This window comes from Sebastes fasciatus, chromosome 10 (genome assembly GCF_043250625.1).
Source record: "Sebastes fasciatus isolate fSebFas1 chromosome 10, fSebFas1.pri, whole genome shotgun sequence".
Lineage (NCBI taxonomy): Eukaryota > Metazoa > Chordata > Actinopteri > Perciformes > Sebastidae > Sebastes > Sebastes fasciatus.
Window position 1 is genome coordinate 18,573,936 of NC_133804.1, and position 247,877 is coordinate 18,821,812.

At 40.4% G+C, this 247,877-nt stretch overlaps 1 protein-coding gene across 3 annotated transcripts; it reads left to right on the plus strand.

The window, feature by feature from the left end:
• The first annotated feature begins 62,160 nt into the window (after nt 1-62,160).
• On the plus strand, nt 62,161-202,505 carry pcdh11 (protocadherin 11). Of its 3 annotated transcripts, XM_074648709.1 has the most exons (7): nt 62,161-62,944; nt 68,625-69,205; nt 76,444-78,951; nt 121,636-121,695; nt 145,402-145,437; nt 151,518-151,716; nt 202,045-202,505. In XM_074648709.1, exons 2-7 carry the CDS (start codon nt 68,666-68,668, stop codon nt 202,503-202,505), a joined length of 3,804 nt encoding a protein of 1,267 aa, XP_074504810.1. In that variant the 5' UTR covers nt 62,161-62,944; nt 68,625-68,665. The 3 variants fall into 3 exon arrangements, with proteins under 3 accessions (XP_074504810.1, XP_074504811.1, XP_074504812.1); XM_074648710.1 differs by lacking the exon at nt 121,636-121,695; XM_074648711.1 differs by lacking the exons at nt 121,636-121,695; nt 145,402-145,437; nt 151,518-151,716; nt 202,045-202,505 and adding an exon at nt 83,354-85,885 and having other exon boundaries at nt 62,163-62,944.
• Nucleotides 202,506-247,877: the final 45,372 nt, after the last annotated feature.

The window sequence follows — 247,877 nt, forward strand, 5'->3', positions numbered from 1 at the left end:
TAGGCGTGCTGCCAGCACAAACTCATGAGGGTGTTGTGTCGCTAACAAACAAGCCCCACACAGCTCCATTCTTTGCCTCCTACAATTTAAAACACAAGATGGGAGAGTGTGCCAATGACAGAGCAGGGAGTGATGCCAGACACTGCACAATGTGGGGGGAAGTGCTAATGATCAACAGTCCCTCCTAAAACACGCAGCTGGAGCGGGAAGAGATGAGGGAATTGTAAAAGGAAAAAAAAACCTGTCTGGTTGTAATTTATGAATTTATTAACTTTTAATTGTGTAAATGCTGTCTATTTGTAGTATCTATCCATCTATCTGTCTTCCTTCCTTCCGTCACAGAGTAAGCCCACTCTCCTTCTGCATGTGTGGTGTGTGTGTATCTTTAAAGAACAGGCATTAAGAGAATGGTGACATACGTATTCAATATTTTACATTTTCAGTTGCGTTCTTCTTTTAATTCTTAATTAAAGCTGTGGCAAGCATTGGGAACAAAATGTGTTATGACATGTCAGCATGTTGTAATTCTAGAGAGAAACTAGACTTCTGCACCTCCTCATGGCTCTGTTTTCAGGCTTTAGAAAATCTAGCCCGTGACGGGAGACTTTGGCCAATCACAGGTCATTTCAGAAGGAGAGCGTTCCTATTGGCTGTTCTGGAAATACAGATGCACGTGCGCGTCCCTCCTTTTCAACGGCGGAATATCCTGCAGAAAAAGTTGCTATTCCAGCATTGACTGCCTATACTACAACCCAAAAAAGGAAAAAAAGGAAGACAGACTTCTTAAAAAGCCAGTCTGACAATATCGACAAAGCATTTCAGAGATGGAGAGAAAATGTTGCTAATAGTTTAGCCTTCTGTGTGAGCTCACTGCTGCTGTGCATCCGTGACGGCTACAGTTACCAAAAGGCTAAACTATTAGCAACATTTTCTCTCCATCTCTGAAACGCTTTTCTCTCTTGATATTGCAGCTCTCAATAGCCTCAACTCAAAGTATGTCATCTCGAAGGGGTTTACTGGCACACAAGTTTGCAAAGAAAACAGGACAGTAATTCTCGTAGAATTGCTGCTATATGACGGCAACGGGATCACAATGACGGATGATCGGGATGATGTTTGAAATGAATGACTAGTACTTTCACAGGTTACTGTATGACACCTCTTCCCAACTGGACGCGATGCAAACAAGTAGGGCTGTCCCGAATACCATTTTTTTGGGGCTTCGATGCTTCGGTGTGTCTGTCTCCATCTCCCCTCGTTTCAGTACCTTGGACATCGCCGCCTCCGCACTACTGTACACACATACACACACCTCTACACACAACAGACAGCGATATCTGTCTGAGAATAACTAATAATCATTAATGTTGAATATGGAAATGATTGCTTATTTCAACAGGCTAATATACTTTATTATTACATACTTATACTGTATATAAAAAAGCAAAACAAATAATTTGAAGCATTCGAATACTGAATTGGTGGTTGATTACCATGGCAATGGTCAACGCTTCGAAGCTTCAAAGCTTCAAAGCATTTGGGTCACCCCTACAAACGAGCGAACATCAGATAACTAACCTCCGTGTGTCAGCGAATAGCCTAAACAACGTGTCGCTTGTTTAAAAAAAACATGGCTCTATTTTTGCAAAGTTACGCGTACCTGCTCCACCTCCATCCCAACACAGACAGCATCTAAAAGTTAATCAATATCACAGCATATATAATCGTAAGCCTATATAAAATATCTCATTGTACAAAACACAAAAATGAATCAATCTAGCTGAGAAAATGATTAAAACTGAAGAAAAACAACAGCAAATCACATCCCCTTTTTGGGCTGCGACATCACTCGTTGTACATCTGGACGATTTGTTGCGCTCCCTCCACCAGAGTTTGCTTGCTCGCTGTATGTTAGGAAGAGATGTGAAGCGGTGCATATGCCTATGCTCATCTGGTGGACGGGGTTTCAGGACAGAAAGGGGAGAGAGGAGAACTGCAGGCAGAAAACTGCCTACCCTGGGGTCCCATTTGAATCACAATATGCTAAAAGGTTATTATGGAATTTTTGCCCAATAATGCCAAAAATAAACTGCCTCCCGCAGCTTTAACTACATTTCAATCAGATCCCATAAACATAGCATTATCTTGTGTGTTGTGAATCAAATTCCAATCCACGAATTAGAAATTGACATTTGGCACCAGCCCTGACTCCTGATCTTAATTGACCCCAGCCTCGCCACATATCACTTGTGTTTAGTCGTCTCTCTCTCGTCTGGAGCAACCTGCTATTTGAAGCAATTATCCTGGAGGACAAAATTGTTTTTCAATACAAAAACAAAGTGAATTGCCATTGTTATGAACGAGGCACAATTTTCCAAAACATTTGATGCATAAACACAAAGTCCGTGCGTAGTCTTGGGCCACTGCCGCATTCAGATATATGCACGCTGTACAAGCACCATTCACACGCTCTTCTGTCTGGATTTCTAGGAAATTACTATCGTGCCTTGAACTGAGCTGTTGTTATTGAGATGAAGTTAATTAGAAACAAGTCTTCTGTAAACAATTTTTCACGGTAACTATGTTGTACAGGGGACAGCCTTCAGAGTAGAAGGGCTCCAAGTATACTTAATCTCTCCGGAGAAGATGTCTGTCACACTACTATCGTAATACAAATTATTATGGAGTCCTCAGCTTCACGCCAGCAGACCAATAATGTGTCTGGTGAATTTATTACCTTGATAAAGTTCTTGAGTTATAACATTTATCAGTAAAGATCTGTATGGCATCTTGGTAAATCAATTCTGCGTCATTAAAAGTCACTCTGCTTGTTACCGCGTGAGATGCCTCCTAATATTGCATTTTAAAAGTCAATTACACAATCAATAAGGAGAAAATGTTTCAAGCAGGATATTAAGAGAGATAAGATGCCGCACTGTCAATATTATTAATAGGAATGCTGTGAATAATATAGCTGTGTCCCCATGGATACATTGTTGAATTCACTGAGATACTCGTCTCCAGAAGGCCAAACAAGTGGACAAACAAGGATTCTGTGGCCAGATGCACAAACCACCTGAAGTTAAGATTTTCCTTTAGGTTAAGGTTTCCTTAAAATAAAATTGGTTGCACAAAACACCCTTAAGTCTTCTCTTTAAGGTTTCCTTAAAATTAGTTACAGTAAATAGTTGAACAAAGGCCATGGCAACCAAAGTAAGGAAAAACCTTAAGGTACCTCTGACTTTATCTTAACTGCAACACAGTAGAGTTTATGGCGATATATGAAGAATATGAATTCATCCCGAGAAGAGTGTTCCGGAAGAACCCAATGGATACACTTAACAAAGACAGAAATATATTTTACACTATAGATTTGACCGCCAGTCAATTCATGATTAGTCTGACCGGTCTTTTCTTGTCAGTCCCATCAAAACAATCCAATCCAATCTAAATGTATTTATAAAGCACATTTAAAAACAACAAAAATTGACCAAGGTGCTGTACAATTATACATAAAAACAACACAATAAAACACTAAGACCAACTTAAAACCAACAGGACATCAAAATAATAAAAGAATTAAGACCAATAGGAAAGGAAAAAAAGGATTAAAATAGTCAACTCTCATGCCGAGCCAAAAGCCAAGGAATAAAAGTGCGTTTTGAGGTTTGATTTAAAAACAGGCAGTGGAGGCAGAGTGTTCCAGAGCTTTGGAGCTGCAACTGCAAAGGCTCGGTCACCTCTAAGCTTCAACCTAGACCTAGAGACATTCAGAAGCAACTGGTGAGTTGATCTGAGGGTCCTCGATAAAAGATGTGGTTTTAAAAGATCAGAGAGAGGTCGGAGCTTGCCCATTTAATGATTTATATGTCAATAAACGCACAGGGAGCCAGTGAAGTGAAGCCAGAATCGGGGTGACGTGCTCATGTTTACGTGTACCAGTTAAAAGACGAGCTGCCGCGTTCTGGACGAGCTGCAGGCGAGACAAAGAGGCTTGGCTAACACCAACGTAAAGTGAATTACAATAGTCAAGACGTGTGGTGATAAAAGCATGCATAACCTTTTTAAAATCATTGAACGATAAAAAGGACTTAACCCTGCATAAAAGCCGTAGTTGGAAAAAACTTGATTTCACAACTGCGTTTATTTGCAAAAAAACGAGATGCGGATGAGATAGTGGCTTTAATAATACTTCTTTAATGTTGCCGTCTAAGTGTGCGAGTGCAAGCCAACACACATTCTCCATGAAAACCGCAGAGTTTTACCGCTGTAATATCAATCTATCATTGCAGTAAAAAACCTTTTCCTTAACTAAGGAAACATTTTAAGGGATTCTCTGCCACACCCTTAAATAAGTCCTTCAGCTAAAGAAAAATTACACCTCAAGAGTCATACCTAAGGAGAAAACTTAAAGTGTTTTACCCAGCTCTGGGCGCTGACACACTGTGTGGCGGCTCTGCATTTGCCATGATTATAGCTGAGGTTCACATAACTGCTGAAGTCAGGCTTCTTCCTGAGCATCAAGTTTAATTAGTAGGATGGACTGGGGGGTGAGGAAAAGAACTTGTGTTTAAGACTAAGAGTGTGATAGTGACACGCTCCTTGATCCCTGGCCTCGGTCATCACCTGAGGGAGTCTCTTTCTAAGACACAGGAGGTGAGAGTGTCTAATGATTGCCCCCAGGAGAGGATCACAGTGGCCTGCCTGCAGGACCGGACATCTTGTTAAAGCTCAGTGGCTCACGGTGAAAATGAGCAGTCCCCCACCCTTGAGTGGGAATTTCAGGGATAGGACCCTGGCTATCTAACAAGCCAATCACAAAAGCTAATTAGGACCTGGGTGATACAGAGATTCAAGGGATTGGGGAAGTGAATCTAGCCTTGGCCGGCCCTGGTCTATAACCTGGAGGGGAATTTCTGTGTTTGTCTGCAGGAGTACAAACTCCGGCTCTGGATCAATCTCACCAGTGGACCAAATCAGATTTCCCTTGGTCCAGTGTGCATGGACTGAATGCAACATTACTTTACTTAACTTGGTGTTTTGACAACTTTCAGAGGCATGTCAACAGGATCTGCTCCGTGCGTTGACTTGGGTTCTCTTACCGATTTTTTTTTTTCATTTTTTTTCTAAAAGCACTGCTGAAGAAAGTAAAGTACCTGATTTGATCATACAGAGTCATCGTTATGTATCATGTTTATCTATTATTCAGTTTTGTATTCCCCAGGCAAATAAGTCCACTCTGTGTAATTGTGTGCAGTTATACATTATTTGATTTGACACGTATCACCTCTATAGAAGATTGTCCTGAGGGTAGTAACCTCACCAGTAACTTTTCTGCGAAAGTTTAACCGCCATTTGTGACATCTTCATGGGGATCTTTTCACCTTGGATGTGTTTTTCAAGCTACAACAGTGGGCACACTGGAAGAAGAGTTACTGTAAGGACACACAGATGCAGTGTGTTGGTGGGTAGAAGAATTTAGTTTAAAAGTTTGAGAAACAGAGAGAGAGAGAGAGAGAGAGAGCTAGAGTGCACAGAGCAAGCCAGAAAGCAAAAGTAGATATTATTTATACAATTACTGTGCTTACTCAATTATAAATAAAAGTTTTTTGCAGACAGATTTAATTTTGCATTGTCTGGAGTCACACTAAGGTGTCACCGTTACTGTTTCAACAAAACTTGATCCAGACGTAGTGATGCATTCAGAAACGGCGGGAAATTAAGCTTTTCACTGCAGGGTGGTGTTGAGACCAGATGTAAATGTATTCTGAATACACATCTGGAACAATACAGAAACCTGCCCTGTCTTAAAATGAGCATTCACCGTCTGGTCAGTGTTTCCCAGATATGCAAGCAGCAGCGGCACTGCAAAGATATGACCGCCGCTGCAGACTTTTACCAGAGAGGAGAGAGCTCCGTCTCATCTCTATAGAAATTAATGTTATATTATTTTGCACTAAGGACTTTTCATATCCAGGTCAATTTACACACCTGTGAGTAAAGCATTATACACAAGAAACTTTGCGCTGCTTACCTGATAATGTCAGAACAAGGATTTTATCTACAAGCAGCGGGTAGATGTCAACAATAAAGCAAGTAATGCTGATCACAGATTCAGTATCGTTGTTTCACTGAAGGGAAAACAATCCAGCAACTTCACCTAAGCGTAGCACAGTAATGTTACAGACAGCAAACTAGGGCTATTAGTCAATATTCAAAGCTTTGAGTTGGCTCAACATGTAGCGTGCGCTGGACCAATAAAACAGCACATTTCACCTCTCACACACTGTTTTTTCCAACAAAATGTGTCATGAGGAGTCCACGAGTGCTGTTTTTACGCCTCGTGTGGACGATGCACACACACCCCTGTGCTCTCAGTATCGTGCGAGTATAGACGTACCTTTAAGTACAAAGATAGTATGTATTTCAAATGATCCACATGCACCGATTGTTTTCTTCTAAGACGTTCAAAAACTGTCAATCTCTAAGATAATTTTGACAGATTCCCTCAGAGATATTAACGCTACATATTATTTGGATCCCTTACAGAAACAATATAAATGTAAGTTATTTTATTATTAAAAAAGTCATCACATTTAAGTATATTAACACCTTTTGATAATACAACAGTGTGGTGATGCAAGTTAATTTATTATGTTGAATAAAAGTGTATTTTCCTAAATCTTGACACACCTCATATGTAGGCAAAACAGACATTTCGCTGCTGATTACTGTGCACAAATGTACTGTAGCTATAGAAACCTCATGGAAGGGCGCTCTTTGGGAGTGCACAAAAAAGATTGTACAAAAACAAAAATCCAGATCCACTGTAAAATATTCCATGACTAATGATGTGAGGCTGAATATTTTTGTGAAAAGCAGATGAAAAGTCAATAATGTTTTGCTTGAGTACTAATTTCAGATGTTTATACTGCACAAGACATGACGCAGGGTCAATGTGGCACCCTCGACCCCTCTGTATGATCTATAATCAAACCGCACAGGGGTTAAGAGCATGCTTGGTTCTCTTTCAAAGCTTTTTAAATAATAATCATTTCGAGGGAAGTGAGGCCAGCTGGTCTGACATCATTAAAAAGCTTAGGGGAGCAGCTTTTTGGTGCTGGTATTACTAAAGCCTGGTTATGTTAAAGACTCAAGGACAAGACAAATAGTAAGTGGTCAAAACTGCTCAGCAGAAGACTTAAAGGGTGAGTTCACCCAAATTATGCAAACACACATATACAACTTTCCCTCTATGTATCTCTGCTATTCTTGTTTTATTTGGCCAGATGTTAAGATATTAACTATTTAGTACTGCACATAAAAGTTGTCATGGCCACAGCTGTTCTATCCTCTCTTATAATCTCTGCCCTCACTCTTCTCTTCATGCTGTTTCCCATTTTCCTATTTGTGTTTTTTTTTTCCTCTCCTGTCCAACTGGGACTCTCTGGCTGTATTTCGAAACTGCATCCTATACTAGTTGTACGTAACTGATTTGGACAAAATGTATCATGTAGTATGCAGTGTGAGATCAAAAGCAAAATCTACAGTATGCACAAAAATACCCAGATGTCATACTGATTCGGAAGAAATCTCCAGCATGCATCAGACCAGTCTACCTCGCCTAACGGGGTCTGTGAGCATGACTGCCCGGCTGGCGATTTAGCGACTCCGGCAGGCGCTAGGTAGCTCTCACGGAGCTTCTAAAGTCCGAAAATGTTCGATTCGCCATCTAATATTGTAAAAACTGTGAATCTGATATGGCCGGAATCTTTTATCACGATATAGGTCTTTTCACATCTCGATAACAATGTGTAACACAATATAGCACGTTTTCTAGTAAGTCAATAAATAGTCTATATGAAATAACCACATGGTAAAACCCATTTGTGTGTACTTCTGTGAATTAAATACCTGACAAATGAAAAGTACAAAGTATTTTCAAAACTTGAGTTTAAAAAGAAAATAAGTTTGAAGTGAAATTATAGAGAAAAGACAAATATAGGCCTATCCTATATCGCGATATAGATAAAATACAATAGACATTTTTTAATATTGTTTTGTTGGTATATTTTGTCATATTGCCCAGCCCTGGTGCTTGCTAGCTCACCGTCACAGCTTAACATTCAAAATCTACACAGTTGATTTCTCGCCTCAAATTTTCGGAAGTGAATCTAGTGATGAAAGAGCTACGAAAAATGAAAAATAAACGTGCTTTTCACTGTTTTTGTAACCATAGCCTGTAGCTGTCCAGCACTTTGCATTGTGGGATACAGTAGGCGAGGTAGACTGGTCCGATGCATACTGATGATTCTTTCCGAATCAGTATGACATCCGGGTCTTTTTGGCATACTGTGCATTTTGCTTTTGTTCGCATACTACATGCTGCATTTTGGCCAAATCAGTACGTACTACTAGTATAGAATGCAGTTTTGAATACAACCTTTGTGTTCTTCACACCTGTTGCCCATTCTTATCAGTGTTGATCTGCTGCCTGCCTTCACAGCTGCTCCTAATCTCCAATTAGTGTATGTGTGAGTAGAGGCAGTTTTAGTGTTGTTTGTCAGATTGCCTGCGAGCACGGTGTTTTAGTGTTCAAGCTATTTCTGTTTTCCTGAAGCCTGCCAGTTACTGGCTTCCTGGTTCTAATAACCTGTAGCTGCGGTCCCACCTTCCTGCTAATTCTCTGAGATGTTCCCTCCGTGCTCGCTGTTGACTGTGAACGCAGACATCGACCATGTTAATTGCCTTTAAACAAATCTTCTGCGTCAGTACGGCCACTTAGGTGCACTCACCTGTTGCTTGCTTCATGGACTGTTAGAAAAACGGCAACAAATTATCACAGTGAGGTAACACGGAGCGCGATGGCACAGTAACAGTGGTAGAAAGCGGGAAAAGAACAAAACAGCATGCTAAGTGTATTACAGACAAGGCTTAGTCAAAGCCACAGGTGAACACCATCATTTTTATTCATTTTTTTATGAAAAATACTGGCTTTTGCCAACTTAATTCTTCAAAGTCTGTTGTGGCTTTCCAAGAGACACTTAAAGCAGGTGCTGGCAAGTGATGAATGACAACCAACTCAGGGGAAAAGGGCTAAACTAACTACTTTAACTAGCTACTATCGTTGCTTCCTTGTTAAATAATGTAGTTTTAGGTGTAGCATACATACACGTATGCTATTTGAAAGTACAGTATGTGATTGACCTATTTTTACAGCCTGGGCCTTACCACCGTAAATGTGCCTATTTGGCGATTCTTTGTTTTTAAACCAATAAAAAGGAGAGCCAGAGAATGTGAACAACGTGATTCCTAAGTTGTACGTTAAACAAGTCGGGACTAAAGGATGAGGAAACACCACAAATCTCCGCTCCCATATTAAAACTCACCATCCAACAGAATACGAGGTCTGCCACCGACTCCATACACATCCATAGGGCAGCCAGACCGAAACTCCTATCACGTTGAGCAATCGACCCTCAATCATCGGGGCTTTTGCAAAGGCAATGAAATGTAAACGTGACCGTCAACAGTGGCGAGACTGTACGAGGATAGTTATTACCAGTTGATTGATCTGACTTATTCATCTCAGCATGCCCTCGTGTGTGTAGCACTCACTGCCTATACACATTGTGGCCACTTGTGGGTACGGGTGTCACGATTTCGATTCAAAGTCGGAAATCGATTGAAATTAGCTACTTGCGTGCGTCAGAGAAAATACAGCAGCCATCTCAAGAAATGAAACAGCCGTCTCAGTCATGGTTTGAACTATAAACCAGCACAAAAATCCAGATTACCAACATAAGCCACCATGTTCTGAACACACACATTACATTACAAACACTGACAAAAGTAACATTTGCATTTTGGGAGTAGGCAGGCATGATGGGAAATGTGGGCCATCCCTGTTGCTACGATACTCAGGGCACTTCCTGCATGCCTGTGGTATTTTACACTGCACGAATTAGCCTAGTGGCTAGCAGACTTTAGTTAGTTACTTTTCCTTATTCATCATAGCTTTTCTACAGCTCACAGACTGTGTCCAAAGCTCCGTCTCTTCGCCCAGGAGGGAGGGAGGAGAGAGGGGGAAATAGGAGAGAAACAAGCGTGACAGTAAATGACAGCAAACCATATTTCTGTAGAGTACAGCACACTGCAGAAGGATTTATGTTTTGTTTTTGGAATGATTATGTACTGAGGTAGGTCACACAGATACTGCTATTGAAAAGATGCAGTTTTTTTTATATTGTAGACTAATTTTTGAAACACTTTCTAAATAAAAAGAGTTCAGTTCTCTTTTTAAAGAAGAAAACAATAATTTGAAAGTGTAAATGACAGTTAGGGCATAAAACCAATGATGATGTTGTTGATCTTTACAAATCAAGACTCCATAGTCCGACAATGGCGTGTTTAAATACAAAATGAAATCATGGATTTAGAGAATCGTGACACCTCTACTTATGGATGTTGCAACATATGGGTCCACAGATATTTATATCTATGTGCATCTCTCTCTTCAGCTTGAACAATAATAATTTGTACATCATTGTTTTTCTTAAAACAATATCGTCAGTAGGGGACTTTAAATACATACATGTACATACTATATATATATATATATATATATATATATATATATACATATATACATATATATACATATATATGTATATATATATATATATATACATATATATATGTATATATATATATACCACCATCATTGTAGAGATTGCATACATTCTTAGCATATATATATCTACTGTATATAGAACTCACTACTGTCCAAAAACGTGTCAGACTGCACTGAAGCATTCCTTAGCCCTTGTTGCTATTTATGTATTTTTGTTGAAGTATGCTGTCTCAAATGCTCGGTCCTTAAAAATAAAATTCTGCATGGGTCGTCTGGGAGAGGGAAGTGTGTGAAGTGGTGCTGTCAGAAGCACCTTACAGGGACAATTTGCCACAGACTCACAGCAGAAATAACTGAAGAAATTAACAATAACACAGAACAACAAAACCCACCCGGGCTTGCTTTGTTTGAAAATCAAACAACACAACTCCACTTAACAGCAGGACTTTGGATTCTGCTCAGTGGAAGTCTTGTGATAATTTAGTTAAACTTTAGACATAACCAAAAAACTATGTTGTGGCTCTGGATTGGTACATATGTTATCTATCAGACTGGTCATTCTCTGTTATGGATGGAGATGCCTCCTTGGTTCATGCTCTTTTGAGCACGGTGCACCAGGATAAAGGAGAAAAAGGAGAGAAAAATACTAGTGACAGCGCACCAGCAGCCGAACATGAGACAACATACACAAAGCCAATAAAAGGGTTTAAAAAGTAGAGAGGCACTTACTTTATTTGTAGAGAAGTCCATGCGCCTATTCCCCCTGGACAAAGACGTGAGTAACTTTGTTGTAAAAGTACTCTTTGTTAGTCCTCCTTGTCAGGTGTTTTAAATCTGTCCTTTTCCATGGAAATGTGAGCCAAGGATGAAATCCTCTTCTACCAGAAAGAGTTTATTTTAACCCAAACCAGGATATTTTCCTCAACCTAACCGAGTAGGTTTGTTGCCTAAAACCTGAGGGGATATCTTGCAGAAAGCCCTCAAGGAGATCTTCTCCAGTGTGCTAATGTTAGCTGAGGTGACATTGAGTTAAATTATGATGCCTTCAAGGTCTGCTTAGTAAAAATGACCATTGAGTGAAGGTAAACGTTATCATGATGTGTTCATGCAATCATGTGAATTTTATATTTTGGCGAGAATCTTGAAACAATACAATTTACAGGAATATAAAAATAGATATTAGAGAGGGACTTATGACCTTTGTAACTTCCTAAAAGCTCTGAGCAGCTTATAATGCATAATTAAAACTACTAATGCCAAGAATTGGTATTTTTTAATCAAAGCAAGTATTTAGATAAAATTACAATCATGTATTTCCTAATAACTTGAATTGTGTGTATTTATGCAAATGTACCACTATAGATGACAATAACAAGGTAAAAGCATAATTTAGATTGTTTTACTGTTTACACTGACTTTGAGACAGTTGAAATAATGTTTTGGGACGTTGTTGAAAAAAGTTATTCTGGAGTCTTGAAACCCAGAATGTAATTGACACTTAAATGCAGTAAATGGGTTTAGTTTTGGCAGATACTATTATTGAATGCAATTTAAGCATATTTTAGGAACAAGTGGCAAAAGGATTTACAACACTATTCTGACTATAACTGGAGTATGTGTAATCATAAAACAGTTTTTGCTTTTTTTATCTTATTTATTTATCCTTTATTTAACCAGAAAGGTCCAATTTAGATACACTATGTCTTCTGCCAGGGAGTTCTGGTCAAGATGGGCCGCAAGTGAGAAGTTTCATATACGACTACAAACAGGGACAGATAACATTACGATTAAAAACATATCGAAACACAACAAAAGACATAAAATAAAATAAATACTGGAACTTAAAAGCAACAACATTGTTCTGTAAAAACATATTTTTAAATATTTTTTAAGTATGTCAAGAGAGGGTCAATATTTCAAGTTAAGTATGCCTTGCAGCTCGTTCCAAGCTTGCGGGGCATGAAACAGCTCTGTTAGGGTGATTGGGACCAAGAGGAGAATTTTCTGATCTAGTGTTATAACTACTGGAGAAATATGTCAGTAAACTGGATATGTACTGCAGTAATTTACCCATAAAAGTTTTTTGCAATACAAATTAACATATGGGGTTTTCTCCGCAAACACAGTGAAGTCCATTGAACCATTTCATATAAGTTACAATGATGTGTACGGGAACTTGCACCAGTTACAATGTGCAAGGCACCATGATAGACTATATCCATTTTATTTATTTTTTCAAAAGAGATGAAGATACATGCATATAATAATAATAATTAAATAAAACCAACATTTCTTTTTAGCTTTGGTGAGGCACTTTCCACTCTGCCTACCCTGACTGCACATCACTGCATGCAATAGTATGTTAAACCCTGGTACCATTGATGTATCAGAAATAATTACCCATCCTGGTCCCAGCACTAGCGGTGTTAACAATCTCTCATCTAGTCTGGGTGCCTGAACTAATAACGTTAAAAACGAGGCCTCTAACCCAGGTGTTATTTTTGACTCAGAGTTGTCTTTTGATGCTCAGGTCAAGTCGTGCACATCCCACTTGGTTAAGCTGAGACGTGTTAATGAACATGAGGTCATTCTTTTCATCTGCAGATCTAGAAAAGGTCATTTTATCTCCTCCAGATTTGACTACTGCAATGTAATTTATTCTTTGTTGTACACGAGGATCATGCAAATTCCCCTTTAAACGTCTTCTTAAAACTCACTTATATCTATATCTATACATCTATATTTCTTAACCGCTGGTACTTATTTTATCTGGTTATATATGACGTGTTTTGGATTGTATTTACTTTTATTATTATTATAACCAGTATTTGATTTTATACATTCTTTCAGCCTTCCTATTCTTACTCATTCCTCATTCTGAACAGAACAGAGAAAGAGTTGGTTATGCTCCCATTAATATATATCATTGCAATATATTGTGTTTGCATCTCGTCGTCTCGTGCTGAACCTGTTTAGGGACGGTTCCACATGTTTATGTTTGGAATTCCTGAAAGTGAGGAGCATTTTCATGAAGGGATTAGAGGTAATTGAGTCATCTGGTTGTAATTTATTCCCTGGGTTTAAGTTAAGACTGGGGTATGATTTGAATTTTTGGAATCAGTCGAGCCAACAAGTACGATGAGCTTGGAGCCCTTCCTGTTGATGCCACACCACATTACCCCCACTCTGACGGTGGATTATCCCAAACTTTGTTGTGGGCCATGAAAGCAACTCAATCTTGTTATCGCTTATGCACTAACATCTACTTAACAAAAGACTCCCCAAAGCCTTTGCCATGGTTCGATCTTAATAGACTTAGCAGCATTAGACTGAGAACAGCCACAAAAGGAAGATCACTCTTCCCGCCCCCACAATTAATAAGAGATTTGGGGCATGCCACAAATCTACTGTATGTTTAGAACACGCGAGGCATGCTGAGTGTGTCTGCTTTATTGAACAGAGGAACTTCACACCGAAGTAATGTTGACGTGTCTCTCCTTAAAGAGATGTCACTATATTCTGATTTTAATAATTTGAACACTGGCTTAATAATCACCTTCTTCATAAAGTATTTCTGATTTTTTGTCTAAACCAACATGACATGATCATGATGAACACTAACAAACAAATTATTTGTTGGTCAGTGCTTTTTCATCACCAGGAATATTGGATTGTATGGACATACAAGTTGGCATTTCAACCAACAACACTGCCGCGAAAGAGGAATAAAATCATCTCAAACTTGAATGTTGAGGATTAATACTTTGAATTTCAGCATGCAAGCAATGTATTAACACCCACACATTAGTTTGTCTCATCTTGTTTAATGTGACTGACAAAATAGATCATAATGTGTGGATCAATCTCTGTGTTAAGTGAAGAGGCTGGTATGGAGTCTGGAGGCGATGACATGGAAGCAGGCATCTTTCTAACATAATTTGTACCCCCACACAATTTTACATTTAGCTGTAAGGACATGCCCCTTGCCTTTGTAAATAACAATCTTACCACTGAAAGTAAGCAGAGCATGCTGTGTGCAGTTTACTTTAATCACACTGTTTGTCCATTCCTTACAGTTTTGCCAACACCAACAAATTAAACAAATTGATTGAAGCAGAATATTTTGTTTGATAAAAACCTGTTGTGAATTGTGAAAAATGACTACATCTATATTTTTTTATTGCGACTTTATGGACTTTACAGCCCTCTGGAGTTACTGGAAATGTTTGCATCACACAACATGTTGGTTTTGAATTCAAATTTCAAAGTTATGAATGAATCTTCGAAGCTTCCAACTATTAAGTACAGCCCTAGAATTGTCTTATACAGATGAGTTTCGTTCTCTGTTTACTGAATAGGAAGACACTCTTTTTTACTATTTGTTGCTGTCCATTGATGGAGGGTGCTGAATCCGGAGGCTGCATTTCGCACAGGCTTGTAGCCAAGCACTGCTGGAGAGGTGGTGCATAATGAGACTTCAGTCTCAAAAGTAGCCTACATCTACACTCGCACATACAGAGAGAAAAAAAAAATGTAGGGGGAAGCCTCTAAGTGTGCGACGGAGGATTTCACGTTTTCTTTAGCATGAATAAAAACATAAATTGATGCATAAAAATTCACCAGAATGCAGGAAATTCAGTGTTTCACGCTCATAATTTCCATTGTTAACCCACCATTGTAAGCCCATCTTACTATCTGAATAATGTGCCCTTTAAATAACAGGGAAATACCACGGCATTGACTTTAGTCCAGGTTTTTGTTGGTCAATGGTGCAATCGCTTTCTGCTGCCTTAAGATAGTTATGGGTCTGACCACAGCTCATTTTAGGACATGAGCTGTTGGTGCAAGTACATTTGCTACATGGATGCTGTGTGTGAATATAACAACTGCGTCAGTCTGAAACTAGCAATGACAGTTGTGCTGTGCTGTGAGATAGGACCTAAAGTCTTAATTCAGCCATAGATAAAACTAACATCATAAGGTTGTAGAAACATCAGCAACAAGCTCAAGTGACCTACACATGAATTAGCCTGTAAATGTCATTTAAAAAAAAGTAGTGCCTCTATTTTCTTAGTAAGTAATAACAATGATTCCAAGCAGCAGTTTTTGACTTCAATTGAAGTGGACCTGATTAATCATTCATGACTCAAAATTCAATGTTTTATGTATTTTAAACTGAAAACAGAGTGAATGAAGTCTTCCACAATGGTCTGTAAGGACAATAGTATTTGTGCCCATGTATCATGTAATGAATAATATACTGTAGGTCCTATATAGAGAATCATACGTTGTCTTCTTTCCCTCTTAGTTTTGTCAGAAGTGTTCTCAGATAATCACAGAAAGATCTTTTGAATTGTGCAAGCTAACTGTAGGCAATTAATACCCAACTGAAATAGTGATTTTGTAAGTTTTGCTTTGCTTTTTCAGCAAATAAATCACAGCATTCAGGAGTCCCGCAGGTTCCAGCGGTAGAGGATTTTAATGATTACCACCCTGTTTGTGCACACCCATTTAGAGGAAAGTAACAGCCCCTTATTTGAAAATTCATTTAAAGGTCATCAATGGGATGTTTTTCCTTGACATGTTTCAGAGGTGCACCTGTTTTGTCAAGCGCACAATTAACTAGGGGAAGGCATCAAAAGGACGGCGTCAGCCCTTATTTCACTGCTATAGAAGGTCTGTCATTTTAGTGCACCGTCCGGGAGAATTAAGGCTTCTTTGACAGCTTTCAAGTAGCTGTAGCCCCCTCTGTCTCTCCATTTGATCAATACAAATTCACAGGTGCTGCTCTTTATAATTTAAGCCAGCATTACAACAGAGGAAAACATGAAAGGGTAAGAACTCTTCACATTTAATCAAAAATAATTTTGATCACATATACTGAACAAAAACACTCAGTTGGAGTGTCACGCGGCATAAAACGGAGAACAGTTTATTTCAACATGATTTCTTTTACATAAATGTTCGTTCAATTAGGAGAGACAAGTGTATGAAGTAAAGATAATTATTTATTATAGCAGATGATATGTGATGATAAAGTCTTGACAGAAAGTCTTTGGCAAAAAGAGAAAGCGGCGAGACGATAGGCTAACAATGTAGGTGTCACCGTGCTATTGGATAGATGTGACTAGCTGATGAAAACAGCTGATATCACCATTTACAGACCCAAACAATGACAACAACATGACATTATGAAGTGAGTATGCATGAGAGAAGTGAATGGCAGGATGCATGAGAAATAAACTGCAGGCCTAAGCATGCAAAAGAGTTCCTGACTGAACTCTCGCTGAGGTTATACTGGGACTAGGGCGGCACATTAGTTTTGGTTAGCCTTTTGCAAATAATAATAACAGTAATACATTTTATTTATAGAGCGCTTTTCATAGTAATCAAAGACACTTTAATATAACACGGCAGAGAGACTACATGGATGATTTAGGGCTTAAAGCTGCAGTGGGTAGAAATGGAGCAAATATGATTAAAAAAAGTTATTTTTATAAAACGGTCTATATATCCTGACAGTAGTGCATGAGACAGGTAATCTGAAAATAATGATGTGTCTTCCAGTGCTCCTTATGGCATCTGCAAGATTTCACAGACCGGAGGAAAACAACCAATCAGAGCCGAGATGGAGCCTTGCCGTCTCAGAGCAGCTGTCAATCACTCGCGAACTCTGATCAAACGGTCAAACTAGGCAGCGCTGATCAAATATGAAACAATATTCTGTTACTGTAATGTCTATTTCTCACCTCAAATGTTTTCAAAAACATCTTGTAGTGTGGAGTTTAGCTGTAAAATGAGAAAGTTTGTGACCCGGCAGCCATGTTGAGATCAGTTGAGGAAATACCAAGAACCGCCCACCAGCCGGAGCAAACTTTCTAATTTTACAGCTAAACAGTACACGACAAGATGTTTCTGAAAACATTTTACGCGAAAAATAGACATTACAGTAACAGAATATTGATTCATATTTGATCAGCACTGCCTAGTTTGACCGTTTGATCGGAGTTCGCGATTGATTGACAGCTGCCTCTGTTGAATGAACAGCCAATAGGAACGCTCTCTCTCTGAAATGACCTGTGATTGGCCAAAGTCTCCCGTCACGAGCTAGATTTTTTAAAAGCCTGAAAACAGAGCCATGAGGAGGTGCAGAAGTCAAGTTATCTCTCAGAACACTTAAATTACAATATACTGAAAGATTATTATGGATTTTTTTGTCAAATGATGAAAAAAAAATTCTGCCTACTGCAGGTTTAAATAAAGCTCTTCTGTTTTTTCAAAAGCAACATTTTTATGTACAGAAATAGTTTTATTATTATACATTGTGTAAACAAAACATTAAATTGTGCTGCAGTTTATATTGTTTAAATAGTATGTGTGCGTATGTGTGCATGTGTGGACACTGTACTCTGCTAAAGTAGCCCGAGTGGAGATGAATTGACACATTAGTGCCGGGGCTCTTTAACGATTTGTCAAAGGAAATTAGAGCGACTGCTCTTTATGACGGTGCTGCATAGGAAAGTAACTGGGGGAGAATAATTCAGTCTCAATTCATTTTAAGCTGAAGGCAGGTCAGGGTTGAATTGCACCATTTGGCTTTCGAAACTAATGTCCATGCATATCTTGATTGCCTGAACAAAAGCGCAGGGTGGCCTTTATGGGTCCTGGAGGACGGGTGCGGGGAGGGCTTAGCCTGTAATGCTCATTGCTGGAGATGATCACTGACAGCTATAACCTTAAGGCACTATTACCACCAGCAGCAACCATCATTTGCTTATTACATTCAACAATGTAGTCTAATGGGTTTGCCGTCGTAGCTGTGCTACAGTATGCTGTCTTACCGGGGTAGGCAATTGCTGACATCTTTGCTTCCCCATACTGGATATTAAGTGATTTAATGATATCAAAGGCATTTAAATAAAAGCTGAATCATAAATGAAGTTCCATATTATGAAAATAACATACTAATGGAGCTCTCAACAGCTGCTGGTAGCCTGGTAAAACTGTGCTCAGCTTGTGTGTCTACATAAAAGCTAACTGACTGCAAGCTGTAAAGCTTCTTGTGGAGACCTGTGGGTTTTACAGTATATGTTGTTGGGATGAAACAATCTTAAATGTTGTTGCATAATGTTTGACTAAACAATTACCTGGCAGAATCACAAATAGAACTGACATCACAGTAAAGATAAAGCAACGGGATTCTCAAGTATTTTAAAAGCAATCTGGGTTCTCGTTCTTTCTGCTTCGACACATTTTATGTGGAAGATGAGCCAATGCACCCAATGCAGTCCACGATTAGAGTTCACCCTTCACATGGTACAGAACGGGGAGATATTGACTGCTTCCACTTCAGTGGAGTTAGTCGAGATTGACACATAATGAAAGCGCAGCGGGGGAGGGAAAGCTAGGAGAAAAGAGTACATGCTTTCTGTGGGCTTTCAAACATCTGATTTCTTTACCATTTAGTGCGGTTTTAAAAACTGTCCACCCTCATTGTAACTAGGATAGAGCCCTCAGGCTCTATAAGCCAGCTCACTGACTCCTGTAGCAGCACACTAATACGTGCATGTACTTGTTTGACCCACTAATGCACAGATACTGCTTGTATAAATAGCCATTTTATCCCCAAACCAGTATCCACAGAATCACATTTCATCTAAAGGGACACGCAAGGTAACGTCAAACAAGAACCACCACATCTTACTACGTCTAAAACGGGACAAGGTGCAGTTGGGACTACATCTTTGATAGAACGAGAAAAATACAGACTGTATCAAGTGCTCACTAGGGTACTGGGTACACCACACCCAGAGGAACCACAGAAATACTAATGGTGCCTTCAAATGGGATCGTGTTTACCGTGTTCAAGAGAACAGTCCACATGAACGCCCCACTCTTGTGGTATTCACAAATTTGTAAGTGGAAAGTTTCTGAAAGCTCAGAGTTCACGAGTTGTGACGTGTTTGTTGATGTTGTCAGATATGGCATATTGAAGTAAAATTTTTTTTAAATGTTGATATTCCCAGCAGCCTCATCTTTTTCCTCGGTCATTATGCCTTTGCGTTTACTGCATTATATTACCCACTTGCTAGCTTTCTAATTGTTAGCCTCTGTGGCTGCTAGACGCCAACAGTAACGTTAATTTTGCCTCGCGGCGTTGTTCTTGCGACTTAACCACTTGAATGCCAAGCATATTGTGTACATGACTTCCCATGTCGTAACCACCAGCTCATGAGTTCTATTTGCAGCATAACATCTTGGAGTGGTACATTCTAAAGATGTCCAGCAGAGGCCATCAATTATGTTGACTATAGAGCGCACCAGGGATGACTCATTTTTGTAGGCCAACCAGGAAGTTAGCATCGCCTTGGTTCCCTCGACAAAAAGCCAATGGTATATTTCCATTGGGTTTTGATTATTGCAGAATATAAGCTCTGTGGAAAACACACATTTCTGATACTTAACATGTTTTGTTCAGCAAGATAGTCTTCACAAATGAACACCACTTTTAGGGGGGTAAAGGCGGACGAGCCGGCGTAATGACATTTAGTAGTCTCATAAAGCCACCACCTTTTTTAAGAAACACAAAAGCTTCAAAATTCTCTAGTGGGATATTTACTCACATATTTTATATCATAGAACAAAGCGTTACAATTTCTTAAGCTTGTGTTAACCTTATTTCAGGCATCTAACTAAAAACGCATTAAAAAAAACCCATTGACTTCCAGATGAAGGACCACATTTCCAGGTTTTAGGACTTATTCCTGTAGCACTCTTTAAAGTCAACATTGTCTCTTTAAAACACACAATCTCTCCTCTTGCAGCGGACTAAGCAGGTTCAGCTGACCACACATGCTATAAGAAATGAGCGAATCTTCTGCTCAGCGGAAGGCATTACCTGCATCACCTGCAAGCAGTGCTGACATAGATACATTGAGCAGGGTCATGTTGCTGCTGCCAAGAGCTGTGAGGAAGTCGAATTTATTCAGATATTTTATCATCTCTTCTCCACTACGGGGGAAGCAGAACACCTACTACCTGACCAGCTAGCTGTACTAGGGTCAGCACACACCTCCACGTCTTCATCCGCATAATCGAAAACAAACTGGAAGTTTCTGATTTCCTTGCCAGACTATTGAAGTCACAAGGCTGCAAGGTCTCCTACCAGACTTACTTGACCAACTGCCAAAACTTGCCGATGAAAGGAGCATGAAACACCAAACACTTCCGAAGTCTGTCAGAAGTCACATACACTTGGAAACACAGGGCCAAGTTTGGTGCAGAGATCAGTGTGCCGGCATGGCTTCTGCTGTTGCGGCGATATTAACTGGGAAGTCTTTTTGCATGGACAGTAGGGGGGGGGGGACTCTCTGAAATCTTCAATGGGTACAAGAGAGGAAGGGGTGCCTTGCTGCCCACTTCAAGGTCATCATCTTCTGGACAAACAGCTGGATGTTAGCAGTGAGAACGGCTTGCGGAGAGGCAGGGAACTCTGTGTCATCATCGTTATGCCATAAGATCTTCAGCCTCAAATATCTTTGCACTGCTGCGGCTGATGAATTTACAGAAACACCCTGCAGTCCGGACAGACAGGCTCTACAGGCAGCCCGGTGGAGGGTGAAGCCTTTTTTTGAAATAGAGCTGCAATATCCGTCTCAGTGATTGAAACTATGTGGGCTCAGTGATAATTATATCAGAATCAAGGTAAACTTTATTGGGCTCTAATATGTATGAGAGAAAATTGTCATAATTTACTGGAATTCTGTAATCACTAAGTGAATAAAATGTTGTGAATCAATATAATTAACTAAACACGGGATTAGAGGCATATCCGTTGCCTCTCAGCAGCTCTCAACATGGCGACAGCAAGCCGATCATGGATATATAAAGAGAACTGGTTACAGCGTTGGAGGGGGGCTCCCGTTCATTCCTATGAAAGTTGCTCAGTATTGCATAAAGCCAAAATGACTTGACTTCCAAGTGGTAAAGTACTCGGATCTACCAGCAAACTCCCGCATCCATTGGGCCCATAGAGCAGGTGCAATAGCGTTTCCTTTAATTCTACCTCCCAGCCCTCGGTCCAGCCTCGGTCTGGGGCTCATTCACATGAACAGAGGAAGGAAAATAACTCTGGATTCAGCTATTAGTGCATTTTACAACTTTTAGGACCTAATGATTAATATTAAGGCTATTCAAGTGTTCATACTGGGAAGTTGATTTACCTCAACAACAAAAAATGATCCGCTGAGTTACAGACGTCTCTTTCCCAATGTAAGTCTATGGGAAAAAGTATTTTTGGGGCCTATGGCATCACGTGATGGACACGAAAGTTGTAGTACCACCGTTTGGCCACTATGAAAATTAGCGTCAGAGTCCTGCGCTCTACCTGGGGGCGCGGTGCCGGCAGCTCGTAGCTAATGGTGCTAACGGTGCTGACAGCGCTAACAGTGTTAAACCCAGGGGGAACCGTTGGTGGGTGCTACACTTCCATGATGACGCAGTCGGTTGGGGCGGCGTTATCAGCTGTAACCGCTATATGAGAGCAGTGTAGAGCGGTGGCCGTGAGCTTGCCAGTGGGATATCCTTACATGCACGGACATGCATGCATGCTTTTAGTGCATGTGTGCTTTTACTGCATATTTGTGCAGTAAAAGCACGCGGGGCCGGCCCGGCGATGTCAACAAAGCGCAAAGAAGGTCAGATTACAACACACATAAAGGGAGAGTGACTTATGTAGACATTACTCCTCCATATCTTTACATTGAAAATAGTTGTTTGCTGCTATATTGATGCTCTGGATGCTGAATATAACACCTTTAAATCCTCAATATAAACTTATAATGGATTGAATAGAAGTCTTAAAACAACTACACCTCGTGTTTCATTAATGTTTTATCACTCTATCAGGAAACTGACCTGCTGTCTCAAATTACTGCAGATGATACAGTCTGAGGTGTAATTAAAAAACAATTAGGAAAATGTGGCGGGCCAAGAGCACCTTCACCTCCCCTCAGCTAAACGAGGTCATTAAGCATTCTGGATACGACTTTTAGGCAATAACCAGGTGTGTGTAGGCAGAAACCATCAAAGGCCTACAAAGAGAGTCGTGAACGTTCAAAACAGTTGATGGAAGCATATTTGCAGCGATAAAATGTGCTCTTTTTAACTTATGAAGATGTGTTTAATTTGAATGCACTTGGTTTGATAAGAGCCGAGCCAGTGCAATTAAAAAAACTATTTTTTTTCTTTTTTTGTTTTGGGACAAATATTGGTATTGTTCATTGCAGAATGTGTCTGTCAGCATTTGTACTGACTGAAAATTTAGATTTCAATGTGTGCTGGCTAATGTTAAAATAAATACCTCTAGCAATCTGGATTCTGTTGAACAATTCTTGTAAGCCGCAGCTAGTCACGAGAGACCCTAGTTTGGAGATATATGAGCTCTCGATCAGTCATGTTCTATGCAAAAATGCAAAACATTTAATGATTCTTAACAATGTGAGGATTTGCTGCTCTTCTCTGTATTATATAATTCAAATATCTTTTGGATTGGGACTTTTATCAGACAAAACAAGACATTTGAAGACATCACCTTGGTATCTGGGAAACTGCAATATGTAATTCATCATTGTTTTCTGGCGTTTCATAGACCAAACCACTAATCAATAAATGTAAAATATAATCTGAAAATTAGTAGATAATAAAAATAAGCGTTAGTTGCAACCCTATTTTGGTTGGGTACCTCAGTAATGATTTGTAACTTCCAGTTAAATTGCAACTGTCATATCTACCTTGTAAGCTTCACCCATAACTCATCAACAACACTAATTGTTAAAACTAATTTATAAATTGGAGGATTTTTCCTGACACAAGCCATGATGGCAGCCAGTGCATAGCAAGTGATTCGTGTTGTAAACACTGGAGGATATCAAATACAGCTTTTTCAGAAAGGAAAGCACGACTGCTTACCAGGATGCCTTAATCTGTCGGCCAAGATGTGGAGATAGCTTTTTTTTATATTTTTATAAACAATATGCTAGATCAGACTAGATGAAGAAAACATTCACCTGCAAAAATAGTTTTTTTTAATGCTTAGATATGCGGTGGGTGTTTTTTAGGTAAATTAAAACCTTTTGAGAGCATCTGCCTTGCCAGCTAATTTTTGTTGTAACTTGTTAAAGATAGTGAGGAGCCCTCCACGTGTTCCCAGCACACAGTGCAGACTCTGCCTTAAAGGCATTTCAATTTGTATTTCGGTGTGCATAAAATTATAACACAAGGGAAGAGGCAAAAAGTAACTGCAAGTTCCTCCGAGTGTAGAAACATCTGCACATGCACATGATTTATGTTTAGAAGTTGTACAAGACACTTATAAGGCAGAAGAGGAGGCAGAAGCACGTTGTTAGAGGATTCTGTTTACTCATGTTTCTATCACTGTTTTTATTTATGTATTGGTTTTTATTTTTCTCTCATACTTTTCTTTTCAAATGCACATCAGTTAAAGGTTGTTGTTTCAGCACATGTTTACCCTTTGAAGGCCATATACCTCAGGTTTTGGTTATTAAACAAAATGCTGTTTTACCGTTACAACAGATTATTTCTGTTAAGTGATTCACACAAATCAGTAATTCAAGGGGTGCAAATTAAGCAATTTCAAGATACATATTATCACCTACGCACAAATTATCAAAAAGTTTACCACTGATACCTGCCAGGCTCAGCATTTTAATATAATATGCTTCTTTTTATAACTCCAGACAATGAAAAGCAGCTAAAAATATAAAGGCACATTCATATTACTAGTCAATCTCATGCATTGCTCGAGGGCATTTTTAAGAAATCTTTGGAGACTTTCTGTTGAAACCAGCTTCCTTATTGCCCTCCTTGTTTAATTTCTCAACCTACGGAAATGAAGAGAAAAGGTTTTTATTACTCCTCTTTTGTCTGTTCTTTTTTGTCGCTGTCTTCATACCCTCCAGCTTCGGTAAGGTCCATAATTTCACTGTTGTATCACGCAGCCTTCTCTATTTACTGGCAGTTCTTTTAAATTAAAAGTCACAATCTGGCTGTCAAGCAATTGTTTCTGCCTTGTGGCAATAAAGTCATCAACTATTTTAAGTGAAGATGCACCCTCTTCCCCCGTCGGTCCTCTGTGCGATTAAATGGCAATTGTCTGCCAATATCACTTTGCATTAATTAGATTGTAGTCTGAATTTGGTGGAACACAACATATATCCTCACACGTACCCGGGCACAAATTGGCTTCTGTGTTTGTGTCCGCTGTGCTCAGCACACTTCCTGCACTTTCCGGAGCAGTTTTTCAATGTCACACTACTGCCTACTGGCTTTCTGTAATGTTATACTGCACTGTCTTGTTTGACTTCGGGTTGGCTTACAGATCACAACTTTTGTCAGTGATGTGTTCATGCCCTTTAAGCCCCTATCCATCCACGCAGTGTGACCTGCAGCATACTGACATGACAGTGACATGGCTGGTGTTTCACAGCAGGGGAACAGGCCCACAGGGAAGTCGTAATATCACTCCACTTTTAAAGTTAAACTTATTCTGGTGCTAATAAACATGGCTTAAATGTTTCCTGCTCTTACAATAGTTCACTCTTTTGTATAGTGCATTTTGGGAACTCTATGGAGTATAGAATAATACAGTAATTATTATATTGCAGTCGAACCATTACATTTGTAAAAACGTTCATACTATGCAACACATTCTCATACAACAGTTTGTATGATATCTATCAAAAGTTATTCCTCGTTTGCTCCTTTTTCGTGCGTTTTCCTACGAATGTCCAGCAACATGTGATGCACGTGTCAATTTATGCTTGTTGCATGCACATAGTCTTTTCAAAATAAACCTCAATCTTCACAGGCAAAGTCTTTGTTAGGTTTAGGCAACAAAACTACTTAGTAAGGTTTAGGAAAAGAACAACTTGATTAGGTTTAGGCAACAAAACTACTTGGATAGGTTTAGGCAACAAAACTACTTAGTTAGGAAAAGATTGTGTTTTGGGTAAAAAATAACTCCAGAAGTGTTGCAGCTTAAGTAGGGAAGTTATGTTACAAAAACTAGTTAGTTAGGTTTAAGAAAAGATCGCGATTCTGATTAACATAACTCCAGAAGTGACGTAACTTATGTAAGGAAATTACGTTGCAAAAACTACTTAGTTAGGTTTAAGAAAAGATCATGTTTCTGATTAAAATAACTCCAGAAGTGACGTAACTCAATGAACTTAATGGAAGTGACAACGTTTACTTCTGGTTTCACACGGGGTACAAACAGCGGTCTCCTGGGCGAAAGTCTGATGTTTTTGGACCCACCCTTCCACCCCGACCTTGTCTCTATGCAGCGTTTGTTGCTCTTTATACTTCCTGATTCACGAATTTCTGAACTACATATGAATTGATTTTATAACATGTACACAAATTACAGTACATTACTTTTTATAAGTATAGCTACAAACGGTGTATGAAAACAGCCTGAATACGTACATATATTTGACAATGCTACTGGAACACATAAGCTCATGTAGCATATTTTGCAATAACTGCAAGCATAAACTTTGACATGATCTAATTGGTCCACATATTAAACCATCGCTCCTGATAGTGTAAATAATTTGAACGATACTTCAAGAGATGATTACATAATCGTATCAGCTGCTGTTGGTGTTGCTGGTGCTCACAAAATGTTACCAGTTGCCATCGTGTCAAGTTTGGCTGTATGCTGGAAGGTGATATAACAATACAACCGCTTGATCAAACAGCATACTGCTCTGAATTACATAACTTCACAAGTCTTCAAAAAATTCTTTACTAGTTTGATGCATGATCTCAGGCAGTGGAAATCGGGACGAGCGAAACACTACACTTGTTACCACGGAAACCGTGCAAACAGAGGAGCGCCGAGGAAGTGAGTGGGAACAAGCAAAAGTCTTTTATTCTATCTCATCTTGCTTTTCATAGGGAACCTATAGCAATGAATATGGCTGCACGCATACAAGAAGACACTATAAGCTGCTGCGTCTCAAGGTTACAGAGTGTTTGTCTGATGCCAAGGCTTTTCTGCAGCGTTGGTGAGATATGTCAACCATGTGGGATAGACAGTTCCAGGCCTAACAATACAACAAGTTGTATTTATTAAGTCTTGAGATCCACAGAAGTATTACAAGAAGACACAAGCACTTATGTCATGTTCTGCAGCCCAGTATAGTCCCAAAGAAACACATTGTTTTATTACCAAACAGAGAGAAACCAATGTATTTTTTATTGTTTAATTGCCATTCAAAAGAAATAAATGCTCTAAAAATGAAATAGGCGCACCTTTTGTGACTTTAAAAGCATTACCCTGCCATTGAGTATCTCTGTATCAGAGGCAATATTTTGCTGTGTGTGCTTTTAATTCCCTCCAAATGTACCACGGACTTACCATATTAATGTACAAATTAGGTTATCCTTCTTTCAAGGTCTCCAGCCTTAAATTAATATGACATTTTTGGCAAGGGAACCGGAATGGCTTTTAAAAGAATTTAATAAAAAGCATCACTGATGAAATTAGCTAATGCCCATTGACATTTTATCCTGAGCATTATAAGAATAACTGGATCCAGTGATCATATTTCCCATGGTTTCTGATGCTGCCGTCTGATAGATTTCAATTTAATTTGAAAGTGAAAAGTTAGTCTTAAGGTCAGGTGTGGCACCGAGGTTTATTCTGAGGCGAGCGATAATGCAAAAAGAAAAAGAAAGGGATTATTTGTTTTCTCTGGCAGCATTAATCTCTCACTAGCTTTGTTTTTCTTTACAGCAAAGCATTTAGCGTTGTGATTGTCCGACTCAGACTGTAAATACAAGGTTTCACAAGAGAATCTGTCTGATATGATACAATGCATTGTGATCTCCAATAAACATGTACCGTGTTCACTGCTCACAGCAAACAGCAATTATGAACACAGGGTCCGCGCCATCAGTCGCAACTGAATACGGGTTTTAATCTTACATTCTCTACTCACTAGATAAAAAAAAATAGTACAAACCATTTTGCTTGTTTCATATCACATGTCAGCTATAATGATGGAGGCCCACACAGAAGATTCCAGCAGACAAGAAGCAGTAACCGTATGTCTCGGTAAACCCACGAGAGCAGCAGCCTGTGAAACAAAGCAGCTTTCACTTTTATGTCCTCTCTTTCTCTCTGTGGTTGTTGGTAAAGTTGTGAGTAAATTTGCCATTAAAATGGCAGCAAGAACAATACGTTTTTGCGCTTCTCAATCCATTTGAAGAATTCTCACTGGCGTATAATGGCAGGCTTTTTATATGCAATGCCGTTGCTCAAGGATGGATGAAAGTATTGCGTTTTTACAACATTATTTATTTATTTCCTTTAAAAGTCTATTTTTCTCGCGTTATTTATACATAAAAAAAACCTTGATGTATTCCACAGCTTGTTTACTCTTCAAAGACACTATTGTTTTATTGTGATTAAACCGGATAAGGTCACAATGATGACAGCGTTGAAAGTGATACATTTAAAGATGCCTGCCCACTTTATGGATGATATTTGATGAAATAGCATCCGTGGCCTTTAATGATGCCCCTTTGATGTCAGTGTCACTTTAATGTTTGTTTTAGATCTTTTTCGAGCCAAACTTTTTCTTGACAAATGACACATTGTCTCAATATAATCCTACTTTACAAAATTTTATTTTTTGCCTCACTATTAGTCATATACAGACAATGTTAAAAAAGTAACAGTTACTTTGTCGTTTCAAACACAGAGAGGAGAATCACATTTTTTCTTTCTTGTAATAGGAGACCTTATTAAAGCCCACTTCAGCTGTATGGTTAGCTGACTTTGAGCCATCGTATCAAAGATTTTGACAACTCCCTTCTAAACCTGATTCTACAGTCACTGCCTCACTGAGAGTCCAATTAGAAAGAAGAAAAGAATCCTAGTCGGAAACATGAAATATTGAAGAAGAATAACACATGTCCAGCTCTTAGAAATAGTTTGGTTGTTAATTTTTTTCCAAACAGATGCCAGGAATTGGTATCTTCGCTGCGAACTCCAGGGGCCTCATGTATAAACGGTGTGTACGTACTAAAATGTTGCGTACGCTGTGTTTCACGCTCACGCCGGGATGTATAAAAATCAACGTGACGTGAGAATGTGCGGGCCGTCTTCCAAACTCTGTCATCTGGCAGTGTCAAACTACAAAGTCCTGAAACTCCCTAAATGTGTAAAAATATTTTTTCCACTCAACTTACTGAGCTTTATTTATGATGTGGGATCAAAAAAAACAACCCACATATTTCTTAACTAGTTTGCGCATAAAGTTTAACATCAGAGAGGCACAACAAAAACACATTTAAACTAATTTCCCAGAGATGGCACGACTTAACCACCGTGCCAAAAACAAAATCGCGTGCTGCACAATGTGGCAAACCACCGTGGTGAGCCTGTGTCCCCTGGAGCTACAGATGGATGAACCGGACCCTGGCACACCTAACAATGAGCCAAATGCAGCAGCTATATGGCGCCGTTTGGATGAGATACACAGAATGTAAAGCAACGAGGTGAGTTGAGACAAACATTTTTTTTTAACACGTCTTTTAATATATGACTTATCCCACCATCATTCATTCTTTTTAATTCGTTGCATATATATATATATTATCCTTCATTGTATTGACAATCTCTCTGTGACTCCAGCACAGCGTATAGTATATTTGAGGACGCGGCCAGACCGGCGCCTCTCAGCAGTCAAGGCACGGGGCGCAGCTGATCGTGCGCCTTCGGAAGCCTTCGGGAACCTTCGGGAGCGCACGGTCAGCTGCTGTGGAGACGTTGCGTTTGTTACTGATTCCTGATGAAAGACCATCAAATAAAATATGTTTTCTAGCTTCCACCTCAGTAACAAACACTTCAATTTCACACTCTGTGAAATTCTTCTTTTTTGTTCCTTTTCCAGCGTGATTTGCCGTTGTTATTTGGACAATAAGTGACAGCATGGCGCGTGTTTATAGTCATTTGCATAGTTATTAATGGGAGGAGACAAGGCGGACCAAGTGGCACGTGCAGCTGCGCTCAATTTCACGTCAAGTGGGATGTATAAAGGAAAGGTGCGCAGGAACAGGCGTACGCATGGTTTTATACATGTGAAAATTTCTGTGCGTACGTACTTTTCCAATTTTGTGAGTACGCCATCTTCCAGTGTGAAAGCTGCGCAGTCTTTTATACATGAGGCCCCAGGATGTTTGTGGCTATTAAAGAGCAGTTGTGCCGTGTAGCAGTGGCATTCAATGTGGCAATAGATGAAGATGAGTGGAAAAGTGGTAGTTGGTCTGAAACACAAAATGCTAAGTGCAGTTAAAATATGTCTGAAAGGAGAAAAAAAAAAAGAGTCAGCTGCCAGTCTGGCCGTGAACTGAGGCAGGGACGTTTGAGTGCCTTGGTTTTATTGACTTGTATTTGGCTTCATTATTAATGACAAATATGCAAATATTAAATTAACATTGAATCTTTTTGGCCAGTATTCCTGGCATAGCATTTCTAGTTTACCAGCTCTTGACATGTGAGCCAAAAAAAGTTAATTTTGGATGCTGTAGCTTGGCAAGTTCATCCAATGCCATTATCGCTGACCTCAGCCATCTCTTAGTATTCTTAAGTGCTGGTTTTTAGATCTCTTAGATGCAGATTAATTGTGTAGCTGAAGTGCATTGACTATTTCTTAGTTTGTTCGCCTGTTTTTCTTATTTACTACTAACAAGCCAAGTATACCTTGCGATCATTTTCCAGATATAGTGATGACTAAAAGGGAAGACAACAGATATCACCATTATCGTGAGGAAAGTCCAATTCAAAGGTTGCCTTGTGTTGGCCACAGGTTTTGACTATCCTACACTCTTTAGTATATCTCTGATGAAGTACATGAAAAAGTAAACTGAAAGCAAACTCTCTTATTTCAAGTTTAAAAGAAGCACTAATAGCACACTTGAACAAACCTCTTCTTTGTAAGGGTAATAACCTGAACTTCCTGTGCTAGTCCATTTTCTTGAAACAGTCAATTCACATGTGTGTGTTTTTCCATTTTAATGTAGGGGATGGTTTGCAACTTCCTCACAGGGTGGCACACCAACAATATGGAAAAGGGCTAAACTTCCTCGGTTCAGACCACAGCTTTGCTACTCACTGCGCTTTCTTGGTTTCTTCCCATTCAGCTCAGGTGCACTCCCACTTGTCCTTACGTGTCAGCCGATGTATAAATCCTGTGATGGACTGGCAACCTGTTCAGTGTATGTCAGGGATGTGTCCTTACCTTCTGCCCTGTGCATGCTTGGAGCCTAACTCAACCCCCTCACCTGCCAGACCTTGAATAAGAATAAGCCTGTGAAGGAAATGAAGGAACGTATGCAGCTTAGAGGTGTGTTTCAGTGCTTAAATTAACAGAAGTGTAAAGTGTGACGTTACCCACTGCCACTTACAGTATGCTAGAATTCACACTTTGTTTATTTTCTCTTTCCTTCTCCTCCATCAGGTTATTGTTGGACACTATCCAATTGGCCTTCTCTTCCAAGTGCTTGTAGAAAAAAGAAAATGCCACATTCAACGTACAAAATAGCAACTATAATGATACCCTTTAAAAATGAAATGCCCACGCATACATTTATAAATAAGTTTAAAGTTCTTGTTTCACTGTTGCGAGAAGAAAAGCTGCCATCACAGCTTGCTTCTCAGCCCTTATAGTGACACAAATCAGCAATAAATAGATTACCCTCCAGTAACACTTGAGCTCTGTCTGGCTCTCTCTGTAGTATAAGACAACACATAATTAACACCAGACACAGAAACCAAGGCACCCTCATAGCTGTTATAATTGCTCATGTGAGCACATGCACACCCAGCCAGATAATGTGTCACCGGGGCAGAAATAAGTGTTGAAGTGGATCGAGGTTCACAGCCAGGTAAGGGGACGCATTTCTAATTATGATGACCCAAAGAAAAGCGGTCACACAAACACCGTGACAGTCACTTAAAGTCAAGTGAAGCACCTATAGAGACAATTTGTCCAAATGTAATTATTTTTCAGAAGAACGGGAGGTAAAATACCACCATGTGAGTCTCAAGGAGGAGGGCTTGGTGGATTAATATCTGTACAATATATTTAGTTTTAGGTATGACTGACAGACTAATGGTTTTCAGAGTGAGACTAATACATATAAATGAAAGAAACGTAAAAAAAAACTGTGGCGATATCTCCACCTAAATTAAATGCACTTCAGATGCTCTGATTAAAAATGGATAATCCCCAAACTTTGGTTTGATAATCCAATTAAAACCACTTGCTCAGGGGTAATTGGCTCTTTGTTAAACATTAAGCATGGATTTACAGTACATGTTTCAGTGCACTTTCACTTGAGCAATTTTCTAAAACAGCTCTTGATACTGAAGATGAAGTGAAAAAAGCTAAATAATCAACTTCTTTGTCCGCAAATCAGCAAATTACAGAGAAAACTGTGAAACGAATAAATGAAGTTGATTGAAAATGTGAACTTTGTACAACTAGTCTATATCATTAAGGGTCTATACATTTACAAGAGTAAAAAAAAATGTTTAGTGAGGACAAGATAAGTCCAGACACACTTTAAAAGCACTTTTGAATTGCTTGTCTATGATATGCGAATATTTATGACTACTGGTCTTTTATCAAATCTGGGAAGAAACTAATGAATGTAATGTGATGAAGTACCTGGTTTGTAGTTGTGAAACAGTTGTGCAATAGAGTATTATTGTACCCATACTGTAGTGTCTGAACTGGTTTGCAGATGTATTGTTGGGCTTATGTCCACTAATAGAGAAAGAAAAGTAGCCTGTGCCACATTAAGTAGGACGCCAGCAAAGACGTGACAGGCCTCAGGAACATTTTTGGAATCTCTTTTTGTTGTATATGCAGGTCAGTTTCTACTTTTTATTTATTGTGTGTTTGTGGGGTTTGTCTGTATTCTTTTTTTAGGCATTTCAACTCCTTTGCAAAATGCAGAAGGCAGGAAAACTGTAACCAGACGTTGTATAGAGTCCTCAGCATCACAGAATTTGAGGTCATCTTTCATTGCGCTCATCTTGCCCTGGTTTCTAACGGAAGCAGATGCCTTCAGAACATGCAGCGGGATACCAGGTGTGAAGGTAGTGGTACATTCCAGAACATAAATTAGAAAAAAAAAAAATCAAAAAAAAAAAAAAGAAAAAACAAGAAAAAGGCCTCTGGGCAAATGTCTGTTTTACACAGTCTGAGCCTCTGGGCCGCTGCTGGCAAGATACTCGACAAATGACAGCATTTGGTTGGTTATTTCGAGGCTTCGAGGCCATTTGCCTTCATGTGACAGGTTATGTATCCTTCTCCACATTCTCTGGCTATAAGCTTCTTTTTTCTTTTTTTTTTACCACAATCACCAGGGGATTAAATGGCAGTCTGGCAGATCTGTTTTGCAGTTTGTTCTTTTGGATGCATTTGATTTGTTGTCAGTTTTTTTCTGCTGTCTTCAGGTCAGGTACAGTCAGCGGGAAACCTCCGGGTCTGAAAAGTGAAGCCAATGCAGAAGTGCCTTAAAATTTGCATTCATTCTAATCGCCAGCAGGGGGCGACTCCTCTGGTTGCAAAAATAAGTCTAATTGTATAGAAGTCTATGAAAAAATTACCCTATTCTCACTTGATTTATTACCTCAGTAAACATTGTAAACATGAGTGTATGGTCTCAATCGCTAGTTTCAAGTCTTCTTCAATACAGCATGATCATTTCAAATTATGGTCCAATTTAAAGTCAAATAGACCATAAAGCAGGGTATGCTTTAGGGCGTGGCTATCTTGTGATTAGTAGATCGCTACCATGATGTTGTTCGGTCTGGGAGTTGTCCGTGTTTTTGTCTTACAACTTTAACCCTTTCACAGTGTTTTCAGTTCATGTTAGTTAATTGTAACATTTTGGTCGCCTAAAAATCTCTTATTCTGTGTCTGGTTGCAAAAAACAAGATGGCAACGGACAAAATGCCAAACTTGAGGCTTCAAAACCATAGGCCATAAGTGACTATGTCCACTTCTTATATACAGTCTATGGATTTTAAACAAAAATATTCTTGAGGTTAAACTGTGGCTTTTTTAAAAAAAAAATTGATATCAGCATGGTCTAACTGCAATATGTCTTAGTATAATGCAACTAGGGCAGGCTATGGGCAATCTTGTAAGAAAAGTAAACTCAAGCTGCAGTCATTTAGAATGAAATACTGCCTTAAAGATGTGGTCAATAACAGCAGTTGCACAGGGATAAATCTTGTGATTGACAGGTTGCTACCACGGTGTTAGGGAGTTGTCCGTGTTTTCATCTTACAACTTAAACCCTTTCACAGTGTCTTTTCAGTTCATGAAAGTTAATTATAACATTTCGGTCGCCCAAAAAATGTCTCATTCAGCGTTCGGTTGTACTTAACTCCACCCTCTCATGTCACTTCTGGTTGCAAAAACCAAGATGGCAACAGCCAAAATGCTGAACTCAAGTCTTCAAAATGGGAGCCCACAAACGGTGATAGGTCCATTTCTTATACACAGTCAAAGTACATAGTACAGTTCATAGTCTGTAATACGTCCACCTGCAAAGAAGACATTTCTGTGCCAATCAAAAGAAGCGACAAAGACTCAAACCTCCCATCTGGTAAAAGTCTATAATTGAGAATTAAGATTCTGGCACACTACTTTTGACAAATCCACCCCCTTGAGGAGCTATTTTTAATCACCAATCGAACAAAGACTGGAGCAGATGCCTGTATAAGACCATCAGATAAAAACATCAAATCGCACATTTCAATCAATTCTTCAAACAAAAATCAAGTACAACATTCAGATACACATATGGTGGCCACGAAGAAGCACAGAAGACGCATCAGGCTGCATGCACAAACAGACAAACACTTGAAGACTCCATAGAAAGCCAATAAATGGGACACTGTAGGCAGCAACAGTGACCATCCACAAGAAAAAAAAAATTGAATCAGCGAGGCATTGTTCCTCAGAGAAACTCTTTCTGCTCCCGTGCTTCTGTCTTTCTGGGGACAAACATTAGGTTTTATGACCTGGCAAAGGTTCTGCAAATACCTCCCTTCCAGTGACTCACTTACACCCATGCTGTCTGCAATAAACAGGATAAACAACATCCTGCAGCATGGTAGTATTTGCAACAGCATAGTACACGCTTCGTGGTAATTGGCTGTAATCATAAAAAGTATGTACATCTACAATGATTTAGCACTCCGGCCTGTTTTCTAGCTTGTGTGAACAGATTGCTAGAAGATTCTACTAAACAAATATATGTGAAGCTTTTTTAATTTTTAAAAATAGATGCTGTTTTCTTTGGAAACTTCATATGCTAATCCTTAACTTTTATTAACAGCATAATCTGAAACATTTCTAAAAGTGACAAATTTAATCCTGTTTCAATTGTATATATACACATGTGACGGAACTGAATCATCAGTAGCAGCGAAACGCTTCATGAGTGGCAGCAGAGCTCATTCATTTCTACACTATTGTAGCTGCATATAGCCGGCTGTAGCTGGACGGAGAATTACCTATCGGCAGCCAGCTGCTACTCAGCGTCTGACACTGTGCTCCAGTCTGATGCCGCCCTCTCTATTTTGCCACGCTCTTGAGATTTCCATCCTCCTACATGTATATTATATTCATAAAGCTGAGACACATGCATCAGCGCTCCAGACTGGCTTCGGCACATCTGTATGTAAACCAGCAGGGAAGGGCTCGGATGTGCAGATCAGCCAGACGCACTGTAGCCACTGTCACAGCTGTAGGCTGAGTCCCTCGGGGTGCGCTCCGCCAGCCACCCTGTAAAAAAGTGCCAGAGCACATCTGGGTCCCAGCAGGTGCTCTGCAGTCCCATGATAGATTGTCCTTTGCTGCTAAACCTTTGGACTGGTGTCCTTGTGCATCACTATGGAGCTTTACATTCAGTTTGGAACACACCTTCAAGCATCGGGATAAGGGCCAATAACAATTGTCATGGGATTATTAAAGGACAAAAATAGTGATGATGATGATGGAGATGTGATTCGGTTGACAGGCTCTGTCACTAGAATGCCTGAAGGCCAAATATCAGTCTTGTAACAAGTGCGTTTTATCACAATGTTGTTTTTTTTTGGTCTTTTTTCTTTCAATTAAATAATCAAATGTGGCATGCTGTCCTCTGCCATCCATCTATGTAAATTATAATACTGTTGTGTCAGGAGTTTTCGGCCTTTAAGGACAAACTGTAAACATTGTTTACATTTTTATTGAAGTGCGCAAAGGACAAAACAAGGATAGCCAAATGTCATCTCGTCTCATCGTTATTCCGTGCTGCCATGTGCCAATATCATCCGAGATAAGCAAGTGCAGAGTAATTGCAAAGATAACTTTCATTTAAGCGAGCGCTAATACTTGTCTGTGCTTCTTAATTGTATATGTGCTCTGCGGAATGTCGCCGACCTTCGCATCCCCTATTGTTTATCAGTGCGACCATCGAAATGATATTTGACAGTATCTGTGAGGAACAGTGATACATGATTGATTCAGGAGTCACGGCGTCTAATTGCTTTCTATAAATATAAGAAAACAAGAGAAAAAGTGTGGTTCAGGTGCAAGACGTGCTGCGTGACAACTTATAATTCATTACAGCAAATTTGTTTGTTGCTTCCTGTCAATCACACCCTGAAAACTTAACACTGTGAGTGTTTTTATCAGTATTTTCCTAAAATAGTTGCTATTACTTTTTTCAAAACAGCACCTAACTGTAAGAAGGCCTATTGTGCTGTTTAAGAATATATAAAATCCAAAACATAAATGAATCAAATGGCACACAATTTTACAAAATCGCAATCATCAAACTGAACCCATTATGAAAATAACTAATGTGCAGCCAGAGCCACCAGCTTGCTGCATTTTATGTGATACATAAAGTATTTATTTAGGGGAAAACAAATAGTTTGAACAACTTTGCTGCTGCCCGAGACAGACATTCCCCTTAAGCCATCCGGTCGAGGCAGATGGCGGCCCACCCAGAGCCGGGTTCTGCCCAAGGTTTTACCCATTTGAAGGTTTTTTTTTTTTGCCATTGTCGCATAACAATGCATGCTCATGGGGATCTCTTGTTGGGTCTCTAAATTATAGAGCACAGTCTAGACCTGCTTTATATGACAAGCATCTTGAGATAACTTTTGTTATGATTTGATGCAGTATAAAAATAAATCGAATTGAATTGAAATTAGAAATTGAAATTGGGGACAAGTCCTGAATCCCCTCATCAGTTCATGTGTTGTCTTTGTCATCAAATTCATATTTTTATACAAGACCTCGGTTGGCATTGGGGAATTCTCAACAAAGAATCCAGAGTCCAAAATCAAAGAAAAGCTACACACAAACAAAAAGATATGGCAAACAAAACATTAGGAGAAGATGCATTTCTCGCAGATGTGCGTTCAATCAGGAGAGAGAAAACAAGTAAACAACAATGCAGATGTTTGAGTTTAATAATTCAAACGTCTTAGGCACCAGCGCCATTGTTGAAATCATGCAAAGATCCTCCCCATGGGGAGATGTGGCTTTGGGCTTGACACTGATGGCAGTGGGGCAAAGCAGCATTTACTGCAATGACACTAAAGAGACTGAACAGGTAACTAAGGTAGTTTAAATATTCTTCTGTTACAATGATCGCTGGTCGCCAGAAGAGGGTGTGAACTCATGCTTGGGAGTTCATTGGATAATAACTTAAAGTTGTAAAAAGATAATCAGAATAAGATTTGTGATTTTGCCTGAAATGCTTTGCTAAACGCTTTATAATGCTATGGAAGCAGCTGCAAAAATGACATATCTCTTGGAATACAGGTCCAGATCCCTCATAGTTATCCCAACACCATTAATTCAGAGAGAAATTCATATCATGTCCAAAACAGAGAACCAAGTACAGTTTGGGTCCTATTATATCATATAAAACATGGACTGTAGATAAAGATGAACGACATGACAGCTCGCCAAAACATCTAGATCGCCCCCTGGTGGCTGCAATATAGGTCATAAAGCCCGCCCCCTCCATGTTAGTGGATGGGTCATGGGCCAAACTAAAAAGTCATAGTACACGTCAAATACATTTCTTTTTTTTATCATTTTAGGTAGTTCTTGTCACGCCGATATATGCTCAAGTGTTAATTTTCCTGTTCTGATAAGTTTGGTTTTAATTCGTTATTTGATGCTATAAAAAAGGGGTTAGACGTCATGATTGACAGCTGCTATGAGTGAAGTAGTCGCGGAGTTGAAGGCTCAGGAAATGTACGAGAGAGGAGATGTAACTTTAACTTTCCATAACCGTCACAAGTCTTTGTAATAGAACATCTGTCAATTTGATCATAAATGTAGTCATAGAGCTAATATGTTTGTGTTGTTCTAGACGAACAGCTTCCATGGTGCTAACGTAGCAGCTAGGTGGCTCACGCTTGGCTCGTGATTGGCTCGGGCAGGTGTGTGGGCGGGGCCTTGATACCGTGGCTCTCAAGATGACTTGGCTTGATTTGGCTTCACTTTTGTACAGTGGGAGGAAGTGGAGATGTGTCGTCCATCTATATATACAGTCTATGGTGTAGACTATAGTTGTGAAAAAAACTACAATACACAGTGGTGCTATTTGAATAGAAAAAAAATTAAGAGGTTCTTTGAAGGTAAAAAAAAAAAAAGTCTCCCATCAAAAATTATTTTTCCAAATTTTGATATCTGCACATTTCAAATGACATGTTTATCTAAAAAGCATCAAACTCTGGCTTGTGTTCTAATACAATTTTTTTCCATCTTTCCATGGGACATGCATGTATATGCCTTTTAGAGTTAACATCACAGGTTTACACAAGTGGGTCAGTTACAGGCTCGGCCGTCCCACTTTGAGGCAGAACAAGGTGTTGTGAAAAACTATTTTACATTGAGAGCAGACCCAGGTTTGAAAATAGCTAAGTGGATTTTGATTTGAGCTGCGCTCTTCCACCTCCAGGTCTGAGAAAAACACAGTGTATGTTTGCGCATCTGAATCCTCTCCCCTTCAACTTGTCTGGGCTTTGATTTCTTGACATATTCCCTTGCCGCTTTTTTGCTTCAGTGCTCTGTGCACTGTGTTGTCTCCCATCTTCTTGTATCCGTCTCCTATCTCATCCCACATGTGCTTCCAGGCAATGCAAGGCTCACAGCCTGCTTTCCATAAAGATAACATTGCAGAGTTAAACAGATGGGGTATAAATGTTCTCTCAGTGATAAGTATTGGCTTAGATACACCAAGAGATAGAAAAAAAGATTATTCATAGTATCTTGAATTTTCAACAAAAAAATGTGAAATCTTGAGTACAGTTGGCTGTTTGAACATGAGCACAATGCATGTAAGACATGTTTCATGTGAGTATTTTCATCATGAAAGCAAGCCTACATTCCTAATGGGGCAACACTCTCACAGTCTCTCTGAAATGTTGTTTGCGTCATCTCTTCTAAAGCTAATAGCCACAACTACATGGCTTTCATCTGTAACTTTTACTGTGCATCTGTGGAGTTGCACATCTGATTACATAGTATAATGCCTTGAAGTCAATGCTATGTATTTATATCACACAAAATACTGAGGTAAAGAATACATCTGACGAAAGGAGGATAAGAAAAAACATGCAAAATTGTGTGTTAGCCTAATAGAATTTCTGTCACTTCCAAGTTTTAAGATTCTAAAACACCTTGTTAGTATGCAGGCTATTCTCATAAACCCTTCATAGCTATGTGTACGAAAACGTAATGCACTGTAATTTGTACATTAGTTTGTATGTAATCCACATAATCGTGAACCAGGAAGTATAAAGAGCAACAAACGCAGTATAGGGAGGAGGTCCGGGTGGATGGGTGGGTTAAAAAGTACCGGCTTTTGGCCCAGGAGATCACTTCGTACCTCGTGTGAAACCAGATTCAACGTTGATTTATTTGTCACGTAACTTCCGTACTTAAGTTACTCCACTTCTGGAGTTAGTTTAACCCAAACAATGATCTTTTCCTAAACCTAACGAAGTAGTTTTTGTCATGTAACGTCAGTACCTAAGTTACGTCACTTCCGGAGTTACGTGTTGCTGGACCTTCGTAGGAAAATTCATGAAAAATGAGGCATAACTTTTCGTAAGAAATCAAACTATCTTGTTGTATGAGGATACTTTGTAGTCTGACACTGGATTTTGCATTGCACAAGGAGATGGGATATATTTTAAATTCATGTAAAAATACGTTTTTCTAATATCAAAATGTTCAGATCTATAAATCTCAGCTAATACAGGCCATTTATTAAATATATATACAGTATGTACAGTGTGACCCAACTGTCCTTTTCCTAAATCCCTGCTGCGGTGGCATTTTTATTCCACCCTGGTCGTTGCAACTTAATTCTAAGTGTTACTGAACTCCCTGTCAAACATTGTGTGTTGATAAATCTCCTAGTTATACTTAAATCAATATGGGGGCAAGGTGGTGGGTGAAAAACCTTTATAATCCTTGCCCTCAGCAATCCTTCGCACGCAGGCCAATTTCAGTCTGGTTTTATCATTTGAACCTGACAGTTTGCAGTATGTTGAGTGGACCCGATCCATACTGTTTGATACCACTCTTGGCCCACACCCATAAAGTATTCCAATCAAAGTTGCTGTTGGAATGTGATTTTAGTGTCAGAGGAAAACCTCGCTTGTTTATGCACTTGTAAGATTTCCACATAGAATATCAATGTGGGAGGCAATTGAGCAAGTACTAATCAATTCCTAGCAACATGAAAAATGTTACAGTAGTCTCCTTAACGACAGGAAATATGATTACGTTCTTAATGTTATCATTTAATTACTTAGAAGACATGAAACATCGACACTAAAATGAGAATTATCTGTAAAATGATCTATCCTTGATTAAGGGACATACAAGAATAACCACTAGATTCTTTTTTATAATCATATATCCTATGTGACTTTACTTTAAGTGTAGCAATTTAGCTAAATTACAGCTTTGAGCCTTCATTTATAGTTTCCCAATCAGTGTACTCTTCATTAACGGGAGAGTGTAGAGCATTTTCGGGATCTATTAGCAGAAATATAATACAATATTCATAACTATGTTTTCATTAGTGTATAATTACCTGAAACTATGAATTGTTGTGTTTTCGTTAGTTTAGAATGAGCCCTTAATATCTACATTGGGAGCGGGTCCTCTTCACGGAGTCCACCATGTTGCACCAACACATTCTCATTCCCAACTTGTCAAATATGTCAATATGGTCAGTTGGACTTGGACTCTCACATTATTAATACTACATCACTTGCTCCGACCATCGAATAACGCACTGGGTGGGTTTAAATTGGAGTTAGCTGAAAGCCCGGTTCGTCACATACTGTTGCTAAAGGTAGCCTCCATGTGTCGGTTTCCGATGCCGAGGGGCGCTTGCCAAATGGCGGTATTTGACGAGCTGGGAGTGAGAACGGGTTGGTTGCACCGCCATGTTTCTACAATGACCTCTGAGCGAGGCGAACGGCGTTACCATCGTCTTGCACTCGGCGGCTCACGTTCCCGCAGTCTTGAAAAGGAAGGAGTGAGCAGAGGGGTACTCAGTTAGTTGCAATCTGCAAAAACACCACTAGATGCTGCCAAATCCTACACACCGTACCTGAAAGTGCCACAACGCAATGCCTCATCAGTTTTTGTCACAATTCTATCAATAATGTCTGAGAAAGTCACACATACTCTTGATATCTAGCTACACATTGTCTAGGCATGTATATGGATGCTATATTTTAAAACCCAAGATCATTTACTGATACTTTGGTTATTGGTCCTGATATTTTCACCCAAAATCAATCCCTTGTAACATGTCCATTGTTCATAATTCAAAAAATGATATGACATTTGTGGGTTCTGGAGGATCCAACTAAACAAAATGTCAAATGCAGCCACAGACAGTAAATCAGCAAAAACATATTAAAAGTCTTGTGAGGAGAATTTTAAACAATAGAATAGTTCACAGTTCACTAGCAGTTGTCAAAGTTACCGGTTAAAGAAATGTTTCCACTGCAAAAAGACATAAAAGTGGGGTAAGACTGATGGCAGAATAACAAGGATGTCTCTCAGTTTGATATTTGAAAGACTAAAATGGGTCTTTGAATTATATATTTCATGGGACACAGCAGGTGGATCTGCATCAAATGAAAAGCTGCAGTGGCTGAGCAGAGAGAAAAATGTCAAAATGAAGAAGTTTTTCACATTAAATGAACTGACTTAGGGTCGGCAAGCCAAGTATATAATGGTGAGTTCTATAAATTGTCTGCAGGACAACCTCTGATTTAACTTCAGTGCTCCTTCTTTCAGACACTTTGTTAACATGAGAGGGTAAAAGAAAGCTGCTAAGTTCCTCGGAGCAACGTTTACCGCATTTTTCTCCAACCACACATCACATCAAATGACAAACAAGACAACGCTATCTCGCCAGATGTCAAAATGAGACGATCGCTTCTGTCTCATGTAGATTATTTGCAATTTGGGCGAGGCAGGTTTGCATGTCTTCAAGGTGCTACTTTGAACATCACTGGGACATCTTGTTAGCATTCCTCCAATCGAGGCCTATCTCACAAGTTGCGGGAGACAGAAACAATCTTGAAAAGCTCCTCCCAGGCCGGCGAGGAGCAGCATCAAATGAGTGAAGGATCAGCACACCAACAGTTAGAGGGAAGCCTCAGGGACATGTATAAAATTGGATCTGCCATTTTCTGAAAAATGCGCTGTTGATTTGATACTTTTCGAGTCCAGGTTTTGTTCCTGAGGATGTCCATAATAGTTGATGAAGATAAATTACAGGTGCTTCCCTCTAAAGGAAAAGAAAGGGAAGGAGAGGAAGAGAAAACAGATCTCAGGGGAGGCGGCTCTCATCTTCTTATACATTCAGAGAAGACTGTCCATATACTGTACACAGAGCAGTAATGAATAGATCAGAAGAAAGGCTTATCAAATGGTAATGCTAGACATTTAAAATCTTCATAGATTATTTGGGTGTCCCAGGACAGATTGGTTGATGTCTGTGAACTTGCGTCAGTCTTTCCTAAAGCTAGAAATCAGAGGCAGAAGAAGGTGTGATGTCACCGGGGTGTAAAATTGGGTGCTGCTGATTTGTAGGCGCTGACTGCGAGAAGACACAGTTTGATGAAATTAGAATTCTAGCTCTGTGAAAGCACAATGTGATTCTCGTTTGAGTATGAATATATTATGTCAGCATGCCATTCAAAATTAGCTTTTGACTTAAACCTTGCAATAGGTGGAATGTTTTTGGCATCATTTGGCAAAAATTCCATAATTACTTTTCAGCATATTTTAATTCAAGTGTTCTGAGAGAAAACTAGACTTCTGCACCTCCTCATGGCTCTGTTTTCAGGCTTTAAAAAATCTAGCCTGGTGGGCAGTGCTTGGTATTTCCTCAACTGATCTCAACATGCAACTTTTCTCATTTTACAGCTAAACAGTACACTACAAGATGTTCCTGAAAACATTTTATGATTTATGATTGACAGCTGCTCAGAGACGGCAGGTCGGCTCTGATTGGTTGTTTTCCTCCAGTCTGTGAAATCTTGCAGATGCCATTAGGAGCACCGGAGGACACGGGAGGAAACAGAGGCACATGATTTATTTCAGATTATCTGTCTCATGCACTACTGTCAGGATATAGTGACCGTTTTCTAGAATAACCTTTTTAAATCACATTTGCTCTATTTCTACCCACTGCAGCTTTAACTGTCCAAGGGCAAAAGAATAACATGCAGGTTGGAAATTTCAAAAAAATATGTGTGACGTTCTCTTTTTGAAAACCATGACCATAAAATTAGCTGTCGTGTACAATTGAAAAGCACCACGCTTCCTTTAAACAAGCCCAGTCCAAGCCAACGGGGGTTAAATTAAAGAGAGATGATGCCCTTATGATACTTTAAGCTAAGACTTCTTCAGAACAATATGTGTATGCCCATGCGAGCTGACAGATAAATCCGTATTTGTCTGCTTGTGCGTGTCTGTGCCTTGTATAATTTTTCAGTGAGAGCCTGTGTTGTGCTGTAGTGGTGGCTGACAGCCTTATTGGCATTTTCTACGGTGATTTCTGTGAGCTTACTCTATTAGAATCACAGAGGGCTTCCATCGAGTCCGCAGCAGTCTGCATGCAAAACAAGTGTCCCTGGAGCCTCTGTTTACCAACCAAGTCGGATTTGCTGCTCTCATACGCAGCCAGGCTAAAGCTCAGCTACCCAGCAACCCCCTCCAGTGTCCCTCTCTCTGCCCTCGCCACACACACACACACACACTCTCAGCCCCATCCGCTGGTCCTCGAGGCTTTCATTTTGTCGCTCATCCTTAGTTTACTTTTCGCCAGAATCTGTTCAAAACTTTCCAGACTGCAGGCTTTTTATGTAAATCTTGTGGCACAAAAAACAGAAGCCATGGTTACAAGCCAAAATCTGCATCCATAAAAAAAAAGAGACACTTCAAAGAGAATTGTTTTAGTCTCCAAATAACAAAATTGAAGAGGGATTGGATTGTTGCTTTGACAAAGTAGAGGGAGGGACTTCAAGAGCTTGTTAATAAAAATTGAATACAAGCCATTTTGCCTGAATAAAAATGTCTTCAGTCTGCCTCAGAAACAGAATAAAACTGTTTAAGTTATTTTTTCATTTATTCACTTGTTTGAAGAGTTTGAGCGTGAGGCGAGTTTTGTCATGTGTTTTTTATACTATTCTTTATTTTTTTGTCTTTGGCGCTCTGATATTCCCAAACACAATCTTTCTCAGTGGGTGAGTGTGAAATAAATTGTTGTCTCTAAGAATTGCTTCTTGATGATACAGAAAAACAATCCAAAGACAAGACAACAGGGGAATGTACACAGCTCTTCAGGGAAGAAACTTCTCACAGTTGATAAAGTTATTCAATGGCGCTGTACTTCTGCTGGTATGAAGATGTCACACGTTACTTTTGCTTTCACAAACACACTGTATGTGCGTGAAAAGAACGGATGTTAATTTTTGAAAATGTTTTAAAGGGGTATGACAGCATTTTATTATCGATTCCCATAAGGTTGGGGAACAATGGGTCAAGCTCCAAAGACACTGGGTGTTAAATTTCCCATAGTGCACCTGGGCAGTGTATTTCATTAGACCATAGACTGTATTTAAGAAAGTGGATGTAGTGAGTTCACCCATTGGTTTGTGGACCGCCGTTTTGAAGCCTCGAGTTCGGCGTTTTGGCTGCTGCCATCTCGTTTTTTTGCAACCGGAAGTGACACAAGAGGATGGAGCTAAGTACAAATGAAAGCTGAATAAAGTATTTTTAGGCAATCAAAAAGGTTATAATTAACTTTCATGAGCTGAAAACACACTGTGAAAGTTGTAAGACGAAAACACGGACAACTCCCAGACCGGACAACTTCGTGGTAGCAACCTGTCAATCACAAGGTAGCCCCGCCCTAAAGCTTACCCTGCTTTATGGTCTAATTGACTCTAAAGGGGACCATAATTTACTAAATGAACATCATGTTGTATTGAAGAAGACTTGAAACTAGCAATTGAGACCATAAACTCATGTTTACAATGTTTACTGAGGTAAAAAGTTAAGTGAGAAGAAGGGTCATCTTCTCATAGACTTCTATCCAATCCGTCTTCTTTTTGCAACCAGAAGAGTCAAGATCAAGAGATGCAAGTCTAAGGCACTTCAGCATTGGCTTCACTCTTCAGAACAGGAGGTTGCCCACTGGTCAAGTTCCAAAGACCAGCCAATTAGACTGTTGTCAGGCTATTAGACAAGCGTTATCAGTCACTATAAGCCCCATAGATGTGGGTCAATAGGGGCCTACTACACTCACTGGTAGGTTTTATCATCTATTGACATGCTAGATCACTGAAAGAAGGTATAAAAGAACACGACAGTGACCTCTAGCGACTGTAGTAATTATGACAGGAGCAGAAGCTGTCAGGCGCTGTAGTATAGACAGTGTGATACTCCATAAGGGGCAGAGGTCGGGGATGAATGATGGGACAGAGGATTTTCACCCAGGAGCCCAGGGTTTGCATCTTGTGTGAATCCAACAATGTGTTGTCTTTGTGTTCAAAGTTATTTTTACCCAAAACACAATTTTTTTCCCTAAACTTAACTGTTTTCTTTTTGCCTAAACCTAAAGAAGTTGTAATTTTGTTGCCTTAACCTAAAAAAGCTGTAGTTTTGTTACCTAAACACATTGTAGTTTTGTTGTCAAAACCTAAAGAAGTCTTATGTTTATGTTCAAAGTGTGACCTTTCATTCAGTTTTACAACATGTTAGAACGTGTTGCTTTTAAGTTTCACTTTCACTTTAACAATGTAGTAGTAGGCCCCTAATGTTCCACATCTATGGTGCTTATAGTGACTTATAATGCGTATTTAATGACCTGATAACAGTTGGATCGGATGCAGCAACACTGGGTCTTCAATTTCCCATAGTGCACCTGGATAGTGTTTTTCATTAGACACCCCTGATCTGATCAGATCTCATCATCATGAAAAGCTCCAAAGTCATTATATTGTTTTCACAGTCTGACTAGTGAACTTCATGTGTAAAAATATGACATTCCCCTTTAAATGGGAGACAAACATACTGTGATTATAAAAAAACAACATCATGGCACAAATTAATTCTACACTTCACAGTAAGCTTAATTTATCACTACTTTTTGGCAGCCAATATTTTGCATTTCAGTCTGGAGCACAAACTTGGCTGTGTGTTTACACGCCGTGGCCGCTCTATTTGCCCTCATTATAAAGGTGTGACCTGCCAACACATGAAAACAATAAAAAGTAAACAGCAACAGTCAATAAGCAACGGGGATGGCAGGGTACCAAACATGAAAACAGGACAAAGCTGATATCATCATTTTCATTATTCTTATTTTTTTCGCTATTTCTTGGCAAGAAGATTAATGTGAATTTACACAGAGCTGTTGTCTTGACATTCATGGATTGGCAGACTGCCATAAACCTGGCATAATGCTGTCATTCTTCTGATCAAAAATGAGCTCGGAGATAGTCATGTGATGCTACGTTAACTAGTTGGCACGCAGTGCTCGTATGACACTGTCAAGAAGAAATTACTTCCTGTCTTTACAGTAAACATCTGCTTGATCGTTTCTCCGTGCACCTTCAAAGCTGTTTCTCTTTCAGCTTTTGTCTGTCACCGAAACGGAGCTGAGTCACCGACTGTCACTTCCAGCTGCAGTCTGTAGGCTCTCCAGACATGAAATCAATACTCTACATTTTCCCTCTGATGGACACATACAGGGGACAGACAGATTCCCCTCGCCAAGACTGCACTTGATTGAGCCCCACTTAGATTGCTAATGTGACTGATGGACTGACACAGACAGCTCTACAGGAAGTTACTGTGTGATCTATTGTGACAATCTCTCGCTGACAGCAAGGAAGTGTATTCCAATGAGTGTGTACTGTTGTCTCCAACTGTTAAATGCTCTTTGCTTTTATGCTTCCTGTAACTTCCTTTTTCAAAAGGTCCCCATCATGACACGACAGATGATTTGGTTGGAAATCTGAAGACACATCCAACGCTCTATTTGTAGCTTTTACCATTGCTTTTGTTTAATAGGCTGTAACATTAAAACAAAAGACTTGAAAGACAAAATGCTCTAACAAGGGCACGTTTTGAGCTTTGTCTAATTGATAATGAGGCCAACAATGAAATAGTTGCACACAACAGCATAAAACAATAAAGGTATTCATCTCAAGTGAAGAATATGAATTGCAGAGTAAAATCCATTGTTTGAGGCATTCATTAACTACAGCATCTGGTAGTGTGGTGTGAGGCCGCGATGTCTTTAAGTTGCTCGCAGACAACGCTGGCATGCAAACACATTCAAATGTTTTCGAAAATGATGAATTTTGCAATTAGCTGTGGGTTTTATACATGTATTATTCAGGGAATTGTGGTTTTTTTTGCAATAAATGTAATACTTCTTACACATATGTATTAACCAAAAACAAAGGAAGAAAGCATTGTGTGATGTGTTCTATTCTTTGTGCATTTCCATACAGCAACAGCTAATAGATGAGAGGTTTCTGTACAACAATATGTGTGAGTAAAAACACAGTCTAAGAAATTACGTTTGAGTTCTAACAGTATTGGCCCGGTCGCACTAAATGGCGTATGAATGACACAATTATCGTAAGTTCAATAAGAACGCCGTTCTTGCTTTTGGCGTGCTATTTGTACGCCATGTAGTCTGTACTGACTGCAATGTAAACACATCTGCGTAAACATGCTACGCTCACAGCTAGGGATGTTGAATAAAAAGTGAGAAAGACCGCTTATGGTGGGAGGGGAGGTGGATGGGTCCAACAAACACAGGACACGGTGTTTGTGTCCCAAAGTGTTGTTGAGTTATTCTGAAGTTACATTACTAGCGTGTTCTTTAGTGACGTTTGTGACGTGTTTTCCATACTTGTGTTACGTTGTTTCCATATGTATTTTACTTACTTACTTATTTCAAGCCTAACCATGGCATTTTTCTGAAACCTAAGTGAGTGGTTTTGTTAAAGATTTTTTATATTATCTGTTAGTGTAAAAGAAGTCCACATAATATTATAGAATTATAATAATATGGTTCAGGCTTTGTGTTTGAAATCCATCATTCCTTTGAGCTGCTTGCATTCTATAGTTTGGTACACGCTGGTGCTGACCTCAGCGAAATATATACATTATTTTTTTTTATAGCATACAGAGATCACCCTTTCAGTCGGCTCTCAGATTTTAATTACAATGCATACCATTAATTCCTATGAAGTAAAGCAACACAGATGGCAGCAGTGTCCCTGAAGCGGGTTGCGGTCTACCGCAGCAACAATCTGCAAACGCCGTTGGTGTGGACACATTTTATTCATTTGGTCATCAATGTCCTGGCAATGGCATCCAGTCGGCTGCCCTCCCTCCATTCTGCTACCATTCCTCTCCCACTTCTCTTCTGTCAATCCCCTGCTATTAGACCATGTCACACTAATGTGGGTAGTTTTGAAAACATATCTTTTTTTTTTCAATGTTTTGGCCTTGGCTCTGCACTAAGTTGGCATCATACAACGGCGATTCGATCCAAGGTCCCAACACTCAGGAATAACCATTTGCCTTGGTTAGCAGGCAGCATCTTACAACCCAACCCATTAAGTTATTATTTAATCACAGCTACAAAAGAAAGATATGTCAAGGAAAACACATCTATTTGACATAGCAGATATTTGACATATCCAAGATGTTTTTTCTCATATTTTTGCTTATCACAATGCAGGTTCTGTGAAACACACTAAAGGGAAATAATAACAGGAAATGCCAGAATGGAGAAAAACACTGCAAGGACAAACAGAGAACTCAGCCATGTTCTGTCTTTGTCATCTATCCGGCTCGACGGCCTTGACCACTCTCCTCTGTGGGCGCTATGTACTGAAATGTGTGAGCGCTAATTTGGCTAATCAAGTTATATTCTTTTCTTGCACTCTGAGCCAATGGGCATTCTCTCAGATTTAGCACCTGAAATAGCAACACCACCTTCAGATGACTTACATTACAAGGAGGACCTCGTCTCACCCTTACGCTATATTTGAAGCTGCCCTTCCTGTCCAGGTATCATACTGGCAGGTGATCCTCATCTGGCCTGCAACATCTGCCTGAGAGCTCAGCTGCTGCTGCTGCTGGTGTCCAAGACCATCAGGGTTGTTTGGATCCTGAGTCTCTTATGTTACTTTTGGATCCAAGTGGGGTGATGAAAATTGCAGAGGCATGTTGACACTTTAAGACTCCATTGTCCCTGCCAACAACTCCAGCTCTCACAAGAGAAAGAATATGTTGGTAAAGGAGGAAGGGTGGCCTTCTTTCCTCCACCACTCTGGTAGAATATGTTTTGCTTTTGCAGCTGGGAGCCAACAGGTCCTTCTATTACTGTATCCTGTAGCTTTCTATTGCCGTTTTGCACCCCTGCTGGGCAGCAATGAGCATTTAGTCTGGTCAGATCTGCTCCTCTCCCCCGCTCTGTGCAACCATCAGTCGTTGCCGGAGCAGGTGAACCCAGCCATTTTGTTGGAACCCTCGTCTTCTGACAAATCTCCCCAGCCAAGGCAGAGTGTTCATGCACAGACACTGTGAAACAAACATGCTTTTATTCTTCCCAGGAGAATCTCCGGACTGCAGAGCGACACCCCACTGGCTGTTTCACAATGGGAGGCTACTTGGTTCCGGAGCGTTTTTTCTTTTCTTTTTTTTTTTTTTGCAGTACAGACATGTCTACCCATTTGCAGCCATCAGTAATCAGAACATAATTTGACATAGAAAATGTGTGCATCCCACGCTGTAACAGGCTTCAACTTTGTTTGGTAACTTTTTTTCTGTTTTTTTTCTTATTCTTGGAAAGTTTCCCTTTCAGTACTAGTGGTGAGTACCTTCATTGTTCACGCTGTTAAATCCGATTTGGGCCCCTTCTTGCTTCTCTTTACTTAGCCAGAATGTGTTTTGTCGGCCAAGTTTTTCAACTGCTTACTAATCTTTTATTTGCTGGTAAACTCATGTTTTTTGCAACCTTCCTCTCCTTTCATCTTGAATAGCAACTTTTGTGTAACAGCTTTCCCTCACATGACGTCATGTCATAGAGATTGCAGGAAAAAAATCGGACTGGCTGTCCTGCTGATGATATGCACACGGCTCTACTGGCATGTCTACAGTTCCTCAGTTCTGGCACAATAGGAAATATGCCACGTCTAGGTGAACCACCCTGGGCAAGAGACTTGAAAGACTGGGAAATTTGGGTTTTTCCCTTTTATTTTTGTTGACAGTCTGGAACTCCTTTCCAAGCTAGCCTCTTTCCCATGAGCCTTTGCTTCACAATTTTTCTCATACAAGTTTTAGGTTTTTTGGAAAGGTTTTCTATCAATATTCTAAGCTGAATGGGTATCTACTGTATTGGCTAATACAATTTGAACACCTTGTTATTGCCTCCACATGAGGATTTAACAGTGCACCTGTGATGAATACTTAGTTGGTTGTGCAGTGTGGAGGTGGCTGACCTGATGTTGTTTTCCTTGTCAATTTATCTTCCTCGGTCAGTGTTTGTGCGGTAAAGGGGTTTCCACATCTGTTTATCTATCAGACATCCTCTGAACTGATTGGTACATATCAATATATAGGAATAGGTCTATAGGTTTCTCCCCAGGCTGAGCCTGTTACTGAGCAAAAGCTCTGTGAATTAAAATGAAGGTTACCCATTGTGACCTGGTCCAGGACAAGCCCCCAGGAAGTGCGCCAGACTTTGAAGCAAATTTTTCATAGTGGCCAAACGGTGGAATTACAACTTCCGTGTCCGTTATGTGATGTCATTTGGCTTAAATAAAGACTTTTTCCCATAGACTTACATTGGGAACGGGACGTCTGTAATTTTTTTGGAGGTGAATCAACTTCCGAGCACGAACACTTGAATAGCCCTTATTTAAATCATTAGGTCCTAAAAGTTGTAAGATGCACTAATAGCTGAATCCAGAGTTATTTTCCTTCCTTCGTTCATGTGAATGAGCCCAAGACCGAGGGTTGGAGCGAGGGCTAGGAGGCGGGGTTAAAGGAAACGCCACTGTGCCTGCTCTATGGGCCCAATGGATGCGAAAGATTGCCGCAAGATCTGGGTAATTTTATATTCGGAAGTCAAGCTTTATTTGCTTCATGTGCCACTAAGCAACTTTTCATAGGAATGAACTGGGCCCCACCTCCGACGCTGTCCAATTCTCTATATACTGTAAATCTAGGAGCACATTGACCAGACATATATATGTAGTATCTAATGTCACAAGAGAGGACCAGGCATATTTTGAAGTCCATGCAAGTTTAAGTGTGGTCTCAGCAATGTGTAACAGTTGTCACACGTCTATCTACTCAACCATACTCCTTACAGTATGGCGGTAAAGCACCACTTCCTTGTTTGCCAACTGCATGTAATATAAAGGAGAAACAACATATTTTGTTTGCGTCGTTGTGGCCACTCAGTGTGGACAGGGTTAGTGGAAAACATTTTAATGTGTGAACAGTGTCTATCCAGTGTCTATCCACATTAGTGTGGACATCACCGGTTAGTGACTCACTTATGTCATTCCCTGAGGAAAAAGATTATTTCCACACATATAGTTTTACTTTACATTTCACCTTGAACTGTTTATTTACCAAGGTGAGCGTAGAAATGTGTTTAACTCTATGAGTAAATTTAATGTTGTCTTTTATGAGATTTTACACGAACATTTAATGGACAATTAGCACCATTTTACAATCTCCTTTCCTGTTAAACACAGATACACTACATCAAATTGCAAGCACTGAAGCCACATTTGCTCCAGTCATTACACCCCACCTTGAATTTAAAATTCACTGGGCACATTTTAGCTGCTCCTCTTCTGCACCCAAGTGGTTTTAACAATTTGATTGTTGCAAGTGAAACAATAAAAAAAAGTGTCAGCTAATGTGAACTATATAGGTAAAATGACACCCATCCTTCCCACCCAAAGAAATGTTGAAAAGTTGGTTTGACTGATGATTAAACACACTCTCTGTCAGGCTACACTTCTTCAAACCTGCTTTGCTGTCACTTAGCCTTTCTGCTCCACTGTGCTCTGTATCTCGTCTATGTGAGCTGTCTCAGACATAGCAGGGTGATTCTTCCATTGAGATAACACCACCTTAACTGTACTTAGCAATAATTTAACACCCTTGCGTGACAGTGGTAATGGGAGCAGAAACCATTGTATCACCATGGGGGCCATTATCAACTGCGCTTTGCATCAGTAACATTTACACATTAGATTAAATAGGCCTCTACAAACATACACAGTATCACTCATGCAGACCTTCAGATTTCTCAAGGAAACATCTTGTGGAGTTGAAGAGCTAGCTAGAGGAATAGCTGAAGTGGTCTCAAACCATAGAGAAAAAAATCGATATTGTTACTATGTGTGAATTACTGCACAATTATCAAATCCAAGCATTTAATAGGCTATAAGAAGCAGGAATGGTGAAAAACATGCATACAATTTGTATAGCAAGCTACTCTGCAGCTATGGAAACATGCACAAATATGGTCCTACAGTATAGTTAAATTGTCATGGATGACTCCGTATGTTTTTGAACACTCATTGTGGCACTATATTTACTTTTTCAGTGTTGGCGTCGTGTATTCAAAGTTACTGTTTGCCCAGATATTCTTCAGAAGCTGTTAGACTCTGACGAGAATCCTCTCGCTGCCTCAGTGTGGGATATTCATGGACAGAATATCAAAGTACAGCTGAGGTCTGGAGAGTCTGTATCTTGGTAATGTTTGAATCAATATGTCTGCTTTTTGCAGACGATGCCGCCTTTCTGACTTCACTGGAATTTGGACCGATGCAATGAGAGTGAGTGGAAGTACGACAGATGGGCAAAATTATGTGGACCCACAAGAACATTTTTGTAAATGTCAGAACACTATATCCATACAGTATGTCATTGTTGAACAACTCTTTTCAAAACTATAGGCATTGATATGCTGCTACAGTACAACCGCCACTGTTCTGGGAGCACCACCCAGCTGCAGGTGGTTGCTTCCATTAAGCTACTAGAGCGTTGGCACTGATGTTGGGCAAACTGGCTAGCAGTTGTGTTCCAGTTCATCTCAAAGGTGTGCCCCCAATGAGAATGTGACATGTGTACAGCCAAGGGCGTAGGTTTCGTTTCAACATTTGGGGTAGACACATATTATGCCTTGGGATGGGGGTTTACCCACAGGAAATTTTGAGCATCAAACACTTAATTTCCTGAATTCTGGTGATGTTTTTATTCACCAATTTCTGCCTTTCTGCATCAAGTCATGGTGGAAATATCTTAGGCTCAATGAATCCACAAGAGTCTCAGCTTTCCAGTCATACTTGATTCATGCAATTCCAAAACTGTTTAGAGACCCCAGTATGCAGAAATATTCAAATACACCATTTTTAAAATAGGAGAAAATAACACATTATACTGCATACAAAAAAAAACACGTTTTTTGCCCCAAACTGCATGGGATTATCATAAAGTGTGTAAAGGGGAGACTCATGGGTACCCATTGAATCCATTTTCATTGCATATCTTGAGGTCAGAGGTCAAGGGACCCCTTGCCAACATTTAGCCCATGGAGCGTTATTTCTCTACTAGCATGACATGGTTGGTACCAATGGATTCCTTAGGTTTTCTAGTTTCATATGATAACATCAGAGGGTTTGATTTTTTAGGGTGCTGAGATGAAATTTAGGCCTGCTTGAGCACCCCTAAAAAAAGTCTCAAATCGCCGCTGCTGTAGGGTTTAGATCAGGACTCTGAGCAGACCAATCAAGCCCTCACTGGACCTCACTTTGTGCACTGGGGCACTGTTGTGTTGTTGTTGGACACTAAATCATTCAAAAGTACCTCAGTCAAAAGTATGCATATACTGTATGGACAGGCACCTCAATAGGGGAAAATGTGGCTTTTCCTCCAACATCTGAGTGGACATGCACTGTCCTCACTCAAGATAGACCAAGGACATGCTAGAGGGACAATATCTGCCAGCAAAGTTTAGGAAACTGTTTAAATTCCTGCTTGCTGTGTTGCCATTGTTACCCTGCCAGAGACCACAAAACAGATGCATAAATAGATGAATAGATGGATAAATGTATAGATGAGCTGATTGATAAGTTCAGTAGTTGGACGTTGATTGATACTGGTTATGCTTTATGCTTGTCTGGTGTTCCTAAAGCACTTATCTAAAAGATTTTCTCTCTGTGGCGCTGGCTGAGGCAGCCATGACAGATGAGAAAATCTGTTCTCTGTCAAGTGAGGGTATAATTTGTGCACTGCAAAGAGTTAGCCATAAACTACAATGCCACCTAATCTGTGGCTCACGGTAGTTTAACATAAAACCATTGCGGTAAAAGGTTATTTTTCTCCAACTATAACAGCTTTCGAGCTTTATAGCATATTAAAGTTGTCCGTTTTTTTTTTCTCTCCACATAATACAGTCTGCTTCCTTTCTCAAGCCTCAAGCAAAGGAGCATGAAGTCTCAAGAGTGCGAAAGAGATGTCTGCACACATTGTCTTTGCAGTGCCATGTCTTTGGCGAAGGGGCATCCACAGTTTACAAGGCTTGCCTTCAATTTTACTCATCAAACAATGGGTGTGTACACAGCCCATTCAAGGCAGGGAAAACGCAACACAACGTGACATGAACATCAAGCATTCGGCCATCTGGGGAGGAAGAGTGCCAAATAATGACTCCTTAGTGATTATGGAAGCGCTATTCTTTTTCTCTCCTGTCACAGCCCAAAAAATACTTAATGAAAGAGAAATATGTGTGAGTATTGATCTCAACCATGTGTTTCTGTGACATTGGTCCGATACACCTTTCCTGTGTGAAAAGAAAGAAAAGAAAAGTGACGTGAAATTTCTCACATTGAGGCAAAAAAAAAAAAAAAACCTGCCAAAGGACCTTGATTGATTTCAAACCCCTCCTCCCACCCTTGACTCACTTCCGTGAAATTTATTTTCCACTTGCTTTTGTTGCCACCAGGGCCGGTTCCTGACCTCACAAAGGCTCGTCATTAAGATCGAGATCTTCAGCACATAAAATTTTATTTGAAATCAATTCAGTGACCTTCACCATGCAAAGGCAAACGCATTGTCAAACCCATCCCGATTTGAGGCGCTGTGTTAAACAAGTGTTGCATATCTTGATTAATAAGTCCTCTGTGAGCGATACTGAGGAAGTTAAACCTTCATCATGTTTCGGTTTTTAAGGACATGTACTAACCTTTGTAAAAGACAATTTTGATCAAATTAGGTAGTATTTGCAAGTTATTTTTAAACGTTTTTCCTAACTATTGTGCGTATGAACGAACGCACATGAATACAGGGTGGGACTTTATTCAGCTGAATGTACAGGATACAGCCAAGAAAGCCATTCTCGTCTGACAGTGTTGCCCCAGGCTCCGTTTCACAGCAGACAGATGGAAGGAAACATCACCACAGCGTGTACAATCGCCTTCATCAAACAACACACAAAGGCGGTTTTAACAGTTACTTCTTGAGAAAAAGAGAAAGCTCTCCAAGAAAAGCAGAATTATGATTTAGCTAGGCATCCATCTTAAAAAGGAAACACTGTCAAGTTGATATCCGTTGATGTTCCGCGTGTATTTCGGAGCATTTGTAATGTTTGTGTTTATTTTGAGCAGAAAGTGACAGATAAAAGTGAGCAGGTGAAACATTTGTTCTTCTTTTGCTCTACAAATTGATCTTGCGCCGTGCAACTACTGGAAGCGGATGTGTGATGTGCTTGAAACAGAACAGCAATACTACTGTTTCATTACTAATTTACATATGTTGTCATTAACTGGCACTTTTGCTTTATCATACAAAGATCACATTTATTTTGCACTATTTATAACACAACATGGAACACGTTTTAGCACACAGACCCTATTATGTCAGTGTTGTTCTTATTGTAAAAAAGTAATTTTTAAACTTTTTCTTTTCAGCCAAATCCTGTCATTGCATTTAAGCCTAAAATAAGTTTTAAGGCTATTCTTACAAACAAAACAGGTATTTTCTGATAATAGCACCTTTACTTCAAAGCAATTAGCAGTCTAGCACCTGTCAAGGACAAATATTACATGACAAAAGCACCCAGAAATCAACCAAGTCTGTACAATGGTTGTATATGCAATTAGTAGTTTTAAGACGTGAACACACATTTGAATCAGCTCTCGTGTAACAATAACCTGTACTTCACGCACACACACATTAATTTGCCAGTGGAACATTAGGTGAGGACATGTCAACTGACAATAATGGTGGTTCACAGCGCTGGCTGTAGCCTAATTGGTGTGTTGCAAAAATTACACGTCAGTCAATGTAAGACCGTTCATTAGCCTCAAGAGTTCTGTGCCTGGTGATGAATTCGGCCTCGTCCTGCTTTAGCCGTGCTTCAACTTCATCTGACAGGATATTATTGACAGTGGTCTTTTCAGCAAAAGAATTTCATGTCGACTTGAGGCTGATTGAGACCAGGAGATGTTTAATGTTTCATACAAATAAAATAGCGCTCAAGGCATCTAACACTAAAACCGCCAAAGGGTTAAGTTTACCTGCGGCTGTTTTTCGATTGTATGTAACTTGTTCCAATAAAATATTCCCCCAGTCTGTGACTTTTTCTAAAAGTGCGTCATGTAGCACCCCCTGTGGTTATAAATTGAAAGATAGTTAAAAACAGATGTTTAAAAAAATGGCCATTTATACCTATAAGCGCCAGCGGGTATAATTTACCCCCATTGAGAATGTAATCATTGCACTATTCGTTTTGTATGTTTAGATAAATGCTCTTTGTTGCTATGGCAACGCCTTTTGTCTACTACTGTGCGTAATAGTGCTGCTTCAAAAGTCATAGTCAACCTTCACTGTGGACAAGAGAAAGAGATTTGTGAATGTACATCAGGCATCAGACTTATTCAATGCGTTGAGTGAAGGAGAGTGTGATGGTGGGAGCTTTCAGGACTGAGTGATGTGTCCTGGGCTGACTGTGGCTATAAAGCGACAACAACTTTAGCATTTTGTTGTACAACTCTACGTTGTAGAATGATAAATAAATGAACCTTGAAAATCAATGCATTCTAATAGCCCTAATTACCTGTTGGCAGTTTTAGGTATACAGCTACCCCGGGCGGTTCTAGTGTTAAAGATTATGTGCAGTCTTTGGTAATAATATGCTGGTACAAAAAGTCAAGGCCGCGTGGGGGAAAGCAAACTGAAGATCACATAGACTTCGATTCAATTTGACATATGTTTGGATTATAATTTTAACAAGTTTGTATGCATTCGTCTCTTGTTATATAAACGATTGTTTTATACACATGTCTAATGATTATTTTGACTGAACCTAAGCAGCTTAATAAATTAAGGTTAATCACCGTCATGTCCCTTCAGTCTTTTCCTGATGCTGGTCTGGTCTATAGCTTGGAGCCATAAAGCCCCTCAATTATATTTTTATTAGGACACGGCAGGGGATTTATTGTTGGTGCAACCAACTACACAGCAACTCTTCGGCATATCATTATTACTATTACCGGTTTGTTTAAAGTAGAAGTTTGGAGACATGTTTCAAATTCTTCTCTTTACGCTTTTACCATCTATCAGGGACACATGATTGTTTTCCACCAAAATGGGGCGTGGTCCAGTGTTGCCAGATACCAATATGAGAGAGAGATGCGGCCACTTGATGACTTCATATATACTGTATGTATATGAATATATTTTTGATTGCAACCCAAACATTTTTTTTGCATTGCATTGCATTTTTGCATCCATTTTTTTAATTTTAACTTTACATTTTTTTGTTAGAAACTTAAAGAATTTGAACATTTAATCCGATTTTTGTATTTCAGCAGACCGGCATGATGTGCTTGTACATATCACACTTACAAAAACGGAAAACTGCCTTCGAATCATCCCCCACTTGAGGGTGAATTCAATCTTTAAGTCCACTCTCTTTTTCCCAGTCTTTGTTGTACTTTTTGCCATATTTTGCCCACTTAATACCGGGCATTATTAGCTAAACTTCTTCAACCCCGCGAAGATTTGTCGACAACAACAATGACAACACTCATGATTGGCGGGATCTGGGTTGTGTACGGATCCTGCGACACGACAAACTAGATCAGTATAGAGGAGAGAGACCGGCGCTCAAATAAGCAACTACACTTTAGAAACAATCCCACAAAAATACAACCCGCAACTACCAATATTTGTAAGCGACTCTTCAGGAAAACATGCCCAAAGTCACTTACAATAAGCCAACTTGACAACTCTGGCGTGGTCATGCCAGCCTACTCTGGATGACGTATTGCCGGTCTGATGTATACCCTTCTCTTACAACATGTTCTCATCCCGACTCGTCCTATGAAAGCCTTGTGTTTGTTGTTAGGATGTGATTTGCAGTTGAGGACTCCTTTTGCAAAGTATACATAAATACAAAGAAGACACAAAGTATACAGTAAATAAAGAAGTTTTTAAATATTTTTTTTCATATTTCAAATAATTGATACTAAAAGCAAAAGTGTGACCCTGTGATGCCTCTGGATTCATCTCTCGGTTTTTAGCTATTTTGTCTAAGACATGACGGACTGTAATTGTCTTGGCTGAATGCTTTTTCTTCTTCACTATCTACTGCTCTGGTCATGCATGCTGCATATTCATACTGTATGGAAAAGATCAAATATTATTTCATTCAGGGTATCTTTTTTTTTGGCCTGTCTTGGGTTTCTACACCGTTTCTCTGAAATTCTACCTCTGTTGCCAATAAGACAAAAGCAAATATTGAACTGTCCTCGCTCTGTACACTCCATCTTTCTCAAATCTTTTCCTTTCTCCAGAGATCCTTGAGAAAGTGGGAGAGGAAGAAACAGGCAGGAAGGAATGAGACAATAGAGATAGTTTTCAACTCATTGTTGTAAATCTCAGAGGTTCTTGAAAGTTGCCATGGATACAAACCCAGTTTGTATGGAGACAAAACCATAATTTGTCAGGATGTCTCCAACTCTTCAAAATGTTGTATTTGCTGTATTTCTACTAAATATTCTTTGGAAAATGTTTGCACTGGTCTTTTTTCTTAAAGTTCTTTTTACATTTTTACTGCTAGAAAGACAACATTAACAATTTAGGCTCAAAAGAGAGAAAAAGAAAACATGCTCCGATGAGCAAAGACGACAGCGCAGCAGCTATTTCACCGTGGTCTCTTTGGACAACTTATGCTGTTCAAGCTGAAAGGATAATACAAAACCACAGAATGGCATTGAATCGAGTGTGGTAGGCAAAGAATCTATCCTTTCTCAAAACCTCTGTACGTTAATACACGGCGACCTTGCAATTTAGCTTCCTTCACCCAGCCCCGTGCCCAGCTGTGCCTGACTGATAAGGTATATTAGTGAGTGTGCTCTTTCTTCCAATTATTTCTCTTACATGTGTGCATGACAAGTCATAGATTCAGTGGGAGGCTAAACAGCAAGCACGAGAGAAGGCAATGTTGAGTGTATGGGTGACCAAATCTGCGAGGGCTGGAGACTAGGGACATTTAGAAACCAGACGTGAGGTAAACAGAATCAGGGACAGAGAGACAGGAAATTCCACTAATTTTATTTTAGAGGAGTTTCCCCTTTAAAATCATCAAGTTGTGTATTTTAGACTCACTGGATGAAACAGGGGAACATGTCAGAACAGAGGAATGTGCTTCTTCCTCCACTCCTAGTTATAGAAGCACTGATTGAGCTCATCTGTGCCTAGTTGTCTCTAATCAGAACAGGTGAGTTCATCAGGATGATGGCCGACATGAAACAGTTTCTAACATTGATAAAAAGGTTTATTTGATCACATCTTTAAAAAAAAGAAAGAAAAGCAAGCTTTGCCTTAGCAGGGCGCTGTTTTGATTTTTACATTGTAGAAAACAGTTTTTGTAATTGACTGTATGGACAGAGACACAGCCAATGGTTTTTATTAATGTCTTAAGTTAGCATTTCACATTAAAAGGTCTTATTGAAAACACAGAGCTTTTAGAAAGGTGCCGATTGAAAGAATGGCTTTTCTTCAGAAATAATATCATGATTCTGAATTGTAAAAATGTTGGCGGGTCCAAAGTTAATATTTTGTTTATCTCTGTGGAAGATATCTGATGTCCGGTTCCTATCCCTGGAAGGGTAAAAAAGATAATAGTACGTTCGCTGATTTTAATATAGCAAGCTGGGGGAAAATGTGACGTTGGTACTGTTCACTGAAACAAAAATCAGTGGGAAAAATCAGTGAGTGGACCTTTAAGCTAATCTCCTGCTTTGGTTAAGCTGCTGCAACATTATAACTAAGAATGTCTTGCCATGAATAATCAATCAAGGGTAAAACAGTAATCTCCACTAGTGTCAGACAGGTTTTACACAGACATACAGTAAATAGCAGTCCACTGATACATCCTATAGGATTTGGCACAGTGCATGTAATATTTTTTTCTCTCCCAATTTATTAGAAAATGCCAAAAGTTTCCTCTGAAAGTTATTTTTGAAAACATCAAAATATGCATCATGCATGAGGAATTGTGTGCTTTCTGACAGATAATACTGCTTTCTGGCTGTTGGATTCCTTAAAGAAGTCTGTAGAGACTAACAGTTAAATTAAGAAAACACATATAGTTTGTATGCTGTGTTTTCTCACTGGAAAAATAAAGATGCAATTTCCCAGCGGTCGCCTTTCGAGTAAAATATTATTTGGCCTAAACAAAAACAATCATCTGGCCCTATACCCCAGCCCCCTTGTCTTCAGGGGTGAGTGTTGTGACATGAAATAATGAGGGACATGGTGAACAGGTGACGAAGGCTGTTTATGAAACCTTGCCAGGGGCGAAACTTGTTAAAATGCAAAGTTACAGCCATTTGTTGTATGAGGTGATGGCAAAGGGACAAGGGTAATCAGCTGGAACATGTCGGCGGTGATGTCTTGACCTTTGTGCGACCATAACCCTTTATGACCCCCCCATAAAAGCATCTGTTAGAACCTACTTAAGGGTATTTGGGGACGGTTCAATTTGCCGCAGCAGGAAAAAGTGACAGCTTGATGGTTTGTGATCAGGGATTTTTGAGCCGATCGATACGCCGCATTGATGCCATGTTGTGCCTTTCGGCTGCGAGCAGACTTGTTGATGTTTCACCTCGATGGCTTTTATGGGTCCAAATTACACGCTTCTGTTAAACAACGTTTAGCACTTTACCTGAATATCTGATTCATACTCGAGTATCATTTTAATGAGGCATTTTGGGTTGTCAATTTGTATACAATGACATTTCCCTCAATTTTCCAGGAAATCCCCTTGTTGCCGTTTCTTGCAAGTGTTCATTTAGCTGAACGGTGATAGGATGATGCACCGCAGGAATTATGTGACACCGAAACTATGGAAACTGTGAACAAACCCATTATCGGGGCTAATTTCTCTTCTCATCTCCGATAAGAGCTCTGCCACGGCCTGTTGACACTCTCGGGAATGTCTGAAAAGAATTTCAACCTCATCGTTATTCAGAGGTTGCCGATGATACAGTATAAGACCTAATTGGAAATGAAAAAGCAAGAAACAAAAAGCTCGGTATATAAAAGTGAACAGTGCCCCCCTCTTGCTTTCTGGAGCACTAGTGGCTACTGCAAACAGCAGAGAGGCGTCTGTGTGTCCATCCACCTACATCTCAGTGCAAAGCATCTCTCCAACGCAGTGCGGCTTTAAGAGGACCAGGAGCTCTTAAATCTGCTGCTGGCTCCTCCTTCCTCCATGATGTCAGTCGGAGGGAGAGCGAGAGAGAGGGAGAGAGGTGGGCAGCATTGAAGGAACTGAGTTCATACAATACTACTGAGACATCTACAGCTTAGCAGACAGATACGGTGAACCGCCTATCCATCCCGGCTCCTGTAAGTGATGCTGCACTGAGGCACACTTTGATCCAACTCCATTGGGGGGCGATGCGCTCTCTTCTTCTGCATCCCTCCTTTCAACAAGAGTGTTTTTTGGGGGAGCGCGCACAAATCTCGAATCAGTTCCAAAAAACAAGTGGTTATAAAATAAATTAGGTTTAAGCTTCTTTTTTTTTCTCCATCCTTTTTTTGCGCTCCTGGATTGAAGTTTTACGCGCGAGGTCAAGACGCCTTTAACGTGCAAGTTAGGTGCCAGGTACAAAAAGTAGGAATTTTCAAGGCTATATTTAGGCTATAGGGATATACAAAGTTAATGTAGAACAAGCTTGGATCAATGCGTATCTCCTGGCCGTGGGATTTTGCGAAAGAGGAATTACAGCGTCCTTTTCCAATCAAAGTTGATATCGCTTGTGCATGGTTTCTTTTTTCTCCTGCCTGCACATGAGGACCACAGTTTTTCCTTTAGCGCATGGATAAGTTTTTGTAGTGGATAACAATTTTTTTTCTACTTGCATCCTGATGAGGATCCTTCCCCCCCACCACACACACACTTCAGTTTAATTCATGGCACTTCTTCTTCTTATTTTTTGTAAATCAGTGATGTCTCCACGCGACGGTACTCACGGTTGATTCTTCATCCTATTCGAGCAGGAAAAAAAAGGTAAGCTTTTTGCTCCTCATCATCGTGACTTAAAATGCTGAGATAAAAAAAAATGTGTTTTTTACTTAGAGCATTTGTATATGCAACATGACTGGTCTGTATCCTGAGCGCATTTCGGAGAGACGCTGGAGAGCCTACAATTGATGTTGGTCTGTATAAAATCAAATTGACGTCTCAATACCGGCGAGGAGCTGCGTAATATTTACAATCACTGAGAGCAACACAAATTTACTGGTAGTCTACGGGCACATGGATAAATCAGTGTTGTTGCGATATAGTGGGTCATTTTGGATGCTCCGTGTTTTTTTTTTTCCTAGAGCGGCTCCAAAAAAAGATATATAGCGTGCGTAATCCGCGCACCTGATGTAAATAGAAAATGATCCGGTGCGTTTTAGTGGAGAATCTAAGAAGCCGAGTTGTCGCATTATATGAATGTGTTGCAGGTTTGGTCACGACTTCGGGCGTTATTTTTGCTCAACACTGATCGCTAGACTAGACAGGCCCTATATACTTTCCAGGAGCATCCGACTGCGTGGACTTGTCAGTGCGGGTTCTTCAGCAGCTTGAGCTCGGTGCGCGCGGTGCGGTGCGGTGCGTGGGTTGCGCGGCAGCAGCAGCAGCAGCCGCGCACTCTCCTCCTCCTGGTCCTCCTGGTCAAGCAGTTCAGCTGTCACAGACCAGAACCTCAGGGGAGTTCACTCAACCTGTTCCTGCTCACACTCCAGGAACAAAAATATATAAATATATTAATTTATACTAGTTCAAATGGTTAAGATGTAAATCCCCCATTGGTCTCAGAATGAACCGCCACAGTTGGTTTGTTTGACTTCCTATAACATGTTCCACCTGCTTCAGTATGCTATAGATTATTATTATTATTGGGCCTGGTTTTATAAAGGGTCCCACAAGGCCCTACTTGAACTCGATATAGGCTATTTGCTGGAGAATTAAATCAAATGGTAATGTGAACCATCCTAAGGTGAGGCAGGCAGCATATGTTGGCTGTATAGGCTGAGGCATTTCTATTAAAAGAAAGAGTGGAAGCATGGGCTATAAGTATTTGTTTGATTCGAAAATCACAATCTGCTCATGCACATCAGCATTTCAAATTCACCAGCAATTGATCAGAGTGTGCAATATCCTCATATACTGTACATGTTACAACCATATCTCCAATTATTTTGCATATACCTCAACTGAATATTGAGTGCAGAGTGGTGAGTTTGGGGGGTCATCAACTGTGTTAGGTGTCCTAAAGAGTTCATAACTATAACTTGTAGTCTCACAGATGCTTTTCCAGGTGTCAAAGATATTGTTTTTTGCTTTTAGTTTTCATTTTAGAGTGTACGTTTTACATTCAAGCTCCTTTTATATAAAATCACTGTCACTCAAGAGTTTGTGCTCCATTAAAGGCCACCTCTAGTTAGATCTTCTCCTGAATAGCTTTCTGATAACACGCAGCCTAGTAGTTGAATTGTCCTTTTCACTTCCAATAAAGGATAATATATTGAATGTGACTACCCACGTTGAATTTGCCTATTTCAGAATTCATGATGGTGTCTACAGCACAGATTTCACCTGAAATATGGGCATATATATGTGAAAATGTTATGTAAAAAAATAGGTTTTGACAGTGTTTATTCCAGTATTATTAAATGTTATATTATTTATATTATTATTTTAGCAATTATTCATAATATACATGGTTTCAGACGAAAGTTTTTTTTTATCTTTACTTTGTTTTTGGTTCCTCTGACAATTTATTTGCTTGTCTATAATTTATAATTTTGTCACATTTTCATAAAAATAATGGATTTTAAAGCCAAAGTTAACATTCAAGATGATGTAAGGCTACACCGAAAAAATCACACTCATATTTATCATTGAGGTTATATTTGCATGTATGGACTGCCCTCTTGAGGTCCATGATCACAACGTTGTAAATTAGTTCGTCATTTTGCTAATGTGGGAGGGTGAGAAATATAGCCACCATTTAATAACCCACATAGTACAACTCTTCATATTAAATCTATCTAAGAATTAAGATTGAAATGTGAAAAAGCCACTGCAGCTCAACAGCATTGCCACGCTTTATGCAAAATTGTGCTACAAATTATGTCAGAATGTTGAACTATTTCCTTTTTTCCGTTAGTATAACATAGTGTGATGTGCAATTCCCAGTGCTATTTGAACTTGAATATACGTCTTTTGTCAGTATTACATCTGCTGTTAACATTGTCAGTGTGGCCGTTTATGTCGAACCTCGTTTTCTCACTTTTCCAGCACAACTTAGGTAATGTAGTCCTTGTTGAAGTTTCCCAAGAGAAAACAACTTGTATTCCTCCACCGTGTAAAGAGAATTGTTCTGGCTGTGTGGACTGAAAAAGAACTGACTGATCTTGACAGAAACCTGGTCTGTCAGGCTGTCAGCGATCCTCAAAGCTGTTAAAAGAGAAAAAGCCCAAGACAATCAAAAGTATTACTTCTACCGATGCCCTCTTTTTGAAAATCTCTTTGGATCCAAAGGCAATATTGATAGATACAACAGTGGTGAAAAAACCTCCCTTTGACAGTTAAAGGACTCCACATGTCTCGGCTCCCAGCCGCAGACTCACTCCACTGAAAGTTTCCAGTCGAGGTTGTCTTCAGGGGTGAAGGTAGGGGGTGACAGTAGCTGTATGTCTCCCCTCTCAGCGGATGCAAACACCAGGAAGGCCTGTCCATCACGCTGTTGTGTAAAGTGATCCCGGGCCCGGCCTGCTCCTCTTCACTCTGTGTCTCCCAAGAGGGAGGCTTGAGTTTGCCTACTGGATTCAACCTGCTGTCTGGGGCTCAAAATAGCATTTCAGGAGACTAGTGAAATGTAAGCAAAGGAGACACTCTGACTGACACCTAGGATTTCTTTCTCCCTCCCTCTTACTTTTTTTTTTTCTCCCTCCAGCACAATTCCCTCTCTCACCTAGCCTATCCCTCATGGACAGGCTTATAAAGAGTTGTGACAAGTGAAACGCCATGCAAATGTTGGGAAAATCACAAGAAAAGAACCTTAAGTTAATAGAATAAGAGGAGTAAACAAGTTTGTGATGTGTTGAAGGACAACGTGTGCGTATAAAATCCTCATGATTTTAGCAGTTGGCTTCATGTAAGAAGAGAAATAGCTCTATATATCAATCTACGACTGATTTATATCTCCTATATGTGGCTTCTTAACATCACATTATCATTGCCAGGGTGTCCTCTTTGTTACTCCATTTGTACTCTGAGTCAAAAACATACTACACCCCTTCATCCTGCGGAACATTATTGTCACTTACAAGGGAGAGGAAATCTAGATCATGCTTTGATCTTTTTTTTTTGTTCACTTCTCCGTATCACGTCCCATTTAAGGATGTAATTTAAACTTCATTATGCATTGTGCGAGCTCAGCCTTGGACTGCCTGGCGATCATCACAGTAAAGCAATTGCTGCTCGCTCGCTCGCTCTCACAAAAGATGCACACTTCAAAGTAAAGGGTGTCACAGTTACTAATGGGCTATATCTCATCAATATTTTTGACGCGACGGTACAATACTGCCCGCGCTATATGTGTAGAATGAATAACCCTCGCGCTGATCAATGTCAGAGCCGGTGCTTTTTTTTCACGTCCAACTGTTCTTTAATGAGTCTCGTGTGACTGCTTTATGAAACGTGTGAAAAGAAATCTGTCTTTACAGGCTGCATGAATGCCTTGCAATTGTTGCCGATTCAAAACCAGCTTAATTAAATTCTTATTTTTAATCAATTCCCCTTTGTCGGCAGGCCGAGAGCTTCAATGGCTGTGAACGCTGTTGCCTTGCCAATTTAGGAGACCCCTGTAGTGCAGTTTAGGCAGTCATACCTTTTCTACAGGATATTGTTTGACTCATGTGAACGGGTGGGAATTTCATAAAGTGGGGAATATTATCGGTTCCCAAAGAGCTATTTGTGGTCCCCTGTTACTGCGAGTATGTATGCATTCTCAGCACCGGCTGTACATGGCTCCTGTGATGGCTGTCATACACTTTTGCCGTCTACTTTGAAGGAAATGGACGTTTGATTTCCAGGCAGCTGCCTTATGAATATAAACCAATATCTTGAGGAAATTCATACGGTTGATAAACACTCAGGGGGGGCGTTGGTGGACCTAAATACACAGTGGGATATGAGCAATGAAATTATATTAGTCGTTAAATATATTGCGCTGGAATACACATGGGGAGCCAAGATTATTATGAGAAGTAAACATGTCTTGATTCGCCATTGCACACTAAAAAACAATCTAAAGAGCAGTAATGTAATTCTGTTGTTCTACTGAAAAAAAAAATCCACTGAACATGGATGTACTTTGATGATTACACTCCCATTACCAGCACTGTAATGTCAAAAGCCAATTACAGCCTGTGTGGCCAAGCATTCATAGAGAGCAGTGGTGGAAATGATGGAATTTCATTTATTAAAGATATCCGAGGATGGATTAAATGAACGAGTCCAAGTGTGAGCTAGCAAAACCACATGAAGCAACTCCCCTAATAACTTACTAAATATGCTACTAATTAACTGGTGGAAAGTAGTCAATATTTCATGCTAGCATGTACTGGCAGGGAAGGCATCGCAGCGTACGACTCCTTCATCATCTTCCAATGACCTACTTGGATTTTGGCAAATGGGGTTCTTGCCCTTTGGCAAGCATTTGCACATATAAAACAGTTAAAGGTTCTGTACAACAACGGCGTCAAATTAAGTGGCAAACCAAACATGAGAAGATTTATTAATGCATGATGTTCAGTGATGGGTACAGTAAACGCACTGCATTTCCTGTTAAGGGTTTCATCATTCAGCACAAACAGTAAACAGAGCGCTGTTCAAATTTGACGCTGGGAGAAAACGCATTCGTCAGGATGTAATGAAGTTATGATTAAATTTCACTAATTTGACTGAATGGCGGCTCCCACAATAAATAATTTCACATTGTTGTCTCTTTCCGTGGCAGATACTCTAAACAGTGCTCTTTATCGTGCTGTTAGTGTTTACACACATGGGCGTTCATGAAATATTCGAGAGCTCAATTGTTTACATTCAGAGCAAATGAGGTTTTCCATTAATAGCTGCTGTCAAGTGTGTGTGTGTGTGTGCGTGGAAGCGCCAATGCTTAAGGCTCAGTTCTGCTGCCTCCAAATCAGCTGGTTGTGGGGTGCAGTTTATGAAAACGCAGCTGAGCCATATTGACTCACACTGACTCAGATATGAGTTAAAGTTGTTCCCATTTTTTTTATGCACAGTTAGTGTGTGAAGATGCTTTCAAGGCAAAGGATTTTGTCACAGCGCTGGACTGCTTTCATACTTCTCAATGAAAATATGAATTGGTTCATTACAGCCATGAAACGGATTGATGGAATATGTGAACCACTAACCTTTACGTGTCCGCTTGCTCAATGGATGTCATCAAAGGTTAATTGTGTGAAACCGCCGTTAATTTGCTCTCAAAGACATGCAAAGAATGTGGACACATAACTAGTTAGGATGAATAGGTCAAGTTGAAAACTATCCATGAGGGAAAATAGTACTAATTACAGCAGAAAACTTGAATGCCATGTAATGTTGTGCACTGACATTGTGTGTTCTGTCTCTTTCTTTCTCTCTGTCTCGCATCTCTTGTGTGCAGAATTACTGTTGTAGAAGTGAAGCTCCCATCCACTCTCGAGTATGGACTTAGCAAGTCAGGCTCATGCGCTGGTGGTCTTGCTCGCCTGCGTGCTCTTGCTATGCCGGGCCCAGGAGAGGGACTACACGGTGAAGGAGGAGCAGCCGGAGAACGTCCGCATCGGGAACCTGCGCAAGGACCTGGACCTCAACCTGGACCCCAGCATCAGGTTATCCTCGCCGCTGCAGTTCAAGCCTGTGTACAAGACAGGCGACGTACCTTTGGTGAGGGTGGAGGCCAACACGGGGGAGATCTTTACCACCAATCATAGGATCGACCGGGAGAAGCTGTGCTCGGGGGTCTTCGCCGAGAAACGCTGCTACTACGAGATCGAGGTGGCCGTGCTGCCGGATGAGATCTTCCGATTGGTCAAGATCCGCTTCCTGATCGAGGATGTAAATGACAACGCGCCGCTTTTCCAGTCCACTGTAATAAACATCTCCATCCCGGAGAACACAGCCATCAACACCCGATACCCAGTGCCCTCAGCGTTTGACCCCGATGTAGGGATCAATGGGATTCAACACTATGAACTGGTCAAGGTGAGGCCCACTCCTGTTTAATCTCTCACATATAGAAAGTGGAAATGGATATGTTTCAGGGTGGTCTTAGTTATCTTAGAAGTATTAATCAGGGGGGGCATTTTCCAAACCCATCTATAAAAGAAAACCTTTTTTCTAAATCACATTGTTTTTTGTTAATATGAAACCCATTTCTGAAGGTCCTCTTGCTTCATTTATAACACCAGGACTGCTAGAATCTCTGCCACTGGAGCTGCAACGATTAATCAATTAGTTGTCAATATTTCACGACCTTGTTGAATACTCAATTCTGATTGGTCAATCACGGCGTTCTACGGTCTGTTATTACTTTTGATTACACGGCTGTGTTTAATACTTGATTCTGATTGGTCAATCACGGCGTTCTGCAGTCTGTAATTTCTCTATAACAGACCGTTGCTATGTATAACAGACCGTTGCTATGGGCGCAGTTCTGTTGTCGGACTCTGGCGGACCGTTTTCGTGTGAAAGTATTGATTTCTTAAGTAAATAGCCGTGTAATAAGAGGGATAATGTACAGCTAGCGGGTCATTATTGTGACCCTTACTTAAATTAATCACCAACTGTTTTGATAATCAATTAATCAGTTTGAGTAATTTTTAAGAAAAATAGCCCCAAATTCTCTGATTCCAGCTTCTTAAATGTGAATATTTTTTTGTTTCTTTACTCATCTTTGACAGCAAACTGAATATCTTCTTGGGCTTTTAGAAACACTGATCAACATTTTCCACCATTTTCTGACATTTGATAGACCAAACAACTAATCGACTAATCAAGAAAGAATCAACAATGAAAATAATTGTTAGTTCCAGCCCCACATCCTATACATCCCTGTTTTATTTGGTGTTTACTGAATTGTTAGTTGTAATTAGATAATTAATAATTAAAAACATTCAAGTACCTGAGGCTGAATTTATAACAGAAGTTGATAGAGGCTATTACTGCATGTCTGCAATCTCAAGTCTAAACTAAAAGCCATCTTACACAAATTAATTTAGTTCAATATGTTGAATGAGTAGAAGATATTGATAGTGAAAGATACGGGCCTGAAACCTCTTGTTACTGGTACATACTTCAAGTTACTGGTTTGCTTTGTGGACTTAATAGAATAAAAAGCTTTTAGTAGAATAAATAGCCGTTTTTGTAATCCAAGTACAGAACAATTACATCTGATAAACCAAAGAACACTGTCGCAATCTGTCTTAGAGACACAATTACAAAGAGATAAAATGGGGAAGAAAGTATGAAATGAATTGTCTTTTCAGATATGTGTATGGATGAGTGTCTCCAATGCGAGCAGAATATTAGTCAGCACACATATTATTGATATTTTCCAAAACGCTGCTACGCCTGCAGCATGCCACCTGTCTACATCAGGTCTGATTGGTTTTTAATCAGTGAGTCCTTATGATATTTTCTTTTCTATGGTTTGATATGATTCAGTTTCTGCATTACAGCTTCTCCTGTAAACCTGCTATATTGCTGTATTGTATATATCCATATAAGAAATTAATTTTGATGCCTTGAAAGTATGACCTAGTTTTTCATGAAGTGGAATATGTCATGAAGCCTACAATGTTTTACAGCAGCCATTAATATTTCCACATGCTTTATTTCATAATGAGAGAAGGCTATAAAGAAGGGGGAAGTTTTCACCATGTGCGGTAATATCAGAGAACATGCAGGAGAAAGTGCACACACAGCATATCTCGCATGTCCAATTTCCCCAGCAACAGGTTACATGTGCTGAACACAGTAGATTTAAGCGAAGTGAGAAGGAGAGTGTATAATATTAATAAATGTTTCATGCAGAACTATGAAAAAGCTTTTCTTCATCATCTAATTGATGCTTTATTAAACTGCGGTGCAATATTCTATGTTGCCTAATGGAGTCAACCGTAAATCCAGAAGTGTAGGATGATATTCTTCATTTATAGTCGAGACAACACTTGTGGATAGATGGATATTGGAGATGACATGAGCTCTTACAAATGAAGTGTAATTAAAAAGGGAGATGCAAGCACTCTGGAGGAAACCCCTAAACATAATAAATAAAGAAAGGTTAGTGGATGTTTGAGCGCATGGTGCGAGACAGAAAGTGACAAGTCCATGTTGGAGTCTCAGATGAAGTTAACACTGGGTTGGAATGAGCAGAATCGTTGCTCTCCGCGTCTGCCTTGAATACCAATTTGCATTTTTAGTTCCACTGCCAAGGCCTCTCCAGCGCAATGTCCTGAATTGTTCATGCCTGGAAAATCACCAACCAAATGTTCTGCTCATTACGATGATCATCTGCAATCATTTTTCTTTGCCCTTTTTACAATATAAAGCTTTTCTAAAACCCTCGCCCTCGTTGTATTATCTTTTTGCAGGAAAATTCTTCTTAGAGCATCCTCGCCGCCGCGTCCCTGATTCAGTTCTTCTCATTATATTCTCATTGTGCTCGAGATTAATTTCCTTGTGTTCCAGGTTCCGTGTGAGTAAAACACAGGGAGAGAAGCAGTAAAGGAGCCAAGAAACATGTGCAACCTTTGGTATCTTTTATTTCAGAAGTGCAGTAGAAAGCCAAGGGTTTAGTGGGGAAGGAATGTGCAAGCATTTCTTAGAATAGCTCTTGGCCGCTAAGCCACCCTTGGACTATCTTTGTATGGTCCTGTGAGATTTGCCTCAGAAGCTCCCTCAGAATGATAGTTTGCCCAGTTTCCTTGTGTTGTACAGGGCACGGTGCTGAAATTGCTACCATTGTGTAGCACAGTGAGCAACACTCAATGGTCCACCGCTCCACATGTAGCATGCCCGGATTGTCAACATAACAGAACAAATGAAAGAAACACGGTGGCCCTTTTTTTGTACAACTTTGTCCCTTTTCTAAAGCTGAGAGGGACAACGGGTAATTTCATCCCAACACAGTGTGCCAGCAGCACGCGTAATGGTTTGTAATCACAATTGGAGTGAAACTCCGCTGTCGGTGTAGTGCAGTGGTGTGCTGCTACGTCACCTGAACTGCAGAGAAGGCGTCCTAAGAAATGGTCAAGGTCAGAGAAAGCAATCACATGCATGGATGGAGGAGGATCTCCCATGAAAGCAGATTAGATCACTTTACGTATTCGCGGGATAACTCGGAGGAACATGGAAACGTACTCAAGACTAAAAGGGATTCTGGATGCTCACAAACATTGGCCCCTTTCCTTATTTTAGTGGTTTGTGAGTTTGCAGCATCACACGCTACATTAATTCAAGTTGCATCTCTGTCAGCATCTTTAGACACATTTAAGTAATTTCCATAGACTAGGCTATACAGTATATAGAGATGAAGGACGCATCTCCTCTTCCTCCCGCTGTACAAAAATGAAGCCAAAATATCCCGGATACGGGATCTGCCATCTTGAGATTTTGACGTCATTTGGAGCCAGAGTCTGCACAGTAGTGATCGGGGAGCTGAAGACGCAGTATCAAGGTCCCGCCCACACACCCGCTGGAGCCAATCACGAACCAAGCTCGGCCGTAGCTTGCAAGCGTGAGCCACCTAGGTGCTATGTTAGCTTCACAGTGGCTGTTCGGCTAGAAAGACACAACTACTAACCATAATATCTCTATAACTACATTTATGATCAATTGTGATCAATTTGACACATGTTCTATTACACAGACGGTTATGGAAAGTTAAAGTTACATCTCCTCTCTTGTACAATTCCTGAGCCTCCGGCTCCACGACTACTTCACTCAGAGCAGCTGTCAATCATAATGTCACACCCCCTTTTTATTGCATCAAATAACTAATTAAAACCAAACTTATCAGAAAAATGAACACCTGAACATACATCAGTGTGATAAGAACTACTTAAAATGACAGAAACCATCTTTGTAATTTGACTTTTTAAGTTGGCCCATGTCCCTTTCGCTAACATGGAGGAGGTGGGCTTTATGACCTGTACTGCAGCCGGCCACCAGGGGGGCGAGCGAGGTGTTTTGGCTTCACTTTATGGGGAGCTGCCAAGTCGTCTATCTTTATATACAGTCATTTCATGTAGATCCATGTTCTGCTGCTGGCTGAGCTATGCCTCACTGATAAAGTGGATGATTGAGTGGGTGTATTTTGGTTGGGCAATCTGGAGGGCTCTTACACTTGACCTTTTGCCACCTACCTAGCTTTTTCCTTGCAACATTTCTATCTGAAATATACCTCGAAAGATTTTTCACTGGATGCCGTGGTCTTTTTGCTAGTACTCCAAGTCTGAGCTTGAATAATTTTACCCCTAAACTGATTCAAACTTTTGCATTTGAAGATGCAAAATGTATTCAAGCTCCATTCCCAAGTAGCACGAGAAATTTGATTAATGCATTGCATGCTGCCTATAGGCAGTGAATGGGATTTTTGGGCTCACTGTCAAGCATTTCCACTTTTCATTAGCATCCTATTTTGACACATTATCCTCTTCTAGGGGTTGACAAAAAGAGACAAACAATTCCCAGCTTCCTTTGTCTTAATTATATGCATGAGATCATGGCCAGGGGCAAAAGTGGATGAGGGATGGAGAGAAAGAATGAAGGAGGAATGAGAGGGAGAGAGGGTGAGTTTCTATCAGCATTATAAAGAGGTGCTATAGCTGGTGATGAATAGCCCTCCCCAGTTAGCCCTATCCATGGGCATCACCGTGACTAGAGTCCTCCTGATATATTCACAGCCCAATCTCAGTCTCCTCTTAGTTTTAATAAGGTCATCAACTTGACTGAAAGATGCATCCGCTGATAATCTGAGGCGCTGTCTGCAAAAAGGGGTTCAGAGTCGTCCTTCCCTCATCATCAGCCACCTCCGCTTCTGTCAGTATCCCTCAATCATTCTCATTTAAATTAGCCAACTGTGATCAGATTGTGTACTGCACACAGCCCACATAAAGCAGTGCTCTGATCACTGCAGACAACTGTAATGTGGAATGAATGGCAAGCTGTCAAAGTTCAAGAAAGTACCTGTACAGTATGCGTGTGGTGGGAGAGTGAGGCGCGGTTATGATGTGCACACTTAGCCGTTTAGAGAGCTTCGTCCTTCTCGCCCAGCCTTGTAGTTCCCAGTGAGTGATTCATGCAAGTATTTGGCCTTTTCTTAGCCTGCCCTAGATCTTATCACAATCCACCAGACTAATTCTGCATTCAGGGAGGATGCACAGCCTGAGAGATAGCTCCCTTCAACTTATTGAAATGCGCTGAGTGCCGTCTTGTCAGTTGTAAAATTGTGTGGAAACCGAGACAAAAGCATAGAGGAAATGCTGGCTCATAAATCATTGTGCAGCATTCCCTTTGACACATCCTAACTTAACATCCTACTATTAAATCAGGCTTTGCCAAATATCAGTGTGCAGATCCTCAGCTACTGTGCCGAAGCTGTGAACTATTCAAACAACTGGGGATTGAGGAGCTCTGTACGAATGGAGTACTGCTTAGCAATAGAGCCCCCACAATGTTGTGTTGGACCTCTCGGTTATGACAGAAATAGTTCTGCAACGCGCATAAAGATACAGCACAGTTCATCCATAAGGCTCTGTATTTCCACGCATGTTTTATATACTGCTCATCCCATATATGTCTCTGGCTTGCCAGAAGGATCACAAAATAAGGTCTGAAAGATCATTGCTGCAGCGTTGGCTGGCTGGTTTAAGTAGTTCTGTCAATCACTGACATGTTGACAACATTCCCTCGGCAAGCAGTTTTTCGGAGTACATAATAATTTACATGCTGCAGCTGCACGTTTCCTTGTGTCGGCTACAACACTATGCTGGCATGAGGACGCGGCTCGAGATTTTAAAACCTACTGAGGACTCGTGAGCTCACAATTTTGGTTGAAATGTTCCTTCCTTTAACGAGGAGAATGTATATATCTTAATCTCATTTGATAGCTGTGCCTAGACAGAGTAATCTCTTCCAACATTATGCGCAGCATGAAGCTTATCTCTCTAAAGAGGATGCTTTTTCTTGTTTTACCATGAAACTACTTCTGACTGAAAGAGCTTCAAAGGGCTTCTTTGTTTCATAATGTGCATGCAGCTCATTCATGGGCTTGATCTTCTTCTTATTTCCTCCCCCTGCTCTCTCTCCCTCTCTCTCTTTCTCTCCTTTTCTGTCACTCGTCTCTCTCTCCCTCTCTCGTCCTTCCTCTCTCGTCTAATTTGAAAACATTTATGGATCCATACCGTACCCCATCTGCAATTGTAAATATTAGTGCTAGCTTTTTTTGGGTGGAAGGCAATTACTCTTAACAGCCAGTGCCAGTTCCTCCGGTTTCTCATGGGGATTACTTATGCATTTGTTTTCATTTTCCTCCGGCTTTACTTTTGCCTAGATTTACCCCTCTTCTTGAGCAAAAAGCCTTTTCTAATATGCAGCATTTTTCGCTCCCTTCTCTTAATTTGTGGTGATCTGGACTTGCAGTGTATTTAAAATGGGAGCTCATTGTTGTGTCTCCATTTCCAGCTTTCTCTCTCTGCCCATTATGAAGTTGAAATGTTGCAAGGCTGCCTGCTCTATTCTAACTTGACACAAGATAGGACGGCAGAGTGAAATCTCATTTTAGTGAAGGCAGAAAGGAGGCTAAAGAGGTAAATGAATCCCTTCAAGCAGTCGTTGCTATAGGAGGGGTGGAGGGACTTGATTTACCACAATGATTGAGATTAATAAGACAAGACATTTGTTATGTTTCTGGGGGGGCAAGTATAGTGTATAGTGTAAGTAGGAAATGAGTAAAACAAGCTGATGATTAGCATGTTTGGAAATGCTTTTGATTAACGGCTGGCCAACTGAGATGAGCATGAGCAGAGCCAAGAAGCAGCTGCCTTGTTTAAAAATGTCCTGGGCCATTTCATTTGCTCTTGACATTCATCACTGCCTTAAGGCCTGATCCCAAGAAGGGTTGCAAATGAACCGGAGTAACCTAAGAAAATACCTCGACAAGCTGTTTTGCTTTCTGAGACAATTGACAAATCTACAACCCAAAAGCAAAAACAGGAGGAAGAATGCTTCGGAATATATTATACTTCTCTATAGCGATCTGTACCTTCATACCAAAGTGAAAATGTGATATTCTTAACATATGACATCCTCTAACCTAAGAACCTCATGTCATATAAAGAAAGAAAACAATCAAAACAAACAATTTTGAATGTGGTATTCAATATTCTGAGTACTAAATAGAATACATGTAACTCAAAAATGTTGTCTTGTCTTTGCAGAGTGTCAGCGAGTTCGGCTTAGACATCATCGAGACTCCTGAAGGGGACAAGTGGCCGCAGCTTATCGTCCAGCAGAACCTGGATCGCGAGCAGAAGGACACCTTTGTCATGAAGATAAAGGTCGAGGATGGCGGCAACCCTCCCAAGTCCAGCACCGCCATCCTCCAGGTCACCATCTCCGACGTCAACGACAATCGCCCCGTTTTCAAGGACAGCGAGCTGGAGGTCACGGTGCCGGAGAACGCCCCCATGGGGACGTCGGTCGCCCAGCTCCATGCCTCGGACGCAGACCTGGGCTCCAACGCGCAGATCCACTTCGCCTTCAGCAACCAGATCTCTGCCTCAACCAAACGTCACTTTGCCATCGACAGCTCCACGGGGCTGATCACTGTGAAGCAGTCGCTGGACAGGGAGGTGACTCCTGTTCACAAGCTCATCGTCCTCGCCAGCGACGGCAGCTCCACCCCATCCAGAGCCACAGTGATTGTTAATGTAACAGACGTTAATGACAATGTTCCCTCCATAGACACTCGCTACATTATCAACCTGGTTAATGGGACTGTTCTGCTGTCTGAGAACGCGCCTCTCAACACCAAAATAGCACTCATCACTGTTACTGACAAGGATGCAGATCTTTATGGCAAAGTAGCTTGCTACACTGACCATGATGTTCCTTTTCGGTTGAAGCCTGTCTTTAATGACCAATTCTTACTGGAGACAGCTGCCCCCCTAGATTATGAGACGACTCGAGAATATGCAATTAAGATAGTGGCCTCGGATAGGGGGACGCCTCCTTTGAACACTTCAGCTATGGTTTTAATTAAAATCAAGGATGAGAACGACAATGCGCCCATCTTCCCCCAGCCGGAAATCCAACTTTCCATACCGGAGAACAATGACCCCTCTACACAGTTAATAAAAATCAGCGCCACTGACGCAGACAGCGGACATAATGCTGAGATTATTTATACTCTTGGCCCTGATGCGCCTGACGGGTTTAACATAGACAGACGGTCAGGAATTCTCTCCGTTGGCAAACGGCTGGACAGAGAGAAGCAGGAGAGGTACTCATTCACTGTCATAGCGAGGGACAATGGCTCCGCGTCCCTGCAGAGCAATGTCACCGTCAGGCTAATCGTCCAGGACCTTAATGACAACAGCCCGGCTTTCACACACCCTGAGTACAACTTCTACGTGCCTGAGAACCTGCCTCTTTATGGAACCGTGGGCTTAATCACAGTGACGGACGCAGATGCGGGAGATAACGCGATTATAACCCTGTCCGTTTTGAACGGGAAAGATAATTTCATCATCGACCCCCAAACCGGCGTGATCAAACCCAACATCACCTTTGATAGGGAGCAGCAAAGCTCCTACACATTTATGGTCAAAGCAGTAGACGGAGGGCAACCTCCAAGCTCCTCCTACGCCAAGGTCACCATCAATGTGGTCGATGTGAACGACAATCGCCCCGTGTTCGTCATCCCCTCCTCCAATTACTCATATGACCTGGTGCGAACCACCACCACCCCTGGCGCTGTGGTCACCAGAGTGTTTGCCATTGACAATGACACAGGTATGAATGCCGAGCTGCAGTACAGCATCATCAGCAGCATCATCATCACATCTAGGGTCTCCCCTCGAGGTCTCTTCGCCATCGACAGAACAACGGGTAACATAACACTGCAGGAGAAAATAGTGGCGGCTGATCTGGGGCTGCATAGGCTGGTAGTCAAGGTCAAAGATCTAGGTCAGCCGGAGTCATTACACGCCATCGCACTTATTCACTTGTTCGTCAACGACACTGTGTCAAATGCTACCTTTATCCAAGAGCAGCTACGAAAAAGCATGGAGACACCCTTGGATCGTAACATAGGGGACAGCGAGGTAACACCTCAAGCCAACGGATATGTGATTGTTGTCATAGCAATCATAGCGGGGACCATGACTGTCATCTTGGTGATATTCGTGACCGCCTTGGTGCGCTGCAGACAGACGCCCCGACACAAAGTGGTGCAGAAGGGCAAGCAGAGCGGCGAGTGGGTGTCGCCCAACCAAGACAACCGTCAGATCAAGAAGAAGAAGAAGAGGAAGAAGCGATCCCCCAAGAGCCTCCTCTTGAACTTTGTGACCATAGATGAATCCAAGCCTGACGACCCCACGCATGAGCACGTTAATGGCACACTGGATCTCCCTGTGGAGCTAGAGGAGCAGACCATGGGGAAGTACAACTGGGCCACCACGCCCACCACCTTCAAACCCGACAGCCCAGATTTAGCCAAGCATTACAAGTCGGCGTCCCCTCAGCCTACATTTCAAATCAAACCGGAGACTCCAGTGGCCCCAAAGAAACACCACGTGATCCAGGAGCTCCCCTTGGACAACACGTTCGTGGTGGGCTGCGACTCACTCTCCAAGTGCTCATCGACTAGCTCCGACCCGTACAGTGTCTCAGAGTGCAGCTGTCAGGGGGGATTCAAGACTACGGGGCAAATCACCACCCGACAGGTAATTCATGACTTCCTTTTTAAACCCACCCACACTAGTCCCCACTCACATTCCCCTTGCTCTCCCATGGTAGGCGATGTGAAAGGGGGAGGGTGGCAGCATGGAGCCGGGGGATTTTCCCACACAGACCATGACCGTGTCTACATGAATGTCATTTGCACTTAAAAAACGAAAAGAATAAAACATAATTTGTCACAATTAATGCAGCAAACCTTTCACTGGACTGTTATTAATTCCATGTATTCACCCTCCTTCACGAGCAATCGTAATTGCATAATCGTTTACAAATCATATGTCATTTCATATTCAAAAGCTTGAGTAATGCCAGCGGCGCAATTACGATGGGCGGTTATTTTAAACTTCAGTTTGAGTGGTTGGTGGCACTGTAGAAGAGCCTGGGATAGGCGGGCGATGATTGAACTCTCTATTGATGTAGTTGAGGTGAAGGGCGAATGATGCTGTGTTCTAATATATTTGACTGACATCTTTAAATAAGGTGTAGCAAAAAATAAATGTGGCAGCCACAGTGACAATTCATCAGGTATTCATCTGGGCAAAAAGTGTGAAGGTAATAGCACCAAACAAAAAAAAGTGCTCCCGACATGCTAAAACAACTTGATGAATAGTCCCACTTTTTGTGGATTCTGTCCTCAAAATATTAAGTGCCGTCTTAGCTTTGCCAGCGAGGCTTTGTGAGAGAGAGGCTCATTTGAATGCCAAGGTACAGCAAAGGGCTTATGATTCTGTAAGAGATATGTGCCAAATGCGAAGTGCCCCAATAAATAAAAAGCTGGCGAGGGAAATGAATGTAAATCAGAGGTAAGGAGAGGTGGCCTTGCTCAGGGCTGACAGCCAGAGCAGAGCGCCGCGGGGAAGACTGAGTACTTCCTGGGGCGGGGGGAGTAGGTCACAGGGATCAAGGTGACGCAGAGCCCTGAGACCAATACACTTAAACACCAAGGGAGCGGTAGTCCATAAAAAGCCCGCTCGGCCGACGTTGCATTTAGCCCATAAATGCTCTACTTTAATGACCCCCAATTATTGTTATAAACGGCATATGTAGATACACATTCTTTACATTCTTTAAATTACCTCACATAGGAGAGGCTGTAATGACATCACAACAAAGGTTTGCCACTGTAATGTGCTGTGTTAGAGAAGATCATTGTATCCTTAATACATGGCAGATGTGTTGATATTTGAGCAGCACTAATCAAGGCTGATGTCTGTGCATGGGGCGGCAATTTATTTATAAGTGTGTATCCATATTTCCCCTTCAGTGTCAAACATCCAATTTGTTGGCATTTTCCACTATTTTCATTTGTTTATCTTTTGTTTTTTCATGATTTCTTTAAGGATTTGGTTGTTGTTGCATTGGCTTTCGTTTTTGTCACTGTTTTGATCGTAATTATCACGACTGCCATTCATCCAATTCTGGGTCAATTTCATGATATTGCATCAATAATTGATTTTGTTTGATGAGGTGCTCGCTTTTTGTTTGTGTCTAGCCTCACATTGCACACAGTTTTCAGATCTTTGGTTTCATTTCCGTCTTTTTTCGCTCCCAGTGCGCTTCTGTGTGTGACATCTAGCAAGCGTTAAAATTCCTCATGGCATAGTTTTGACGAATGACTGTTGATCCCGTGAAGTATTGTGCTCAGGATAATTTATAAAGACACCCACACAGAGTTGATAGTCGTTCCCTTCATCCACCTTTTATTTGAAATCCTGGTTAAAAGCTATCTGCCATGGTACATTATACATAAGCCAACTACATGCCCTTGGTACCAAAGATTAAATTCATAATGTGTTTATACGACACACTGACGAGTTGTCAGGATGATTTTCCCCTCTTACTGGTAGCGGCTGCCCTGAAATATGCAGAAATATTCAGTCTGTGTTCTACAATTCTGAATTATTATCCGTCATGAATTTTATGCATCAAGGGTTTAAATTGATTTTCACTTATGTTGCTGATCAGAGTGGGGTATTTTTGTCGGAATAATTTAAAATCAATGAATATATGATTAGTAAACATCCCGCCAAATCTTCAGGCTCTGTTTGAATCAGTTTATTTCTAAAGGTACTGCATTTCTCTAAGAGAGGTCAGGTTTAATCTGTTTAATATTCTCACATTGTGGTGCCACATGCTCCCAGAATTTGAATATTATCAAGAAATAAAATATGTCCTCGACTGTTCTACTCAGCAACCATATCTACAGTGATGTTAAGCTGATAATACATCAATTTTTTTTTCCTGTCCCCTCGAGCAACTGACAAGTGATGCCTCCCACTTTAGACATTAGATTTCCCACCAGTTTTAAGTGTGCTTATTTAAAGCCTGTGTCATGGAAAAAAAAGCACGAAGCTTTGCCTGATGAGAGATCGGTGGCTGCAAAGGTTAATTAAATGCACTAAAGGGTTAATCACTCGTAATACAGTATGATTAAAATCACCGTAATTAGGTTTGGTATGAGGCTGATAAGGAAGAAGAAAAAAGGCAGCCGTCCTTTAAGATTATCAGCGATGCCACGTACCATCCTCAGATGAGTCACGGGACCAGACATGATGGGACAATAGATGACCAGCTGTCCCGTTATAATTTCATCTCTGCCTTGATTTCATCTCCTTTAAAGAAAAATCTATTTCCAAAGTCTAAAGAAGAACACTTCAAAAAGTGTGGTTTTATCTGAGGAGGTTAAAAAAAAAAAAAGAGAATATTCGAGCACTCGAGAAATTGAAGAGATTATTTCAAGTGTGGCTGTTAAAACAAAAGCTGCGTTTGGTTCTGTCAATGCCAGCGATTCAGCTCTCTCTCTTGAGCCTCAAACCCTAATACCAGAAGTCCAAAAGCAAAGATCACAGGCAGGTTGTCGTGTTTTCCTTTTTGTCTGCCGGAGTGACAGATGGTGCTTTAGTGCCTTTACGGTGATCTCTCGTTTCCCCCACACCCTCCCACGCACCTAAAGCAGCTGAAAAATAAAGCCAAGACAAAAAGCCCGCCCGTGGAATAGCGATGTGGAGGGCACACGGGAGGAGATGATTACGGTTGAAGGTCACCAAAATGTTTTCAGGGACTTTACAGATGTAGCTGATAAAGACTAAAGCTTGTAAAAATACTTCAGAGACCACAGATTTGTGTCACCATATGGCTTCATTATACAGCGCGAGCTGTATTCGCAAAATGCCTCCCTCCCCTCCCCTCTCTCCTCTCAGTTTTTACGCATCTCATCATTTTCTTTTAACCCCTACCCCGTGATATTAGAGGTCAATCGGCCTCCAGTGATGAGGAGCTCTTGTGAGAGTATGTGCAGATCAAACGAGTACCACCCCGCTTGAGTGATCTCAGACATCACCATGAATATGCAGGGGATAAAAAAAGGCTAATACGTCCTTTTGTTTGGCCCATAATTCTGGAGCACATACAGTAGGGTCACTGCTTAATGACACTAACCTATGACTCAGTATGATATAGGAGAAGCTGCTGTTTTTGTAGTATCACATCCATCGCAGTTTGACTCACCTTAAACCACAAGTGTTGTAGTTATGCCCTATTTATAATGCAATTTATTATATTCTTTATAATAAAGCATGCATTGGATGCCGAGGGCAGCAGTGAACACAATCTGTGCATTTATTTGTGTGGGTGAAGGTATATGGGCTTTTCACACTAGCCACCCATGGTGTGATGACAAAGCGCTTGTGCTGACTCATAGTGGGTGCATAGCCAGCGGTAGCAGCCATGATTTTTAAAAGGCTAACAAGGCTTGTTAATCAAATCTGATGCCAGTATTAAATCCTCGCCACTGATTATGGCTTTTATTTTATTTTATTATCATTGTTTTTTTGTTTTTTTTGTTATTTCTGTTGAGTCATTGCATCTGTGCATCACTGTGCCTTGCTATTTGTAAGCACTATCGGGGTCAGATTTGTCCTGATTCAGATATCGGCGTATGTGTCTTCTTTGGGAACAGCAAAATGTCATATTCTGTACATATCAGAGGACCTACTGGCAAGGGTCCGAAAGAAAGAGTGGGCCTAAATTGATCCAAATGGCTTTTTTTGAGGGGGAATGAAAGAGTGCTGCACTAGTGTGGTGGGAGACAAAAAAGACAAATTGGGAGTGATAATTGGATAAGATTGCATGCTCTGATAAGTACAGGAAAATGCTACAAGCATGTGACACTTGTAGCATTCTTCAAGGAAACCTGACAAGATAATGACTTGATTGCCAGCCGTGCCTTGAAGAATGCTTTTGTTTTTTTTATCTTCTCTTCGGAGATTTTTTATTCGGTGTTGGGTGTAGCCTGGCACTGATAAGGCTATACAGCTTAGGCTTCTCAGAGCTCGATGATATTGTAACGACAATCTCCCTATATCTGTCTGTCTCTCTATATTTCAGGAGACGGCACTGAAACCACCACACTATGGCACACTCTGTGGCACAGGTACAGCTCGCTCCCACAGGATTAAAATCAATCTCTAGCTCCCACTACCCTAAAGCGAGAAAAAGAGAGAAAAGAGAGAGAGAGAGAGGGAGAGAGGGCAGAAGCAAGGCGAGAACTGAAGAGGTGAAACAAGTACTTTACTGTCTCTACAGCCTCAAACCCCACCTCTTCATACAAGCGAGAGAAAAGATGAACTTGGAGGGTTGGGGTGGTGGTGGAGGGGGGGTGATCTCGGAAAAAACAGAGAGAGACGCTTCATGTTGCCTGCCTGAAACTTGACAAAGCTCCTCCTGTGAATCTGTTGGAAGTTTGAAATGCTTTATTGAGTCGTATGCTATTACTTAACCTGTGTCAGTGAGGACGATGCTGTATGCCCTGAACCCTTCTCCAAAAAATGTCCCTCTCCAGCACCCACTCTGTAAAATAGGTGTCAAATACAGTCAGTAGATCTGTAAAGTATGTTTATATGTATGTATGTCACAGAGTTGATGGTGTTTATATTTATTGATTCCATTTCTTTGCCTTGTTTTCAAAAACTGCCTGGTGGCCATTTTATTTTCTTACTTTCTGATTTCTTTTTGTATCATTTTGACGTTGCTCCCTCTGGGCTCGCTCATGGAACTAAATGACTTATAGTGTATTTATGCTGCAAGGTCTACAGCCTGTAGGCTTATATTAGTATTGAGCTCACATCACAGTGTTCCTTTTTCTGGCAACGTTTGCCTCTTTCTGCCCCACACTTAACCCATTTGTGCCCAAAGACTGTATTTGTTCTGATTGGTCAAAAGTCTTGAAATTTGGTACGGATTTACTTTGGGCAAGTATCTAACAGGACAACTTTGAAATTTTTAGGTTACATAAAAAGTCACACTTTTATTAATAGTCACATTTTTGAAAAATTAGGAAAAATGCTAACATTGTGTTTTTTAAATGTTTGCCATATGATATATTTATTTTACACTGCATATGTGTGCATATATTTGATATTCAACTTGTTATGAGTTCATAGATACCAAATACTTGATTGTGCTCCTTGAAGTTTCTGAGATACTTATCTTACTATATCTTTTGGCACATGGGACTACTGTTTTTTCTTTCCTGGAAAAAACAGTAGTCCCATGTGCCCAAATATTAAATATAGTAAGAAAAAAATCCCTTTTTCAACGGTTTGACCGATTTTTAAGGCAAGCCCAGAGAACACGTCCACCAAAGGAAATACAAATTTGTAGTTGCGGGCACAAATTGGTTAGTGAAGAGTGTGGTTACAGAAATACGCATGGATGGCCCCACAATAAACACCCACGTTTTTTAGTGCTTTGCCACCGTTCCACCGATCGGCATGCTGTTATTGCAGCGGGACGAATGGTAGGACAAGTTTAATACTTTGAGCTAAGCCACAATCACAAGGGACTAACTGCTGGGGTTATAATCAAAAGCTGTTTATGTAGGGCAGATTTGAAGAGCACTAAGCCCGACCTTTTGTGTTTCGCTTTCAATTCGGAAGTGATTTAACCTGTGAGAATAATAATAATAATCCTCAGGCAGTCTTTAAAATGGGTTGTTGGGCTTAAGCGAAAAAAAAACCGGCTTGACTTGAGGAGAACATCGAACACCAAAATGAAAAAAGGTAATCCAGGCTTCAGTTTAAAAAACAGCAATAAGTTAACATTTTGACAGAAAATCCACTACGGTGCACTTACTACTTCTTAGGCGTTTTGTTCAGAGCATCCTTTTGCTTCTACTGTTTCTACACCTATAGAATCATTATGGTACAGTACGTCCTGACTAGAATCATTTCTACAGTATACACCAGTAAATGGCTTGATGGGTTAGCAGCATTGTTGTTCAATAGTCCTGTTAATTGGTAAGCTACAGACTGCTTTGATAGGTAAGGCATAAAAGACATACAGTACATACATATAACCATAGAATTAGAGTCATTAAAATAGACATAGCCTGTGTTTTCAATTGTACAGATGGACTGGACCAGAGGCTGTTTCCCCTCTTGTGAGAGACTATATATAGATAAATGAAATTACCGCACAGACTGGAAGCCTTTTTGATTTTGTTCCAGTCTTAATACGTCCACGGTTCTGCAGACTATGTCTATTTTAAAGCTTTTAATTTTATGTGCGTTGCCTCTTTGTGTGAGGCAGGTTGTTATTATCGAAAGGAGGTATATTCATGTAATTATGGTATCAAATGTATTCACTACTGCGTAGGAGCCACAGTATGAAGTATACATAGCATCCTAGCACTGTGTTATGATTAGATTTGCCTGATCTTTGGGGGGAAAAGAAGAAAAAAAAAATACTTATACATGGGGAGAGCCTTTTGTCCTTGTAAGGGAGACAGACAACCTCACTTTTATTCAATGTGAAGTACAATATGCACCTTACATGATCTTTGTAATTGACTTTGATTTGCCAGTGTGGAGAAAACTGTAAATGTTTTGTTTATGTATGTGTGCGCTTCTGAAATTTATTAAAGTCTTTTTGCATTGTATTGCACATTTTTGACGACTCTTCTTGTTCATTGTTTTGAGCATCTAATATTATCACTCAGTCAGTTCGGCTTTCTGCACATTATACTGAACAATAAAAGTAGAATGAGGCAAAACACATGTTGTAAGAATAATCATTTGTTTTTCCTCATATCCAGTACAGTTAGCCAGGAGCATATAGTGTATGTCAAACAGGCTGTGGCCTGTAGACGTGTGTGTGGCTGTGTTGGTTTGGACACCATTAATTGGCTCATTTCAGCGATAGAAAATCTGCCCATACCTCCTTTTCTTCTATATTTTGCAACAATATAGCGCTCAACTAGGAGACGGAGTCGAAGAAATGGTTTAGATATACATCGCTCATTAGGAACAGATTACAGATAAAAAGTTATGGAAATTCAGAGCACATCCTTTGAAGTGCACAGACAGAAAACAGCAGAAGAAAAAGCTTTTTTTGGAACAACACTTTTTTTTTTTTTTGGTTCTCCTCCATGAGAGCTGATAATGATCATTTGATAATGATAACCCTGCTATTATGATGTACAGTAATACACAAACACAGGGTTTTACACATCTGAGAGGAAGATTGATGCTGGAGGGTGCAATAACCGCCGCCCTAACATTGTGTTGTGCGCTGTTTATGCGGATTTGATCCAAAAATACAGACTTGAAAGGCATAAAACAACAGCCAGAGTGGAGACAACAGAAAATGTTTAATTGCTTATCAAAGTTACTTCATATTTTAAAACTGAGAAAGAGCTAATCAGTTCCCTCGGGGAAAGTGTCCTTGGTGATTTGAGAAAATGGTGCACAGTCGAGTAGAGCATTCTCGTATGGAGAGTGCATAAATGTCAGCCTTCTATTAATAGATGAATGTAAACCTGCTAAACGCCTCGTTCTCTTACTTTAAAAACACAGAGCTCGGGTAGATCATAAGGTAGTTGTATCTCTTTGAGCTAGATAAATAAGGATTTGATTTTCCGTGTTATGCATAATTAAGTAATGAAATGTTTTCAAATGAGCCATAGATAAATAATAAAAAAAAACTGCAACAAAGCCACAGCATTAATGAGTCTTAACATTTGTGCATGAAGACAGAGTAGGCGATAAATGGATTTTTCCTCTGCTTCGGAGTGCAAAGTCAAAGGTGAGAAAGAAGGGATGATTTAGTGGAAGCAGCAGTTGCCGGTCTGGTTTATAACAGAAAATATCTTCGTCCTTGGACCAGTTTGTTGCTCCTCTCTTCCCACAGAAATGTGCACTTGTTACGGGTCTCAGCGTGCGCTTGTGATTTTGGTCAGCTCACATTTAAGTGCATTCCCGGAGATTTTTACCATCTATAAAATGACTTTTAAAGGTTGTCCCGTGGTCGTGTTACAGTATGTCACTGAGGGAAGTGATTCCAGAGTTTCTTTGCTGACATATCGATTCATGATTTATGAGGACGCAGTATTCAATTTCATCTAACAGGCCAGGAAGCTAGTTATATGTAGTAAGTTTGATTACATTTAATGCAATGATATGTCTGCAGACGGAGCAACATATACAGACACAAAGCAATTCATTGTGCTGTGCTGGTGAGGCTATCCATATGGTCTTCATTAATTGTAATTTTTTTTTCTCCCTTTTTTTTCTCGACTTCTTTATTTCACCATTCACAGCATGGCTATCGGGCTTTTTCAGTAAAGTCTTGTTTTACACAGCAGTTTCCTGTAATATAAAACCTTTAGATGCACTGCAGTTATTGAGCATTCACGTTTATTATCAGTTATGAATAATATGATGGATCAGAAACCACATATAAAGTTTGTCATTGTGAAAATAAAGGGGCAGAGGTAAAAGCTCCGTGACTTTCCACAACCTTGAGAATCAGTATAATCAGTACAATCAGTCCCTCACCCCTGTTATCAATCCTTCCCCTCTGATAAATGTAACATAAAACTAGAACCTATTCGTTATCCATGTGGATAACAAAGGAGCTGATGGCAAAAACCCATTTTTTCCTTCACATTACATTGATTTTACAAGTCTCATTCTCCGCTGAGATCGCAGTCATTTGCTGCAGATGGTATAGAATGACAATTCAAGATTGCAGATCGTTTAAATAAAAGTGCTAACTTTTGAAAAGCAGTGTGCATTCAGTTATCTGAGCACCACTAAAGGTGTTTTACAACATTTCTCTAAAATTGTATGAAATCAGCAGCCTGGACTCACTACCATGGTGTAAAAAAGCAACGATTGGACTGTGGTCTGTGGCGTCTTCATACCAACACACAAGGCACACTTTATTGTTTGTATGAGAAGAACTGGGCTTTCAACTAAGTCCAATGTAAAACCATCTGCATCAGTATTAGACGCTCAGAGCAACGGACGTTGTATTAAGAGCGAGAAAGTCCGCTAAGGGTGAGAGGAAGGGCCGATCAAGGGACTGGCATTCTTGTCCCGTGTGAAACCAAAAGTTGAGTTATTTTTGCTGAAAACTTTATATCATATGACGCTACCTCACATGACGTTATCCGTAGCTTAACTTAGGTTACTTATTTTAAGCCCAGCGATGATGTTTTCTAAACCTAAAACCAATTATTTTGTTGCCTAAACCTAACCGAACATGTAACCATGTGTTACAATATTAAAGTTAGGGTCTTTAATGTTGAGAAATGAGCAAGAGTAAGCCAGATTTAAAAAAAAGATTTAACTGAAAAATCCAGCCCAGCAGCGTTGCCAACTCTTTTCCAATGACTAGCAGCACTAGCTCCAGAAGTCAGTGAGAAAGTTGCCCAGTCTGCAACACTGACGGTCCGTCCCTTCAGACCTCCCTCCAAAGCCACTCTCCCAAAATTATCATTATGAATGTAAATTTGTGACGCACAATGAGTGCACGGGTAGAGTGAGCGCAGGCAGATAGGTAGGCCATCCAATCATTACATTTGGGCCAAATGAAAAGATTGGACGGGCTTATTACAGTTCTGCAACATACTTTTTACATTTTCAATAAAAGCTTTAACCACAACCGTTTCACAACGTTAACCACGCACGAAACCTCTGCTTCAAGATACTAAGCAAAAGCCGCCGGGGGCTTCTCCCCAAGAGGCAAAATATGACGAGCGGGGATAAGATTACATTGAAATCAGTGTTTGAAAGTCTGTTTGAATGTGTTTCTGCTTCTTTATAAGTTATAAATTTGATGATTTTGACAGCCACTCATGTCTTCATAATATCCTAGCACATCTGTGTATTTTAAGTGTTGACATCAGATACATAAAGGTGCCTTAAACATGGAAGTTGTATTTTGGTATTTCGTACTCCTACTAAAAACCATGCCTCTCATTTATATGTTGAAATATAAATATGATAAATGCTTTAAATTGTTCAATTGATGCTAAGGGCGTCTATGGGGAGGTGCAGGTCAATTAGCCAAGCAGCGAGCATGTTCAGGCTATGATGTGAAGTTGTCCTGAAGCAGTACTGACTGTCTAAGCAGGGGCTATTTATGCATGTGCTGTGCAGTGGTGCAGGAAACAAGAAGATGCTGTCTTTCTGTTGCACTCCACTCAAGGCAACACTCCTCACAATTGCTGCCAAATCTCTGCCAAACTGAATAATTCAATCATCCCCCATAGCCGCGGTGGTCTAGCTACCTTTGTGTGTGCAACAATCAAATCAGTGTGGAAGCCCGCCGAGTGGTTCTTTCTGAGACACTGAGTAGCTCTACAGCCCGGAGATTGTTTTCATTGAAAACAATTCTGTTGATTAAACGAGGTGTGACTGTGGAGCGGGGATCTGAGGAACATCGATTGCTTGTACAATTGTTTGTTCCTTGTTAAAAGTGTGATCTAAAACAGTAGTCGCCGATAGTGTGAGAGGAGCATATGGTTTACTGGTGCGCCTGCAGGACTGGCTGTCTCTGTCTTCCCTAAAAATATCCCAGGTAGAGAAATCCGCCATGATCGTTCGTGTAGGATTAGTAATGTTCTCGCGATTGACAGGCACGCAAAATGTTTTGGAGATGTGGCATGGCTTTGTCAGAGCTTGATTGTTTCGTTGTATGTATGTTACTCCAGTTGTTACAGGAGGGATAAGTGAGCTTTACAAGCGTTCTTTAGGAGACGCCCGCTCCCCCCCCCGTTTCCCCCAGCCCTCTTTGAAGCGATCACAAGGTTTCAACCTTAGTTTTGCCCGTGCAGATTTAACACTAATCCCCCCGAGCACAAAACCAAATACAGTAAAGAGAAGGCAACATGTATTTTAGCTGCCAGGTGCATCAGCATTCTGTGGACATCTGCAACAGCCACATAGAGGCTATTTGCATTGAAATTTTGCCCTCATTTTATCCTCTTTGAAGCATACAGTGGAAACCCTGTCCAGCAATCAATCATGCTGTTGGGGCTAATAAATGCAGTTTTCAACCCCAGCCACGTCCCACTGTGGGTCATTGTTCAACACTATGTGATGCTGTCAATATTGCAGAGCAGCGGCTCTTTTCTGAACTGAGCTCCATGACTAAATGAGATCCAACAGTCATAAATGAAAGCAATTGAACGCTGCAGTGTTATATTAGATGTATTGTGTGGCAAAATGTTAACTGTATACCATTTGTCACAACCATTCCTGAAAGTGGTGTTTTAGATCCAGAGAATTAAGGGTAATGTCGTGCAGTTGTTGCATGTTTGCATGCTGAAGGTGGCCAGACTGAAAAGCAACAACTTAAGACATTGTCCAAGGCGGTCCATGTCTGTCTCCTCCCTAATCCTGGTAATCCTTCACCCGAATTCTTGATTTGCTTTTGTAAAAGAGATTGGGAGATGATAAGATGCTCGTCCGCCTCCTTAGAATAGCTGATAATCTGGTTTGAACAGAGGACTCAGGGGGTATTTAGCCTGCCTTAACATTTGCCCAAGCAGATGGCGCTGACGGGGGAAGGCGCAACCTTAGCCTCCAACACCCCCCTCCCTCTCTGCATGGTCCACCTCGAAAAGAAAAAAAAAAAAAAAAAGAACAGTGGGATGATAATCAATGTTGTTTATTTTGCTGCTTGACTCTTTAAGTACTTTCAGCCAGATTATAGGCTTTTGCAGGGGATAATCGGGAGGCCGCAGACAATTGCCTTTTTCCATCCTGACAGTATCCCCTCACAAATGCGTAAAGAAGGCGATTTAAAGTAGATGCCGACTCTTAATTCCTGATTAGTCCCATTGCAAACCCTGTTGAAATTATCTGGACACTGCGCTAATCACTGCATTTCAAACACCCCCTGTGCCGGCGCAGTGGACATGCCATAACCAGCCGCGAGAAGACATCCCATGAGTGGTATCGCCATAAGTACTCGCGTTTGAAGCTGCCCTATTCCTCAATGTGATGACACTCACACTATGAACCCGGAAATCTACTCCAGGGTAGCTGTAACACTTCAAGACTGAACAGTGAATGTGCTGACCTCTTACTACAGACAGAGGCAAGCCCCTTCCCTTCTACGTTGTACAATAAAAAAAGACAGAAAGAACCAGTTGCTCTTATTTCAGTTGCTCATACTGAAAATCACAATAGATGTCAAGACATCTCTTATTTGCTAGAGCTGACTGCATTTCACTGTGACATTACAAGATGCAGGATCATGTATTTTCGTAGAAATGCAATACCTCTGATCACATGCAGTGTGTAAGCGTGACTGCATATAAGCTATTAAGTCGTTTACGTTGGTTTTCTAAGCCCACATCTCTAACCTTATGCCTCTGGCAATCTCCTCAGCTTGGACTGGACACCTGCAACAAAAGCATTTGTCTAATGAGATCAGCCCATTAACTAATTAGAGCTTCCCATGACATAAGTAGGATGACTGCGGAAAGGTTTGCACATACGGAAGGACTGTTTTGCCAAAGCATTTGATGGCTTTTCCTTCGCTCTTTGTCTGTGCAGTTGTGTTCTATAACAGGATATTGTACATGGCTGTCAGGCTCAATCTGGGGCAGAAACACAAAAGACAAGCAGAGTCCCCAAATGTATCCCGCTCAAACATGTACACAGCGCAAGTTAATCCACACGTACACAGCGGTATGCTGATTTTCTTTCTGTGCTCTCACTTCATCCAGTGACAAGCGAAAGGGGTTCAAAGTGAATGCTTGAAAAACACTCAAATGTGAATATCTGATTACATTCAAAGCAGTTTGTATGAGACCCACGAATGTCACACGTTATAATTGGAACTACATCCACAGCTTGATATCTTTGTGTCATACTTGCTATGATTAATGCAGCAATTACACTTTTTTTTCCTTGTCATCAGTGCTGTGCTATGTAAGTGCTTCCTCATAATAGAAATACAGTGCATGTCATGTGCTTGAGATGTGTATAAAAACTGCATATCAGCTTGGAGGTATGCATAGAGCCATTAACAGAGAATAATAGATGGTGAACCACAAAAAGCTAATGCTAGTCAGTGGTAACACACAGTGTACAGCTCACTCTAATGGCTTGGATCTCTATCTGTACAGGCTGTTCTCATGGACTGTTTGTAGCTCTACCTAGGAAAAGTAATGCACTGTCATTCGTATATATCCGACAAAATTAATTTGTATGTATTCCATGTAATTATGAACCAGGAAGTATGAAAAGCGACAATCGCCGCTTAGGGAGGAGGTCGGGGTGGACGGGTGGGTTGAAAAAAAAGGGACTTTTACCAAGGAGACCGATATTTGTACCCCTTATGAAACCAGAAGTCAACGTTGACTTATTTGTCACATAACTTCTGTACCAAAGTTACAGCACTTTTGGAGATATTTTAACCCAAAACACAATATTTTCCTAAACCTAACTAAGTAGTTTTTGTCATGTAACTTCCGTACTTAAGTTACGCCACTTCCAGTGTTATTTAAACCCAAACCACAATCTTTTCCTAAGCCTAACTAAGTAGTTTTGTTGCCTAAGTCTAACCAAGTCGATCTATTACTAAACCTAACTAGGTAGTTTTATTTTGAAATACATTCGTAGAAAAACGTAAGAAAAATACGTTGTTGAAAGTCGTGCTGAGTGTCACGAAAAAAAGGGAACTTTGTGTCTATGTACACAAATCAAATAGATTACATTTTGTGACTATTTCATGAACTGCTGCAAGACTGTGTTGTTTGTAGCTATACATACGAAAAGTAATGCACTGTAATTCATATATATTCCATGAAATCAGTTTGTATGTAATCCACGTAATCGTGAACTAAGAAGTATAAAGAGCATTAAACGCCATGTAGGGAGGAGGTCAGGGTGGACGGGTTAAAAAACACTGGACTTTTGCCCAGGAGACCAGTGTTCGTACCCCGCGAAACCAGACGTAAACATTGATTTATTTGTTATCTTACGTATTTAAGTTACGCCACTTCTGGCGTTATTTTAACCCAAATCATGATATTTTCTAAACCTAACTAAGTTTTCAAAATTACGTTTTTTTGTTGCCTAACCAAGTTGATCTTTTCCTAAACCTAACTAAGCAGTTTTGTTGTTTCCTGTGAAGACAGAAGTTTATTTTGAAAAGACACATGCGTCATGTGTTGCTGGATATTCGTAGGAAAGCACACTTTCAACAAAGTTTTAACCTAATCACTTTTTATCCATCATAAGCAGCTCTGCTTTCTTTAACACCTTTAACTGAATAGCATGTTGCCTACAGTTGGTAGTAAGGTAAAAATATAGTGATAGTGCCTGGGATCATATTCCACAATAAAGTGGAAGCATAGCCAGAGCCTGAAACATGAAAGCATAATAGAATCAGATCTATTTTTGAAGAGTCTTCTTAAATAATGTGTGTGATATTCACTGATGGTCATAAAGAATGTATATGCATGCAGTCTTCAAAAAGAGCAGCAACTCATTCCCAAGATCAGTCAGCCAGATTACACGTCATTTTGACAGTTTATTTTTTGTTGTTGTTGCAGAGGTCTTTGTTGCTCGTTTGGTCATTATGAAGTGAAAGGGCTCCACGTCGTGCTGCGCCATGAATTTTGATGGAAATCGGTGCTTCCCACACACCTCTTGAGACGCCTCTGTCGTAGTTATGCCTCGGTGATAACTAACTTTTTTTTAAAAGAACTGACTTCATTTACAATTTCTCCTGAGTAAGGATTATTGCCCTTTCTCTGCTATCGTTTACAAGTAAAACCAATGAAACAAGATTCCGACCACTTTCACAATCACCGTAGTTTAAGGTTTTCGTCTCCAATAAATGCATTTGTAGCCAATCCAATGTGATTGGAATAGTTAGATCAGAACACCATAAACCCATTTGTCCTTAATCATCGTTTCTTTTTCTTCTTCTTTCTATTTCTAAGAGACCATGCATTCAGACTATAGTCTGGATTTTCCACTATGTCCTCTCCAAATCGTTTTTTCTTTGCTGGTGTTTTGCTGTGATTGGGGTTACATTCTCTGTTTTCAGCAAAAAGAGAAAGACCCAGGCATCCAGGAGAATTGCAGATAAATTCACTACATATATTACCAATGCTCCACACATATAGACAGGCGCTGCTTGTGATGGAGCACGCGTGTTCGAGCCCAGAGGTAATGGACAACACTTCAGTGAATTGTGCCGACCTTATTGTATTGTGTGGATGATTGTGTTATGCTCCCTCAGATAATGACTGTGCCCTACTTTGACTTTGAGGCAGTGACCTGAAATAAGGCACACAAGTGAAATCCGAGCCTGGATGAACCTGGAAGTGATTAAGGTCACCCAGGCGCACCACATTTGTTTGACCCCCCCGGTGACTCACATCGACCAATGTCTGCAAATCTCCTGGGAGTCTTTTGTGGGATTCCTCCTCAATGCAAACATTGGCCATTGATAACATGTTTGGGAAGAGTGTCAGGATGATTAAATACACCTGCGAGAACAGGCTCTGATGTTTTTAGTACCTTATTGTCCTGGGAGGTGCAGGAAAACATGTTGTTCCTTCCTTACATGACATAAGGTCTTTCAAATCCTGGTAACAAATCAAAGTTCAACTCTACAAGTAGCCAAGTGTATTTCTTCCTACAGTACACACCGTTTTCTTAATGCAACCAGCTCTTGCAGATATGGACCACAAGACTCATGTTTTTACGCCTCAGTTGGCCTCATTTGTTTTGCGACTGGACAACAATATGCAGTGTAATCGATGAACGGTGCACAGCATGCTCCTACTCGTGTGTCCAATATTGCTATGTACTCGCTATGGGTGCTGACTGCACACAGGAAAAGTCACCGAGGTCGCAGATAGTTCAATGGCGACTATCAATGGAAGTGCACAGTAATGCAGAGCAATGTCATTGAGTCAATGCAATGAGATGAATAAAGAATTATTCATCGTTTCTTAGGGAATATGCAAATACGTCTAAGTACTTAAGTATGCATCACGTACAGGCAAAAGAAAACATCAAGTGAATGAAGCTGAGTGCATCAGAAAAGATGATGCAACAGTGAATCCGTCTCAAATTAAACTCCATTCGTCTCCTTGATACATTATTTAACATGGTAACTGAAAAGGCAGAGTTTCCGAGTCCAGGTCTCATTGACATGATGCATATATGCCTTAGTGCTTCGGGGGAAACATGGATAACATGAGATCATGTCTGCCTCTTGAGGGTGGGATGCACTGAATGGATCTCTGGCTTGTTTTTGTGTCTTGCTATTCTGCTGGGGATCCTCGCATACAGCTCCTCGCTACAGCCATAACGCTCAGATAAAAATTACTCTTCCTCTGGTGTGCATGTAAATCAGAGTGGGGAGGATATAATGAAATAATGAAGTGTGCCTGCTTTTTTTTTTCCAAGATAGACCGTTGGGACTCACTATTTTTAGACACAACAAAGAGATTGCCAGGGGTGTCCAGTCTCTCCGGTTAAGTTATGGAGTTTTATCCACTTGTCAATGTACAACCGCTCATCTCAGGCCTTAGACGCACGCTGGGAAGAAATGGTCGCCAGTGTCTCAATGTCAATTAAGCCTCTGTGGGATTCGCTGGATGGATGTGTCCATGGATGGTCATTCTTTTCCACACTAATAGATGATGGACATCGTCAATGAAATCAAGAGAATTTTGAGTTATGTGCAGAACGTATCCATTGGCCACAAGCGTGGTAACCCTGTAAGATGACCCTCCCTGCCAGCAGGAAATGCTTTGTCACTCAGACAAATGTAGCAGATGAATACTCAGCATGATCCTGCATGGGGTATTTGTCATCTGGTGTTCTCTTTCTAATGGGTTTACTGCTGATGATCCAGGTCAGAGAAGGACAAAGTTCTCCATACCAGAAGTTAAGAACAGACTCTTAAGAGGGATCACAAGGTGGATCCTAACCTCTCAACCTTTTAGATTTCATAATCTGAACGTTAATCTTATACTCACTGTACCTTTAACCTCAACTCCCACCAAATCTTATCCCTTTTGTTCACGATGCTCTTTCTAAATCTCGCCAAGGTTGCTGCTGTCCGCACCACACAAGACATGTTAGGTTACTGTCCCCCCCATTTTTATCACCGAGGACTGTTAAACCATCGATTTATTCGTCTGGAACTGTGGAAGGGATGCCTTCCCGTAATTTATTGTAACACCATTATCTCCCATATTCTCGATACAACATTTGACCTTGAAAATGTGAATTTGCAGATGCAGCGGGACTGGATCTTTGCAAAGTCAGATATTTTCTGGCATTCTTGGCAAGGAGGAGGGGGCAGTAATGCTGCCATGTTTGCCTTTTGGAGATAACACCTCAGAGGTCATTTGAATGACTTGGTGTAATGTGGGTCATATGGGCCGTATAGCCTCAAACGCACTGAGCTACCAACTTCCCGGCATGTGAGATATTTCCTCTCTAGCAGGTTCTTATTATATGACTGCGGCCGGTTGCTTATGTATGTATGATCACTCTGTAGACCATTTCCAGAGTGCAGAGCCACACATATGGGACTGGGCGATAACACAAGGGCCAACCTTTACACATCAGCTTGGTTTAGTGTGAAAGTTATAGCAATGTCTCTTCTGCTTCTATAAGATTCCTCATAAAAAAAAAGACTTTATGTCGCAGAAATGGAAACCCATAAATGTATCCTTAACATTCAAGATTAGAATGCCTCCAAAACTAACTGTCCTTGACTACTTTAAAAGAAAAAACATAAAAGGCGGTGCATGTCAAGACACACATTCCCCAGCAAAGTGAAAATTCCTGCCTCTTATCTGTTTGATTTTGCACTTAGGGATTTTTTTCTTCATCTTTTCTCATCAAACATCTAGTACCAAAGTCATTTACATGTGCTAGGGGCAACCAGAGTTAAAACACAGACATACAACTTGCTGCTGTCTAGAGGCAGTCAATGAGAAAAATAAGGAAGTTATAAGGAAGCATAGGAAGGGTAAAATGAAAGGAAAGAGAAAGGGAAGGGAGGAGGAGGAGTAGAATGATGAGGGAAATGAGCACGGCAGGGGGTGAGACCGGTGAAACACAGAGAGGGTAATTCAATTTGACTAAAACTCTCTGTCGCTTCATACAACAGGGGGATTGGCCTAACCACCGAAATGAATTAAAATTCATGAACTATTGAAGAGTGAGCTGCCAGTTGAAAGTGGATAACATGATACAGTTTTAAAGCAGGATATTATTTTTTTTTCCTAATTATAAATAAATGAAGCTATTAGTTTACCTTAAATTAAAAGCAGGAGGGTTCCCACAGAGATATCTGATCCCATGTGTAACTCATTTAAGACTGATTTGGGCCCCTATTGAGCTGGCAGGCGAACTGAAGTTAGTGAAGCAGAGCCTCTCAACTGGATAGTATTGTCTAACTCCTGCTGGCTGAGTGCCGTTTCTTTAGCTTGGAAACACAGATGACGGTTCTGCACTTGGAAACCAAATCTGCAAGGTACAATTAGGTAATAAAAAAATAAAAAGCCAAACGTCTGGCATGCTAAAGTTTCCCTCACTCCCATTTGTAATCGTATACAGATTCATGAACGTCTTACTCAGAGGAATCTGGCACGGGGAGAACACACGCAAGCTCATTGTTCGTAATGCTTCCCAAACCGGCGGAATCAAAAGAAAATCCAGTGTTTGACTTTCATCCATCCAACAATATAAATAACTAATTTATCAATTGTGCTTAAAGAGGCATACAATGGGCAGAACAGAGAACATTGTGTAGCTGGGATAATCCCTTAGAAGATTTATCCTGACGTCGCCTTGAGGGGAATAGTGGGAGCAAGAAGCAGATCCCATTCCCTCCCCTCTCTGTCTCTCTATCGCTCTCTTCCTCTGGATTCATAGTCACTATCGCGCCTCCTGATCAGCCCTGTTTAGTTATATTGCATTGTGTTCTTTGATATTCCAGTTAATCCGTCAAGTGAAGAGATTTAGCCCAAGATTACGATGATTCAATGAACTTTTGATGATACACTACACATGTCTGCAGCCCTGAGGCATTTTCTTGATTGCCTGTATGTTTGTGTGTGTTGAGGAAGGTAGCTGTCTTCATCTGTGGGCGACTTTGACGCTTACAAGATAGTGAGAGCATTGCCACCGTTGGTCTGACAGCACCACAGCTTCCCTTAAACTACTCTGGAGCTACAGTACTGTAGGCTGTTCGCATTCTAAACATGAATGACAAAGCATAGACGTGATCCGGGAGGGCTTGAGTTTTCTTAATGTCGTTTTAAGGTAATAACCCTAGAATGAAGGGAAAGAATACAAAATATGGACGTAGTCTCCATGACGTGACCCATAGGTTTCGGAGGGCTGATGTGAAGCTCAAAATGGGTGGCTCCCATGAATACAGCATTGTACGTGGGCTCTCGTTCATTCCTATGAGAGTTGCTCAGTGGCACATGAAGCCAAAATGGCTCGACTGCTGAGTGATAAAGTACCCGGATCATCCGGCGATCTTCTCCGCATTCATTGGGCCCATAGAGCAGGCGCAGTAGCGTTTCCTTTAACTCCGCCTCCCAGCCCTCATCCCAGCCTCTGTCTGGGTTTCATTCACATGAACAGAGGAAGGAAAATAACTCTGGATTTGGCTATAAGTGCATTTTACAATTTTTAGGACATAATGATTTAAATAAGGGCTATTCAAGTGTTCGTACTGGGAAGTTGATTTACCTCAAAAACAATTGTTCGCTGAATTACAGACGTCTCTTTCCCAATGTAATTCTATAGGAAAAAGTCTTCTTGGGGCCAGTGGCATCACGTGATGGACATGGAAGTTGTAGTACCACCGTTTGGCCACTACAGAAATTTGCTTCACAGCCCAGCGCTCTTCCTGACGGCTTGGTGGCTCTGGCCCTCGCCATCTTGGCAGTGACACAGCCTAACTCACAGCTAATCCAAAAACGGGCAAAGGGGTGGATTGTGGGTGGAGCTCAGGCGGGCCAGGTGACGCAGCTAGCGACCTGGTACGGCACCCACCTGTCAATCAAAGCGCCCATGCCCTCAATCATGCCAAACTTTAAGCCTTAATATAACTTAAACGGAAGAGTTATATGAAAATTCAATTCCAATTTTTGTACCAGGCTCTAAACATGTTTATTTCTGCTGTAAAGTTGGGCATTTTAACATGAGGGTCTATGGGGGTTGACTCGCTTTTGGAGCCATCCTCAAGTGGACATTTGAGGAACTGCAGTTTTTGGCACTTCCACACTGGCTTCATTTCTCAGCACCCGAGGTTGCCGCTTGGTAAAAACATATATATGCTAGCAGTGGAATAAAAATGAGTTCCAAGACACCTGATTCCCTATTTAGATGGAACAGAGTCCTAATTGCAGGTTTCAGGCCTGAGCCAAATTGCGACCACCAAATCGTGAGTGGATTAGTTTTTCTGCGGTCTGGCTGATGAACCTGGTGAGTTGAACTCCCAACAAACAGACCACAGAAGTGTAATTGCACCTTAGGACTGCTCGAGCCCGTCTTACAAATTGACTATGCATGTCGTAACCCAAGGTGAGTCGCGTTGCCTGGCAACAAAGCAAACAAGCCAGCATAGATTTGGATAACATCTGTTTTCAGTTCATGAATTCTATCAGTGGGAGCATTCTGTATGTGCAATTACTCGAACCAATCACATGCAAAAGCCTTTTTTCAATCTGGCTCCCTGAGTGCTGTCACTAGTTATTACAGCGCGTGCTATTTAGCAAAAGTGCATTTGCAGTTTGAAGAGCATCCCAAGATATTAGTGGCATCTAATTGCATTACCTGGAGGAGACTGATGGCGCCAGTTAAAACGACTGGCCCCAGTTCAGGCTGTGTTGAAGGCAAGTGCTTCTATACAGGTTGTTATACGTCATGTTTCTGACTGGAATCTTTTGTCGACTAAGTGATTTTCTGACAGCTTTAAGCTTCCACTCGCCTCAACCAAACACCCCCTATTCCCTCAGCCACCGTACATCTTACCATTAATCCACTTTCATCCATGTGAAACTAAAACAATGACAGAGTGATAATGGCGGCTAATGCAGCCAAATTTTGATTGCACGAGTCCAGATTCGTTCTCATTAGCTTGCGTTGAATTGATTCATGCGTTCGTGCTTGTTTACCTAGCAATAGTGTAAAGTGTCCCAGCACGGCAATCCATATTCAAGCAGGCCAGCTGCGTGGCTCACTGCAGCACTTGTCAATTTAAGCCCTGAAAAAAGCCAGATTTCATTTTTTAATCTCCCGTCATTCGATTCATTTTAAATTGCGCACTGATCAAATCTTTACATCTCTTTACGGATTCATTACACTGCTAATACGTTCTGCATAATAGACTGGAATCTCCAATATAGTTGGGCTTTGCCAAGGTGACAAAAATGTACAGTTTCCATACAGGAATAGAAAAAGTCATCTCGTGGGCGGCTCAACATCATTTTCCAAAAGCCACGGGCAAATCTTGATGACTGAGAATACAATAAGGTGAAAACTGCCAAGTGACCCTCACAGGATATGTCTCTAGCACCTTCTGTCTTCCACTTCTAGATTTAGTAGGGACTGCAGGGTTTTTTTACCTCACAGTCCTCACGTAGTCCAGTGGGACTCTCATCTTGGGAATAGCATGCCAGTTTTATTGAGCAGGGAGTGGCAGTGGAGAGAGACGAGGGCCCTCAGAGACGCCTGGATGTTTTCCATATTAAACTGCAGAGAGAGGGAGAGGCTTAAGATCTCACCGGTGAAATGACTTTCATTTTCGATATCAAAATGCCAGTTAGAGTAGCATAATTATGGAGACTGTGACGCATCTATCTCTGTTGTTGGTGTGAGATTTTATCCCACTTTTGCTCTCCCACCCCCTCCCCTCTTCTCTTCTCATTTCTACCCCACCTACACATCCCTCTCTTCCTCTCCCACCCTCCCTCGTTCCCCCTTGCGCCAGCTACCCTTCTCACTAATTCCCCAGCCTCGAACTCCTCCTTTTTTTCTGCCTCACTTCCTACAGAGAGTAAAATGTCTGTGGGCATTTATAGTCACATTAATATGAGCAAAGGATGTGGGGTAATAAATCGCTTTCTTTCTCCCAATGAGCCATAAGAAGTGGTGATAAAAACAACTTTTCTGTTGTTGTGCGCTTTTGCCTTGTGCGGTGCACAAAAAAAAAAAAAAGCTGTGTTTGAAGTTCAGATTAGTCTTCAGGGAGTCCCACCGATTGAGACTGTTAACCTTTAGCCATTCAGCTATAAAGCAAGTGAGTTCCATTAAAATACATAATGCATGAAGTGCCGAGATTGCATGCCATTGATCAGCACTTGAATAAATTGAGTTGAAATCCTATTAACATAACCAGTTACACATAAAGTGAGATGAATAAAGTGCAGTATAACACCTGCAAAAATTAGCCGCCGCCATCATGCAGCCTCGGTTTTGTGACGGTTGAAGTGGTCCGGCTAACTCAAGGCAATTTAGAAATTAACAGTAATGAACTATAATTCCAGTTATTTGTGCAATGAGTTGCTCCCTGGTTAGCCCTTTGTTGTCTTTCTACCGCAGCTCTTTTTTTTTTTTTTTTTTACCACAACACATATCAGTGAGGGTTTGAAATGTTTTCATGCATTTGTATATCAAACACCCTCGAGCCCTTTGTAATCCTTAGCCTCCGAGAGCTCCTGTTGTGGCCATTTCTTCGATTTAATACGGGACACAAGGTGACACATTTTTCCAACAGGAGTTGAAATGTGTCACAGCAAAAAGTCCAAATCTATCAAGTGTATTGTTTTCACCTTTTGCTCTCTGTCTAACTCCAAATTCTTCTTTATTGTTGTTTAGTGGTTAGTGTTTCGGCTGAAAAGTTGCCATGAGAGACGCATTAAAGAGCTATTTAGCTCGGTGCAATGTGGCATTCAAGGCAGCATCTTGACCCGTGGCGCCCGTCTGCTTCAGTGTGTGTGCGTGCAAGTGTCTGTGGTAAAATAGATGACCCCCCCCCCCCCAACACCCATCCCCCAACAACCACACACTCTTCAGCATAAAGCATGTGCATATCTCCCCCCTTTTAAGTGCTCTTGACAGGTAGTCTCCATCTCTGTAAATGCATGCGTGCCACTACAATGAGCTTTTGTGGGACAAACATGCCATACCATTTTATAAAAACGTTTTTGTGTCTTTAACTCCCCCTCCTTCTCGTATCAGGAATAATTAGGTCAATTAATTCAGGTGGATACCCACTACAACATATGTGTTTCCAGATTAGGTGCAAGGGAGGCTCTGTCACCCGACCTCGTGCAGACTGGGAGATGACCCAAATTAAAACATGTTTCCTCCCCACCCATCGCTCCCCCTTCCTCCTCAGATCCCCCCTACCACCGCCCCCAAACCCTCATCACCCCCCATCCCCCCTTCCGGTGCCGTGCCAGCCTCCCCACAACAATGCCAAGGAAACGCCTGCCAATGGTAGCAGCTCCTTAATGAAATAGTAATTGTGACTGTGACTTGCATGCATCAGTTGCTTCCCTGTCCTGTTCTGTTTCATTGCACAATACACAGAGAAAGTCTACCGAGTTCCAGCTCTGTAATTTCATTAATGCTCAGTGTCGCACCTCTGCGTATAGTTTGTTTTCATTACAGCTTTACATTAGCTGTGATTGCTTTACCGAGCCATATTGTTCAAGCTCTTAATATCTTAAGAAATGCTGCACGTGTATACCTGGAGAATCACATTTGCTAGTCCAATGAGTGAGATGCATGAAGTGCATTGAATATTCCCTAAAGGAGACGGCGTAACGAGAAATTTTGTGCGGTGGCGGTAACAGCTGTTTGGAGAGACACAAGGGGTGTGAAATATTTAAGATCAATATATCATTTATTTCACTGCGAGTCTATAATGGGCCCGCAATTGTACGCTCCATTACTGGACACAAGGGCCTAGACTGCTGACCAATCCCATCTAATGAAAACAAATGCACTGGCAGGCTGAGGAAAAGAAATACACTACGCCACAGTTCACGTTCCAGTGTCATTTGGTATGAGAACTGTGTGGCCCCGGTCTATGCAGAACGTCAGGCTTAACAACTCAAGTGTGTCATTATGTGTGGGCAGGGAGAGGGAAAGCCAAGAGTGTCCTAATAGCAGACCTCTGCTGAAGCCGAAAACCAGAATGCAGTTATTTCATGGACATGTAGCTGCAGTACTGAACACATTTATTACAAACAAACAAACAAATATATATATATCTATCTATCTATTTATCTATCTATCTATCTGTCTATCTGTCTATCTGAATTTCAAAATTCTCATTATTTTAGCATTACAGTTTTTCTCAATCGCTTTGGTTCATTTTTCTAAACAGTCTTAACATTCTCTAAATTATGTATGTATCTAAATACAATTGTCACAACTGTTTGATGGGACATCACAACTCTACTGAATGTTTGCAAAAGGTAGTAACTCACCCAACATATTTAATTCATGCTTCATAACCTAGTTATTGTGTCAGTAAATTAGCCAATGGCACCAAAATGAAAAGTTCTTTTGTCATCGTGTGAGCCGTACTGGTCAAAATGTTTAGGTGTTTTTTCACCAGTCAACCCTGGAAATGTTTCTTATACAGTATACTCATCTCTGTTTTGTTGACACTGACTGCTCACTGTACTGTGCCAGAATGTCAGTTCTGTCTAGCTGAATGCTGCTGTGTATCGCACTGAGCTTTTTAGATTCCCATTTCAACAGAAGGTCAAAGTTTACGGGGGAAAGTCAATAATGTACAATACTGTAGAACACAGAAACAGGATCTGTACATGCGTGTTTATACAGTAAATGTATTTGCATAGCAATATGTTACAAGTATTATAAATTGATCTTTCATGTAAAGTCATATACAGTGAACAGAAAATTTGCCACAAAATCCAAATCCAAAATCCATACCAAAAAATCAAACCTCACAACAATGAAAGAACCTGCATGACTTCAGTACTAATTTGACCTCCTCACCATTCATAACACCATGTCACAGACATTTATGGAATATACATCCATGTCTGACAGATTTTGACGATTGAATGGATCATTTTGCATGTGACGGCTCAAACGGTGAAGTTGTGAAGAGGACAACAATTTCACAGAGAATCAACTCATCAGTTTTCATCAGCAAGACGTGCAAGTGTCGTGCAATTGTACTTATTCTTTTGTACACATGTGCCAAAACATATGCAATTTGCTCGAATGAATGTGAATCTTTTGTGAACAACAAACTAATTGTTCAGAGATTTGAGCTCATTGTTTTGGAAAAAAATAATTATCATTTGAGAATTGAGCCAGAGCAAATGAGAAAAACTGTAAAAAGTCTGGATATCATGTTGAGATGTTTCAATGATAGTGTCTTTTATAGCTCTTTCATCAAAAGCATAAATGAGATCAGGACTATTATTTCCAAAGTGCCCATGCTGATCCAACATCAGTTTTAGCTTTGGATCACGCCGCAAATGGAAGAAAAACAAGGACACATTTAGTGATCCCAGATCAGCGAACCTCCTCTGAGAGGAGTTTGATGAGTGCAGCTCCCGATTGGATTAGAGGACTCGCACTGATGAACGTGATCCATCATCTTGTAAGCAACGGAAATTTATGACAATTTAGTTTCAGTAACTCTGTCATAAGTCCTTAGCTTTTAGTTTTCAGAGTTGCGTAACTACAAACAGAATACAGGAGTACAAATGAAGGCTCGTGGGGAGGCGCGTTTCATGAAACTTGGGGGATTTTGATTTGTGACCATGACAGAGATTGAAAATACATCTTTCTACAGTCGCCTTTTTTTCTCGCATTTTGTTTCTTTGTCTCACCTTTTGCCTTTCCACTGCAGGCAAAACAAAATGTGTGGCGGTTCCATTTCATCAGCTAAACTCGGAGATAAAACACGTATAAAACGGGATGTTTTGTGCATGTTTCGCCGCTTTATTCCGGCTTGTGAGACGACAACTTCTTTGAACTTGATTTTTCCCCCCACGGTGCAGCTACTGTAGCCCGTGAAGCGCGTATTCTTACCGGGCACCGAGGGAACGAGTTGATCAGCCTCTCAACACAGATCTTTTGTTTTTGTTATTCGTGTCATATTTCTGTCAGGTGTGGCAGCTCATCAAGCTGAAATAATGAGGCCACGTTCCATGATTAGTGACAAAACTCTTTGGATTATTTATGTGAGGATAAACTGTTTCTTTTGTCAAATAGTTCTTGTTCACCAAAGATCCTTTTACCGTTTCTTTGAATTGTTTACATTTAGAATGCATTGGAGCTTTGTGAGCCACTAACAGAATCTCAAAACAGTGAAATACAAAAAAAAAAAAAAAAGCCACAACTAATCGCTAAAAATGTTGAAACCATAAATTTGAGTTTAAAAGTGGTCGTATTAATTTAATTGCGGCAGAATCTGTTGGGTGACATGATAGAAGGATGTGGGTGGGGAGGTTTAGCTGCTTAGGAGTTTAAATGTTTACGCTTTTTCTGTTTTATAATTCCTAATACCCATTAAGTGACATGAAATAATGTAATTTGCCAGAGGAATAACAATTTAAGTATTCCAATACCGAGTCTTTTCCTTTCCCCCGTAGTGCGATTAAGGCGTACAGTACATGTATGTATAGCAATAACACCCAATATCACACTCATATTATGCTGTTAAGAATTAGACAGCGCTGATAAATGTTGGTTATGGTGTTGTCTCGAACATATCACGAACAGTGCGATAAGAAAAGCCACGCATCCATTCAAGCGCTTCAAAAAAATAAAGTGCAGGTTTTGGATGAACTCTTTGTATGCTGCCTGCACAGACAACAGCTTGACAGTTGGTTTCAAAGAACGTCTCAGCACCTGAAGGGAGGTGTGCTGCGAGGAAGGAGAGAATAACACAAGTGGTTCAGTCATGCACATCACACCGCTCTTGTTTTTATTAATCCCTACTGTACATCTCCTCGGCACTTAAAACAGACTTTAGCTAGCACCCTCCAACTCACATCAAAGTCAACACTTGTTTGTTGTGTCATCCTCAGAAATAGACATTTGCCCAAACGACTGACAGTAACACTTCTTATTATGCAAATAGGCAGGCAGGAGTTTGCGTTGCTCTCAGCTTCGGGTGGTGCTGGTTTCACATCAGGTTACAGGTGGAGGAAAAGTGATGTGCTCGGTGAATAAGATTAGCACTTCCGAAATTTGATTTCCACAGTTCCTGCTGACCTAAAAACTGAAATGATGTAATTTGAAGTAGTTGGCCTTCTGTCAGTTTAAACAGCTGAAATCTGACTATACTGGCTCCAATATAACTCGTTTAAAACAGCTAAACTGTGAATGATATTGAACCAGGCGTTTCTAATCTGTTCACATTTGCTTAGATACACTGTATGTATTGTTCCGGGCACTGTCTGAATCATTTTCCCTTTACTAGATATGGCAGAGGTGAAAACGTTGATGTAATTGAACTCTATGTGTCGCCTCCTATTTCAATAATAGCTGATTTGAATCGTATCCCTTCAGTTTGGTGCACATGTCGCATTAAAACTTAATTAACTCTCCATCCGCCACATGAAGGTGGATCGGAGAGTGATGTGAGTCGAATGCCGATAACGCACAGTGGGGAGAGCTTTGCAAGAGCGCGGCGGCGCCAAAATCACACTAATTTAAATAATTGACATTATACATGCTGTGTTGAATAAATAATTAAATAAATAAATAACACCTCCGGATCATAGCTGGGTTTCTCATTAGAAGGCAAGCTGTGCAACTTCGTGCTCAGGAATGACAGTCAAGTGAAGCAATTGCAATAATTACAGCAGCGAGAAAAGGAGCGTGCGTGCGCGTTGGAAGGGGTGGGGGCTTAACGGAAGGCAATGAGGAGGGAGGCGCTGACTGTCTACAGGTGCCTCTGATTAAGGGTAATCTGGGCAGCCCTCCCTTTCCTTATCTCTGCAATGAGCCCTGCTGCCTCTGGGTGCCTCGAGCTCCGCGGCTGCCTGGCGTAATGAGCTCCACAGCCACGCAGCGGCTGGCCCGCAGGACAGTCCCTACAGAGCCGTAATGAGCACTCCAGTGTACCAATTCCTGCTCCCCACCACGGGCCCCCTCAAAACCCGCCTCCCCTCAGACATGGGTGGGCAACGGTTTGTTCGCCAAAAAAAACTCCCATAGCCACCCTCCACTTCAACTCCCTTTTCCTGAGGTAACGGCATCCCCCTCTGGGTTCAGTGTGATGTCCCCGCGCGTGTGTGCGCGGTTAGGAGGGATGGCCCGGAGCCCAGGCTTGGCATCAATCACTTTACATCGAGAGTGAGGCGAAAAAGGCAGAGGCGGGCGATAGGGATTGAGTTGCAGCAGCAAAGATATAGAGGGGAGGCACGGGACACCGGGGGATGGAGTGCCGGGTGAAGAGCGAGGACAGCTGAAGAAGCCGGGGATGGAGAGAGAGAAAAAAAAAAGAAGCTAAATGATGGTAGAGGGATGGAGAGGGTGAGGTAACTGACAGACGGAGTGAGTGCGAGAGAGGCAACGAGAGATAAATTGTATGAGAGAGGGGTGGAGAGAGAGAGGAGTATGTGGGTATAATGAGGTCTATGGAGGAGGGAGGGTAATGAGAGGGAGAGGGGGGAGAGTCAGAGTCCAAGGTGAGGAAAGATAGTGATGGAGAGAGAGAGTGAGAGAGAGCGAGAGAGAGCGTGAGGCTCTTGCCAAACAGCGGTCCCTCTGTTGGTGCTGGGGTGGATCTGTGTGTTTAAGAAACTGCACTGCTGTGCTTTTGCTCTCTTAAACAACCAGGAGGTGGGTGAGAGGATCGACGGGCCTGACCACAGAGCAGGGCTTTGAAGCTGCCTCACGCTGAGAGAAACTGTATTGGATTTAGAGAGACTGCCTTTCAAAGAGAGAAGAAAAAAAAAGGAGGAGAATGAAAGACAAATGGAAATAGAAAACTAAAGACAGAAAATCAAAGAGAAATAAATAATTTATATACAACGTATAATAATAAAATAAACTTGGCATGCCTCATACATGTGTTTTTTTTGCTCGTCTATATTTATCTCTGTTTTGGAAGATTAGCATAACAATTAACATTTTCACAGCCCGTATGCAGATAGCGAGATGGCAATCACAAACATGGCGTAGCATTCATTAGGATTATTCGCCAGCATTAATTGTGGTCATGAACGATTTTTTCAGGGGTTAGAAATGATTCCATCTGTTTCTCGCACTGGTTCGTCTTTTGCATCAGAAAGGGAAAAAAAAACATTAAGCAGCGTGTCTTCAGTCAGTGTGTTTACCCGCGTTTTGCATTTTGTGGGTGCGTTTCTCTCTGTCTGAACGCCTGCGCATGTGTGTGTGTTCTTAGACTCGTGTGAAGTCCAGGAGTAAAAAGGCACTCATCATCTTTCATCTGTGCTGCATTTATTCTACAGTAGCACTGCAGCAGCTGTTGCAGCCATATTTCTTTTTGCCTTTTTTTCCCCCTCAAAATGTTGTAAACTTGGTATTTTGAAACTAAAATCTTGAGCATCTTCAATGGCAGGTAGTCGGATCAAAGATGCACCTACTGGCATCTGAAAAGAATACATTTTCCTTCTCTGAAGAAACACACTTGGGGATGGGGTAAGAGTGCAATATTATAACCTGATACACAATAGATACAGTCAAATGAGAAAGTTTCTGCACTACAATAGCTGCATCTGTATCAGAGAGGATTAGCGTGGCGGGTAGGATTGTGTCTTATTTTAATTGCTGTGTATTTTAAATAACTTCCCATTGCTCTTCTACTTGAATACAACCTCTGCGGGGCCAAAAACTGTCTTTTCAGAAAACGGTTCCATCTGGGAATAAGGATTACACTATTATTATTACTATTATTATTATTATTATTATCATTATCTTGTGAGGGATTAAGGATTTGTCTCAACCAGTGAGTGTCATCTCGCAAAATATAAATAAATAAAATATAAAGTAAATCACAACACAGTGTCACGACGTCTATTGTTCAGATCCTGTGAAAATATATATATTTATTAAAAACAACATTAAATCCTGAAAAAGAAAGGTTTGACATCCTCTGAACTGTTTTAATGACAGCATGTCAAAGAATTGACGTTTGACAAAGAGTGATGTTTGGCAGAAGAGTTCAGCTAGTTTTTATAAAGAAGATACTGAAACGAAACTGCGTTTGGGTTCAGTTTTGGAGTTCACAGATGACAGATGAATACATTCAGGAAACTGGTTACCAAAAAGCTTTTTGACATTTTGTTTCCACTATCATCCTTTTCGTTTCATGTTACATCAGCACCTATTATCCCATTGTTATGTGCATGTGATAAAGGGCACAGAATACCGAACACTGCATCTCACAGAAAAGATGAATACACACTGTGTGATAAGTATAAAGAGCAATATTCAGTTTGATTTATATTGAGGACTTTAAACTTCTAAAATGTACACAAAATTGGTATCATTACTTGTTTTCAAATGTGTCCCTTGGCTTCAGTGCGACATAAACAGAGAGGACACCATAACAAAGCACTGCCCACAGCCACAATTGACCTTTGGGGTTCTGATCCCTTAATGTGTTTCTCTGTGTTGGTGCTGATAAAGCCTTCCTTCGCCTCTGTCCAAATCTATAAAGCTTTTTTTTTCCAAAGATGCTGGTAATGCGGAGCGAGAGACACAAATATCCGCCCCATTCCGCGGTCATAACCTCTGCCTCCGCCATCGATAGCTCTAATAGGTGTTCAGAAGGCCTTGTATGTGCCTCCGTTTGATAGCCGACTGATGGTTCGGCATGTCATTCAGAGAAAATGGCTTGTGTTGAGGAGGGCGGGGCGGAAGCCAGACCATAATTTTTTAGCGAGGTCCGCTGAGGTCTGGACTGCAGAACAAGAACATCTATTCAAAACCAATCTCTTTTAAATTTGTAACACTGTAGATTTGCATAATTCATGTATGTCCACCTGAAACAGAAAGAAAAAAAAAATTGGAATTCCATTCGTGATCATAACAGCCCAGTTATTATGTTAGAAGCACATGTGGGGATTGACAGGGCAGCCTGAAGGACCTCTGGTTTCAGATTGATCCCTGTGCAACTAGTATTGACCACATCTCTAAGGCAGTATTTCATTCTAAATGACTGCAGTTTGAGTTAACTTCACTTACAAGATTTCTCATAGCCTGCCCCAGTTGTGTTATACTAAGACATATTGGAGTTACACCATACTGATGTAAAAAAAAAACACCCCTTTTTAATCAAAACCCTTTTGCTGTATGTCGGAAAAAAGCCACAGTTTAACCTCAGGAATTTTTTTCTTTAAAACCCACAGACTGTATATAAGAGGTGGACGTAGTCACCGTGACGTCACCCATTGGTTTGTGGACTGAGATGTTTTGAAGCCTCAAGTTTGGCATTTTGGCCGTGGCCATCTTGGTTTTTTGCAACCGAACTCTTTCCAAAATGTTACGATTAACTTCCATGAACTGTAAACACACTGTGATGGGTTATAGTTCTAAGACAAAAAAAAAGGATAACACCTAGACCGAACAACGCCGTGGGAGCAACCTGTCAATCACAAGGTAGCCACGCCCTAAAGCATACCCTGCTTTATGCTCTATTTGACTCTAAATGGGACCATAATTTACTAAATGAATATCATGCTGTATTGAAGAAGACTTGAATCTAGCAATTGAGACCATAAACTCATGTTTACAATGTTTACTGAGGTAATAAATCAAGTGAGAAGTAGGGTCATTTTCTCACAGACTTCTATACAATCAGACTTCTTTTTGCAACCAGAGGAGTCGCCCCCTGCTGGCTGTTAGAAATAATGCAAGTTTAAGGCACTTCAGCATTGGCTTCACGTTTCAGACGGAGGTTGTTCACTGTTAAAACCGCTATTTATAGAATTGAACAATTTCTGAATCTGGCATCCCCCTAAAAAACATTGTAACGGCTACAATTTGTTTTTATGAAAATCTATCAAGGCTTAAATAAAAACACTGGCAAGCCTGTGTGGTAGCATGTTTGGTTTAGGTTTAGTATTTTTTTTTTTATCATGGTAGAGCTGCAGAGCATACTTTTCTGTTTGTTAAAGGATTATGGTTATAAATTATAAACACATTTGTAGTTTGTGTTTGCGTATGTGTGTGTACTGATAAATTGTAAGATGATTGGTAATGGTTGGGCTTGTAGAATCAGTACCTGAGTTTAACAGAATGGGATGAACTGTTATTTGTTAGAAATCAATATCTCGCTATGGAGTGAATAGATGATGACATTTTTTGGTGGAAAATACATGTAAAACTGAGTGTCATATTATATCAAAACTAAACGCATATTCACAAAAGCAGACATTCTCCTATTGGAGAGAGTACTCATCACCAAAAAGGATGAATCCAGTGGTTTCATACTTATTCAATATGAGATGGTTAAATAGAATTTAAAAATATACCTACTTACAGTTAGTAATGTTTAGATGTTTTTAACTCAATTCAAAAACTGTCATTTGTAATAAAATGTGGTGTTTATAAAGTTTATAATCTGTTTTTCATAGCAAATGGAACGTTCTGAATGACATAAATACAAAATACACAGGGCCACTTTCGAAAATGGTATCAATTTAACTCACATTACTTCTTTTAAGTATGACTTAATTGCATTCTTGTACTCAGGAAGAGTACTGGGATTCATAATACTACTACCTCCTGTCTTTCCCCCGGCCTTTTGGGCTGGGCTCCAGCAGCCTACTGCTGCTTGGCCAGAAAAACTCTCCACTGAGGTTCAACGCGACCAATGAGATTATTTCTGCTTGCATAGCAGCTCTGTCTCTGATAAATGTTTGTATAGTTTAAACCCCAATCTGCCTACATGTCCTGGTTCATGTGTGGCCGTAACTCCCCAGACTGGGGGGGCTCGGTCGAGGCGTCCTGCCTGCTAGTAGTGTGGAACACATGCCTGGCACGACCAGTGCCATGGGGGGAATGGCACACAGCTGGTTTGATTGGGGGGAATGGCACACAGCTGGTTTGATTGGGGCTCTGGCCTTAGTCGGCCATGTCTCTGCCATCAGTGCTCAAGGAGCAGTCACACACATGTTAACTGTGCTCATACAAGGGGAACTGATTGGAGTCTTCCAGATTCATTCCCAATCAAACACTGAATCACGCTCAGACAGATAAAAGGCTGGTGGTGCTTTGTGAGATGGGTATCAATGTCTAACAAGAAAGCTATGCATTCAACAAGCTACTTCAAGTCTCAATTCTCGAGCAGACAAAGGAGGGGGTCTATTTTGGGAACGCCGATTGTCGGGTGTAGAATGGTGGGTGACAGTCTATGCGCTAAAGATAAATGTGTCTACTCCTGTGAAAATGAATTAACTATGCATAGTTTAATCCTAAACACGGTTGCAAAAGAGCCGGAACATAAAAAACACAGGTCTGAAAGGTCGATTTTGAGCACCTCTGCAGAGAGGAGAGTAGACTGCTTCTCTGTAATTTGACAAACAAAAGATGATTAGCATACTTTTGCCAGATTTACTTGTGAATAGTGTTGCATTCTTTTGTTCATCAAACACACTGTTTTGTAAATCAGAAGAGATATTTATCATCCCATGACCCCTTTTCTCAAAAAGGCAGTAAAACGAGGAGAGTGGGTTTGCTAATGCAAAGCACATGCACTGGTAAGATGGTATTTATTTTCATTTATCAAAATAAAGTTTGGCCTGACCGTGAGAAGCAGTCAATAACAATGTGCAGCTAATGTAATTTTGAATACACTTAATGCTCTGCTCACCCGACTAGAGAGAGAACCGCAGTAGTAAATTGGTTGACTGTCGCTGATAAGCTTAACAGCAAAGCGGCGTTCAAGCATTTGAATGAGGGCATTAATGGTTGTTTAAAACAGGAATAATGAAGTGACGACGACAGTGTTGTGTTGCCTCTTGCTCTTGAGAGGACGGTCCGCCAATGGAGGACTTCTAAAGGACATCAGCGGGGAGGTAGTAGGTCATCACAAGAGCGAATACTATAATTGCGAACCGATAAGAAAAAAAAGCTCAGCCTCATTTCAGGATAATTGTGTCTTTATATAAAAAAGCAGCTTCACACACTCTCACGCGTGCACACACAGATATATTCAGTCATGCACAAACACTCGCATGCACACACACGCGCAGACCTCTCTTAATCTTTCTGACACACACACGTGCGTGTTCATGCGCACGAAATACACAAACAAGCACAAATGCAGCACACAAAGCAAACGTCCCCGCAAAGTAGATGAGCCCCACTCCGTGTCGAATTGAAAGCATCTGCAAAGCCAGTTCCTCTCGGCCGTGGAGGCGTGCATCAGCCGGCAGAAGCGCCTGCTCGGTGTCCCAGGGTGGCTCGCGTAACACTTGGCCTGCTCCCTCGCCACTGCCTGGATCAGAGAGGCCCACTGCTATCATCTAGGCGCTGGCAGCAGAGAGGCTAGGCTTAGAATGACAAATTGGTTAGAGGGAGTGAGTGACGAGAGCAGGCCAAGAAATATACTTTGAAGAGAGAAATGCATTCCGGGTTGTGACAAGCATGCCACATTATATGGTCAAGTGTACAAGTCCGACTCCCGCCATGCGGATTGATCCGGATCCCAAAGACACTTAAATGAGGCGAGGCTCTCTCATCAAGACAATGCCAGAGTATTTATCTTAGAAAGTCACCCAAAATATTACTGGATTAGAGAGCTTTTCAGCACACAGTCTCTCGTCTCGTGGCCTCAATTTGTACCAAACTGCCCCTCCTCTCCAAACTATCTGACGATTTTGTAGTGTTTGCCCGTGAGCTCATGTTTTCAGACGCCGACAGTGTTGTAAGATTCCCAAATTTCTAAACACACATATAATTATATCCAACTTAATCCAAGGAGACGTGTCCCCTTGTAAACCAGGAAATTTGCATAACGAACTCAAGACAATTACAGACATAATCAGCAAAAAGTCACGTTGTTTTTATAATACCATGCTAATATGATTCTCACTGATGAATTATTGATTCAGGATGTATTACTTAATTCACTATTTCAACAAACTGATCATTTCCAAATATTTTTTTTTTCCCCCATCATGATGTGTTATTACAGCCAGCAAATAATGTTTACAGATTGGCAGAAACTTTTCAAAACAAGCAAAGCAATGCTATGTTTAATAAATGTTTTTTGTTTAGTACTGAGGTAGAGCTGGACTTCAGCAAGAGTGCAAAAGGTGTAGACCTGTGGCTGTTGTCGGAGGTCAAAGATATGAATAAAAATCAAGTTGCCCCCTCTCTCACCTGAAGGCAGTGCACTCTAGCAGACAGCATCGAGGTGAAATAGAAAAACTTGAAACCAAAAAATAATAGAGACACTGTGTGACCTGATTTGTTTTTTAAAGACATCACAGGCACAGAATTGATACACACACCTTTGTTGAGCCACTAAATATGCCGTGCATGTATTGTGGTACACAGCAGCTCTATATTGCTCAATTTAAAACAGCATCAGCCTGTGCCTTGTCTGTGGCTATCAGGTTTCTGAAAACTCAATGTCCTAATGCGAAGTCACAGCAGTTGTAAAGGCAGCAAAAACAATATTAAGCTTCCTCGACATATTTTAGATTATCATAAACCCACATGGTATGAAATCCTGTTCTAGTTAATCCACAGCAATATTGCACTTGTCAAAACAATCCATGGTACTAGAGACTGAAACACAGGGACGGAGAAGAAGAAGGGAACACTAAATCTCCAATGAATGAAAAGTGGCGATCGAGTGGATAGTGACCGACTGCTTAATGTTGGAGTCGGATTCCAGTCTATCTGAGGAGAATAAAATGTACTGGACATTTCACACATGAAATAATGAATCCATAATGGCGTTTACAGTCTAGATGTGATTTGAGTGTATAAATAAATTGGGTTTTTAATCGATTAAGATATTTAATCGCAATTAATCGCATGATTGTTCATAGTTAATCGTGATTAATCACAAATTAATCACACTTTTTCCACTTTGAGTTGATATAGTTCCAAAATGTATTTAAAGTTAAATCTTCTTTGTTTTTTTCTTATGCATTTAAGTCACTGAAATGTGAATTAGACTGTAAGTGGGCCGCCACAGGCAGTTGCGGACTTTTGCGGAGGGTGGCAGCGTTGAGTAATAATAGCGCTACTCCGCCAAGTGCATCATGGTCCTTCTTCCTGTTTACAAAGCACGCGAACAACCTGGAGATTCACCGAGTGGACAGTGATGTTACCCGTCATGTAAAGTAGTAAAAAGCAGTAAGTAAATACAGACTTCTGGTTGAATATTAACGTACAAATATGTAAAGTAAATTATTTGTCAATATTTTAACGGGATGGTTTGTTTTAGGCACTACCGGTTTTGATGTCGTGGGATTTTTAGCGGCGGTCGCCGAGTACTGAGTTGCCATTAGCATTGTAATGTTAGCTTGCTTAAAACAGCACACTCTGTAATTGAAGCTCGTAAATGGTGAAAGAGTACAGGTTTTACATTCATTTTATCTTTGTTTGAAGGCAAAGGTATACGATGTTGTAGTCTCCAGGGAGTTCCACGTTAGATTTTATGAAACGTGGTGAAATTTAAGTGTCCCTTGTACTATTTTCCAGATTATATGGCGGGTTTATGGTTGTTACGTATGTATGTAACAGGTTTCGTTTGCTGTTTTCTATTGATAGCCATAGCCCACTGCCGTATTTTGTGTATTGTTGTCTTTATTTGAAGCCATTTTCTGTAAAGGCTAACTGGAACTGTAAAAGCACATACACAGTTAACTAAGATAACTTGTGTAGCTTCTGCACTCTGTTAAAATTACTTAAAATTGTGGTCAACAATAAAACAAAGGCTACTACAACCCCGAAGTAATTGTGTCCTGTGTGGCATTAAATTCCACGGGCTACAGATTTATTATTGGAAATCAATTAAAAACACAAAACAATGACAAATATTGTTCAGAGACCCTCACAGGTACTGCATTTAGCATAACAAAATGTGCCATAACATGGCAAACTCAAGCCCAACATGCACCAACAGCTGTCAGTGTGATGACTTGACTATGACTTGCCCAAAACTGCATGTGATTATCATAAAGTGGGCATGTCTGTAAAGGGGAGACTCCTGGGTACCCATAGAATCCATTTACATTCACATATATTGAGGTGAAGGGATTCCTTTGAAAATGACCATGGCAGTTGCCAAAATTTAGCGCAAGTTTGGAGCATTATTTAGTCTCCTTCGAGACAAGCTTCACTCCAGCTTTAAAACCCGCTGAGCCCGCTACATCCTAAAAATCAGAAGTTGTGTTAATGCATTAAAGAAATTAGTGGTGTTAAAACAAATCTGCGTTAACACGTTATCACTATAACTTTAAAAGCCCTAATATTCATACATGAAATAATGTATCCAGAATGGCGTCTACAGTTTAAATTTGATTTTGAGTGTATAAATGTTAATGAATTCCAAACATTTTACAACTTATTTCAGCATTACCGCATTTTTCAGTCATGCCTATTTGGATGACTGATTTACTAGAATGTAGTCCAACTGTATTAAGAGTGAGTTTGTTCTAAACACAGCAGCTTTGTAGGTTGTAATTACATTGTTTTTCTGCAGGCTTGTTGGCACCTTGGTCAAAGGCAAGCTCCCGTGTGCCTCTAGGACTCCCTCTCATGTAAATTAGGCCCTCTTTCCTTGCCAAGGCAATCATGACATTGCACTGGTGCAATGCTAGGTCTGCAAATAAGCCATGTCAGAAGCACACACACAAGACACCGAATGTAACCCTCTTGAATTCCCTCTCTGAGCAAACTGCAGAGCCGCACCAGTTGGCATCTCTAGAATTTGGTTTGAAGTTGTAGAGTATTTTACTTTTGTTGTCAAATTGCTTTGCAAATGAGGCCCACCCTGGCACAATTTCAAAGAGCTTGTGCTATATGTGCAGCTTCCTTCAGGCCCTAGTTTCTGAACCTTCATCGTTCTGTATGCATATGCACACGGTGCTGCACTAAGCTCACATGGAAGACTACATAAACATGCCAAGCAGGGATGGAGATGGAAGGCGGCATGCTTACGTCTTGTCAGCCTGTCTGTATGTTGTTTCTGTGTTCCTCAGCTTGACTGACATGGTCTATCTAATAACATGGCAGGTAGACAGTATGAAAGCCTCGTAGGTTTTTACCCATTAAAATGATATTCAATCATTTTTTGATGGGCTTTTTTCGCCCGAAACCACGCCTCATAATGATTCAAGGTTCGAGTGCCATTCACATTGAAATGTCGTGTTGCTTGAAGCCACATCAAAATAATTGTTTTGATATGTCCCGTTTTTGTCTTGGCAATGACATTAATAGGGGGTGATCGTACAATGAGGATAAAGAACATTTTTGAGGTATGTTGACTATATTTGAGCCACGGATCCCCTGGCTCACAGTTATAGGGTTTTGGTCTGGGCATCACGGTAAAGGCATTGCTTTGCGATACAAGTGTTGCACATATTGCGTGTCCCTTTGATTGCATGTCCAAGTCAGCCACTAAATAATAATAATGCAGGGATTGAAACACTGCAAAATAGCCCAAGGCTTAGAAATTGCTAATGAACAGCAGCGGGGTGCAGTTGGGGGTGCGGTGGGGGGTTGAGGCATCTGATACCTTACTTCCTGTTTCAAAGACAAATAATCTATGGCTGCTTTCTTTTATACTCAAAACATCTGGGTCATCGCCTCAAAAGGGGGAAACCATTAGATCAAAATGGACAGGATAGGACTCTATGAAATTATTTTAGGCTAAAACAAATATGCATCGTATTCTTACATACTATAAATGTGTTAATCAAACTTCAACACAGGGCAACTTTATCTTGCATAATGCTTGTGTTTTATGCTTGTTACTCTCTCTTCTTTCGCTGCCTGTCAAGAGGTCTTCTCACACTGCAGAGAACCATCCAGCAAAGGGAAATCCATAGAGAGGGACATAGACAGAAGGCAAGAAAAAGAGAATATATTTGGTGCTATGTGCTGCAGATCAAAAACATGGCAGTCACATGATCAAAGGCATTTGATAATCCTTGAACTACATTGCTCCTTTAATCCTAGTGAGAGAACTATATTTTATTGGGAGGGCGGGGGAAGGACAATGTCATGGTGGCAAACGGAGCTAGAAAAGCAGCAACTAGCTGCTGGAAACGCGGTTTACTAAATGTAGCTTGGCACTTTTGAGGGAGCCGGAGAGGACGTCAGTATAAAGCCTCCTTGTGTGTGTGGAGAATAGAGGCTGAGCTGATGGGGCTAGAGACACAAACGTGCCACAAGTCCCTGTCCACTCAGCACTGAATAGTGCCCCTGTTTTTTTCGTGGGGCTTGTAAGGGAAGTTGGCTTGTTGAATGTGACCAGACTACTATATACTACATCCGGCGCATAGAAACAGAGAGGAAGTTACGCAAGCATACCTAAATAGGCTACTCTATCAAAAAATAAGCACAACTACAAGCCAAGCTTACCTTTCTGTAGGCCTATAAAGCAAGAATACAATTATACTTTTCTTAAGTATATCTCGATCCAAAGATTAAGTACAAGTAGGCCTATAGTATACTTAGACTTTTCCGTATACTCGTCAGTTTGACCAAGGTATACTTACACTTTTCTGTATACTTGTCTGTATGAGCCAAGTATACTTAGACTTTTCTGTATACTTGTCAGTATAAATAAGCCAAGTATACTTAGACTTTTCTGTATACTTGCCAGTTCGAGCCAAGTATGTATACTTTTGTTAAGTTTATCTCTGATAAGTGCATAAAAAGTAAACTGAAAGTATACTCTCTTATTTTAAGTTTAAAAGAAGTATGCTAATAGCACACTTGAATAGACTTATTTTTGGTAAGGGTATGTATTATATGGTAATTAAGACCTCAACAATTTGTAGGTTATAATGGATCTCAAGTGAGGGTAAGAAGGAACATAAACTTGGATCCTTGCTAAATACAGCATGTCTCCAAGAAATCAGACAAAGAAACATCATGTTTCATGTATCTTTCCGTTTCCTCGGAAAATAACTGTTGTTGTGTATCATAGCATTGTGCTCTCTGGGCCTTATCAAATTACAATAACCACCCCAAGCACTCGGAAAAGACAAAAACATCAATATATGGTGTAACCCAAGGCCCTCTGTTGCAAGCCTTGTCAATAGTGTTTCCCTATCAGATGCAAAATGTTCCAGACTAAAGGTGAGTTGAAAAATGGCAGTACTGTTTTCCTCCCATTCCTTTTCTATTTATGATTTATCTCCTTTTAACATGAGCATCATCACATTTGTGTTCCCTGTAAAAACATGGAATGTGAGTCATTGCTCACAAAGCTGCATGCTTTGCACACCGGATGAAAAATTTATGATTAATAATTACCTTTTACATGTGTGCGTTACAGTGGAGCTGTGTGACAAAAGGAACATGGCGCAAATGAAAAGTGATGTTTTGTTCTGCTCAAAGAATAAAATGAGATTGTAATGGGGGGGGGAACAGCAAAAAAATAAAACAACAGTGATTATAGCCTGGGGAGATCGTGTTATGTGTTTGTGTTTGTGTCCAAGAAAGGGAAAGGGATTTAGATTATCTCTGGTTGGTATCAAGCTTGGACAGGCTCCTTTATTTATATGAGCTAAAGCACTGAATCCAAGCAGAGTTTTTTTGTAAATAGTGCTTCTTCCACATCATTTGGGGTTTCAAATTAAAGTGGTTGATGAAGATGGAATAGAAACCCTGTTGTTTGCTTGAAAATTTAAACAGACTCTAAATAAATCTCCAAATTTTCCACTCTGTGAGTTGGCTTTTGAACACTGATTACACAGACGATTTTGACCTTTTGCTTTTGTAGTAGCACAACAAACCATTCTAGAGAGACTGGGAGTTAAAGTTGATTAGAAATGTTTGGTGTTTTTTGAGGTTTCTGTTTTCAGTATTGTTACCGTTGATTAACCGTCAGTGGTGGTACGAGGTAGAATCATCTGCATATTGTATAAGCTTTGGTTCATGTAATTAGACTGTCCTCAGTTTTGTATCCATCTCTGTTTAATAAGCAATATAAAATATATTAGTCGCAATTTTTGAGGCATTGCTTGGAATCAAGGTCATTCTGTTTTCCCCACCAGAAACCATCTACATGCAACACACTGAGAAGCAAATTCCATTTCTTGCTCTTATCCCCAAAGAAAATAACTCGTGTTTATTTGTCACATCAATTAAGATATCATGGTTATATAGACTACTCAATCTGTAGGGAAAATTTTGTCTACTAATTCCATCATCCCAGCAAGGCCCATTTATTCATTTATATTTAATGATGCAGTGTTTATGCTGCACTGAAAGCCTTTTTCTCTCTCTCTCTCTGTTGCCTCGGCCAGAGAGGTGTTCTCCTTCTATGTCGCGATGAAATATAGATGTTAAGAGTCTGGAGAGTTGAGTGTCTCATCTGTCCTGGTGATACCATAAGGCAGCCATTAATAGTGTCAGGGAGCATCAGACATACCACAGGCACATAATTGGATATGAGGGCATAAGTGAAAGCACCTGCTTGGAAATCAACAGGGCCTTCCCAGGAGGCAGGCCCTTGGTAGATTCCCAAAGTTTGCAGAGCCCATCCATGTCTCGGCTGGGTTTTGCCTCACCCATTGCTCCTTTCATTTCTCACCGAGGTCAGCTCAAGATGGCTTCTTGTTTTCTTTTTTTTTTTTAATGGTGGCATTGTGAGTATGCAAATACTTTGGATCTTTGCATAATCACAAGCAGCGGGGCCATCTGTTGTTGGCTTGTTGACTTACCTTGTGTCTGCTTTTAATGGTGTTTTCTTGTATCTCAGTGATGTATTGGTGTATTAACAATGTGATAATCATTTAACCTCAAAAAATGCATTCAGGCGTGTATGCAAAAGTCGGAACATATGTTCAGTGAAATCTTCTGACAAAGAAGGATTTATAATCTTTGCGGAGGGATAGAAGGAAGGGGAAACTGGAAAACAAAACAAAATACATCACTATACCCACTCACACGGCGTGCGATAAGATGATATTGTCAAGATAAAGATTTAAAATAGCACTGTCAACAAAAGCTGTGGTTTTGGATTAGTGGGCGGCAAAGACCTGCTTGTTGATTGAAAGTCGCTTAACCCCCCTCTAAAATGTATTGCAAAAATGCTAATGGAAAGGACTGAGAAATAAGCTGCAACTTCTGTCACTGAAGATTTGCCGAGAGATGCCCTCCACTGAAAACATCCCTGGTAATGTGTTTTTCTTGTAGAACCTGAGCCAGACACCGGAGAAGTCTTTCAACTCACCGCCCCCCATTTGTCCTCATAAGGTAAGCTCCTGCTTGCTTTCAGGCAAAGGACAAACAACATTATGTGAAATAATTGCAGATATTTTAAGCATTTAACGTTTTTAATAGGTTTTGTTTGTCGGCCAATTTGTAAATTATCTTTATTTCAAGTCAAGACCCTCGTGTTACATATTTGTTGTTCCATTCACTATATGCCTTTTACAAGACTCTTTAACATTAATTTGTTTATCAGTGATTTTAAAAATATTTTTTTTTAAGAAACAAGCATCTCTTTTCTGTTACTGCTATTTCTTTTCTCTCTGCATGTCGTTATGATTCAACATTTATTTGACATGAGGCGAGAAGGGCAGATTTATTCCATGCTAATTAGTGCTGTACATGCACAGTCAAAGTCATCACTTCACTCTGATGGTCTCGAGTCATGTCCACACACTGAAGTAACTTTCCCCTTCACTTCCTGCTCCTGGTGCATGCCTCTTGCAAATGTGATAATGTGCTATGTAGTGAAATTCACACAATCTCAGTTCACTTAGCACCAAATGTGTCAGAAATGCCTGTGTCCTTTTCTGGATGACTGGCCAGTATGGTGGAGAGTGGCTTGTTGCAAGAGTGGACCTTGGTAAAAGGAGCCCAATGGAGGGAGGCTGTCTGACAGCCTGTCATCAACTGTTCAAAGCCCAACACTCCTCTACATCGCTAATGCACAGCTAGCTGTCTAAAATGACTTTGCTGGCATTGAAAGCTGCAGACGGTGCTAGGACAGTAAATAATAATAAAATATGATATGCCTCTCCACCAGGTCTGTCATTGGTAAATCACAGGGAAGGCAATCAACTATTGTTTGGAAGTCTGTCAATGCAAATCAACACTGCATGTCCTTCACATAGCACCGGTACTTTTAATACTTAGGTTGCTATTGATGAGAAATTACAGTCTGACATCGTCTAATATATAATGGGCAACACTGTGTCCTACAAAATAACGTTCCCATAAAATTAAACTGTACTCCCAGTTACGTTTCAAGGGAAACGTATATTTTATCCTGATTATGGTCAGTTTTAAATGGTTAACGTTGTATATCGAAACAACAACAACAACAACAACAAAAAACGCAACAAAAATACCTATTCAGGTTTAGGCAACAAAACCACTTGGTTCGGTTTAATAAAAAAAACAAAACATAATGATTTGGCTTAAAATAACTATGTTTGTTACGTTATTGAAAATAAGTGAATGTTGACTTTTAGTTTTACACGGGACACAAATGCAGTCTCCTGGGGGAAAGCCCTGTGTTTTTTTGACCCATCCACCATAGACTGTATATAAGAAGTGGACGTAGTCACCGTGACATCACCACTTGGTTTGTGGACTGCCATTTTGAAGCTTTGACTTCGGCATTTTGGCCATGTTGTTTGTGACATGAAAGGGTGGAGCTAAGTACGACCGAATGCTGAATAAGTATGGGATGAGGATGGGATGTTGCAGAAGTTTTAATACAGGAACACCTCTCTTTCTATAGCTCGAGTATGTCCTGTTATTTGTGGCCGCCACATTTCCGTCTCGTTCTCTGTTACTCTGACTTGCTCGCTTTCCATTTTCACTCAGCTGATCAGGGCTGATGTAATGGGGGAGCACCGTGGGTTTGCGGATCGTGTTATTCACGTTTTAGCTGTTAGCAGCGGAACATAATCTCCCTCTAGTCAGCTCACATTAGTCTCCATGATCCGCACCAACCCAATATGTGCAGCGAATGCAATGGGCCAGCTGGGCTAATTTAGTATGTCAGTCAGCTCAGGAGGCTGGTAAAACGAGTAAATGGCTGGATATGATTTATATGAAAAGAATATTCAGATTATAATGGCTCTTAGAATAGAATATCCTCTGTCTTTTTACACTTCTCTTCATCTGCATTGTGTGCATCCCCCAGATAGATAGTGAAATGAACAGAGGGCTTTTAAACTGACTGCTCTGTGATTATATTAAGAGTGTGAGAGCGAGGAAAGACAGGGGAGGGAGGAGATCGGGTGCCCGAGCACTAAGTATATATAATTGCTTCTTGACACATTGGCCAAATTCTGCAGTGCCAGGATCTGAGCGAAGATGATTAACGGCTGTCCGAGTGGGTGGGCACTGCAGGTCGTTCAGGGCCTTTGGTTTCCATAGCGATCCAAGTCTAAAGGCCATATATTGCATACTGAAAATCCCAGAGGTCCGCACATTGTTAAACTACAATTATAACTCACATAGAGAGCATTGTCTGTCCACCACAAACTCTCTTATTCATCCGCCAAGCGACCTGCTCCTTTTTTTTCTCTCTCTTTTCCTTTATTTCCTCCTGTATTTTTCTTAAATGGTCTCCTCTAGCTGGCGAGAAGATAAAGAGTGAAAATCTTGCATTTTGTGAATAATTGATGAGTGGGCTCACCTCAGAGCATCATTACAGTACGGCAGTCAGGGTAAGAGGTGAGGGTAAGATCATATTTCTGACACTAGGCTTCAGGCGGTAGAAAATTGTGTCAGTTTTTCACAAGGTTTTCTTCTGAATCTACAGCATGAATAACTGTTTCTCATTACAGCACAACAGGATAGGAATGAATTGTGAAGAGGGATGTGTGCATGCAGACATGTTCCCGCGCATAAACTGTAGAATCACATTTGTAACACAAATGGTGAACAGAAACTTCTGAAATATCACCGTGAAGCGATGTTTATTTCTGTGTTCGACAAAATGTTAAATATTTAGTTTTAAGTTCCAGCCCGGTTGCACGAAAAAGGCAAGTGAATGACACAATAATGCGCAAGGCAAAAGCAAGTAATAAGAACACCTTTCTTGCTTTAGGCGTGTCATTTTCACGCCATGAAGTCTACACTAACTGCAATGCAATGACATTGATTAAAAGTGGAGAGTGGCAGGTGGGTGGGGAGGTGAATGTGTCCAACAAACACAGGACTTTTAACCAAAAACCAATTGTCACGTGTTTCGTGGTGACAATTTTGAAGTGTTTTCCATAGTGATATTACGTTGTGTCCATACGTATTGTACTTAGGTTATGTATTTATTTTAAGCCAAACCATGACGTTTTTTCCTAAACCTAACTATATGGTTTTGTTGGTCCTTGCTGGTGCTACACCTTAATACACCCGTGTCAGTTTTGCAAGACAAAAAGTGACACTGACACGTTATCCTCTGGTGGACAGACAAGCTTTGGCGTGATATCGGCTTGTGAGTTCTCCAACACATTCTCATCCCAACTCGTCACATACTGATGCTTTGTCACGCCCCTTGGCATCTTTTTTTGTTTGCAGTAAACACATGCTTAACGTTGAGAAACAAACACAACGTTAAGTTTAGGCAACAAAACCACTTAGCTAGGTTTAGGAAAAAACAACATGGTTGGGCTTAAAACTACTACATTTGTAAAGTAAAATGTGACTTGACTTTATGAACACAAGACACGAACGAACCGTTGATTGTAATGTGAAAGTAAAACTTATTTTTATAAAACGGTCAGTATGTTCTGACAGTAGTGCATGAGACAGGTAATCTGAAATAAATAATGTACAACTATGTCCTCCGTTGTCCTCCGGTGCTCCTAATGGCATCTGCAAGATTTCACAGATTGGAGGAAAACAACCAGTCAGAGCTGATCTGGAGTCTGCCGTCCAGCTGCCGTCTATGAGAGCCAGCTGTCAATCACTCACGAAACTCTGAACAAACGGTCAAACTAGGCAGCGCTGATCAAATATGAATCAATATTCTGTTACTGTAATGCCTATTTCTCACCTCAAATGTTTTCAGAAACATCTGGTAGTGTACTGTTTAGCTGTAAAATAAGAAAGAGTGTGATCCGGCAGCCATATTGAGATCTGTCGAAGAAATACCAAGCACCGCCCACCATCCAGAGCACAGCCAATAAGAACGCTCAATAGGAACGCTCTCTCTCTGAAATGACATGGAATTATCATGGAATGTTTGCCCAAAAATGTCTGCTTACTGAAGCTTTAACGGACAGGACATGAACAGCAGTCTCCTGGATGAAAGCCCTGTGTTTGTTTGGCCCATCTACCAACCCTCCCACCCTCCCTGTGTGTCTCTTTGGCTCTCTAAACTACGTCATCACACTCCCGGAGCACCTTCTCTGAGCGTTTACTATTGCCGAGGAAGGGTTTATATTGTAGTTAATTGAAAGCCTGGTGCGTTTCATACCGGCGCTAAACGGTGCCTTGTCAGTTGACAAAATGTGGTAATTTACGCTCTGGGAATGAGAACAGGCTGGAGTTCTTAGATATTGGAGGGCAGTGTTCTGGCTTGTGTTTGTGTCCGTATGTGCATATAGAATGTGTGTGCATGCATACATAAATACAAGCTATGTGTCTATGTGAGTGCAGTCTAGTTAGGTGACAGATGGAGAGGGCAGGGATGGGGGTGGGGATCAAGCACCTCTGACAGTATGGGGCCTGCACTGCACCCTGTTCCTGCCAGCTCTGAAATTGCTAAGGTAAACTAAAGCCGTGCAACTCCGGGATGCCATTTCACAGTTTTACTTCCCGCACAAGATGAGAACCTCTCCTGTGAAATGTCACCTAACAATGTAGTAGTCGAGGGATGAAAATGCAAGACAGACGCGCTGCTTCTTGAAGCACGCTTTATCCTGTGAGGTCTGACTGGGATGCAAATGTAAACACGCTGATTGCCACAGATAAAAACGCTGAAGAGATCCTGTGTGCGGTAGCGTTTTTTAAGCCAAGGAAAGGCCACTGAATAAGCACATCTTAATGATGATTCATTCTGTATAATAAAAGAAAATCCCTCTGGCATCCAAACAAGAGGCTAGTCATGCAGCAATTAAGCTTAGTTAAAGGCATCAAGCTGACTATGGGTGGTTAGTGAGGCATCTTCCCTGAACACGTACGTCCACATGCGCGTCCTTGCACATGCACGCACACATTCACTCACTCAACCCGTCTCACGTACACACACATAATTCATGTGAGGTAAATGTGATCTCAAAAGACAAGCAGCGACAACCCACGGCTCCGTCAGGGTGCCCGGGGTTGCATTGGTGGCCATCGTCAAACAAATAATTCTTTGTGACTGAAAAAAAAGACAATCCAAAAGGTCATTTGTGACCTCTGGGACCAGTACTGCGCAGCATCTGTCACTAGCAAGCACCACATGTCTGTGTCAAATGGCAAAAGGTATGCGGTGCAGCCAGCCTGCCGTGTAATAAAGGCAGTAGGCCTATATGTACGTGGCATCACTGTCACAGTTGCATTAACAGGGCTCTGCAGTCCCCTGGCTTATCTGCAGAACATCCAACATGTATACATGATTGGTTTAAGGGCTGGTCACGGCGTGGCTTACATTGTGCAAGCCACATGTGGAACACTGTATAGATAAATATGATTTGATTCACATGTATAGTGATCATTTGATAGAAAATGTTGAATTTAATTATGTTTAACTGCTTCAAAAGTACTTTTCAATGGCATATTCAAACCTTCAGATTTATGCCCAACATAAAGCACATTACATTCCATGTATGTAGATAATAAGTATTCAGTATATCATTCATTCATGTCTCTCCTGCAGTGCTCTTCTTATAATGATTTATGAGGTTGAGGTAATCCTCAGGGGAATCGCTAAGAGTGACTAGCCCCCATGTTTGACATTATCTCTCTTGTCACACGACTTCCACAACAACGGGTTAATGGCATCAAAAATTCAGTGGGAAATTGATGAAGGAATATATAATCCGTGCCTCCCTCTCAGCCGGCTTGCCGCGCTCATATATCTGCATCAGACCACACCTCCATGTGGAACAAATCGATAAGATTCCATCTCTAACCAAATTCCTCTTTTTGAATGGTGAAATCCAATCTTCACGGACACACTAACAAATTGGATATCCTGACGGTTGCATTAGGAAAAGAAACAGAAACACAGAGATGACATGGGTGGTTCTGTAAAAATAAAATATACCATGGCATATTGTGTGCAGAAATTGCATATTGCACAAAATTTCAGTCTGAATTCTCTCAAAGTGCAAATGAGGCAGAGTTCTGTATATTTCCCACATCTCCTGCACTGTACTCTCTCTCTCTCTGTCTCTGTCTCTCTCTCTGTGCTGGCTGTCCTTGCCTCTCACTTGCCACTGCATATCTCCCCCCTACATCCAGCTAAACCAATCAGGGATTTGAGGGCCTCACTTCCAATCAATTACCACCCAAATCAGTGCAGAGCCCTTTGATATAGAATCATTTGTCAAATCTGTGCAGATGGCTGGGGGCAGGTACCCCGGTGCCATAGGTCACATCCGCATGGAAATCTCTGCTCAGGGTGGGCTCTCTCGATGCTCCGCAACCCATTAATGGGAAGTCATTGTGTGCTCCAGGACTGCTGTCCAGCTGCCTGCTCCACTAGATTGCTAACATTTAAGCATCTTAGCCTGACCGGTGGATAATACCAAGTCCCAGGGTCCACTGTAATGATTCAAACTATTTTTAAGGCGGGCCAAATGTGACTTTCACAGATCCTACTTGAGGTGTTCATATGGACTGCACAAAAGCTGTAGGAAATGTACAGAGGTGTGCAGCATTATCACATTTGACCTGCTGGGACAAAATATATTTTAGTATTCAATCCACAGGACAAAAGGAGGACAGAAATTCAGATTTTCATCATGCGAGGGCACATGCTGCAGGTGTTCACATGTGCACCATTACTGCGGTTTCTCCTGTCAACATCGAGCAGAAAACATCCTAATAAAAATTATACATCTGAACTCAGGACATTAGTTCAATGATTAGATTATAGGTACAGTGAAATTAAAGAATAAAAGAAAAATACACAACAATAGTGGAAACTTAAGATCAAGAGCATCAAGTTATGACAGTAATAAATATATATATATATATATATATATATATTATTATTTTTTTGTGCATTTTCCTATGATTTAGCAGCAGCAACACATGATGCACCCGTCTATTTCTGCTCCAGTCTTTTAAAAAAGAAACTTCCGTTTTCACAGGAAACAACTTAGTATAACTAGTATACAGTAACTCCGAAAGTGGCTCATATGAAAATTGATATTGTGAGATATATACGAATTACAGTGCATTACTTTTTGTAGGTATAGCTACGAACGGTGTATGAGACCAGCCTGAAGATAAATGAAGAGAATGTAAATGTCAACTTGCACCGTGTACCATGAGAAGAAAAAGATGCTAAACAAAAAAAAACTGTGTTTAAACTGAGAAGATATTTCAGTGGGAAAAATCACAGTTTTATTGATGCCGTTCATGTGAAATAATAATATCCTGTGATACAAAGAAAAGTCAGTAGGAAACTCCCAATCTTTAACTCGAGGCAGGATAGATGTTATATGTGTTGAAATCCATTAACTACCAGAAATGTCATTAATAACTCCTCTTCCCTGCTGCTCACTTCTTTTTCACAAAGTCAACAGGCAATTCTGCACCTTGCAAACTCAAATGGGGAAAGTCTCCAAACATGGAGCACTCCTCCGTAGATTGTGCCATTAATGCGTGATTGGTTCATTCATTAAACAGCCTTGGGAGAAAAGCAATTTGCCACTGTTGATGTAGTGTTGAATAGTGGGAGGGATATTAGACGTAAACTTTGGAGTATTTACCATAAAAACTCCAAGTAACTAAATACACAAACACATACACGCAATATGGGCCTTGTACGTGTAATACAATTCATTATGGGTTGTTTTTTTGGATGCATGTAACATACGGTTGGTCCCATTTCTCACATGGACTGATGCTGTGTCAGCTACCTTTCAGTGAATAAACCTACTGCACCATTCACTTTTTCAGGTCAGTGTAGCAGGGCCTGCTCTACATAATATTTTGCTGCTCACCAGGTGCATGTTTTTGTGTCTTGAGTTTGCTCATGTGGCCTTCTTGTCCCGGCCAAATTAAACTTGGCTAAACCGTGCCGATTTTTAAAAATGATAGGTCGTGTAACATCATATGATTTGCACAGTGCACAACTAGTTTTGGAAGAAGAGTTATAAGATCAAGTTTCCTGCAGCTTTAGCACTGTCTTGATTCACTGAATGAAGGTGGAAGGTGATTTTCATCAAGAAAAAAATGATGGCCGGCGAGAAGAGATACAAACACTTTTGGCATTTCCTTAATAGGTTGTGAGCTCACAGCCAGAAGGAATAACACCAACACGAGCAGTGCACAGAGCAGGGTTAAAAATGTAGTTGGAAAGAAAATAATGAAACTTTTAAAGATTTTTAAGAGCAACACACATGCTTCATAAATGCTACAGGTGTTCAGTACATGTATGGTTAACATCTTTAACACTTCACAATCAGAACTGAGTCATCAGCCATGATTACTTCCTTGTTAAATGCTTATTGAAACACAGCAGAAGCTACAGAAATAATTGCAATGTGGTAAAAAGTAGGTGGCTGCTTGCTGAGCTTTTGACCTCATAAACAGCGCTAGTGAAGGCTTAGTTTAGTGGTGAACTGAACAGAACAATCTGAACCACCAACAGATTGAATGTATTATTGAACTGAAGACAGTCAGAAGCAGACCTGAGTGTAACAGCGCTGTGAACAGATTGCTTCACACGTACAAACTGAAGTGCATTAGAAGAACAGTGAACAAACAAGCGAGTACAGATCTTTGAACTGAACTAAACAAAACTATTAAAATCTGCATAAGTGATTTGTAATCTCCACCTCTAAATGTTGGAAAGTAGTAGCGTCTGAATGTTGGATGTAGTTCCATAGAGCAGTGTCTAAATGTGAGAATATTTTGGCAAGCCCACTAGTAAAGAAGTGTAGAAAGAACTTGAAACTGAATGAACCAAAGTCTTTTTTCAAAATGATAAATTGTGGATAAAATTAATATTTGGTCACATAAATCTTACCAAGCCTATTTTGTATACCTGTCCAGGATAATGGATCACTTTGAATTGTATTTATTGTGCCCTTCTAATATAAACATTTGTCTACCTGCATCGTAGATTAAAAAGGTTGGAACATAATGGAAATAATGAGTATTACACATTTTGTACATGTCCTTTAATGTGATAAATGTGACATTGGCAAAGATAAAATGCTGCATCGATCTCACAATTAAATGTCAACAGATAAAAGTGCTTTGTTTAATTTAGGCCCAAATTACTTCTAATTAAAAAACTGATTTGAGATTGAGAATACATGCGCCAAGGAGGTTTGACTATTAATCCACAGAAGCATAAAATAAATATTTTGATATAGTAATATTTTATGTTTTCTTCCAATTTAATGAAGAACCTTAGCTACTATTATAGATGTAGTATGCCAGGGTTACAAAGGTTGCTTTTTTATGTATATATGTTTTTTTTTCACACATTTGCTTGTGAGTGACCAGTCAAGCGTTTCTAATATGTGGACAGGCATGAAATTCCCTCGGCTGAAAACATAAACAATGCAACTACATTAGTTTTCACTGACATTGATTTTCTTTGCCAGGTTGTCGTCATGTAATTGTTTGCCATTAGAAGAAAACTGCGTAGTTAGATTTCCATGTTTAATGACTTAAACAAAGCCTTTGAGGCTTCATTAGTTTGCACAGTGGTGCAGCTCGAACTAGATTGTCTAAGGAAGAGATCTCAAAAAGTTAAAGCAAACAAAACTTGTGTCCTCAGGTGATCTGGCCCGTCAAAAAGAGTAAAAAATAATAAATAACTCAAAACATGAATAAATATATAAATAAGAACCATCGGAATCTAAAAGCTTTAATTTATAGATGAAGCATTAATCATAAAACTCTCAAGATTCACGGTTATGGTCTAAGTCATAAAAGGGCTTATTTTAATGATTTTATTCATGAGCAAAGTATTATTCAATACCTTCATGTTTCAGTGATGTATCCTGGCCTCTTATTTTTCCCTCCCTACCATTATAAATCAGTGCAGTGCTGTGGGATGACATGGATGCCAGCCCTCGGCTCTTTGTGCAAGAATACGACAACTTCTCTGTAGTGTTTGATACACATTCTTTTAGAATCTGTCTTCAGATCAACGTGGCACAACTGTGTCTCCGGCAGACAGAACAAAGATTGCCCAAATTAGAAATGAAAAATAAATCTTGAAAAAAAACACCCAAGGAGTCAATGACCGCCAGCGTACTAACTGGAACGACCTCAGTGGCCGGTTGATATCTGCAAACACATTCTACCCAAAGCCATATTTTAGCAGCAATCAACATAATCATCAGCAAGCTGCATTCGCAGATAGCCTGGGTGTGTAGTCGGTTCTCCAGTTTCACAATTTATAGTCATCATACAAGCAACACTTAGAGTGTAGGTGCTAAGAAAGCTGCATTTCCAATTCATGTTAATATGTCAAGTGTTTCCTTGGATGTTATCACCTTATGAACGGAAGTGCGAATTTAGGTTTTAAACATAACTAATGCCTGCCCACACATTAACTGCCAACATATCTTGTCAGAAATATCCCGCTACACTGTGCAAGGTGTCTCTATGTGCCTCATTATTTTGTTTGCTTTATTCACTGCACTGTAGTCGGTGCATCATTGCCAAGACTGTTTAGACAGTAGTGAGTGTCATCTCCCAATTTTGCAACCAATCGTTAAAGGACGCAGTTCTTATGTTTTTTCCCATGACACAGATTTCACGATGCCTTGTATTACTTCAGACAGACAGGGGAAAAAAAACACAAAAAAAATGGAATAATAAGAGGAAATTGCAGTTTGGAAATGATTACAAGCGTGTAAGCTCTCTAGGCAAGAACATGCTGCATTGCTCAGGATATTTTTCTCACCCTCTGCCTTTGCATATTTCACACTGGCGTAGTCTTTGGAGATGTAAGTCATACTGAGCGAATTTGACTCTGCATGCTAAAAAGGCATAAATTCGGGAGGAAAAAAAGAAACATAACCAGCAGATGACCTTATTACGCTCGGTGTATACCATGCAGTAGCAATATTGCCTTTATTTGTCATTATTACCACCTGCCATTACTGTGAGTGGGAGGAATATCAATTTGACAAAGATGGCCTCTGACTAAATGTTAAGGAGCCCCCCTGTCATGTGAGACACATCCCCACTGTTCTGAGTGGGCAGATATGGCTGTGTTTTACTACTTATGGATATTCAGTGGAGGAGCACAGAGCGGGTCTTGCTGTAATAAGGCATTTACCAATGCAGAGTAGCACTGTGCACTGTGAGAACATATGTTAATGTACTTGGCTGTGGCCAGAGAAACAGCAAGAGGTTTGGGGAAAAAAAGCACATGGGACTGGCCTCCTGGAGCACACACTCGTCTTCTACAAAGATATGAATATGACTGGTGCTCAGTGGTGGAAGAGGAGGAAAAATTACCCTGGCAGAGAGGAGAAGTTTGTTTTGGTGATGGTGATGGACCCCAATTGGGGGAGGCAGGCTGGGGAAGAGAAACGGCTCTGTTCTCCTTGGCTTTTGAATCACATCAATGGCGCACTTTTAACTGACTGCACTGCCAGAAAAACTGACATCAACATATTTGAGGAAGATATGCATGGAGCAAATGGGGATATGACTGTGAGCCTTGTCTCTGTGCTTTATCAATGTTTTACCAAGTCGGTGCTACTGGCTTTGCAAGAAGGGTTGTCTGTGTTCCCTCTCAAGAGTTGACAGTTACAGTACATATTGGAAAGAAGTTGTCAGATAATATTCAATACAATGTATGCTGTTCATAGAAGTCACCATTAGGGAACATAGAAAGGGAAATGATGCAGTTTAACTGCCTTTTGTTTAGAAATGCGTAACTGCCAACAATATGTAGATATAGAGAGCTTATGGAGACAAGGATTCACTGCAACCAAAGACGGATAGTAATCATCTTACTTGGTTTTCACATTCATACGGACTAGTGCAGTGGCCGCTCGGAGTGGGCCGATTGCTTAGCCCCTGGAAGTGCTGCTCGCAGCGCTCTCGAGAAACGCTCATTGCTTGTTGAAGAAGGGTTTGGTTGTAAAGTTAGTATATCCAGCATCTAGCAGCAAAAGGGAACGGCAGCCAATGAACCACGGCCCGCTGTGGACAGCACATCAGAGAAGAAGCATTCTGACAGATTTCTCCTTAGGTTTAGGCGACAACTTGGTTAAGTTTAGGAAAAGATCATTGTTCGGATCAAAATAAACTAGGGCTGTCAATAGATTGAAATATATAATTGCAAATTAATCGCATGATGGCCCATAGTTAATTGCAAATTAATTGCACATTTTTATCTGTCCAAAATGTACCTTAAAGAGAGATGTGTCAAGAATTTAATACTCTTATCAACATGAGAATGGGCAAATATGCTGCTTTATGCAAATGTATGTATATATTTATTATTGGAAATCAATTAACAACACAAAACAATGACAAATATTGTCCAGAAACCCTCGCAGGTACTGCATTTAGCATAAAAAATATGCTTAAATCATAACATGGCAAACTCACAGCTAGAACCCATAGAACCTATTTTCAGGGCAAGGGACCCCTTTCAAAAAAATGGCCATATACCAGTTTTTCCTCGCCAAAAATGAGCACAAGTTTGCACATTTAACCTCCTTTCGCGATAAACTAGTATGACATGGTTGGTATGAATGGATTCCTTACATTTTCTAGTTTCATATGATGCCAGAGGATAGCTTTAAAACTGCAACCGCTCTAATCTAAAAATTACAAATTGCATTTTTACGTTAAAGAAATTAGTGGCGTTAAAAAAAAATTGCGATAACGTATTATTACCGCGTTAACTTTGACAGTCCTAAAATAAACCCTTTCTGGCAGAAAGCCCTGAAAACAAACTTTTGCGCCTGAGGACGACATGCTCGAGCCCTGAAGCCCCGTCCTTGCTGCTGCACAGAGCGCTATCGCTTGTTTATTCAAAGCTATTGAATGTGTTGCGTATGCAAATTGCACCAACTTCAACACTGCGTGTCCTTGTGTCTCCAGCAATACACTCTCCAAATGTGAAGTAGATCGGATGAACGGTTCTCGAGATATCCGAAGGACACACATACATACAGAGACTCCTTGCTTTTTTAGTTAGAATACCTGAGAAAATATTCATGAACTTGGCATTTGTCTCACCCGAGACGATGGAAGAAGTAGTCTCTACCTAAATATTGAGTATGTTGACTCTAAATATTTTATCGGTGGCAGCAAAGTCAAAGTTCTTGTGTTCTGGGTACATTGAATGTTGCTGCAATTAAACAGTGTAAGCAAGTGTTTTTCCTGTGTATGCAGTTGCCTTCTTTGGACAGTCATTTCTATTTGCCTATTTTCTTTCCCTTTTCTTTCTCTAGCTTGTATTACTATTTCACTGGTACATGTAAACATATGACATCGCCTGGGTGTCGTGCACCATCTTGTTTTCTCCATAGTAAAGTGCAAACGATTACTGCACTAAAAATACCTCATTTAAAACCTCCTGACAATCGCACAATTTCACTTAACTGCATCGTGCAACACTCAAGATGCACTTATGAGGTGGGATAAGTACAACAAGAAATGTGTTTCTGATGCTCAGATTGTAACAAGGATAATTAGTGTAACTGGACCTATTATAGTCTTGCAGTTATATGTTAAACTTGTCAAATCTGGGGCGACCCGGTTGCATCGAGTGGGCGCATACCATATAAAAAAAATAAAATAAAAAAAATTAGTAAACTTGTATAATCTGCTTTGTTAGTGAGAAACATTGCCCTCATTTAGTCATAGCAAGAATGGCAATTATGATCGCTGTTTGCAAAGTGGAGTAACATAGTGAAGGCTATATGATGATTTATTCATATAATTAGACATTTCATAGATGGTTTTCTTTATTATGAGATACAGTAAACAGATGGAATCGTTGTACATACATATATCCCAGACATAAATAATACAGTTTTCTCTATGATAAATTTGATCTCTTATGATAAAAATTGATCTCTGTGTAGTGATCACATTACATAGAACTGGAAATAGCAACAAACGCAGTCGTTTTGAAGTGAGACCCGTCAACACTTTAGCAGAGAGAAGGCTATTATTCTCAGAGACATTAATAAAGTATTACCACTGCTTGTTCACGGTCGTCGGAATAGTTAATGTTTAACAAGCTTCTTTGTGAAATCCTTATGCTTGTGGTGATGTGTGAAGAATGGCAGTGAATACATTTTGAAAACCCAGATGAAATTAGCTTGATGCCATTACACGGCTAAATATTTCGCTATCAATTGTGTTTTTAAATTAAAGTCGGAAGCAACTCCCCGTGTTCAGGAGATCATTTCCATAAATGTTCTGAGAAATCATTAATCAGTATCATCATTGCGTCTCGTGTTTGTCAGTGAATGACAATCATTCTGGCTTTGCTTCAAACACGAGCCTGCGATACAGTATGTCGTCGCACATCACCATCTATGGACAATGCCTCTGCCAGTCTCAATGAAGAAAACTGTCAGATGTTTCAACGCGAGAGAGATCAAACGGTTGAGCAATTCACGTTGCTAGCAAATCTTGATAAACTGAAGTTTTGACATATGAAGAGGCTTTCCCGTTCCTTTTTCCACCGTGTTTCCTCTCTGACAGTACACTTAGTGGCCACTTTATTACACGGACCTCCCCATTAATGCAGCTCACTCCTCCAGTGAGTCAAGCCTTTGTGACTCACTATGCAGTAGACAGCACATGCAGACGAGGTGGAGAGGTTCACTTACTGTCCAGCTAAACCTGGAGGCTCCACGCATGTGTCACCGACATCTACAGTATGTCTAGTTTCATTTAAGTCAAATGATGCACCTCTTTTTCTTTTTTTTTACTGAATGAATAATGGCAATTTGGTGTGCAGACTATAGTGTGACTAGTGAGTGTGACTAAGAAAGTTTATTTTATTCTGATCTTTGAGTTAAAGTTAAAGTTTTTGATATTGCGCCCCCACGCTTCGATGGAGATTGCAAGAACAGCATGCATGCCGGTATTTTTATAAAAGTGAATTAGTGATGAATCACCCTCATGCATGAATCATACATCAATAATAGCCTAATTTTTAGGCAGGATCCATGATAGAAAAATAGAAATGCAAAGATAGCATATTGTCAATATTTTATAGACCCCCCCAAAAATTCCACAAATCATGTTTTCATGGGAGCTCATGTCTTATTAAGCGGAGCCAAGCTCCCCCTGGCTCCCCTGTAGTTCACACCCATTAAAACTCAATCTCTGAAGAGTGGAGAAACCTTAAATTGTCTTACAAATCTTTGTTTCTGTCGCAAACATGCAGATGGTCAGAATTTAATTTAAACTCTATGGATCTCTCCTCTCTGGTATCAACATCAGAGGGGTGCTGTTGAGGTTAATGGGGTAATATGGAGGGGAATGTTTTCTTGGCACAATTAGGCCCCTTAGATATCAAGTATTCTTAAAGCCACGGCATACTTGAGAGATGACTCAAATGTTTTTTCATCCCTAATGGCCGTAGAAGTGAATGATCAGATAACACTTTTATGTGCTAAGGTGGAAGGATTGGCCGAGTGGTGGAAGGAGAACACATGGATGCCGGAGTAATCTAAACCCAGTGTGTGTTTAATTTGAATATTACACCAACAAGCAGTTCAGGCTGGTGTTGGTGAGGTTGTGAAAAAAACTATACAAAAATGAAAAAAGACAAAACAAAAACAACCTTATAAATAGGGTAGGCTGCTTAAAAAGACTATTCCCTGAAACCATCTTTTTTCTTTTATGGAAAATAGGCTGTTTTGACACATGTTGTGGTGGCTTGAATGCCAATGGCAACCAGAACAAATTGAGTATTGCTTAAGGATTTCTGTAAAACTTTATTAAAAGGAACAGTGTTTAGCATTTAGGATGATCTATTGGAATAGAAGAAATGGAATATAAAAACAATATATATATGTAAGTATGTTTTTTTTTGTGTATAATCATCTGAAAATAAGAATTTTTGTGTTTTCGTTACCTGAAAATGAGCTGTTTATATCTACATACGGAGCGGGTCTTCTTCACAGAGCCGGCCTCCATGTTTCTACAATAGCCCGGAACGGACAAACCAAACACTGGCTCTAGATAGGGCCTTTCGCATTTTCACATTTCCGCACCGGCCACCATAGTTCTCCTACATGCTTGGCACACGGGAGAAGCTTCAATTGGTTGCAATCTGCAACCTCACCACTTGATGCCGCCAAATCCTACACACTGCGCCTTTAACTTAACAGTGCAATGCAAAACATGGCTAATGCAGCTACCAGCAATTAGTCAAAATGATTTGGACATATTGCACAAAAGCACAGTAGCCATTTAGATGTTGTATTGTAACAGTAAGTGCAATATTGTTACAGATAAAACACACAAAAAGTAAAATGCTAGCATGCTGAAACATTAGGTGACCATATCTAGGGTATAATTCTACGTGTTGGTGGTATGGAACAGCGAGATAGTCATCTCTGCAATGCAATACATACATTTTATATTGTATATAAATTGATATTGAAGGAATGAAAGCAGAAACATGCCTTATGTCTGCCAGTACTTTGTGTGCTTATGCTATTTTTGCTTCCATAAATACAGCCAACATTATTGCTGACCAGGTGCAACCCTTAATATTGACAGTGTACTGTTTTTTGTTTTTTTTCGAGGGGATTTTCTAGCGAGATAATGTGTCATTGTCTGAAGATGGTTCCAGGAAATTACTTTACTTTACTCCAATGGTCGGCGCAGTCCCCAGACCACAGCCTAATAAAACACTTTTGGGGATGAGGTGAAGTGGGATGTTCACACAGAATTCGCGCCACTGAAAAACTGCAACAACTACGCTGTCAAGTCGGTATACATCATCCCTATGGAACGCTTTCTGGCACCTTGTTGAATCAATGCCTCAAAAGAAAATGTTGCTGTTCTGAGGGTCGAAGAGCGACATGCACAGTAATGCCAAAGTGTACATAATAAAATTGTCAATGAGTGTATTTACAACATTGGTAAAGGACTACACTTCAGTCAGAGACCTCCAGCTGAAATATCCCTTCCCTGGCTTCTTAGCATAGACACCATGACATCCTGCATTTGCATAGTAGTAAAGATCAATGTAGCTCTTGGAGGCTGGTGTGACACTTATTCAAAACAGCTCCCCTTTTTTTCCCTAGTGTAGTCTGGAGCAAAAGGGGGTGAGCAGGCAGTGAGTGATGTGGGTAAAGAAAGCCAGACACTTCCTCAGCCGGAGTCAAACCTCAAAGAGCATTTTGTCATGTATCTTCTTTTGGTAAAGTACCTGCAACCCTCCTCACATCACGACTGAATCAAGCTCTGTTTCTAACTATTTGATGCTGTTTGATGTCAGTTGAGATGTGAAACAAGTAATGGAAGAGTAAAAAAGCACATCTTCTCTTAAAACTGGCATTTTTTTTTTGCCAGTCTTCATCTTCTTTTAGCACGAGTGATTTTCGGGTAAGCGATAATTATTAAGTTAGATGTCGCCGCATTATGAAGAATGTCCTTCAAGCCGCGCCTGATTTCAAGGGACAGCTTGACAAAACTCACTTTGAATTTGGTTGAAAGCATGTCTAATTGAATTTTGATACGTAATTAAATCAAGCAATAAATCAGCCCAGATCCCACTGCAACCGACAATTCAACACTCCTGAGCACCACAAGCTAATTATGATGAAGTTATTATCTCAGCCAAAGGGAGTACTCTGAATGGCTCCTTCTGCATCATGTAGAATCTTTTCAACTAGAATGCACTCAACCTTGAGGAAAGGGCATCTCTCGTATTAAGGATCCACAAGATCCTATAAATGTCACTTGCTCGGTTGGAAATGTATCCGTGATGAAACGCCGTCCCACTTTAAAGCAGGTGATTAGAAAGGTTTTTTGACTCACTCGCACGCGTAAACACATTGATGCACCAAGCCAGAAATGATCTGATGTGTTGTAAATCAGCAGTTACAGCTGGTAGTAATTTCTCCCAATAATCCCTTGATGTGTAGGAAGTGGCTATATTGATTTAACATGGATTAAGAGCATCGTCCTCATCATCTGGTTCCCAGTCTCTTATGGTTAATCAATTACATCCCCCTGCGATTTAAGCGCGCTTTAGATGCCGTGCACCACGCATGTAATCTCATGACATAAGGTATTAAATGAAGTCTAATTATAACTTTGCTAGCTATGTGTCATATCACACTCTTATAATACCTTCCTTAAGAAGACAAATTGGCGTGTCAGTAAAGAGGGGTGTTGAACAACATTTAAAAGTTTCCGTCACATGATCCTCGCAAAATAAATACGCATAAATGAATAAAATGTGTTTTAATGATCAGCCTGCTCGAAGCTGGGAAATCTTTTACAAATACATAAAGAAGAAGTGAAGAAGGCATAATTCTCCCAACTCCCCAGACAACCATACTAGATCTAGCCGGTATGGTTTTCGTAAATGAATCCTCTGCAACAATTACCGGAGTAGCCTCCTTCTGCATAATTTGATGAGCAAAGAGAAAATTGATGAACTTTTTTAATTATTACGCCGCTTGGGATTCTGACACAAGCGCCACAGAGAGGGGGGAGGGAGGCGTCCACCACTACAGCTGCTATAGGGAGGCTTTTTTTTTTTCTCCTCCCTTTCTCTCTTTTCCTCTTCCTACCTCCCCTCTTTTAATTCACCCAATTTGTCGGTCCAAATGAAACAGCAAAAGGTTAGAGTGTGGAGTAATTAACAGCAGCTAGCCTAATGAAATCAGGAGGGGCCGGTAGACTGGGAGGATCAATACCTCGCTAAGAGTGAAGCAAGAGGGGGGGATCGTCCTGGGGAAACACACATATACAGACCACTTAATAATAATAAGCTGATGAAAAGGCAACATGTTGTCCACTTGTAAATCAAAATTGGTTCGAACGCGCAGTGACATTATTGCTGTCTAGTAATTGTGTTAAAGGGAAAGTTGTGCACACTCGAGAAGTGCGCAGGATTTACGCCACCCTGTGCGGTTTGCTGAGAGGGTTTCCCTTTATTGAATGTCAATAAGTACATCAATACACTTTGGACAACTGAACACCAATGCAGAGGGAAATGGGGATTCTATTTATCTAAGGCTACACTTAAGTATATTGAAGACTTTATTAGCCCCTTTTGATGAGGAGGTGTTTTGTTTGCAACAGTTTTATCACGCTGTCTAAAGACGTGCTGCGTTTGCCAGAAATATAAGGGACGTAAACTCGAACTCTGCCCACTGTTTCTTGGCTGAGGCATCCGCGGCGTCTCTTGTGCCGGCACACATGAGCAGATGGCGCGCACGTCCCAAGTTTTCCACTGCGAATATTTGTATTATACGTGCATATGTCTGCATGTGTGCGACTGTGACACGGCCACCTGACAAAGCTGTCATTTTTCGTCTATTGATGAATGCGGCCACATCCGTCTCACCCATGGGGATAACCACTTGATGGCAGGCCACATGCTTTTCTCTCACCCTCTCTAAACAGCTTTAAGTCATAGACTGTGGCACTTCCCCTGACATTTTTCCTGGTATGCCGAGCTAGTCCTGACAAGTCCTGCTTGACCATTATTTTCACGGACTTCATGCAGGAAGACTAGCTGAATTTGAGCAGCAGCACGCTGTAGTGAGCCTCACCAATGAACCCCTGAGTCAGAGTCAAAACAAATGTGAAATCAGCAAGGGCGAGCTCTGGCAGCTCGAGAGACTGTGTGGCTAGCTAGCATGCTTCCTTCCTTCGCCTTGCTCTGTGCTTCTCCCCCACCTTCAAAGGTATTTACACTACGAAGTGTACTGTAATGTGGGAGGCTGTAGAGATGGGAGCAGCAGATCTCATTAGTGTTAAACTATTAGGAGCATGGGGACCCCAGGGACGTGGGGCTTTAAGGCTTTCAGTCTAGCTTGAAGTTATCACATCATACACTCTTTAAAATGATTTTTCACAAACTGCAGCAAAGCGTCTTCAGGCAACCTTTTTTTTTTTTTTTTTTTACAAAAAACGTTGAATTTATTGCTAATGGAAATAACTCAGCAAAGCTTTGTACTGTGATGCTGTCCAACAGATTGAAGAGGTCAGCCAATTAAGTTAGGACATATAAAATGTTTAAACCGTGGGTGTCATTTTAAATATGATTATAATATAGTGGAATATTTCCTTGTGAAGCCAACTGATCATTTTGACACCCCGCCGTAGTAATTGCTGAAAATGAGCACACAAGGAGAGTGACGTTGATTGTTATTCTGTAGTGATCTCATGTTGACTGACAGAAGTGTCACCAAGCTCACAGAGGTCAGGGGGAAATCTCATCAAACAAATTGGAATAACAAGACAAAATCGGAAATCCGGATTTGATTGGCTGATGTGTTTAAAGACGCCCGTGTCTGTAAAACAGCACCTCTGGCTATTTTTCTTTGGCTACAAATAAGTTAAATGAGTTTTTGCATAGTGGCTGCCAACTGTGTTTCTGTGCTTTTTAATTGTTCTGGAATTCAGAGATTGATGAAACGAGAGCATCACGACGTGAACTCGACATTAGCTGAGACAGCTAATTGTCAATCACTTACAGTAAATAGGTCCACCGTGTTTACTGTGTGTCTCCCCATCATTACTTGTAAAGAGCTAGCTTTGCTGTATCTCTTACTGTTCCTATATCACAGTACAGGACTTTTGTGAAAATGAAAAAACAAGACCAGTAATAAAATCACTAACTAGCAGCTGTGCTTATGTTGGCAAACCAATAGTTTTGTAAAAATATATTGCTTAATGCTTAGAGGCATGTACGGCAATAAATAAAGAGCTCTGTGGCCTGGTGTTCTAAGTTAGAAATCTTGATTAATTTAGATTCATTTTCATACTCTAAATGTAAACATAAACGTACTGAGGGAGATTTACTAGTGTATGAGCTAAAGCTGATGGAAAAATTCTCTTTTTAATATCCCTGGTATGCACACAGTGGGCTCATTGTCTTTCTTTTTGCATACTGCACCATAGATGTAATATCAGCTGGCCTCCAGTCACCTATGAACAGCTGGAACTCACTCTCACCTACCTTCTCTCTATGCCTTTTGATTATAACCCCAGTCCTTCTACCTCTGTGCCATAGTTCAGACCACTCACTGGAGAAGACGGGTTATTGCAGCACTTCAACCTGTCTCCGGTTGATACTGTAACTCAGTGCTGGGGAACTCAAAGATTGCATTGTAGTCAAAATGTGCTTTACAACAATAAAATAATTTGCGTGCATTGTGTGAAAGCATGCCATACAATGCTATACAGTATGCTATATGTGCCTTTCACTCACATGCATTTATTCATTGTGCAGCCACTGTGTCATAAATTGGGATTCATTTGGATACAGAAACAGTGCACAATAAGGTCTGGTGTTTTTAATCAATTATTTATCCAATATTTTAATGATCAGAGTGCCTGGGGTGATCAAAGGCTCGGTTCGAGCTCCACTGCCTTTGCTCGCTAAGACATCCCTCTCTACTTTGATGTGGTTCACCAACAAATGCACTTATCTTAAGCATAACTCTCTCTCCCAGGCTTGCATGTGCAGTGCTTTGAAACCACTAGTTTGAGAGGCGTACAAAAAAGAGAGAAGGTCACTGACCAATCCATACTGAGGAGAGAGAAAAAAGCAAAAACTCCCTTTTATGGTCTCGAGCAATCAGATGTACGACTACTATTTTGAATGTCATCTAAGTATGAGACAAGCATAGGTCACCTTCTCAGATCCCTCATGTACATTATCATATATTTAATTGGTTGGCAAGGTCTCTAACTAGAAGTGTGTGTCACGAGATGCTGAATAAAACATTACTTGGCGAAGAAACAACTGCTTGATGGCAGCCTCAAGTCAAATCAGGCTTTAAATGACCAGTCAGTGGATGCAAATGAGTAACTCCTCAAACAGACCTGACACATGTTGGTGTGCTCAAATATGCAAAAAAAAGAAAATTTAAAAAAATATATTATATACATATCTTTAGGGGTATATGTATAGGGGTTTGTGCTATAGCATTTTCCAGCCATAAAGTCAGCCTGGTGTAGTGATAAGTACAGTAATTACTTAGTAGCTTATGAAAGGTTATAATATCTATAATATATATTTAGACACAACCTATATATGTCTCCATATGCAGAAGTCATGCGTTGCAGTTTTTACATAAAGCCTATTATGCATGCATGTTAAATAAAAATGATCCAGATAGCATCAATTGTTTATCAATCCATTGTGTATTCCTGTTTTTCTAATTTTCTTAGTTTCTATGCTTAATGATTATGGTGACTGCGCTTTTTAGATCATAATTCATTGATTTAGTATAGTATATTTATGAATAGGAACGAAAAGTTCACCAAGCTGACTTTAAAACCTACCTCACTCTTTGTGCCATATGTCATCATATTGTTCCACATCACTATTATTAGGGCTACAGGGCTCACTGCGCAGTGATCGCCTGCTCGTGCGCGGCTAGTTATGTGTTAAAATCTGAAGCTTGGGGCGTCAATGTTGGACGCATCCGCCGTGTCAGACAGTGGCTGACTCATTCTGTCAGGGTAACGGGTAGTGGGACGCAGGGGAATCTTAAAGGTAGCCCCCAGAAGGGTAATCACAAAAAAAAATATGAATCTTGAAGAGAAGAGACAACCTGTTGGTGACAGTTTTCACAGAAAACATTGCTAGTGTAGTCAACAATATTCAGTATGCATGCCTTTAGTTTGACTAGATACCTCGTGGCAATGTGATGATTTAATGGTACCTGTATAAATTTATTAAATATGCCCGTCTCCACAAAAACGTATTTTAAATACTCTACAGCACAATTGTTTTACTGTGCCAGGCAGTTGTTTGTCTTAAGTTTGGAGACCTTCATTTTTAATTTAATTCAGTTGTCCACCATGAAGCTGTTTGATGAATAGCTTTGGGTGTACTGCTCTATCACTCAGTCAGTATGCAGGATCCCTTAGTGAACAATTATGGCGGGATAATCTGTTGACATGAACTTGTTTCCTGTTCATTGTTTCACCGTTCCACCCCAGCAGTCCTCTCTGATTGTCCCCTGTCTAAGTGGCTCCTCACTGCCAGATTTCTTCTATTTTCTTTGCAAATCAAGTCATGTACTTAGATTATTATACACAGTACAAAGAAAACAAAATTGGTGATTAAAAATTAAGTACTCTTATCTCTCTGCGAGTTATCTCCGTCCCCAGAGAGAGGATGCTATTCTGCAAGCTTGCGTGTGTCTTTTGTTCCCAATTTAGAAGCTTGTCGCTGTTTATTGTTAATTTTTGATGCTTCATTTGATATTCTGTTCACTTTCCTCCCTGACATGCGGAGAAAACATCTTTATCAAAGTGTCAGTTGTATGACTTGTGTTGTCAGGATGTCAGGTTTGCCCTATTCTTTACATTTCTGGGGAGAGGGTGTGTACTCTGCAGCCCGGTTTGTTGCCAACTGAGCACAGAAATGTGCTGTTCAAACTCTGCGTGTGAGGAAGAAATCAATACGTATCCTAAATCTCAATTCCAATTTTAAAAAAGACTTTAAACCACAAAATCTATGAGGCTGTCAATTGTGAACTCTGACTGACTTTAAGAAGACTGTAAAGTTCCCAGTGCAGTTTCCTTTGTTGGCTCTACATATCCATTTCCATAGTAAATCCTCTGTAGAGTTACAGCCAGACAGTGATGTGAAATGTTCTTCTGTCTTTGCAGGAGGCCTGTCAACTTGGCAAGATAATCTCTGTGAATGTAAGTATGTTCTCTGCTCCTTCTTGCATGTGCATTTCCATAAGCATACAATATTTTACACAAGTTACACCTGCATGTGTCCCCTATAATCTTTCTTGCCTGACATATACATATTGTTGCCATTTAAAAACCTCCAAACCACAATTTGATTTCAATCTTTTAACTTCAGTTGAAAGGTTCTGTGTTAAAAGTAAAAAATATATATATATATATATTAATATATTTAATATTTTAGACATGTAAGGCTTTCATCTAACAGTTATGATTGATCTATTCATCGCTGTTGGACATTTATTCTGTCCATTCATGACCTGACTTGTTATTTTTTATATATATCTGTAAAGTTGCTTTGTTACTGTCGTGACCGTATTATTTTTAAAATGCCACAGATTCTTTTTTTCTTCAAACTATGTAGTATTTTATTGGAATGGCAGAATTGTGTTCTCAAACTTCATATTTTTTTCCATTTAGAACAATGGCTTCTTCTAATCCCTTTAAGTGTTTGTTTTTTTCTTTAGCAAGGGTAGCTGTACTGTAAAGTTTTGCTGCGAGTGACATGAAACTTTAAATTGTCTGTATTGTTGCTTGTTTAAGTGAAACATTCCGCTCAAGAGGGCATGTCACGCTTCCTTGTAAGACGCCATACACATTAAATCCAATTGTGTTGTGGCATCTCACCGTCATACCCTCTCTTTTCTTTTCAGTGTTTCAGTTACTCTCTTTATCCTGCAGCTCATGTCTGCACACAGGCACAGAATTCACTATAGTCTTTGGTCAATGAGAGCAGGACGGTCAGAGCTCCTCCTGGACTTCCAACACGTTCTCACGGCAGTTTGTGAAAAAAGTCACGTAATTGAGTCTATTTGATTCGTGTATAAAGACACGTATTTCCCTTTTTTTGTGACGCTCAACACGACTTTCAACAACACGTGACGCACGTGTCAATTTCCGCTCCAGTCTTTTTAAAATAAAACTACTAATTTAGGTTTAGGAAAAGATCGTGGTTTGGGTTAGAATAACACCGGAAGTGCAGTAACTTAAGTACGGAAGTTACGTGGCAAATAAATCAACTCTGACTTCTGGTTTCACACGGTACACCGACATCGGTGACCTGGGCGAAAGTCCGGTGTTTTTTGACCCACCCATCCACTTCGACCTCCCCCTACTGCTCTTTATACTTCTCAGTTCACATTTCATGGATTACATAAAAATAAATTTCATGCTGACCATCGCAAAAAAAAAATATATATTTCTGTCTGCGTACACGAATCATTAAATTTTGTGACTATTTCATGAACTGCTGTGCGACTGGGCTGGCACTTTGCACAACAACAAGCTATTCAAACTTTTTCAATTTCAGCAGCGAATGTTGCTGCACAGCTTTAGACCTAACTGTGGTTTATGGACAGGAGTTCCACATTAGCAGTCTAATATTGTTAAATATTTCTAAAGGTTTTTGATGTGGATTTACAATACAGCTGGCAGATATCTGTAGCTTATGTATGCCTTATTGATAACATCTGACTGCTTATTATTAAAGTTGTTTAGTGCACAGAAGATCATTAGCCTACATTTGCTAGGACTGGGATATATTACTAATACTCGCATAGTTCATGTTGCACAGAGAAGATCATCATCATATCATATGACTCAATAACGATGAAATTGATATAAAAAAATAAAAAAATGTCAGAAATCACCCAGTAATCTCTCAACCCACTTGCTACAATCACCTCCTTCGTGCATGTTCCCGCTAACTCATCATTTCACACACAGTGGCATATCACCTCACACATAATAGGCTGCATGCACCAGAACAGCGTGTACGAAAAGAAAGGACGCACCCGCAAAAGTAGAATCACTAACAGATTTTTTTGTGGCTGTTGCACGTCAAGCGGAATAGGGACATGTGGGACAGCACTTTTGGGACAAATACCTCGACATTGCTGTGTTTTTTTTATTTTATTTCTCCCTCCACACAAGGCATGTGCGACATGACAAATCACCATCTCCTCTGAACAGATTTATGCAGGTCTAGGTGTGCCCGCAAGCTGATCCTTATCTGAAATGGCAGAGCCAATCTCCCCTGATTCACTCCTAAGTGGTCCCTGTTTATCACTCAAAGTGAGGTGGTTGTCAGCCAGGTCCTTCTCTGTGCAGCACTGACTTCTTTGCTATTTCTAGAGAGTGGTGGTTGGGGGGGAAAGTACATATAATAATACAACTCGAAGAGCTGTGGCCTACCAAAAGGACGAGGTTGCAGCCACTTGGCCTCTCCTCCCTCTGCATCTAAATATAACGGACTTCTAATCCGGTAACCCGTGAATCCAGCCCCATCTGCCTATTGTCTGCGTGGTTACCAGAGGGGGAGGGTTTTGGGATTGGCTGGCTTGTTGTATGGTAGAACTTGGCATGCATCTCTCCTGTTCATTTTATCTCTGTGTACATACTCCTCAAGGCAGTGTTTTATCTGGCTGAACGGGCTTTGTTTGGTCTTGATATCTCTTACCGCAGCTTGTCTTTGCTTTATGGATTTCTGGCAGCTTCTTTAAATAAGTGATAATGCCTAGCAAAACACTCACCTTGACTCCTCAGTTTGTTTTTGTTTGTCATGTTTACCGTTCGACATTAATGTTTCATTCACATCAGTCACTGGGAGCAAAAACTTTTATTTATTTAAGACCCATTAATGGTATTTAATTGTAATTAATATTGTAGCTCTGAACGACTTAGCATTGAGTGCATCGTGAAATCAAATTAGGGCTTTTCTCAACATCTGGCAGCAACTTGAATGGGCTTGAACAAACAGCCGTCCAAAAATGAAGACGCTCCCTTATGCAAAATGATTATGTCCTAATTGTCACGGACAGCTGTTTGTTCTAATAGATTCTGGATGGCATTGTTGGAGCAAGTTTCCAATAATTAGAGTCATGTGGAGGGGAAGCGTGCTTTTTGTAGAGCTGCCAACCTCCCATAAGTGGGCTCTTTCTTTTGCTGGAACCTGGACTTTGCTTTTTTTTTTGCGTGCATCCTCCAATAATTTGAGAAACAGCTGCCAACGCTGTTTGAGAACAAGTAGATATTTAGGCTACTTGAAAGCGTGGGGAAACATGGCACACAGAACTATATGATTTTGCCAACAAGGTATTCGTCTCCTTTGTCTTGGAAAATGAATAAAACCGCACGCAGAGTGGGGGAAAAACATCCCTTTCTACCTCATGATTTTGGCAACAGAAGATGTCACAACACAAGCAGTAAAAACAAGATTAATTTCAAAGAGTCCTGCATCATATATTTGTGTGCGGTTCAGAAATTAGTGCGCCGCGTGTGAACAGAGAACTTCTTATTTTTCTAATACAAACAACAACAAAAAGCTTCTGTTTTTGACTTGTTTCTTTGACTGTACGCAGCCTCCTTATTTCTTATCTGTCTTTTACTTACTTAGCATTACACTCACACAAATACACACGCTCAGTGATTTGTGGCCTCAGGATCTAGATGATTCAAGTAAATAGAATATTTAGCTAGCTGTTTCAACATCACAGCATTGAAAACCACTCAGTTGTGCTTTCAGGGTGCTAATTGTGTGGATTTAGGTTAGTCAACCCTCTCTGATAGTTTTTAAATGAAGCTTTTTGTGCACTTGGTTTTTTGGCAGTGTGTCCTTCATTAGTGCCAGACTTTATTTCACTCTCCCTCTCTGCTATTTTCCCAGCCTTATTTAGTCTTATCAAAGAACAATAAGGGCTTTATCTAACGCACTATAGTGGCTAAGGAAAAAATATGTTCGCACAGAGACATCACCTCCTCCTGAGCTTAAAGGAGAATGTGTTAATGAGGTTTTTTTAATTCAGGACTTGCATATTGCTCATGTTGCTACAGCGATGAAGAAGATCAAGATAGTCATTTGCGCTCTAGTTGTATTTGCTCCTGAAAAAACAATTCTTATCAGTTTGAATAATGGGACGAATAAAATTCAACCGCAATAACCGAAGCTGAGGGTGTAATTATATTTTATGTGTTTTATGGTCCTATACAGTGTGATGCTACTCAGGGAGTCATGTGAAGGCATGAATTCAAGCTAAAGTATATATCACTGGGACAATTTTACAGGTATTACCTCAAGTCAGATCTCCTCGCTCCTCATTTGTTTGTCAAACTCAAAGGCGAAGATATAAAAAGTTTTTAAAAAAAATTAAATCAGTGGTATCTACCAATTACCCACGGTGCCTCACAATACCAATGATTGTAACTGTGTGCTTTGTTTCCTGGAGGAACCGCTAACATGTTTGCAGACATCACTAGCAGGATGTGTTTTCTTTTTTAGCTCCAAAGAAAGGTCGCAACGTGAACTTCTGTAAGCCACCAGAGAAATCAAAGAGGCCCGCACCTTTCAGAAGAAAATGCCCACACTCCTGTGATCCCCAAGACTTTGCAAATCAAAGTCTCAGCCTCCACACACATTCAGACTTCGTTTGTGTCTAAACTGGGTGGGAAGGAAAACTAGGACATAGTTCAACCCGCTAATACACATCCCATCTATTATCACGACGGGAAGTCTCAATTAGAAATCTTTTAGTCCGTTTATTATCTGAAAAAGTAATTCACTAGACTCAACAGACCAAATCATTTTTGGGTTATGAGGTCACTGTTTCAATTAGTTCTCCTGGAGACAGGGTGCAATTTTGGCATATTTTCTAACTAAGAGCAGGTAAAGATGATGGATGCAGCGTTGGGCGTGTAACAACAACACTTGATGCAATTAGAGGAGGATTTCCCTTGTAAATGCCGTCTCACAGTACTCATTCACCCATAAACGAGCATTGTTGTCACCGCTCATGATGATATTAATAATCTTTGTTTGTCAGCGGTGGTGTGCCAAGACTCTCTGTAGGAGCAGAGAGAATACCTATAAAGGATACTTTCTTTAATACCAAGGTGCACGCATCCCTGGAACGACAAGACGGGAATTTAAATATCTTTTATCTATTTTAAGGACGTTTTCATGTGTCATTTCTACACATTAAGCTTTTTGTGTGTCATTTAATGCCCAGTTCTCAGTCCCAACTCATTACATACGTACGGTTGCAGTTTTAAACGTAGTAATGTTGTGAATTTAAACAGAACTAATTGGTTATTTTTTAAAGTTTGGTACATAAGTTAAGTAGTCAACGTAAATAAGTCAACGGTTGACTTTTGGATTCACAAGGAACACGAATAGCCTACTCTTCTGGGTGAAATGTGTTTGTTTGACCCTTCCATCCAACCTATTCTCATCCCTACGTGGACTTTCTCGCTCTTTAACGCGCAAAAAAATGCACAGATTACATGAAATGACTGGAGAAATCGACATGTTATTCATAACCCCATTTGGTGGTACCAGACTGGAGATTTCTGTCCTCACCTCAAAGCAATGGCGGGGAAAGGAATTTCGATTGTGGTGCTCAAAGCATGAAAATATTACATTTTTAAAAATTCAGCAACAAAGGGGTCTCTCCAGAAGGAATGTCCTTGTTCCTCTGGACGTACCTCACCGTGAACAGCTTGCGTTGGGACTACTTTCTACTACTTTCTAGTCCCTATAAAAAATATTCTCATTGTTTTGTATTGATTATTCAGAGCAACATTGGAAAGAAAACATAGCTGTTGATTTTTTAATGTTCTTTTTTTCAATGCCGTGAGCACTATAAAATTCATCTCTGTTGTACTTGGGGGTGGAAGCAGAAATTTCAGAGGTGTATATCTCTAAACCTGGACATTTTCTTTTATGTGTAACCCTTTACAGTAAAAACTGCCTTTAGTATCAGAGTAGCTACACATTTTATGGTCCTTGAGGAAATTTTGCTTAATAATTAAATGATGTATCTTACTGGTATTTGGCTTATGGTCCATAGAATTAACCTCAGTCTTTAGGTGTGACCTGCAGGACAACAGAACTAGCTCGTTGACTTATCATCTAATGGTTTATTCCATTCTCACCCACTGCTGTATCTTTTAAGTTGTCCTTTTGTTTTTTACATTCTTGCGTATTTTAAACAGAGTTTCTAACAGAACACGTTTTGTTTGTTGGTGTGCTCCAGACGCAGCGCCGCGTGACGTTCCATCTCCCAGACGGTTCCCAGGAGAGCTGCAGTGACAGCGGGCTGGGAGACCCGGAGCCTAGCAGCACGGCCAGCACCACCCAGCCTCTTCCCCTCAGCTTCCCCCAGGAGGAGTACTACGAGCAAACATCACCCAACAGCCGCACTGAGGGAGATGGAAACTCAGACCCGGAATCCAGTGAGTACTGAGTTCTGCTCAGACAGCAGGCAAATCTGTTATTTTATGTTTATCTTTTTTTTTTTGTGATTTTTGAGGCCGACTTTCCATAATGTAATTCACAAGTGGCCATCTGTGTTTTAGACAGTAAAATAATTTACTGAGATTACAGCTGTGATTGTCATAGAAACAAGACAGCCTTGCAAACATTTAACAAGATATCACTTTCTGTGAAATAACTACTAAAAAGCTAGTCGCACATAAACTTTTGTTTGCTATATATATATATATATATATATATATAGATGCTGCTTTTGTGAGGTCATTGTTTAGATGAGTAGGATGAAAGTTTTGTTGCACAAGAAGTCAACCAAGACGCTGCACTGCTGAGAGGGAAATAAACTCTGGCTCCATGTACCGTATATTTGTCAGTTTTACGTGTTGAGATTAGAAAACCATCTCAGTCATATATTAGAGATGCAAATCAATTGGATTTGATCAAAACAAACAGTGAATCTGTTGTCATGGGAGTGCAGAAATAATATTATCAAGAATTAATTTGGTAAGGCTGGGTTTTGTAAATGTTGTCCAGAGCTAAGCTGTACAAGGTAAGGAGAATTCTCTGAAGTTGGAACTGAATTTATTCAAATGATTCACAAGACAGCTGTCACTGCCTGGCGTACTGCCCAATGATGTTCTCCATAAAAAGCCCCAATGAACGCGGGGATGCAAAACTCCTTCCTCATACATATACAACAGATTTCATTTATATTTCTTTAAATCATTGCTCAAATAACTGGCTGAGGGGAAAAAGAAGTGCGCTTAAGACACACCACAGAGGATCCTGGCTTTTTCCACCAGTGGTAGATCCAAAGCCGGTGCACAGGCAGCATGCCAATGATGCTGCTGAAATGATTTTGCTCCACCTTAACATGAACAAGGCTATTCTGAGTCCCATATCCCTGTCCTTGTCACATAACCAACCCCCCCTCCACTTCAAGCTGGATTTCTAGTCCTGGTGGGTTGGATTGTATTTTCTGGAGGTAACCCTGCGTCATATATATTGCAGGCTGGATCGAGGCTCAGATCGCTGCAGACCTTCACTCCAGTGGCCTCTGTGTGTGTATCATTGCTAGAAATGCTTTAGCCATTGCACCTGTCAAAAAAAAAAAAAAAAAATTCTTCTCTCCAGCAGAGAAAAATCAACAGGACAGGTAGAAATAGATTGGTTTGCATACCACCTACGTGCAGTATAGCCATTGTGTCATAGCTGTAAGTGAGACAACAGTCCTCGGTGAATCTGCCTCCCAAGCAGCTGCGCTGACAGGTCCAGGGCTCGGGTGTCACTGTGAGTGTGATTGTGAATGCATTTGTTAGACATTAGACAAGATGGGTGACATCCTGGCGACGGCTTCCCGTTCATTTACATGCAAAGGTCCGTCCCATATGTGATTTTTCTATTTTCGATATTGCAAGTTACAGCGAGAAATCTTTTTTCCTTTTTTACATGATAGCCACGCACAACCGGCTGACCTCCATATTCCCTCACACACAACTGTACCTCAGGCACGTGTATAAACACACATCCAAAACACATACATCTAATGATCAAACCTCTCCTTCCCCAGCTGTTCCCTTTAATGTATTCACCGCGGTGACAGAAGTGATTCATATATGGGATTCATTCACACACACAGGCAATTGCTCATCATCGCATTAATATTCAGTGACATAAACATCTCATACTTCATAAACTTACTCAAATACTGCACTTATTACCCACTTTCCCTCCGGGGTAATATTTGTTGAAGTGGATTAGTTCTAGATAGAAGACCATGCTAATGTAGTAAATGCATGTGTACTTTTACAAATTGCTGCATTGAAAATCAGAGCGAGAGCGTTAACAGACGAACCGAGAGTGTAATATTGGAGTCTAATATTAGTAGTTGAATATTATAAAAGTAATTTTAGTTATTTGACCACAAAGCCCCCGTAGGAACGCTCTGTTGCAACCTTATCACGGCAAATGACATTAAAGTTAATTCTTACTGATGTCACCGTAATAAAAACTGATCTTATTTGAGGGTTGTGTAAACGTACAGGAAGTCATTTGATTAATTTTACTTTCATATATTGTATTCCTTATGAATTATATGTAGAACTATGCAGCTTTCAGATATGTGTCGTTTGCCTTTCCAGGCTGCTAAGAAATACAGGAAGTTCATACTGTAATTTCAGTAAATACACTTCTCGCCACATATATTCTCACCTTAAGTCAAGAAAGTTCTTTCATTTACTTTCAGATGCCGCTGATTTAACTCACGCTTGCACACACGTTCGCACATCATTTGAAGACGGGAGTGAAAGTCGCCTGACTCATCCGGCTTCATTTTCTCCTTCCAGAAGTTTAAAGATAAACTCTGACTCTGTGCTGTGCTCGGTTCAAAAGAGAGATGGATCCTGTGCTTGTTGGCCGTCTCAGAGATGAGTGCGTCGGTGACAGAGGGGGGCCTAAGATGGATTTGATATGGTTTTATCAATGAGCACCAGGCTGGCATGGCGGTGGCAATCTCTTATTATGTCGACTGAATTTGTAAAGCAGAAAGAACAAGGAAGAGCGGAAAAAGGGGAGATGGAATGACTCCAAGTGAAGAGGAGGAAAAAGAGCAGAGAGATTGAAAGACTCGAGCGTCAAGTCGGTAGAAAGAGAATTTCCAGGAGTCAAACGCGGTATTGTTTCGTAAAGGTGCTCAGCTCGGACCAGAATGTCAACTTGCGCTGAATAATTGTCCGTGCCAAAGGCAAGCCATGTGGCCTTCTTATGACAATGAATTTCTCAACTCCTCTTTAAACCTGCATCTTTATTAGGCCACCCACTCTTGAAATAAAGTTCATATGACATTTTATGTTTCTATTATTTATGAGTTAGGCGGCTGTTCGTTTTATGGGCTCTTGCTTCCCCCTCCAGGCTTACTTCACCACCCGCCATCAGTCTTTGTGCTGTCGCCTCCTTTGTCACACATTGTTCCAAAGGTTTTGATATTTCCTCCTCTGTCTCGACAGATAGATAAAAGCCGCAAATTAATATCATTAGCATGTGTGTTTTTAGGTCCAACCCCCATACGTCTGACAGCTGGCTTTTACAGAACTGCACATCCAGAACAATTAGGCATGATGAATCGTACCTGTCCCTTTGGGCCAAATTGCAACACTTCATCAAAACATCAAAAACAGGAATGCATAATGATATGCGATGCATCTCTTTGCACAAATAAGAAGGATGCACGGTTTCAGTTGATGTTCTCTCATGTAGTGACTCAGAGCGGTGGCATCCTCGGCACAGAGGCTCACCTTCTAGGCATCAGTGGTGACTGACTTGTCCTGGATCCACTAAGTGCACTGTTTAAGTGGAATACTAAAAGCACCCAGTTGATGAAAATGTCATTCTTGACCCTTCTTGGCTCAGACACTGTGTCCTGTGGATGTTGTTGTTGTTTTTTTAATCGTAATGAGCATTGGCCTTGTTCTGAGTGATGACTGCACTTGTGCAGGATGTTCTCATAAACCGTTCGTAGCTCTACCTACGAAAAGTAATGCGCTGTAATTCATATCCCACGAAATCAACTCATATGTAATCCACGTGATTGTGAACCAGGAAGTACAAAGCAGCAAACACCACGTAGGGAGGAGGTTGGGTGGACGGGTGGATCAAAAAACACCAGACTTTTGCCCAGGAGACCCAGGGCCAGCTCTAGCCCTTTTGGTGCCCTTGGCGAAATTCACATTTGGAGCCCTCTCCTGCCGGCGGCGCGCTCTGGGGTTAGGTTTAAGGTTCAACACCCCAGAACCGTAACCCTAGCCCCGTAAACCGCAACACATATCAGAATGATTTTAAGCCAAAAATTGAGATTTTTATTTTAAAAAATAACTGTATTTATTATAATATAAATAAACAATTGGTCCCTGATATTGATGACCTAAAAGTGTTTAGTCAGTTTCACTACAACGAGAGTTACAGGGGTGAAATGTGTATTTCTTTATTTCTTTATTTGTTAAATTTTTTACCTCAAAGCAGAAAATGAGGAAGGACGCCCACCAGAATTTTTTTTTTTTTATTATTACACATTCATGCCTTAAGCCAGGTCTGAGGAGACCAGTCTTCATACCCTGCATGAAACCAGAAGTCAACAGTGGTTTATTTGTCAAGTCCGTACTTAAGTTACACCATTTCCAGAGTTATTTTAACCCAAACCACAATCTTTACCGAAAGTAGTTTTGTTGCCTAAACCTAACCAAGATGTTTCCTGTGAAGATAGAAGTTGATTTTGAAAAGACTGGAGCGGAAATTGACACTTGTTGCTGGACATTCACAGGAAAACGCATGAAAAATGACAGATAACTTTTCATAAGATATCATACGAACCGTTTTATGAGGATACATTGACTTGTGATCAGTTAAGGTTTGTTGACATGGAATAATTAAATCCTGTGTTTTTATTTGTGTGTATTTATTCATTTTGGACAGCCTGATGTTGACTTAAAGCTTTTTTTCCTGAATGATGGGAATCATCATGTCATGAACAGCAAACAGAGCTAAAGCCCTCTGACAAAGTGCAGCAAAGTGGGAGCAAATCCCTGAGTCTAAATCCTTCACATTTTTCAAACAATACACAATTTTGTTCTCCGGACGATTTGTAATATACTTATTTCTTTGCCCCTGTTGTTGGAGCTGAGGGATTTAAGAGCTTGTGCTTTTGCCCACTTACAAGCAGCTCACTACCGGCAGTTTTGAAGCAGTGCATTAGTCTCTCTGGAAGAAACATGAAAAAGCCGTACAGCATAGGGCCGTATCTTAATCTGTGGCATATGGCTTTCAAATGACCAGCTTACACCTTGTCTGTCTAAGATCTAAATCTGCTATTAAAATAAGCCAATCCTTTTTAAACACTGTGAGTATAATGAGATTATAGTTTTAAACATGCTGCGCAGTGAATATTAAAACTACACACTTTTTTTTTTTACAAAAGGGAATTGCTTTATCAAATAACAGATTTCAATCAATGATTTTGTTTGATATTTAAATGTTTTTTTCTCTTTGTGCAATTGTGTGTCCAAGGCTTTTATAGTACATTATATAATTCCTGATGCCAGTAGACAAATAATCTGATTAAAGGATTGCTGGGCTCATACTTTGTGGGGGTTAAGTTCCCAACTCTTTGATTTCTGTAGGTCCAAAATTTTTATAGCTCTCAGACTGAGTTTCCAGTTGACTGATTTACAACGGCCTTTTTTCATGTCTTTGGAAAAATCTAGTGTGCAGAGACCACTTGAATATTTAATACTTCTCAAACCTCCGACTTTACCCAGTAGCCTATAGTCTGGCCGCCAAAACCAAGCTTGCGCTAAGATTGGAATTCAACTGTCTAGACACAATCTGCCCATGAATAAAGGGATTTCATGAGGAAGCATGAAAAAAAAAGAAATTGTGATTGGAACTAAGCGGGACCAGCCTCTGTGCAAAAAACGTAGCACTACATGTTGTCATATAGTTTAGCACATCATTATGTGACGGCAAGGACGCCACAGTGTTCAGTACAGTTAGCTGCATTAATTATTCATATGAGTCCAATCTCAGTTTCACTTTGAGGGTTCTCATATGCAATTAGAAGTAATGAATGTGCTTCTTAATTACATTCATTTGTGCAAATTTCCATTCCCCATTGAATTTTTCTGTGGAAACATTGTGACACTGACCAATGGCATATCATTTGCAATGTGACTAAATCCATTCAGGGTAGAACAATTAGCTGTAATTAGTGTTACAATGTCATCGGCGACCAGGGGGAAAGACTAAGCTGACATGCAAAGGAGAAGAAGACCCTTGTTCGGAGAGTTTAAAGTCCAACGTAGTAGCAAGATCCAGATAATTGGCTGACCACAGGTTAGAAAGATGATGAACTGTTGTAAGACTGCAAGCCTTGATTTTCCCCCTACTTGTAAAGTTAGCTGAGCAGGCATTCTCTCTGATAGTAACGCCCTTTTCCACATTTACACACTTTAGTGCAACCTTTTACTCCTGCCAACCCATCTCGTCATCCTGCTGCTGACAAATGAGAGGCTCCACTGAAGTAATTAAGAATAAACTGGCTTTAGGGTACATCGCTGGTGGTTTGTTGAAATATGGGAGGGAGCATTTCTCATTCATTTCACATCATGACCTTACAAATTGTCATGTTATCAGAGATATTCTGGCATGCGGTGTGTATATTTAATTCATGCTGCACATAAAATGGTAATGCAGCCTATTCCTTTTCTAGCAGTTATCCCACAATCTACAAGATAACTTCTTCAAACTCCCTTTTTTTCACATCATTTGCACCAGTTTGCTTCTCGCTATATATTCTCCCTCATATAAATAAATAAAAGCCTTTGTGCCTCCTGGCTCCCAGAACTTTTTACAGCTGCCCCAGTGGGCCTGCAACGGAGCTAAATGAAGCAACAGTGAGTATTAACCTACATAGATTGGACCTTTCCTTTTAAGATGATTTTAGATTTTTCCTCTCTCCTTTTTTTTTTTGACCGCCGGGGGTCTAGAGCTGAGTCAGAAGGGGATTTAGATGGACTCATCTGTATCCTTCTCAACCGATTGGGATTTGGTGGAAGTGCTCAGTTCTCAGAGGTGAGGTGGAGGGGAACCCTTGTTTTATCTGGTTCAAATGCCACACCAGTCGTCTCGGAAAGAGAGAGAGAGAGACGAGCTATTGATCTGGAGGAGTCAACTCAGCTCACGGAAATCTCTCTCTCCACCCTCCTTCAAACGACTGGAAAAGGAGGTTTCTAACATGACACTTCTCAGAGTATTAGGCCTCGTCTTTGTTGCCCCGCCAAAGTCTTCTGTGAAGTTGAGACGGGGGCTTTCTGGTACAAACATCCAGATCTATACAGGACGAGCCAGGAAAAGATAGTGGAAGATTGCAGGACAATCAGAGCATGGCATTTATAGTCCTTATCATTGGGATTGTTTCAATGTCACAACCAGAAGAGATTAAAACATACTGTATAATGGAAGTTGAACACATTATCACAGTGTTGAGAGCTGACTTACAGACTAGGTCTGGAACAGACGTGAAAGTCTACAGCACATTATGAGTTAAATATACTTTGTATTCAACTTAGTCAACGTATCCTCAAACAACGGTTCGTATGATACCTTATGAAAAGTTATTCCTCATTTTTTTCATGCGTTTTCCTACGAATGTCCAGAAACATATACGCACGTGTCAAATTCCGCTCCAGTTTTTTTAAATAAACTTCCGTCTTCACAGGAAACAACTGGGTTTGGTTTAAGCAATGAAACTACTTAATTAGGTTTAGGAAAAGATCGTGGTTTTGGTTAAAATAACTCTGGAAGTGGCGCAACTTAAGTACGGAAGTTATGTGACAAAAACGACTTAGTTAGGTTTAGGAAATGATCGAGATGGTTAGGTTTAGGCGACAAAACTATAGGCTAATTAGGTTTGGGAAAAGATTGTGGTTTGGGATAAAATAACTCCAGAAGTGGCGTAACTTAAGTACAGAAGTTAGGTGACAAATAAATCAACGTCAACTTCTTGTTTCACACGGGGTACGAACACCGGTCTCTTGGGCGAAAGTCCGGTATTTTTTTGACCCGCCAATCAACACCAACATCCCTACATGGATTTATTTTGTGGGATATACGAATAACAGTGCATTACTTTTCATAGGTATAGCTGCTGACTTAGTTTTGTACAAGAGAGGATTGCTGTAAGCTTTTGTTTTTCACCAGAAATATACAAATTAACCTTTTTTAATTAACTTCTATTTTTTTAGTTATTTTATTCAACTCTTTTAGGGGATTAAATGATTTTTTAAAAGAGGAACAGATTTTTTTGTTGCTAATGCATCATTTAATACTTTTATTTCGACATTAGTTAATGCCATGAGAAATGTGATTTGAATACTCAGAGAGTAGAGTTCAGCTAGATTTTTAAGAGAAAAAGTTGGCTGACTACATGTTGTTTGACTGTCCAAAAGTTGCCTGCTTCAAATTCGCTCGGCAGCACTGTGACTTGAGTGGGCTTCTCAAAGACCCGTACAATTAAAATACTCATTCCGAAGTTGTTAACATGTTCAGTAAGTCTCGTGTCTGGTTTGGGAAGGGATCAATAGCTGCCAAGTTTGATCGTGTCTCTGGACAATGTGTTCTGAACTCGGCAGGGATAGAGAGAGAGACTTCAAACAAGGATGGGGGCTCAGAGGCCCCAGCCAGCTATTCACTTTGTTCCATTTCACTGACTCTGTGATTCCTAAACTGGAATATGGCTGGGACTGCATATTAAACATGTGAAAAACTAGGTTCAAGAGAGGTGAACTGCTTTGGTGCTTGATCCCATGTAGTTGATATGATCTCACTAACATCAAACATGAGTCATTAAAAACAGCAACACACCTGAAATGAAAAAAATGGGCAAGCCATTTATTGGATGTCTTTGGCGTATGATGATATAAAATATTTTATCCTTGTTTTGTTTAATCTGGATGAAATCAAGCAGCCAGAAAACACTGTTAAGACAGCTCCTCAGATCACTTTTCTTTTCTTTTTTTTAAACTTCCTTGAACTTTTAAACTTTGAAGAAATCTCGCTGCAGATCTGGACACCCCAAACCTCTCGAACACTTCCCGAGAACCACGCTATCCTTTCAGTGTGATGAGCAGAGGTTCTACCTGTCTGAGGGAGCAGAAACTTTCACTCCCCTCAGAAGCATGGGAAGGGGAAAACATGGGAAGCTATAAAATATAGATGTGCTAATGTTTTATTCAAGGCCATTTGTTATAGATAGCTTTTTACAAAAATCCCACTGTTTTTCATTTTTAGTTGGAGAGCTTGTGTTTGCATTAACATTTTCTCCTGCAATTTAATTGCTCATGTCCCTCCCAGCAAACCCCACCTCGCTCACACAGCATGCACACTAACACACATGAACCCAAAGCATTGCATTATTATTATTATTATAATGTAACATATGTGTTTATGAAAGTGTGTGGACACAAAATCTCCTAATCTGAAATTTGATGTTATATAAATTCTGCCACGAGGTCAAAGGTCAGCCTGTTTCATATTTCAATAAAGCCATTATGCTCCGGCTTGGAGGTGTTGTATTTCCATATAACCGATAGTATGGTTTATTGTTAACAACTGCATTAGTGAGGCTGAGACGGGGTTAGAGGAAGTGCATCTTTCTCTCTCTCCCCAACCGCTCCATCTTTCCTCCATCCCTTCTTCCTCCTCCCCCTGTTAAGATATAGCGCCACAGACAGATTAAAATGCATGGTCTCATCCCTTTCTCATTTTTCACATGCAATCGGTCTCAAGGATAAGGACGGCCTCTGCTCAGAAGGACTTATTGACCAAAATAACTGTGCATCAATATGTCTCCTGAAGGCTGAGCGGACCACGGCATCACAGGGGTTGTATTTTCACCAACTCTCTCAGCCTTTAATGTTATTGACCTGGCTCGTCTTGATATGCTGCAGAACAGCACGGAAGGCTGGAAACATACAGCACGGCAAAGCCATTTTAAAGCTTCATTGTCCTAAAAAAAGAGCACATTTATTGATGCAAAATGAATGTTACAAGTGCGCAGACAGACGAGAAAGAGGAACAAAAACAAGGGGAATTTGCTCGGAGAACGGCATGCTGTGACCAATGTAAAATTAGATTGCTGCCGTTTCTCCGGCTTATTTTCCAATAAGAAATCACTACGAGATAAACTGCGGTTTTGATGAGATTCAATTTACAGTGATAGCTGCAGTATTGCTGCAATGACATCAATGATATGATGACAGACGGCTACAACTATGATGCCATCTGTCTATATTTCACATATTAGCATATTTCAAGTCAAAAGTGTCATTCATGAGAAATGCAATATTTTCCTGTGAAATCATTAATTTCACAAGCACGGGCATGAAATCGCAATAAATCTCGTTCATAATAGTACACACACACACCTGCACACACACAATTCTGATGAAGTTAACAGCAGTTAATTCAATTGGTTGGAATATAATAAAGCATGCAGGTTACAGTATGTTTTTAATCTGCATCCTGAGTTACTGCTGTGATTTAATCCAGGTGTTGAATGCGCACCCATGAACAGGATTACTCCTGTATAGGGAGCCATCCCCGCCCGATCAATGTATGCACTGACTGGTTGATAAATTGCTATTCACGGGCAAATGGATCGCTTCAGAAACCACTCACAGGGCTGGTAACGCTGACAAATGGAGTGAGGGTGTGTCAAGGCAAGGAAGAAGGAGTTGTGCTGAATGAGTGCAGGAAGAAAGGGTGCTGGTTTTTCAGATGGGATATGCTGAGGGAGTAGATTTCCCAAGCAGGCCCTGCAGGACATGTTCGGCCTAACAGAAAATGACAGTGGGCTTTTGCGGGTCTTGACACTGGACACATAAACCCAGTTTGTTGCGCACCCTCCTCAGCGAGCGAGCCGAGGCGTTTGGCACACTCACCGCGGTCGAGTTTGCGAGGCACTTCTGCCCCGGACTCTTTGTGAGGCATCTGTGGGGACCTCAGGGCGATGTAGCACTCGTGAGGTCAGTCAGCTGCCATTCCATGCAGAAGCAGACCTGGTGCTCGAGCCTCGCCGGGAGCTCTTGCGAACAGGCAAACAGCCTGTATCCCTTTGTCCCCGTTTCCCCCAGACACCTGCGGGATTGCATTGATTTGTCCTGATTCCATTTAGCCAGGGGTCCCGCTGGATTTCAAGTGTCAAACATCTGTCATACAGAGGCTCTCTCATGCCGACTAACTCACCACAAGAGCCCTCAGAACTGATTGTGAGTATGCAACAGTAATTGGATTAACAAAAGAAAATGGCATATTTCCAATATTTTGTGGGATATTTTCCAAAATACATTTTAAATTTTTTTTACATTTGGTAAAAGTGGTGGTTGATATCTTCATACATAAATCTGGATTCTTTGGAAGTATCCCTTGGTGTGCATTTTTGATAGAAAAGGAAAGATAGAAAGAGTGAAAGAAAGACAGTGTTAGACAGAGTGGGTTCACAGTGTTAGCGGAAAATAGACTGGAACGTCTCCCGAAGCCAGTTACAGGCAGCAGCGGCAGCAAAGTCTTTGTTATGATAAAATCAGGGACCTCTGCGAGCATGCCCTTGATTCTGCAGTTGGCTTAACTCGGCAGGTCACCAAGGGGAGGCAGATGTTGTCTCGAGGCATGTCCCACCGCCTCGGCGAGGGCTCCGGCTGGTGTCGCTGAGCTTACAGGTGCACTAAGCCGTCGCTCAGCCGCCACAGGCCAGCTCTGGGGATGTTGGAATGAGCGGATATGCTCATTTTGATCCACTGAGGTATAATAATTGATGATCAGCCCTGCTGTCGCATCTGGGAGTCACTGGTCCATGCCGTAATACACCCTTAATGCAACACATGGTGGTGTGGAGAGAGGTGCCGAGGGGGCCTCATGCTGGCTTGTACTTCATGTGGTAGAAAGGATGATTGAGGGAATACAGGTCAATATAACACACGATAGAAAACCTTCTCCCTGTCTCTTAAAAGTTATGTTCCCATACAACTAAACTGCATTGGGAATTACGTTTTTACGTCAATTTGTCGCGGATTACGTTTGTTTTTGATGTATCACAATAGGTTTGTAATGATAGTCTGTGACGGTCAGGATGATAGTGGATGGGTCGAACAAGCACAGGACTTTTGCCCAGGAGACCGTTGTTTGTTTTCTCGAAATGTAATGGAGAATGTGGTTTAGTTGTACAGGAATATAATTTTGTAAGAGACAGGGTTGCTTAACTTCAAAACATTTGATTACTAAAATCTCTCTTTTAAAGTGTTTTTTTTTTTTTTTGTGTGTGTTTACGGGGTAACAGGCAGTCGGGGTTCAATTGTGGACCAGGGGAATGTTAAAGTCAGCCCCAGAAGGGTAACCACAAGCCCCAAATAAAAATGAGCCTAACAAAGAAAGGCTCCCTACCCTCAGTAAGATGTTTCGATTAGTGAACTCAGTAAAACACCGCTGCCGAGCAGCTAACTAGAAGATAAACTCGCTGGGAAACCAAGTGAGGTTGACTAAAGGTAAACCAGGTCACGGTGAGCAAATCATGCAGATAGGTTTCAACGTGGTAACTTCTGCCTATTCATACACCCCTACACAGCTAGAACAAGCAACAGAATGAAGCTCTCACAATGAGCAGCATCTGAACACTGAAACCAGGAGTAGATATAGGCTTCACACAACTCATCCTCATCAGGGACAATTAACCCAACCAGCCAGGTGAGTGGAAAGTGCAGGTGTCCCTCACACTTTGATTGTTATGCCCGTCTAAACATACAATGGAGAGGAAAAGCACAAATGATTAAATGTTCAAGATGAAATAAAAAAGATAATGATTAAAAAGAAAAGGCAGCTGCTAAAAATGCCAGAAAATGTCTATCTGGGACCATTTTAATCTTAAAGTAAGAGGAATGCAGTTTGGACACATGTACAGTATGTGTGTTCTGTAAAAAGAAAAACTAATTGTTATTTAATTGTTCATTTAAATGAATCTGTAGAGAATAAAGGAGAATGAATGTTTCTCTTTAAAACTTCATCATACTTTAAGCTTAAAACCTGACCTACTTTCCTCCCCTCTCTGCTCTTGTTCTATAATTTTTTTTTTTTAAATCCTTCTTGGTATTTGGTTACTTGATTAATCGCCGTTACTTTCACAGACGCACAGCGCGTGCAAAGACTTCAAACACCAGGCATACAAAGAAAACAGGCATACAGAAGCACATACAGTACATACACCTTGATCTGCATCTAGCTGAACAAAACCTCCCACGTTGTACAACTAAGAAGCACAAAAAACAGTGCCATTGACAACCTAAGGGTCTTTGAAAGCCTCCACTCGCTGCTGATCCTTCTTCAGCGTGGTTGTCCTGCCTGCAAGAGATCAAGCATAAACACAGCAGCCCAACACGAGAACGTTCCAAAACACAAACAGAAAAGTCTCCCAGTGTTTCTCAATAAGCAGTTCTCTCATAGAGCCGCTGCCTCTTTTCAAAATGAATGTGAAGTACTGAAAAAAGTTGGGGTTTCAGAATAAATTCCAAAAGGATCAATAGGCTGCCATTATCCCGGCCACGCTGAACAACATTTTAAACCACTGAGCGGCTTTGTGTGTTCAGAAAAAAGGAGCTCTGTTCCATGTTTGTTGTCATTGTTGGTCGTCAGTGATCCGATCAAATTTTAATCACACTATTCAGCCTCATTGATTTCAGTTTACCACAGATTGTGTTGAATGAAATATTGTTTTTTCTCCATCAGTGGCCATTACCCAACAATGAGAGCTCGATATCACAGAGCAGTCATGGTGTTTGTGAAACACTGGGTTTGGGCGACTTGTCAGCAGTTGCCGGGATTTCGAATGTAACAGGCATACGTGCATACATATTCGCATGTGCAGCAGATGCATGCCTGCCTGCTGCCAAGCAGGCACTCATTTACTGCAGATAAATGCTCATTAAAGGCAGTGACTGGATGCCTTTTGCTTATGTTTTATTGTCTCATTGATTGCTCAGAGCAGCAGACTTATTTTTACTTTGCTTTGTCTTCATGGTTCAAGACAAAAGAGTCCAAACGTTGGGTACGGTCATGGTCCTAGGGTTTTTGTTTCCTGTTTTAGTTTGAAAGTCCGTTACTCTTGTGTCTTGTCCTGTTTTACTTCCTGTCTTTGTTTGTTTCCCACCTGTGTGATTGTTGAGTTTCACCTGTTGCTCGTCAGCCCTGCTGTCACCTGTCCCTCCTTTTCTTTTCAGTCGTGGCTGTATGATGAAGCAGCGCGGGCAGGAATTATCCATTTGCAGACAGATATGATGAACTTTAATAAAGAACAAAACATACAAAAGGCAGCCAGGTACAACTGATGGGGAAACAAAACTCCATAATACAACTAAACAAAGAAGACAAACTGACAAAAGACAAGGACTAAGGCTTTGAGAATATAGCCGACTCTATATCCTGGAATATAACATTTCTAATATTTTGTAAAGATATATCACATTTTATGTTCACATATCTCATAAGGAGGACTTTAAGTTTTTTGTTTCATTCATTTCCAGCTAGGCACTACAATTATTGTTGTGTTGTAAATGATTAATATTCATTTCCTCTAAAGTGAAAAAATGTGCGTACTTTCACAGAACACTGGCAAGATCCATCTGTCTTACCTTTTGGAGCATCTGCCATCGCTTACAGGGCCGTCCACCTCACGAGTCACAGAGACGTAGGGACATCTGTCCCAACAGATAGAAAATCAGGATAGGGCCATCCATTCTGTTAACGCTCCACTGAACTCTGTGTTATGTTCACCATAATTTGCTTTTGGTTGCTGCAGCATCCCGGAATATTGCTTTGCAGCAGCTCAGACAAAGTCGGCTGGTTGTAATGTGTCCCTTTTCGGCCATTCTGCAAGCAGATAATTTGATAAACCCCCAGACGTAATGGCTAAGCTGCATCCTGATAAATGTGGGTAATATGACAGGGGACAGAGGATTTCCCTAACAATTTCGGAAGAGAAGTTTGGCTATTAGGATGATTTGATATTTTCTGGAGAGACTACATTTGATCTGAAGGGAATGTATTTTGTCGGCATTCAGTGTAACACTGTATGACTTTTTTTAGTTACGGGAATGGATGCATATATTGTCTGTTTTGTTTCTAAGCTTGTTTGCGGATGTGGATGTTGTATTTGGATTTGTTCAGGCAATATTTCCTTTCAAATAGTGTTTGCAGTTTCAGATACAAAGCCCATATTCCACGGGGGAAAACATAAAGCAGGGTTACAAATACAAAGTGTTACACTATTCCCTATGTTGTGTTATAGCGCCATATGCTCTTTCACTTCTCCCCGGCAACAACGCTCCCCACTGCACCCATATTATTCATCATACCCTCTTATATATTCTTGAAAACACAAATCAGAATAAAGTTAGTGAAAGTGACCATGCAGTGACCCAAAAGCTCACGCAGCCATTCCTCCTTCTCTCATCTTGCTTTCTCTCAATCTTCTGAGGGTAAACGCGTCAGCTATTCCTCATATGGTAAAATATGCAATCTGTGCCTGCCAGTCTATGAGCGAGTTTCGGGTTAATCCTCATGAATACGTGACTTTGTCTGCATGAATAAATAAAAACCTGCTCACTGGGTAATTGAGGTTCCGTGGCACTAACAAACGAGGACACAATTTGTAAATGGGATTTTATTTTTTACCCCCTGAATAGGACCCATGGTGTTTTATATCACATTAAAGCGCTGACCAAAATCATATTGATACACTATATATGACATTGAAATGTTGGATTCTCCCATGAGGACTCTGGAAAAGTTCTATTTAGTTTAAAATTTTATTTGTTTTATCATTGGCTTCAATTTTGTAGAAGTGTAACAAGAGTTTTGATTTCTAAATGTTGTGGCTGGTGGCAGAACATATTGAATGTGCCATTATATAAAATTGTTTCAGTCTATATGAACGGTTGACAGTAACTGAAACTTCACTGAGTGATTCCACATATACTTAGTGAATGAATCAAAATCAAAATAAATATTTAATGTATAATATATTGACAATTATATTATTGAATAATCTAAATTATGTCGATTGGCTTCTAAAAAACCTACAGTATATAGAGAATGTACAGAGTGCAATGGAGTTGGAGGAAGAGACAGACGGTGAGATGCAGGGGGCAGCGACAGAGTCGAGGTCACCAATGATTCCATCATGGCCGGTCGCTCTTCAGAAAGTGTTCCATTTTGTATTAAAAGTGGTCCCAATTATGGTCAATTTTGTGTTGTGTGTGTAAGGGATTCCATATGTTGATCCCCTTTATAGAAAAAAAAGCTGTCTATCTAAAGGAGGTTTTGTGACAGAGCACTTTGCAATTTCCCACAGCAGCACCCCTGGTAATTGAGCCAAAAGCCCAAAAAGGTTTCAACATGTCACAAAGAATCTCAGCAGCCGGGTTACATAAACATTTATAGACGAGTGTAGTGTCAGCAAATTTAAAGCTATTATCGGATCTTTGCAGTTATTTGGAAAATAAAGAGCATTAATATATATGCAGTATAAAATGGTGTAATTAATTTAATGTGCTGTGTGCACAATTTAACATTAGACAACGACTTTTAACCCTGAAATCTGTATTATTTTTTCATTAATTTAATTTACTTCTGAACCTAAAAGAGCACATTGTTTTGTTAATTAACTTGGATTATGTAGAGTTTGGGTCCAGTATTCTGCCAGTAGTGTGAAACATTGAGGTGGTGGTCCTGCCTGACATACATATAACAGTCTCATCTGCATACATCTGGAGAAATCACGTGATTCAGACAAATTTTTATTAAAGCTGTCTGAGGAAAAAAGCACTGGGATACGACAGGATGACTGTTACTGTTACTTATGCCATATTTTTGGCTGCACCACTGAAAAGCCACATAGAATACATTTTGAACGTGTCAGGATGAGAATATCATACAGTATTAAACCTGGTCAAATGTCCATTAAAGGTGCAATGTGTAAGATCTGGCCACATGTTCCAAAGAATTAAGGGGCAGCATTTCACTTCTCTACTGGGTCCATACAATCTAAATTTACAGTCATCACTTATATCAATTTGTATATAAAGAGCTAACTACTAAGAATATGCAAAAAAATTCAACCAAACTACGGAAACTTGTGAGAGCAGGTCAAAATAACAATGCTATCTTATAATCTTTATGTGTGCCGTTGGCCTATATTATGTTTACTTTGCCAGTAACCCAGAGTTGTATGGTCCGTGTATGTTTTGATGATTGCTACAGCTAACCGCGACTTCCAGCAAAGTGGTCTCCTGGTGGCGGCGAGGATGAAAAAAAAATATGTGTCGTTTTTGCCCCTTTGGATTCAATCCAATAAACCAACTATCAAAACGTACACATACCCTGTACCATCAATGTGACAAGCACTCAGTGCAGCTCTACTTCTTCATCATCTCATGCTGGACTGAAGGCCAGTTGGACGCTACAGTGACTCACTATCGTCTCTCGAGGCACATGTGGTATTACAAGATAGGACAGGCCGGGGCTAGCTGTTTAGCATGCTTATTTCAGTAGATATCTTTGCAACACAATACATAATTAAATTCAACACTGTAACCTCTTCTCATTATGTTGATAATGTTCATTTTTTGGAATGTTTTAAACTAAAATCCTGTCCACATCTTACACATTGCACCTTTTAAAAGTGAGACTGCTTTTAGTGAAACTTAATCTAAATGACATACATGATCATCTTAAAACTTTGCCAGCATACTTGTTTTCTTCAAATTAAATTAGATGAGTGAATCATATCAGATAAATCAGCATCCAGGTTAAACATTTCTTGAAGGCCTCTTTAATAAATGTCTTTGTCATTTTGAGATCCTTTGCTCAATTCTTTTTTCACATAGATGAATGCATGGTTTCATTCAAATCACAACAATGCTACATCAGAATGTGAAACTGGCAGTAGGCTAAATGAAGGTCATACTAAAAAGTTTAAATCATATTGCTTTTTGTGAGCGTTGTTTGTTTGCTATTATTATTTTAATACCTTTGGTAATTGCCTTGAAAGCCAGCTTACACTTGCCACAGGGACTGACAGAACAATTAGCTTCTTTAACATCAGAACGCCAGTGATGTATCATTTCTTCTATCTTGGGAGAAAAAGCGTTATTATGGCCAACGATTTGGGTAGCATTTACTGTAACAGCAAAAATACACAACTATTATGATACTTACCTCACAAGATCTGATGACGAAGAATGCCTGGGGAATGATATAATCAAACTCGGATAGGGCACATCCAGCTTTTAGCCCATCATTTACCACCACAGTACTTTTTTCTGGTGTTCGATATCCCACCAAAGCAAGCCTTGAGAAGTGCATTGATTTCTGTGGGGTCCTCTTTGCCAGTCCTGCCCCTCACGCCTAGTGCTTGACCCACTTATTTTCTCATCTTTCCCTGTTTTCTCATGAGAGTTATGCCTGCACGCTGCTTTTCCCATTACAGTGTGAGTGGATGCAGGCCAAGTATGATTGCATTGCATAGTCTGTCTCCCTCTCCCTGTGACTCACACAAACACACACACTGTCTACCTGAATGAGTTAGGTGATACCAGCTCAGTTAGCCAACAAATAAATCACCGGACAAATTGACACATATGCCACAAGAGAGACCGTCTTTAAAGGAGTCGTTGAACACCGCATGTACTATAAGAATTGCAGCCGTGATGGATATTGACAAAGCACTGAATTTAAACCAAACCAAGGGCCCACACTGATCCAGTAATTTCACAAAATATCACTGACCATATGGAGCTGGTTGGCTCCTTAGCATCACTCACTGTTTGGGCGGCACTCGCTGTCCATGCTGTGTAACTTAATACAAATATATTACAATTTTAATGCATTTATTCAAATTTTACAATTTACATAACAAGACTTCAGTTAGCAGAGAAGCATGTATACTTGAGGTTTGAACTCTGTCTGCCTTCACCCTGTCAATGAGATGCATGCTGGTTAAACAAGGCCACCTGATGAGCAGGGATCTTATATCGTAACACCTTATTGAATCTCTAGATGTTTTATCACTTACACAGTGTAACAAGATATTGTTGCTAGAAAGATAATGCATTGTATAAACAGTGAACATAAAGTGTTGGATAGCAGTGGGAGAGACAGCCTTTAGCTACAGTTCAGTGCTGACATATCAGCTATAATTTCACAACATTACAGTGGAAGCTAAACCTTCCAGTAAACTGGAACTTTTTATATACAACATTAGACAGGTTTAGTTTTGGAGAGTCATTTATTAAATGGATTATTTTTTTTTTACATCTCCCCCACAGCATCAATAATCACCAATGGAATAACCTCACAACGTTTCACACTAAACCGTGGCACTAGGCAAGGATGTCCACTCTTTCCACTGTTATTCCCACTATTCATTAAACCCCTAGCAGCAGCCATCCGGCAATACGACCCGTAAGGTCAGTTTATATGCCGACGATTTATTACTATATACAAAAACCAACATCATCACTACCCGCAGTGTTTAAATTCATAAAAAGATTCTCCTCCATCTATTGTTATTCCTTAAATTGGTCCAAATTCACCATCCTCCTACTAAATCAGCATGAGTGGAAGGCCACAACCCCAAAATTACCCTTCAACATCCCAACTGGTAACATTCGATATCTGAGCATTCATTTTTCCTCTAATCTTCCAGAATTGTTCCACCTTAACTTACCCCCATCCTTAAATCTACCGATCACTTAAACCACTGGAATGATTTATCACTCACCCTTGCTGGCCGCATTGCAACAATCAAAACGTCGATTTTACCCAGAATCAACTCTCTTCTGAATGACCCCTGACCAACACCAAATTGGTTCAATACACTTGACTCACTAATCACACAATTGTACTGTAAAATACAAATAATCAAACTCACAACACTACGGAGAAGAAACTAAATGTTAAACTCCTTAAGTTATAAGCAAACAGACAACTTAGCTAATAATCACTTATTTAAAACAGCTAAGAGGAAGGTTAACATCTGAATCAAGCTTACTGATACAATGAGGAGAACTGCATGCTTTTTTAAACGCAAAAAAAGTGAAATCTGCAATACATTCTGAGCCGTTATGAAGCGTTTGCTACATGTAATGAAAAGTCCCACAGTGCTGCCCGAGGCAGCCTCACGTATATAGCTCGAAGCCAGCCAGTGCACTCTTCTATGCGGCACTGTTTTGGGATTTGGCTTGGTAGTGTGAGAAAACCTAAGATCTGTGTTTATCACCTTGTTGGAGGTACATCCAGGACCTGAACAACTTTTGGGCATTTTGTTGATCTTGTAAATCATTGTAAAAACTTACTAAGAGAAGTACATTTATCCTGGTTGAGCTAAGGGGGGCTTTGTGTGTCTTATTGTTGCATTATTGTATTTATTTTGCTGAGATTACAGGATAAAAAATGACCAGTTACATCAAATTAAAAATAGGACACAAATTTTAATGTTTGATAATGTACTTAATATTGTAAGGAAATCTGTCAAAGACCAATCATTCATGACAATTGAGTTATTTGACAAGTGCCCTGATATTTTCATTGTGATACTTGCTTCAGCCAGAGAGGATAAAGCCAGGGGAAAGCATGCAGGCAGCAGTTTAAGGCTGGAGTTTAGGTTTCTTTGGAAGGCTGCATAATATTTCTTAATAGGGTTGAAAGCGGGCTTGAGGCAGGTCTGTGGAGATTCTCCCTTCCTCTCTTGGATTATCATTTTAAGCAGTTTCCTTGGGACCATCCAGAATGAGCAATATAAAAAAAATAGACCTTAACAATTTAGTTATTTCACCAATTTACTTTCTTTCATATGATTTGCAAAATATACTGCTCACCCTAATCCATACAAGTTCCATAAGCATTTTGAGCTTCACTCTGTTGCGCCAACTACTATTGAAGTTTGGACGTATTCTGTTTTCCCCATTGACACATTCAGCCTCAGCTCATTGCTGTCATGTGTATGCATTTCTGACTGAACAAGGACTGAGTAAAAGCTGTCACCAGAATAACGCAGTTAGAAGTTGTTTGCCTTTATTAATGATGAGGGAATAACATAGCAATTTCATACCCGGTGCCGATGCAAAGAAGTATGTTTTCATTTTCTTAAAGAATTCATATAAACTTCAGCTTGGAAAAATGAGACCTAGAACTGAGACTCTTTTTTTTTGGAAACCAGTGTCAGCGGTCTCTCCATGGACTTCACAGCAAATATCAGAGAGGCATCCCACTTTATTGTTTTATGCAGTTGACATCCTTTGAGCAATACATATGCAGCGCAGCAAATCCTTGAGAGCAAGTTGCAATTTCATATTGAAACAGATGGTGAAATTACAATTCAGTATTACTATTGATCCTCGGTGGGAGCTGAACAGTGCAAAGGATCCATCATGTGGAGTGGTTGCGTTTTCAGCCTACTGTGTCCAGGTCATGACCGTACAGACAAAGCTTGTTCTTATAAACTGGAAAATCTGAACTTCTTCAGGTACCTCTTTCTGATTTTTCCTTTCAGCAGCAATAGCATTTGCATTTTTCAACAGAGGCAGGATTTGAGCAAAGAGTGTGATTGCTCTCTTTGCTAGTTAAATGTTTAAAGAAGACATGCAATTTGAATTGCCGCAGAGCTCATCAATATGAAATTGGACTAGTGGAGGGAAACAAAATGTAAGGACGCAGCCTGGCACTCGGCATGCCCACATCCAACACTCTATTTTCCACCACAGCAACACAGGGGTAGACTTTCAGGAAGAAGAAGGAGAAATCCTTAGGCTACTACTACCTTTTGAGGATTATCTTTGTTTGCAACAGCATAAATACTCGCAACACATATCAGAGCATCTGCAGGGTAAATCTGGGAAGAACACAGAATGGCTTTTAAGAGACAGAGTGAATGATTAATATATTATGCATAATATTTAAAAGCATATGCAAAGCTTAGTTATTGATTAACCAAAATATATTCTAATGGATTCACTGTGTCAATCTTCCACATTTACAGCCAGGAGATAATGTGTTCTAATGATGAACAGGTCTGTTAACTAGCGTTAAGCATATCCATTTGTGGAAAACTTCATTGGGCGTCTGAGTTTGTTATCTGTCACTCGAAAACTGATCCAATAGCATTCATAATGCAGCTAAAGCCCACCCGTTGTTTTCTGCCCCCAAATCCTGCTGTGCTTGAAGATGTGTCGACAGCGGCAACTTATTAAATTGTATTTTTCATTCTCAAGGGTTGTCTGCAGCTTTGCAACAAAATAGAATTTCCCAATATAATTATGATTACCAGAGGGAAGGTGAAAAAGAAGAGCTGATGTGAGGCAAATAGGGACGCTCCCAGCTAACAAGGGGGCTGAGCACTTTTGACAAGTATCACCTCCTTAGTTCTTCATCTTCATGTCGAGCGAGGACCAAATTTGACTGAAAATCAAGCTCTGGCCTAGCTAACACAAACGTTGCTGAACGGAAGGAAGAAATAATTTGTATGGAGAGACAGTCAGAGTTCAATAGACTTTCTGTCATCGACTCCTTCGGCTGATAAAACGCACAAGGCAGGAGGGTGAAAGGGAGCCATTTGCAGAGTTGACAGATTCCATCATGGATGACTTTAGCATACCTGAGCGCTGCTCTTTCCCTGCATTCTGCATGCCCTCTGCAAGCGAAAGGGGTGATGAATCAGGCTTTATGGGCCTTCAGAATGCCGGAGAGGTCAATCTGTGCGAATGGCTGTTAAAATCCGACATAACTTGACCGGGCCCTTTTAACAAGCTCGAAGCCATTCACCACCCACAGTCCTGGCTGCACATTTGTATCGCTCGCTAATATACTTTGCCCTGATAAGTTGCTCGCTGAGTTCCTGAATAACTAACTTGGCTGCTACCATAAGTTATAGTGGAAAACAAATATTTCTCCCAGCAATTGAGATCCTGACCTGCCCTGACTTGTTTCCCTGACTTTTTCACTGCTGCACGCAGTGATGGAAGAACAATAGCTTCTGATCTCAGGCTCAATTATGATTTCCTAAAACTACCATTTAGTGCATTGGCTGTTAGCCATTGTACTTTCCTCACCTTGAATTCTTCCTTCTAATAAAAAATTAATTAAAGAAAATACACAAATGAAACAAAAAGAGACAGAGAGAGAAAATACAATAAAATTACACACAACATATTCTTTCCTGATTTCTAATACAGTGGCTGCAACCGGAGGAGAAAATGATGCATTGTTTCATTATTATCTGCAGCTGAAGAGTTAATCTCTTTGAAATTGTTTCCCTTTCATTACTAAAACCCCAAAGCACCGCAGGCAGGCAAAATATATAAATACACACAAATCACAAAGATTGGAAAATTAAAAAAAAAGAATCAGAATAATAGCAACTTAATAAAAGGAATTAATCTGACCACCACAACTGAGCAATACGCACATCGTCTGTTCATAAGATAACACAAATAGAAAATGTAATGCTGTTAGTCGTGTTTCCATCAAAAATTGTAAATGACATTTTATTTTAGTGCAGTGATCTTTAGTGTAGCTGTGTTCTACGCTCATATAAACAGAAAACATCCACACGCACAGTAAATAATGAATTTTGTTTTGCATATAGGGGTGAGACAGCGCACATGATTCTATTTTCAGATATTTTGACTTTTATCCACCCTAAAGAATAAAAAAACTGAATGTGAATGAGGCTTGAACCTGACAATCATATTCACACTGTGACACATTTTTGCATCAAAATCCCACCTTTCCATTTAAATAGTCAAAAACATGGACAGCTGCAGTCCATCTGTCTTATTTTGAAACTGCACGCTGAATCCTTATTTCTCCAGTTGCTCTGTTTGCTTTTACGGTGACCTGTTTTGCTACAGCATCGTATTGACAAGTTCTTGTAACACTGAAAGCCTCTTAATTTTTTTATTTTTATATGTCCATCATGTTGCCTTGACAACAGACTCGGTTAATCCATAGTGCAAGGGGCACAACTGGCGGGTCATGGCGAAGGGCAGCCCGATGCACAAAAAAATGGTAATATCACCTGGACTGGGGTGTCTGATGTCTCCTCACTCTGATCTTCCCTTTGAATATTTTGTTGATGTTGTGAAGTCACATTTTCACACAGCTTCGCCACGTGCATGTGTGTGTGTATGTATTTCGCCAGTGGTCTGGCAATCATAGGGAATAACACAGCATGATTGCACACTGCCCTTGAAAAAAAAAAATCTATTCCCAGTTGAACTCAAAACAGCCCGAAGCCTTTTCTCACCAAACTCAATATTTTTCCTGTATACATTCTGCTATAGGTGGACGAGAATCATGAACAAAAAGAAACAGTAGTACTGGTGGCACTGAATTACAGTCGGACATGTATAGTATAATTTACTCAATCCGCCAACACACAAAGAAAGTTTAGTTGATCATCAAATAAATAATTGTTATGCGATAAAGTGGTTTCGTTTTCCACTGAGTAATCATAAGATTACCGTACCATATATTTAAGTATAAATACATATCAGATCACATCAACATGTGTATAGAATTAAGCTGTTTTTATTGCAACAAATGTGCTTCCGTGCATCCCAGGTTAAGTGCTATTTTCATCCACATGTCAGCCGGTTCGGTCTTTTTTCTCTGGAAGCATTTTAGATCTGACATGCTTTTTCTTCTTGTTAAATGTCACTGACAGGTTTTGACATGAAAACTTAAGTTAGCGGTATCCAACCTGTCATACTGTATTTGTAAACAGCTTACGTTTCCTTCTCCGAGCTTAGGGGAGAGGAGGTGAAGCCTGACAGCAGACAAGGGTTTTTAACAAACATCCCCACATGCATACATAATGCCCCATTTCAAAAAAGAGAAAGTTTGCCGCTCCATTTAATACGTAGTATTTCTCCGAGCGCCCAGAGGATACCTTCTGTCCACGGCTTCTATCGGCTGCATGCACTATACTTAGCAACCCTGAATCTCACTGTATGGCAACACAGTTTACCACTTCTCCTATCTATGCATCAAGGGAATGAGTGATTTAGTGTAATGAGATTATGCCTCCTGAGGAATTCATGTGCCCATGCGGAGTCAAAGTTTCTCGAAATAATCCATCACATGATGAATTGCCTCAAGTTTTTCCACGTGCTGAACTTTGGTTCGCCGGGCAAACTTTGGACGCTGTGCATTGGCTGCATCAGCTGCTACATGCTGTGTCCATGTTGCGTAGATATTGATTGATGTAGCTAAGTAGTGCGATCGCTGTCCTACACAGCAGCAGACAAGGCCGATAGAAATCCTGTGGATTTTTGTGGCTCAAGCAGGTTTAACTCATCAGCAGAATGGGAATCTTCTCGGTCTTCGGGGAGTTTGGCTGGGGATACATCAAGGGCAGGTGTCAGGAGACAGGTGACCCATGACCTTTGCCTCCCACTGCCTGACCTTGGAACGAGATTTCTGTCGCCGAGCTCTGGCTTAAATCTCCCCTCACTAGATCAATTTGATGATGTATTGAGGGGTTAGGCAGGAAGCTTGGGATAAGAGCTCGATATCTAAGTATAAAGAGACACATGGGACACAGTGTATCTGTTAAGTCACCTCTGTGTTTTCCACACATTTTACACATGTGCTTAATTCAGCAGAATGGCATTGCACTGGGAAATGCCCCCAACTTTGCGGTAAACGTGTAGTATCGTCATCAGCACATCCTCATATATTATTTGCTTGATGGGAGGGGCATTGTGCTACAAAGGTGCACTGTAAATCATCACCAGGATTTCACAAGATTCAACTGTAATAATTCATAATAAATTACATTATAATTACATCACAGGCCTTAACTGTGATATTCACAATATAATACAGTATTCATAATTAGTATTAATTTTCTCAAATTAATGCAAGACATGGCTATTACAGCCGTGATTACTGCAAGCTACTGTTTGTTCATCAGGAGAGGTTTCTCTACCTGCTAAATCAATGTGTAAATTTACAACACAGTACTGGTTACTGAGTTGCATTAATGCAACTAGTAGCCAGTAATTTTCTGTCAGTCAAATGTTTTTACAGTGTACAGTTTACCATGTAATTCTACAACAGCCTACTGCTACATCACAGTAATCTAAACATTTACTGTGAAGTTACAGTTAAATACAGTAATTCTACAGCAGCATACTGACAAATCACTGTATATAGTGCATAACTACTGTGAGGTCACAATATACTGATGTCATTTCACAATACTGTACTGTAAAAATTCTAAAGTACCATACTCTGAAAGTAATGCAACTAGTAGCCAGTAATTTACTGTGATGCACAGTGAAATAATTTACAGTGTGGTTATTGCTTAATTCAAGGAAATTCTGAATTATTGACATTTCCACTGAGATTGCAGAAATCTACTGGTAGCATTCCAGTAATGCTCTTTCTGTTTTTATGTGGTCATTTAGTCCAACCAGCTGAATAAACAACTGTAATACGCACATATTTCTAAAGTGTTTTTAAATGTGTTTTTGCATTCCGTTCCCAACAAGTTGTCACTAAATTGACTGCACTATAAATCGTGAAACTATTTTTATTTTTTTTTATGAGGAAACATAATGTACTGTACAAGATCCAGCACTTTCCAGACAGATCAGATTATTACATTGTGTGTAAACCCCACTGCCCACCCCAGAATGTGCTTACACAAACACACACAAAGAGAGGAAATTTGGTCACATCGACTTGGCAACTGGATGTGACCACGGATTAAGGGTGGCTTGCTTGTCAAAACGCAATATCTGAGCACAGTGATGATCCATAAGCAACAAGACATCCGTTCAGAGCCAGGAAATTATTTTTCCCTCTGTGAGGAAGTCTGTGACCACAGAGGAAGAGCAGAACATGAATGACTGGACACATTATGAATGGGCAGAGAATGAGTGTGCAAGTTTATGTGGACACTTGCTTACTTTCAATCCTGCTCTGCTCTTGCAAACATATAAATAGTCATTTTGATTTGCACCATCAAAAGTTAAATAGACTATTAGATTGGTATTAAGGCTGGTATTTACATGTATGTATATACAGTACATGTATATCTTAATAGTTTCTCTAAATGTATAATCTTAGTCCACAGTGGAGTCAGCCTGGGCAATGCGATTTGTTATAAAACATAAAACCATAGATGGACTTTATTGATGGGAAATTATTTTTTTATTTTTTTGGGGGGTTGGATTGATTTAATAAATACTAATAATAATAATAATAATCTTCAAGAGTCACCACATGGAATATATCATTTTGTAACTACACAGTAAATCATATTTCAGCTATTGGCATTTGTTTTTATTGCATGTAAACATTGTATTTCTACACAATGTGGACATGAGTACTATAGTGACTTGGTGGCACGCGTGGCTAAAACATCAACCAGGTGGTGATTTGAAATTTCTCACCTTTTGGAAGGAGCGAAAGTAAGCAGATGGCAGGCCTTAAGGGTCCATAGCACATTGTCGACAACGAATTACAGTCCAGAGGGGAATGGGATGGCTGATAACCTCCATCCCATGGTTCCATCTGCTGAATCCTAAGCAAGGACAGTGCATGCAGACATGCAAACCCCAGACACTGACATCTTGCAAGCCTGATGTAGAGTTGTACAAAAGGTGAATGGGGAAGAATTATTAATTGTTTCTAGGACATGTCATGTAGCTTTCCTGGTAAATATGTATTTTGGTGGTGCAGTACATAATAACAGTACTAAAATAACTAAAATTGTGCAGAAGCTGTTATTTTTCAAAGTAGCAGTGGGTAGGATTGGAGCAAATATGATTCAAAAAAGTTATTTCTTATAAAACAGTCACTCTATCCTGACAGAAGTGCATGAGACAGGTATTCTGGAAAAAATGGCGTGCCTCTGTGTCCTCCGGTGCTCTTAATGGCATCTGCAAGATTTCACAGACCGGAGGAAATCAACCAATCAGAGCCGAGCTGGAGCCTGCTGTCTCTGATCAGCTGTCAATCACTCGCAAACTCCGATCAAACGGTCATACTAGGCAGCTCTGATCAAATATGAATCAATATTATGTTGCTGTAATGCCTATTTTTCTGCTCAAATGTTTTCAGAAATATCTTGTAGTGTACTGTTTAGCTGTAAAATGAGAAAGTTTGTGACCTGGCAGCCATGGTGAGATCAGTTGAGGAAATACCAAGCACCGCCCACCATTCAGAGCACAGCCAATAGGAACGCTCAATATGAACGCTATCTCTGAATTGACCTGCCAAAGTTTCCCGTCACGGGTTAGATTTTCTAAAGCCTGAAAACAGAGCCAAGAGGAGTTGCAGAAGTCTATTTTTTTTCTCAGATCACTTGAATTACAATATGCTGAAAGGTTATTATGGATTTCCTGCCCGATGATGCCAAAAACATTCTGCCTTCTGCAGGTTTAATCAGTGCTAAAAGAAATATTTGTTCAATTAAAATTCTGAATAGCGATACTGTTTCTGAATCACAATAAAGAATAAAAGCTCAACATAAAAGAGTGATGATGATGTAACAAACTAAGTCAGATGGACATTCAAAAAGGATTCAACCTGGCATTTGTGCCTTCAGTACAAAGCAATCTCTCGCCTCTTTCCAGGACGTCTATTCAAAGCCCCTCTGTTCGGCTCTTTGGGGTGATCTGGAAAGAAAAGACTTAGAAAATAGCAAGCAAAAGGCAATTGTCAGAAAACACATGCCAAGCCTGCCTTTTGTCCTGATGAAACAAAGTGGTTCGTCATGTTCTGTACATTCACCAGGTTTCAAAATAGGCTTTAAAATCCTATTGTGGCAGAACAAGGCAATGTTCTCGGAATCAAATAGAAAAGGAATAATGTCGTATCTAATTGCAGTTCCTTCACTATATTCTCCAACTGGGTCTAATCTAGCTCCATTCATGCCCGTGGTAATCACAACATAGTCTGTGCTGCAGAATTACCGCCAAACATAATTCAGGCTGTTATAATTACACAACAGGCGTTGGCAGGAGCCTCCAAAGCCATCAATATTAACCACATAGATACAGTTAGTTGTTTCCATTGATGTCTCAATTTTCGAGGGCTACAAGGAATGCTGGACATTAGAGAGTCACTTTATGCAGCTCTATTGAAATTGCAAGCGGCCACTCGCTCGCTCTCAAAACAAAAACCTGCTGCCTCCACAATATCGCTCAGCCCTATTTTGTATGTGACGGGAGGTCCCCCCTCTCCTGCCATGCTTCTATGAGGAGCGGGTACAGTAAGAAATCAAAGGCTCTGCTGAAACAAACAGCTGTTTCTACTTATGTAATGGCTGCAGGATGACTGTTCATATCCTGGCTCGTTGAAGCCGTCACAAATCATTAATCTTGGGCCGGTCTGTGGGGCCACACTGTCAAGTTGTTTCTGGACATCTGCGGCTAGACAGAAGTGGGACACGTCATTTGAAGCGGGGTGCCTCACACCTTTGCAATCTTACAAAAATGTCTTAAAATAATCTGACCTCACCTGCAGCTTTTACTACATATTGATGTATGTTACTTAAACTATATAAACACAATATTTTTTCACTTTGTGGGCACTTGACTGTTCAAGGAGGACCACGAGAATAAAAAAAAAAAATCCACTTTCCGTCAAGTGAGCTCTAAAGAAAGCCATTGCACATGGCGGGGTTTGTGTATGTCCATTGCTCCCCCTTGTGCAATGCTACATCTGTTGTAGGGTGGACGTATTGGCGGTAACACTCTGCAACAGAGAGCCCTGCAGAGCTACCTCAAACCGAATGGCACATCAATGGGCTTAGCTGCAGCATTAGTGAGGTCTTAAGTAACTTTTCATGCAAGACATTGAAAAGAGTCACTGAGGGAGACTATACACCCTCTACTGGTGGACAAAAGCAAAGAATTCAGGGGAGTTTGGTTCCTTATGTGCTCACATAACGTGCCTATTACTAATTTTCTAACTTTCATGACAATGGAACAAGTAAAAAGCTCATGCATCTTGACCTTCAGATATTTTTACTTCACTGTGTGACCCAGCGTTACAGTTAACTGTAACCATTAACTGTATTTGCAAAGAACATCACAGCTAGGTGTTGCAGGTTAAGTAGATTTAATTACGCCTGAGTTTCGAATCATAATAGGCATTTGATTTTGAATAGAACGTGGAGATGGAGACACATTGTACAAGAAATAAAGAAAGTGAGATTTTTTTATTTATTTATCTATTTTTTTCATCTCGCAAATTGGAACAAATGAATTATAAAAGAATTGAAGCGTTAAAGTGAGATGTACCGTTTGGCCTAGCCCATAATTGCTTTTTCAAAGACTAGCCTTGGAAGTAATTAGAGGTCGGAGTGAGAAAAAACACTAACTATTCAGATAATCAGCCTGCCATTAACACCTTAGGGGCTGCATTCTGTTATCAGCTTGACCCCACTCGGAAAATACACTTTTCCCCCGCCTGATTTGGCTTTACTGTTTAGACACAAAATGTTAGTGGATTGATTAGTGCAAAGGTCACCGTGTAATTCTCCCAGCATATTTGTGGCCCAGGAAGTTATTGACTAACCAAAATGGATGGCATCATACTTTTCAGCAGGACTGTTGTTTAGCAGCCCCACGCTGAGCAGAGTAAGCTAATTAGGCTTTTTTTTTTTTTTTTTTTCTGAAACAAAATCTCGTTTTATTGCCTGACCTTTCATGGCGGTCATTGACAGACTTGTGATTGAGTGTGAATTTCATTATGGAGAGAAACTCATCTTTATTGATCAAATTAAAAGGCAGGTTGCAAGAGGAGGAGAACAGGGGATGACAGGTGTATTCTGGTGAATATAATCACGATCATCGAGCTCCAAAACCACCATGTCAACTCAGCAACCCCTTGTTTTTTTCATTGTGCATTCTGACTTTATATGGATGAATAATGACTGAAAAGTAAGGCTGTCAAAGTTAACATAATTATAACGCGTTCAACACGTTTAACACTAATTTCTTTAAAGCGTTAACGCAATTAATCTTTCGGAGGTTGTACCGGGCTCAGTTTTTTTTTTATATACTTTTTTGTTAAACCAGAAAACCTAAGGAATCCATTGGTATCAACCATGTCATACTAGCTTGTTGTGAAGGAGACTAAATAACACTCCAAACTTGCGTTAAAACTTGCCTCTGACCTCAGGAAATGTGAATGAAAATGGGTTCTCTGGGTACCCACTAGTCTCCCCTTTACAGACATGCCCACTTTATGATAATCACATGCAGTTTGGGGCAAGTCATAGACAAGTCAGCACACTGACACACTGACAGCTGTTGTTGCCTGTTGGGCTTGAGTTTTTTTTATGTTAAATGCAGTACCTGTGAGGTTTTCTAGACAATATTTGTTATTGTTTTGTGTTTTTAATTGATTTCCAATAATAAATATATACATACATTTGCATAAAACAAGCATATTTGTCCACTCCCATGTTGATAAGAGTATTTAATACCTGACAAATCTAAGGTACATTTGAACTGATAAAAGAAATTTGTGATTAATTTGTGATTAATCGTGATTAAATATTTTAATTAATTGACAGCCTTGCTTAAAACTAAAACTGTCTAGGGTGAAACCATGCAAAGACTGTCAAAATGTCCCAACTCTTGGATTTTAAATAACAAGGTGACAAGGAATGACAACATTTTATTTGTATCAGAGACACCTCTTGGTTGTTTCCTGTCCATATGGTCAATGTTATTCATTTGGCAACAGGTATACGGTGCAAATAACTGTGAATAATTTATGCCTGCTTTCACATGCCAGTGAGAAAAACAATACTTTGCTTTCAGCAGGAAGTCATGCAGTTTATTTACGGTTAAATTAATTTATTTACAGTATTTCAGCTCCAATAATTGATGCACCATCCATGGATCATTCTTTTCGCGGGGAGGGGAGACAGCATCCTATTTAATTCTGTTATTTTTCCCATTAAAACCTGAGAAAACATCAAAGGCGGAATGATTTAATTAACAATGTGGAGAGTCTGTGTACAGCCGTCTGCATTTTGCAAATTACTCTTTGCTGAGAATAAGAGACTTATCAGGTCCATACAGACATCGCTGCGCACCTCAAAAGAAGTTGTGTTGACACAGGGAAGGGAAAAATGCATGTCTCTCCCTGACAGAATTATCCACTTCACAGGTATTTCCAGTTTACAGTTTACAGGTTGGAAAATGAATACCCTTTCTTCTTCTGCCAGTAGAGTTTACAATTCTTTGTTGTGCGCTCTGTGAAGTGCGGACTGAACGAGGAAAAGACGGGGAGTTAAGTGTCGTATATGGAATACTATTGTGATTTGTTCCTTATAGCATTTCAGTTCTTGATAATTGTTTTTGACGGGGAAGTGTCTCCAGGAAGCTGTTTCTTAATGATTATTCCCCTCTTGCCACTTGGGTTCGGGAGTCTGTTTACTCGTGGCTAAGATGTTCAACGTAGCCTGGCAAACCCAAAGAAGTGCCCTCAACTTGTTTAATAGTGAACATGAATAATATTTCAGATGGAAATGGAAAGAAACACCAGTTGGGGCATATTAACCACTTAAAATGGTAATTGTCCCACCTTGCTCTTTGAAGAAGACCGATATGAATCAAAGAGCAATTGAAACGAAGAAGATGGGAGCCATTCCTCGCGGTCTCTAAGCACCGAACACATTGAGATTGTTTCAGCCGTGAAGATAGTTTGTTTAAAGGTGCCTCACGTGTTGTTCTCAATGTTGTCTTAAGGTGAGGTATGATGTCTGATTATATTTCCATAATGAATTATGAATAGAAATGACTGGGGGTCACATGCTTGCAAATTAGAAAATTAGTTTATTCTGCTTGTCAAAGAGATGGATGGTTAACATCCGGCCTTCCTTCAGTCTGACTTCAATATGTTGACTCCCTGAGAGCCACTGTAAATAAATAGAGTGGATGTGTGGGTGTGGAGTGGAAGAGAGATAATGAAAGAAATTGCTACCAACCCCGCTGTATAGGAAACCATCTTGTCCAACATAAAGTCTGTTTTTAATTTAGACTGTACTGCCTTTTCCTTTGTTGTATGGACAACCTGCAGAGGAAGTCGCCCAGAATACCTGAAATTGTCCCCTCAAGAAGAGAATGAAATCTGGAAAAATAAACAGCGAGAAGAAAAGTGTATAAGGGAGAGGATAACAAGAGATGGAGACAGACAGAGAGAGAGCAGAGGCGAAGACCGAAGGAGGGAGAGAAAATCATTTCTAGCCAATTCAACATCATACCTGTGTTTTGTTGCACTGTTCCTCCTCCTGCTTGACATTTCTAGGTTAGGAAGTGCCTATTACAGCTCACCGTCGCCGTGTTTCACATAAATTCACATTAAGACATTTCCACAGAAATGATCTTTTTTTCCGTTGTCGAGGAGCGATCTCGCTCTATTATTCCGGTCATGAGCAACCGCCACAGGTGAGGTGGAAGGAAGAGCAAAGGCAAGGAGTATCGCGGCGATAGAAAATGTCACATTTGATAGAATAACACTAATTACACGCGTGTACTAGAAATTGTTCTTCAACGCCCGCCCATTGTGTTGGCTTAATGCCATGCTTTGAATGGCATGCTAATTCTCATGTTATTTCAGGGGGGAGAGTGAAGAGAAAGTATCTGCGTGCTTCATCATTTATTTTAATAATCATTTTAATTATAGCTGGAATCAATCACGGGCGACCTTTAGTAACATTCGACGAGCAACCGCTTTCACGCAAAGAGGAAACAATAAAGCCATCAAAACATGGTGACAGGGGCTTCGGAACAATGCTAATCAAAACAAGACTTTACAACTACTACTACCACTACTACACCTGCTACTACAACTACTACTAATAATGATAATAATAACAATATTTTGAAATACAGGCCTAGCTTGCTTGTTTCCTCTTGATTTCTCCACCTGATTTTAGCTTGCACCCTGACTGTTTATTGCAGATGATGCTGGGGAGAGCGTGCAGGGGGGTTGGGTGAATGTCATCAATCAGCATTAACCATCAGCTCTGAGCTATTGACTGATGATTCACCACGGCAGAATCTCCTCTGACTCTGAAATGAAAGGCAGCAGCAGCGGCGGCGGCGGCAACGTGAGGCAGAGACACTCAGTTGATTGGCACCTCATTGAGTCTGGCAGGGGAGCCTTTGATTGCACTAGCTGTCAATATCACGTAATTGTTTTTCTTACATACATGGTGCCCTCTGTTTTTGCAGCAGGCTCTGCTATTCCATTCGCCTGTGTGCCGTTGTGCAGAACGTATTATCACTTTGATCCATTATTATGACGCGCACACTGCCCATACGGTGATGTTATGGCTACATTTACCCTCATATTGAGCGAAAGATAGTGTTTGTACACTACCATCAACCCAATATGTCATCGTAACATCAGTGCATTAAGATTCATAAGCCATACTAGACAGCTAGATTAGCCGCATATGGTTGTAAATCTGTCCTTCACAGCTACCCGAGGATGTATCAGAGTAGCCAGTTATGCCTTGGAGCTTTAATTGGGCCCTTTTTAATTATCACATTAAGTGTGTTACAGGAATACATGCACTGAGCACACTTCTGTCTTGACGAGTGTGAACTCGGCATGTATTCAGAAGTCAGGCTAAAAATTGAGTATAAATTTCTCTTTAAACGGCACCCGTAACTGCCAGTGAGACTATTCAGGGCTGAGAGAGCAACCCCTGTTCTCCACCCCAAGGTCAGCGCAGAAGACGGGATTTAATTGAAATTGAAACTGTCTACCTGATAGTTTGAAATAATTAGTAATATCAGAGTGGGCGAGAGAGGAAGAGTCGGGAATGACGAAAAATAATAAGAGGACGTCAGCGTCAGATAAAGATGGCAGACTGGTGGCAAGTCATCACTTCTAGTGAATTGAATGTCATTGTGATTGACTGGACTTGACTCTGAATGTCACACATGAAACTCAAACAAGGAATGCAAACAGGACATACGATGCTAAAAACAGGAAGTTTAGAGAGGTGACAAGTCATTTCTATTGTCTTAGATAAGGCAAGTGTATAACACAACGTATCCTCATACAACGATTCGTATGATATTTTACGAAAAGTTATTCCTAATTTTTTGTGCGTTTTCCTACGTTCCTACATTTAGGAAAAGATCGTAGTTTGGGTTAAAATAACTCCAGAAGTGGCGTAACTCAAATACGGAAGTTACGTGACAGAAACTTCTTAGTTAGGTTTAGGAAAAGATTTCGGTTTTAGGCTAAAATAACACTGGAAGTGGCGTAACTTGAGTACGGAAGTTACGTGACAAAAACGTCTTAGTTAGGTTTAGGAAAAGATCGTGGTTTGGGTTCAAATAACTCAGGAAGTGGCGTGCGGAATTTACGTGACAAAAGAAATCAACATTGACTTCTGGTTTCACACGGGGTACGAAGCGATCTCCTGGGGTGTTCTTTTATCCACCCCGACCTCCTCCCTATGCAGCGTTTGTCGCTCTTTAAAGTTCCTGGTTCACCATTACATGGATCGCATACTAATTGATTTCATGGGATGTATACGAATTACAGTGCATTCATTTTCGTAAAGGTATCCATGAACGGTGTATGAGAACAGCCTGCATTGGAACTGCTTTGACCCAGGGTCCACCATTAAACCTTCATAGAAACTAAACCTCTTGTCTCTGGCAAATACATTATTATGGATGCGTGCCTCCCAAAATCACCGACCCTGTACTAGTAGCTTTCTCCTCCCACCCGTAAAACAAACTCTGCCACCCCTCAGCCCCGATAGACTTCAGAAGTCACTTCTGCCGGGGCCCAACATTTCCGCACCAGTTAATAAAGAGGAAATGAATTGTATCAGTGTTGCTGTCTTTGCTCATAGTGAATAGGAAATTATCATAGAGATGGGCATTGGTGCCTTCACACACTGAATTACATAGAGGGCGAGCCTGTTTCTCTCCGTCACGCACACACACAAACGCAGTAGCTTGAAATAAACTGCAGGGTGAAATTGGCTATAGTGATGTCATCGTGAGAGTGGTGGCGGTGGTAATAAGCCAGGAAGCTCTGGCAAATTTATCCCTCAATTTTACAAACACCCCGAACATGTGGGTGACATTTTTTTCCGCAAACTTCCTGTCCCTCCACGCCTTCCCCGGGCTCCGCTAAGACACGTCGACATTAGAGTCAATACTAGATGCCAGGCAGAAGAAATGTGACGTACCCTTGCCTCTTTGTGGGTGTTTGTCGTGTTAGAGGAGGATGAAACAACTGACATAAAGAGGATGGCACCCCGGGACAAACAATATATACAAGTGTCCTCAGGGCCTGACAGGCACACAGAATCAAAGGCGTGGGGGTGTTAATGTCTGATAGTTAGCGCTCTAGGCTAAACAGCATAAAAGACATTGAGGTCAATGGGTTGCTGGCAGTCTCTGGAGCAAAGTAGTTGCGTGGCTATTTTCACCGTCTCCTCCTCTGTGGACTGTTGTAACCACTGGAGCATTCTCTTCATCATCACAGACAGAACACAATCAGCGAACCTACTTTCTGCTTCTGCCCTTTTATTTTATTATAATTATATATTTTTTTCCTGTTGAGACTGTTTAGAAACCGAAGAGGAGCTGTTAGACTCGCCACCCAAGAAATGAAAGCAGTGTTGAAGACACTAAAGGAGGTTGATTGCCTTGTGATGAAAACTACTTACAATATATTTAGATCAAATCTAAAACAATGACTGTGAACTAAGACAAATACAGTATATATAATTAACAGGATTGAAACAAATTATTTTAAGACTAGGTATGGCCAATTCTTTAAGAGCATGTATGCATTTTGTCAGTATACAGCCCGTTCACATGAAAAGTCGTATGAATGACACGATAATGCACAAGGCATTTAGCGTGCAATACCTTTCCTGCTTTTGGCGTGTTATTTGTACGCCATGTAGTCTGTACTGACTGCAATATAAACGCATCTGCATCTAGTGATGTAGAATAAAAAATGGGCACTTATGGCAGGCGAGAGGTGGAGTGGATTGATCAAACAAACCAACCCTGTCTCCCACAAAATGATGTTCCCATACAACAAAACTGCATAACCAAAATACGTTTCGAGGGAAACATATTTTCTCCCGGATTATGGTCACAGTTTTAAACACGTGATTAACGTTGTGAATTGAAACTAAAAACAAAAAGAAAACGCAACAAAACTTCTTAGGTTCAAGCAACAGAACTACTTGATTAGGTTTAGTAAAAAAAAACATCAAGTTTGGCTTAAAATGATTTAAAAACAAAATGAAAATGCAATAAATGAATATGTTTCACACGCAACACAAACAGCGGTCTCCTGGGGGGAAAGCCTGGTGTTTGTTGGACCCATCCAACTCCCCTTTCTGCCCACCAGTAATGGACTTTCTTGCTTGTTATACCCGTTATTATTTAATGCAATTTTATGCAACGTAATTTCATTAGCAATCGCTTGATATACTGCATTACTTGCTCTGCACGTTGCTCGTTGTACTACTTCACTCGCTGCGGCCCTCCGCGGACTTAAAAAGGTGTTTGTGATACATAAAAGACATAATCTGCAACAAAATACATTTCCTTCCAAACGTAATTGAGAATGCAGTTTAGTTGTATGGGAATGTACGTTTTAGGAGACAGGGCTGAACAAACACAACTTTTAACCAGGAGACCAGTGTTCAAGACTGGTGTTTTGTAAGTTATGTTAGTGATGTTTGTGAGGTGTTTTCCGTACTAATGTTACGTTGTTTCCATACGTATTTTACTTAGTTATGTACTTGTTTTAAAGTGACAGTAGGCAGTATATTTTTGGCATCATTGGGTAAAAATTCCATAATAACCTTTCAGCATATTGTAATTCAAGTGTTGTGAGAGATAACTAGACTTCTACACCTCCTCATGGCTCTGTTTTCAGGCTTTAAAAAATCTAGCTCGTGACGGGAGAAAAAGAGGCACATGATTTTTTTTCAGGTTACCTGTGTCATGTACTACTGTCACGATATAGCGACCGTTTTATGAAAATAACTTTTTTTAATCATATTTGCTCCAATCTGGCCTACTTCAGCTTTAAGCCCAACCATGATGTTTTTCCTAAACCTACCTAAGTGGTTTTGTTGCCTCAACCTAACTACGGACATTACCGTAGTTTCGTTGTCGTACAAATGACCCGCAGAATGTCCGTGTAATGTTGTGCTCTTTATACGCCTTCCTGTGAGACCAGGTTGCAGTATATAAGCAGATTGTAACTGGGGCTGCTGTGGCTCAGACGAAGAGCGAGTCGTCCACCAATCGAATGGTCTGCGGTTCGATCCCTGGCTCCTCTAGTCCACATGAGAAGTGTCCTTGGGCAAGATTAACCCCAAATTGCTCCTGAAGGCTGTGCCATCGGTGTGTGAATGAGTATTTAGATCAGATCCTGATGGGCAGAATGGCACCCTGTATGGTAGCCTCTTCACCATGTGAATGGGTGAATGCTGAGAGTCTCGACAGTCTAGAAAGGTGCTATATAAATGCAAGTCCATTTACCATAACTGAATACCAACTAAATTCTAATTACATTCAGTTATAATTGCATTTGTACTTACATAATTTAAAAATGTTATAGTATTGAATAAGATCACCAGACGTCTTTATTGTGTGCAGTTAATTGTGTCAATAGCATTGTGTGATACAACTGGCTGCAACGTCAATTAATTGTGTTTATGTAAGGGGAACCGTTTTTATGATGAGCCAGCCTTATGGTTATTTGGTCTGAGAGTGAAACCGTAATGAATGGGTTGCATCACTTAGAGTGCTGATACAAACAGCAGCAGAATGAGGCTTTTTTTTCTACCTGGAGTAAATTGAACAGTTTGCCTATTTTAAGTATCAAAACTTCATAAACTTTGAAACATGTTCCCGTTTTATCATATTATTTACGGGCTAAACTAAAACACCTATTTTGCTTATGTTTCAGCTACTGCCATTTCACACACACACACACACCCCGCCATGTCTATCTGTCTCTCTCACTGTTGGGAACGCTAGTTGACAATGCCTGCACTCAACACACCCCAAATGAAGTGCGCAGTGACAGCAACATTAACACAAGCCACTGAGCACCTCTGTGATTTTAGCGGGAGCGTATCTGTCAGCGGGGCCTGGAGGAGTAAAAGGCATATATCTGAACTTTCAACAGCTGGTGTTTGGGTGGAGGATTGTGACAGTCAACATCAAAACAGTGAAAAGTAAAGCTTTGATTTATTGAATGTGCCGCTTGGGTCTGCTTTCATGTTTGCCACTGATACATTATATGACTTTTCTCCTAGCTTTCAGGAACATGGCGTCGCGGATGAATTAAACATGTTAAGCAGGAACAGGTCTTTCTCTGAAAGCCTTACCCTTTTCATGATAACCCCTTTTTAGACATTCAACGGACTTATCACAGCGTATAAATAGGACAGAATTCATTATTCAGGGGAGGTTTCGGTGAAAAATTAATAGTTGTCCCCGGAGGAGGGTTCTGTGGCGCTCCGGAAAAAGGAAAACCTTTAAAGTGTACATGCACAGAGGGATCTGTAAAGAGTCTGCCCCTCATGTTAAAACCTTTACCATGCTACACTACACCCTGATAATGCAAATATAAGTTTGCTCAGCACTAATGACTGTGACTAATACCGTACACAGTCTGCATTCATGCCTAAGCTGTCCTCAAAATATTTTGAAGATGGGGGAAGAAAAGGAAACAGAAAAAGGGATTGCACAGAGTGTCTGCTCCTGACACTGACACCTCATATAGATTACACGTTTTCAGGATTGCCTAGTAGGACAAAACACGGGGACTTGAGCTGTTGACATCTGAAGAGAGACTGAATGATTTCACTTCACTGTACAATAAACACACACCCTAGGAAAAGAAAAAAAAAAACACAACAAAAACTGTACAGCAGGTTCCTCCTCTGAGCTCTGTCATATAAGAGATTACAATTTCCACCATGCCCAGATCACTCATGCACTGAAATCTCGCCGCCGCTGGTGCTGAGTGGTTTTCAGCCTGCCAGTTATCCGTTGAAAGATGGGCTCCACGATGCCTTTGTATCCACTTCCTATCTGCCCGGCCACGGAGGCAATAACAGTAATGTATGGCTAAGGGAAAACAGAGCTAATCATCAATGACTGCAAGATATATAGCATATGCAGTGGCACCTTGTTTATTACCCTCTCCTCTCCTCCTGCTGAATCCATCGGCTGTACGCAGACAGGGCTGCCAGATCCGAGAGCTTCTTCAATGTTAATTTGATTCATTCTTGTTTTCCATAATAATTGGGGGCAATGGGTCAGCGTGATGAATTTGCTTGTTACATGACACAGGATGTAGTGTGGCTGTCGCTGTACAATTTGCCTCTCTAGTCTCTCCTCCATCATGTGAAGCCTCATTCTTATTAGCTATTATCTGGAAGCATCCATTTGTTGTTGTAGCAACAGGTTCTCCTTTTCTTTGCTCGGAATCAGCTTTTAATTTAAAGCTGCAGTGGCTAGACATGGAGCAAATATGATTAAAAAAAAAGTTATTTTTATAAAACGGTCACCTGCATGAGACAGGTGATCTGAAAAAATGCCTGTGCCTCTGTGTCCTCCGGTTCTCCTAATGGCATCTGCAAGATTTCACAGAGTGGAGGAAAACAACCAATCAGAGCCGAGCTGGAGCCTTGCCGTCTCAGAGCAGCTGTCAATCACTCACAAACTCCGATCAAACGGTCAAACTAGGCAGCGCTGATCAAATATGAATCAATATTGTGTTACTGTAATGCCTATCTCTCGCCCTAAATGTTTTCAGAAACATCTTGTAGTGTACTGTTTAGCTGTAAAATGAGAAAGTTTGTGACCCAGCAGCCATGTTGAGATCAGTTGAGGAAATACCAAGCACCACCAGCCGGAGCACAGCCAATAGGAACGCTCTCACTGAAATGACCTATGATTGGCCAAAGTCACCCGTCACTGGTTTTGCCTGAAAACAGAGCGATGAGGAGGTGCAGAAGTCTAGTTTTCTCTCAGAGCACTTGAATTACAATATGCTGAAAGGTTATTATGGAATTTTTACCCAAAGATGCCAAAAACGTTCTACTTACTGAAGCTTTAATTTTAAAAAGGGAAGCCAAGCGTGTTGCAAGTGACATTTACATTTTTAGATCAAAGTACTTTCCTTAAAAAAAATCCCGATTGATTAGATAGTATTTCTGCTGGAACAATCCAATCTTTCTTGCAAATATCAAACAGCTTTGTCAGGTCCCACTTAATCAGCCTATTTCCCCTTTTCTTTCTCAATCCCTCTAAAAAAAAAAAAAAAAAAAAAAGATTCCACTTCCTTTTCAGTCGGCTCTCTTTTATTTTCATTTCACAGACCCTCGCATTATCTACACAATATGGAAATGTTCCGACATTCATCCATGTGCAATGAATTTTAAGGTGGATTCACATTTTTTAATCTTATAAATATGCATTTATGTATTGCTTCCTTGTCGGCGACGGCGCACCTACAGCGTATCCACAGCATCGTCCGGCGTTTTTGCACGACTCACAAAGAAGAAGAATGAATGGCTGCTCTTGTGTGAGAGATTTAAAAAAGAGAGCACTGGTGTGTGTGTGTGTGTGTGTGTGTGTGTGTGTGTGTGTGTGTGTGTGTGTGTGTGCGTGTGTGCGTGTGTGTGTGTGTGTGTTTGTGTGTTTGAGCATGTCTTGTGTTTGTGTTTCTACCCCCCATAGAAACCGTGAGTCCCTCCTCCTCCGTGTGTCATTGTGTTGATGAGTGCTGATTGCAGATTGTTATGGTGTTTGCACCTCTCATCTATCTGGCCCACGCTGGGTATTTGGCCAGGCCTGATTGTGTTGATGTTGACACCGGCATCTCGTCCTCGGGTGGGGAGGCCCAATAGTAGTCCAGGCATAATGAAGGAGACGTAATCAACCAATGTCACACACACAAAAAAAGTCAAGTGTCACGAAGAAAGCTTGTTTCTGCTCTCTACCTTCCCCAAACTGTGCTCTCTGTTGATGGAAATCACACAATTGCTGTTCTCGCTTTTTTGTAAACATTTTATGCTGAGGCGATATGAAAATCAGAGGTGTTTTTTCCTCCCTTCTGACAACAAAGGTGGACTCGAGATAAAGGAATTAACATTAAATTAAGTCTGTACATTGTGCCGCTGTTGTATATTCTCCGAGGAGAAATGGGCGCTTCAACCTACAACATACTTTTAATCAATGGTAACAAAAAGAAAGCGCTTTGGCACCGGGTTGTTCAAGGGATCCTTTCTCTCTTTGTGCACTTTGTCCTCTCTCTGTGCTTTGTTATTTGTTTTGGTGTTCTAATCTCAGCCAAGTCAATAATATTCTTTGTTGTTTGAAATTGTGTGTCGAGGAACAAAAAGGCCTCCTCCTTTTTGTTGAAAGTACCTGTCTGTGACTTTTCACTCTCTCTCAGACTCCCAGATAAAGTAATCATTAAATGTTGTTTTCTGCCTGCAATTACTTTCAGTTACAATGGGTCAAACACTAGGAAAGCAAACGGGGTCGAGAGCAGACAAGGCTAGATGGATTACAGGCGAGGAACTGTATAGGTCCCACAAGTGCTGATAAATACGTATGTGGCTCGGAGACTCGCCCGTGTTCAGCGGCGTCTCAGTAAATGCATCAAAAGTAATTAGTCTAGAGTATATATGGACAACCCCGCTCGCCTCTTATCTGCGTCACATTGTCTCCTTCAAAAAAAGGCCATTCATTGCATCTGGCACTATTTGTCTGAAATGGTAAGAAAAAAAAAAAGAGGAGCAATGGTTTTGCCATTTCTTATATCTCACTTTGTATCGCTGCTGCTGCACACAATTGTTCTGAAATTTATGTTTCTGTGGAAAAATCCACTCGGCTATTATCACTGGTAGCTCATTACCATTCACTGGCATGCAGTTCTCAGAGCATGTGATAGCTGATGAGAATGGCTATTAGATATTTCTATTGTTTCATTTCACATTCTGTAATAAAATCCTGCTAATAAAATTTGACAGTAGCTGTCTACCCCACACATCCTCCTTATAGATCTTAATACATGTCAGCCTCCTACATGGCACCGCTGACCTCTGCGGCACGCTTGATATCTGCCTTCCAAAGATCACGCCAGGTTTTATTGCTACAATGGAATATTTACTTCCTCCTCCACGCCCTTGTCAGCGGTGACAATGACAGCTCTTATTGCCTTCGCCAGGGATTATACTGTACCCCCTCCTGATAAAAGTAAAGAAAACCAAATAGCATTTGAGTCGTGACGTGCAAGGGAAAGTTAATTCTCAGCCTCATTGCCATAGAGACGAGCTTTTTCCAGAGAAGTCATGGACCTTGTCTCCGAGCCTGCATATTCTTATTTCATCTAAAGTAATGTATATGCAGGACTTCTGAGTATTTCAAATAGTTTTCAGAATTCTTGCGAGCTTTGCAATATCTCGAGTAGAATCCTGAATTTTAAGTTAGCTGTCTAGTATTTGTAATTCTGTGAAAGTGAGACATTGAGTCTCTCCTTCAAATGATGATTGCCGGAGTTGTGATGAAAGTAATGGCATCTTTCTTCTCAGTGCAACACCAAGGGGTTTTAATAGCGCTATTATTATTAATGACCCTCCATTTGCTTATCCAGATTTGTACGTTTGGAGTGGGTATAAGGCCCAGTGAAGTGATAAAGTCTTGGTAATTACAAACCCAATTATTTCTACTGTGATTCTATTTGTTTGAAAGAATCTTCCATATTCTTGTGTTTCTGTCTTTTTGGTCTCCCTCCAGACATGAGACACGTGCTTGTGTGTCTCTTTTCCTTTCACTCTCGGTCTCATCTCATCCCCTATCACACAAGAACACATTATATGATAATGATAATATTTTTGGCATGATAGCTGTAGTACTTGTAGTACTCCAGGAGGGTTTTTTACTCGGTCTAATATCTAATACAGCTCATTATAAGCCTCTTTGCATTTTGTCTTTTATTTTCTGGCACCATTAAACCTGTTTTAATTGACACTGAGAGGGGCAGAGCTGTAGGTGATAATGCTTTGGGTGACGAAAAGTTTAGGCCGTCAATCGATTAAAATATTTAAACGCCATTAATCGCATGATTGTCCGTGATTAATCGTGATTAATCGCAAATTAATCGCACATTTTTCGTCTGTTCAAAATGTATCTTAAAGGGAGATTTGTCAAGTATTTAATACTCTTATCAACATGGGAGTGGGCAAATATGCTTGCTTTATGCAAATGTATGTATATTTTTATTACTGGAAATCAATTAGCAACACATAATAATAACAAATATTGTCCAGAAACCCTCAAAGGTACTGCATTTAGCATAAAAAAAATGCAAACTCAAGCCCAACAGGCAACAACAGCTGACAGTGTGTCAGTGTGCTGACTTGACTATGACTTGCCCTAAACTGCATGTGATATCATAAAGTGGGCATGTCTGTAAAGGGGAGACTCGTGGGTACCCATAGAACCCATTTACATTCACATATCTTGAGGTCAGAGGTCAGGGGACCCCTTTGAAAATGGCCATGCCAGTTTTTCCTCGCCAAAATTAAGCCAATTTTGGAGCGTTATTTAGCTTCCTTCCCGACAAGCTAGTATGACATGGTACCAATGGATTCCTTTTCTTTTGTAGTTTCATATGACAACAGTATCTTCACAGCTTTAAAACTGAGCCTGTTACAACCCCCGAAATAGCGATTGCATTAATGCGTTAATGAAATTAGTTGCGCCGAGACGATTTTGGGTTAACGTGTTATTATCTCGTTAACTTTGACAGCCCTACTTCATTTCCCTGTTATATTCTGGAATATGTAGCAAACATGTGACACATAACACAAAAATCTAATTTATATAACACCACGACTCTACATTCTCACATGGAGGACGTCTGCAACAAGTGATAAAGCTTTCATATGACATATACGTGAGCTTGATGAATGTAAGTTCCAGGCTAAAAGAATGAAAAGACTGCACCAATTAACACCGCAGAATGAGTCAGAGGCGTACCAGTCCACCTTCCTGATGGCTGTTTGAGGAATTTAATGTCCTAGATGCATGCAATTATCCTTTTAATTAGCAATAATGAGTTTGTGCATGCTGAAATAATAAGTCGAACCGTGATATGTGTGCAGGCCTTAATGTGAAGCTCATCAAGATGTAACTAGCTCTGTCAGTAAATATCATCAACTGTCATGTTAAATATCTCATGCTATTGTACTGAGGAGCCGGCTAATATGCTTCCTGGCTCTGTGCGTGTGTGTCTGCCTGTCAGAACTTGTGTTTGCATTAGTGGATTTCATGGCCATTAGAGAACAAAATAAGTGAGATTGAAAGCATACCAGTTTAATAAAAAGGTAAAACATACATAATGCATACCAAAGTGTCCACATTCCAGATATGTGGTTGGTAAGGCAGCACTCGAACAACCCAATGGGATTGAGCCTTGCACTGTTTATCATAGCTGAATCAAATCAGTACATTACCTCGGTGCCAAAATGTAACCAATTATGTTTATATTACCGACTGCGTACAGTATAACCTCGCCATCAGCATGCAGCATCACGGGTCTGAACATCTGAATTACTGCTTATTATTTCAGCATTACAACCTGTATTAATATCCAAAATATACACACAACACATGTAACCAGAATAATCTCACGTTCACACTGCTACAGAGGATTGCAGTGGAGACGCTGGTGTGCCATGCACGGCAGTTAATTGTTTTAAATTAGAACATGAATTTGTTCTCTGGGATGGTTCAGCATCAGAGCTGCACTTAAAGGGACATTACCATCGATGAATCACCTGCACGCCAGCTGGTTGGAATATTACAGAATGTGTTTGCACACGGGCCGGATACAACGAGTTGAACATATGTACACTATAATACAATAGATGTGGAATTTTTAGAGGGAGGTTTTGTGAAGAAAACTGGCTCAGAAGGGCTTTTATTCAGCTTTTAGTTTAGCTTTCAGCATTAGATTGAAAGATGTTTATGATGCTTGTGTTACAACAATACAAACTAAAATATGGATAAGAAAGCAATAAAAGTCTCAAAATGTTTTATAGGGCTGCTAAATTGGACTGGATTGCAAAATATGCATGCATTCAAGTTACAGTTTTTTGCAATTGATGAAACAGTTTCTGAAACAAGGGCTCTCTGTCGAAACTATACACACAAATAATAAAATATCTTAAGTAAACACTTCATTCAAAACTGCTGTATATTCTAAAAATGCCATTTTGCGTCACAACTTAACACACAAATACCAATAATTAGCTTTTTCTACATGACAACTGCACACTGTTGTGCTAACTATAAAACTCCCGTTTCTATAAAACTCTTCATTGGTAGCATGCTGTAAATAGACTATGAACACAAATGCTATGGGGGAACAAACAAATGTGTTCTCAATACTCATAACAGTATCAGACACAATTACTTTAACCGAAGACGACATAAACATAATTACTGTACCTGTACTGTAAACAAAATACAGTATATTGCAATTAGAGTCCTCTTATTCTCTTTCCAAAATTAGCCTCCATTGTTGTGCACACCAAAGAGCAAACCTGCATCCTATTTATAGAGATCAAGCTCTTACTTCTAAGTGATCTAATTGGTTACAGGTGTTTTCACAGGTGCATTCTGGGTGCAGGTGATTGATGATATTTCAATGGCAGTGTTTAGCAAACAACACACACAGGCTTTTAATCTTGAATGATGTGTCTAATGTAGATAACTGTGTGTAGTTCTGCAGACAATGTGCTTATGGCTTTTTCATTAGGGGCCCCTTTTTCTATCAGTGAGTTTACTGACGACCCCTGACTAAGTGACATATGTTATGGATATTTTTTGTATTATATTCAATTTATGACAATAACAGTACGAGCAACTGATAAACTGTGCATTTAGGGTCAAATAATGAACTCAATAATTGCAGGAAGTTTGTGTAAAACAAGCGATTTGGATCAATTTTGAGCAAATGATTTCCGATATTCCTTATGTATAGGAAGTTTTAATACAATTCTTTGTCTATATTGTGTTTTTTTTTTATTTTTAACAATCATTTATCAAACTTAATATGCTTCTTTTTTTAACAAATTCAGTGTTTTCTTTTCCCTGACGCTTGGCCATTGTTCTATCAGCTCTTTGGTTGTTTTAACTGTGTTCTTCTCTAATGCAGGACAAGGCTGTTTAGCAAAGAGGGAATATAACTTGTGTTCAGGTCTTCACTGTGCCCTAACCCTGTTCATATCTTAAATAATAATCCAAACTTTAAAAATTTGAATTTAATTTTGTTTTCTTCACAGAAATGAATGAAATGTTGAAATATATGCCAACTGTATTTAAAAAAAAAAAAAAAAAGTTGTCTTACACCCTTAAAATCAAGAAGGACTCGTAACCCCCCATAAAGCTTTGGCAACCCCTAGTGGGGGTCGGGACCCCCAGGTTGGGAACCATGGTTTAGCATACCTGGTCAACAGATTGGGTACATGAGTTATTGGTTTCAATAATGTTGCCTCAAGTTATCCGTTTTTGTGACTTTGCAATTGCAAAAAAGAAAATGTTTTTGTTCAACCCTCTTGTATTTTCCCTTACCAAAAAGAAGTTTATTCAAGTGTGCTTTTAGTATACTTCTTTTAAACTTTAAATGAGAGAGTATACTTTCAGTTTACTTTTTATGTACTTATCAGAGATATACTTAACAAACGTATACATAAGTATACTTGTCAGTACACAAGTATACAGAAAGGTCTTAGTATACTTGGCTTATAGGCCTACAGAAAGGTATGGCTTGTAGTTGTGCTTACTTTTTGATAGAGTAGCCTATTAAAGTGTGTGAGATGTTAAGTACTCACATTATAGAGTGAGTCCAGTCGAATTCTAAGTTGTTTTTTTCATTCAGTGCAAAAAGAAAACATTTTCCGGTTACCTTTTGCGTGCCGCGCAGCATTCTCTTACCTCTCTCTTACACATGTCCAATGTTTATACAAGCTGTAATGTGTGACCGCACGGATGGAAGGTCAGCTGAAGGTGGATGCAGCGGTGTTCGATCCACGGCTGGCCAAAAGATGTGTTGATGTTGCAGAACAAGACCGCTGTAGGCTACCATGGTATTGACCTTGCATACGGCAACATCAGATCAACTAGAAAACCTAGAACCTGTGACACTGCGGGGTGTCTGGAAATTCACAACAAGACCATTGAAAAATACATTACCTCATGACAAGGCAGTCAAATGAGCCTGCGGGCTGTTTTGAATGGAAACATGAATTGAATGTAATTCCTGGAGTCGACAGCAGTCAGTTAATCGGGGTGATTGCGGGTGAATTTGTGTTAGATGTTCAGTCAAGTCGAGTTTAGAGTAACTAAACAGGTATCACAGTTTTGTTTCACCACTGCTCAGTGAAGATGAATCGTCTCAAATGAGAACAGTAGGTCTGATCCGAGCCACGCTGTCTATCACCCCCAATTGTTTGCCATTATCCCCACTTGTCTGCCATTCAAATTTCCTTGAAGGGAACGTGGTAAAGAATGTTCTCGGCATCAGGGGATCCGTGGCGTCAGTGATGTGTGATTCCTCCCGAAAGCTCCGCGGGGTACAGTTGTTTCCCCTGAATACAAAAGACAGCGGCATCACAAGCAGGCTGCGGCATACCTCTAGCTGACGAAAGCAGCCAGAGCTGTCAGCGACATCACTCACGCCCGTGCTCCCACCCTCCCAAACCCTGCCACCGCCTCTCCAAACTACCCCGCCGGAATAGAAAATAGTACAGGCCCATGTCTTTTTTGGAAGGGCTGGATGTGAAATATTGCATACAGAATTCAGAGGCACTGGAGGCTGTTGAAACAGAGCCGCTGTGAGTTCAAGCTGTGTGAAGTCACGGAGCCGCAGACTTCCCTTTCATTTGTAAAGTACGCCACGTTAAAGACAGCTTCACCTCTGGCTGCACTGATCATTTAAAGTTGAGGAGGGAGATCTGACAGAGGTTCACTTTAGTGCGTTTCTCTTATAGAACATTTATTTGTGAGTCAGGGGTGCATGCTTGTGGAATAAGAAGTTCATGCTAATAGCATTACCTCATCAAAAATGACAGTACCCTGAGAAGGCATTACCGACAGCAGAGAGAGAGATTGAGTCAGGGCACGGCCCGAGACTTGGCTCGGCCCTATTGTGCTAGCTCAGAGAATGAGAGAGCAGCATCCATTTTTGCCTTAATGAAGTTAGTGACCCTCTGAAAGGTGACACATTTACCGCCCAGGGGATTTATACACTCCTGCTCCAAGGCTCCAGTTCAATATGGAGAGGACAGATTTGACTCCACGTGGGCACTCCAAATATATCCTCACAATTTATACCAGGCGATTCATTTTCAGACACTGCTCTTATAATTAAAGTTGACGCTGGGGTGCTATTCAATCTGCAGTCGCACGGAAATGCAAAAAAAAAAAATGTGTGCATTGGGCCGTTACACAACAATTTGAGATAGTTTTGGGAGGCTATCACTAACGTATAGAGTAGCCTAATAAGAATATTCATTTTGTAGGAAACAATAAACAAGGTGGCGAGAAGATGTGCAGATGTTTGCGGAATAGGATTACACAGAGCATGCAGATCAGCGTGGAGGAAATAGTCGTCCCTGTGTACTGGGGTCTAAGACCGCTTAATTATTTACAGCACCCTTACTTATGCAAATATGCTAAATAATTTCTACATGACAGCTTGAAGCTGAGGCCTAGAGGAGCTATGTGATGTTTGAATGAGGGACCCCTCTCTCCTTTGCATGGCCTAGGAAACATAACACCGCAGGCTCCTGGTTGCCTTGGTGCGCGCTGTTTTACATTCTAATTATCTGGCTTGACAGGCTTTATTGCTGAGGCTCAATGCTGAGGCCTCATCCCAGACTCATTCCACATGTGATGTCAGTGCCGGGATAATGAGATAAGATAGTTTGAGTGCTTAGCCTTGCCCAGTCGCCTCCTCTTTCCCCTTTTTTTTCCTCCCCTTTCCTTGCATGCAACCTAAATGCTGCCACAATTAACCACGTGTATTAATTGTACCTGAATACGCTAAAGACGCCCACAGCAGCTCTCCGTGTTTGAGTTTTCTTATTTGACCAGATTTATTTTGGATTGTGGAAGATCAGATAGGGTTTAAGGTGTGCCACATTGACAGTGATTAAAATAAACAATGCTTTGTTAAGGTGTTCATTAAATATTTAACACAGTAAAGCCAATCCGAGACACAAACAGCAAGACATTTTTTTTTTCCGAACTCTAATTAAGCTACAGGGAATTCCTTGCATGTTGTAGGTAAACAGACAGAGTCATGGGAATACCGATGGAAATTAAATGCTCGGCTGGTGTTTTTCTCATTACAAGATGAAATGAAACATTTATCACTGACTTTCATTCCGTTAAAAGGCTGACATTTTGTGGGTCAACCGCTAGATAAGGGCGACAACTTTCTTCTATTTACATTAGGATTTATGAGTTCACGCTGGGCTTTTACAGCTGCACGCTCTGTATGTCCTGACCTGTTGGAATAACTATGTTGTTTTCTTCTTTCTCTCCTTTTTTTTTTTTTTACAGCCATCGAGGTGAACCTACAGAAAGCCTTGGCTGAGGCCTCTGAGACCTGTACCCAGGAGTGTCTGATACTGGGCCACTCCGACAGCTGCTGGATGCCCCCAGCCCTGGCCCAGTTCCAGGGTCCTGGCAGCAACAGCCCCACCTCCACCCCCATCACCACCGCCATCACCGGCTCAATGCCCTCTTTTGGCTTCCAGCAGAGCTGCGCCCGGGGAGCCAAAGCTAACATGGTCAGCATGGGGGTCATGGATGGTCGCCATACCCTGGGCCGGTCCGTGCCCAAAAGAGACGACCTGGACAAAGGGATCAACCGGCCGCAGTTCTACAACACCCTGGATAGACACTGCAGTAAGAAGGAGGACCCCATCAAGGTCATCCCCCTGGCGAGCTTCTCCTCCCCCGGGCAGCAGACGTCCACCGGAGGGGGCAGCGGCTCTTTCTTACACGAGCACCAGTTGTAAGAGTGAAAGACAGATCCTCATCCGCCCTGACATACATGTGACTCAACCCATAGACGGCTTGTTGTCAGTGACTTTATGATCAGTGTGTATGCGTGGAGGTATGCATCATTTGAATATAACTTTGACCAGCTCCAGCTCCGTTTGACTAATGAAGACATCTGAGAACGGATCCCATCGTGATGATGATGTTGTTCAGACAAAATCACATGGGATCAGTCTGACAGCTAAAGCGTTCGCGAAAGGAAATGGAAGTCTTAACATAGCGGGCCCGTGTATAATAAATAAAGGTAGTTCTATACCAAAGTAGATCAATCACAGAAAGAAAAAAAAACAATTTTGCTTTCAGTTCAGTGATGTTTGCTTAGTGATAAGAAAGGGCGATGTACGCTTTAAGCCCCTTTGGTCCCAGCTTAGTGGAATTGTGTCCTAAAAAGACCATTTCTTTCTTTGCAAATACTTTGTGTTGCGCGAGCTAAATCAGGCTAAATGTTAATTATGAGCCGTTTCTGTTCAAGTTCTAGTGAAGTATTGCTCTGTATAACACGCAGCACAAACTCCTTTGGTGGTGGAAGATGTTTCTTTTGTCTCGCCTGAACGTGTTTCAGAAGTCTATTTTGGTCAGGGGACTGCAGAAGGATAAAAAAAAATAAAAAAAAAGTCTACAAAGCATAACTAGGCCAATGGTAGACAACACCGGTAATCTTTTGCATTCTACATTTTCACCGTGGACCAGCACACAAAATATAACACACATACACACACAAGATGTTTTCCATACGGTGGTTGCTCCATCTCTGCCAACTCTATTAAGAAAACATTCACTCCTTGCATTATCTCGGCAGCTTAGCCTTGAAAGGCGCCGACAGAGGTGTTTTCGTACCCTTTATTTCCTTCCCTTTGTTTCTATTTCTCACATTTTGCTGCTCAGAAACACACAGTAACAACAGCCATGGAGCCAATTATGAAATCCTCGGTCTAATTACTTTGATGTGTGATCTCAGTGGCGACCCTCGTTGTGGTTAGGAATGGCTCTCTTGGCTAGCCAGAAACACGCTCTGCATGTGCGGAGGCAATGAAAAGGTGACAAGCTCTGAAATAACAGCTTTGAATTTGCTCCTTTTCTTCCCATCGTATCATTAATAACACCTTTTGTTCTTGCTATTAATTACTATTGTGTGTTTTTATACAACTCAGTTTGAATGCAAATTTTCTATTATCGGTTTTTACTATGTGTCGACACTGGAATAATAGACCAGGGTGCAAGAATTTCTGCAGGGCCCCGAGTCAAACTAAATTATTGATGTTAATGTTATTTTCGCAGTTATCATACGGATAGGCATTGGCACTATTTGAAAGGACCTCCCTGCGGGCTGCCCCCTCGCCACGGTTTCATCATACATGCACTGCATCACTGCCTGTGTGTGTAAACTGTACTGATGATGATAACTACTTGAGACTAACTTGCTGCTCTAACAGATTGGGTGCAGTATAATCTATTGCTACAGCAATAAGTGACTTTGCTGATATCCATTTTTCTCTCCAATAACACCCAAGCCAGGTGTCTACATCATCAGGTATATGATTCATGCGATTCATTTTCCCGTACCATCTTGCAAATTGGGAACAGGCCTAAATCTATAATGCAATGTGGCGTCCTCGAGGGAAGGCGCGAGGCAAATTGTGTTTGCATGCTCTTAGCCACCACACCTATTCTCTCTGATACTTGGGGGTCAGGACTCTTATCATTATAAAGAGGATTTATCTGAGAGTCAGTGAAATGATCACTTAAAGGAGCGGGGTGTCAAGGACACGGAAGAGGAGCAATTCAATTTCACCTTCAGTCAATTAGGAAAATGAATTCAATTCAAAACAAGCAACTTAAATAAATCCTCCTATAAACATCCCTCGCTGAAAATGTCCCAGGTTGGGAATCCAATTTCAGCTCATTTACTGATGCTTTTTTGATACACTTTTTCATCTCATTTCATTGTTATAGCACGGACAGATGTATAAACAATACATATTTAATCAAACGGAGCACATATCAAAGGGAACATACATCATGATGTCACGGAAAAATTGGATTTTATCACTCTGACAAATGCAAATCCAACACTTGTTTTTTTATCCAAATGTTGCCTAAAAAAAACAACAAAAAAGTCTTTTCAGTCTCTGTTTACAATTATGTGAATAAGTAGGGCAAAGAAATTCCTGGTTGGATCTTTTTCATACAAAAATATATCTGGAAAAATAACAATTGGGTTTTAAAGAAACTTTCAAGTACAGACATTATCTGCTGCTGGAGTGTTAAAAATAAATATGACACAGGAATTGGTTCTCTCCCTCAGAATATCCATGAAATATATACGGGATAATACACTGTCACACTGTAATAAAAAAAATGTGATTGTTTGAAATAATTGATCCAATCACATGTGTACATTAAGCACAATATTACCTGTGACATCTGTAACCCTCACTGTGTTTTAACATACATAACTCCCGTGTAATGTTAATGTCGCAGCAGCTACATTAATTGAACGACGACTTCTAGAGGGAATAGTATAATAACTGCATGAATGTACATCTGTAGGATGTTGCTTTTGATACCTACATGACTTTTTTTGTCTACTGCAGTCCTGTTTTGTTTTACTATTTGCCCTTCTAGAGGTAAGACTAGTGGTGTGGTGTTTATTTATTTCTCAAACAAAAGAGCATACCATATGAATGTGTATTTTTAATTTTAATTTTTTTTATTTTTTGGGGTTGGGGGATGAGGCTCCCCTGAGTAAGTAGTGTCACTCTGTGTCAAAGGTCTTCATCGTTCACAAAACACACAGTGAAATAAACAAAACGTGGAGGGTGTTTGCATGATTCTGCTCTCACTGTTATTTTCCTATTTTTCTAATTCCCTCTGCCCTAAAGGTAAACATAGTATACATAAAACTGAGCATCGCTTTTTTTTATTTTCAGAATTTTTCTATTCCAAATGTGCGTCATGATTACCAAACTTGTCATAATTTGCATGAACTGTTTGGACCTCCACAAGGCGTTTTTTAACACTTGACTATGTAGTTCATGCATCCATCGTTAGATTCAGTGTCAGTATTTGGTGTTTACTGCTCTACCTGTTTGTCTGTCTTATGGAACAAAAACAAATGTTAAAACGGTGTACACATTCAAAACTTTGTGAAGTATGCGTACCACTTATGCCTCTACGTACACACAAATATCTATACTGTCAGGATTTTAAACTGTACATAGCAGTACCCCTAAGAACTAGTAATAATAGTTACAAACTGGAAAGACACATACAGTAAAGACTACAGGCTGAATACTGGAATTTGGTATGTTGATAAAAAGGAAAAAGGGAAAACATAAGAAGTGATGAGATGACAATCTCCTCTTGTAATGTAAATGGCTACATATGCATAATATTGATGAGAGTGTGTTTGAATGTGTTTATAGGTGATCTTGTGTGTGTGAGGGAGAAAGTCTCCTTGCATGTATGAGCGTGTGTGTGTGTGTGTGTGTGTGTGTGTGTGTGTGCACATATGTGTGTACTGGCATGCAACTTGCCAGAATATTTTATGTACACAAATGTATCTTGTACAAAAACTATATCAAAATATGATATAAGACTTAAGTATATGCTTGTAAATTAGTCATCAGTTTGTCCGGTGGAGTTTTGCTTTGAGAGAAGGCTTCAATGCTTGCCAGCGAATCTGTATTGGTCAGTTAAAGCTATACAGTCCGTGTTGTCATGCCTTTGTAAGATATCCCATTTGAATCTATGAAAAAAATGACCTTCCATATGGTGAAATGATTTTTCTTGTCATTGAATTTTACTTGAGCCATTAAATATTGAGTCCTCAAAGTATGCACGCATCACGCTTGTCCTTCACTTTACATTGTTGTTTGATTAGGTTTTTCTGAGAGCATTGTCGTATCCGTGATAGATGTGACATGAGAGCATACTGTCACTGTATTCCAATTATGGCAATTACAAGCTAATGATATAAGACCCATCAAATTGACATGGCATTTCACCTTCATCATTTCAGGAAATGAATGCCGCGGGGGGAAACAACTCAACTTACGACATGTGTATATTTATGGGAAAAGGAAGAAAAAAATAACCCTTATTAAACACGGTAAGGAGCACAAACACCATCGAGAGTAAGCTCAAGAAGGGTTTTACTTTTACACTTCCAACAACAGCAGCTTTCTTACACAATATGTACATTTTGGGTTAGATATTTTAAAATATTAAAATTGTAATTGATAAATACAAAATGTTATAATTACAGCAAAGAAAACATTAGTGATTTTGTTAGCCTCTACTGTATGTTTGAGGGAAATACCCCACTCTGCCACTCGGGGCACAACTGAACCTGGAGTTGGTGGTTTTGGATATTGCCACATTCACAGAAAACCACATGAAACCTTGAATTTCCCTAAAAGTTGCACTCAATAGTACGTATATATGTAAGTGTTTGAAATGCAAACAATCATAGATGTCTCAAGTCCATCATTCGAGGTAGCAAAATTTACATTAAAACTGCAATACCTGATTTTTTTTGGGCCGGCAGAAAAAGAATCTCTTAAGGTATATTACAAGGACATTCCATGTGTCATGAGAACGCCTTTTAGCCTTTTCGCAAGTCATTTTTACGCCACGCAACAAAACTACGGTAACGTCCGCAAGGTTTAGGGAACAAAACTACTTAGTAAGGTTTAGGAAAAGAAGTATGGAAAACACGTCACAAACGTCAATACGAAACATGTAACAAATGTCACTAACGGAACTTCAGAATAACTCAACAACACAAATCCTGTGTTTGCCATTCACCTCCCGTCCCACCCACAAAAGAAGCTGTCTTTCTTGCCTTTTATTCTACGTCACTAGCTCTGAGCGTGGCATATTTACACAGATGTGTTTACACTGCAGTCAATTCAGAGTACTTGGCGTACAAATAACACACCACACACGGAATTACTTGCGAATTGCCAACACATTCTCATCCCAACTCATCACATAACGCAGCTTTGTCGCGCCCCTTGGCGTCACTTTATTTTTGGGATCAAAACCACTATAGTTAGGTTTAGGAAAGAACTACATGGTTGGGCTTAAAACTGCTACATTTGTATGGTGAAAATGGCACTGAACATGGCGAACAGGGGACACGAACGAACAGCTGATTGTAACATAACGCACGGGAAACAAACAGCGGTTTCCTGAATGACAGCCTTGTGTTTGCTGGTCCCATCTACCTCCCCTCCCGCCTGCCCTGCGTGTCTCTTTTTCGCTCTTTAAACTACGTCACCACACTCCCAGCGCACTTTCTCGGAGCGTTTACTGTTGCCGAGGATGGGTTTACATTATACTTAACGGAACGGCAGTACCAGCGCTAAAGGGTGCCTTGTGCGCCGGTACCGAACGGCGACAGTCGTGGCAAAGCCTTGGTATTTGACGCTCTGGAAATGAGAACGGGCTGGAATTACTGTGTCATTCATATGCCATTTAGTGCGACCTGGCTGAGCATTCATTTGGAGTCATGTCTCTGGCCACCTGGTGGATTTAAGTCCAATATTCACTCTCTTTTTATCTCTGTTGGTCTCCACCAACTCTTGAGAGGAATATCTAGATCTTTGGCTGCTAAATGCTCCACTATGTTCACCAGCTAGTTGTTAATTCTGTCCATTGTTTGGTGCCGAGCTGAGAGCATTCAGTGGGCTTTTAGAGCCATGACCACAAATGACACTAATGAGAACAAAATGACTGAATCAAAACATGTAACTGTGATCAGGGAACAAAAAGCTCTATAAAGCTCTGTAGAGATGATGGAAATTGCAGGTTGGGCCAGAGGATGATTTCCTGTGGGTTCATCGACAACAACCCAGGTCACATGCAATTAGTCATGTAATCCATTGTTAATATTGTTCCCATCGCTACCTTCCATCACACATAATGTGAACATGGCATCTAGCCCTGTCTGAGTTAATTCAACAAATCCGTGCTCTGAATTTTTGGGTGCTCCATGTTTTACTGAGCAAAGACAACTCAGTCATGTTTTAAACATTGAAGCACTCATGTTGAATTTAGAACAAAACACAAACTGCTGATTTTTCATCCTTAGAGTAAGTTAAATTTAAACTCTTCAGTTATGTATGTCAATATACCTCACATTTATGTGGTCAACAGCATTAGTGATTCTTTAAAATGTCGCTTGTGACACCTTTAGAGTCTAAAGGGCACTTTGATGGTTTCTGTTTAGGAAGGGCAGAGCACTCATCGATCAGTTGCTACATTTCTGATTTGGTCCGACAATACAAATCGATGAGCTTCCCGTCACAAGGTCGCTCATCTCCTCATTAGACTGTCCAGCCATTATCATATCAGAACAGGCCATAGACTCTAGGAAGAAGCCTATAAATTTCAGAGGCAAATCAATAGAACACAATAAACCTTAATTTTAGCCTTTTGGTTCCAGGGCCAAGACATAAATGTAAGTTTAAGCCAGGAATAGAAAAACGTATCTCTTCATTCATGCGCCGTGGCTGCTCTGAATGTCAACTTTGATTTATTTTCTACTCACTGTGCGTCTTCAGTAACACCCGGGGGCTGTCTGCTCTACCTGTGGCCATTTGGCCTCATCTACAGTAAAGATATAGAAAGCTTTGTGTGTTTTTTTGTTTTTTACCGTTTTTTGGCCAAAGCTTGTTATACACCTGTACTGTGTATCTATCCATTCATCCATCCATCCATGTAACCCACCCATCCATCACTCCATGTGTCCATCCATCCATCCATCCATGAGCTTTGTTGCCTCAAAGGCAAACTCTGCAACAGTTTCGACAATCCCCCTGGGCTATATGTGTCCTACCTGAGGCCCTTCTGCCTTAACGCTTTATCCGCTGTTCTCTTATGAATACATACAAGCCCTCAGAGAGGAAACCTCGAGCTTACAGTATGGTGCAGGGGTTGATGTTCACGACAACAGGACATGACAGGATCTCTTGGCATCGACTCCTAACTCGCGCGGCACACAAAGAGCCATGTCATGTACCTCGTAATGCGCCAAAGGCTTGCTGGACTGTGTCATCTAGCCGCGTCTTCAGCATATGTTCAGTCCCCAATCTCCTTAAGAGAGCCGGCTGTGACCTGCCCCATTACTTTTCCATGGTAATTGGCTAATAATGAGACAGTGACAGTGCAGAGGATGTCCACACTGTCAAAACACATGCATACCCAACTACGCCAATCTGCATTTCCAGTAATTACTGCATATTCAACAGAAAGGCCTTTGTGATCTTAACAGCGCACTCAATGCTTGTTTCTTTCCTCACCCCCCCCCCCCCCACACACACACACACACACACACCCTCCATCCCCATGTGCTAACAAGCCAACTTATTGTAAGCCTACTTAGTTCTCAAGGTGTCATCTGTTGAAGTGTCAGGAGAACATATAGAGATTGTCAAACAGTACACTCATTTCAAATTGTAATTAAACTGGCCATCAGGTACCTTGAGGCTGTTTAGTCAACAGCAGGGTACTAATTACTATAAAATGACCTTTGGAATAATATCTGGTGAATTATTCATAGTTGAGAAAATTGCTTCGGAGACATGCCAACGACATCCAAGGGACGGCTGAGTGTACACACACAGAAAAATTCCACTGAAAGATTTCCGCCTGGCCACGAAAATGAGGTCAGCAGATGGAAGAAACCGTAGCTTTTTGTGTGTGTGCGAGAAAATTAGATGGTTGCGATAAGCCCTCAAAGACAAAATGAAAATTTCCCCGACTCAAAGAGGAATGTTACCCACTAGAAAATAGACTGACTCATGTAAAGTTAATGTAAAAGATTTTGGAGAGAGAAGATAGCCTTGTCACAGGGTGGCTTAAGAAGCAATATTATCCTGCTGTGCGAGTTGACACTTCTCTATAGTGGACTCAACTCTGCCGACTGTCAAATAAATCCTTGTACTTGTGCTTCTACCAAGAAATAAATCTTTCTTTACTTCAAGTTAGATCTCATGGCATGCATAAGGATGTTAAAAACACAGAAAACAACTCCCTAGAAAAACATACTGCATAGTATTTCCTATTTAACCGTTGTTTATCTATATTTCACACCCCGTTGAAATAAAAAAGAATATCTTTATGAGAACTTAAAGGTTCAGAGTGTAGGATTTGGCAGCATCTAGTAGTGTGGTTGCAGATTGCAACCAACTGAGTACCCCTCCACTCACTCCTCACTTTCCAAGACAGCGATAACTTGAGCCGACAAGTTTTGCGCTCTGCGGCTCACGTTACCACAGTTTCACGAGCATGTCGGAGAACTACGGTGGCCTGCAGGTAACGTGAAAGTCTCTCTCTAGAGCCAGTGTTTGGTTTGTCCGTTCTGGGCTACTGTAGAAACATGGCGGAGCAACATGGCAGACTCTGTGAAGAGGATATGAAGGGCTCAATCTAAGCTAATGAAAACACAACAATTCTTAGTTTCAGGTGATTATACACTAATGAAAACATAGTTATCAATATTATATTCCATTTCTGGTAATAAATCCCTCAAAATATTCCACTGTTCCTTTAAGAATTGTTGAAGAAATGCGTAATGGTACATACAAGAGAGATAAAGACAAAGGTATATACAACAAGAGAAAGGGAGAAGAAGCAGTGGCAGTATATTTCAACAGATCCATCCTCCTGCGGTGATTTTCAGAAACCACTGACAGCATCTGCTCCCTCCTGCTTTAAATGTTTCTGTGGAGTATTCTGCACAGAGAGGGCAGGCAGAGGTCCTGAAGAGTTTCTTTCCCGTCTCCGCTCAACCTTTAGGGACACCTCGGCAGAAATTGCTCCCAGGACTTTGCAAAAAATTGTTCTCCACATCTCCGTTAGACATAAATACATAAACAGTGGGGAAACTAGTCCTCCAAACTGCACCAGCATGTGCAACTCAAGTGTCAACAGATGAACCTGAGGAGAAATCTAGCTCATATGTGGCTAAATCAGTGCTGCATACTGTAATGGTTGATTTTATTTTTCCATGCAGGACTAGGCTTCTTCTCTTCCAGGTTGACAGTGTCTCTGTTACGGAGGCACAAGGAGTCACCCAGCGGACTGCGCACCATGACAATGACGTTAACCATATGGCCGGGCCCTCTGAGTAGCCTCATTCAGCGGGATCTCAGTCGAGCATTTATAGGAGGTTTAGAAAAAAGGTCAGAGAAGGCACTCTTCACTGCCATCATAGAGGACCCAAATGATTAGTCAAAATTTGGGGTAATTGGTTGTAATTAACATTGACCTTGTCCTCTTGGACATTAGAGAAGGGAAGCCATGCCAGAAAAAATCTCCCCCCTGCCATTAGAGAGCAATTACTGATAGGAGATAGTAGACCATAGCAAAATAAAATCTATGCAGCTGTGTGTCTTTATTTCAAAATCCTTATTGCACACGTCTGAAAGCCTGATGTGAGATGATTTGCAAAGCACTAAAGGCCACGGCCATTTTATTATGTACTTCAAAGATATTACTGCAAACTGCAACATTTCCTTTTTTTCATTTTAGTGTTGGGGACGCAGATAGGAGCTGGTCTAGTTATTAGAAAATATTAAAGATAATGATTAATATTAATAGAATTAATATCAATCAATTATCAATATATATTGATAATAACAGGGCACCAAATTATATTGGTGCATAAGCTCAAAAGACATTAAAATGGCTATCAAAAGTAAGTAATAATTATCAAAATTATATTGAATAATGTGATTTAATTTATATTAAATCATCCTCGGTGCACCGCAAAGAGAAAATTATAACAAATGAATGTAGTCTCATAGATAAGTCTCATTAAGTATACTAAACTGTGAGGGTCACTTGCCACTCAGCGGGCTGGTTGGGTTAATTATCTCTGAGGAGAGGCAGATGTGGAGTCTAATTGTCCCTGATGAGGATCAGATGGTTGAAGCCTATATCTACCCCTGGTTTCAGTGCTCAGGTGCTGACTCATTGTCTCTTAGTCAGAGGTAGTGAGAGCGCTGTCCTGTTTGTGCTTTATCTGTATAGAGATGTGTGAATCAGAAGTACCACGTGAATTTATCTTCGGGATTTGCTCACCATTTAGCTTCTTTTCAGAGCTGGAGTCTGTTAGAGTGGGTTAGGTCCGTTTGGCCTGCCGCTTCACTGGGTCTTTTGTTTCATTTATGTTCTAGTCAGCTGCTCTGCAGTGGTGTTTTAGTTTTAGTCTTTTCAAGATGTATTGAGTGTAGGGAGCCTTCCTTTTAGGCCTGTTTTCATTTGGTGTTTCCCCTCTCCCTTTAAATTGCTTGCGATTTTTTGTGGTTAACCTTCGGGATTAACTTTTAGATTCCCCTGGTCCGCAATTGCGTCCCTCTCCCCGTTCCCCTGACACTAAACTATCAATGTGGAACTTTGATTAATAACTATAATCAAGAATCACCATATATATATATATATATCAATAGATGGTAAAGATTGAAGGATTTTTAAGGTTTTTTTAAAGCATTTTGTTACCACTCAAGAATTGATGAAAATTATCAATAATCCCTCCAAAATACCACATTAAGACACCGAGACCTTGAGGAACACCATAGACAAAGCCATGCTGTTATTTGGTGACAAAAACTTTTGACGTTTTGAGATTTCTGCAAGAATTGCATTTTTCGGCAATTGGATGGCGAGCAAACTGTTGTGTAAACTGCTCAGAAACCCTCTTATTGTATTGAATGCTCTAGGTCTCTAGTTTGTGGTTGTGAAGTTTCATGAGGATGTGATTATCCTAGAGGTCACCACAGGTAATTGTAAATGGCTACTATGGGGACTAACATCATTACACATGAATACAGTTGGGCTCATTGGATCAAGTCTCAACTTTACAGTCATACCCAATGTATGTAATTCAAGACTGTTTAGGGCCCCAGTATGCAGAAATATTCAAACACACCATTTTAGAATAGGCAAAAATAACACATTTATATTTCATTAAAAAAACGGCATGTGATTATCATAAATTCCATGGTCTTCATGACAAGCATACTTTGTGATGTGCTATTGTGTGTAGCTGTGTATTGTGCGTTTTGTATGTTCTTTCTTGTATGACTGTAGTATGTTTCTTTGTTTTGACCTGCCAAGGAACTACAGATGTGAATTAGCTTAAAGCTATAATCTGGTACGGTGCATCAAATGGTGACATTTATATTTTAAACTGTACATGGTCCCTTTTAAATAAATGAATAAACAAAAAAGGCGGGCATGTCTGTAAAGGGGAGACTCGTGGGTACCCACAGAACCCATTTTCATTCAGATATCTTCAGGTCAGAGGTCAAGGGACCTCTTTGAAAATGCTAGTTTTTACTCGCTAAAATTTAGCCTTATTGAGGCAAAACGTGACACTGACACGCTATTCTCTGGTGGACCGCCAAAACGGTTAGACGTTTTGGTGGGAAATTTTGTTGGAGGATCACCATAGTAATTGAAATCAACCTCAAGGGACCTTGAATAACTGTAGCATATTTTTATGGCTAAGATATTTCATAAGTCATGGGATCTCCAAAGTCACCATGAATGTCTGTATGAAAATTCATGACAATTCATCCAAAAGTTATCTAAAGTGTTGGCCCAACAGACAGACCATTATTGCCATAGAGCCACACCGCTAGCAAGAAAAAAACATGAAAATAAAAATGTATCAGTGTAAAAGTGTTTGTTACTTTAAATTCATTAATAACAACCCCCACCTCCTTAGATTCTCTCAGGGTTTTCCTGCCTAAGTAGAAGAAAAACAAAAGATAATACATGTATACTGTTGGCTTGCCTGAAAGGTAATAAAGAGAAACTAGGTTCATATCATGCCCCTTTCGCAGTGAGGAAGCACATCAGAGGAACTGCTTTTACCGCGAGTTCTTTGTGCGAATCTAAAGACAGTATCACAGGGCAGCCACTGTGCCTGACAAGTCTGTTCACGTTCAGCACACACGCAGCTTTCCTGCAGTTAAGGCACAAAGTCCCCGAAGCTCTTCCTCCATGGAGTTTATTGTCAGAGTCTCTCCGATGGCAGGACGCCTCTCCCTCCTCTTTGAAATCCGGAAGATCAAACAAAACAACAGTGTTGACGCAGGGTGTGTGTGTTGTGTTTGTGGTTTGAATATATAATCAATTTCCATGGTTAGAGGTTTTTATTTGTTGTATTGTTGCTAGATTACTAAATGGATAATGAATGTGATAATATACCCTATTATACAGTGTGTATGTTGACTTTGCTTATGTGTGCTATCTATTATATACAGTATATACCTGCTTATTCTAACTTGTTTACTGCACATCGTGTAAGCTTTACATTGTTATTGGCAATTTAATGTTGTGTGCCCATTGCTCTCCGTTCCTTTCCACTAAACTTGTGAAAGTCAACAACAAAAAAACAGACTGTATTTGATTGAACAAGTTTAAGTCTCAGCAAACTGATTTTCATGCAGGAATGAAACGCAGAGAAAACCAACGGTTACCTGGACAGAAAAAAAAAAATATAATACTACAGTGTGCCTTTCTAAAGCAGTATTATTCTAGCCAATCAACCTTTACTTTCAAGAACATCTATTGAACAACGGCGAGCGAAAGCATGGTGGGATGAAAAGAAAGAAGCAACATGGGGAAAATCAATATAGCAATTATGTGTGCAGATAATGGACATCAAGGTGTTATTTGGAGTGACCGAAAAGAAGAGGTGACGTAAAGCCAATTCAAATAGTGCAAACATTTCATTGTCTCACATCTAGCGCTTCTGGCATGGATTTAGTGTCAACAGTTTTCTAGAAAACCAGCAGTGCTTTTTGTTGTTTTCCTGCATCGCCACAGATGAATTAGCATTGTTTAGCGCTATCTAATCATTGGGTTCTTCTTTATGTTCGCACACAATCACCAGCCTCTGTTAGAACTCCGTTAGCTATTATGCTTTTATCGGCCGCGGAAAACCCTGAAAACACAAGCAACAAACAGCGATTAGCTAATTGAGATCTCAGACGACAAAATCCACACACACACACACAAAGAGAGAGTGGCATGGAGGAAGAAGGACAGGGAGACAGATAAATGTGTGTGCACACACACACACACACACATCCCCCTCCTCCATGCTTTTACCTGCTCAAAAGAGGTCACCTCCAGCTCTGTCAAGCTTTGCAGGTGGGTCAGAGATCCGGATTTGATAACTGGAGGGAGTTTAGAGAGCAGACATTTGACAAGCATGACAATGCTCTGACAGCCCTCATTGGGCCATGATTAATGACTGACATCCCCGTCGCCTGTCTCGTACAGAATGCAAATGCAAATGCAAACGCTGGGGGAAAATTACCCTAATGTGGCCCATAATTGGATGCAGGAAGTATCGCGTAAAGCAAAGCATGCGACGGGGCTTCTTTTGCTCCTGAAACAAGGCTTTATTACAGAGAACACCATACGGAGATGATGAGAGAGAGATGCTGCAGCGTGATTGAAAATGACCGCCAGCAAATCCCTCTCATTTGTAGTAACACATTGACATTTAGAAGGGAGTCGAGGGATGAGCGGAGTCGATGTTTGGCGTCTTGAGTTGAAAAGTCACTCCTGAGCCGGCTCCCTCGCTTCATGCAATAATCATTTTCCTTTCGCTGTTTGGTCAGATGTCACTGAGTTAGGGCAGCAGGTTTAAGCCAGAAATTGTGCCTTAGACGAGGACAATTTTCTTTAATTAGCTCTATTTGCTCCACATAAAGACACATAAAGTACTTAATTTATTAGCATTTTTTGCAAAGGCTTGGCTTTGAGTAGGTGGTCCTTTCAAACAGCTGGCATCAGATTTGAATGAATATGCATAACGGACACCATTAGCTGGCATTTGTCATTGAGTGTTTCGAACTACAAGTTCAATTGACCTTCTCAAGGGCACAGAGTTGGGCGAAGGCGGGGTACACCCTGGACGGGTCGCCAGACTATCACAGGGCTGACACATAGAGACCTATGCCTACACATTCACACCTATGATTAAGAGTCAACAATGAACTTCATGTTTTTGAACTGTGGGATCAAACCGGAGTACCCAGAGAAAACCCACGCTAACACAGGGAGAACATGCAAACTCCACAAACCTGCGAACCTCTTAATTCACAAACAAAAAAAACAATATTTAGTTTCTATGGAAGCGCTGAATGTATTGTCTACAACCTTCATTCCCATGCCGCGGTGCTAAAACAGTTGCTCCCTCACTTTATCGAGCTGCGTTGCTATGTGCTTAGCCCTGATGTGGTTCCATTCAGCTATTCAGCAACGCCTCGCCAAACGCTACATGAAGTGAGCAAGCGCTTAAATGAAAGGACTGAATTAAAAGCACAGCCGCACTTTCCATTCAATGCCGATCGCGCCAAGTGCTTCCACTGAAAGACGCATGTCCATTTTGGTACACAGTTGGATCATGAATGTTGTTTCACTCTCCAAATGACATTTACATTGAGAGAAATAAAAGCTAGCATTGATGTATTAAAAAGAAATTGAAGGGGAATCATTTTGCCTGACTTTTGATATAATCGTGTATCCACTGTACATTCTGCGCTTTCAGGGCGGGTTTAATGAAATGAGGCCAAAAATGACATCAATCAAAAAACATAGAGGCAAGGAAAAAAGCAGAAGAATATCATGACAGCGATCTTCTGTCACGGTTTGTCTTTGATCGTCTCATTTGCAATTAAAGAGCAAACTGTAAACTATGAAAGCCACCGGGAGGAGAAGGGGGAATAATTGTCACAAAGCGACCTGGTGATGCTGTTGGGGGGGAGCAGTGGAGGGGAGGGGGGGGACACTTCCATGACATCCTCCCTCTGGTGGGAATAAGTGTCAAAACGTAAGACTGCTTTTGCAGCAATTACAAAGACAAACAATCATGAAAAACTAAGAAAAGTAATGAGTGAACTTGATATTCTGTATGTGTTATTGCTAAAAGCGGGCGAGGCTGGGTGTCTCCTGTGAAGTTCCTCATTACCCTGATTGTATAATAGATATAATCAAGCAACAATGTCCAATTAGGAGTGCATAGGCATGCCTCTATCCCAAAAAAATTAAAGGGAAGAACGAACAATTGACACTGTAAATTTGTTTGCTCCCTCATCAGAGCGATATTGATGAATCCCAGGGCTTAAAGGAGAAAAAAAATAAACCTTTGACGTATATCTGTGATATGATGGAAGCTGTTGGATGTGAACAAACAGTCCTTTCCAGGTGGTTTGAGTGATTGCCTAATCCCCTGTAGCTAGATGATTGCTGAGCAAGGTCAGTTTGAAGGCTCAGACTGATTGAGTGCTGTCTGTGGTCGGAGGCTCGCTCCAGCCTCTGATGCCATTAGATGGACAGCGGCTGAAGATTCACTCTGGAGTTTTTCAACACTTGAACCAAACCTGTCCAAACTGAATGACAACCGGTGGGCCAGTAATCATCGGGGGGCACACTGCCGGGAACGTAAACAACAATCATTTGGGGGCTGCGTTATTAATAATAAGGAGGAAAGAAGGCTAATTTTTGAATTGCGCTCGCAAAAAAAGAGTACATATTTGTTTAAGATTCACAACATCCTCTGTGTTTCAAACCCTGTCATATACTGTGTTGTTGCCTTCATGCTTTTTATATACTTTCTATCACCCCGTCTAGAGCGCCGGAGCTTGAAAAATACATGATAACCGCGTTATCATCCCCAACTGCCTTCCCCTAGTTCTGCCTGATTTTCATTTGCATGGCATCAGACATCAACCGCTTTCTGCTAAATAAATCCCGTTGTCGGCGTTGTCAAGCTGCATCTTGTACCTCATCGACACCCATTTACATCTCAAGCTGTCATTTTGTTGCTAAACTGGGTTTGTGGCATAAAACTCGGCGTATCCTGCAGGGCTGCAATTGGATCACCCCCTACCGCTATGTACATTCAAATACCGAGGGAAAGTTCTGTTCTGTATATCAAACTCCACTAGTCTGCAGCAGAAAGCCTTTGTGCGGACATCTCTGTGACAGCTCCTTGGCAACTTGTACGCCTGTGTGCCACGAGCTCCCTAAGCTGACTGTTTGGATCAAGTGGGAAGAGGCAGCAATCCCAATGAGAACAAAATAGCAGATCCCAGCAGCTTTCTCAGCCGATGCTGTGAGATTTACTAGACTAGAGAGGAGCGCGTGGAAGTATGTGTGTGTGAGTGTATGTGTGTGTGTGATGGGGAGGGGCCTAGATGTACTTTGAAATCTTTTGAAATGTCAAACAAATAGGAGTCACAAGAGGCATTATGTTTCCATAATGATGATGCGGTGAAGCTTAAGAGTAGCGTCAACATGCAAATGGGTAAGATAATAATTTTTTTTCTTTTGAAAGGCTTAGGAAATGGATGAAAGCCTTTTTCCCCCCCTTTACCATGTGCACTTTGAAGTGTCAGGCTTATCAATTGTCGCAAATTACCAACACATTATACTCAAAGCAAAATATGTAATATTTTAAAATTGAGTTCAAAAGGTAAATAAGCGTGTAAATATTTTGTGAGTTATCTAATTTGATTAAATGATGACAATTATTTGCATTTAAAAGGCATTTTATTATGTAATCATTACAATTATTTTCTTTCATTTCCTGGACCCTGTTTTAGTAAGAACAAATAAGCTAGTATTTATTTTGGGACTAACTGGAGTAGTTCAGGCTGTTTTCATACACCATTCTTAGCTATACCTATAAAAAGTACTGCACTGTAATTTGTATATATATCACACAAAATCAATTCACATGTAATCCACATAATTGTGAACCAGGAAGTATAAACAGCGACAAACGCCACATAGGGAGGAAGTCGGGGAAGATGGGTGGTTCAAAAAACACCGGATTTATTCATCACATACTTAACATACACCACTTCCGGAGTTATTTTAACCTAAACCACAATATTTTCCTAAACCTACCTTAGTAGTTTTGTTGCCTAAACCTAACGAAGTTGTTTCCTGTGAAAACGGAAGTTTATTTTGAAAGGACTGGAGCGAAAGATATCATACGAACTGTTGTATGTACTAGTTTGGGACAGTTTGGAATCAGAGAACCATCTCCGCTAAGTCCATCTCCTAGAGGAAGCTGCTCCTCAGACCCCTCCTGGAGGGATGGGGGCTGTTCTGAAGGCGATCTGACCCACAACGGGCCAGCCACCTCCTACAGGCCTGGAGGCGGAGAGGAAAGTAAGCAAGGAAGAGGACAATAGGAAAAAAGCTACAAAATAAAAAAGGATGCAAACAAAAAAAAAGAATGAATAGATACATAAAATTCGACCCTGACCCAGCTGTCCTGACCTGATCCACCCCGACGCCTCTTTGTCTTAGAGCCCAACCAGAGGTGCCCTCCTAGAGCATAGAAGTTCTGTTATTTCTTTCTATCTTCATTTGGGTTCTTTGCTCTCTCTCCCCTCTACTGTATATATTTCAAAACAGAAAACCCATCCACCCACACACCTGAACACATGCATACTGCAATAAGAAAATCTACGCCAAATATTATGCCTTTTTTTCTTTTCTTTTTTCTCTTGCTGTTGTTGTTGGTATTGTTGCTGCTGCTGCTGTTGTTGCTTCCTATTTTGTTTTTGGGTTGTTTGAGTCTCCCGCTTGTCTTTTGCTGTGTCATGTGTTTGTTTTCATGCTGGTCACACAAAAAATAAATAAAAAATAAATGAATATTCTGTAGATGTACTTTGTGAATACTAATCTTTGACTAAATAAACAAAAAAATCTAAACTTTTTTTTCCCTTTGACACCCAAATACAGATGACATCAAAGATGGTTTTGAGCATACACAGCTTTGTTTACATTCCATTTTTCATCTCTATTTCCCCCACCTTCACATAATCCCTTAAACCTCACACGGGTGCCGCTCTCCACCGCTGATTCTCGGGCAGCTGAGCTTTAAAGAAACGGGCAGAATTGGTTCCGGTCCGGTGGACACTCCACATCATTTAATGTATTCCAGTCTATTACCACTTTTTGTTCTGACACCTCATTCTTTTCCCCCAATATATGTGGGGGTCATTCAATAAGTGACACCTCTCTTCCATACCGTAGTCACATCTCTGTTGCTGTTTGAGCATGTGTCACAGCTGAGAGGCCTGAATTTCGAGAGATAGATTTGCTGACAGAGACATCCCATCACTCCCTCTGGCTGAGGCTCGTGCAGGAAATGCCGCACTGTAAAGGTGCAGTAGCCTTGTCACTTTCATCTCAGGTAATTGATCGCAGCAGACAACAGCTGATGTGTGCAAGTCAATTGTAGGGGGCAAAGGGATGCTGCTTATTCAGATAAAAGATCTCTAGCATCCCCACCAGTCAATCTCACTGATAGGTAGCCACCATTATGGACAGGAAATCAACCTGGCAGCTTTGCTCTTCAGAAATATACTTACATGTTGGTCAAATATGACCATACATAGAGTGCATGTTTATATAAACGTATTTCAAACAATTTCATCTCCCCATTGGGGTTATAAAATATCTCCCCCACACTTGACATGCTGCCCATACGATGCACTGGAAGAGATGCATCTAGCTGTCATAGTGCAGGTGCACTGGGAAAACCATCCTGACTTATAAAAAAAAACACAAGCATACCCTGGGACTTCTCAAATGCCACTTAGCATTCAAGGGCTTCGTGATTCATTAGTAGCCCAGCAGACTGGTTAGATGGAAGCATCTGTTATCTGGTTCCAGTCCTTATGCCATCAATGTCACAAATAATCACATACAACAGGTGGTTTTACAGCTACAGGTACTTTGGCATCCAGCTTGCTACATTACCGTCCATTATTCTTTATTTATTATTCATACACAATGTTGGCATCATTTGCATTTTTTATTTGTATTATTTTATTAGTGTTAAGCGTAGCTGAATTAATTTTGTAATTGATTTAAAAGCACATAATCTGCCAATGGCTTGCAACCATAACTGTTATTGACAGGCAAAGTTTTGATCAATGGATCTTCATCAGGTCTACAAACAAGTGACTGATGTATCATTATAGGAGAACATGATAATTCATCATACGCTCATCACTTAAGGCTTCAAAATCTAATATAGAAATATATAATAAATAGATAAAATCCATCCATCCATCCATTATCTGTAAACACTTATCCTATTCCATTACCATTGTTGTTCACAAACTATTAAAAACATATCAATGAGCTGCACTGTTGCACCGGGTGACATGTTTCTTCATCACAATGAACATGGACACTGTAGTATACACATACACCATCCTGATGCCATAAATACTCACTAAAGCAAAATATGTGTATTCATCTGCAACTGAAAATAGGTCCTAACAAATATACTATTTACTCTTGTTAAAGTAACATTTGTTACTAAGTGCCCAGCTGTTTTAGGAAATTACTGAGCCTTTTTGAAAAAAATGGAACTATATATTTGTGATGTGTTTTTAAAGACTTACACCTTCAGTAGGAATTAGTTGGTTTGTAGGTGAGTGCCACAGACATGGAGTCATAAAATATTGAGAAACACAATAACCCATTGTTTAGTTTGGTATTTTCATGGGATTTGTTGACAGGAACAAAATATTGAATATTGTCTGTGTTATACTTTTCAAAGTGCAATCTCCACAGATGGCACTAAGCTCTAAGTCATGTTTATTTAAGTCAATAAGGGTGTATTTAAGCACACCTGTTATTATAAGGTTGGACAGTATCATAAACACCCCTGTAATTTGAAGCTATTCAGAACAATAACTGCAAAAATCTCATTTTTTTTTAAAGAAAATGTAGTCCTGAACAACAGAAAATATGGCCTAAAAAATTGGATCAACACCTCCCTAACACAGTCTAAACAAACACAAAATATGGCATATAAAATTCAGTACACAGCATAATTCAACACATACTCTCTTGGTCGTGTTGATTGATGGCATAATGTTTAATTCTGCATGGTATGGCGTTGAGGAAACAAACACATATCAAATTCGAAAACCCACCCTAGCTAGCGGAGCAGTTTATGATGTTATTTATTTGATGTTTATTTACACAGGGGGGGTTGGCTGATCATACGAGCTCCTTCCCATCAACATGCTGCTCCTCATTCTCCATCACAAACACTCAAGTTTATGATTCAGTAGGACTGAGGCTATGGATGGAGGAGTGGACAGTTTTGCCACAGACAACTATAACTGAAGATGTCACAATGAAGATTTATTTTCCAACTGTCTGTTGAATGTTTACTGACTCTTGTGTCATCCCGTGAAAAATACTGTCTTTTTTTCTTTCTAAAGTAGCCCTGACACAGGTTGAATTGGAGGTGTCTGACCCATCTCGACACATCCCTCCTGCTGAGAAAAGACATCATAATTACCAGAAGCTGTGAAGTCGACACTCCCCCTTTGAATGGGGGAAACGATGGCAGTGACGATGGATGTGGGAAGTCTTCTGTGGACATAATCACACCATCCTCAGAACCTACAAATTATTGTGAGAACACACAACAGGGAGCATCTGCTAAGGGATGGATGGCTCTGCTGACGTGGGAGGCAGGAATCCATTATGACGGATGATCCATATTACTCTGGATTTTTAGTAATTTTCTCTGATGATTGACATAAAGGAGGACGCTTCTTGGTCATTTGAGAAATGGAAAATTTAAAAAGAATATTTTATGTTTATTTTTCCATATGTGTAATTGATTACAAATATCCAGTTCAGTTTTATTAACCCATTTTGGCCCAGAGACTATATAAGGAAAAATACCACAACATTTGTTGCGATTGGTCAAAAGCCTTGAAATTTGGCATACTTTGGGCAAATGCCTAACTGTACAACTTTGAAATGTTTAGACCCCATTAAAAGTCACACTTTTATTTATAGTCAAATTCAGGATTTTTTTAAATTGAGGAAAAACGTTAACATTGTGTTTATTAAATGATTTCCATATGAAATATGTCTTTTACACTGCATTTGTGTGCATATCTTTGATATACAACTTGTTATGAGTTCAGAGATACCAAATACTTGTTTGTGCTCCTTGTAGTTTCTGAGATACAGACATTTTCTTATCATACTAAATCTAGTCTTTGGGCACATGGGAGTCTATTGCAAAAACAGTAGTCCCATGTACCCAAATACTAGATATAGTATGATAAGAACAACTAACTTTTCAGCCAGGTCAGTTTGACCAATTTTGAAAATCTCTTTCCATTTGTGCTTCAGCAAGCCCAGAGAACACTTCCACCAAAGGAAATTAAGAATTCAGTTGCGGGCACAAATGGGTTAATTATATGACCAATATCTGCTTCATTTTTTGTGTCCATGACTTGTGTGTTTATAATCACTAACTGCCATTTCAGTCAAGAAGCAAATTGCTCCAATTTAGTCCATAACTTTGCTTCAAAGACATCCCCTCATCAATCGTAATTCATAATATCAGAATTAAACATCTGGTTGGTCCTCCCATCCAAGCTGTTTTCAGTGTTTTTGATGTTTCGCATCAAGTATCTTGTAACTAAAGTTTAATATACAGCTTAGACGCACCTTACCAGCTGTGTGGATGCTTTTCTCTGAATCCAACATGAAAGTGTTAACATAATACAATTGGATCACATTAACACATGATCTTCATAGTGCTGTAAAGTAATGTTGGGTCATTTATGTCATAAATAGGGCTGTCGAAGTTAACGTAATAAAAACGTGTTGACGCAAATTAGTTATAACCACTAATTTCTTTAACGCATTAACTCAATCGTGCTTTTGGAAGATGTAGTGTGCTCTGTTTTAAAGTTAGTGTATCGATACTGGTATCATATTAAACTAGAAAAGGGATCCATTTGTACCAACGATGTCTTAGAGGTTAAATAACACTCCAAACTTACGCTAAATTTTGGCGAGGAAAAACTGGCATGGCCATTTTCAAAGGGGTCCTTTGACCTCTGACCTCAAGATATGTGAATGATCAAGGGTTCTATGGGTACCAACGATTCTCCCCTTTACAGACATGCCCACTTTATGATAATCACATGCAGTTTTGGGCAAGTCAAGTCTACACACCGACAGCTGTTGTTGAGTTTGCCATGTTATGATTTGAGCATATTTTTCAAGCTAAATGCAGTACCTGTGAGGGTTTCTGGACAATATTTGTCATTGTTTTGTGTTGTTAATTGATTTCCAATAATAAGTATATACATATATTTGCATAAAGCTGCATATTTGCCCACTCCCATGTTGAGAAGAGTGTTAAATACCTGACAAATTTAAGGTACATTTTGAACTGATAAAAGAAATTTGTGATTAACTTGCGATTAATCGTGATTAATCATGCACAATCATGCGATTAATCGCAATTAAATATTTTAATTGATTGACAGCCCTACTGAAAACTAAAACTGTCTTGAGTGAAACCATGCAAAGACTGTCAAAAATGTCAAATCTTGAAGGTCCATTTTGAACAGATAAGAGATGTGTGATTAAGTATGGACAATCATGTGATTAAATATCTTAATCGATTGACAGCCCTAGTCATAAACAATATACACTGAAGATCTTAGATTTCTTAACTAATGCTCATTTTTGACCCTCATTTCCAGAGACGTCAAAGGTTCTGTGGGTGAAATCTGATTCCTCAGTTTTAAATTGCCGTGGACACAATGGCAATTTCAGGGTTGTTCAAGTTGAGACGGTGCAGGAGATCTCTCAGGCTTGTCGACCTTTATCTCAGCAAACATCAGAATCCCTATACAAAAAAGCAGAAAATGAGCTATTGATTTTCCGTTTTTCTTTTCCCCCCTCACTTTCTTATTCCCCTCCGGTATTGTCATTCTATAGTCTAAATGAAGGTCAGCATTGGTTTCCTTGTCACTGCCACAGAGATGCACAATAGAAATATAGCAATCCGTGTTTTTGAAAGAAAAAGGTCTTGCAAGACGCGAAGAGGTTGCCTTTTGTCTTTAGGGATTAATTGGCTCAATACAACTTTTCTCTTTAGAGCAACACCGTTTTCAGTACGTGTGCACACGGTATATGAACAGCGCATGCTCATACATACGCTGACGAAAAGAATTTGCTGGAAAGAAACACCACTCAATAACAGGATTTAGGTTTGATAGGTGACATTTAAAGCTTAACGTTTCTTAAACAATCTGAAATCAAAGATTTGACAGCGTTGACCTCTGCCTCTAGCACTGAATGGGAGATTGATTTTATCAACTGCCATTTTTGTACCAAGTTTTTAATCTTAGTAAGCTCAATATTATCAGTTTCAAACCTTCAAATCATGACCTCCTATAAATCACAGATTAGGAGCAGCAGAAGTCCTCTCTCTCTCTGGCTGCGTGAGGAATCTAAATGTTTCTCTAATATAGACTGAACTGTCCCAGCAAAAAAGGATAATAGCAGTGTCTTTCCCCTAAGGATGAGCCTAAATAATCTTTCATAAGCTATCATATTTACCTGGAGTTACTCCTCAGTAGACGTACTGTAAGATCAAATTGTTTGTTACCTGTCTGAGTCCCGATGTGTCTGTAATCCTCTAAGCTCTCTCGCTATCTAAATCAAGCTGAGAGAAAAGAACAAAATTTGATGTTTTCTTTTACGCAGTCGCACCCACAGTGCGACCCAATCATCAACGTTGTGTTTCATTTGACCCAAGATTGTTTTCTTGTCGTCTAATAGGTGGTGGCAAAGATTCCTGTCATGATGTTGGGTACATCAGCGGGATCAAAACGCTTTCTTAAATCCGCGGCGACACCAGACTTGGCGTGCCTCTCTCATCTCAATTCATCACCTCCCCAAGGTGAGCACACTATCTTGCCAAATCCAACTCAGTGTTCGGTGCAGAAGCCTTTTTTGCATATTCTTCACACTTGTTTATGGTTTACTGAGCAGGTCACTTCCCCTGCTTGCTTGAACAGCTGCTTCAGCGATGACCCCCCCCCCCCTCTTCCTAACAGGGGTTGGAGGAATACTCGTGTGCTGCTCCCTGTCAAGTTCTCCTTTGCTTGTGAGGCCTGCTGGTGACCTCATGCACAGCCTTTACTGGGGCCATATGAATAATTTATCCTTTGAATTTAGCCCAACCCTGACATTTCGATGTTTGATGCCCACAGGCTTTGGCTTTAACAATATAGATAGTGCTCCTTTCCTCTGTGCATCATCAGATAAAGTCTGAAAGCGCAGCCAGTGCACTCGATATCAAACCATGGATATCAGGGATGCTGTATGTTCCACACGCTGAATTCCTCTATTCTATTAACTCTTACCGCAGCATCTATACCCTTACAATTTGATTTTATATAGGATGCAGACATTTGAGTTGAACATATTGTGGTCTGTCAATAGGAAGATGAGATAAGATGGGAATTTAATCATCGCCATGGGGACACACTTACAGAAGAAAATCAACAGGGAAGAATATTAATAGAAACAGAGCAGAAGAAAGTCATGTACACATACACAAAAGAGGGAGAATGCAGAAACGGCAATTTTTGGAGTATCACCAGGTCGTCAAATAATTAGGAGGAAAACAAAGGACAGTATTGCCTTTGCATCCTTATTAGCACACAGAAGAATATTGTTGGAGTCACTATTTCCCCCAAAGTTGAGGGGGTCATCTGAAAAATGTGAGTCTGTTTGGGGCCCTATGATTAATTACATATTTAAGTTAAAGTTGCTTCAGGACAAATGAAGCATTCACCATTGATGAACACTGTCAGTGCATGTCAATACATTTTAAATCATTATCATGCAGTTGTTTTGCATATTCTTTTGTTTATCATTAACTTATCCACTATGTTAAAAAGGACACTTTGGTTATTTATTGTCATTGTATTATTATTATTTTTTTCTTTTGTATTATTTTTTTCTTGTTTTTACATTTACATTACAAAAAAAAAAATTATATATATATATATATATATTTATATATATATATATACACTATATATATATATATACAAAAATGTGTTTTTTAACACATTTTGTGTTAAAAAAATAATAATATATATATATATATTATTATTTTTATTTTTTTTAACACAAAATGTAAAAAAAAAAGTCCTCAATGTTCATTGTAGTTCATCGTACTTGCAATTTTTATGTTGTACCGGAATGGGTTCTATGGGTACCCACGAGTCTCCCCTTTACAGACATGCCCACTTTATGATAATCACATGCAGTTTGGGGCAAGTCATAGTCAAGTCAGCACACTGACACACTGACAGTTGTTGTTGCATGTTGGGTTTGAGTTTGCCATGTTATGATTTGAGCATATTTATTTGCAGTACCTGTGAGGCTTTCTGGACAATATTGGTCATTGTTTTTTTATGTTAATTGATTTCTAATAATAAATATATACATACATTTGCATAAAGCAAGCATATTTGCCCACTCCCATGTTGATAAGAGTATTAAATACTTAACAATTCTCCCTTTAAGGTATATTTTGAACAGATAAAAAATGTGCAATTAATTTGCAAGTAAATACTTTAATTGATTGACTGTCCTAAAATACACAAAAGATACAAAATAGACAGTTTCAGCTCTAAAGCAGGTTAAACTTCAGTTTGGTCAGTATGAATTGCATGAATCAGTGCACTACAATACATAAAATACAGCAGTAAGAGCAAAATAGCGGTATGCACTAGAATTAAGTGAAGGAGGGGGGTGTTTTTTTGCTATAGCGTGTGTTTAAACATTTGACCCTAACTCTTGAAAGTATAGACACAAGCTCCAATGCCCTGGGCTCAGATGCTAATGGATTAAACATGAAGAGCAGTCTGTTGCATATACCTAAGTCTCCTTTAGAGGAGTAGTAGTCTGCGCTGCCCTCTCTCGCACAGTGTCTCTCTTTAGCCAGATTTGTTGATGCACAGGTACATTACTTATAGGTCTGCACCATCTCCACCTCTTCGCCCCGCATGATGACAGGTGTCAGTAGCTCCTCGCTCTGTCGGAAATCCAAACACCATCCCCTTGATCTTACTGACATTTAGCAGCAGATGGTTCTCCTTACTCCACCAGACACCCATTATAAGGAAATCATCAAAGAAGCGCTGGAGGGTACATGATCCAGATCCGAACCTGAAGTCAAAGGAGCAGCATGTGAATCACGAGGGAAAGCGACCGTTGTGTATTTAAGAGATTGTTTATTCGATGGTGCTTATGGATAAATGCATTTAAAAGACCAGTGTGTACGATTTCAGGGGATCTATGAGCAGAAATAGAATATAATATTCATAACTATGTTTTCATTAGTGTATAATCTCCTGAAACTAAGGATTGTTGTGTTTTCGTTAGCTTAGAATGAGCCCTTCATATCTACATAGGGAGCGGGTCCTCTTCAGAGTCCACCATGTTGCTCCGCCATGTTTCTACAGTAGCCCAGTACGGACAAACCAAACACTGGCTCTAGAGAGTCACGTTTCTGCGTTACTTGAAGGCCACCATTGTTCTCCGACACGCTTGGAAAGGGAGGAGTGAGAGGAGGGGTATTCAATTGGTTGCAATTTGGAACCTCACCACTAGGTGACACTAAATCCTACAAACTGTTCCTTTAAAAACGACCTATTGTGCTTATTTTCAGATCTATACATGAATTTTGGGTTTCTACTAGAACATGTTTACATGCTTTAATGTTCAAACTGGCCCCTAGGCAGGTATTATGCAAATGTCTTACTTGGTGACATCACTACGTCACCAAAGAAAAGGCAGGACGTTCCAGACAGTTCAGGAGCAGTGTTTCTGCGGAGGAGAGTTCATAAAAAACGATATAACACACTAAAGGAAAGGGTTAAAAAACACAAAAATATAATAGGTCCCCTTTAAAAACAGCCGATTACAGAGCAAAAGGTTCTTCGAGCGTTGTGTAGGTCATTATATTGCACTGCACTTGTGAACAGTGAATATGGCTATGAACTCATTGCATCAGGCCTCACTTCACTATCATTTCTACGTATTCTGTAGTTTTCTTTAATCTTTTGAAATAATATCGAAATAATGGCAAACAGCTTAGGATCATCACTAATCACAGAACATCCAGATGCGTTTATTTCCTATCTCTTTCTCCTGTTTGCTTTTTAACTGAATTCTTTCTCACGCAATCTGTACATTTGTTCAGCATTTGACTTTGAATTTTTTCTCGGAAAAACTTATTGAGATACTTCTGAATACTGGCCCTTCAAGCAAAACCAGGATGCAAGAAAAGAAAAAATTGCAACCTTCATGACAGTAACTCCTTTTAAATATTCAGTACAGCTTTCTAAAGCCTTGGATGAGTTTTATCAATGAACAACTGACATTACATACCCACCTATTCAGCCTCTCATACAAAGATAAAAATGTGATTGGCTGAATGCCAGCTCTTAACCAGCTCTTAAGCTTGCAGCCACTCAGCTGGTACAATGAAGAAGTTCTGTTTCAAGCATCTCACTTGCATCAACATCAGGTGGCTCATGACAGACTCACGTGGATTCTTTTCCTCATTGTTCTTTCCATCTAATAAAACTCCCCCTGAGTTTACTTTCTGAAAAGACTTTGAGGGACGTTTTCTAAAATGTTGTACTCTGGCATTTTCTCAGATCTGACTTTTTTTTTTTTCTTTTTTTTTTTTTCTCCCCAAGGACATCTCCTCCCGCTGCCAAGACCTGTCAGGCAGGAGCATCTCAGAGTAAAGGGGTGAGAGGACACCAATTAGAAAGCCATCCTCGGCCAAGAGAGCCAGCGGCACAGCTTGCCACAGGAAGTGGGATGTCTGACTTCCTGCATGGGGTCACAGCTGTTTGCGGGGAGGTTACCGCTACCAGCCAATACGCGGCACCGTTTAGCGTCTGACGAGGCAGGCCTCATTTGAATAGCAAAGAACCATCTCAATGTCACCAATAAATTTACATGATTTCTTCTCTGCTACAGCTGGGATCAGAGTGGGGACTTTGCTGGAATTAGGGGAGCGTGACAAAGTCAAAAGAGCAGGACCAGCTCGTTTCAAGTTGGCTAGGTTTGAAGTAAAGATTAATATTTCGTTTAGGTACAGTTAGGTAGAATTTGTACGCATAAAAAACCCTCTAATCACCGATGTGTAGACACGAGAATACCATATACCTGCATGCACTGTACCTCGCAACTGATAAATATACTACTTTTTTTTATCATGCTTTAAAGATGAGCTGTTTTTCAGGCGTTTTGCATTTATTTTACAGCATAACAGTATAGAGTGCTGCAGGACTGAGTTCTAACACCCGGAAATGAGTTAACATTTTAGCACTTCCGGTTCCCTCGTCTGGAAGTCAATGGCTGAAGAGATTTTAACGTTTTGTTCTACAATATAAAATACGTCAGTAAATATCCCACTTGTTTATTTTGAAGCTTTTACGTGTCTTAAAAAAGGTGGTTGCTTACAACTGGCTAAATGAGACTACAAAACGTCATCACGCGAACTCTGACGTCCGCCTTTACGGCCTCGTTGTGTATACTCGCGCTCATGCGACCGTGGTGTAGTTCGTTTATAGCCGAAAGTTAGCTTTTTACTTCTGGTGATTCATCATAAAAAGATCATAAAAGTGGTGTTCATTTGTGAAGATTATCTCATGGAGCAAAACGTGTAAATATCATAAACGTGTGTTTGCCACAGAGCTTATTTTCTGCAATAATCCAAAATCCAATGGAAAAATCCCATTGGCTTTTTGTCGAGGGAACCCAGTGCGATGCTGACTTCCTGGTTGGCCTACAAAAATACATCATCCCTGCACCACTTTATAGGGAGACAGGAAACACTTTGCAGTTACATGGTATACATCCTAAACAACCCGACACCCAGGACACTCAGCTTTTTGATACATTTGAAAAAATATGCTACACTTATACCTGTGTAATGTGTATCAGGAGGCCATGTTACTGTAACATACATGGAGTTGTATTTGAAATAAAATGTTATACGTTCTCAAAAACAAACACCTTGTAAAATAATATAATGGCTATTCTCTAAAATGTTTTTATTTTTCTTCTAAGTGATTCTTTTTTTCAGAGTACCTGTTAAGTCACTGTAATAACGGATGTTTGATTTTGGGAAGAACCTCTTCAAACATGAGACAAGTCATCAAAATCAAAGGGGCAGCTTCTCCAGTGCATAAGAGATTTAAGAATCTCGACCTGAGGTGGCGAACAACTGGAAGCGTGGCAGGGATGGGAGCGTGTGATTGGCTCCTGCTATGAGCAGCTGTCTAGAATGCCCATATTTGGGCTCAACCCAATTACATCCTCTGATCCCCAGTCACTGGGCTGATGCAGTCAGAACCATTAATCTCCCTGGCTGAGTACCATGCCATGTGTTAACAGCCAAGACCCCCACTCCACCGCCAAGCCCCACCACCAAGGTTGAAAGTCATGCCAATCATATTGACTCCTTTGACTCTGACGTCCCCTTGGGCTCGTCGTGATTATGGACAAACCTCTGATGACTGTGGAAAACACATAATGTACAGTAAACAGGAAGCACTCCAGTCGACGCCGTTAGCCTGGTATTTGTGGACCGAGGTTCAGATAGGAGTTACAGTGTGTGTTTTCAGATCTGTGGTGAAGGTGTGCTGTGCCGAAGAGGGGATGGGAGGAGGAGGAGGAGGAGGAGGTCAACATTTTATTTTCGAATCTGGGATGTTAACTACAAAATATCCTGGAGCTGTCAGGGACCAATTCCAACAAATCATTTTCAAAAGGGACAGTAGTAAACAGTAGAGGCTGTTTTTTTTTTTTGTAACTGCCTATTTCAGAGAAATGAAAGGCACCTTCAGCTCACGGTCTACAAATGGTTCCACCGACAAAGAGAAAAAGAAAGAACAAAAGATTTAAGCCATTTGTCTCTTTACTTTGGCGTCTCCCAATTTTCTAACAATTCCAATAACGAAGACCTTTCATTTAAACCTCTGGTTCCGTGTCTCACCAATACAAAAAAAAGCAACCCATCAGATTGTTTTGACCTCTGATTGGCTTGTGTTACCGTGATTAATGCTCATAACTGGGGGGAATAGAAAGCCAGGCTAATGTAAAATTAGGGAGAAGTGGCTTAATCGGGGTCTGAATTACATGGACCCTCAGTTCCAGTTTAGTGAGCCCTTTTTGTTCACAAAGATTAAGGGAGGAGTCAGGCAGCCCTCCATTGTTCCGCTGAGAAAAGAAACTCATTTGCTTTGAACGATAAATGTCTTCCGAGCATAAATCATGTCCCCTAATCCCTTAACCAATGCCACGTAATGCAAATTGTCTCTCATTTACAGATCACACAAAAGAGACAATGGGGAAGTTTGCACACAGGGCTCGTAGCATTGTCCTTCCTGCTGAGGACAGATGGACTTTCACCTAAGATTGCGAGATAAAAGTTGTCTGTGGGCTTTCATCATGTGTGCTCATTCGGCATCTCTCTCTGTACTGAATAAACACTCACTTCATCTAAATTCAATTGCAGCCAAGACACCAAGGTTAAGATAGTTTTATTTTGCATGAAATATGAAAAGAACGCTAAGACAAAACAGTAGGTTTAACTCGTTTTTAATAGGCCAGCCACCAACAACTTTTCACTTGGGTCTAACTTGGGTCTATTACACACCTTTTCTACCTCCACACACCATATGAGTCATTTCCCCAAGGGAGGCAGGTTGACATTTAGCTCTGTGTGTGCATGTACTCCATTTCTATTCCCATGACAATGGCGACTTTACAAAACATGCAAGCATCTGAATTTCTAATAGGGAAAAGGGATATTAAAAAGGAATAAAAAAAACGGTCCCCTATGAGCTACTTCCTCATTAGCAAGAAGCTCCTAGATTTACAAAGTTTTTAGAGCATGCATGCATGATTTTTTTTTTAAATTTTCTTAATTTGAAAACAAACAAAAGACCACAAATACAAGTGGAGTGCGACACATCCATAAAACATTTATGGAATATGAAGTCAGAATACTGTATGTCCTATATGATACCAGTGTTTCTCAATAGGAACTTTCAGTCTGTAGCATGGTGTGACCTTACCTTTCATACTAAAATAAACACCACAGGGCACGCTGAGCGGGTTTTATCGACAGCTCTTCGCTGTGTGATGTCCTCTCTGCTATAGCGGCTCCGAGGATAAAACGCAGACAAATAAAGCTTGGGCGATGGGCGTTTTTTGTGTGCCAGCAAAATCCCGTTGTGTATCTGTGGCTGTTTTTCTGTGTCTGTGTGCTATGAGAGTATATAAAAGCAGTATGTGTGTGTCTGCATAGCCTACAAGCAGGGGGCACGACCATGCAATATATTAAGATCAGTGCGTGTTAGTCTGTGTTTTGCTTTGCGTCTGCCTCTGTGTGTGCTTTAGTTGGTCCTCGAGGATCACATTGTTTTCAGAGGGCCATGTGTGTGTGGCTGCAACATCTGCTTTGAGCGGGTGATCCATCTCCTCTTAGCTGCCATATAACAAGTCATGAGGGATTTTATTCAATGAATGCCCAACACAGAGGGCTCCATCATAAAACTTACCGTCTCACAAGGGCATAGTAGAGGTTGTGCATTTTACGTCTTACAACCAAGTGTTAATTCAACTGTTTTTTTACCAGTAATTAAAGTCTGTCTTTATCAGAAAACAATGCTCCTCTTGTTGTAAAATTCTTCTTTTTTTTTACAGTAAACAGTAGCTGCATTTTAAGTTGCTAATAAGAGAGTCTCAGCACTGTTTGGTAATAACAAAATATCCCCTGCTGCTTATTATCATTAGCGTCATTCACGCATGGTGTACATTTCAGCATGTTTGCACAGCAACCGTGTCAGCAGTGCACTTCCAACGCTGGCAGCATAGCAGGAGTTAAAAGTAAGCTTTCATCCCTTCTTTGGATAGAAGACTGTTTTTAAATGCCCCTGCCTTTCTTCCGAGCTCCTAGCCTCAAGCCTACGGGTCTAACAAGCATGATGCTTTGAGGATTGACTTGTGATTCAACCCAAATTTACAAGCTGATTACTATGCAGACACTGAGTCAAGTCGAGTACAAAAATGTGCTCCTTATTTTTACCAACAATCTTTTGGATGTCCAGAGAATTAAATGGCGTGCATGTCTGTTTGTGTGTCTGTGCGAGCATGTATTTAATGGGCACCAGCTGAAACTTTGATGTAATTGATAAAAGAAGCTGGTCCCCTAATCCTAATGGCACAATTCCTTATGATCCTTTATGCACAGACTTGCAGAGGATCAAAGAAACAGAGTTTTGCCCCAGGCGATAAAAGATCTATTAAAAATGAGTTTGAAGGATATATTAACAGGATAAAAATCCGGCAATTTATTCAATTGATAAGTTAGGCATTGCCTGTAGTTCACAGTCTATTTTTAGCATTCACAAATAAAACTGCGCCGGTAACTACTAAACCAACTGTTCTTTGTTATGACTAGAAACATGCACTTTTCTCTGTCTCTAATGAGCTGTTTTTCAAAGTAAAAGTCACAGTGGGCATGGGCTCATCATTTGTCACATGTTCCCAACTGGATAATACGTGTGGGATTCATATATGCTGTATATGACCATAATGTGGCTACAATCTCTGCATGTGGGGATTTTTTAATCTGATGCCTTTCATCACCCACGCGGACAAAAAGTGATGTCAGGCATAAACCGGCTGAGATCAGTGGTGAATTTCTCACTCGTGTAACAAGTCTTCTCTCCAATTAGGAGAGGCCGTCCTGGGACCTCTCTCTCTCTCTCTCTCTCTCTCTCTCCTGGCTGTCCGTGCCTCATTCCACATGTTGGATCTTCGTCCTCCAGGAGATTCAGCCTCTCCTCTTCTCTCTATCTCTCTCTCCCTCTGTGTGCTTGTTTCATTCTCCAATCTGTGTGAAGGATGTGCTTCAGTTTGGCTTCTTGTGTGTTTGTGTAGCGGCTACAGGCTAAACCTGTCCTCTCTCCAGGTTACATGGTGCATTTATGTGATGTTTGCTGTATGGCACATGATGAATTTCCGAAAGCACTAATAAATATCTATCCATCTGGTGGAGAGGAGGTCGCGTGGCTCAGGCTCTATAGCTGGAAGCTGCTTGACATCCTCCCGCATTCATTTTCTTCCGATATGTTTCCATTCTATGTATGATTTCTGTCATTTGGATTATACTGTCATTTTATTATGTTGATTATTCTGAACATGTGCTATTGCGTGTCTGTCCATTCGGGGAGAAGAATCCCTCCTCTGTTGCTCTTCCTGAGGTTTCTTCCATTTTTCCATGTTAAAGGACCAGTGTAGAAATGGAATATAATATTAATAAGTATGTTTTCTTTAGTATATAATCACCTGAGAATAAGAATCGTTGTGATTTCGTTACCTTAGAATGAGACGTTTATATCTACACAGGGAGCGGGTCCGCTCTCCACTTAGTCCGACATGTTGCACCACCATGTTTCTACAGTAGCCCAGAACATATAAAACAAACTCTATTAACTTTTCCTACTTGGGACGGAGTCAATAACGTTACTCGCTCTCGTCGCCGCCGCTTTCTCTCTCTCTTGCTTCACCACTCACTTCTCACACACACACACACTATACACACTGGCTCTGCTCCAAATGGCTCTAGAGAGGGACATTTATGTTTTTGCGTCAGCTACCGTAGCTCTCCAACACGCTTGGCACATGAGAGAGGCTTCAGTTGTTTGCAATCTTTTCACCTCACCGCTAAATATCGCCAGATCCTACACACTGGACTTTTATAGGAGGTTTTTGGGGAGAGTTTTTCCTCATCCTCAATTTGTATTGTTTACAATTTAGAGTATACAAATAAAATTGACAATGAGCAGACACTCCTATCAGCATAGAAGCATTAATGGCAAGCAATCCAAATATACCTTCCCAAGTAAGTGCAGATGTAAGGACAGAGCAGAATTTCACAAGAGAAAACAAAAGATTGCATTGCAATTTTTTTTTTTCAAACTTTATCATGAAAATATATCGTACGAAGTCAGACATCCACAGGTTTGAATCCAGCTTGCGGCCTTCTGTGTAGAGTTTGCATGTTCTCCCCGTGTTAGCGTGGGTTTTCTCTGGAATCTCCGGCTTCCTCCCACAGTCCAAATACATGCAGGTTAGGTTAATTGTTGACTCTAAATTGCCCGTAGGTGTGAATGTGAGCGTGAATGGTTGTCTGTCTCTATGTGTCAGCCCTGTGATAGTCTGGAGACCTCTCCAGGGTGTAGCCCGCCTTCACCCAATGTCAGCTGGGATCGGCTCTTGCCCCCCCGCAACCCTGAATGGGATAAGTGCTTACATATAATGGATGGATGGATAAAATAAAAAGAGATATTAATAAACAAAGAGAGAAAAAAATTGCATTTTAAAATGCTAGACAGATCACCAAATAATAGATTATAATGATATATAATAGACAAGCTTTTCTTATTATTTATGTGTTTTAGAGAAAGCATTAGACTGATAAAAGATTTTCCAATTTATAATCCCAATATGAATACTGTATCCACAAAAATGGCTTCTATAAGAAGTAAACTGGCCGTGAGGGTGAAAAAAAATCCCAAAGTCACACAAAAGGCCTGAGTTGTCGTTCTGTCTTGGGCAGAGTGATTCCAGTGGCTGAGGAACAGAGTGAGACAAGTCCTGGTGAAATAGGGTGCTGCTCCCTCACAGGTGATCTATAGTTTGTCAGCACCAATCAGCCTGGAATGGGAGAACAGTCCATTCATCTGCTCATGGCTTATTGAAGAGGGTGGGCTGCTTTTGAATGCCTCAAGCCCACAGCTCCTTCCAGAGGCACTATTGGATTGAGCCTATTTATCTTCCTCTTTATCAGTTGAGAATGCACTTTTTGATTTATACATCCATATGATTCTTCTCACTGTGAAGAATTCCCCTACACGCAGCAGCAGGGCTCAAGCTCCTGAGCATGAGAAATAGTTGCAATGAATATGTCTTACTGACATCGAGTAAATATCAACAGGAGGTCTCTGCGAAACAGATGTAAATGGCATTACCTCAGTAGTTCTTCCAGACTTAAGTGCATGTGATTAAGATGCAGATGATTTTATACGGAGCAAATATATGGTGTTTTTAGATGCTCTGAAATGGAAACATATGCATATTACTTAGATTTGCATTTAGACAAGGCATCTCAAGGTCGACAGAGGATTCCAGTATAACATCATAGTACTACCAGTGAATTTGTTTCGGAACCACATGGTTGTAGGTGTAATGATGCACTGCAAGATATTTTAGATTACATTAATCCCAGTTTTTACGCCACAAATCTGGTGAGTATCCCTTTTGCCTGAATGCACCAAAGCATCTTTACTCATCTCACTGCACATTCAGTTAAATAAAGCAATGTCTTTTGTCGCCACTGATATAATAAAGGAGATATTAAAGCTGGGGGAGTCAGGTTATTTTTGGACATTTTGGGGCAAGGATTCCTAAATAACTTTTGTGATTTAAGTGGTACCCCAGGGTAGGCAGTTTTCTGGAAAAGGCAAAAAAAAAACAGACTTTGAAAATACAGCCGTCATCCTGAAGCTCTCCTCTCTGTACTAAGCCCCTCCCACCAGACGAGCACAGGCATATGCTCGCGCTTCATACAGTAACCCAATACGTCCTCATCCCAATTTATCACATAGCCTACTGATGCTTTGTCAGGACTCCTTGGCGTCACATTCTAACGCACTGTTTAGCCTAGCGCGTCAAACTATGCCGCTCCACTACGGTCGCAGTAAATACGTGGTTAACGTTTACACAACAAAACAACTTAGTTAGATTTAAGAAAAAAACATCATGGTTTGGCTTGAATTACTAGGTTTGTAAAGTGAAAGTGAAACTCAACGGTGTGAACACAAAGACAAACACCACGTTGTTGGTTTCACATTGGACACGAACAGCGGTCTCCTGGATGAAAGCCCTGTGTTTGTTGGACCCGTCTGCCATCTCTGAAACGCTTTGCCTATATTGTCAGACTTTATTTCTGGTTTTATACCTAATATGTAATATTTAACATTGGACAGCTCGACATTTTGAAGACCTGTTTTTATATCATAAATTGGTTGTTGGTCCATTTGTAGTGATGATGATGGTGTTGTATTGTTTCCTTTCACCTGCCCAGGGACAAGGTGGAAAGTAGCTAGTAGCTAAATCTGGTACAAAGCATCTTTTCTCTTTTTTGAGATTAATGTATTTTTGTACATGGTCCCTGATATAAATATAACAAACTAAACTAAACTGATAAGTCTGTCTTTCTTTTTTGGGTTGCTTTGCAGTGTAGGCAGTTGTTGCCAATGCTGGAATATCAACTTTTCCTTCAGGATACTCCGCCGTTGAATCAGGCTTTCACTCAAGGGACATGCATCTGCATTTGTAGACCCACCAATAGGAACGCCCTCTCTCTGAAATGACTTGTGATTGGCCAAAGTCTCCCGTCATGGGCTAGATTTTCTGAAAACAAAAAAACTTGAATACAATATGCTGAAAGGTTATTGTGGAATTTTTGCCCAATGATCCCAAAAATATACTGCCTACCCCAGCTTTAATGCATCCCAAATTTTGCTGACTCATAGTTTGTGGTTAATACGCTGTTATATAATGTGTCATTTCAGCCAAGTAATTTGGTCAAAGATGTGCTCCAACTGAGCCGATGATTCCCATAAAACACAACTAGCCATGCTTTATTGGTTGCCATGCCAATTCTTGTGGAAACCGGGGAGCTTGTTAGTAATATTTTTGTGCTCCCCTTGTCTATTATGTATGTGTGCCCCTTCAAAGAAAACCTTTCCTTGGAACATGTGTTTGGAACCACTGTATCAAAGCCTCACAACTACATATTGAAGAATAGTCATTTGCTATGAATTTATAGCCATTATTATCGGGGAGGGACATTATTTGTCAGACATGTAACCTTTCTGGTGTTGTCTATGACTGGATCTAAATTTGGAAAAAATGCCACATTCTTTCAAACTGGAAAGCAGATTAAATAATACATTCTGATAAAATGCATAACTCCAACCACAGCTGCCCCAGTGTATCTCATTACAACACTCTTGCCAGTTCATGACTTCTCAAGTAGTCTTTAATTTTGCTAGCTGTCAGTTATTCGTGAGAGGCTCCCTTCCTCTTCCCGTTGCATTCAATGATATCAATGGTTACACTAAAGCTAAAGGCAAGGACAAGGCAAAGAGTTAGTGGTTACAGTGGAAAGAATGATAGATATGCAAATATGCAGTCAGATACAAACACAATAAAAACATTGGTAACAATTTATAATAACCATCATTAATAAATGGTAAATTGATAGTTAATCAAACTTTAGTTAAAACTGTAGTTATTTTGCTGTTAACAAACAATGAAATTATACTTATAAAAGCAAGTAAAGCAGTAATGACTATAAGACAGCAGGCTATAGTGGAAATTGTCATGGATAATGTGGTACCCAGTGCAAAGTTGGGAAATTAATTAGCATATGATTAAACCGTTGTCTTGTTAAATATGATATCTGGAGCTAACAGGGAATTGTTAGTTTGTAGGTCTACACATAATAACACAATTTTTGAATGCGGGCTGCACGGCTGACACTTACAGGGACAATTAGATGCTCTTAGATTTTAAATTGGATTAGACACTATGTAACAGGACATCAGAATACAACAAAATAAAAAAAATACAAGCTACAACAGCTAAAATAAACATTTCCCCAGGGATATTTAAGCAGAATTGGAAATTTCAGTCAAATTAACTAATTAACATAAACATATTTCACTTCAGATTATTCATATTAAGTCAGGTTGCTACATTCTTTACTAACCCTTACAGGGAACAGGGAGGTTTTGTTGTTCTCTCAATTATAAAACCCATTATTATGGGTATTTTAATGATGCTGTAGGCATGATGTGCTGACAATACAAACCCAGAATCACTGTAACGAATGCCCTCTCACGTATTAACTGCCGTCCTTTATAAAACTGGCATCATCAGAAACGGGAATGTGTTCATTTATGACATCAAGTGAAATGTCATCAGCCCTCATCAGTCATTTAAATCCTAAGGCACATTATAGTCACCTTTATATTTCACATGTGTGCTATGGGATGTTTCAAGCCAGAGCAAGGCAGCCAATGAGCACTAAAGTTTTATCAGTGTCATTATTGAGCTGCCATGGTGACAGCTTTTGGAATAGCACCTGAATATTGTTGCAGCTGGTTTCAGTTAAATAAATCCCACTCCACCACAATTGTCTCTTACTGTGAACTCGACCTTCAACCACACCTCGCCACGCCGTGTCTTCCAAATTTAGCCCGTGCCCTCTGTGCTGCTCGGCACCAACTTTTTAAAGTAATTCAAGATTTCATCTTAAAAGAGTGGAATTTACTGCATTGCCATAAAAGCAAGCACTACCAGAGAAGCACAATGCATGTTCAATAAAACAATATGAGATCATAAAGGGTGAGCGATAATGCATCTCGGAGGCAGATTAAATGAAAATCAGGGAACCAATAAGGCTTGTAGTAATGTACTCTGACAGGCTGGCTATAAAATGGGGCAGACACTACATAGCAGCATGGCATACCATGTTTTAAAAAAAAAAGAAAAGAAACGATTGAAATTACCTCAGATAGCATGACTTCGATTTTAAATTAATAACTGTCTGGTAACACATTTTGTATTCATTTTTGAAAGAAAGAGGATATCAATAGGTTTGTAGTTTAAGCTATCAAAAGGTAAAGAAATGTTGCCACACGCTAAGGTCACCTCATATAGAAGTATTTTAATTATACCTGATTATTTGTAATACAATAAAAGCTCTGTGGGTCCAGTAATGGATTTCAGACACTACAGATAAGGCCAGTGGCAAAGGCCTCAGTAGGACATTGTGTTTGCGGCACATACAAAGCTCTTTGTGAAATGGGATTATAAGTGTCATTCCATTCTCAACCTAGTCCCAAGAAAAAATGTTGGTATTGTACGTTTCTGCAAACGAAAGTTACGAAATTGTAACTCTAGTTCTATAAGCACAGGCGGAGCCCTCTACTGGTCTCTATGGGTAATAATCTCCTCCAATCACGAGCATGTATTCGCCCACTGAAAATGTGCATGAGCGCCAATCAGGACATGCCGAGACGCTGCAGAGCTGGAGAGAATAACCCAGTCTCAGTTTCCTGTTCATCCATTCTGTTAAAGCGTAGTTACGTCGCCAAAAAAAGAAAAAGCTGTGACATCCCGTCTCGGCCCTACTCTGCCACCAACTCTCCAAAAACAGAAGGCTGGCCCACGGGGCGCCGACATGAAAAGGGCCGAGCCGGGGCTCACTGAGAGAGGGGACATTTGGCTGGGAAGAGGCCAGCAAAACGCCCAACACACCCAGATTGTTAGCAGCTGAGCCAGCTGCACTCCCAGCTGACCGCGGAAGCAGGTGGGCCGGGGGGCACGCAGGGATAAGATTTCTCCATGTGACCCTAAACCCTGACACAGCTTGTTCTTTGTGGAAGCGGGGGGCTGCTTCTGCCGCGGCGAGATGCCGCAGAGAGATGCTGGCGGTGGACTTCCGTAGCACGCTAATGAACCTGATGAGATGTTGTACTCACCATCATCTGCAAACGGAGTCGTTGTCCCAGCGGGGATGAGCTGGAGGTGATGGCAGAGGTTATCATCTGGACCAGGGGTCTCGACGTCATCGATCTCGAGCTCCGGCTCACTCGTATTGTGGCAAAGCATCACAGCCGGCATCGGACGAAAAGGATATCAAACAGCGATGTGAGCTATCTTATATACTGTGAGAACGGGGACGGCTACGATTATGCAAATTTTCAGAGGGCGAATGTGTGCTCGTGTTTGGAGGAGAGTATTACCCAGAGAGTCCAATATTGAGCCGACCCTGTGTGCATTAGAACCACAAGATATTTTGAATGACAATGTTTCTGAACCAAAAATATGTTTCATAACTACATGTAAGTTTCATATAAGGCTTGTATCACGCTTGCAGAAACGCACAGACGGAAAAGTAGAGTTAAAGTTTAGATTCAATAGGTTTGAAGGTCTCATCTTGACACAACGAGCATTTTAATGGCAGCCCTATTCACAAGGTGCAGGACTGAGACGCAGATCCATGCAGTCTTTCTGTCTTCATCATTCCATGCCCAGAGGTATCAAAGCCTTTCTCTTTGTTGCCATGGAAACGTTTTACCTTTTACATTTCCTATTGTCACTTGCGTTTTTTGTGCTTGTCCATCTCAATGAGGCAGAGTTCTGATGGTTTTCACCATGAGACACTCACAACAGGGTTGTAGGAGCTAATGAACTCTGAGACATATGTCAAGTAAGCCATCGTGGGACCTTGGCTCAGGGAAATAAACATTCATTCAAAGGGAAATTCAATAGCATAGTGGTAAAGGAATATACATTCAGATGGAGAACAGATCATGAATTTGAAAAGATGAGATGTGGTTATAGTCAGACCATTTAATAAGGTCCAGCAACCAACGTTTTGACATAAAGCATGTATTCATCAGAGTGATAATAGGCAGTGGAGCTGTAGAAAATGCCTGCGCACAGTTAATAGCTGCCTCTCATAGGATAGACAGGTTCTGGATGTTGCGTACGTCCAATGCCATGTTTTCACAGCATTTATAAATACAGTTCATAGCATAAAAAATATCTTAGAAACCTTTGTGGAAACAATCCTAAACCACACAATGGATTAATTTCTCACAATATTGATATAGAAAACAGGATAAATTATTTTCCTCATTTAATCCATAGGGCTCAATTGTGTTCAGTGTATAAATCCAGTAGCTTTCTCTGTGTTACAGTTTGTTTACAATCTCCCCTCGTCTTGGGGATGAGGACATCTTTTCAATACAACAGAATTTCAAGGTAGAGGCCGATCCATGATTTGTATTCACAAAATGGCATACCATCACATACTCAAGATTCTTAGTGCGAATAGCAGCTATGTTCTGAAATTCTCAGTTTTAGAGCTTGTTTAGTTTGGCCGACATACATCAAACTACAAGGACATTTCAGCCTATAACACGAGTGAATTTCTTCCCCATGTGCGTGGTTGTGCGACTTCAGCATCAGTGGAGTTAAGACCTTTACACACCAAGTCCATATTTAGCATCCCAAATTGTCGCACGTTTGAAAATAAATACGACCTCACGTTTCATCAATCACGTTTAAACACCATATCTGAAACTTTCGTCAATCATTAAAGTTTTTGGAACAGGTTTGATTTTTTCACATCCGTCAAAAGGCAAAAGAGTGCAAACATCATCATCCAAAATGGTATCTGATAAACATCCACTCTGTAGGATGTGTATGTAGGAAAGATTAGTAGAGATTGTGCTCTAGGCAGCTAAACGACAGCTTCTTGCTTATGTCATTCATTCTTTAGCCCCTCCATTGTACCCACATAATTAATTCAGTTTTGTCTCATATTGCAAGATTTCCACAACAAATAGCATGATAAAACGGATCGGACTCAGTGTGTGCACAGCTTTTGTGCACAACGTTTTTTTATCACATGACGGATTAAAAAAACGCAATACGCAAAAATATGGACTTGGTGTGCAAAGACCTTTTAGAGCGGTGAGCACAGTGACCACACCGATAAAGGCCGACAGGGGGAGATGATCCATCACCCATCCAACTTCCCATGGTTGGGCCTCGTGACTGCAAGAGTCTGACACCTGTTGTTATAAATCACTTGATAATGACCCAGATGACGTCAAAAAAGAGATCGCCAATTTTATTGACAGTGTTTTCAAAGGAGGCTGGATAACAGAAAGAGAAAAAGACTTCCTTTGCATAAAACATCCAATCTGTCCAGCATTTTATGGCTTGCCTAAAATCCATAAATCCCTCCAAATGCTCCTGTGAGCCCTATAGTGGTTGGTATTGGCAGTTTAATGGAACCTCTGTCCCAATTTGTTGTTCATTTTATCAGAAAATAAACCACTTTCCTGGATGACACAACTGACGTTTTGAATATTGAAGATTTTGGTTGCAATGACACAGAACTTTTTCATGACTTTTGACACTTGTACCCCCCATTACATTATCACATATCATTATCTTTAGCTTGGTTATGTTGTTTTAGTTTCTTACTTTGCTTTTATGTGCACCTTTACAACAAATGCGCACACACTACTGACCCCACTGATTACCACACTCCATAAGGTTAACATTGTAATTTTGCTTAATTTGGTTTAATCTGATTGAATAAGGCTTCTTTTGTTAAACTTTGCCATGGTGCATCTCCCTTTTGTTATGGACGTCTGAGCCAGGTCGTAACAAATGGCCGGCTTCAAGGACACGGGTTACCCAACTACATATATAGACTCACTGTGTGTTCCAATACCTATACTACCATACTATTTAGTATGCCAGAAAAAGATTTAGTATAACCCAATACAGAGTATGCCAAAAATATCAGGATGTCCAACAACATTCAGTCGCATTTTGCAGTATGTAAGCTAGCATGCTTTTCTGGCTTTTCTGACCCACAATCCTTTGCACAGCAGTTATATGAGCAAGAGGGTCAAAGTTTAAGGGGCAATGTTATGACAAAGTAGTAGACCAAATTGTATGCATACTGCCTGCAACAGTACATACTTTGTAAGGGCAGCCGCAGTATGTACTAAAAGTAAAAAGAAAAAGTATGCATTTGGAACATAGACTCAGCCTATCAGAGAGTAGTGAGCATGGATAGCCAGTCCCTATTGGACAAAAGAAGAAGAAGAAGAAGTCAAAGGCATACTTAATACCTATATTTACACACACCCACAACACAGGCCCAAAGAACTTACATGCACAAACAGGATTTACAGTATATGCATAATATATTTAGAGATGCCAGAGCAAGCGGCTGCCTCATTGGATGGCGCTCCGAGCAATGGGGGGTTCGATGCCTTGCTCAAGTGCACCTCAGTAGACTGAACTACTGCTGCCCCAAACGCCAAATGTCATACTTCCTCAAGAGTTTCCTTTTCAACTGTTTACAATCCAGCGTCTGGACAGATAAAACAAACAATAGGAAGTTGTTTCCTGTGAAGATGGAAGTTTATTTTGAAAATACCGTATGCATGTAACACGCGGAAATTGACACGTGTTGCTGGACATTCATAGGAAAATTAACGAAAAAGGAGGAATAACTTTTTGGTAAGAAATCATATGAACCGTTGTATGAGGATACGTTGAAATATTGGCACGACCTACAAAGCGATCCGTCTTCGAGGGATATCTTTTCCAAACCCCCACTAACTTCATTCTGTCTCGTCCATTCGCATAGGGAAGAAATTCTAAATCCAAGACTGCTATTCATGTGACGTATGCGATGGCACGTCATGATGGGATTACAAATCATGGATCTGCCTCTGAGTATTGAATACATCTTTTCATCCCCTAGAGGAGGGGACATTGTGAACAAACTGTTGCACAGAGAAAGCTACTGGATTTATACACTAAACACAGTTGAATCATATGGAATAAATTAGGGAAATTTATGGATCTTATTTTCTATGAATGGTCTGAGAAATTAGTCCGTTGTGTGCTTTATGATTATTTTATGAGATTCTGTTTTATTTCTCTAGCTGTTGAACTACAGTACAGCCTGTGTGGATATAACATCATGGTGACATAACTCTCAATCACAAAGACTCCTGACAGGGAAGGGTATCATTTGGCCCCATTCAGCAGAGCTTTTCTTGTTGATTACTGAGTGACTCATCATTTTGTTGAAAATTGGCCTTCAATTTTGAAAGTATGTGTGTATGCATTTGTCTGTCTTTCTAAGAAAAGAAAAAAAGATGGGGTTGATATATTTTCAGCTTTACAACATATTAGCACCATCTAGATGTGACTTGTAATAAAAGTGCAAACGTCCCCCGAGATGAGTGTCCACAAAACAAATCTGTGAAGACAATCACAGCAACATGAGTATTAAATTACTCAAAGATAACAAGTATGGGATCTTATTGTTTGTAGTAATAAGCTCATATTATGATTAGTAGCAAGCACTGAGGCAATATCTCAAACTGGTTGTATGGTGTTAGTTAACTAAATTTAAAAATCATTACATGAAATAGGCACCAAATACAAAACCTGTCCAAACCACTGATTGTCCATCACCAAACTTGTAGAATTTGGTTTAACAGAAATGAAACAATAGCCGTATTTCCATTCAAATATGTGTATTCGCATTTTGAAGCATTGTTCCACTGATCACATCTATCATTCCATTTAGCCTTAAAGCTGCATTAAAGATAAACATGAAATGCATCCCTGAACACAGAATCACATGACGGAAAGAGCTGCTGCTGCTTATTCCACTGAGAATCAACAACCCAAATGGAAGTTTGCAGCCTTCAACTTGTGAGACACTGCAATGCAGACACTTTAGCCTCATACAGGTTTTCTCACCTCTTGATCAAGTCCAGCAGGCATTTCGGTGTGCTCTTATGAAAGCGGATGTGCCAAAATATATGCAGTGGAATTGTAAGATTTCCACAGTTTAGAAGCCTTCACAATCACTGTTCTCCCAATTAGAGCTACAATCCTTTGTTTAAATTGATATCTGGATTTAGGTGAGAGAAGGAAAAAATAAGATTGCTTTAATGAAGGTATGGCAGTGAAAGGAGTCTGGCTAAAGTTCAGGATAAAAATTAAATAATGAAATATGTTTGAGGATAAAAAATCTGAGTCTCTGGATAAGAACCACAGAGTCTCAGACCTCAATTAATTACTCAAAACGGCTACCTTCACCTTGACATCAACCATATTACACCACACAATGTGTTCCTTCATTTAACAAAGCAACTCACAATCTCTCCGAATACTGTAACTTGGACAAAAAGCCTTCCCCCGCAGCTGACCTCTTGCCATCACTCTCAAGACTCTTTCAAAGGCCGAACTTGTCCTGTAACCAATAAATGTAATTATGTTGAATAAATGAATGAGGAAATGATTACTTCTGTGTATTTTTGTGGAAAAAATCTTCAAGAACATACTCATGGTAAATCACAGGTCATTTCAGAGAGAATGGCTGAAATCCAGATATACATATGCACAAACTTTCCATTCACTAGCTTCAACACAACTTTATTATGCAGCGCTGAAGGCCAAAATGACTGAATCTTTACCTTTATGAAAAGATTCTTCAACTAAATAGAGTTAACACCAAGTAAAATATTATGCAGTGTATTAATCAGCAGAGAGACACAAAAGCGGTATGCTGCAAAAGAATTGCACAGCCTACATAGCATATTATAATATTTTATATTGTGTGACTTGCTTGCCGTTCTAATAACAATAAAGACGTTCTGTTGCAGGTGCTTAAATGTTGCTAT

Coding starts and splice junctions, on each gene's coding strand:
- pcdh11 (XM_074648709.1), top strand. CDS start 68,666: ATGGACTTAGCAAGTCAGGCTCATGCGCTGGTGGTCTTGCTCGCCTGC. Junction 69,206..76,443: donor AACACTATGAACTGGTCAAG/GTGAGGCCCACT, acceptor TTGTCTTTGCAG/AGTGTCAGCGAGTTCGGCTT. Junction 78,952..121,635: donor GGCAAATCACCACCCGACAG/GTAATTCATGAC, acceptor TTTTTCTTGTAG/AACCTGAGCCAGACACCGGA.